The 249277-nt window shown below is 45.7% G+C and overlaps 1 protein-coding gene across 1 annotated transcript; it reads right to left on the bottom strand.

The window, feature by feature from the left end:
• Positions 1-24816: 24816 nt before the first annotated feature.
• Positions 24817-237232, bottom strand: LOC138452723 (vomeronasal type-2 receptor 26-like). Its single transcript, XM_069605070.1, has 9 exons — positions 236316-237232; positions 222901-222967; positions 222805-222818; positions 185741-186032; positions 95664-96441; positions 45806-45828; positions 44508-44735; positions 43358-43481; positions 24817-25718 (listed from the first exon to the last, which is right to left on the bottom strand). Exons 1-9 carry the CDS (start codon positions 237230-237232, stop codon positions 24817-24819), a joined length of 3345 nt encoding a protein of 1114 aa, XP_069461171.1.
• Positions 237233-249277: the final 12045 nt, after the last annotated feature.

Genomic DNA, 249277 nt, shown 5'->3' with positions numbered 1-249277 from the left:
CTTCAGGGTATATTTGCAACAAAGCCACATATATGCAATAAACAAATCAAATATACCATTATGGTATTATATACATACCAATATCAGCCATGTTGATTCATAATACCAAAAGAAAAAGAAATACCACAGTGGGTTCCATTAGTCTCTCATCAATGTCTCTATGTTAAAACAATACATTTAATGATACCAGTGTGTAAATCCAGATAATCATACCTTATGAGAGCCTTCACGCTGTAAGTCAAAAACAAACACACATGGAGTTTCAGTTAATATCTATCCCATCTGTACTAGCATTAACTCCCCCCTTCTTAGTGTGTTACCTTAGATGACCTGCTCAATCTCATCGGAATCGCTCCGTGGGCTGTAGGGTTAAATTAATGAGATTATCTACGTTCGACATCTCATCGCCTGTTTGCGGATAAATCATTATGCACAATTGCGTAACACTTACCAGATACGGCTTGAACTTTCTCACTGCCGCCTTTGCTACCTGCATGGGCGCTCATTGCAGCAGAATGTTTATAACGTTACTGTGGAGACCAGGCATCGCGTCACATCAGCAGGCATGCTATCGCAAGTACGCCTCGCGTCCCACCCTCCCATGGCAATGGGAGCGCGGGAGCTGGTCTCGTTATAGTGTTGCTACGTGTCCATGGTGACCATCAGGCTATGTGGGCCTAATGCATAAAGTAACGGTAACAAGTTAATTCCTTCCTAAGGATCAGCCTCTCGACAGCATGTGGTTGTATTCGCACTGGTTGAGCTAACAGAAATGATCTGTTTATTTACTGTGAAGACACCCACTTGGCAACCATTAAGGTGATGTTTGTTTGTGACTGCAAAGAGCTGTAAATATTGTTTATATACACCAGGTTGTGACATGTATATGTAATATATTGTGATTGTAACCCTCTTGGTGGCTCCGGATTAAAGTATGTCAAATTACATGCCTAATGGCGTTCAGTCTTGTGATCACAAATTACATATATCAATTTACCTTCTATAGGAACAAAGGCAGTGCATACCATAGAGGAAAAGTACAAAAATCACATAAACAAAACATGACGCGCTGTGCATCTGCTGCACAGTCACTGCTCTCAGTCCCATCTGTTCATAAGCATCAAATACAATCTACAAAAAGTATACAAAATTCAACCCCTTGGGTATCAATGTTCCAATCCATCTATCCAAAAGGAGTCTCTTCTGTATGTTGTCATGTTGATCGATTCTGGAGCCTACCTCCAGTATTTGGAACTGTATCTGCGCCAGGTTGTGTTGTTTCTCCTGCCAATGCCTGGCCACTGCTGAATTCACATTCTTTTTCCTTATACAAGACCTATGTTCATTCCATTTGAGCTTTGACATCCTTTTTGATTGGCCAATACTATACAATACAAACCACATGTGCACTTGATTGAGTATATTATACTTTGTGTATCACATGTTGCATAGTCTCTCAATTGAATTTTTTCTCCAGTATGCGGGTGGTTGATGGTTTCTCCTTTCTGCACATACCCGCAGTTACTGCAATGTAAGCACAAGAACGTTCCTTTACGTGATGTTCCTGCCCCATTTAGTGGACCTCGTTTTTACCAATCTGTCTCTAAAATTCTTGCTCTTTTTGATATGTAAATATGGGGAGTTCTTTAAGCAGATGTTCTACTCTTTGATCACATGCCACTGCCCTCCAATTCTTTTTGAGTATATTTTTGATCCTACTACTTTGAGTAGAGTACTTGAAAACATACACTAATGGTGGCTCAGATTTTTCTTTTTCTTTGATTATTAACAAATCCTCCCTTCTTTTACTTTCTATTCCGGTTGCAGCCATCTTGACCTCCTCTGTCTAGTGTCCCCGGCTGATGAATTTATTCCCCATCTCCGACAGGGTCACTGACAATGTGTTTAACCCATAACATCTGGCTGTACGGTAAATTTTTGATCAGGCTTGGCTGATGAAAACTGAGCCTCTGTAGGAGATTATTCCTATCAGTCTCCTTGCGGTAGATATTAGTTTTGTATCCATTCTCTGTTGATTCAATGTTAACATCCAAGAAATGGATTGTCTTCTTGGAATATTCATGGGTAAATTGAATTCGCTGATCCACTGTATTCAGATACACAAAAATCTTTTATTCCTTGTCTGTACCGGTCAGACCAGCAGATAACTAACTTCTTCCAACACACACCCATCTGTAGCAGTGTATTATCCTCCTGCACCAGGACACTATGAATTAGGCAATCTGCATCTGTTACCACCAAACCAGCAGATAACTAACTTTTTCCAAGACAGTTTGGCAAGATGTATCAGCTACTCCCTGAGGGGCATTAGTCACTCCTTTACCTGCAGATTCAAGCCATTGACAGAACTCTTAGGGTATCACACTGATAAAGATTAGCTTTAATGCACTCCCTGGCTGGTTGCCAATATGCGGGGCTGGTCAGTTCACAGTCCATCTTAGCCTATTCTAACATAACACTATGTGGGATGGACTTTGAAGGAGCTCTTCCCGCCTCTTTCATTAAAGGAGGAGGTGGGAGTGAAGGAGTGGTGGGAGGCTCATAATCGGGTTCCTCCTGATAGAACCCCCACAGGCAGATTTAAACCCCCATGCCTAACAGCTGCCCTGTAACTTGTGGAGTCTATCTCTTCAGCAACCTCCCTGTCTACCCTTCTCAATTCCCTCAGTGACTACCTTCTCCTTATGCTCCACTGGCACTGGGGGAGCAGGCAGTGCAACAGGCCTTAATGGAGCCTATTTAAGTTCCCCAGAATTTTGAACTTCTTGAATGGCCTCCCTCACCCCCATGTCATGTGTCTTGGGCTTGGAGGTTAGGTCAGCTTCTGTCTCTCTCATATTAGCAACTGCACGCACAGGTGTCATGTTTATGTTGTGCGATCTAGTAATGGGCATCCTATTAATAATTTAGGGGCTCAAGGCACACTTGCATCGACTCACTACCTAAAGGTTTGCAACAACAGCAGCAGCATGCCAGCACACCATCTACCCCATGTCACTTGCCTGGAAGTCTGGGTCCCTCCAAACCGGCTCTCTAAATGCTCAACACATTTGGATGTTACCTAAATGCACCACCATGACTAATGTTGTTAATTAGGTGCTTCAAAGCTGCTGAGGCATTGCAAAAGCAAAGGTGTTTATCAAAATGACCATATTGACTATTAAATGTGGTCTTCCACCATTACCCCAGCAAACTTCTTACTAGATTGTATGTCCAGAATCTTTGCAAATACAGGGTCATGGCGAAGCTGATCAATGAGATCACCTCTGCTGTCACCCAGCTCCACTGGCTCCCCGTAACCCAGCGAATTGCCTTCAAAGGACTCTGCATTGTATTCAAAGCCATCCACCTCAAAACTCCATCTTACCTTCATGAAAAACTCAAACCCATCACCCACACAAGCACCAGACAAGCCAGCCAACACATTCCACTCTGCAAAGTCACAGGCACACAAAAACAAGCATTTACCTGGGTGCCAGGGCATGCAACATCCTACCTCTCCAAATATGGACTGCCTCCTCCATCACCACTTTCAGAATAAGCCTCAAAACAGCCATAACCCTGCCCTCCTCTACTGCTATCACTTGTCAGTTTCAATATTATTTTACAGGATACTGTACAGTGAGCCTGATAACCCTGAGCCAGGAGCCTACTTGAAGCTTGTGTTGCCCCTGAGCAGTCTGTATAAAATCCTGGAGCAGACTGTAACTACTAAGTCTCCCAACCTGGACCGATGACTAAAAGTTCATATTTACCATATCAACCTCCTTGCAATCCAGGAGTGGGGCACCAGCATCTTTGCCTGAATGCCAGTGAGACAGAGATCCTCTTCATCGGCACACCTGCACCCCTTTTCCCCCTCCACTCTCTGGCTGGCCTCCCTTGGCCCTCTTCCCACTCCCACCTGTGAGACTAAGAACCTCAGAGTTATCTATGATAATGAAGGCTGGCACCTTAGCATGCACATGTTCAATAAACAGAATAAGACGCACACCCTGCTAGGGAATGAGACAAGGAGAGTAATTGCAATGGAACCAAAATGAATATAAGTAAAATAAATGGAAGCAAATAACTCTGCTGTCCGAGAGCGCTCTGCCAAAAAGTACACAGGAAGCACAAAAGAGGGTCGTTCTGAAAGAATTGGCAAAACATATATATATATTTTTTTTATTTGATTTGGCTGAAAAATTCAACCTTTCAATACAAAATACATTTACTTCATGAATATTCCCCGTTGTCAGGGATATCCTTGGTATAGAAAAAAATCAGTATCAGTTTCGTTTCTGATCTGTCTTTCTTAGTAGTAACCAATCATTGGTCTCTGGCTCCTCCACGTACCCAGCTAATGACTGCCCTCTCCCTAAGCCCCGCCCCCGGCAGCCATCCTCAGATTTTTACCGCACGTTCAAGTGTTGGGAGTCCTCGTGCTGTAGCTCTCGAGCTTTTGCTGCATTTTCGCGCTTTTTCAGGAGATTTCTTCTCATTTTTCGGTTAAATAGAGCCTCAAGCTCCACTGTTTCTACATCCGATCAACGGGGATCCGTTTCGGACTTTTCTACGCCCCTCAAGGGTGAAGATTTCATCGAGTTACGCTTTTGGAGGATTCCAGAAGTTCCGAGGCCTACCCCGGACATGGCCCAGGAGAAAGGAAGCTCGACGCCCACGAAGCTGTTCAGGACCTGCCCTGGATGCCAGCTTCAGAATGTTTTTAAGGAGGACGAGCATTCGTTATGCCTCTACTGTCTCCATGAGGACGAGACGCACACAGAGAAGGACTGCGCGTTTTGTGGGAACATGTCGGAGCGGACCATGAAGGATCGCCACCTCCGTCTCACCAACTGGCTGGATGGGAAGAGCCCGTCAGACGAGAAGAAGAAAAAGAAGTCCGAGTGGTCTTCTAAGACCTGTGAGGGTGCCCCGGCGAAGGGGGCCCAACAAAGGCTAAGCACTGCGAGTCCGCGGGCACCGGGAGCGCCGAACGGTCGGGCTCCTTGGCTGCCAGGCAGGGCGCATCCTCCCCGGCGCCATCAACCATGAGCCAACGCTCTGGCTCGGGTAAGAGGAAGTCCGAGAACCCGGCGAAGCTTCTGGAGAGGCCCCAGTCGATCTCGAAGATTCCGGCAGAGGGGGAGCGAGACTCGGACCCTCCCCCCAAGGTGAAGGCCACAGGCGTCCAGAAGGTGATGATGGCCTTAATTCACCCTGCTAAGACCTCGATTGAGGATGTCGCCGCGGCCCTTGCACAGCCTGTGTAGGCTACACCAGTGGAGGCACCCTCAGGACCCAGAGTCTCCCTGCCACCGCGGAGGGAGTTCTCTTTCAGGGCCATTGAGAAGACCCCCACAAAGTCCTTGTTGGAAAAGGTGGGGGAGGGGCTGGTGGCCATCGTGGATACGGACACGACCTCTGAAGAAGAGCTCATCGAAGTCGTGGAAGAGGCCCAGCCCATCGGGAGGGATCCCGACGAGGGCGACGACGAGAGCGTTGGGGTCGCTGACAAGGCTCCTCAAGAGCCCTCGCGTCCATCGTTTCCGGTGCCGCAGGACACTTCGGTGGCCATTTTGTCACCGATTCAGTCCTTATGTTCAGAGATAAGGACAAGGTTGCCCCTCCCCCCGACGGAGGTACCTGAGCCAGACCCGACGGGGGAACCGGAGCGAGGACCTTCGGAAAGTCCACGGCATAAGAGGAGGAGGACGCATCCTACGCCACCTCTCCCACCTCTGCGGCCTGCTCTGCCTTCCCCCCGGTCTACTACCTACAGGGATGATACAGGCACGGGCACGGGCACGGACACGGCTACGACAGGTACAGATGATGATGGAGGCGACGACGGGGTGTGTCCCCCGTCGCCCCCTGCTCGGGCGTCCCCACCCAATGAGATTGGATCCTTTCATGCCATGATTTCCAGGGCATCCGAGCTCTTCCAGCTCTGCCCAGAAGAGAAGAAGGAAGGGTTCCTTTACCAACGGCGGAAGGCTAAAGGGAAGACGGTCCTCGCCGTACCGCTTCTCGATGACATCTGAGATGAGTAGCTCGCCCTCCTCAAGAACCCTGCCACGGTGCCGGCAAAGAGGGACCGGTACGAGAAGAAGTACCGGGTCCCCAACACTGCCCCCTTGTGCCTTCGGGCGCAACCTACCCCAGATTCGGTCGTCTCGGCGGCGGCAAAGAAGAAAGCTGGGGGGGCATCGGCCTCGACATCAACTTCCCCGCCGGACGGCGAGGGCAGGAAGTTGGACACGATGGGACGGCGGATCATCTCATACCCAGCAACGACTATGAAGGCAGCCAACACCCTGGCTATCGTAGCCCGCTACGACAGGGAGTTGTGGTTCAAAATCGCCCCTCTGTTGGACTTCCTTCCGGATGCCAAAAAAGGGCTGAGGCCCTTGAAATCCTACAGGAGGGTGAGATTGCTTTGGACCACGCCATCACCGCTGACACCGGTTTCCGTCAGTTGGGAAACAGCGTTTGCTTGAGACGACGAGGATGGCTCAAGGCCACGGATTTCCGCCAGGACGTACAAACCAAGGTTTTGGACATGCCCTTCGACGGGAACAACCGGTTTGGGAAGGCGGTTGATGAGTCCCTTCAGGCCATCAAGACAGACACAGAGACTGCCCGGGCACTGGGAGTGCTCCAACAACAACGGCCGTCCTTTTGGAGCTCCGGAGGCAGACAAGGTGCCTCCAAGGGATCCGGCAGTGGCTCCTCCACGTACCGCCAAGCGGCAAGATCTTCGTCCCAGGAAGCCTACAGGGGACGCGGCAAGTCAGGTGGTCCCCGTCGTCGTCGGCAGGGAGGTCAAGGAGGCAAGGCGGCCTCCAAACAAGATTGAACCGACCGTGGGGTCGGGCCTCCGCCGAAGCACCCCGGTGGGAGGCCACCTGGCGAGGTTTGTCAGCGTGTGGGAGTCCATCTCCACCGACCGTTGGGTGCTGGACGACCCTGGCCGAAGGGCACACCCTCCAGTTTCAGAAGAAGTGCCCTCGCGTTCCACCTGTGGCCAGGAAGGAAAATCACGTCCCTCAACTACTGTTGGAAGTAAGGGCGATGCTCAAGAAGGGTGCCATCAAGCTCGTCCCAAAGAGGCTTCGGGCTCCGGAGTTTACTCAAGGTACTTCCTCGTAAAAAAGAAGACAGGAGGATGGCGCCCCATCCTGGACCTACGACGACTGAACAAGTACATCAAGGCACAGAAGTTCCGTATGGTCATCCTCCAGCACGTGCTGGGACAGCTGGAGGAGGGCGACTTCCTGTCATCGTTGGACTTGAAGGATGCATACTTCCACATCCCCATTCTAAAAAGACACCGAAAGTTCCTCAGGTTCGTGGTCCAAGGGCGGCACTACCAGTTCAAGGCCCTCCCGTTCGGATTGAAGTCGGCACCCAGGGTGTTCACCAAGTGCCTCGCACCGGTGGCGGCGTAGGTGCGCCTACAGGAGATCCACGTCTACCCCTACTTGGATGACTGACTCATCCGGGCAAGGACAAGGGAGCTCGCCGTGGAGCACACTGCAAAGACCGTCCCGCTGCTCACGGACCTGGGATTCTCCATCAACTTTCCAAAATCCCACCTGGTCCATCGCAAGTCGCCCTGTTTCTGGGAGCCAAGCTCGACACAGTGGCGCGGCTGACCTCGCTGTCGGAGGAAAGGACCAGGACCATTCTGGGCAAGGTGCAGCGTCTGCTGGCCGCGGACATGGCCAGGATAAGATCTATCAAATCCCTCCTCGGGATGATGTCCTCCTGCATTTATCTGGTGCGCCTTTGCAGGCTTTGGATGCGCCCCTTACAAGAGTTCCTCGACGCCCGCTGGGTCCAGTCAACGGGCAGCTTCGAGGACAGGATCCCTCTCAATGAGACGTTCCGTCAGGCGATCCGTTGGTGGGGTACCTGCTCTCATTTGTTGGCGGGCACAGACTTTCAGACCCCAGCTCACCAGGTGACGGTGACGACGGACGCCTCCCTGGAAGGTTGGGGAGCGCACTCCGGAGATCTTCACGCGAGAGGCCTTTGGCTCCCGGAGGAGAAGTCTCTCCACATCAACATCTTGGAGCTCCGCGCAGTGTTCTGGGCCCTCGGGTCCTTTCTTCCGTCCCTCAAGGGCAAGGTGGTGAGGATCTTCACCGACAACACCACCACGATGTTCTACATCCGGAAGCAGGGTGGAACCAGCCCAGGATCTGTGGCATTGGGCCGTCGCCCAAGGGATGTTTCTGGTGCCTCTTCATCTGGCAGGAATAAAAAACACGATCGCTGACTCACTCAGCAGGGAGCTGCGCTCGTGCCACGAGTGGGAACTACGTCAAGATCAAGTGGATCGACTCTTCCAATGATGGGGCGAACCCCAAATCGATCTCTTCGAGACGGCGCCGAATTCCAAGTGCCAGAGGTTCACCAGCAGGTTCCCCCAGCCGAGGAGCATGGGCGATGCTTTCTCGTTCTATTTCTTTATGCGTTCCCTCCGCTGCCGTTGCTGCTCCGGCTCATCAACCAGCTCAAGAGGTCCCGGTGCAGGATGATCCTCGTCGCACTGGCGTGGCCGAGACAGATCTGGTTCCCGGACCGTCTGGACTTGTCAACGTCCCCACCAGTCAAGCTGCCGACAGACGCAGACCTTCTCTCCAGAGGAGGCACCATTCTTCCCCACAACCCGGAGTCGCTGAACCTGTAGGCCTGGCTCCTACAGCACTAGAGTTTGGAGGGTACGACATCCTGGCCGACTGCAGAGAGGTTCTTCCAAAGGCCAGGGCGTCCTCAACTCTCAAGTGCTACAGACATAAATGGAAGATGTTCTCTGTCTGGTGCCGTGCACAGAAGATTAACCCTCGGCGGATTACGGCCCCTCAAGTACTGCCGTATCTACTGTCGCTGGCCAAAGCTGGACTGGCTCACGCCTCCATCAAAATACATCTGGCTGCAATATCCTGATATACCAGGACTACGGGACGGGCGTCCTTGTGGTCTCATCGCCTGGTGAAAGAATTCATGAAGGGACTATTCTGATCATTTACGCCGGTGAAGGCTCCTGCCCCGGCGTGGGAGCTTAATGTGGTGCTGACCAGGCTCATGGTGGCCCCATTCGAACCTATGCATTCGGCGCCTTTGAAGTTCCTGTCATGGAAGACAGCTTTCCTCGTGGCCATCACCTCTGCACAACGAGTGGGAGAGATCCAGGCCCTATCTTGCAAGCCTCCATACTTCATGACACGAGGGTGGTGCTGAGGACACACCCCTCCTTTATGCCCAACGTGCCGTCGGACTTCCACCTCAACGAGCCCTTGGTGTTGCCAGTTTTCTTCCCGTCGCCTTCGTTGCCGGCCGAGAGGACTTTGCACTCGCTGGATGTAGCTAGAGCGCTGAAGTTCTACGTGGACTGCACGAAGAGTTTTCGGAAGACGTCAGCTGTTTGTGAATTTTGGGACTGTGAATCAAGGGAAGGCTCTCTTGAAGACTTCCATTTCCAGATGGCTCTCCGGCTGCATCATGCACTGTCACCAGTTGGCAAACCGACCGCTGCCCGGCCGTCCGAGAGCCCATTCGACCAGAGCAATCGCTGCTACCACGGCGTTCCTGTCTGGTGTGCCCCTGCTGGACATCTGCAGGGCTCCGACGTGGAGGTCGACGCACACCTTCACAAGATTCTACTGCGTCGATCGGGACTCCAGGGAGGAGTCCAGGGTCGGCCAAGCAGTGCTGCGCAACCTGTTCGCCTAAGGTGAGCCTGGTGAGGAGATAAGAGTTGCTTAATGTTGAGTTGTTGTATTGCTTAAGGTTGAGCCTGTTGCCACCTCCCGTGGTTGTGCATGTGTGTACTGCTATGTATTCTCATATTCATGAGCATGTGAATCCATGCCTGACCCCATGCTGGAGAAGGAACAAGTTACTTACCTGTAACTGTTGTTCTCCAGCATGGGTCTGGCATGGATTCACATGCGAACCCTCCCGCCTACCCCTCTGCGGCTCTTCACTTGGTCATACTGCCACTTAACGTGCTACCAAATCTGAGGATGGCTGCAGGGGGCGGGGCTTAGGGAGAGGGCAGTCATTGGCTGGAAGCAGTATGACCCAGAGACCAGTGATTGGTTACTACTAAGAAAGACAGATCAGAAACGAAACTGATACTGATTTTTTTCTATACCGAGGATTCCCGGCCTGACGACGGGGAATATTCATGAGCTTGTGAATCCATGCCAGACCCATGCTGGAGAACAACAGTTACAGGAAAGTAACTTGTTCCGTATAAACAATTTACAATTATCTAACAAAATGATCAAAATACTTTTTAGATGGGTTTCAACTTGGCATATCAAACAGTTTACCACACGTTTGGCCAATTTGTTTTTAGCTTTTATCTTTTTGCTCATCATCGGCTTCAAGTTTCAATTCATTTAGAAAATGTATAGTTGCATAGCCTATTGTTCTTGAATACACATGGAATATATACTTCCACAGATCTTTTGGTTCCATGTTTAATCAGTGTTTAAAGAGATTTGTAAAGTATTTAATTCTTAAACATGCCAATTCTAGACAGCCAGTGGTCAAATGCTCCTAAGATTCCTCATACATATTACAAAATAGACATAAGCTACTTCCTTCAACAGCAACAATCCATTTAGATGTAACCTCTTTAGTTTTCCATTGATTCAGCCTCAAGCGCAGGAGTCCTGCTCGATGCGTGACACTTGGTGACTTTAAAAGATACTCTTCAGGAGAGCCAAAGGATTTCAAGGCAAATGGATTCTGCCTGAAGCATTTATATGCTTGGCATTGCTCCCAGGTCCTAATCCAATCCATTTCCCAAATTGTTTGCTTTGCTTTGTCAGGATTTTGCAACAGAAGCTCGTCCCCTATGTCTGCCTCTCGCATGAATCTCTGCGCTTGTGCCATCCATTGCTTAGCGAAACTGTCCTCCGACTCCTTCACATAATTCGCTAACTGCTTTACCAGCCCATTGTTATGATTTTCCAGAGCACATTTCTTATACAACATGCATGTTTTCCATTTATGGGTGGCTTGTATTGATATAAACCCTAATTTGTGCCTTATGAGGGCTACGGCCGTGGATCTAGGGAGCTTTAAAAGACTTCTCCAGTAAACCCCCTCTTTCTTATCCCAATAGTTGCTTGGTTTACATGCTCTTGTTTCTGCCCCGTATAACAATATTGGAAGGGTCTTTTGCTTATAATATGTCAGCAAAGGAGCAATGGTAAATTTGCAATACTTGCCACTGATGATTCTGGATTGTGAAATTAGACTATTCCATTTCAACATTACGGTGGTTGCGTATGGTATGTCCTTTGGGTTGTTATTAATATTCACTCCCAAATAAGTGTATTCGCACACTGAATCAAGCTGTTGATTATCTAATGTCCACCTGTGTTTTTTGTTTCTTTGTTGAGAATTTCCAAACTGAATCACCTTTGTTTTTTTGATGTTTATGATCATTCCATTAGATTTGGCATATTTCTCCAATACTTGGAGCATATTACATAACCCCATCGGTGTCTTAGATAGTAAAAGGAGGTCGTCAGCATATAGGAGCCATTTGATCTCACGTTGTCCTAATTTCGGGGAGTCAGTTATGATATTAAGAAATTCTTTACCCATGTCAAAGATGAAAAAGTTAAAGATTGCTTCAGCAAGTATACATCCTTGCTTGAGACCTTTCGATGTATCAATGGGGTCTGTCAGCAAACCATTGCTATTTAGTCTTATCTGTAGTGAGGTATCTTGATGAAGCTCAATGATCCACTTTAAGATGTTCCAGGGGCAATTGTTTCTCATTAGCTTCATAAAGAGTAGCTCTCTCAGGATGGAGTCAAACGCAGTTTTAAAATCGATGAATGCAACATACAATGGTAAATTCTTGCTTGATTGTTTTGCAATGATAGCATTTGTCGTCAATAGATTGATACCTGTTCCCAGGCCCTTGAGGAAACCTGTCTGCCATGGATCCCTCAAGTTCTCTCTGTTTAACCAGATGTTAAATTCACGCAGCAGGAAACGGGCAAATATTTTCCCTGGGCAGTCTAGGAGGGCTATTGGCCTATAGGACCCAGGATCAAGTCTGTCCCCTTTTTTAAACGGCGGGATCAATATGGATCGCAGCAGGGTATAATATGCTGCAGCAGGACAGACTAGAAGGGAGAGGAGGTGGGATCGCCCTGATTTTCAAATCGAGTTGGAAAGTTGGGAGGTAGATATTCAAATCATCGCTGGCACCAAATCAAAGCATATCAAGATAGGTATTAAAGCGGAAACCACCACTAATATGCTACTGATATACGGACCACCGTCTCCAGGGGTAGATTTACCCACACATTTATGTCATCTTTTACTACCCATCCTTAAACCAACCACCAAATTTGTAGTCCTGGGCGACATTAACTACTGGTTGTGTTTCATTACTGAGATCTCAGCCACTATGTTGGAAGACTCACTGAGTAACGTAGGGTTCCAGCAACTCGTTAGAATCCCGACTCAGTGCAAGGGGCACACATTAGATTATTCTGGCATCTGCTCTTTCCATTGAAATCACTTTCATCACATACATTTCCATAGAATTATATCCAACAAAAAGTATTTCCATTGAAACTTCTGTATTGAACTTGATGATTAACAGTGGTCGGTTGTTCAGTCAATAACAAAATTATACACAGGTAGGTTTTCCTTTATATTTATCTTTTAACACGATCTTACTTTTAATATTTCAACCTTTCTTTAAAATGTTAAATATTTAATAAATGCATATGATGTAAAAGTAAACTTCAAATATATAATACATTTGTTTGTAAATCAATTATTATTTCTGTACTTCACTTGGCTGCTAGATAGTGCTGTTATACCATTTATTGAACTGTATTTAACGTTTTTAGATAACTTGTTGTGATACGTCATACTCATCACGTATGCATCAATCATTTACATTGTCTTTGTTTTTTTCACTGGATGCATCGTATTTTTCATTTTGGACATGGGTTTTTTGCTTGTTTCCATTGTTTTTCATATGTGTTTCTATTCCATGGTTTGCACAAAATTTTTTGTGGGGCTTTTTCTTTGGATCACATGGGGCCCTGTTTCAAGGATTTTCGTATGCCACAGGAAACTGGTGAGTACATTTCCATTTCCTTAACACTTCAAGTTGTAAGCCACACTGTTTCCATATGCTCGAAATTGCTCACACATGCCTTTAATCTCTCCTTGTACTCTCTATATTTTTTCTTTAGCTGGTGCGATTGTTCTCTTGAAATGGTTTGTGCTATTTTTACCTCCTGCCTCTATTGTTCAATTTTTAGATGTTTTAAAAATGTCCCCAGATTTGTCGTTTTGAAGCATGTGTTTAGTTCATCGTGCCAGCCTTCCATGCGGTTGTTTGTTCTTGCATGATTGTTCATTACTGCACTGTAACAGTTCCATATCGTTTTTATTAAATCTTGGTCTTCTCCTTATGCAGCTACGTGTTAGTTGCCCAATCCATGTGCTCTCCATGTAGTCCAATAATGGTTCAAAATAGTTGTTTTTGTAGTAATCACTTCCAATTAAATGTTCATAATACTTTTCTACATGGGCTATTTTAACAAATCCCAGGGCGAGCGAGAGTTTTACGTTGTGTTGGCACTCCGTGTCACTGATGTACTTGTCTTGCAACCCTAGTTTTTGTATTTTATGCCACACCGCTTGACAAAAATGGAAAAAACAGCCTTGGATTTTGCATGTTGGGACTGTGTCTGTTATGGCCTTTATTTGTGCAATCTCGAAATCCATGATCGTGATTTTTGGACATTCTGGGATTATTATATCTTTAATGAATCTAAACATTGATTTGTAATGTTCCTCTGTTTCCCCCGGCATTATTACGTAGACCAATGGCAGCAATGTTTCTTTGACCATGCCGTGTATGCTGTAAAATTGAGTAAAGGGTTTTGGGCAAACCTTAAATGTAGAGTCTCCATGCCATAAATTCGGATTATTTTAGGTACATTGATTCTTAAAATATTCTATGCATTTCCAATACAACTTTCCATTACTCTCTCTTTCTCTGTTGTATGTTTACCCCATGTACACTAGTTGTCTTATTCCCATTTTAGATTGTATATACTCCACTGTGTCTGTCGTTATGCCTGTAATGTAAAATAAATCTTTTTTCAACTGTCAATCTTTTCATTTCGTAATACATTTTGCTATATTCAGGTCTTTTTATGATTAATTATGCTTACCGATATGTAGTAGTAACTTTATTTTTTTCCTTGCATTGCCCTTCGTCAACCTTTCTGTGACTATTTACTCTTCTCACAGTTCACAGAATGACGTTTCCTTCAACTGTCATCTGTTCTCACATCATACAATGCGGGTGCTTTTGTTGTTTCTACACATGGAACTGTTTGTAGTGGGGTTTCCATGTCGCATTGTTGTTTTCCAATCGGGCGGTGAGCGAGGGGTATGGGGGTAAGGTGGGGGGTTGGAGGGACCCATAATATGTGTGAAGTTTATATTTAATCAGGCATTTTTCTTCACTAATTGTGTTTCAATTTTCGATGGATCGGTTTTGATGGAGTGGCATTTTATAGGGTAGCAAGTGGATTTCAATGAAGTGGTTTTCAATGCTTTTTTTTAGATGGATTTGCATTTCGATGGTACATTTTCAATATAAAGACCATATTACCCAGAACATCAAAACAACAGACCTCAAAGTGCTACCCTGCCCATGCTCACTCATGTGTTCATTTTACAATAGTTGGTCATATACCTTTAAGGACCAGAGGTAAAGAGAAAAATAATGTCCTATTAAGGAACTCAAAGAATCTAACCCCAGAGGCCTGGAAATCATGGCTATCTACTTTGGTTCCTGAGATTGCCACAAATCTCTACTTACAATCTCTACAGGAGATTACTGGGAGGATAGCTCGGGGGCAATGTGCTCACTTTGGAAGCAAGACAACGTGGAACAACACAGGTTTGATCCCCGGGTCCCCGCTTAGAAACCTCTGGATATTAAGCACATTATAAATAACCAATTATAATTATAATACCCTGGCACCTCTCAAAACCAAACATATAGATGGAGAAAAAAAGGTAACTGGTGGTTTAGCCCTGAACCTCAAAAAATTGAAAGCTGTTAAAACTACATATTTGTATGCCTGGAGATTATCTCAGGATACTCCAAGCATGGGGGCATATAAAACAGCTGTGAAGGATTATAAAATAGCAGTCTTAGCTGCTAAGAAAGACATGCTCAATAATAGGAAAACCCATTCTCAATTAGAAGCCAAGAAACTCTTAAAATGTTGAGAGAACTAGAAACTCCTCACCAATTATTAAGAAAGACATTGAAGACAAAAAGATAAATGTTAACATGGTAACTAACGCAGGTGATCTGGAGACACCTGTAAAACAAACATCATATTGTTAATTCAGCTTCACCCATTTCTGAAGTCGTACTAGCAAATATTATTGACCACCTCGAACCTGCCAGCTTAAGGGTGATCCTTGCTCGGCAATGATCACAAAGTCCTGCTCCCCTATTTTAATCAGTGCCCTGTGTAAATGTGTCAATGCATCCTTTGCCGAGAACCATGTGCCGATGGGGCTTTTCGAATGCATGGATTACCCCTTTACTAAAGAAACCTGGACTGTGTCTGAATAGAGCAGCCAACTACCAGCCAACTACCAGCCGATTACCAACAAACCGTTTCTTTTAAAAATGTTCTCAGTAGCGATTCGGAAGCTATGCCAATTATGGTGTACCCCAGGGAGCTTGCATGTCACCATCCCTGTAAAATGTTTTTACAGTACCTTTTTTGTTATCTTCACGAGAAAAATGGCGTGGCTTTTACAAACTACGCGGATGACACTCAATGTGTCATCCCGCTTAGAGGCTCACATTTTGTATTGTATCATATTTTATTTATATAGCGCACCTAGCCCTGAGGCATCTGATCACATTTCTTATAGTTACACGTTACAAGTTCACACAGATAATATTTGTACATAGATTGACATTTACATAGTAGTAATTACTGTTACATCAGTATAGATTTACAGGATAACAGCAATTGCATCGGTATGACATTCCGGGCTAAAAACATGATAAGAGTACATATCCTGCAAGGGAGAGTGAGGGAGGTAGGGGAGTTAATCTTCATTAGAGCAGAGCCAGGATTTGACGGATTTTCGGAATTTGTGGTAAGAAGGTTGTAGTATGATGCTAGGGGTAAGGCATTCCAAATTTTGGCTGCTAGTACAGGGAAGCTCCTGCCACCTGCCTTTTGGAGCTTGAACCTAGGTATGGTGAGGCAATTGGATTGCGATGATCTGGTCAGTCGGTCCGTGATGTCGTGTTTGAATTTGTCGCATAGGTACCTAGGTGCTTGATTATGTAAGCATTTGTAGGTGAGTGAGAGGGTCTTGAATTTGATTCTTTGGTTAATTGGGAGCTATCGAATACTGTCTCAGCTCTGAGATGTGGAGTTTTCTTGGGAAGTTGGTTGCAGCTCTGAGCGCATTATTGTGATACATTTTTAGTTTTTGAAAATTATGTTTGTTGGTACCTAAAAATAGGGCATTACAGTAGTCAAGTTTGGTTAGTACAAGGGCCCTTGCTAGGGTAATGCAGTTGTCAGGAGTCAAAGTTCTGCAGGCATTAATGAGCTTGCAGGTGTAAACCATGGTAGATGCAGTGGCGTTGGTTTCTCTTTCATGGGAGAGGGTCGAGTCAATGTACATGCCTAAGATTTTGACATCCTTCGAGACCTTGATGCTGTTGCCATCAATAGTGAAGGTGTTAGCTGGCTCGCAAGTCTGTTTAGACTGACTGGAGTACCAGGCATAGGATGTGTTGTGCCATCCATGCTTGCATGATAACGTAAATGTTGTTAAGTCGTTTGGAGTCTGTTGCTTGATTACCTGAGATAGGGATAAGAATTGGGGTGTCGTCGGCGTAGTTCGTATAAACGATACCCATATGGTCTAACTTGTCAAATAGAGGCTTTGTAAATACATCATAAAGCGTAGGCGAGATTTATGAGCCTTGTGAGACCCCGCAGGTGACAGCAGCAGGAGCAGCCTATGCTGTTGGGGCAAATACTCTAGTATTTCTATTGTTGAGGAAGGACTGGGTCCAGGTGGTGGCATCATTGGAGAAGTGGACGGCTGACGAGAGATGGTTATAGATGATTTGGTGGTCTACGAGTTCAAAGGCAACTTTACCCAGATGTGTTTGGACTACCATTCCCATGATCTCCTGACATTGACTATGCTGTACAGGCCGGATGGGAATGGTAGTCCAAACACATCTGGGAGCCAAAGGTTGCAGACCCCTGAGAGGAGTGCAAGGTTGCCTTCATCTTTTATGAATTCTATTTGGGTTACTAGATCTATCAGAGCTGCTTCAGTGCCATGCCTGGGACGGAAGCCTGATTGGCGAACCCCAGTAGATTTTTGTGCTCTCAAGGTCGTGCTGAATCTGCAGGTAGGCTGCTCTGTCGATAATGAGAGGTAAGGGCACTGTAATGATTGGTCTGTAGTTGGTCAGGGTATTTGGGTCAAGGGATGTTTTCTTAAGTAGCGGCATGCCCAGGCGTCTTTAAGGTTTGTTGGTACTGTATTCGACGTGAATGAGGCATTTATTAATGAAGTAATGAAAGGTGCAAGCTCCTTGGCTGTTTTTTTTATGATTGAAGCTGGGCAGACATTGCCCATGCATCCAGAAGGGTTTAGGCTTACGATGATCTACTCGACTTCCCTGATGCTGAGTGCAGAGAATTTGAACAAGTTGGTTTGGTCTGGTAGAGGAAGTTGGGTTGATAGTTGTGGGGGATTGGAGGGTAGGCTCATTTTTTTTTTTTTAGTCTCAATTTTCTTTTGCAAGAGCTCAATCTTATCCGAAAGTGCTTTTTGGATGTTGAGACACCAGGTGTTGTCTTTCGAGCAGGAGGTGGGTGGAGCTGTGGGTGTTTCAAACTCTCTAAGAATATTGAATAATTCTTTGGTATTAGATTTGGCTTTTTGGATTCAGTCATTATACGAGTCACATTTTGCTTTAAAGATCGCAGATTTGTAAGTGGCAGAGGCTGTTGAGAAATTTTCTTTGTTGGCAGTTGAGGGGCACTTTTTCCATGTGGTTTTGGCGATACTTTTGGTTTTTCGCAAGGTTTTTAGGAGAGGGGTGACCCATGTGTTCATGTGGGCGCGCGGTTTGGCTTTACGCATTTTTTGTGGAGCGATTATGTTGATGGCTTCCAGTATGGTTGCGTGATAGAGGTGAACAAGGTGGGTGCGGTTGTTTTTGCTCTCATTGGTGAAAGCGGAGTTCGTGAGGGGTTGAAGAAGAGGGCATAACTTGTGAGCTGTTATGTTCCTCATGTTTCTAGCTAGTCTAGGGGGGGGCAATGATTTGGCAAGGTTAGGGTTGGTGCTTTTTTGAATGGAGAAGAGGATAGCATGATGATCTGTCCAGGGACAGGGCTGGTTAGATAGGATGTTAATATCGCAGTTAGAATCTGCAATCCATTCTAACTGTCTGCCTTTATTGTGGGTAGATTGAGAGACTCGTTGGGTGAAGCCAAGGTCATGGGATGAATGCATTTAGAGGATGAACGCACTATCAACAAGGTGTCCAACCTTATACAGACTTGGATGCTACAGAATGGGCTAGCATTGAACAAAGAAAAAACTGAGCTCTTGGTAGTAGGGACTCAGAACAAAATAAAGAGATTAGGACCAGACTACAAAGGTTTTTCCATCGCAGGGTGCAATATTGTGACTAAAAAGAAAGTGAGAACACTAGGTATCGTACTTGACCAGAGCCTGAATATGAATGCTCAGGTGAGCAGCCTGGTCTCCTCCTCAGCCTACTATATAAAGCTGCTAGCTCACCTCCGACCATTCATTTCTCAGAAGAATTCTGAAATAATTGTAAGGGCCATTGTGGGATGTAAGATAGACTACTGGAGCAGTCTCCTAGTTGGCATTCCTAAATCGGAATGTAACCTGAATCTTCAAGTTATTCAGAATGGCGCAGTGAGAGTTGTTACCAGCCTCAAGTGGAGAGACCACGTCTCTGATGCAAGACTGGGTCTACACTGGCTCCCAGTTGAGGCAGGGATTCAGTACCGTTTGTCGTGCTGGACCCATGCCGATTTACTTGAGTGAGGTGCTGTCCGAGAAACCCAATTTAAGGTCTCTCGGGTCTAACAACACCCATCAACTGAAGATGCCGGTCTGCAAATCTAGCAAGGCCGTGAATTGTGTGTTTGTCAACGCTGCACCTAGGGCATGGAATGCCCTTTCACTCGTCGTTAGAGAAATGCCTTCTACAGCAGCTTTCAGAAAAAAGCTGAAAACTTTGTTATTCTTCCGAGGACAAATATGAATTGTTGATCCCAGTTTAGTGTAGCTGACTGCGTACCTCTTCTTCCCCTGGACATGAGACATTTATGTATCTGTGTTTCTTGTATGTTTCTTCTATGTGCGCCCGTAAACCTTAGGGTCCTTGCTGCATGTTACAAATTGAATAAAGTAAAAAGTAAAGGCGTCATAGACAAATTGGCTGATCGGATTCCAATTCTTCCTGGCCACAGGACAATTATTGGACACCCGAAGGTGGGGTGTAGTAAAGGGTTGGGTTCTGAGATTTTCCAGGCCCAAGATGGGGCAGGTATTGTCAAGGGAAGGCTGTTTGAAACTCAAAGTCTGGCCCTGTAGCTGGCTGGGACTTGGTTGGTCTATACCATTGGAAAAACCCTGATTAATAAAGGCATGGTCATGTAGCAACAACTGGTTAGTCCAATGTTGCAGCTAGTGACCGGCCGAGTAGGGAGTTTGAGACCTATGAGTAAAGAAGCAGTTCCAGCCGAGGGTCTGACTTTACCAAGCGGTGTCCCTCCAACCCAAGCGGTCCTTAGAGCTGACCCTATGAGTTCACAACCAACTCCTTTGGGTCAACCAGCCTTGTGTCTGAAGCCTACTACGGACCCTTCTGTCCATCCCTCAAACCTAAATGATGAACATGTACGGCCTGATCCCCTGGAGGACTGGAGGCAGTTGAATTTAATTTGTACTTTCAGAGGGAAGACCCATGGTAATAAAAACTCATACAAGAGACTATTTGTCGGAGCCCTAGGGACTGTCTTGAGTGTGGAAGGTTTTTCCTTTGAAAAAATGTCTCGTGTCCGTATTTTGTCAGACTGTATGTTCTGTGGTAGATGTAATTTGCACATAGGATTTAATAATCCATATATTAGAGCTTGCATGATCCAGTGCAGAGAGCTGCTGGCTAACATGGGGATTGAGATTTGTCTGGACTCCGCGGCTAAAATATGCTACCGACACGACACTTGGTACGAGGCTATTGTTCCAAGGGTGGACTGGAGTGGAGACGGCGAGGACATGGAAACTGGGGGGGGAGGGGCATCGAGCCAAATTTGTTAGCAGCACAAGCCCTCCGAGCCCTTCAAGTTGATTGTGGGCTCCCAGTTAACGTAAGACCTGTTATGACGATTTCTAAGAAAGCTAAGGACAGTTGTATGGCTGTTCTCTGGCAAATTCCCACCATATAGGGGGTAGACAGAATTGCCTCTGAAACTGGATTCTTGGAACATTGCTGGGTTAAATGGCAAAATCATCTATGAGGAATGAGTCACTTTTATCACTGGTTACAATATCATTTGCCTACAAGAAACATGGGTTAAGGCTGCTCCGACACTCGGAAACTATGTTAGTTTCTCAACTGGAGGCAAAAGGTGTAGGCAGGATAGCTCAAGGTCAACGCACTTGCCTTGAAACCAAGACGACGTGGAGCAACACAGGTTCGATCCCCGGGTCGCACCTAGAAACCTCTGGGTATTAAGTGCATTATAAATAACCACTTACAAAGGGAAGAGGAGTGGGAGCGGGGGTGTGCTTACTTATATTAGGATATCTCCACTATGGTCAGCTAAAAGGGTGGCAATGGGATTTGCGGTGCTAAACCAGGGCAGGTATAATGTGTACTTACTACAAAAAAACAGTCAATTGGGGCATATGTTTGTTGGAGGACGGTAGTGGGAAACTTGCGTGAAATCCAATGTTCAATGTTCAATGTTCTTATTGTGGGGATTTTCACCAGCTAGGGACAGGTTGACTATTGTCAACTGGAGATAGAGCAAGGGGATTCCAGCTAGATGTCCACTGAACCTCCACTGAATGCAAGAGAAGACAGCCGGGTAGAGTTGAGTGCTTTTATGTAGGAACACCACTTTGTTGAGTTAAATGGGAGATGCAATGAAGACTGCCCCCCCAAAGCATACCTGTAGACTCGGTAAACATGGGTCTATTACAGACTATGGTTTGGGTAATGGCTACTCCTTTGCTAGTATTATTGGATTTGAGGTGGTAGTTCATTTGGACATTTCCCACTGGTTGTGGCTATGGAGTTCTCTGGACAGACGCCCGCTCTGGTGGAGAAAAATGGTAAGAGGGTAAGCCAGTGCCTACCGTATATGAGGCAGGGCCATTGGGAAATGATCCTGAAGTTACCTAGGGTTGTTGATAAGTTGTTATAGTTCCATGACACCCAATTGGATGGTGTATTAATTACTATGAAGAACTATTAGTGATTAATTGGTGAATGTAGGAAATCAGCCTGAAAGGTCAGAACATGGGGTGCGGTTTGGTCGAGAATGTAGGTACCTGAAATGGAAGATTAATGTGGCAGTGAAACGTGGAGATATGAACTCCGGCCAATTACATGCTCTCAAATCCTGATTACAGAAAGCTGTTTAAAGCTAAAAGGAGAGAATACACAGTGAAACAGTGGTAAAATTTAGAGCATGCGGTGTAAAAAAAATAATTATAAGCTCTTTTGGAGCTTAGTTAGTAGACGGTTTGACTCTTCCAGCAAGGCTGACCCTTGTTGTATCTCAGGTGATAAGTGGGTGATCCCCTCCCACTTCACTAACATCTTATGTGAAGTGGGAGGGGATGGTGTTTCTCCACAGTGTGACCCGGGTCAAGGGGTGGAGCTGGGCGGCAGTGTGTGTAGTATCCCCTCACCTAACTGTAGGTGCTCTGTTTTACTAGTTCATTTAAACATGTTACCACTAAGAGCCCGCACCAATGATCGAAGAAAGTTTTAGCTTGAAATTGTAGTGGGGTGAATTTTTTAACATTGTATTTTTAATATATTTCAATGGATAAATCTGATCAATACAAATGTATTCATTCACTCATTCATTCATTCATATTCCTTCTGGAAGAAGAAAGCAGGAATGTAAAATCTTGATAGCTACTAGTGAGGAAGAACATTCTGCAGGTGGCCTGATATTTGTGTACATAAACAGCTCAGCAGATGCCTTAGTCTTGGGCACTATTCTGCCATGGAGGGAGGATGCTGCAGAAAGCACAGTGCCCAAGCCCAATTAGTCACAGGTGAGGTGCCATACAGGCTCCAGGACTCTGCATTGAAGAAGGAGAGAATCGGGCTGTGAAATCTGAAATGTGTGGCACCCTACAGGATCCTGGGGCACCACAAGAACCAGGAAGCAGGACCAACCAGTGCTGTGAAATGTGTGGCACCCCACATGGTCATTGGGCGCCACAAGAACCAGGAAGCAGGACCAACCAGGGCGGTGAGATGTGTAGCACTCTACAGGATCCTGGGGTGCACAAGAACCAGGAAGATAGGATCAACCATGGCTGTGAAATGTGTAGCACCCCACAGTATCCTGGGGCACCACAAGAACCAGGAAGCAGGACCAACCAGGGCTGTGAAATGTGGGAATGTGTAGCACCACACAGGATCCTGGGGCTCCACAAGAACCAGGAAGGTAGGATGGACTAGGGCTGTGAAATGTGAAGCTCCCCACAGGATCATAAGGCACCAGAGGAACCAGGAAGCAGGATCAACCAGGGCTGTGAAATGTGTAGCAACCCCTACGATCATGGAGCTCCACAAGAACCAGGAAGGCAGGATCAACCAGGGCTGTAAAATGTGTAGCACCCCACAGGATCATGAGACACCACAAGAACCAGGAAGCAGGATCAACCAGGGCTGTAAAATATGTAGTACCCCCACAGGATCATGAGGCACCACAAGAACTAGGAAGCAGGATCAACCAGGGCTGTGAAATCTTAAGCTCCCCACAGGATCATGAGGCGCTACAAGAACTAGGAAGCAGGATCAACCAGGGCTGTAAAATGTGTAGCAACCCACTGGATCATGAGGCAACACAAGAACCAGGAAGCAGGATCAACTAGGGCTGTGAAATGTGTAGCACCCCACAAGATCATGAGGCACCACAAGAACCAGGAAGCAGGATCAACTAGGGCTGTGAAATGTGTAGCACCCCACAGGATCATGAGGCACCACAAGAACCAGGAAGCAGGATCAACCAGGGCTGTAAAATGTGTAGCAACCCACAGAATCATGAGGCACCACAAGAACCAGGAAGCAGGATCAACCAGGGCTGTGAAATGTGTAGCACCCCACAGGATCATGAGGCACCACAAGAACCAGGAAGCAGGATCAACTAGGGCTGTAAAATGTGTAGCAACCCACAGGATCATGAGGCACCACAAGAACCAGGAAGCAGGATCAACCAGGGCTGTGAAATGTGTTGCACCCCACAGGATCAAGAGGTGCCACAAGAACCGGGAAGCAGGATCAACCAGGGCTGTGAAATGTGTAGCACCCCACAGGATCATGAGGCACCACAAGAACCAGGAAGCAGGATCAACCAGGGCTGTAAAATGTGTAGCAACCCACAGGATCACGAGGCACCACAAGAACCAGGAAGCAGGATCAACCAGGGCTGTGAAATGTGTCGCACCCCACAGGATCACGAGGCACCACAAGAACCAGGAAGCAGGATCAACCAGGGCTGTGAAATGTGTAACACCCCATAGGATCATGGAGCTCCACAAGAAGCAGAAAGCAGGATCAACCAGGGCTGTGAAATGTGTGGCACCCTACAGGATCATGAGGCACCAGAGGAACCAGGAAGGCAGGATCAACCAGGTATTATTTATTTGACTGTGTGGAGCACTGGGCAGGAGGGTCAACAGTACCTGCTACAAAGGTGCTGGTTTCCAGGGCTTAAATTTAACATCAATATTTATATTGCCAATTGATATTAGCATCATTCATGTGCGGGGCAGCTCATATGGGTGCAGCTCAGGGGAATCTAAGCTGCCCGGTCTTAGCAGATAGAAACATACACACATGCTTAACTTACTTTGGTCACATTACCATAACCATCCACTGCAGGGAACTGTATTCTCCAAGAAACCAACTCCCAACTGCGGAACCTGTGAAAATTCCTCTCCTTCACTCCTTAAAATGTCTTTACTCCCAGAAATCAAAACACTAATGCAGGTTACCCCTCAATTTGCCAACTTCAGAAGGAGAAACCTGATCCAGCACCCTATGGATAGAAATGGATTTGGCTGACTCAAAGTGGCCATTATTATAAACCTCAAATATTCCTCCAAAATACGGGGTGCCTTGAAGTCAGAGATGGGACAAAGACGAAGCGCTCTAGAGGATTATTGAGTGTTTAATGAAGGAAGTCATGGGAGCTTGGATTGCAGAAAATTGGCTTTTTATTTATAGTCAAATGTACTCCCTTGCTAAATATGTGCCCAGAAATGTACAGTGAAATGGATGACACTTTCACTCAAAAGAAATGCAGTACTTTTTTGTTCAGAGAATGTTAAAAATCTTACAATTCTATTTCAGTTTAACTTCCTTTTCTTTTCAGTATACAAATTCATTTTAAAACATGTGTCACCAATGTAGTGAGCAGCCTACTTTTATCTTCCAACACTCAAAGCTCGTCGTGACACCTGCTCCCTGGTGTTCATGTCGGGTCTTAGAAGAATCACGTAGCACTTGGGTACGAATATACAGCCCAGGAGTCCGGCACTGGAAGCCAGGATGGCAAAGATCTCCACAGCCACCATGTACTTGCCCTTTGTACTCAGGTAGGTGGGGATAAAGGAGATCCAGACGCTGCAGAACACTAGCATGCTGAACGTGATGTACTTGGCCTCATTGAAAGTGTCTGGTAAGGTCCTAGCTAGGAAGGCAATTACAAAGCATAAGGAGGCCAGGAATCCCAGGTACCCCAAAACACAATAGAATGCAATTAGGGACCCCTCGTTACACTCCAGAATCATCTGACTAATCACAGACTGTGTGTTATACGAGACAAACGGGGGTGCTATAGCCAGCCAGATTACGCAGATAAGAACCTGGATAACAGAGCAGAAAGCAACAAGATAGCTTGAAACCCAGAATCCCATCCACCTTCCTGGTTTTGTGGCTTGGAACGCCATAACCACGGTGAGAGTTTTCCCCAGTATGGAAGACACCGAAAGCGTGAAAGTGATGCCAAACACAGCCTGTCGAAGTATGCAGGTCACCCTCTGGGGCCGGCCAATGAATATCAAGGAACATAGGAAGCAGAGCAGGAGGGAGACCAGGAGAACATAACTGAGGCCCCGGTTGTTGGCCTTCACTATTGGAGTCTCTCTAAATTTTATAAAGATCCCCAGGACCAGAGCAGTGAACGTGGAAGAGGCGAGAGCCACACACACCAATGCTGCTCCCAACGGCTCCACATAGGAGAGAAATACAACTTCCCTCGGGATACAGCCATCTCTTCTCGCATTTGGCCACTCGTGTTCAGGGCACATTTGACAATGGTCAGCATCTAAATGAGAGAAAAGAATAGCATTACGTTCAGGTAGTGACTGTATACAGTGTGGGGAAAGGTTTGGAACTGAACATTGTATGTACTCCGCTAGCATACTGCTACATAATAATATTGAGTAGGTACTGAAAACTGCCATGTGTAAACAGTTTCTTTTCCGTGTGAGGTTTGGGTTTAGGCTTTACTACGCATTACTTTGCGATGAAGGCTCTTCGCTTAGAGTGTAGCTATGCTCACCTTCACATCTCTCGCTTCTGACGTGATTCCCTTTTGACCTATGTATGTGTGTTTTAGGCTCCTGCTTTCTTGGGAAAACCAGTGTTAGCAGACAGAAGATATCATACTGTAAGCGTTTTTGCCTGCCTCAGTGTATGTGCGAATCTTTGAGGAGTATATTCAACTTCATTAAATGTATCACATTATACTGTCCTCTCTGATAACACTGCTGTACATGTAAGAACATAGCTAGCATCAAAGACTTGCATAGTGGGGCTTTGTTCCCTGCTTGCAATATTGTTTCAGTAGAATTCCTTGCCCCGCGTCTGTACCACCCTGTTAGGCAGAATCCTGTGCAGTGCCCTTAGGGACCACTACACACAATTAAGACCACAGGTGGCAATACAAGTTTTACCTTTGGTACACACCTGTACTACTATGTTAGAGTGGTAGCAGTAGCGGAGCAGCCAGGCTTATCTCAAGAGTATATGAGCAGTAGCAGAGATTACACAAAGGGACCACAATTACTGTGACTCAAGCAAACACTGACTCAAGGTTTCAGGTAAAAAATATAAGTACATTTATTTTCAAACCATCAGTTACAAACACAACACTTATATTAAACTTTAAACAAAACCACACGTTAAATATACTACAACTAACAAATTCACTTTGTACAGTATGTCTCAAGGTAAGTACCCTGTGTTTGAATGAACCGGTGTTATGATTAAAACACGATACCGCGGATACGTTTGTGATCACTTTTTGACAGTTCGGTCTACTAAATAAAAGCGTATCCGTGACATGAAATGCTACCGGGGCAAAAACACACTTAGCACCTGAGATACCCAGAGGGAGTTGGGGGCAAAAATCACAGGCAATATTTTGGTTAGGCCGACAGAATCGAGAAACACTCAGAAACAGGAGTTCAAAAGTCAAAGGGCCGGAGCCAGGTTCAAGTGACCCCAGAGGCCTGTTGCCGAAGATCGCACAGTCAGACAGTTCACGATTCTACGTAGCCAAAAGTACTTCGATATTGTCAATGTATGGAAGCAAAAGTTATAAGAAGGAGGGAAGACAAGGGCAAGCCTTGAAGATGAAGAAAAGGGGTTCACCCAGTTTCTTCGAGTAGAGCACAGTACCTTATTTCCACGATGCAGCTGGTGCCCTTGCAGTTGTTCCTGTTGGTTTCCCGCAGACCCACGATTCCTGGAGCTTCGTTGTGAAGGAGGACGTCTGAAGGGGGTCTGCACCACACAGGGATGAAGCCGGCAGCAGCGACAACGAATTAAAGGTGCGCTCCTTAAAACAGGAGAGGCTCGGCAGGTGGCTATCCGGACCACTACAGCAGTGTGCAGCGATTTCGACCACGACGGAGACCTATGTCTGAAGAAGATGAGCTGATTATCCCCACCAGGCTCAAGGGAAGAAGACTCCGGACTGGATCTTCTCTTGGTCGTCGAAGGGTAGATAGCTCAGGACTGCAGCAGGGCTTCACCGGGATGGGGTAGTTGCAGCAGCCGTCGTTCTCTCTGCTTCTCTTCGGTTCCTTGTAGTTCCAGAGGCGACTCTGACTTCTAGCCCAAGAGACCTGCCTTTTATGTGCAAAACCCCCATTCACACAGCCTGGCTGTCAATCACACAGCAGGGGGGTTGTCCAGCCGGGACAACCACCTCAGCCAATCATGGCAAAGTGTGACTTGTGTTTCCTTGGATACCCTGTGCAGGGGGTGACTACACCCCTTCCCCACATTCAGTCTACTAGACACCCAGGTGCCAAGAGAAGGGCTTCTCTGCAGAAGCCCGCCAAAAGACGGTGAACAAAGAAGGCGAACCTAGTTTGCCGCGCAAAGTAAAACACAAGAAGGTCTTTAACAAAAAGAAATGGCAAATAAAACCAACCGGAGCCAAAAGAAAGACGATTTGGCCAAGCAGGTTTATGCTGAAGGCTGTAAAAATAGCCAAAATTATTACCACGTTTATCTAATATAATCGCGGTATAAAAGTTAGAGTAGATACCACTGCCACCAGCCAAATCTAAATGTTAAAAGAGCGAAACAATGCTCGGGGAGGTACAGACAGAAAAGGGGTACAGATTAGCTCTTTCCAGTACTCCATGCAAGATCGGGTGTACTGGGTCTGTGGTAAAAAGTGACTATGTAAAGTAAATGGCAACTTTACCTTTCTCTGGGGGACAGTAGTCCGCCCCAGCGATATGGAGTCAGAGGGAAGTCTTAAAGACAACCCTGGGTTACTACACTAAAGGTGCTGTGTAACCCATACAAGAACAGGGGCACCTGGAGTGGTGTGCTCCAGTGGCCAAGATCACACAATGAGTAAGAACACATAGGCCAAAACACATGTAAGAGTGGAAAAAGGATGTACACTCTTCCCAGGTAGAACAAATAAACTCCAGAAATCCAGCAAAGCTGCTGGGGGACTCACTAGGTGAGGGAAATTAGCCCTAGAAGGAGAATGCTCCCTAACTCACCCCTTCCATTGAAATGCATGTACCTTTGGGTATAAGAGAGCAGTGGATGCAGGGAAGGGGTTATGCATTGCGCCAAAGTCTTGCACTGGCTTTATTTTGTGTTGTCCTGTTGTTCGCTTACTGCTAATACATTGTTCACCAATCCACTGGAATAGTCAGCGGTCATTTTTCTGCAGTTTTGCGACTTTGATGTTGAATTTCCGCTTTGTTGTTATGTCTTGGAAAGTATTGTTTGAAACAAGTTGTGGTAAATGTTTGTCTCTGGAGTCTGAAATCTGTTGTGAGTATCCAAGGATACAGGAGGGGAAGTATCTTGCTTTTAGAAGAGTTTATCTGAAAAAGGAAAAGTAAAAGTGGTTGGACAGATTAGAATAAAGAATATACAAGCAGAGCATGAAGAGCGTTAAGGAGGCTTCTCCATTCTGCTGGTGCAAGCCCTAGGTTTCGGGATGTGTGGATGCAGACCCTCTAGTTATGCAGGGATCTTTGGGGGAGTAGCCACTTCACTTTTAGTCATAGGGTACCATCCATTCCATCTTTTGTCAGCCATCCTGTCAGTGTGTGCTGCCACATTCAATCTTTTCCAGGCATCTTCCCTGTCTTTCACGCCATGTGGATTTATTAAATCTAGACGCCATCTCTGGTTCCTGTGTCTCTGAGGCAGGCAGAAGAAATAACCATCTAAGACAACATCTGCATGCCACTCACACGATACATTGTTAGGCTAAATAAGGGCGGGATTTACACACGGGTTCTCTGAGCTCATGCCTTCTGGAAAAGGACGTACAAACCTTGCTTTTTTATGTGTATTAATCAAATGATGTGGCTAATGCCATCTCAGAATAAAATAAATAAAAATAGAAAGGGTGGTCTGCTAATCAGACCCCATGTGGTTATGCTGGATGCCAAAAACACACTAACGCGTGTGCCCTGCTGATCTTCAGCCCCTGCTGTCCAGTGACACAGACCAGGTTCAGAGGTCACAGGTGTCCGGTTTGACAGCTGCTGTCACAACCAAGTCACTGCAGTGCAGCAGCTGCATTTAAATCTGCACCTGTGGGGGTTGCTTCACTTTCTATCTGTTGTGAGGTCAGGTAACTCCCTGTCCAGCAGGACAACCCCTCAACAGAAGCTGTCCTGGGAAACAGGAAAAAAAGGGGACACCCTAAACAAAAAGAACAGCCTCGAGCCAGGGTGCTAAATACAAAAGGGCATTTGATGCTATGGGTCTGAGAAGTGAGCAGGGTTTGCATAGTCAGAGGGAGATTAGCACAGTTGAGTGATGATTCTATCTTGTTTATTCAGATACCACTCCTACACTTCCTTTAGCACAAAACATGTTCGGTATGATGCAACCAGGCAAAGACCACGTGCCACAAGGAAAGGGATTGGACCCTTCATCCAATCCTGTAGGCGTCTTGCCTCTAAAACGGGGTTCTCCCAACCCTTATTTGATTCACTTTTGTACCATCCAGGACCTAAGAAATAATTAATGTTGACTCCTTATGAGAGTTTGATGTTTTCAAAGCTCGCAGGCATCGAGGTGAGTCAGAGGCAAGCACTTCTCCCTACCCCTTCCGAGGCCACATTGGTGGTGACCCTTGCCACTCTGCATCAAAACTTCTGAGGCTGGGTGAGCAGACCCCGAAAGGACTCACCATGTCCTAGAGCCCCTTCAGTGGATTTCAAACCATTTGAACCATGTTCACCGTACTGGAAATATAGTGATCCGCTATGCTGCTTTTGGCATTCCATAGAACTTTGAACCACAGCTGTTTTGCATTTGTTGAACCGAATCACACCACAGCAGAACCCGTCACCTGTTCGTCTTGAACAACCAGCTTGCCAATGCAGACAAACTGAAACTGCTACGTCTTAACAATCCTACGTTTAATCATGGAGGTCTCCGTTTCAAGCCGCCAGGCCTCGTCTCTAACCGCTGGAGCATCACATGCCGAGCTGAACCAGCATTTGCCAATGTCACAAACAGATTCGACACACTCACCGACCCGGGTGGCCCATCAAAATTGCTTGACCCCTACTCTGCCCTTGAGTGGCACATAGCTCCTGCTTCAAACCAATTAGATGCTAGCTCGACGCTTCGACCTTTAAAACTCACCACACAAGAATCTGGTTCGACCAGCACCAGAGTACAGCTTGAAGCCAGGTTTAACCCATCACAGCACTAAGGAACAAAATAAGGAACTTCTAGGATGCCCTGTCGCCTTAATCCACTTTTGGTACCATAAAGACTAGTAAAACACCACCTGTGTTGTGCCTTTTTTCAATGATATATTATGTTGCAATGTTTGCCTTCTCTAGCCTAAACAAAGTATAGAGAGTGCATCTACAGTCTTGTTCAGTATTTCTAGTTCTTCATTTGCAGGGGTGGGCGTATTATAGTGTTTAACAGATATTTATGTAAGTCATTTGTTTAGTAAAGTATTAATAATTGTATAGAACATTGCTTGTACATGCCTTCATTATGGACGGTTAGACGTCACCGTTTGGATTGCTACTGGATCTCCTTGACACCCCTCTTGAGAAAATAGCCTCCCCTCTGCCCTTGTTACCACAAAAGGAGACAGTGGTTTATCTCGCACCTGTGCCTGTTTTACCTTTATAATTGCCATCGTTGTTGGTTTGTAGGGGGGCTGAGTAGGCAGTTTAGCCACTACTCACCCCTGTAATCCTGCAGAGCAAAAGTGATTTTGTCACAGGTATAACAGCAGACTATACCTATTCTGATTCTGATACTCGCCATCCTGTCGGAAACAGGAAATTGTGCTATAGAAACTGCAAAGTGGATAAAATCCTTTCTGTCCGGTAGGCAATCCTCAGAGTCTTGGGAAAGTGCCTCCTCAAAGCCGCCCCCCATCTTCTACGGGGTCCCACAGGGAACTTGTACTTCACCTACACTCTTTAACCTGTATTTAAGATCTCTCTGTCATCTGTTGGAGACCCATGCGGTCACATTTACAAATTACGCAGATAACAACCATCTCATCTTGGAAATTTGCAAAGTCAATGAAACTGACACCAAGACCTAAGTTAGGAAAGAATACGATAACTTTAGCATTAAGATCTGTCCAATTTCTGTAGGACAGAACATGCCTTCTTGGGAACCGAGACACAGACTAGCTACCTAGATACGAATTGTGATTATTGTCTGAGGGTCTTGAAGACCACCAAACTATCTCAGTGACAAGTTGTGCTGCAATAGGTCAAGCTATTATTCTCTCTTTGATTATAGGGGCCACAAAAAAATGCTTACACTGATTGCAAACGCTCCAAAATGATGCAGTTCGTATTAATAAGTGCATTTCAAGAAGAGATCATATTTCATCAGGGAGGACCTCATTACATTGGCTTCCAATAGAGGCTCAAATCCACTTTAAAAACGGCCACAATAATCCATAAATGCCGCTATGGAAAGGCCCCAGAATACCTGAAGGCTTGCATTTTTCTCTACACACTTATTCATGCCCTCCGATATGCTGATCAAGATTTAGAAGCGCTAGCGGCCTTGGGAGGGCATTCCACATGAGAGCTGTTCGAGTGTGGAACTCTCTTCCTAGTTCCCTCCGGCTGGACAAAAATGTGTCCTCCTTCTGTACGTCACTAAAACCTTTGCTTTTCAAGTGAATATGCAAATCCTGAAGGAAGTTAGATTACTCCGAATATCACTGTCTATATGTGATATGTGTGTCCCGTGTTCTTCTTTGTTGTCCCTTCATGTTTTTGTTGGTGCCCAGATGCCTGCGGGTTCCCAGCATGGTATAAGCAAATCATTAAAATACATTTGCCTCCATGATGTTTGATCCACAGAGAAAGTCAAAATTGGTTATTTTGTCTGTATTCAAGAGTAATCTTCCAAAAAAACACAGGAACGTCAATTGAGGGCCTGTTGATTGGTGCATTGAATATATTATCTATCAGAAAGCTACTGCTAAAAGTGTCTAACAAACATACGCTAGGAAAGGAGGAATATATATATATATATATATATATATATATATATATATATATATATATATATATATATTATTATGAGTATATAATTTACCTGGGACCTTTGAACATCTAGGACCCTCCATGTCTAAAATATACAGCAACACTAATGGATATTATAAATGGTATAACCACTGATTGGCCTTTGCCACATGGCAATGATCAGATCATAATCCTGTTTGCCGAATTTTGAATGGGAAGATGTCACACCCCCCCCCCTCCCACAATCCCCTTACAATACCAGAAAAGACCTCTTGGTTGTAAAACATCTACTTGCTAACCATAGCGGCAAAGGTGTGCAGCAATAGGTTGATATGGAAAGGTAATCTCATCTGCAAGGCTAACAATTTAATTGATGCATCTAAAGAGAATAAGTAGAGTATTGAATGGGGACATAGTTACTCCTACGGAGATGATAACTACATATGTCAGCCTACAAAGGTCTTAGAACAAAGTTGGCAGCATATTTATGAATGGGACACGCATTCTGATTGGCTCTCGCCGGGTCCTTACCCGGCCGAGAATCCTTCGATTCTTGGCCAGGACTCCAGCTGCCTTGTCCTCGGCGGGGGAGGGCGCAGCAGCCCCTCAGCCAATGAAGAGGCTCGAAGCGGGGCCATCCCCGCTCCGAGCCTCCCCACGGCTGAGAGGCTGCCTCCGCCCCCTGCTGGGGACTCGGGTAGGGTTTTTTTTTTCTTCCCTTCCCTCCCTCCTCCCTACCCCACCCCACTTACCTTCTTGCTCCTGCGTTCCTGGTGGGGGACAATGGCAGCCTCCAGCATTGTGGAGACTCTGCGCCTCCACACAGCTGGAGGCTTCCATTGTCCCCTGGCAGGGATGAAGGTACTTTTTTTTTTTTTGTTTTTTTTTCTTTTTTTTTTCCTTCCCCTCTCTCCCGACCTCCCAACCCCACTTACCTTCTCCTTTTTTTTTCGGGAGCAGACGCGCTGGGAACACTTGCGTTCCCAGCGTGTCCACTCCCGAAGGTCGCCATGGAAAGAGAAAACGGACTCCAGTTGTCCCTTTCCCGGCGGCCATTTTCTTGGTCGTTTTTTTTTTCTGTCCCGAAACGCTGCAGCGTTTCGGGACAGAAAAAATGCTTTTAGTGCCCCGGGCACACATATAATGCGGGCCGGGGTACTAATAGCATATGACCCTCACGGCGGGGGCATTACCGACTCAGGTAATAACTATGGGCCCCGGGGCATTACCTGAGTCGTAATGCCCCCGCCACTCGGGTCATATTGCTTAATTATTAGGTACAGGGTTACTTTGAACATACAAAAATCAATTCAATGTAAATATCTCATATTAAAAACACATTTTTAAGATATACATTGATGATGTAATAAAGGCCTGGCATGCAGAATTAACAAGATATATTGTAATGCATAAATGAAACATTTATGCAATATTTTCAAAATAAACTAGTAGGTATATATTATATATATTATTGAAAGTTAAAAACTTGAAGAACAAAACGGGACGGACAGAAACGAGGGGGGAAGGGATGGGACATAATCGACTTGCTATTACAGTTTAAGGGCTAGGTATTGTATGTTGTAAATATTCTGTGAGCGACTTCCATTCCAATTTGTGTTTGCTTAATAGAAGTGGGGATGCGGCATTGCATTCCACCATATTTTACAGTGCAGTTGTTTAAGGTCTTTCCAATTCGAGTAATAGTGTGAATAGCTATTTCAATAAAAAGATAAAACAAGAGCCCCTTGTTTTTACAAATATCTGGCCTAATGGCTGTGCTTCCTAGGTATAGCCATGAAATGCAAAATTCTTGTTGCAAGTGAAACATTGATTTTAACACATTCCATACAGCTTTCCAAAATGTTTTTACATGAATACAGTTGTATTTTAGATGTTTAAAAGCTCCTATCGTAGATGGGCAGCTCCAGCAATTGTCATATTGTGAGAAACCACCTTTGAATAGAATAGAGGGAGTTTTGAAGGCCCTGTGGTGAAAGAAATATCGAGTTTGGCGCAAACTTGCTGATACAATAACTTTAGAAATGTCTTTCCAGATCAGAGGCCATTTCAGTTGAGTCCACCAAAGGGCGATCTAATTTCCAATCCAATTGGCTTTTCCATGGAGCTGTATTCTCTGACACAGATATAAGTATTTTGTAAAATATTGAGTCATTAAAATTTGATTGAGCAAATTTTGCATTTTGTTAACTTGATACATATCATGACAATGAATTAGCACATCTTAATAACCTATAATCGCATCAACCACATTTTAGTATTGGTGCATGAAAGTCTTGGGAATATGATATTTGATTACCATTTAATTAAAAGTAAGAGGTATTCCATTCATAAAAAGTTGTCCCACAAATCTAATGCCATGAGAGCGCCATTGTATCCAGCATATAGTTTTTTATTGATCTAATATTCACGGAAGATAATCGTCCCTTAACATATGCTACCTGGTCATTTTTTATTAAGTTTGGGAGAAAGGGATTTAATCAAGTAGCTAGGATTTGTACTAGAATTTTGCAATCAGTATTGATCAGGGTAATAGGTCTATATTTTGAACTGATTCAGGGTCTTTTATGGTTTGGGAAAGACGATTAACATTGCTTCAGAAAAAGAGCCCATAGCTTTTCATTAGAGATGAAGGAGGAGTAGAGTTCATGGAGTTTTGGAGTCAGGAGACCTTTGAAGTGAGCAAAAACATCTATCGGGAATCCATTTGGTCCTGGGGATTTTCCATTTTTAAGATCTATTATAGCTTGATTAATTTCATTAAATTGTATCGGTTCATTTAAGGTTTGGAAATGAATGGTGCTGTATGAATCATGATGTATATTTCTGAATAATAGTCCCAATTGTTAATGATGGAGGTATCTTCAATTGGATTTCCTGTAAAAAAAAGTTGTTGTGTTGTTGTTGGATGAATTCAGTGAATAAACTATCTTTTAAAAGGGTTGAATTAAATCTCCACCTGTTTTTTTGTTGCATGTAATGTGAATTAGATAATTGAACAAGGGCATGGTCAGACAGAATTAGAGGTTCTATTGTAGCATCTAACAGTCGATTGATCATTGATTTGGAGAGAAAAACATAGTCAATTCATGAAAAAGAGTTGTGTGGTGGAGATTAGAAAGTATATTCTAGGTTTGTAGGATGAACTAAATGCCAAGTATCAATAAGCCCTCGTTCAGATACTAAATTGATAAATTGTACATGGAATTTGTGTTTTTAAAACGTACATTATGATTATTTTTCAAGAAGAGGGTCTACAATTTCATTACAATCTCCATATACTATAGATCAGTTAGGCTAGATTTAAATATATGGTTTCTTATTTGAGTCCAAAAAGTGTGGTCAGCATTAGTAGGACCATAAACATTTTGAATGGAATATTCAACAGATTGAATGAGAATCTTGTTCAAAACCCATCTGCCTACGTCATCAGACGTAACTTTGCATTGAAGATGTTTACTGATAAGGGTGATTATTTGTTTTTTCTTTCCACAAGCTGCACTAGCAAAAACTTTCCCTACCCATAAATGTTTTATTGTGGCAGCTTCCAATTGAGAGAGATGTTATTCTTATATGCACGCAATGGCTAGTTTAGCCCTATTAAGATGGGAAAGAATCTCTTGCTGCTTAACCAGATTGTGAAGGGCTTTGACAGTCCATGAAGTTATATTAAGTGACCTGGAGGACATTCAGAAGAATATAAGTACTAATAAGGTATACATTGATATAGTAATGTACACATAAGGTAGGGAGACAATGGGGGGTGAGAGGACAAACAAAAAGAACATGGAATGTTGCAGTTTATGTAACACTGGACTTGTATGTAAAGGAGTAGTGGCTAACTGGATACAGCCCCTCCAAACCATGTTCTTATACAGTCAATAATAAGTAGGGGGTGTAGAGGCAGATGCAGATGGGCTATTCCGTACTCCAAACCGGCCACACTATCCTAATAAAATGCCAACATTCCGTGTATAATTTTGAATTCATATGTCCAGTTTGGATGTGTCCATTTCTTCTCTTCTGTGACCTTCAATAAAGCTGTGCAGATCTTTTGGATCTTGAAAAGTATACATATGAGCATGCATTAAGAGTGACTTTTAGGGAAGCCGGATGTATGGTCCCATATCTAGCATTAAGCCGTCTCAGTGCAGGTCTAAATGGCACTAGTTCTTTCCTTCTTGCAGCTGTGATGTTGGCGACGTACTGAGTTATGAAGATTCTGGAGCCTTCCCATACAAGAGTTTTCTTCTGTCTTGCTTTATCCAAAATGAGCAGAAAACATGAATATAATCCAGTAGAGTGAAGATCATAATTCGTGGAGCATTATGGGAGGGATTTCTAGGCCCTATCCGTGGGCTCTTTGAATATTGAACAGTGGAGGTGTGGTAAGATCCAACAGTGTGGTGAGCAAGTGAAAAAGGAATTGAGTAGGGTTGTCATTTTCAATGTTCTCAGGAAGACCAACAACACGTTTATTGTTTCTTCTGTTCCTGTTTTCTAAGTTTTCTGTCTGTTTCTGTAGAGATATGACTGTATTTTCCAATGATTGTCCTCTACCCAGAACATCCTCCGCATCACTCACCCTTCTTTCCACTTCCGTTATCCTAGTATCAACGGTGGACCACTTATCATCGAGCGTCTGTAATTTGGCCATTGTGGCTTCCATGAATGGATTAAGAGACTCCATTCCCATTAGGATAGCATGCATGACTGGATCTTGCGGATCTTCCTTAGGTGTAGGAGAGTCACTTTTCTGTCTCTTGAGGGTGTTACTGATGGGTGTAGCTGATATTTCTTTGAGTTGTCCCTTTTTTGAAGACATGTTAAAACAGGTTAAGTATCACTGAGTGGGAAAGTACTTCACAATAGATATTATAGCCAGAAGCCTAGTCGTACACACTTATTTTCCAAAATGCTGAGTTGTGCACACTTATTGTCCAATGTGTTTTGCTGCACAAACCTATTTTCCAATACATCTTGTTGTGTGCACTTACTTTTCAATGTGCCCAGTCATGCACATTTATTTTCCAATGTGCTCATTTGTGCGCACTTATTTTCAATGTGTCGCTCCTCTCTATAAAGTTTTAATATGATGTACACGAAATAAGGTTATTTTAGATGTTCGTGTTAGTAGTAGAGGGTGTCTCTTAATCTTTAGCAGCTGCTTTAATTTCTCACAAATTTGGCAAAGGCTAGGCAGAATGGGGCATTATATTATATGCACCAATATTGATAAACCCGAGACTCTCGGGGGTTTGTAATCTCATTTCAAATAAAATGCATTCTAGGACTTGATTATTTGCAGAGCTATCAAGTAAAGGGATTACCAGTTTTCTTTTTAGGATATATTTCCTATGTGCCAAAATCCCTCAGCATTAAATATTCTTTAACATTTTCTGGGTATGCTTTTACTCAAAGAGTTCATTATAATCCTAACGGTCTTGTTAAGGATACGCTGATGAAAATATCATTTAAAGGATTACATTTCTTCTTTTTCTCTTTCTGAGCCTTAAAAAATATGGATATTCATTTGTCAAGTCATTGGCTGCAAAATACGCTAAGCCTATGTATTAAAACGTGTGTTATTGCTTGGATTTTACTTGCGTGAGGAAACTGAGCCGTCGTCGTGAAGCAAATGTGCTTCCCATGGACACCAGAGTCTTTCTGTTGCACTGGCCGAACAGCTGGCAGGACTTGCCAGCTTCTTATTAATCAGCGCAACCTCCGCTGATTGCTGGGCCAGGCCTCCTCACCCACGTAGCTGCTTCATGAACTTCTCAAAGAGTGTTCACTGACAAACACCGATCCTCACAAACCTTCGGCTGTGACATGCAATCTCATCTGAGAGTTATTTTACAAATAAATCCTCAGGTTGCCACACAGGAAAGATGTGGTATTTGTGCCGGCCCGGGAGCTAAGGAATTAGGCGGCCACGCCCCCATCATCTCTTTTATTGTCGAAATTATGATATCAGGCCTTTTGATGTGTTTTCACAGTATTTATACAAACACCCATCCTGAGTTTTTGGAGCTACGCTTTTAAAGTTCAGGTTAAATTTGCTTTTAACAAATGAAGTCTCGGGTGCTCGTGCAGGAATTGCTAGAAATGAGAGATGATGTAGATTTCTCATTTGGATGTTGATACTCTAAAACATCTGGTAGTAGTAGGTTTAGTTTAGTTTTTAACATGATGTACTGTTATCTTAAGAGCATGTGTGGAATCGAATGATGAATTCAAATGAAATATCCCCATGTAGAAGCTAAGCCCCATTGGGCTATAGAAATGCAAGACCATTGTGCCCTGCATTCATGCAACCTCTCCACTGGGTCTCAACCCCTTCATCATCCCGCCTTTGCCCGCTTCCCATTGGCTGGGCTTGCCCTTTGTCTCCTCCTCCTGCTGCTGCCTGGGCTCACTTCCCTGACTGGCCCTGATGATGATGATGGCTGTTGTATGCCGGTCTGCTAATACCTCAGACGTCGCTCTTTTATCTAGACTTTTGATTCCTTCAATTCCTCCCCGTCAAACCTCTGATCTGAAGCGCCCCTCTATGCACCTTGCCTCCTGCCTGGAACGTATGTGGTATGTGCGTTAATAACGCTCACGCACTGGTTTATCTTCTCGTGGCCGTCCGCCGTCCTTTATCCCCACCTGCAAATGCTTTGGTCTCCAGGTATGCTAGCATATCTGCCCGCTACATTTCCCACACACCCGTTGTGCCAGTGACCATGTGCGGCTTCACTCATACAAACACCTGAGTCCCGCCTTAACTCTATGACTCTGCCTTCTCTTCATTGCTATTGCCTCACCGTTGCCTGCACACTTGATCTCGCACGACAAGTGGATGTTTAGCATTGACTGTCAACGTAGATTTCTGTTTGTTTATTATTTATATTGCGCTCCAGGTACCCGCAGGCTTAAGGGCGCCTACAGAACAAACAACATAGTTACAAACAGGAAAACTAAATACAAAAATTGTACATTTAAAAAAGAAATTCAGCATTAAATCAGGAAATTACAACAGACTCAGAGAGCGTAAGGTCTGTAGATTTGGGGTGGATTAAGAGACCAGAAAGGTATACCCTAAATGGTCATCAAAGAATCAAATTACAGCTCGAAGGCCCTCTAGGTAAATATTTACAGCAGCTGAGAAACGCAGGTAGGGTACTGTCCCCACAACCCACTAAGACACAATCGCTATTAGGTTGGGAGCACCAGTCACTCTAGTCCTTTCTGCGAATGATTTTTAAATCGGAAAGTCTAACCACACCAGGTCCAGTTCTCTGACGCAGCCAGGCAAGAACCTTATTGCGCAAACCTTCTCTAGTCTCTTTTCCTTCTATTTTGTGAATGTTAGTTATGTCAAAATTTCTTTGGTCCATGATGAAATCATGCAAATTCGTGTCCTTTATTGTTGGCATTTGTGACTTTTTTAAGCGAATGTTCCATGTGGGTAAAGTCTCACATTTAACTTTCATCGTTATAGGCAGATTGGCCGTTTCTTGGTCGAATTTCTGATTAGAAGGCAGTGAGGGGAGTAATAAATCCTGTAATAGGCTCTTGGGGTACACATTGGGAGTTATTTCCTTCCTGCTGACTAGTATAGGCAGGGTGGCGTTAGGTGGCCTCTCACTACAAACATCAGTTTGTATGGCTTGATCTCTTATCTCCTTTAAAATACGAACTTGACAGGCATTATTGACCTCTGATGTGGGACTGGAAGACTGAGCATCTCGACTGTTTATGACGCAGTATTCACTTTAGGCGGCCGCATGTCCGTTACCCAATCATTAAGGGCGTCAGCCAGAAGACCTAGGTCAAAAGGATCCTTACATAGAAGAAGCTCATTGCTATACTGGCCTTAAGAGCAGACCATTGAGAAGGGTCGATGTGCGCAAATTGAGCTAAGATAGGCCTGGCCCGGTCTTGGGGAGCAAAGCCTTGATTATTACCCATGTAATTCAGGAGTTTTCCTAGGCATGGAGATTTGACTGGGGTTAAAACTTGCACCGTGGTCTCAACAGTGCTAGATTTGTTTATGCACTCTGGTGACACAGGTTCTGGGGGGCCGATTTTAAAAGGGGAACTACATGGTTCCTGACTGAAAGTTTTTTTTGAGTAGGCAAGAATTTTATTATGTGGCTTTGTAGTGGCAGGAGGTCTATCCCGCAATCTCGCTCTCCTACGAGTACTGAGTGCCAAGACCTCCAAGACACGGTCTCTGTTAGTCGGATACATTTGGCTGTATACTTTGAGCACCTGCACATGCATACCAGATGTAGCGCCTTGTTTATTGAGGCATGGCTTTTCCTGCTTGTACATGTACAGTTGCGCTGTATGCTCCTCAAAGCGCTTTACATTTTGCCTATCTGTACTGCAGTAGTTACTTTTGTTTTTAACAACTATGCATCTGGAGAAAACTATTCGTTGGACAATCTATGGACCTATTCAACTACCGTCCTTGACCTGGCAGCCTGTGCGCTCTAGTTGAACCCTGTCTTGTTTCTGCTTATACGTGACTGCATGCCTGATGCAGCCCCGCATCACGAGGCGAGGCTTTGCCAGTCTGCATTCACACGCCAACTCTTGCTTGCAAACCATGCACTTTCTGTAACTAGCGCCTTGATGCCAAAAATAAATAAATACAAATAAATCAAATACATGTTTTAAATGTCTTTGATTTCATTTTAGAGATTGATTAAATGTATAGCATAATTTGTCTATGTTGCATTTTATGTAGTATGATTTTTTTCTAAAGGTTGATTTAGCAACCATATGGGAAATAAATCAATAAATAAAATAATTATCTGTATGGAGCTCTCAACACAGCCAACATCATCACCTGTGCTGAGCTCTGAACACAGCAGCCGTCATTGTCTGTGTGGATCCCTCAACACAGCAAACATCATCACCTGTGCCGAGCTCTGAACACAGCAAACATCATCACCTGTCCACATCATCACCTGTGCTGAGCTCTGGACACAGCAGCCTTCATTATCTGTATGGAGCCCTCAACACAGCCAACATCATCACCTGTACTAAGTTCTGAACACAGCAGACTTCATTATCTGTATGGAGCTCTCAACACAGCAAACATCATCACCTGTGCTGAGCTCTGAACACAGCAGACTTCATTATCTGTATGGAGCTCTCAACACAGCAAACATCATCACCTGTGCTGAGCTCTGAACACAGCAGACTTCATTATCTTAATGGAGCTCTCAACACAGCAAACATCATCACCTGTGCTGAGCTCTGAACACAGCAGCCTTCATTATCTGTCTGGAGCTCTCAGCACAGCAAACATCATCACCTGTGCCGAGCTCTGAACGCAGCAGCCTTCATTATCTGTATGGAGCTCTGAACACAGCAAACATCATCACCTGTGCCGAGCTCTGAACACAGCAAACATCATCACCTGTACACATCATCACCTGTGCTGAGCTCTGGACACAGCAGCCTTCATTATCTGTATGGAGCCCTCAACACAGCCAACATCATCACCTGTACTAAGTTCTGAACACAGCAGACTTCATTATCTGTATGGAGCTCTCAACACAGCAAACATCATCACCTGTGATGAGCTCTGAACACAGCAGACTTCATTATCTGTATGGAGCTCTCAACACAGCAAACATCATCACCTGTGCTGAGCTCTGAACACAGCAGACTTCATTATCTGTATGGAGCTCTCAACACAGCAAACATCATCACCTGTGCTGAGCTCTGAACACAGCAGCCTTCATTATCTGTCTGGAGCTCTCAGCACAGCAAACATCATCACCTGTGCCGAGCTCTGAACGCAGCAGCCTTCATTATCTGTATGGAGCTCTCAACACAGCAAACATCATCACCTGTGCCGAGCTCTGAACACAGCAAACATCATCACCTGTACACATCATCACCTGTGCTGAGCTCTGGACGCAGCAGCCTTCATTATCTGTATGGAGCCCTCAACACAGCCAACATCATCACCTGTACTAAGTTCTGAACACAGCAGACTTCATTATCTGTATGGAGCTCTCAACACAGCAAACATCATCACCTGTGCTGAGCTCTGAACACAGCAGACTTCATTATCTGTATGGAGCTCTCAACACAGCAAACATCATCACCTGTGCTGAGCTCTGAACACAGCAGACTTCATTATCTGTATGGAGCTCTCAACACAGCAAACATCATCACCTGTGCTGAGCTCTGAACACAGCAGCCTTCATTATCTGTCTGGAGCTCTCAGCACAGCAAACATCATCACCTGTGCCGAGCTCTGAACGCAGCAGCCTTCATTATCTGTATGGAGCTCTCAACACAGCAAACATCATCACCTGTGCCGAGCTCTGAACACAGCAGCCTTCATTATCTGTGTGGAGCGCTGAACACAGCCGACATCATCACCTGTGCTGAGCTCTGGGCACAGCAGCCTTCATTATCTGTATGGAGCTCTGAACACAGCAGCCTTCATTATCTGTCTGGAGCTCTCAGCACAGCAAACATCATCACCTGTGCCGAGGTCTGAACACAGCAGCCTTCATTATCTGTGTGGAGCTCTCAACACAGCAAACAGTATAGCGTCTTTTTACCGACACATGTTTTTCCGACAGGTGTTTTGCCGCAGGAGTTTTTCCCAAAAACTGAATTTACATTTTTTGTGGGGGGTGGGAAAGGGCAAATAAAGGGTTGGGGGGGGAAATACAAATCATAGTTAAATGAATGGGAGCTTGGAGGGGAAAAACCCACAAAAATAAATGTAAAACAATTTGATGAAGTTTTTCGGAAAAACACCCGCGGCACAACACTTGTCGTAAAAATAGGTGTCGGTAAAAGGACATGGAACCCAGCAAACATCTACTGTACCGAGCTCTGAACACAGCAGACTTCATAATCTTGGCCAAGGTCTGAACACAGCCCCGCTCATCACCTGCGTGATAGGACACCTCTACTTCTGGACACGGGGTGCAGCGGTAGCAGCAACTCGCTTTTCCTTCCAACATTAGTTTTCGATATCCAGGCAGACACGGCTCACTGCACCGAGACTGAGGGGTCTAGCAGGAAGGAAGGGACACAGGTACAGGAATTTATTTCAAGTTTCTATTTTGCATAAATTGTTCTTTTCTTATCTTATATTTTACACATTCTAGACTCCAAATCCCTACAACATTGAACATAATATCCCATTTCCTACGCAAGCCATTGGTGACCTCCCTGTTGACCGCATTTCAACTTTTTACATCAGAAGTCCACGTTTTACTCAAACACTTCGCCTTGAAGACGCACCCCCTGCAAGATTTTCCAAAGCAAGTGGAAGTAATAGGAGTCCAGACACACCAGAGCATGGACCATAGCAAAGGTCGACATGCCGGCCTTTAAATCCCTGAAATAGTTAAAAGCCACCCGGGATCGGGCGGTTCACATGGTCACCGGTCTGAAGAACGGTGGTCATGTGACTTCACCTCTTAAGTCCCTCGAAACATTTCCCACCAGGCAGAGGCTGGACTACAAGAGTCTCTACACTATGCATTGGGATCTCTGGGGAAGAGGCCCCAAACATCTGTCAAATCTTGCCCAACTCTACTGCCCTAATGGAATCTTGCGTTAGCAACATCTGGGCTTCTGCTGGATTTTAATCCTAGAGAAAGAGAGATGACAGAAGGATCTCCCTTCTAGGTCCTGCCAAAGCTGTAAACAGATGAATGGGCTACTGATCTACCTGGAGGGGTTGCCAAGGTGGCTGGCCATGTGACTGCACAGAGTCGGTCTGTCTGTGACCACCAACCTGAAGGCTACCGTCCTGCACCTGAAAATGCTCCATGTAATGCCACGTTGGGGGCCAGAGCACCATCGTTCTTAGGGTTTCCCAACTGAAATGTGGCTTCTGTTTTTCTGCTAAATAATCTTATCCCCCCCTTCCTTCCTCTGTTCTTTTTCCTCCTGATCATAGTCTCTACCCACCTTTTCATAGTGCCCAGAAGCCACCTGCCCTACATCCTCAGGGCCTAAAAAAAACATCAATACATGAATAGGCTCATCACATTTGTTTTTCAAATGAATAAACATCTCCTCGGACTGACCCCATTAAACAGGCTGTTCCACGTAATGAGGCTCTCGTTGATGGTCAGTTCCTCCCCTGCGGGTGACAAAGGGTTAAAGCGTCCGACCGTGACCGCTCGCTTTATCCTGCCTCCATGGAATTGCCAGTTCAGAAGATCAAATCCCAGCATGGAGTCATGGTTCTCTCCAAAGAAGACCTCTTCCCCGGCGGTGTTGGTGAAATGCACTCTCCTCAGATGCGGAAGAAGCTGTCGGAGCAAAGGTGACAGTCTCAACAGGATGTCACTCACAAAAGGGACATATGCAGGAGGCATTAGTAGCAACATTAACTCAAATTAAGTACACAACGGGGGTCATTCCGGGTTTGGAGCTAACCATGGAGTAATTAGCTCCATGGTTGCCTCCGAAACCGTCCCAAATCCGGCATGGTGAATGGAGTAATTACCGGTCCATTCCAAGGTTGGAGGGACCGGTAATTCCCCATTCACCTTTTGCCCTTCCCCATTCCCATCTCTGCCCCTTAGGGCTCAATGGGAATGGGGAAGGATGTAATTACGGCACCGTAAATTACGGTACCGTAATTACCTCCGAAGTACCTTTGCGGGTCCCGTACTTAAATCCTGCTAAAAGCAGGAGGTAAGGAAGGACCCGCAAAGGGAACTCGGAATTGGGCGGTAAGGGTTTTACGGCACCGGTCTCGTTACCGGTGCCCGTTAACCTTTACCTCCCAACCCTGAATGAGGCCCAATGATATGATGACGTCAGCTAGTCACTGCCTCCCTCACATGAAGAGTTTTTAGGTTTTCGTATGTTGTAGCATTAGCGTATGACATTATCCTCAGGTCTTGTGCCATAAATAAGGCCGTCTATTTCCTGAACATTTTCAGTGTACCTCCACTTTTTCAAAGAGAAATGTCCATGAGACCTAACTAGCAGCAAACTAAAGGGCCGGCCAGTCTGCACTGCCAGCTGTGGTGGTGCAGGGTGGGGCCAGTCTGCACTGTCAGCTGTGGTGGAGCAGGGTGTGTGGTGTGAAGTCTGCACTGCAGCTGACCTGGAGCAGCGTGTGTGGTGTGGAGTATGCACTGCCAGCTGTGGTGGTGCTGGGTGGGGCCAGTCTGCCCTGCCAGCTGTGGTGGAGCAGGGTGTGTGGTGTGGTGTCTGCACTGCCAGCTGTGGTGGAGTAGGGTGGGGCCAGTCTGCACTGCCAGCTGTCGTGGAGCAGGGTGTGTGGTGTGGAGTCTGCACTGCCAGCTGTGGTGGAGTAGGGTGGGGCCAGTCTGCACTGCCAGCTGTCGTGGAGCAGGGTGTGTGGAACTTGGATAGGGAGGGACAAGCCTGCTCCTCAGATTTGAGGCTACTTAAACAATGGGCACATCTCAGTTTGAGTATCTGATGTCTTGACTCAGCTTAAATGATACTCAAAGGTAATACTGAATTCTGGGATATTGGCCAGGGACGGCATTCACCAAAATGCTAGAGGTAGCAGAACTGACATCACATGATCTTTGACCTCTGGTGACCCACCCCGAAGTGACATCATGGGAAGCGATGGAGCACAACCTTTTACCCCTTGACAAAACACGAAGTGGCATCACATAGCATTGTTCGTAAGTACACTATGATAAATATAGTTACAATATCACTGTAACGTGTTAAACGTTTGATACAAGAATGGATCACCAAATGCATCGGCAGAAAAAAACATGCTAGGACTGCAACTTGCGAAAAGCAAAATCCATAGGCCGAAATGGATGCTTATTCTACTCTAAATGCTTTTTGGAGGATTTTGTCTGTATTGTGAATTTGAGGTGTTTAAGAACAGACTAAATCAGTGACTCACCCCTTGAAGTGTGCCTGAAATAAACCGTTAATGAGTCTTGCAATTGTATGGAATTCCAGAAAAAACGAATGTGTTATTCCTATTATTTCTTATTTAGGGTCACTGCTCAAAGTGTTACACTTGTGGCACCCCCTGTTTCTTAAGAAGCCTGAAAAAGAAAGCCAGACACTCTAGAAACAAAGAGCTACATAGCACTGGACACAGCGCAGAAGCTTCAATGTGTGTAAAAAAAAAGTTTAAAAAAAAATATTTATGGGTAGCAAGGGAGACCTCTGAGATCCCTAACTAAGGTCCCCGATATTGGTATCTTAGGAAATTGTTGGGGAGATGTATGATGTTCATGCTTCATCCCCTCTCCTAGTGAGACCCCCAGCACCTTTTGCTGGACTTCTGGCCCTTTTTCTTTAATTCCTGAATGAGTGCATCCTTTTCCCACTCATTCGTTCTTGTGGGCTCTGTCTTTTGGAACTCTATTCTTTGTATACTACCTGTACTATGTAGTCTGTCTGCTCATACCTCTTAAAGGCATCTTTATGGGCAGTGTTGCTGGGGACTCTTTAGGGTCTTCCTTTAAGATTATTTTTCTATATCCTCAAGTTACTACCGTTCTTAAGGATAGAGAGATAATTACTATCTCTCCCAAAACTCTATAGTGTGAGACATTGGCACACACCACCTATACTGGAGTGCCAAAGGGATACCTAGTATCCCCCTTCTCTCTGCTCCTGTGACATTTTAGTCGCATAGACAATCGCCTAGTATTGGCTGGTGGCAGCGGACGTGTTCTACTAACTATTGCGTATTTCTTATAGCGCAGGCTATGTCCATAGCCACGGCAGTGCACAATAGGTGCACCCAAGTGCCAACTTGGGGTCTCCCTTCTATTTTTACCATTACTAGCGTGGTTATTCTTTGTTAGCCTTCTACCATTCTGGGAGGGGGGGGGGGGGCTCTGTGTCTGTTTTGCCTTTGACGGGAACCAATAGGGTTCCAAGCCTGGCCTCAAGAGTGTCTGCGCAGGCAGGAAGTGGGAGAGGAGTCTTCCACCCCCCTGTCCGTTGTCTGCCAGAGTGACTGAATGGGTCCAGCTCCCACAGGAGGTCAGGCTGTCCTGATTATACAGGCAAACGCTGCTTTCTGTACAATGCTGAGAGAGATTGTAGAGGAGTGTGTGCTGGAACTCTATAAAAGGTGAGGCTTCTGGAGTGAAAGGCAAGTCGACCATAGGAAACGGAAGTAACCGAAGAAGACTACCAGAGTTGCCTGCCGACCCTTTGCAAGACTGCAAAGCAACCATTGCTGTCCTAACCCGGGTTTCTATGTAAAAGAGGAGCTCCAAAGAGGATGACGCCATCCCTTTGGCTTGGGGGAACAACCAGCCCCAAGAAGAATTTTGAAACAAGCCACATCCCGAGTTCCTAGGAGCTTCCAGAGCTGCGAAACCCCAATACCAGGAGACCTTCTGCACATTTCGACAGCACCATTGTGGAAAAGCCAAATCCGTCCAAATCTTTGCTGAACCCGTATAGACACTCCAGAGATCCGATCCAACTCACCCAGACCCCCTCATCAGAGTGCGGGACTGCAGGAAGCGAAGAAGACTGACCGGGTGATCCGTGTCCTTTGTTGGTGCTGCAGAAAAGGTGCTAAAACCAGAGAGTGAACCAAGAAGTTGCTGAAAGTCGTGCTACAGGTCCTCCCTTGAGACTGCTGCTGAAAGATCCCGTCCATTGTCCTGCCTTTCATCACCAGACCAAGGAATCCGGAGGTCAGGTCCAGAGCCGTCACATCACCGAGAAGCAAACACAAACACTTTCTTCAAACCAAAGGTACTGTGGGCAAAAAGGTATTGCTTTCCTGTTTCCAAGAATTTGCTTTAGAGCATTGGAATGAACGTCGAGGTGTCCAGGGAAACCGACTCTGACCCAAGCAGCTGCTTGTGTCCTCTTCTCAAGTCGGTTTTTAGGTCTAACTTGCTGCTTCAATAACGTTAGACACTGGAGGAAAGCCACTGGTACTCTTCGTAATTCAGTGTTTGTCAAGACTCCAAGCCCCCTCGGAACTGCCTCTATCTAGGGTTGTGTTTTTGGACTTAAAAGACTTGCCAGGTGAAGAAACCATCTTAGAAGAACTAAGCTCATGTTGCACTAACCACTTATTTTCCTCCCTTGAAGTGACTTTTCTATATGTGTTTGCAGAGTAAATGCATTACTGTATGACCTGTTGAAAACCGTATGAGCACACATTAACCGATAATACTATAACCTTCTCTTGTCCCTTTCTAACGTTGCTACAAATGTAACCGTGAACAAACATAAAAGTGAAAATGCCCTTTGAAGTGTATTATCTAGTATTCCTATGCTCTATCATAAACGGCTATAGTATTCAAAGTGATTCTGGTGTAAATACATTAAATAGACTTATATTTATATAAAAGAAATATGTGCTTCTGTGTTGTGCCTGTCTAGCTAATATTCAGTGTACTTACCTACAGCTCACATCTTCCTCTTATAATCCTGACTGCTCTGCATTACTACCAAGGTCCTGAGCTAGTACAGACTGATACTAAGATTTGGGGGATAGCTTACTAATGTCTTACTGCCAGTAGGACTTTTTATGAAAACCCCCCCTAACAGAAATGATGAAATATGGACATCATTACCACCCTCAAACATTCAAAGGCATGGAGAGCAGAGAGAGGCAGGCCGCTGGAGCTGGTGTCATGGAGAGCAGAGAGAGGCAGGCCGCTGGAGCTGGTGTCATGGAGAGCAGAGAGAGGCAGGCCGCTGGAGCTGGTGTCATGGAGAGCAGAGAGGCAGGCCACTGGAGCTGGTGTCATGGAGAGCAGAGAGAGGCAGGCCGCTGGAGCTGGTGTCATGGAGTGCAGAGCGAGGCAGGCAGCTAGATCTGGTGTCATGGAGAGCAGAGAGAGGCAGGCTGCTGGACCTGGTATCATGGAGAGCAGAGAGAGGCAGGCCGCTAGATGCGGTGTCATGGAGAGCAGAGAGAGGCAGGCCACTAGACCTAGTGTCATGGAGAGCAGAGAGAGGCAGGCCGCTAAACCTAGTGTCATGGAGAGCAGAGAGAGGCAGGCCGCTGGACCTGGTGTCATGGTGAGCAGAGAGTGGCAGGCCACTGCACCTGGTGTCATGGAGAGCAGAGAGTGGCAGGCCACTGCACCTGGTCTCATGGGGAGCAGAGAGAGGCAGGCTGGTGTCATGGAGAGCAAAGAGAGGCAGGCCGCTGCACCTGGTGTCATGGAGAGCAGAGAGAGGCAGGCCGCTAGACCTGGTGTCATGGAGCTGGTGTCATTGAGAGCAGAGAGAGGCAGGCCGCTAGACCTGGTGTCATGGAGCTGGTGTCATGGAGAGCAGAGAGAGGCAGGCCGCTAGACCTGGTGTCATGGAGAGCAGAGAGGCAGGCCGCTAGTCCTGTTGTCATGGAGAGCAGAGAGGCAGGCCGCTAGACCTGGTGTAATGGAGAGCAGAGAGAGGCAGGCCACTAGACCTGGTGCAATGGAGAGCAGAGAGGGGCAGGCCGCTGGTCCTGGTGTCATAGAGAGCAGAGAGAGGCAGGCCTCTAGACCTGGTGTCATGGAGAACAGAGAGAGGCAGGCCACTAGACCTGGTGTCATGGAGCTGGTGTCATGGAGAGCAGAGAGAGGCGGGCCGCTAGACCTGGTGTCATGGAGAGCAGAGAGAGGCAAGTCGCTAGACCTGGTGTCATGGAGATCAGAGAGAGGCAGGCCGCAGCACCTGGTGTCATGGAGAGCAGAGAGAGGCAGGACACCGCACCTGGTCTCGTGGAGAGCAGAGAGAGGCAGGCTGGTGTCATGGAGAGCAGAGAGAGGCAGGCCGCTAGACCTGGTGTCATGGAGAGCAGAGAGGCAGGCCGCTAGACCTGGTGTCATGGAGAGCAGCGAGAGGCAGGCCGTTGGGTCTGGTGTCATGGAGAGCAGAGAGAGGCAGACCGCTGGACCTGGTGTCATGGAGAGCAGAGAGATGCAGGCCGCTGCACCTGGTGTCATGGAGAGCAGAGAGAGGCAGGCCGCTAGACCTGGTGTCATGGAGCTGGTGTCATGGAGAGCAGAGAGAGGCAGGCCGCTAGACCTGGTGTCATGGAGCTGGTGTCATTGAGAGCAGAGAGGCAGGCCGCTAGACCTGGTGTCATGGACCTGGTGTCATGGAGAGCAGAGAGGCAGGCCGCTAGACCTGGTGTCATGGAGAGCAGAGAGAGGCAGGCCGCTAGACCTGGTGCAATGGAGAGCAGAGAGGGGCAGGCCGCTAGACCTGGTGTCATGGAGAGCAGAGAGAGGCAGGCCGCTAGACCTGGTGTCATGGAGAGCAGAGAGAGGCAGGCCGCTAGACCTGGTGTCATGGAGAGCAGAGAGAGGCAGGCCGCTGGACCTGGTGTCATGGAGAGCAGAGAGGCAAGCCGCTGGACCTGGTGTCATGGAGAGCAGAGAGAGAGGCAGGCCACTAGACCTGGTGTCATGGAGAGCAGAGAGAGGCAGGCCACTAGACCTGGTGCAATGGAGAGCAGAGAGGGGCAGGCCGCTAGACCTGGTGTCATGGAGAGCAGAGAGAGGCAGGCCGCTAGACCTGGTGTAATGTAGAGCAGAGAGAGGCAGGCCGCTGGACCTGGTGTCATGGAGAGCAGAGAGGCAAGCCGCTGGACCTGTTGTCATGGAGAGCAGAGCGAGGCAGGCCGCTGGGACTGGTATCATGGAGAGCAGAGAGAAGCAGGCAGGCCACTAGATCTGGTGTCATGGAGAGTAGAGACAGGCAGGCCGCTAGACCTGGTGTCATGGAGAGCAGAGAGGCAGGCCACTAGACCTGGTGTCATGGAGAGCAGAGAGGCAGGCCGCTAGACCTGGTGTCATGGAGAGCAGAGAGAGGCAGGCCGCTAGACCTGGTGTAATGTAGAGCAGAGAGAGGCAGGCCGCTGGACCTGGTGTCATGGAGAGCAGAGAGGCAAGCCGCTGGACCTGTTGTCATGGAGAGCAGAGCGAGGCAGGCCGCTGGGACTGGTATCATGGAGAGCAGAGGGAAGCAGGCAGGCCACTAGATCTGGTGTCATGGAGAGTAGAGACAGGCAGGCCGCTAGACCTGGTGTCATGGAGAGCAGAGAGGCAGGCCACTAGACCTGGTGTCATGGAGAGCAGAGAGGCAGGCCGCTAGACCTGGTGTCATGGAGAGCAGAGAGAGGCAGGCCGCTGGACCTGGTGTCATGGAGAGCAGAGAGAGGCAGGCCACTAGACCTGGTGTCATGGAGAGCAGAGAGAGGCAGGCCACTAGACCTGGTGTCATGGAGAGCAGAGAGGCAGGCCACTAGACCTGGTGTCATGGAGAGCAGAGAGAGACAGGCCGCTAGACCTGGTATCATGGAGAGCAGAGAGAGGCAGTCCGCTAGACCTGGTGCATTGGAGAGCAGAGAGAGGCAGGCCGCTAGACCTGGTGTCATGGAGAGCAGAGAGAGGCAGACAGCTAGACCTGGTGTCATGGAGAGCAGAGAGAGGCAGGCCGCTAGACCTGGTGTCATGGAGAGCAGAGAGAGGCAGATCACTAGATCTGGTGTCATGGAGAGCAGAGAGAGAGGCAGGCCACTAGACCTGGTGTCATGGAGAGCAGAGAGAGGCAGGCCGCTAGACCTGGTGTCATGGAGAGCAGAGAGAGGCTGGCCGCTAGACCTGGTTTCATGGAGAGCAGCGAGAGGCAGGCCGCTAGACCTGGTGTCATGGAGAGCAGAGAGGGGCAGGCCGCTAGACCTGGTGTCATGGAGAGCAGAGAGAGGCAGGCCGCTAGACCTGGTGTCATGGAGAGCAGAGAGAGGCAGGCCACTAGACCTGGTGTCATGGAGAGCAGAGAGAGGCAGGCCGCTGGACCTGGTGTCATGGAGAGCAGAGAGAGGCAGGCCGCTAGACCTGGTGTCATGGAGAGCAGAGAGAGGCAGGCCGCTAGACCTGGTGTCATGGAGAGCAGAGAGAGGCAGGCCGCTGGACCTGGTGTCATGGAGAGCAGAGAGAGGCAGGCAGCTAGACCTGGTGTCATGGAGAGCAGAGGGAGGCAGGCCGCTAGACCTGGTGTCATGGAGAGCAGAGAGAGGCAGGCCTCTAGACCTGGTTTCATGAAGTCAAGAGAGAGGCAGGCCGCTAGACCTGGTGTCATGGAGAGCAGAGAGAGGCAGGCCGCTAGACCTGGTGTCATGGAGAGCAGAGAGAGGCTGGCCGCTAGACCTGGTTTCATGGAGAGCAGCGAGAGGCAGGCCGCTAGACCTGGTGTCATGGAGAGCAGAGAGAGGCAGGCCGCTAGACCTGGTGTCATGGAGAGCAGAGAGAGGCAGGCCGCTAGACCTGGTGTCATGGAGAGCAGAGAGAGGCAGGCCGCTGGACCTGGTGTCATGGAGAGCAGAGAGTGGCAGGCCGCTGGACCTGGTGTCATGGAGAGCAGAGAGAGGCAGGCCGCTAGACCTGGTGTCATGGAGAGCAGAGAGAGGCAGGCCGCTAGACCTGGTGTCATGGAGAGCAGAGAGAGGCAGGCCGCTGGACCTGGTGTCATGGAGAGCAGAGAGAGGCAGGCCGCTAGACCTGGTGTGCTTCATCTAAAGCCATCCTTACTGCGAAACCTCATTGAATTGAAAAATGTAACTTAATGTCATTTTTAATTTAAAGAAAAATTGATTATTTTGATTTACTTTTGTTTTTTTATTACTATATTACAATTACTATAAATATTTTTAAAAAGAAATCGGGTACCGGCTCATTGAGCAAGAGCACAGTCAGCAGGCTGCTGACTATATCACTGTCTCTTTGCTGACATAGGGCCCAATGCCCTTTAATCTTTTGGATTATTTTAAATTTTATTATGATATAGCTGAAACAAGTCCACTTTTCATAACAAAAAGTACATCAATGTAAACTTTAAAGGTACAGAATTCAGTGTCAAAGCAGAACAATGAAAGAAAGAAAATCTGAAAATAAGAGATTAAAGGAAAATAGGTGACAATTCATCTGCACACTGGATTATTAAAAAGTCAAAATAGCAGTAAATGGAATGTTTGCAGCACTTTTAACACTTCATCAGTTAGAGAGATTTTGTGCCCTGCAATAAATCTTTCCCAAAAATCGTAAAAATGTACAGTCCTCCCTCTTGCTGAACACAACGTTTTAAGGGTCTGATTTTTGTTTATTTGGTACCAACACATTCCATCATGATGCTTTTCAGAGGCTGTGTGATGTCTAATTTGCAGAATGTTCATGTTGTATTTTGTGAGGATACCAACTTTCGGATCATCCTTATTTCTCCAGTGGGTAGTAGATTTAGGCGAAATCTTAAGTTGAGTCTGCCTCTGGAATTTGGAAACTTAAGATATTTAGCAAAAAGACCCCTGGGTTTGTCAAGATCAGACAAAAGTTTCGAAACCCTGGAATTACGAGCTTGTGATATGGTGTTGATCCAATAATTTCTGAGCATGATTGTTTTTAAATTTTGGGGAGTGTTTATGAGCGTGTCCTTTGTGCAATCATTGCGTCTCAACATTTTGCAAGCTTCGGAGGCAAGATTATTTATGATACTGACGGGCTGTATTTATATTTTCAAGGAGGGAACCCGGACGGGAGAGCCGAATAGATCTAAACAAGGAGAGAACCTTTCAGTCATCTTTGAATTGCATGGAGGGGAGACCCAACTCGTATCTTAGGCTGGAGACTTGAAGGCTCATGGGTAAGCAGTCGGTTTCTTCCACATTCTCCCTTCTAGCCGGACCCAATCCATGTGTTTAGTCAAGTAGTTGACTTCAACACCATATAGTAAAGATGGAGTTACCTTTGACTTGTAAAACCTGACCAGGGGAAGAAGAGAAAAACTACAGCAGGAGAAGAGCAATTTTTTCATCTGGCATATTAACTGATCTGTCTAGTGTCTAGAGTGAGGTCGAATGCAGCCACTGTGGGATGAGCCATCAATTTGAAGCCCACATAGGCAATTTCTTTGACAATTGGAATGATTTGATTATTTCCAAGTACATTTCGGAGATTATCTATGTGACCTTTTGAATTTGACTATGTTAGATTTTGCGGAATTGATGGATATATCGTTAATGTTTGCATAGTTCGCCAGGGCATTTAACATTTTTTGAAGTCCAATTGATGTGTAATCTAGGAGGACCTGGTCATCTGTGTATGTGATCCAATTTAGGGCTCCCACCCCCAATTCTAGGGCTACTTAAGGCAGCAGGACCCAAAGCCTCTCCCAGATCTGTTAAATAAAGATTGAATAAAAGGGAGGATTTGATGCAGCCTTGCCGGACTCCCCTTTCGGTGATAATGTCCTGGGTTAAGTGCCCTTCCAATTTCAATCTAACTTGGAGTTTTGATAAATTATGAAGCGAGATTATGGTTGCAAGGAGGGACATGGGTATTCCCCAGGCTTTGTGTTTGTTTCACAGGCGTTATCTGTTAATGGCATTGAACGCCTGTGATAAGTCAACCCAGGCTCCATACAAGATAGGTCCCCCTATGGTCCATAGGCTCAGGATGAGGCCGTTGGTTGTGGTACCCAGGCCTTTGCAGAATCCTAATTGAGGTTTAGATAGGATTCCATTTGGTTTCTACCCAGGTTTCAAGGTTCCTCAGTATGAGCCCTGCAAACATCTTGCTGTCAGCATCCAGGAGAACAATCAGGCGATAGTTCTTAGGATCTTCTTATATATGGGAATGACGACTGCTCGATTCCATGATTCGGGGAGTCTTTTCTGTCTTGTTATTTCATTGAACAATCTTTCTAGGATTGAGGCCCACAAGTCTTTATCGGATTTCAAAATCTAGTTGGAAAGTCCATTAGGCCCAGCTGCTTGAGAGGACGATCTCCTAATCAGCTCTATTATTCTGTGTTTTGTTATGTTGACTTGCCAGGGGACACTTTCATCAATTCCGAATGCATCAACTGAGGGCTTCTTATATACGTTGCCAAAGAAATCACAACATGTTAGTTTGGGGATGACGTTGCCCTGGACAAGCCCTTGTGGGGCATATAGATTATGGTCCAGAAGTTTCTTGCGTCGCTTTATTGCAGGGATTTGAGCATTCATTTTCCATAATTCTGCAGGCAGAGAGCTGTCTTTGGCTCCTTGACCAGTTTCGATAATTATTGTTTAGTGACTTTATCTTGGCTGTTTATGATGTGTGACGCTATTCATTTCTGAGCTCAGAGAGCGAATAGATTTTCTTAGAGCCCTTTTTTCTGCGGTCTTGCTTTCATATACGTGATTAATTTTGAGATGTTTCTTTATTTTCCCTGATCATGGCGGGTGTAGTTCACAAAGAAAATCTGAAAAGCAATTGGTGAGTGCAGCCTGCCTATTTCAGTTGCAGTTCCCCAATGAAGTTTGAACTTTTGGGTAAGGACAAGTCCGTCTCTTTTGAACTTTCTAATCCAGTTTTTGCTGTCATTGACAGCTATTTCTTCTGTGTATTTGTTTATTTTTGCATTGTTGCAAACATGTCACGATCACTTGCTACTTGCTGCAAAATTTGAAAGCTTGTACATTTTGGGAACAGCTCATCAGCTAAAAATATGTAATCGATAATGGAGCCTTGTGTTCCTTGCTTCCATGTGAATCTCGTGGGGATGTCGCCCTCAATATTTCGGTTTGCCATATTCAGTGCCCAATCGTCCATAAATGTCGACCATTGTTCACCTTTCCTGGTTGTTTGGCCTGTTTTTGAGTTCAAACTCTTTGTTTGACTAAAGAGGCATTGTGAGTTCAAATCACCAGCAAATAGTAGTGTGAAATCATTGTGGTTATTTTCAATAGTTAGGAGTACTGACTTCAGAGATTGTAGAAACATTGTCTGATCTGGTGTTGGAGGTTTCTAATATAGGCACATGACGAATATCTTGACTGGAGATATCTTTGGTCATTATGCCAATAGCCAGAATTCCTGGAAACGGGTTTCTCATGAGAAAGGATTTTGGTGTGTTTGAGTTGAATGCCAGCAGAAGGGCAACCATCCTTCTCATTTAGTGCCAGTTGATTGAAGGTTTTGTAGTTGTCCACACCCACAGGTTTCATCAGTCATGTCTCCTGAAATAGGACCAGGTCAAATTTGCCAAACACTAATTTCCAAACATTTGAGTCTTTGAATGAGTTAGAACCACGTGTGTTCCAACATAACACAGGCATGTCCTCTCTAGCTAGAGAGATTCGCAAGGCCCAGCCTCACAAAGACCAGAGTGAGTATTTCCGCTAATAGAGGGCAGATTTTAGTTTTAATGCAAAATGTCCCTTTTCTTTTGCATCCCTTTCTCTTTGGCCATTATTGTTGCTCTTGATATGATATGATATGATATGATATGAAAGCGCCTATACACAATGTTTCAAATCGCTTCAAGGCAAAAGAGGGAACAAGGGAAAATACAATGACATTCTTGCAGGCCATGAACAGTAAGGATGTGAAATTAATTAGCGTACTCGGCCTGACGACATTTCAGTGCAAGAGCGAAGACATATATAAGGAGGTGAGGGGGAGTGTAGGAACAAAATGGAAACAAATGGGCGACTACCGTACTAGGCCTGACAACATTTCTGGTAGAGCGGAGAAAACAAACCGTGAGTGACAGGAGTGCAGAAAGGAAGGGAAGGAACAAAACAAGCGTCTATCGTACTAGCCCTGATGCCATTTCTGGTAGAGCCGGAGAAAACAAAAGGTGAGGGAGAGGGGTGCAGAAAGAGAGGGAACAAACACAACAAGCGACTATCGTACTAGGCCTGATGACATTTTAGATAGTGCTGGGGTAGGGGGCACAAGTAAGTTGAGGGGGGTCGACATACAAGGTTGCTATCATACTAGGTCCCGGGACAATTCTGATAGAAGAAAGTAAGGGGAGGAGGGGAGGAGATGGGAAAAGGGAGAAAGGGAGAGGAGGAGAGAACAGAGTAATCGGTCAAAGAGTGGAGAAGGATGAGGGGAGAGCAAATACAATTGCAGAAGTCAGTAGTAACATATAATGTTGCAAGCCAGGATACAAGATGAAGTTGGGAACAGCATGATTCAGGGCCACCATGGGTACAAGATGGAAAGGAAGTCCAGCATGAGAGTTCAGAAACAGTGACTCACTGTGAATCAATGACGTCCATAAAAGTCAAAACCAGCATTGGCCACAAGACGGTGATGTTGAAACCAGAACAATGTTCTTGTTGTATCCCCACCTTGATTCTGTTGACTCTTCAGAATCTATTTCTCGTATGTCTTTGTCATTCAATTCAGGAAGAGATTCTGACACCATGATTTTAATTTTACTCATGTCTGGGCTGGCATCCAATAGTGCTCTCACACCTACCCATGATTTCAAACCTAGTTCATCAATGTGTGCATGTTTTATATAGGGAAAGCGGACAAATTCTAAATCTTGTGATGAGAAAAAGTACAGTGCCGGTATTTTCTTGAAGATGGGATATGAGAGCGCTTCTTTTGAGGGCCTTCTGAGCCCTTCCAGATGTTGAGCATTTCATCCATAATCTAGGGATCGTGAAATGGTTATCTCTTCTTGAGTTGATTGAAAATCAAAACTGTAAAGGCAAACATACAGGCTGAGGTTCTTCTTGATCCAAGGAACTGATTTCTTTATCCTTGTTGTTAGACCGTTCTTTGTCCATCCTTTGTCCATTTATTTGATTTTCCTTTCCTTTTCCTGCATCTGGTGTGTGTGCCGATGATGTTCAGATGTCAATGTCCCTGTGATTGACCTCATGCTGTGGTACATTATTTTTTTAGGAAAATAGGAGTCAATTTCAATGATGGAAGTTCTCCCACTTTACTATTTGTGCCTGTGGGAGCGTTTTGTTGCTTTGTCTTACTGCTTGTTTGGTTTCCAATTTCAGACCGAGTTTGGTGACATTCTGTTTGGACTGCTTGGTGGAAGCACTTTGCATGGATATTGGCCTATTGTGTCTCTTGCCCTCTGGACTTTTTTGCGTCGGATTTTTGTCAGGCAATGTCTGACTCTTATTTTGCAGGAAGCAAGATTCTTCTAAAAAAAGCTACCGTTTTTTGCTCTTGTGTTTTTCTTTTTCTTATGCTGTTTTACATAGTCTGACTTTGCCATGGCAGGTGTTGAGGGTGTCGTTGTCAATCCTGAGGGCGCACAATGCTGTCTGTTGCTCTTTTTCTTCTTTTTTTGGGGGCGGGGGGATCGTACTTGGTCTTGTTTAGAAGTATCTGGTGTTTTTGAGGGAAGTACTTCTTCCTCAGTGTTAGGTGAAGTGAACATTTAAATGGGCTGGTTCCCTGTCAACACCTGGATCATCTCCCGTTTGGGTGAGCCTCATAAACTCGTCAAGTACAGATTCCGACAACGGTGTATCATCTAGGTCACAATATATGAAGGCTTCTGTAGGAAGTTCGATATTGGCTCCTTTTGATGAGAAAGCAATGAATTTTTCTTCCAGGGAGTTAGGTTTCCCTTCTAGGGATTCCATATGCTGGTCCATTGTTTTGAAGGGTTCCTGCATTTCTCCAAAGCTCGCGGTTTCCTTGATTGCTTCTATTTGGAGTTCTCCTAGAGCGTCTGCTATTTTTGCACTTAGGACTGTCTGGATGTCAACCATGGCCATATTTCATTTTTCTATTTATATCATCACTTCATCTTTCACCAATTCAAACATATAAACGAGTGGATTTAGAACGAAGCTCAGGGCAGATAATGTGATACTGTTGACTGTGTGCTTTTCGATCTTCCATGTCTTCAATCTTTAGTTGATTGAGGCGTTTTGTTTTTTCTGGGGTCTGTCTTTCATCCAAGACTACGGTCTTGTGCATCAGCTCTGTGGTTGCTCGGTCAGTTTGGTTGTTCACATGCTCGGATGTAGTGGGGGAAGAGGATGAGCCAGAGAAGGCTTCACTGTCCACCATCCTCTCCTGTTACGCTCACCTGATATCCCGGGGGGCGTCTGGAAGGCTCTGAGATCTGGACCCCTGGATGCGTAGTTGCCAGTGCTGAATAATGAATCTGCAATTACAGAAGGGAGGATTTGTGATAACTGTCTCTAATGGGTGAATCTCCCACCTCCCTCTGACCGATTCCCTTCCCACTGGGTTCTTTCCTCACCTTAGTTATTTGTAGGGTGAGCTATCCGTCCTGTGTTTCTTGTGCAGGGGCGCTTGACGTTTGTTGGCGAGCTGCCCAAGCTGCTTCACTGGTGCAGTATGCCTTCCTTGGGCCCAGGCCTGCTGTGACCCTGAATCTGCTGGTAGGCAGGTAAGTTTGTAAATTGGAAGTCTTTATTCTGTTTATGGTGGGAATTCGATAATGTCTTTATCTCGTTCTTTTCAGGTGCGAACGTCTTGATGCTGGCGTGCCGGATGGAGAGGCACGTTTTCTAGGTAAGAGAAAGCGCGAAGCGCAGTGCCTTTATTGTCTTTTAAAGCTAATCTGTGTATTCTACTTCTTTTCCTCACAGGCCGCTGTGGTGCTGTGAGTGGATGAAAACGCGATGAAAAACAGCCCCACGGAATCCGTTAAGGCAAGTACAGCGCTGTGCGGTTGATTAATATTGAAAGCGAACCTGAATATGTCTCTTTTCCTTTGCAGATGTTGCTGTGGTGCTCCGGATGGAAGCGTGGCTTAGCGCAATGGACTTCAGGTAAAACTGATGGAATTCAATGTTTTGGAAGCGCGCACGTTCTAATATTGTTTTTCCCTTTCTCATTAGAGCAGGGCATGATGTTCCAACAGCAGCTGTGGTAGCGGTTCGCCGGAAGTCCTTAAGCTAGTACTCACAGGTGAGTGATGTTTCTTCTTCTCTCGGTTACCACAGATTGCAGCCCAGTTGCTATGCTGAGTGCTGGATAGTGTTTTCTCAGGTAAGACAGAATAATCTTGTTCTTGTTCTTGTAGGATTACAGGAAGATGCTGAAGACCTGGAGCTGGACACAGTGAGCGTCACGCTGCTGGTTGCACAATAACACGAAGCGTGTTCTGCAGTCAGGGTGTGGTTTATATAGCCCAGGTAAAGTAGTACCAGGGAAAGTAGGGCCAGGCCTGCCACACCCAAAACACTAGACCTCATGGCTTGGTTCTTAGAACTAGACTGTGTGGGTGCTTCCATGTTGGATTTAAAGGCCCATGTACATAAATGGGACTTAGTTTGAACAGCCCTTCCTTCCTACATATGAGCCTGGTGCCAAAGGCGCCAGGACTGGCTCTAGGAGCCCTTTTGCAGTGTTTTAAGGTCCTCAGGGTTCTGGTGGGAGCCTGCTTGTGGCACAACTTGTTCCACCTCGCAGTGGTCATGACATTTCGCTCCTACTGCCCTCCAGAGTTTCGAGGCTTTTTTTGTCGGTCCCATAATGTAGCATTGAGTCTTTCTGAGGATATGTTTGACTTGGGTGTCCTCGGAAGAGACTTTTCAGTATTGGGAAATAGTCTTTGATTTTGGCTTTCAACATTGCTGCTGTGCAGGTGGATTCTAAATTATGGACAGGCGGAGATTCCCCATCCAATCTAGCATTGATTACTTGTGCGGAACCTTCCCACATATTGTGGCTGTTTTCGTTTGCTGTGTTAGTTCCCCAAAATTTGAGTCCAGCCCTAAGAAGAGGGCAGCCTTGTACTCAACAGTACAGTTGTGCGTAAACATGCACGATCGCGCAAGCAGCACAATAAGCAGGTCTTCTTAGGAGGGCTGTAGCAAGTCAGGAAGGGGCTTGAGGGGATGAAGAATTGGTTCCCAATATTCAAGTAGGGACTGCCCTTGGCGACAGAAGAGTTTTCAAAACGTGAGAACAGCTATGGAGCGCAGACTAACCCAGCCAAAATCCAATACCTTTAAGGGATACTCGTGCGTAAAAGTGATCAGTTGTGCCAGGCGACTACCGGTAAGTGATGCAAGTACTCACCGACCCTCGGCACAGTCTGGACCAAACTTTGACAGTTTAGTCGAGTTTGCTAGTAGGTTCGAGTCCTGCAGTTTCACAGCACTCTGGCTCTCAGTGGCTGCAGGGGAGAACAATAGTCCTAGGTAGGACAGTTGCATTTTCTCAGCTTCAGAGGGAGGTATAAAGACATTCCCACTGCAGCAGGCCTCAGGGCACCGGAGAGCGGAAAAGCAAGGCACCTATAGCGACCGTCACCAATAGGTGATGCGGGAATCACAGATGCTGGCAGCGTTACACACTCTTAATTCGGGACCCAGAGGGGCTAGGCCTGCAAAATCTGGTGGGAGAATGCACAGGACCCAAGTCCTGGATTTGCAAGTGAAGGCCCAAGTCTCGGATTTGCACTTGAGGCGGCAGCGGTTCTGAACGATTCCCTGAGGTAGAGCTGGACAGTTCACTGGATGGCCCGGAAACACTCCCAAAGGGCCTCATTCGATGGGTAAGCGGGGACACCGGGAATAGTTGTTACCACTACTCCAAAGGGGTGAGGTGCCTCGGCTGGCCTTCTTGATCACAGAAGAAAGCAGGGGTCCGATGGGACAGCAAATGGTGAAGGGTGCCAAAACTTTCCAAAGTGTCTTGGGCGGTTTCACAAGTCTGTTTCTTTGTGCAGGAAGTTTGGCTCCTTCTGTAGTTTGGTGAGAACTCAGGTGATAGACCTGGAATGGATGTAGAGCCCCTTCTCTTATCCAAGATTAGCTTTGTGCCAAAAATGAGGACTGACTTCCAATCGAAGATCTGCTCTCATGCAGGCATCCCAGTCATGGTCCAATCACAGAGAGCTTAAGAAAAGTGTGAGAGAACCAGAGGTTGTGGAGAGACCTAACAGAAGGCTAAGAGAACTAAAGATCCCAGAGAGCTTAAGAAAAATGTGTGTGAACCAGAGGCCATGGAGAATCCTATGAAATCCGAGCCAACCGTAGGTGTTGGGAAGACCTAAGGGATATCTCAGAGAACCAGAAGTCATTGAAAGATTTCAGAGAGGTACTTCGAGAACCAGAGCTCATGAACAGATCTTTGTGTATTCTGAGAGAATCAGAGGTCATGAAGAGACCTAAGATTGATGTGCTATGGAAACAATGTGCCATGGCAAGGCCTAAAGAATCTGTGTTGACCAGAGACCGGGCAGAACTGCGAGTATCCCCCGGAGGAGACTGCACAGGAAAGCATCTGGTGCTTGCTTGGTTTCCAGAATAGGGATGGACTTTATAAAGGATAAACACTTTTCTTTGTACATTTGGAGAGCTCTGGTGTTGTAGTGTAGGGTTAGACTAGAAGCTAATGGCCTCATAAAAAATAGGGTTTGAACTTTACGATGGCCATCACTGTGACTTTCCTTGTTAGAATAGGGTGTCACTGGGGTGGGGGGGGCACTTTAGGCCTTTGTATAGGTCTTAGACACGCATTTCCCTGGCTCCGGTATCACATGCCCAGATGCCCGCACTATTTACCAGCTATTGCTAATTAATGACCAGGAAACTTGTTGAGGGAACTGAGGTCAAGAAACCTCATGTGCTGCACGTCAATTAAATACTGTATGTTTGTAGTAATAGATGCAGTAGGAATAGGATAGGCCCCAGTGAATTAACAGAAATGAGGGGCCTATAAACAACCTCTCAACATTTGTCACTCACACACTCAGCATTCCGTACCTAGTACATCCACTTCATCATACATCCAGGCAAACACTCGGTACAGCCACCAAGGAAACCGTGGATAGTTGCCAAATTCCTACTTAGTAATATTAGGGCAGCACCTATAATGAAGCCAAAGCTGTTGGCATTTCAAATGCTTATTAATATTATTATGGACTACTTTATTTGTTCTAAAATAACAATCTTTATGCACATTTGTGATGTTGATTATTGAAGTCATATTTGTGCATTACATAACCCAAAGGTCATGAACCAATATTTACAGTACCCCAAAGGTGTCCAAAATGTCCACTTGTCGCCACCTAGTATAGGCAAAAATTGACACTCTCAGGAAATCGCAGTTTCTAGCTGAAGAAGAGTAGTGGAGAGTGTCAAGTGGGAACTGGATAGACAAAGGAAGTGACGAGAGAGATTTTTTGGCAGGAAAGAAGACCACCTCTATTTTGGTAGAGTTTAACATCAGAGTGTAAAGCCATCCAATATTTAATGGCAGATGGACAGTTTGAAATTTTGATAGAGAGATCAGAGGAGAGTTTAGGAACAGAGAAGACCTTGGTGTCATCCAAGAAAAGTTGGTACGAGAACCAAAAGGAAGAGAATGGTGCCCCACGACAAGAGGTGTAGAGTGTAAAGAGGAGCAGACCCAAGAAAGAACCTTGAGGAACACCAACAGTTAGAGGAGTGATTTGAGAGGTGTTATTCTAGGAGACAGAAAATTGGTGTGGTAAAAGGTAGGGTTCAATCCAGGTAAGGTCTCAATCGCAAATCCCAAGAAGAAAGAGTATTAAGGAGATCAGAGTGATCAACAGGCAGCAGACAGGTCAAGGAGAAGAAGGGTAGGGGATAGGTTGGAGTGCTTAGCAGAGGAGTTAAGTTGGACACATTCATGAGAGCGGTTTCCGTGGAGTAACAGAAGTGGCAGGAGTGGTAGGAGCGGAAACCTGCTTGTAGGGGGTCTCGAAGGTTGTGGATGTCTTAAATTGGTAAGGCGGTTGAACACAACCCTTTTGAGCATGTTAGAGTAGTGTGGAAGAGGAGACACAGGGTGAAAGTTAGTCGGTAGCTTTGGGGCAACCCCTTGCTTTTTTTGGGAGAGGGATGACCGGGGCTGTTTTGATGTGAGAGTCAATGAGAGTAATGATATGATATGGCATTTATAATGTGCCTATGCACAAGTGTTTCAAGGCACGAGTAAGGTAAGGTAAGGGTAAGGTGGTGTCGGGGGGAAATTCTGCCGGGGTCGGCTGGGCCGTCCGCAGACCTCCGGGCAGGGACGCCCCAACTCCTCCCGTATATCCCAAAAGAGATAGAGTATGAGACACACGCAAGAAGCAAGGTGACTCTGCTGTTTATTAGACAAAACGGCAGGGATGGGTCAAGGAGCGTACGCGTCCGTCCTGACACACACACAATCGTGGGGCTCGCAGGCCCTTTTTACCTTAGTATGACGCGCTACTTGCGTCACTTGGAAAGTTTAGCAAAAAACCTATCTCCACTCTGGATTGGTTACTCGAGTGTTAGGGTTAGTATAGCATGCATATAGAGAACGGTATTAGTGGTTGAGGGTTAGTCAGGTGGTATACCTGGGCTGTCCCTTCAATTTGATACATGAAAATTGTTACATGAAGACCTCTGAGGATTGGTCAATGTTAATGGCGTCAGTGATAGGAGCCTCATGTTCTGATTGGTCCGCTCGCGAGCCTCCCAGTCTGGGACTATCGCTGTTCCCAGCTCACGGTGCACCTGTAATTTGCAACAATGTTTTAATATGGGTAGGTGTAAACAATGTGAGGATTTATTCATATGTTGGGAGGTCGACTACTCCCACTGCTGCAGATGTCCAATGAGTCTTTTAATTGTATCTGCCTGTGTCTTGAAACGTGGGATTCACGCGTCTCCTTCCTCCTGGGCTTGGCATCTTGTCAGGTTTGGCTTTGTCACGTGAGGTGGGACCGTGTTTGAGGCAAAATTCAACACAATTAATATTGTTTTTCCTACTGTGTGCCTGGTTTATCTTGCAGGTGCGACCTTGGCGTTGGCTTGCAGCGTGCGAGATTGCAACATTGTGCCCTTGGCGGTGTGCTTTCGCCGGGCTCATTCTGCAGGGTCAGCAACCGAGCTCTTGCTCATTCAATGTTCATGGAAGCTTTTGCTTGCGGCCTACTTGGGCCTGGTGCATAGGTGGAACCGCTTGATGCAGAGCGCTTTAGGTTACGGTATCATATTGCTCTATCCTCAGTATCGTGCCTCTGTTATATTCTTCATTATGGTACATGGTTCTTAGAAGAAGCGTGAGCAAGCTTTTTTAGATAAGTTCATGATGCGTCTTGCGTTTCTGCATTTTGAGAGCCTATGTGGAAAATAATAAAGATGCACGTCCGTGAGTATGTCTGTCGCCTACGTCATAGCACTGAATATATTCTTCGTGTGGATTGGTGTGGGAGTGTCTGGTGTGCATGTTTGCACAGGTGTGCTGACCGCTGGCTAGGTCGTCATGGCATCTCTAACGACGTGTAGGTTTAGTCGAGTTGATCCGTGCCGCAGGTGTCGGCATGGACAGGGCGGGCTGCTGGGCAGGTAGATGGGCACATCCGTATGTTCCTGTACCAGGGTATTTGGTCGTCTGGTAGATAGGCAAACTCCTCTCGTGGCGGGTGTCTAGGCCGTGATCCTCTAGGCCAGGCACGAGAGGGGAAGGGCGGGAGCCTGTTCTTCCATTCTCCCACTTCAGTCCCCCCTCTGGTCGACTTGTCGACCATAAACATATCCTTTTCTTTATCTCCTCTTACTCTCCATATTTTAGTTATTCCTCCCAAATGTCCATAGTGGTTAACATGGTCTTCAAATGACCAATACATATATTCACAGGTTCCTCCAGGAGTGCAGTATACCCATTTCCCTATGTAGCTCCTTGGGTTTCTTGGGTTTTCGAGCTTCACAGATGGTGGGTCCAGGTGGTTGGTGATGATCTGGTTGCGCAACTTCTCTCTCTCTTTTATGATTGTGCCTGTGTGTTGGCCGTCATCTGTTGGCATCAAGAGGTGTATACCAACCATTTTGATCATCTCGTCTGTGGTGCGTGCCTTCCGGGCCTTCCAAAATCTTATTATGATCAGTGCAGCTCCAGCCAAAATAGTACATCCAACTATAATCTTCAGTCCATCTGACAGCCAAGATGGCATCTATGACCATAATATTGAAAACCAGCTCTCATCCTTTTTCACACCTTTACTTTCATCCATCATTTTTGAGTGCATCTGGGCCAATTGTGATACAGCTTCCGTGAGTGTACCATTGTCAGCATCGTTAGCAGGAATGAATGTGCAGCATGATTGTCCTATCTTTGCGCAAACTCCTCCTTCCATTGCTGTGAGGAGGTCCAGTACATATCTGTTCTGTAGTGCAACCATTCTTACTGCTCGCAATTTCTCTTTTATTGCGTTGAATCCATTTACTGTAGAGTTAATTGTCATCATTAGTTCCCACCTAGTTATCTGGAGCCATTTCGCGTTTGCGTAGGCCTGCAGTCCAGGATGTATTATTGAGGAGAAGAACATAGCTGCTCTGCTGAATAGTCTGTGTTCCGGCGGAATTGAGGTGAGTGCTGTTTCCGACCTTCCCCACAGGTAATTTCCTGTCAGAGGTTCTCCTTGTCTTTTCCTTCTGTTGAGGACAGTGTTGTTGCCGTTGCGTCGGTTCTCTGGCCCTTTCTGAGGCTGTGCAGATCTCCTCTTCCTTTTGTTCCCTTCATCCATCTTGGGGAAATTCGCCATATTCACATGCTTCTGGGGTACTACTAGTGATGGTACATTAACGTGTACTATAGTGCATACACCATTCCACAAAGGGGGCAGTGTGTGGTACGCCTTGTCTCCACAGGCCCAGTAATGGTCCATTACTACTGCTGTTCCTGCTCCCCCCTCAGGTAACTCCATCACGCTTTCACAGTTGGTGTTGTATCCTACATCCACCTCTCCTTTATGTTGGTAGCATACCTTAGGCGCAGTTAGCGGCAGTATTGTTATTGGGTCTTCATCCTTCTCCATCCACGTGAGCATGGGTACGTACTTGATCCAAGTCATCCAACATCTATGGTTATGTCCATCAATAGTTGAAATATTTTCTCTTGTTATCATGTTGCTTCCAACCACTCCTATGTCCCATTTGTTGTCCATGTACACCTTCCCTGTTATTATCATCAGTGGTCTTTCCCAACATCCGTTTTTACCAGGGACTTCAGTAGTGTACCAATCACATGGTAGGTATTGCAGTGTTACTTTCTTTGTTTCTCCTTTTTCAGGACCACTTGTTATGTATTTGAATCCTTCAGCATGTAAGCTGCTCTTGTGGTAACTCAAATGAGTCTTGAAGTTGTTTTCATATGGATATGTATCTCGTGTTTTCCACACCAGATGCACCACTGTCCCTTGAAATCTTCCTTTCGTCTGGAACAGTGCCAGGTATATTATACATCGTGCTATTTTTCCATCTATCTCCGTGGCAACAAATGTTCGAGAAGCGCTCATGGCGTATGGGATCAATGAGCAAACGTAGCAGCTGTCTTATGTTGTCTGCTTACCTATGTGGGTCATGTGTTGATACCATATGTTGTTTGAGATGTGTGCTGAATCTTGTACATAGTTGTCAATGCCTTTATTATCTGAGTATGTGCTGCGTTTAACTCTATTTTCCTTGTGTGGGATTTTACTAGTACCACCTGACGTAACACCTGTTGCAGCTGGGGGTGGGGGTGTATTAGGTTTGGGTACAGCAATAATATTGATAGCATAGCTGTACTGCCATACAGAGGCAGCCAAGAACCCAGTGATCATTAAAATCCCTATCAATTTTATTACAAATGCTAATTTCACTGGCATTTTGCTCTTACCTTGCTGCAGTCCGGCAGCTTATTCTTGCGACGTTACAGTTGCCCGTTCTTAATATGCTTGTTATTGATGTTAGTTGTCGTTTTTTTTTAAGCTCTCCCTATCAAGTAGTCATTCAGTGCCCAGGCGAAGAGCTGTTCCCACGCCAATCTAAGCGATCTATCTCTTAGGGCAGGCAAGTATGGATGGAGGTGGGGCATTGAGTGTTCTATGGCTAAGAGGAATGCTGTGTAGTAGACACGTACCCTCCTTCTTTTCAGGTACGTTGGCCTTTTTATTTCATATACAAATTGGTGTGACAATTATTCTAGGTAATTATCGTCTGAGGGTACCATCTACTCCTGGGCAGTGAATTGGTTAGTTATCTACTTTCTTAACAGTACAATAATACGCTTCACCTGCATGTGCGAGAGAAAAGAAAGAGAACATTCAGGTGTTTACATGTGTATATGTGCAAAACAATGTCCTTCAGTTCCGTTATTACTACAGTGGGTATGGGGTCAATGGGTAGAGGGTTTGGGGCTCAACTGGCGGAAGTCTCTTTACCCTTTGATCGTGTAACCATGGGGTGGGCGGTATGGGGATCACCCCTTTCTTTTCTAATAGTTGTCTCTGGGGAATCTGGGGGGTGGCAGGGTATGGGGACACTTAGGCCGTTAGTTGCGGTAGAAGTCTCTTCCTCCGTTGGTGACGCTGCTGTTGTTCTTTCAGTGGCCCTGTCGGTGGCGCTGGGGCGGGTCTGGAGTTTGTAGATCTTTACGTCATGTAGGTGGTTCCAGGCACCTTTGTCCTGTAGCTTTACTGCTCTCGTTGATACCTCCTCTACCAGATGGGGGCCAGTGAAGCGTGGACTGTTCCACTTCCTGTTGAAATTGCGAAGTAGTACGTGGTCACCTTTAGCAACCTTGCACAGTCTTTCCTTTTCCAATTCTTTATCCGCGCCTTCTTGTTGATCGCTGTTAGACCCGCCCCGCGTGCGCTCGAGCTGTTGAGACACAAACGCTACACTAGTAATCAAAGAAGACACATATTGGTACATTTCATCACCAAGGACACTTGCAGTACTCTCGTGGTCGGTAAATGCTCTTGATGTTGGCGTTAGGGGAAGGCGCATTTGACGTCCGGTAACCACCTCGTGAGGGGTGAGGTGGTGGTCGGAACCTGGTCTATTCCTTAGCTCAAATAGGGCTAGTGGAAGGCAATACAACCAACTCTTCTTTGTTGTTTGCTGTATTTTTGCAATTGCCTCCTTTAATAGGCCATTCAGGCGTTCACATACACGGTTGGCCTGTGGGTGGTATGCACATGCAAATTTATGCTTGATGTTCAGCAAGGATGTGATGTGCTGGAACATTTCGTTTGCGAAATGTGGGCCATTGTCTGACCTCAGTACCTCGCACACTCCCCACCTGGGGAAGACCTCCCTCACTAGGAATTTAGCTGCTCTAAATGCATCTGGGTGTGAACAGGGCCCTGCTTCAATCCACCTCGAGAATGGGCATACTACTACAATCATATACCTATTTCCTTGACATACGTTGATCATATCAACATAGTCAATATGGAGATGTCGGAAGGGTCCCTCTGGCCGGGGTATAGTACCTCTTATCACCTTCAGAGTGAGACCGGCCGTAAACTGTTGACATGTGAGACAATTGCTGATAAAATTTGACACATGAGAATTTAACTCGGGGCAGAACCAGTCTTCCCTAATTCGTGCTGCAATTACTTCCTTGCCTGTGTGGGCTGGGTGATGTAGTTGGCTCAGGGCGGTGTTCAATAGTGCCAGTGGTATTACAATCTTTCCAGTGTCACCCTGGCGCCATAGTGCGTCGGTTGGTGACATTGTGCATCCTCTTTTTACCCATATTTCTTTTTCGGCCATTGGTGCAGCCGCTTGTAGCTCCATAATCTGTGTGGCTGGGAGATGGGTGTACCCTTCTCTTATCAACATCTCCTTAGCCATTCCCCTCCCTCTCCCTCTCTGTGACTCTCTGGGGGGTTCCATATCTCACCAAAATATGCAGCATACTTCGCATGTGCGTCTGCTGCTGCATTCCCTTTTGAGATGTGGTCTTCACCATTGGTGTGTGCGGTGCATTTGACCAAAGCTAATTCTTGGGGGTCATTTATTGCTTCAATTAGTTCAGCCAATAGGAGGGCGTGTTGCACTGTTGTGCCATCAGCTCTCCTAAACCATCTTCTTCTCCATTTCGACAGCCCTGAGTGGACAGTGGACGTAACATATGCGCTGTCGGAATATATGGTCACTCGTTTGTCAAAGCTTTCCCTCAACGCCAAAATCAGTGCAATTAATTCTGCTGCTTGAGCGGAGTAATGCTGTGGTAATTGTACACATTTCATTGCCACACACACCGGTACCTCCATCATTTTTACCACTGCTGCCCCAGTCCTCCTTATACCATCCCTTTGGTCAATAGTTGATGACCCATCAATGAACAGGAGCTCACCTCCCTCTAGTGCGTTTTATTCAACCTTTCTAGTACATGAGTACATTTCAGTTATTTGCGTACAATCGTGGGCATAATCTCCTTCCTCAAGTACTTCTGCTAGGAACCTTGCAGGGTTGACAGTGCTACATCTAACAATTGATAGTTCAGCTCTGGATAAGATGATCTCATAACCTGATGCCCTTTGCGTGGTTAGGGTGGACTTAGGTTTATTCAATATCGCAAATAATGCATGTTCCACAAACAGTGTAGTTGGGCACCCCATGGTTATTGCTGATGCTTTTTCTACCGCAAAAGCAGCTGCGGCGAGACCTAGTTCGCAAGGGAAATGACCTAACATCACAGGATCTAAGTGGCCATTGTAAAATGCTACTGGTTTGTAGCCCATGCTTGTTTTTTGAGCCAACACTGCTTACATTACTGCTGAGTCGCAATGTGAAAATATAAAGAATTGTCGCTCATAGTCTGGGGTTGCCAGTACCGGAGCAGTTGATTTCGCCTCTTTCAGTTCATCAAAAGCCTCTTTCATTTCCATTGTCCACCCCAACTTTTTCTCCCCTTTATTAGCTTCCTTTAACGCCTCAAGCAGGGGTCCTATGTATGAGCTGTAATCAAATACCCATGCTCTACAGTAGTTGCACAGACCCAGGAACTGCTGCAGTTCCCTCACTGTTTGTGGGATTGGCGTTTTTGAAATGGCCTGTGCCCTTTGTGGTGCAATCTTTCTTCCATGTTGGGATATGAGCTGACCAATGTAAAGTACCTGTTCTTGACAGTACTGTAACTTTTCCATATCTACCTTGTAACCTTTTTCAGCCAATATTGTCAACATCTTTAATGAGTCCTCTCTGCATGTCCTTTCGTTTGTACTGCAAATTATTATGTCGTCGACATACTGCAACACTGTGCTTTCCACTTCAATGTTACCCAAATCCATCTGTATTACTCTGTTGAATATTGAGGGTGATTCGCAGTACCCTTGTGGTAATCTGGTGTGTTTCCACTTTGTGTTTCTGTAAGTGAAGCTTGTCAGATCTTGTGAGTCTGGGTGCAATGGTATTGAGAAAAAAGCATTTTTAAGGTCGATCACCGTAAATCGTGATGCTTCCGCTGGAATGCCACACAATACTGTGGCCGGGTTTGCGGCTATGGGGTATTCTGCTTCTACTATGTTGTGCAAGGGCCTGAGATCCTGTATGAAGCGCCAAGACCCCCCTTTAGCCTTGCGCACTGGGTATACAGCCGTGTTACATGGTGATTCTGAGGGGACCAATATGCCATTATCTATAAGGGCCGTTATGGTTTCATATATGCCCACATCTGCCTCTTTTGATAGTGGGTATTGTTTCACTCTGGGGAGTATTGCACCTTTTTTCAATTTTATCCTTACTCCCCCTATACTTTTTATGCACCCCACGTCATAGGGGCTAGTAGTCCACAATGATGTGGGTACCTTTGTCATATCCTCCTTAAAGAAGGGAACTGGGGTGGATGCGGGTGCCTCAAGTGCCATTGCAATTTTCTGTGCTACTTGTTTGTACGCCACTCTTAGCCATATTTCCACACTCATCATAAACACCATTTCACCTTCCTCCTTTTCTTCTGAGAACAGCTCCTCATCCGACACCTGGGTGAGCCTACATCCTTCTGCTAGTGCTACCACTGCCCTCCATGCTCTTCCTTCTCTGTCTTGGGCATGTACAGCAATGTAATCAGCTTTTGCTATAATGCTCTCAATGTCCACTGGAACCACCTTTCCTTCTGGTTCATTGACTGGTGTTTCTGGTCTGAATAAATAGGCTGCTGGCCTCCTCCAGATCTTTCCCTCTATCCCTGGCATCCATGCAAATGCCATGTCTGTCCCATACTGGAAGAGTTCGCCATCTACTGGCTCCGCCCTAATCGCTGTCTGTCCGCAGTATGCTTGCATAATCTGTCGTGCTGTGAGCATGTTAATCCCTGGAGTAGAGCAAATTATGCCGTCCTCAGTAAAGGAGATCGTCATATTCAACCTGTTCATTATGTCTCTCCCCAGTATATTTACTGGTGAGGCACTATAATATAAAAGTGGAACTGACATGTCATAATCTCCTATAGATAAGGGAATGTTATCAGTAAAAGGAACCAACCCTCTAGCCCCAGAGAATCCTTGGGTGTTCATGGCTTCGCCTGACATCTTAAATTTACCTTCCCTTATGCAAGACCGGGTCGCCCCGGTGTCAACAAGGAATGATAATTTTTTGTCACCTATCGTTACCTCTATGCGTGGTTCCTCCGCACTATTAGGTGTTACTGACAGGATGGGACACACCAAGGCCGTCTGTGGGCTGTCCTATTGAGGGTACAACGATTGACCATTTCCTGTGTAAGGGTTGTGTCCCAGGACCGTCACCCTACCCAGTTGTGTTTGTTGTGCTTGGGTTGTTGTGTTATCGCTACCTGTTGTTGTGGCAGTGAATATGTCTGTGGCTGTTGTTGTGTTATTAGTTGTTGCTGTTCATTTCCCTGTTGCAACGTCTGCTGTTGCTGTATGCCCTGCTGTTCCTGTGTGGGCCTTGGTTGTCCCTGTTCACTCCATGATGGTGTTCCTGGTCTTACTCTACATGTGCGTGACATGTGCCCTAATAATCCACAACTCCAACACACCGGTGGTTCCCTACTCTGCCATGGAAAGCTCCCTGTGTTGTCCTGGTATACTGGTTGCCCTGTGGGGTAGGAATTTCTAAGTCCTCCCACCTGCTGTTGTGTGTTATATCCGTATCCTCTCCCTCTCATAATTCCTCCTCTTCCCCTGTTGTAATTATAATACCCAGCTCCTGGCATTGAGTATCCTCCTCCCATGTTGGTCGTGTATGGTTGGAGTGGCGGCACCTGTTGTGTTATAGTCTGTGAGGGTGGTATTTGGGAGGGATCTTGTGCGGCCACTACTTGTGTGGGGCTTTGGGTCATTGTTGTAGGCGAAGTTATTAGTGCCCCTTCCATTGTGTATTTAGTACGTTTTTTCTGTACTAATTTAGCCTCTTCCGTTTTCCTGTCCTCTTCCTTTTGTTTCATTTTTCCTTGCCATGTCCTGCAATGGTGCACTATTGTCAGTTGTATTTCTGGCCATGCTTTTGCTTCCATTCCCACTACTTTCTTCAGTTGTTTCTGAACTCCTTCTGGGAGCCCTTGTACTAGTATATGATAAAATATTGCTGGTGTTTTGTCCCATTGTTCTCTAGTTTCCATGCGCCACTTCTCTTGGATTTCCTGGATATAATCAACAGGATCTTCGTTCTCACGCATCTTGCGTGAGGTAATTGCTCCTATGTCTGATGTGTCTGGGTACTGTACCCTCAATGCCTGCCACAGTGCATGTCTGCAGTTTGCGAATGGTGCCCCATCATGCGATGTGTTTGCTATTGTTACCCCAGAGAATCCCGCTCTCTTCCAAATGTCATCCGCTGCATCCCCTAATATCGATATTAGAAGGCCCTTTACATCTCCCACTGCCAGTTTCTGCCCTGCGGTGTGTTTTTCCATTTCATATATCCATTTACCCGCACCTCCACTTAGTGATGGGAGCCTGCACTTTATATTCTCTTTGTCTGTATGCTTCCAAGGGACGTACTGTGGTCTAACTCCTCCCCTCTCCAGAAGTGGCATTAAGTTATGTCTCGTTTTACCCTTTGTGTTCCATAAAATCGAGTCCTCACACCCTTCCTCTTCTTCCCTCTCTTCTACATCGTCAATTTCGTCCGTATTTCCCCTGCTCGTAACTCTTTCTTCTCCATCCTGTCCCCTTCTTCCATCATTTCCTGTATTTAATGTGGGCGTGTGTATTCGTCCTTCCTACCTGCGTCTAGGGAGGTCTCTAAGCCGATATGCATAGGGTGTCAGTTCGTCTGTGAAGGGTGCAAGTTTTATTGTACGTAATGAGCGTGAGGTTGTTGAGCATGTAGGGTGGGGTGGGAGAGGGCGTGATGTGGGCGGTGCGGCCTCATGTGTCTGTCTTTCCGCTATTCCTTGCTCTTCCTCCTCACTTCTCTCCAGTTCATCCTTTCTCCTACGGATCCATGGTGAGTCTGTGTTGGTCCGGGTGATGTATAGCTTATCTAGGCTTTCCCTTTCACTGTTTCTTCCTTCCTTCTCCACTCCTTCTTCTTCCTCACTACAAAAGTCATTCATAAATGGCAGCCCCCACTCTGTCTTTTTTCCCTTGATTGTTACTGTTTTTAAGTCTATCAGGTCCGGTTCTCCCTTTCCTCCTTTACCAACCGCTCCCCTTTGCGCTGATGTTGTTGCTACTTCTGTGTCTCTATATACATCCCCCCTTACTTCACTCTCCCTTCTCCTATCTTCTCTTTCTCCTTCATTTCTCTCCTCCATCTCCCTACCATTTTCCTCCCTTTTCCTTTTTAATTCCTCCATTACTTCACTACTCACCTTTTCCAATATCCTTTCATCCTCTTTCTTCCTTTCCCATCTCACCCTCTCCCTTTCTAATATACTCTCTATCACCCTCCCTTCTTCGTATTTCTTAGTCGTTTCTGATAGTAATCTCCTCTTCCACATTGCCATTTCTTTCTTTCTCTTCTTCTTCCCTTTTCCTCTCTCGCAGCACTGCTCTTGATACCCTTTCTGCTGCTGCTTTTACCCTTTCAGCTTCTCTCCTTTGCTCCTCAGTTCGTTCCCTTATTTTTTCCAATTCGTTCTTACCTTCTTTCCTTTCCCTCGCTCTCTCTTTCCTCCCTCTCGAGCTGTTTGATCAGTTCATTCTGCTCATCCCTTAACTCTGCTAGTCGTTCCTCCAAAATCTCTTCCTTTTGTCGTAACAGCTCTTCCCCTCTCATTCCACTCTCCCTGGTATTATCCTCGTCTGTTTTCCTTACTACCTCCTTCTCTTCTCCAGTTAATGAACCTCGTAATTTTAATAATATCTGCGCAGCTACCCACTCATCATGTCCTATTTCCACAGTTTGTTCTTCTCCAGTCCTCCCCTCCCCTGCTCGCATCTTCCTATGAGCCACATATGGTGGAGGGCTGTATGCCGGGTTCGAGTACCCCTCAGCCGCCCTTAACTGTCCTCTTCCTATTTCTCCTAATTCTCTTAAAGGGTACAACCCCTCTCCCTCTGTTTTCACTACCTTTACGAGGGGTATATCGTTGCTCGGTTCCTTTTTTATTTCATTTGATTTATTATTCTTTTCTCCTCCCTCTTGTCCGTTCCCCGTGTTCTTTGGGTCTTCCCTCCCCGTTTTCCCATCCTCTCCTTCCTCCTTAATCTCTTTTTCTTCCGGTATTTCCCCCACAGTGAACATTCCATTTGGTCCTGGTCGGGACCCCTGGAACATCCTCCATAAGTTAAACACCTCCACGTGGTTTGTCAACTTCTTCCCTTTGTATGTATTATGCAAATGGTTTAATAGTGAATGTTTGGTATATGGATCGAAGCTACCATTAGGCGGCCATGGTGTTATCATTTTGTTGTCCGTCCCCTGTGTCCATTCTATGCTATACTTGATCAGTTTCTCCCTATGGGGTGATAGTGTGGTACATATGTGTTGTAGTGGGGTAGTGAGGGTGTTCCCCCTCCCGATCCTGTCCCGTGTGACATAGTAGCGCTCCACTTGTTACCCTTCCCCTATTTGGTAGCGGTTATCTCACTAGCAGTTTACAATATACAGCCTTATATCGTTACCTGGCCCCGTAAGTTTGGGGACTTGCGATAGTCCGCTAAGGAAAATTATAAAAATATAGTATTTACATTTGTATATTTTCTTCTGTCTTTCTTCCTTTACACGACACCCTTACTGCCCCCTGCGGCCGAGGCGCACGTAGCCCCCTGCGGCTGCGTACCCCTTATGACGTTCTTATACAGTCGTCCTATTTTCACTTGCTCCTCCTCCTTCTTCTACACTTGCCGTGGCCGGCGTTCTCCGTGCGCAGCCACGTCCCCCGTTTCGCCTTTCCCCGATCAACTCATTACCGTTTATCTCCGTTTCCACTCCCTTACCACAGTTCTCTTCCCCACCACTCTCACAAACAAAGATTCCTTGTGCTCGGGATATCCTATGAAAACCCTACTGGTGACGTCACCGATCTCTTCGAGCTACTGATAAGTTCTTCATATATTCTTTAAGTTCAAAATACACTTGCAATCTACCCCCGTTAACCTCACAGCTGTCTTCCTGTCACTCCTGGAACAAGGTAATCAATAATATAATCGGACTGCGCACGCTGTGTCGCCTTGTGTGTGATACGCCCCTCGACAGGAGGGCTTAACCAGCCAATTATCTTCCATATTGGGCAACTAACTAGCTACCGCCTACAGGGAAACGTCATCTACCTATCGATTTTCTTGCTCGAACAATAGGGATCCTCATCTACTCATTGATCAATAAATGCCAAATCATAGGAAACCACACACACACACACCCTTACACATAGTCGCGACCTAGGCCAATCAGTGTCTACGAGCGGCCGCACGTGATGTTTTCGTGCTCCACCCCCCTCTCTCGCGCAACGTAGCCGACTGCTCTCGCACTCGTTCGGCTACCATTCATTTCATTGCCAACACTAAATTGTCAAACCTTCGCCGCGCACCTGTGCAACACCTCCCACCTCCCGTATTTGATTCCTCCCCCCTCCCTCACAATTTCACATTGCTTGTTGTGCGTGGCATGCTCACCAAGTTCTCTTGATGCGGGGCCGCTCGACTGCGTGCACCCCTCCAAGCGGCTCGCCACCTCCCCTCGTCTGGACCACGTCTGGACACTCGCCAACCGCGGGCGGGATACTTCTCAACCGGCTCCCGAATGCCAATATCCGGATTGCGCTGTCCGGTCTTCTCGCAGTTCCGCGATGGTCCTGTAGTCCTCAGAAGGGGGCAACGGCAGAGGGGGCCGCGCCGCCGGGCCTCCTCGCAACGGGATTACCTGGAAAAAAGTAAGAATAAAAAAGCAGATCTTAAACAGATCTCAGCAGTGCCTCTAACTTGTCGGGGGGAAATTCTGCCGAGGTCGGCCGGGCCGTCCGCAGACCTCCGGGCAGGGAGGCCCCAACTCCTCCCGTATATCCCAAAAGAGATAGAGTATGAGACACACGCAAGAAGCAAGGTGACTCTGCTGTTTATTAGACAAAACGGCAGGGATGGGTCAAGGAGCGTACGCGTCCGTCCTGACACACACACAATCGTGGGGCTCGCAGGCCCTTTTTACCTTAGTATGACGCGCTACTTGCGTCACTTGGAAAGTTTAGCAAAAAACCTATCTCCACTCTGGATTGGTTACTCGAGTGGTAGGGTTAGTATAAGATGCATATAGAGAACAGTATTAGTGGTTGAGGGTTAGTCAGGTGGTATACCTGGGCTGTCCCTTCAATTTGATACATGAAAATTGTTACATGAAGACCTCTGAGGATTGGTCAATGTTAATGGCGTCAGTGATAGGAGCCCCATGTTCTGATTGGTCCGCTCGCGAGCCTCCCAGTCTGGGACTATCGCTGTTCCCAGCTCGGGGTGCACCTGTAATTTGCAACAATGTTTTAATATGGGTAGGTGTAAACAATGTGAGGATTTATTCATATGTTGGGAGGTCGACTACTCCCACTGCTGCAGATGTCCAATGAGTCTTTTAATTGTATCTGCCTGTGTCTTGAAACGTGGGATTCAGGCGTCTCCTTCCTCCTGGGCTTGGCATCCTGTCAGGTTTGGCTTTGTCACGTGAGGTGGGACCGTGTTTGAGGCCGAATTCAGCACAATTAATATTGTTTTTCCCACTGTGTGCCTGGTTTATCTTGCAGGTGCGACCTTGGCGTCGGCTTGCGGCGTGCGAGATTGCAACATCGTGCCCTTGGCGGTGTGCTTTCGCCGGGCTCATTCTGCAGGGTCAGCAACCCAGTTCTTGCTCATTCAATGTTCATGGAAGCTTTTGCTTGCGGCCTACTTGGGCCTGGTGCATAGGTGGAACCGTTTGATGCAGAGCGCTTTAGGTTACGGTATCATATTGCTCTATCCTCAGTATTGTGTCTCCGTTATATTCTTCATTATGGTACATGGTTCTTAGAAGAAGCGTGAGCAAGCTATTTTAGATAAGTTCATGATGCGTCTTGCGTTTCTGCATTTTGAGAGCCTATGTGGAAAATAATAAAGATGCACGTCCGTGAGTATGTCTGTCGCCTACGTCATAGCACTGAATATATTCTTCGTGTGGATTGGTGTGGGAGTGTCTGGTGTGCATGTTTGCACAGGTGTGCTGACCGCTGGCTAGTTCGTCATGGCATCTCTAACGACGTGTAGGTTTAGTCGAGTTGATCCGTGCCGCAGGTGTCGGCATGGACAGGGTGGGCTGCTGGGCAGGTAGATGGGCACATCCGTATGTTCCTGTACCAGGGTATTTGGTCGTCTGGTAGATAGGCAAACTCCTCTCGTGGCGGGTGTCGAGGCCGTGATCCTCTAGGCCAGGCGCGAGAGGGGAAGGGCGGGAGCCTGTTCTTCCATTCTCCCACTTCAGTGGAATTCCCTTTTTGCTCCATGAAGACCGGACTTGAGAGAGTTCAGGGCAGAGAGGTAAAGTTGCAGGTCCTCTTGCGAGTGGGTATGCCTCCATTTGCGCAGCTGCCGATGCATGCGTGGGCAGAGGGAGTATATGAATGGGGTGACCCATGGATGAGACTTAATGGTGAATGTAAGCAGTGGGAAGTGAGAGAATAAGTCGCACAGTAGGGATTGGAAGCTGGAGAAGGCAGTGTTGGTGGAAGCGGCATCGGGTGTAAAGGGGGAGAGTGAGAACTGTAGGTCAGAAAGAAAAGAAGAAGATTTTAAATTTCCTTTTAGGAATAGGCGAAGCAAGTGGTGTGGAAAGGTCGGAGGGTGGAAAGGAGATGGTGGTGGAAACAATTGAGTGATCAGATGTGGATGGTGGGACAGTAGTGGCTGAGAGAGAGGTGTAGATGAATAAAAGATCCAAATAATTACCCAGTGTGTCAGTAGGTAGGTTATGGATCGAGTGGAGAGTGTGGTCACTAAGACGATGTCTGAAGTTAAGCTTTCCGAGAAGTGCTTGTAGAGGGAAGGTTAGTCACCAAAGAGAAAGAGGGGATGTTTAGTAGAAAGAGTATCAAGGAGTTGCCCAAGATCATCAAAGAATGGTCCAGTGGGACCAGAAAGGTGATAGATGCAGAAGATGGGAACCGAGTGAGGCAGAGCAACAGTAGAGATGGTGAATTCAAAAGAGGTAGGAGAGGATGTGGCATTGGAGATTTGTGAGGCATTGAGGTAGGAAGAGAGTAGGTGCCCTTCAACTCCACCTCCTCCAGTCAGTCAAGGAGAGTGAATGAAGGATAGGTTGGAGTTGAGTAGGGCTGCCAAAGCGTCAGTGGCAGATGGAGAAATCCAGGTTCCAGTGATAGCAAGAAGATATCGGGAAGGAGAGCTGGAATCAAAGTAGTCAGTGATAAAGGAAGCTTTCATTCTTTTTCTAGCATTCCAGAGTGCAATGTTCAGTTGAGGAAGTAAGGAAGAGTTTAAAGTTGAGTTTCAGAGGAGGCGAGGTGCATAGGTGTTAGAGGAGGTATGGTTTGCACTTTGGAGTTGTTTGCTAGAAGGAGATGGAAGAGAGAAGAGAGATGGAGTAGTGGCAGTTTGAGTTGAACATTTTATAATAGGGATAGGAAAGGAGGAAGTTTTAGTGTGATTGGAGGAAGCGTAGGAGGAGGTGAGTAGGAGGAGCAGCAGGAGGAGCAGGAGAGAATGCTTTATAGGCGAGTAGCATAGTTTGGAGAGGCAGTACATTAATTGGGAAGCTAGTGGGTACTCACAGGCACAGGTGTATGCAAATAGTTGGGTGGAGTGCTGCAGGAGTGTTTTGGTGTAATTACTGACCATGGATCTTGGATTCTTGAGCTGTTGCATTTCCAGTCTTTCTACAGTGTTTATTGCTTGGGGAGGAGACATTATAAAACACCCCTCACTTTGCGGAGCAAAGCGGAGTACTGCAGGGGTGTTTTGGTGTTTGGGTTGAGACCTCCATCTGTGTCACCCCCCTCCCTGTCTTCTTCGAGCCTTCAGACTAACTTTAATTGTGACCTCTAGCAGATGGCTGGCAGCTGGTGGAGCGTGGTAAGCATTTGCTTAACAACTTTAGAGTTACGATCAAGTACGTCTCCCGCAACTGTTTTTCCACAGTAATCAGTAGCTGGTGTGTCACTCAAGACCACTGGGCTTCGTTTCTCTTCTAAACTGAAGAGCAGAAGTTTCCTTGTACTGCGGGAGTGTGGTACCGCTCTTTCAGCCCTTTGCGGTATCATAGTCTGCAGTGTGGGGCTTGAACGGTGGGGTCGCTTCTGTCGAGGACGATTTGGCTTGCTCCGAGCATATAATTAACATGGGAGTGTGGTGCTACAGATGATCTGGATTTCAGCGTCATAGCCTGCGTTGCAACCATTTGGGATCAGTCCCTTTGCTAATTGGGACTAGAGACTTTGGTGATTTGACTTGTAACATAACCTGGAAACTTAACCTGGAATTTTAAATCACACAGAATCTCTGGATCCCTTACATAGTTTGATCAGGTTTGAACCCATTTTAATTTAAATTAAAAAAGAAAATGTTTTACTTTGTATTTTTGTGCATTGAACAATTTTTGGATAATTTCCTTTTTTACCTCTTTGCCTCTTTTGAACGTCAATAGCATCAATGCCTCTGATTGTGGGCCTCTATTTATGATTATTTATGACACTATGTCGGGTTAACTTGTGCTTTAATTTTGTGTTGGGGTATCAAATAACAAAGTCAGTACGTTTTAAGCCGTCTACCCTTCTCTACTCTTTTCCCTGCACTTCTGGCACTTTTTGCACGCTTTGCACATTTGCATATTTGCACTTCTGCATATTGCACATTTAGGGTTCTCCCAAATTGAATTTTTTGTGGGAACTTGCATGGGAACTCCTTGGTGCGGACCTTTGTTCTTATGTGGGGGGGGGACCACTTGCTGCCCTTCAAGTGATATTAGTGGTACCATTTTTATTATCATCTGTGTGACCACTTTGGTAGGGAATTAATTGGGATTGTCTAAGGAGATTTAGCAATGATTTTCTTAATATAATGCACAACAGTTTGAGGAGCCAACTGTTGGCCCCTATTCTGCTAACTCTTGAGAGTTTACAGGTATGCCTGGGCAGGTATCAGAAGGCAGTAGAGGTAGTAAAGCAAAAGTGACCTTGGGGGTTGCTGATCTCAAAGGTTGACTTGGTTATGATGGGTCTCCTTCTGGACCTCCCCAGGTAACCGGTAATGATTGTTCTAATCAGGAATTAATAGTTCAGTACAGTGGGAATTTGGCTGAGAATCAATCTTGTATTAAGCCTCGTGGGGATCCAATAGGTCTGAAAACCGCTAATCGCTCTTGTAGTCGTAAGGGAACCCTGGAAAAACAAACTTTCACGCAGTGCCCAATTGCGTGACAACGCATTTTTAAAGCTATGGCATTTATTGACCACTCATTAATGACTACTGTAAACAGCAAGCGTGATTTTAGAGAAATTCACAACCTAAATATTATTGAGTTTGCAGAATTGGAGATGGAGGGAACGATGGGTGGTGGGTCTGTAGGCATCCCCATGAGTGTGATCCAGCAGACTTGTGATGCAGCTATGCCAACCCCCCCTCCCCCCATATATTCATTGGGAGGAAACATTGCTTCCACCAAAGAGTTTGGTTAATTTGGAGCTAATTATTATCAGTGATGACTCCATTAACTTAATTACTCCTGATGGCGCGGGTAAAAGCTTACCCAAGAATAAATTAATAGAGGGCACCGTAAAACCAAGGGCTCAGGAATTTGAGCCGGTCGTCCCTCTATTTGGCAAACCCTTAGAGGTGGGATCATTTGTGTAAACTTTGAGGGGGCAGCGGAATGCGGGAATAGTAACAGATCCATGTAAAAAAAGTCAACAGAGATCTTCAACCTACTCAACGACAACGGAATTGACATCCTGTTCATCACAGAAACATGGCTGGACGACAACTACAAAATGACACTCCAAAGCTGCCTTCCGGCCAACTTCAAATGCCTACAAATAAACAGAAAAAACAGGTGGAGGCATCACTATAGCATTCAAAGAACACCTGAAAATAAAACCCGACACACCACTCAACATTCTCAACTGCGAAACCATGGTAATACACCTAACAGCGAGCCCAAAAACCAACATCACATTCATCCTGGTATACAGACCGCCGACATATGATGCAACATTCGTCGATAACTTCATAGAAGCCATCACCAACTTAGCCATCAACCACAAACACCTTATCATCCTGAGGGACTTTAACATCTGGTTTGAAGACAGCCACGCCAACTCCCAAAACTCACTATTTGAACAACTCAACACCATGAAACTACGACAACTAGTCAAAGGAGCAACGCACTCGGCAGGACACACCCTAGACGCAATTTTCGCCAAAGAAAAACTCATCACACGGCACCTCCGATACAAATACTGTGGAGCGACCATCTGATCAACCTATTCGTGATCACTCTGCCTACCCAAACCTACATCCAACATCCGAAACTCACAACCACCACCAAAAGAAACTGGAAACACTTCAAAGAAAGCAACCTATTCGAACAACTGGAATTAATGAAAGCGCTCAATTACAGAACTGGAGCTAGCTCACCTAGATGCGAAAGCAGAGATACTTCACAAATGGATCACAGATACAATAGGCAAGATCGCCCCAGAAAAAAACATTCACCCCATAAAAAAAAGAGCAATGGCAAAATGGCTCACCCCACTACTAAACGACATGAAAAAGGCAAACAAAAAAATGGAATTGGAATGGAGGAGAGAATACAACCCAGGGAAAAAATTGTACTAGAAACAAATCTGCGCATACAAGAAAGAAATTCAAAAGGCAAAGAGAAGACATTAAGATGACAGAATCAACAATGCCATGAGAACACAAAAAGAAATGTTCAGCATAATTGAAGAAATGAGAAACCCACCAGGCTGCGAAAACAACCCCAACCCCTCAGAAAAACTATGCAACGACCTGGCAGACCACTTCAAAAAAAGAAATCAATGACATCCGACAAACCATACGAAAGGGACCAACCAACCACCGACATACAACCCAACAAACCTAACACGGAAGCACAGCACAAACTCCAAAGCTTTCCTGAAATATCAGCAGAGGCATTCGCAATGCTGGTAAAATGAAGCAAGAAAGCAGGATCACCCATGGACCCCTGTCCCCTAGACATCTACAAATCAATCCTCGCACAAGGATCGCCAGCAGAACACTACAGAAACCTTCTAAATCTATCACTATCAACAGGGACTGTACCGAAGATCTTCAAATCAGCATACATCAAGCCCCTCTTGAAAAACACAAGTGGTGATGTAGATGACCTTTCCAACTACAAGCCGATCTCTAACATCCCCTACCCAGCAAAACTTCTAGAAACATACATATATAAACTAAGCCAAGAACACGTAGAAAAACATCATCTGCTGGACCAAGCTCAAATCGGTTTCAGACCTGCGAGAGGAACGGAAACAGTACTACTATCCATCTGGGACAACCTCAAAACTAACGCAAACTCAAACACTACCTCAGCCCTTATTCTGCTCGACCTCTCCTCAGCCTTTGACAAATTTAGCCACAACACCCTGACCAAAAGACTAGAAGACATAGGCATAACAGACACAGCACTACGCTGGACCAAATCATTCCTAGTAGACGGAACAGAAACCGTATGGATAAAACCTTTCAAAACCACTCCACGAGTTAACGACTGTGGAGTGCCACAAGGATCTTCACGATCTCCACTATATTTCAACATCTATCAGACTCCGGTCATCAGAATCTTAAAAAAATACAACATTACATGTTACAACTACGCAGATGACACTCAGATAATCTACAAAATCAAAGACACTGATGCCGACCATTCCACCCTAACCGACTGTCTAAAAGAAGTCTTCAACTGGATGGATGCCAACAACCTGAAAATCAACACAGGAAAGACAGAAATCATGATCGTATCCAAAGACCAAGAGAAGGAAACCATCATCCCATGGCCTACGGAAATGGGAAATGCACCAACATCATTGAAGGTAGTAAAAAATCTGGGAGTCTTAATGGACAACACCCTAACCCTGGAACCACAAATAAATGCAACAGTAAAGAAATGTGTTTTCCTCCTCCACACAGCAAGAAGAATCCTACCTTTCATCTCCTTCACGCACAAAACACTCACTATTGTCACCCTAACCATGTCAAAAATCGACTATGGTAAACAGCCTCTACCTCAGAATACCTCCTGAAGAAACTGCAAAGGATCTAAAATGCAGCAGCAAGACTACTCCTCAAACAACCCAGAAGAGACCATATCACTCCAGCCCTAAAAACACTACACTGGCTCCCAGTAAAACATTGCATCACCTTCAAAACAATGTGCATAACGCACAGGGCAATCAGCGGAGAAGGAGCAGAATTCCTAAAAAAGAAAATAACAGTCTACAAACCAACGATACTCCTCCGATCAAGCAACGAAAACCGCCTAGAACTCAAACCATACCTTAAGAAAAAACGTGGGGGCACCTCCTTCTACCACTTAGCCACAAAAACCTGGAACAACATCCCAAAAGAAATAAGAAACATTGAAGATCACCTAAAATTCAGGAAATCACTAAAAACCTGGCTCTTTGACACCACAGACTAAATCTGGAAACCAAAACCGGAAAAAGGTTGACTAAACCGGAAGGGACACGGACCTCCCCGACCCGAGAGGGTAACTCCCACGGCACCTGGACGAGTGACGCCGGATATACTGGAACACAGGCGACACGCACAGAGACTGAGTCAACTACCCCAGACAATCCCACCAACACTTTCACCCGCCCCTTAGTTACCGCCAGGTACCACAGTGGTGTGGAATTGTCGAGATATTGGCAATCAGCACACTACCTGAGAGGTTGACATTGGCAGGTGCACTGGCCACAGGAGTACGAAGGGAGGATAAGGGGAACTATGCTATGAGAGAGCTTGTTAGAGGTGGGGGCCAGAAGAGTAAGGAACCTTGTATGCTAGCCGCACCCAGATCAGGACAGAACTGCATCAGGGGAGACTACGAAAGCCGAGCGCCTCAATTCAGGATAGAGATGCAAACTAACCAACCCTACTAACAATTTCCCTTTCTGCATATACCTCTCAAACTCCAAACTAAACACAACCAAAACCTACAGCACAACAGACCGCACAAACTTCACTACATTGCAACAACAAAACAAAAACACACATAGTCTTGCACAACAGTACACAACGACTACCGGCCGCAAACACCCCAGGACCAGCCAACAGACCCACCGGGCTGAGGCCGCCAACAGCACATCACTGCTCTCTTGCACTTTTCCTGCTTCCTTCCACTAACTCAACCGCCCCTCCTCTTTCAGAGCCGCCATAGCGCCAGGGGATCACTCCGGTGGTGATAGTGTGCGGTACAAATGTCCTTTAACATTAACAGCTAAAAAAACGCACAAAATGAAGGAACCAAAGAAAAATAATATAGGGTCAATTGGCAGGTCTGGCCAAGCCAGCTTTATGCCAGCCATGGCTAGGCCAAGTCAGTTTGGTAAAAGAAAATTAAGCTCTATTCAAACACCATAAGCGGTAAATGAATGGGTGTACAATGGGTCGGTGAAGTTTAAATGCGTACCCTATCTTCCCCCTAAGTTTTCATTACAGGTGGATGGCTGTTCACAATCCTTCACAATCCTAAAAATGTACCAAACTAACCGACTAAATTAAATGTCTTATTCATCAGATGATCAAAGGCTCCACAGCCTATGGAGGTTCCCTTCAATGAGATCCCCATTACGACAAAAGCACCTTACCTTCTCTGGTGAGATCGACGACATTGCCTAAAGGAACGCCTCTGACTCTCCTGGAGCACCTGTCAGCCAATAAATCTGATGCCAGATGGCAATAAATTGGCATGGACAATAATTGTAAGACTCAATATAATGAGAAGTTAGTTTTTCAAATCTTTAATAGCAGCATTGCAGATTAACACATACAACAAGGCACGCAGAGATATACAGGTCCCTGTAGAATCCCAGACGTTGGGTCCGTGCCTCCCAAAACAAGATCTCTTCATGCCTTTTTCAGTCCATTAATTTCATTGCAGCATATGGAATATTACCGTGAACTCATCAAGGAGGTTTAAGTCTTATTCAACTAGCACTAAGGTAGATCCTGCTGTGCCAAACCTGTTCAGTTCCTGGATGTCAGTATCGTGTCCATATGAGAATTTCACAGCTGCAAATAACTAATACAATTAAGTTTCAAAGAACCTTGAGTCCTCCTATCATTTAAAGACACCTCCATTGACCCCTCAGAACCTAACAATTACTGCCCGATTACCACAGTTCTGTTCCTACTAAAGATCCCGGAGAGGGCCGCATACAGCCAAATTCAGCCCCTTCCTGGAATCCAACCACATCCTAGGAAAGTGCCAATCTAGCTTACATCCAGGACATAGTACAGAATCGGCATTGCTAGATATAAAAAAACAAATGGACAATTTTAGGGATGAAGGAAAGACAGACCTTCTCCTACTCCTGGACCTATCGGCCACCTTTGACCTGGTGGATCATAACATTCTGTGCCACCACCTCACAGCCGCCGCTAACTTCTCCCAAGAAGCAATGACCTGGGTTGCCTGATTCCTCCATGAGTCTTCTTGGGATCAACCAGCCCCGCCCCGCTCTCATTCCCCTGCAAGGATCCTGTGTCTCCCCCACCCTTTATAATATATTCACCAAACCCTTCTTTGATCTCTTGGACGCTATCGGCATTGCTTACACCAACTGAGGAAACCCACATTTTCCTCCCCCATCTGGGACTTATGAAGAGGACACACGCACTATCAACAAAATGTACTTGACAATCCAGGCTTGGATGGCTAGGAACCATCTTTGTCTGAAAGACAATAAAACGAAGATACTGTTAGTGGGGTCACCAGCAATTCTAAAGAGGCTTAGTCTCCAATACTCATCCTTCCTGATTGATGGCATTCAGATCCCAGGCTCCGCTTCTGTGAATACTCTTGGAGTCAATGCGATCACCTCGTCAGCAGCCTTCACCTCTAAACTCCTTAATGCTGCCAGACAAGTTCTTACGCCTACAAGAAGCCTCACCATCGCCCGAGCTGCTATTGGAGCAAGAGTTGATTGCTGCAACACCCTTTTTGCAGTCACATCTAAGCAGAACATCAACAAAATACAGGTACTGCAAACAAACCAATGCCCTACGTTCTGCACTCAATATGTCGAGAAGAGATCCCATCTCAGCAGCATGATAGGGGTAACCCATCCAGGAAAGGGCTATCATCAAAATCCTCACGATTACTCGTAAATGCCTCTCAAATACAGTGCCCGAGTACCTCATGCAGATAATGGTAAGGGCCTCCACTTTCAGACCAGTAAGGCCAGTTCGCGCGCACTGCATCACACCACCGAAATTCAAAAGTGCCAGAGGAAGGGCAGCCAGCTTCTCTACAGTAGCTGTGAAACAGTGGAACCAACTTCCTCCCTCGCTAAGAGCAGAGGAATCCCACCAGGCATTTAGAAATGCCCTAGAAACTTGGCTCTTTGCCTAAAATGCTGACCCCTCTGATGAAGCAAATCATGAACTATGGGTATGTGACTAATTATGCTACACTTATCTTGCTCGGAATTTCTTTTTTCTTCAAGTCTTTGCACTGTGTAACTGGTTACAGCGCCTTGATGCCCCTGGGTTTAGGCGCTTTAAAAATTCAAAATAGAAATAAAATAAACAAATAAACATTTAAACATATTTAAGTGGTGGGCTAAAACAACTCCTCATACTTTATTATACATGTATACTTGTATGTTAGTATCATTTTAGCAGCAATTTCATTAAGTCTAAATACAATTCTGTTTCTCATCAACATTCTTAATGCATGCATTTGTATTTTTTCCTGACAGTAGTAACATTGTGGCATATCTTACCATAGCAATGCATAGCTCTCAGGGGCATCAGGAATATAATGACAGTGTGGTGTTTTGGATGGCATTTATAGCCTCATGTGGCTCAGCTGCCTGCTGGGCTGCACCTGCATGGGTTTGGTCATTTATACTCTTACCATAGTCAGCATTGTTTCGGCACTTTCCTGCCTAACCTGTAGACTTTGTGTCTGTTAGATTGTGCCCTGTGACGCTGTACCCTTTTTTGTATGGTAGGTGGGTGATTTATTAAAACCAACAAAACAGCACCAGCACCTTGTGCATGCGTTCTGCAATAGCTGTTGTTGTGTAAATGCTGGGTACAACCCTTTTCATCATGGCCAGGAAGTTCCACATGCACACTTCTTGTAGCATGGCCAGGGTGCAGTACATTAATGTTAGCAGCCGGTTGTAGGATGCGGCAGGCTTACATCTCTTGCTGGTTGTTGCAGGGTCGTCCGTTGCATTTGCAATCATCTCCCCAATGTAACACTTGTCCTACACAGCCCTGGGATGTTTTCTGATCACTCTCACTGGCATCATCTCCCCTCTGTGTTGTAGTTCTAGTCATCAGGATAGGTAGGGGTAAGTTACGTCATTTTCTTTGGACCAACATGTAAAGGAGGAAGCTGCCTGGTCCTGATTCTGGCATAAACAGTGAAAGTAGAGTCAGAACACTACAAGTCCCAATGAAAATCAACTCTGTTTGCAAGGGATATCTACTTTAAAACATACCAAAACTGATCTCAGTAAGAGAATTCCGAGTCAAAGAAATGGACAAGCAGATATTTGAGAAAAGCATTCTAAAGAGGGTCAGCCTGTGTGCATCTTGCTAACCCAATCTCGACACAGCGATAAGAGACGGACATGAGATCTCAGAAGCTGTGAGGAGTCAGGAAAGAAAGTCGGAGCACATTTGCCATGTTTGTGGTTAAAAACTTTTATTGAAAACAAAAGGAGATGGGGGGGGGGGGATGCCTCTCTGACCTTGCTCTAAGAGGAACCTCCCTACCGCAACCCACAACTAAGGATCTGTCGGTGTCATAATGTCCAAAATGAAAACTGCAAAACAAAAGTGGTGATGGCTTGACGGTTTAGAGTAAATCCTAACCTCTGGCATTGCCCTGGGCAACCCTCCAGACCATCGTTCTTCGCGAAGCCATTACAAAAGAGAAAAGACCATATGCAAATCATGCTTGTTCCCACCTCCAAAGGGGTCGTCCAGCCCGAACTGCTAGTTCACATCCCTTCTGCACGAGACCACAAGCATCCCCTGACATGTTTCAACCTTGTTGGGCATCATCAGTGAGGAGTAGCTTGGGTCTCTAGGCCCAGCAGGTACGGACAGTTGGGGTGCAATGATTCTCCCTTCCTTCTTCTGGCACAGTAGTCCAGGGCCCTTCTCTTTGCAACACAGGAGTCCTGCAGGGAAGGCCTCTCTCACACTTCCAGAGTCTTTCCTTTCTTTTATACTGGCTTTAGCCAATAAGATTTGGGGAAGGACTAGACTGCTGACAGCGGTTCTCATGGGGAGTGATCATCCTTGCTCCTCGCCTCTTCCTTGTCTGTAACGCTTACCTTGTACCTTGCAGGTGCGTTGGAAACTTCCAGTGTTTCAGGTCTCGCTCTGCTGGACAGCCCCCACCCTGCGTGCTGGAGTATGAATTTGCCAGACCTGGCCCAAGACAAGGGCAGCATATTAGAAATGTATGCGACCAGTGGGAACCCACCCCCCCCCTTGCCCCTGACTCCCTTTTTCCCCTAGGGGGGCTGATCACCTTTTGTTTAAAAATAAGGAGCTCTCCATCCGGCTCTTCGTTGCAGGGCTCTTGTATAGTGTCGTGTGCCTCTCTTCCAGTTGCTTCACTGTGGCTTGTGTATATGGATTCAGTATTCCCTGAGATTCAATGTTCCTTTCAACATTTTCTTTTAAAACGTGAATGCTGTTGAATTCAGTCGCTAACCCATTTCTTTTTCTATGCATGTGCTGCTGCCCGGTGCTGTCAATGTTATTATCCTGCTGCTCTATGCACATGCTGCCTGTGCTTGAAGTGTCCTTTTGATTCGCGTGTTGCCTGAAGCTTTCCACGGTGCTCTGCGTGCGTTAATGGTCTTTTGTTTTGCCTTTCCTGCAGGAGCTGAGCCGGACCAGGGAGGAAGCTGCAGAGCTGGTGGTTGAGGAGAATTCTGCAGCGCTGGCAGATGGTGAAGAAGCTGTGAAGCCGACAGGTAACGGCAGAGCACCGGAGCTTAGGACTCCACTGAAGGCTGAGGCCCCATGCAAGAAGGAGCAGAACTGTTGGTAAGTGATTCAGGGCTTTTGGGGGGTGGTGGGGTTCTGAAGGATCCTTTCACTAACCTTGTCTCTTTTCTACTTCTGGTGCAGGCACGGGCCGGAGGAATGCGGTAAGCGTTATGCTGCTGAAAGCAGGATTAGCGCGAAGCACAGGATCGCATGTGGGTGTGGCTTATATAGGAGCCCACCCACGCGTACTAGAGTACATCAATCAGAACGTGCTGGCCAGGCTGCCAGCCATGTTGGGGGAACTAAATGCTAACTGGATGGCATGATGAATGCCAGGCGTGCCATAGGGCAGTCCAGCCATTCTTTTCCCACACCCAATAGGTCCTCAGTGTGTGAAAAGTGTGTGGTGAGACCAGGTCCCAGTGGTCATAACATCGTCTCAGTTGTTGGCGGAAAGACTAGACCACTGACAGTGGGTTGAGCGCTCGCTGCTGTGATCTGAGTGTGATCCGCAGGTCGCAGGTTCGAATCCCGGCAAGGCCAACTCAGCCTTTCATCCTTCCGAGCTCGATAAATGAGTACCAATTTCGGTTGGGTGATATTGTATGTAAATATGTGCTCTGTAAAGCGCTTTGGATTAAGGCGCTATATAAATAATACATCATTATCATTCTAATGTGGAGTGATTATCATTGCTCCTTCACTCCTCGCCCTCGTCACAGTACTGGGAAAGTGATCTTCATTGAGGCGGCTCTTATTCTTCCTCGGTCAAGTCCTTTTTAGGTGATTCTTAACAAGAGTAGAACTTATGAGAGTATTAGGGAAGGGGTTGTTCTTAGGGTCATAAGAAGGTGGTTTTGAATCCCTTGGTTGGTGAGAGTACTGCTTTCCATCAGGCGAGTGCACTCTACTCTCAGTAGGATTCTCTTCCTCCACATGGTCCTCCCAGAGTCGGGATCAGGGAGCAGCTGCCCTTCAATGGCCATATGCGGAGAGACCCTCCCAGGCTCTCCCAAGGGAGATAGTGGTGACATTGCCAGATTCATCACAAAGCACACATTTAATCACAACGGCCGAGACATCAGTCACCCTCGTAAAGATGACAACCGAGCTCAAAACTCCAGTATTTAAAGTATTTTCCAGACATGGTTTGTGCCACAAAATCTCTCCTACCTATGCAGATCTAATAACACATAAGTTGGCCTACCCTGATTAGGTTTGCACAAGTAAAGAACATTGCATGAATGAAATACAGGTATATCTATGTCCCCATGCATGTGCATATGAATGAACATTTAATCATATGTCATCTGAATGTTTGAACAAAGTATTACTTCCCCGCTCCCTCCGCAGCCCACAATCTAAACGTTAACCACGTTACAGCATCTCGCTCTATGCTCAGCTGACTGCAGCGTGTTACCTTGTTAAGCAAATGGAACTCTTCTTCACTCGGCCCTAGAGTCCTTGCTTGTGTTTAGACAAGCCATTGCAAAGAGCACGTACATCTGCAGAAATGTTTTGTTTACCTTTGTCTGTTCCCAAAACAGCTTGTGATTTCCTTGTGACTCACCAGGCAAGACTTCTAAATATGTACCAGCTCTAACCTGAACTATAACCTTTGCAGCACAGGATGTACGTGTGATTCTGTTAGGTTTGGTTTGTAACTGTTTTCCTGTGTATGTCTGAAACACTGTTCTTAGGGATTTGATTGTCCTTAACAGTCACAATGCAGAATTTGGCAGGTGTTGCTGCTAAGGAATAAAGGCACTATACTGGAACTTCCTGCTACCAATACACATTTGAAGACGTAAACAATTTGAAAACGCTCTGTCGGTCCAAATGAAAATGGCAGCTACATAATATGGACATTCTAAAGAACTTGCCAAGTGTCACACATTTCAGTCACCAAGATCCTTTCTAAAAGTCAGGGTATGTTGGAAGCAGAGAAATGTGCAGTCTCGGGAGGATAGCTCAGGGACAACGTGCTCTCCTTGGAAGCAAGACGACACGGAGCAACACAAGTTCGGACCCCGGGTCCACACTTTCAAACCCCTGGGTTTTAAGCACGTTATAAATAACCTATCCTAGCATATCAGTGTCTGCCGCTCTACAAATAGCTATTCAAGAATACAAGTACCCTAGCCGGAGACTGCTAATGTTGTCCTTGATATGTGACGATCATTCTGGTCTCTGCCGGAATGAAGAGGGTAAATGTCCCTAGGCTTGTGGTGGATAGCCCCCACTAAGCCCCGTCCTATAATTGGGCTGGAGCCACAAGGTTCAAGGGAGAAGGGTTTTAGAAATGATGCCACTGCACCTGCCTTCATTGCAAACTCTCTAAATGTCTGGAATCGGTCCGGGATCAACAGGAGTCGAATTAAGCCGGCTCCCTCCCATCGTCTCAGACACAACAGGAACACTCTACATGATGTCAGCGCTCACGATCCCTTCGGATTCCTCGTAAAAGAGGGTTACTTCAAGGCCACAAGAGGTTGGTAAAACCTCGTCCCTCCATGTTGTTGCGTTGGCGGTTGCCATGGAGATTAGGGCAGGCACGTCGACCCGCACCACGTCAGCCGCACCTTTAGGTCATGTGACCGCATCTAGATAAACTCTAGCTGGCAGCAAACTTGTTGCTTCTGATTTTGAATTTGGAGTCTGCTACGTATCCTGAGATATTCCTTGTTTTGCCTGCTATTTTGGATTCTTGCCTTCCTGTCTCTGCCTCGCTACTTTTGCCCTTGCTTCAACCTCGCACTCGTAGGTTCTTCGAAGTTACGGCCTCCGTGATTGGAATCTTCATTGTTCTCCCTCCTCCTATCTATGCTATTCCCCTTACCTGTTGTCTTCCTGCTCCTTCCATCCTTCCAGCCTACACCCGGAACTATTCCCGTTCCGCCCTGCTGCTTCTTGTTGGCAAACCGGACCGCACCCAGGAACTGCCATTTGCCTCATGCTTTTGATCATCAATACCTCCCGTTGCCGAATCGGAATTCCTCTTGGATTGCTTTGCCTCATGTTTTGTCCTGTGAAATTCCTTCAATTATCGACCCGGACTGCCTTATGGATTGCTATTACTCATCATCGTGGACTGCATAGGATTGCCTCCTGTTTCTTGGGATCCACGTGACTATTGCTCCTCAACCAGACTGCTAGTACACCACTCCTCTCCTCTTCCCCGGTACGGACTAGAGACTGCCGTGGTACCTTCAGGGGCTGAGGTCGGAGCGTCCTCGTCTCATCGGGTATTGTATTTCCTACCCTTAGGCATACGCGCGCCGGCGGGAATAGCCCTACCCCCCTGTACCTGGCGGTCTTACTGGAGCATTGGTTGTTTCTGGAATACTTGCTGTCAATCCCATGGTAAGAGTGTCTGTCCTTCTTGTTGTTTCTGCTTTTCGTTTCACGTTGTGAGTATTAAGGATTCTTGTTTCTTATGTATTGTAACAGCTGTTTTCTGGTCCTTGTGAAGTCGGCATAAAAAGCATTAATTGTGTCAACTGGCATTCTGTCGCACCCGACAGGGTGCGACACTACTGCCACGTGTTTTTTGGGTCCATTCTTCCAAACAATTAATCCCTGGTGCTGGTTTACTTGTATCCAGACACAGGGTTACATTGTAGGGTAGAATTCTTCGTCTACACTACGGGGGCAAATTAAGAAGGCAATCTCAACACTAAACAGCATGTATAGCAGTGCAGGGCACATGTGTTGCCAAAGGTCACAGGGCATTTAGTCCATGAGCAGGTGGCATTAACATTCAGGCCCACTTCATTCATTAAGACACCAGAAGAGCCATTTCCAAAGAGTGGGATTTCATCATAAAATCCTGGCAAAGCATTTATCAAAATAAGGATTTCGTTCTGCGAACAAGTCACTGTGTGCCTTGAGGCCTTTGGGCGATTAGGTGCATTTTACAAGAATTCAAATAAATAAATAAATAAATAAATAAACAAGAAAGATTTTAAAAATAATGCAGACCAGATCATGAACCATTGTTGCTAAACAACTAAAACCTGGACTGTTTCTTTCTACAGGAGTTGACTAATTGAGCTAACTTGTGTTATTGGCCTGGCCTTCCCAAACATGCTACTCCGGGTCCTGTACAGTGTATTTTACCTGGAGCTTACTGGCCTGGCCTTCCCCACCACGCTACTCGGGGTCCTGTACAGTGTACGTTACTGGGAGCTTACTGGCCTGGCCTTCCCAACCATGCTACTCAGGCTCCTGTACAGTGTTTCTTACCTGGAGCTTAATGGCCTGGCCTTCCCAACCATTCTACTCGGGGTCCCAACCATGCTACTCAGGGTCCTGTACAGTGTATCCTACCTGGATCTTACTGACCTGGCCTTCCCAACCATGCTACTCGGGGTCCTGTACAGTGTACCTTACCTGGAGCTTACTGGCCTGGCCTTCCCAACCATGCTACTCAGGGTCCTGAACAGTGTATCTTACTTCCCAACCATCCTACTCAGGGTCCCAACCATGCTACTCAGGGTCCTGTACAGTGTATCTTACTCGGAGCTTACTGGCCTGGCCTTCCCAACCATGCTACTCAGGGTCCTGTACAGTGTACCTTACCTGGAGCCTACTGGCCTGGCCTTCCCAGCCATGCTACTCAGGGTCCCAACCATGCTACTCAGGGTCCTGTAGAGTGTATCTTACTTGGAGCTTACTGGCCTGGCCTTCCCAACCATGCTACTCGGGGTCCTGTACAGTGTACCTGACCTGGCGCTTACTGACCTGGCCTTCCCAACCATGCTACTCCGGGTCCCAACCATGCTACTCAGGGTCCTGTACAGTGTATCTTACCTGGAGCTTACTGGCCTGGCCTTCCTAACCATGCTACACAGGGTCCTATACAGTGTATCCTACCTGGAGTTTACTGGCCTGGCCTTCCCAACCATGCTAATCAGGGTCCCAACCATGCTACTCAGGGTCCTGTACAGTGTATCTTACCTGGAGCTTACTGGCCTGGCCTTCCCAACCATGCTACTCCGGGTCCCAACCATGCTACTCAGGGTCCTGTACAGTGTATCTTACCTGGAGCTTACTGGCCTGGCCTTTCCAACCATGCTACTCGGGGTCCTGTACAGTGTGTCTTACCTGGAGCTTTTGAACATCTGGACACTGGAATTGTCTGGCTAGAGCTTTGCTTCTGCAAGTGAAGGAAATGGCTCCATGCAAGGCGTGCGCCAGGGCGTAGACTGCGTTGTATATAGGATAACATTGCGATGCTACTCTGAGACTAAAGCGATCTTCATGGCTAGCCAGAGAGATGTTCTTCCTGCAGGCGGCCCACCAGAGCGCTATTTTCCAATCGCAGTGGAATGTTAAAAACCAGATGTCTCGAAGGAACTCATCGTTTGGATACTTTGAAGGATGCAGCTCTGAGAAGAAGTCTTTGAGGCCTGGAATCTCCATTTTGTGGTTTACAATCGACAAACTGCCATTGAGAGGTAGTGCGCTGAGTCCAGTCATTAAGTCCAACTCCAGCTCTTCTGTGAGTATCCAAACCTTGCCTCGTACTGAGTTCTGTACCGCCGGCAAAATCCTCTGAAGGACAGCATGATCCTGCTGGCTTCCATAAAACACGATCACATTTGCCGTGCTCCGCCTTATGACCCCCAGGACTTCAAACGTGCTTTGCCAGAGGTCATAGTGTGAGGGCAGCGAGAAGAGGAACTCGACACATCCTCTGTGTCGCTCAATCGCTTCTTTAAGGTTCTTCATGATTTTCACGCTGTTTTCTGTCTCAAAGGCCATGATCCCCACCCAGGTCCATCCAAAGTGTTTCAGGAGCCTGCCGATGGCAAGTTGGAGGGAGGCTTCACTCGTCACAGTGCGGTAGGAAGCGGGAAACTGGACTGTATCCCCCAGGAGGTCGTCCTGTGACGCGGCACTGATCTGTGGGTAGGCAAAGATGGCTATCATTAGTGTGCAAGGCCGTGATTGATTCCCCTTTAATCTGCACACAGAGCAATATTCCTGTCCACATGTGGTCATCACTGTGCACTGCTGTCTTGGGGGTTAAACTATAATAATACACTTCTTGTGCAACCAGCGATTTGTGAAATGTGTCTGATTTAATTTCAGCAACTGCTCAACAACCTACATGAACATTTCCAAAGGATTTTATAATCTCCAGAAAAGTACAAGCTTGCCAGTGGGGCACCCGACTTATCTCTAGCTCAGAGCAGGCGGTAATGCAGGCACCTTGCCAGCAGCGGTATTACCTGTACTGCTAATACATACAGATCCCCACCCCCCATGAAGGCCTAGGGGACTCCATGGAACGGGATTAACATCATTTACCAGCACTCGCAATCCGGCGGTAATTACACCAGGCTCAATGCCGATTACACATACACGTTCTGGACCTCAAAATCCAAATAGCCAATGGTTCTTTGAAATGCAACCTGTTTCGCAAACCAAGCGACAGGAACACACTTTTGCACTTCAAAAGTGATCACCCTAAACATATCAGCGAAAATTTGCCCTTCGGAAAAAACCTCAGAATTAGAAGAAATTGCACTGAGCTAAAGGATTTCTATGAACATGCCAATGACGGTTTATAGTCATAATGTCGAAAAAAAAATGTCGACAAACAATGTCGAAAAAAATGTAGAAAACAATAATGTCGACATCCTGTACATATAATGTAAAGTCATTTTTTAGACAAAAAAATGTCAATTAGAACTATCAACACCTCACCCAACACCCCCCTGCCACCCCCCCACCACCCTCTCACCCCTCATACTCAACACATTCTAATTATATATTTATTTATTTATTTTTTCAATAAATAAATAAACAAAAAGAGTATCATTTACTATGGAGGGGGTCCCCCCCAACCCCCCTCACCCAACACCCCCTGCCACCCCCCACAACCCCCCACCACCCTCTCACCCCTCATACTCAACACATTTTAGTTATATATATATTTATTTATTTATACAATAAATAGAAAATTTCAAAAAAAATTGAAAAAATGCCGACATTATTGTTTGTCGACATTATTTTTTTCGACATTTATTTTTCGAAATTTTGACTGTCGACATTTTTACTGTCGAAATTATGACTGACCACCGTTGTCCTCTCCATCTAGGAAGCCATACTCCTACTTGCCAATTGTCAAGGGGTTCCTTTATTCTTCCTTTGCTGTGACAGCCTTCCTAGGTTCCCGTTTGATGGGCAGCATGCAAGGTCGTGCCTGGAATTGAGGGTGGAGTTTCTTTACCTCATGAGTATTGTCAATAAGTTACCTTACACAATACCAGCAAAGGGGTGTGATGGTGCAGATAAGACCAGTGATGCGCAAAGCCACGCCCACTTTTCCCAAGCGACAGCGGACAAACAGAATAAGAAAACTAGAACAAGGTGCTATTTTGTGTATGCCGTCGTTGTGTAGAATGGAACACATGTAGTATTAGAGTTGGTATTGCAGGCTGCTAGTTTGCTACGTTATAGGGAGGGTTAGGTTACTAAATGATAAGTCATTTATAATGCGCCTGTGCACAAATGTTTCTAGGGGCGACAGAGAGGGAATGTATATATGCACATTTATGTAGGGCACATATGACCCAACATGATAAATGACGAGAAGTACCATTTAGAAAGAACCCTTTAAAAAAGAAAAGAACAATAAAATGAAACCTCCGGCACATAATTTGGCGCAATAAAATCATCAATTCAAGCATTTAAAACATTGTCATTATATCAAGTTTAAAACTTCTTTTAAAAAATGTATTGCAGCCACCAACCAGTGGTTTCGACCATAAGACATCATAACAAGTTGCCATACTCCTTCAGTAGATATGTAATCATAGTGTGTCAACAAGAGACTAAAGCAGTGGAGACGCCTAGCCTTCAAGAACTGGCAGTGTAACAAAATGTTGCGCAGAGTTTCCACTTGGCCCAGCTCAGAGCAGGGCCTACATATCCTTTGTTCCCTGGGTATCAAAATTCTGGCTCCCATTATTTCATTGGTGGGTAGTAGGTTTAACCTCATCCTCATTACCTGGGCATGGAAAGAAGTACTCAGCGGCTTGCTGAAGTATGCAGGGTGCACACCCACTGGCCTTACGTCAATTAACATATCTACGTATAGCCTATACGTTCTCAACTTGTCAATTGTGTGCACCGAGTCAATTTCCTTCAATTTTCTTTTAGCTTTAGCAGGGTAACTCAGAATCAGTTCTCTGGAGATCCAAGAATCCTCAAGAATGATATTGTATTCCTCGCTTTTATTCTGGAGCTCAAATACTGATTTTCAGGTACACAAAATTAGGGCCTCTCTGTAGGGATTTCCCGTTCAGACCGCAGCAAAAATTTGTATATTTTTGCTGTTGGCCTGGCCACAAAAGAAGAATCTTACATTTAATCGTGTTAATCGCCCATTTGTTTGCTTTCGTATATGCGTCCAACGCATCCAGTTGGCGCTGGAGCCCAATTGCAGTATAATCAAATAGGGTTAGATTGTCTGCAAACAACAGATCATCGAAAGAGGAATTTGCAAAATGCAGTGAAAAGCTGTAGATCCCCCCCCCAAAATGTTGCTGATGTCTGAAATAAACAGCCTAAAATATCAAATGGGTCAAGACGCAGCCTTGCTTTAGGCCGTGGGTTGTCTCGATTACCCTAGACAGCGTACCGTGGCCATTGAACCAAACCCAAATCGATGTATTGGAGTGGAGAGCCACTATCATCCCCAACTGATTTTCCAGAAGGCCCAACCGCGACAGCTTGCTCGATACATTGGGCCTCATTATGAGTTTGGAGGTAGCCATGGCTGCCTCCAAACTCGGGTCCGGGTCTGTGGTCCCTGAGTGGGGAATTACCGGGCCATTCCGACTTTGGAGGGCCTGGTATTTCCCCATTCAGGGAACCCGAATCCGGACGCTCCCCATAGGGCTCAATGGGAATGGGGAGCATGCTAACAATGGGCCCGTTAATGACGGGCCCGTTGTTAGCAAGTAGTTCCTTCGCGGGACCTGCAAAGGATGTCTGGTCTGACCAGACGTCCCGAGCGGGTCCCGCAAGGGAACCTCGTAATAGGGTGGAATGGGTTTAACGGCGGGGTTAAACCCATTCCGCCAGGGTCGTAATGAGGCCCATTGTGTCTATCCACATTGTCAAATGCAATGGAGAAGTCAATGAAATCCGAATACACTGGTCTTGACCTCCCCATGGCCTCCTTTTTTAATAATCCCACAAGGAAGGCATTAGCATTAGTTCTTAACCCCCTTCGAAAAACCCATCCTAAGTAGGTCTAGCCTACCCACACTTGATGCCCAATTAGTTAGGTCTCTCAGCACCAAGGAAGCAAAGATCTTAGCAGCAATATCAAGAAGGGCAATCAGTCTATGGTTATTTGGGTGAACCTTGGGCCCTTCTTGCGAAAAGGGACCACAATAGACTCTGTTTTTGGCATAAGATCAGATGAAGTAATTCCCCTAAAAATGATTCCCAGAGTCCAAGCCCATAGCGTTGGATCCAGTTTCAAAACCGTATTAGACAGGCCATCCGGCCCTGGAGCTCGAGGGTTCTTACTACGGATAATTTTTAGAACAGTGTCTTCCTCAGTAAAGGCTAAGTGCCAGGGTTCTGTTGACAGTTTTAAATGCGGGTTGCCAACACACAAGACTTCTTTACCAACCTCTGTGAAATGGTTGATCTAGCCTTGTTCTCCAAGGGGATTAATTAGGACATGGGGAGGAGGACTTATGGTAGTGTTTATTACCCGTCAAAAGGAACTCTATCCCTAGATTCAAGTAGGCTTAGGATCTTTGTGCCATCTTTCACTAACATCATGTACCTATGCACCTTTAACCAGTGCCAATATTTAAGCTTCAAAGATTTGCGCTCTTGCTCAGTCAGGCTCTTGTTACTTCCTAGTACACCCCTGAGTTCCCTCTTTTTATGCTGCACCTCTGGGTCATAGGTATGTTTCCTGATCAACTTGGTTCTATGCTGGGGCAGGGCATAGATGCATACACTTGATTCAGAGTGTCCTGATAAGGAACCACTAGGAGAGTAGACGCGAGTTCATCTAAATCAAAAAAGCCATTTAAAATGAAGTGCAATTTCTGCATGTTAACATCATTCCAAGAAACCCTATTTTTCCCAATACTAGAGGATAGGGCAGGCACAAGCTTCCCAATTTCTCTGCGTTCCAGCATAGCAGGAGAGGATTATGGTCACTAAGGTTTGTGTTAGTGACTGTCAAGAAGGACACGTTCTGGAAAATGTCGACCGAGACAAAAAAGTAGATTGAAGATTTTCCGCCTTTTGGCAACTATTGGCGAGTTCCCTTGTTATTCAATCAAAGTATTGGTCGTTGCTATGCTGCACTATTGTAGTGCTTGTTGACATTGGGGCTGCTTGATGTATGATCATAAATAACAAGTACCCTGTAGTGGTGCGCTTCAAACTTGTTTTATTTTAGATTTCTGTAGTACTTATGCTGCGGTTTTCATGGACCTGTTTTTTTCAATGATTCTTTTGCAATTCCTTTCACCAATTCTTGCTCATTTTCAATATTACCACCAGTACTTTCACTTTGATATTGTGACAGAATAATTTCACATTTGCGGTTAGTTTCACAATCTATTCATCCTTTGATATATCAATCCCTCTTCCCTGTTGGAGTCACAGGCTTGTCACACATTCCTGTTAATATTCACAGACTTGTCACAATTTGTTTTTATCTAACTATCCCTCTACACGTGTTTCCCTATTTTGTGTAATGGTTCCTCAGGAGCGATTATTGGATACTTATGTTTGCATTGCCTATAATCAAAGAAATAGGGAACATGAATGTAGGAAGTCTCAATTAATCGATTGTAATGGACCTTCTTTGTGTGGAAAACATATTGTCAATATATCAGGAAAATTAAAAAAAACACTTACCTTTTGTTTTCTGTATTTTAAATCAATCCTTATGTTTTTATCTTTGGTGTTGCTGTCTGTTCTAACAATTCTTTTTATCTCGCCTTTGTTATTGGCATCTCGTTTGTCTATATAGATAAAAATTGTATATCAAAGTTTTATTTGCTCACAAAATTCATTCGTTCTTGATACTTCTAATTACTTATGATAGTTCTTACCTCTATTTGTTAAATTTGTCTCCCGTGTTGATTTGCGTGTGTCAAATGGACATAATCCATTGACTGGCTCAAAGATGGCGGCTATTATCTAATGTGTAGACACTTACGCTACTTTACATGCCTAATGACCTCATCACATGTTTTTCCGCCATCTTGTATTGGGACGCTATTGGGCCTGGGCACAGTTTTAATATACTGGTATTCAAATGCTCGAACATGTAACATTGGCCAATTATTGGAATGATTATGATTTTTATGTTGAATTCCACTTTATTTATCTTTGTGCTTTTAAATTGCAAATCAAAAATGTTACTTTTTTCTTTAGCGTGCCTACCGTTTTCTCTGAATTTTTCACCATTATTGTTTAATGCTAAATGTGTGTATTCTCCTGATATTATTTGCCCTTAAGATTTTTGTAGCCCATATTATGACAAAAACCATGTGTTATTTGTGGTGTTCTTACAATTGCACTAAATAAAAAGATATCCCCTTCAAGTGCATTTTTGTGTCATGCATTTCATAAAATTATTTATAGAAAATTATCCATTTCTGAACCAAAATTCAGACCAGTAATACAACAATCCACCTAGCATCACATTGTTTTAATCGTTTTTCTCTACTGCTACCTCTGGCTGGCATTTTCGCAATTTCTAGTCCAATGAATTTGATTCCTTCAACTTTCTCTTGTGGATGTACAGATGCAAAGTGTTGCCCCAAAGGGTATTTTAGATCCAAGTTTTTATTGTTCTGAGATGGTCTCAAATCCTCATTTTTAAGGGGCGTATTGTACTTCCTATATACAATTTTGCACATAGATATCTGATTGCGTAAACAACAAACTTAGTATTGCAATTTCTGAAGTCTTGAATTCGATGTTTCAGTCCATTGGGTAGCCTGATTTCTGTTATTCCGTTATCTGAATACGTGCAGAGTGAACATTTGCCACATTTGTAATTCCCTGTAAGATTTGTTATCTGCCATAGCCTTCTGTTGCCTTTCTTTTGCTTATTTTCAATGAAGTGTGAAGGACACAGTATTTGTTTCAAATTTTTGGCTCTGCGGAATGTTATGCAGGGGTTGCCTTCCAGATGTATTGCTACATCTCAATCCAAAAGTAACAAGGACCAGTGTTTTTTTTGTAATTTTCTAAGATTTGTATTTTCTGAACTGTAGGTTGTAATGAATCTTAGTTTCCGGTTTGATGTGTTGGTTTGTGTTGTCAATTTATTCTGCAGTAGTTCTGTCCTTGTTCGGTTCTTTGTTTTATTTAAAGCAAGGAGTAATTGTTTGTTTTCATATCCTCTTGTTTTGAATTTTTCTGTAGCTGGGTTTATGTGTTGTTAATTTCATTTTATTGGGTGCAATTTCATTTTATTCTAAGAAATTCACCATAGGGTATGTTTCTGGTAATATGTTGAGGATGATTGCTCTTGGCATGCAGGATGCTGTTTCCAGTTGATGGTTTTATATAGAGAGTTGACTGAATCTGATTATTTGCAATGTTTAGTTCCAAGTCCTAAAAATGTATTTTCTCTTGGCTCTATTCCATGGTTAATTTTAAATTGTATTCATTGTTATTGAGATAGATGTGATATTCCTCTAATGATTCTTTGTTTCCTTTCAAGATGACAAGTATGTCATCCATAAATATTCCCCATTAAAAAAGTAATCAAGTACGCTTATTGACTATCCTCTACGCCAAGTGTATTTTGATGGAACATTGCCCAAAACATTACCGTTCAGTACATTCATTCCCCAAGCGTCCATAAGTCCAATCCATGCTTTACCCCTTATATACGAGGCTAAGTTGTACTTGCTCGTTACCAATGGGCACATTGGTTTATGCAATGATAGAGTTACAGTTCCTCGTGGCTTGCCCGTCTTAAATTGTCTCTTCAATTGAGTAAAAGAATGCATTTCGCTCGATTTCTCCTGGGTTCCAGTAAAGATTTAAAATCGGGGTGAAGCTCATTTCTGGGTACAGAGTTCAGTCCCATATCCGCTCCACCGCCTGCACAAATTTCTCAATGCAAAAATTGCCGCCGAAACATTGATGTTGTTACAGATCACAGAGAGCCAACCAGATGCTTGTCTCCCTCAGTCCCCTTTATATGCTGGGTTAAGTAGACATTCATACCCATCCACGCTTGGAACATTCCTCAACCAAGACTCCTGGATACAGAACATATCTGCCCCAAAGATAACTAAACCAGGGGCTGACAAAAGATGGGCAAATCCCGTGGAGTTCCAAGAGATACAGGCAATGTGACTGGATTCTGCATCGAAAGTGGCAGGCCAGCTGGTAGCTAGTTTTTACGAGCATTGAAGCAAGCCGCCTCCCAACTCCAGTCTGAACCATTTTTAGACACTACGTTATCACTTGGATGGTTAACAGTTTGTCTACCTCCATAACCATCCATTAGACACTTTACTGTTAGGATTGGATGATAACAAATCAAGTTATCAACAGGCTGTGGATGGAACTGATGGCACTTCCAATTAAATTTGGGCAGACAGTTGATAAATAACAGAAAAACCCCACGCTTTCAATTGTGCCGAAACCAGTAAGACCTGATCCAAAACAAGTCGAGAGTTAAAGTGCAAGACAACCTTATCCAGTCTAATGTTGTTCCAAAACTCTACCTTGTTTATGTCTGCAGAGGTCAGATGTGACAATGTGACTTTCATCAATAGTTTCAAAACACAAGCTTGTTCAAGATAAGGGGAACACAGTCCTCCAATGCCCTTTCCAAAACATAAGACAATTCTAGGGACGTGACCATCAGTCAGGTTTAGCCTCAACCGGACCCTTTAGTTTCAGTTGCGTCCTTCTTTCTTCCATGATATGATATGAGATGGCATTTGTAACACGCCTATACACAGGTGTTTCCAGGCACGACAAGGCAAGGAAGGGGGAAACAGAGGAAGGACAGAGACCATGATCTTACTAGGCCAAGTGAAATTGACATCACGCAAGTGCATGGTAGTGAGGAGGGGAAAGGGGATGGGGCAGTGCTGTACATAGGATCAAATCAATAACAAGAAGTGTGGCCAGCAGGTGGCAGGTCCAATGGTAAGTGCAGACAACAGGTGTCCAAAAGTGCAGGTAGGGGGACTGTAAGGTTGCAGATACAGGGTTACAGATATAGACCCAAGTGCAGGGTTGCCGGGAGGCAGTGCTGGTGTGTAACTGGGTGGGTAAGGACCTGGGCCTGAAATCAGAGGGTCGCCAGGTGACCAGTGCAGTATCAGACAGGAAATCAGCAGGAGAGAGGAAGAGAGAAGGCAGAAGCAAAAGGGAAGGCCTTGAGGTGTTTCTGGAACTGGAGATGGTTCTCCACATGTTTCAGAGAGGCAGGGAGGCTGTTCCAGAGGGAGGCCCCAGCCGAAGAAAGAGCTCTACCACCAATTTGTTGCTTGGAAAAGTGACTGACCATGAGGGGTTTGAAGTTCTGAGGTGGAGGAGCGAAGAGCTGGAGTAGGAAGGTATTTATGAAGAGAGAGTTGGAGGTATTAAGGACCCAAGGCCCCAGAAGGCCTTGTGGACAATGCAGAGGGTCTTGAATGTAATCCTTGCAGCCACTGGGAGCCAATGCAGAGATTTCAGTGCTGGGGAGATGTGATCCCTGGGCTTGAGGCCAAGGACAAGTCTTGCAGTCCTGTTCTGTATGAGTTGTAGAGGGCGGAGAGTAGAAGCAGGCCGATTTAGAAAGAGGCTGTTGCAGTAGTCCAGTAGTCCTTCCATGGTCAAAAACCTGGAGATCCCCTATCCCCCGTACTTAAACTGATCACGGCTGGCCCAGCTGAGTGCTGAACCTCGCTTGCTCGCGCCTGGATAAAACTTTGGGGCATGCTTGAACGGGTTGAATCCACTGTAAACTCCATAGATATAGCAGCTGGACCTTGCCTCACAACCATTTATAATGCCAAACTATTATTGGCAGTACCACCCAGACCCAGGTTGGGTGGGGCACCATTGCCACCCCCAACTTCAGAGGCAACCATAGGAATAGGACCCCCACACAGGTTGTCCAGCACACATCGGACCAGTGTGATCTTCTGACTCGAGCCTTCCAGGGCCGATGGTGTATCAATGATGCACCCACGCTTGCTGCGCCAGTTATCTTGTAAACATGTTTTATTATTCACTGGTTTATTGGAGATTAGTACCCGGCGAGAGCCAAGGAGAATGCAACACGCATTCTGATTGGCTCTCGCCACGTCGTTACCCGGCCAGGAATCCCTCAGCCCGGATTCCACGGCCATTGTTCCCGGCGGGGGCGTGGCAGCCCCTCAGCCAATGAGGAGGCTTGAAGCGGGGCCATCCCCGCTCCGAGCCTCCCCGCGACTGAGAGGCTGCCTTCGCCCCCTGTCGGGGACTCGGGTAAGTCTTTTTTTTTTAATTCCCTTCCTTTCCACCCCCCCAACTTACCTTCTTGTTCCTGCATCCCCAGCAGGGGGACGAGGGAAGCCTCCAGCCGTGTAAAGACTCGGAGCGGGGCCACCCCCGCTCTGCGCCTCCACACGGCTGGAGGCTTCCCTCGCCGGGGATGTAGGTACGTTTTTTTTTTTTTTTTCTCCCCACCCCACCTACCTTCTTTTTGATCCTTTTTCGGGAGCGGACGTGCTGGGAACACTTGTGTTCCCAGCGCATCCGCTCCCGATGGCCGCCATGGAAAAGGAAAATTGGCTCAGTTTTCCCTTTCCATGATGGCGGACATTTTTTTTATTGTTTCTCCCGAAATGCCGTTTTGGGTAAAAAAAAAGCTTTTAGTGCCCCGGTCACGTAATTTTTGCGGGCCGGGGTAACGGGGTACTAATAGCAATATAACCCTCGCGTCGGGGGCCCCCGACGCTCGGGTTATATTGCTTAAATAGTTATGCAGTGTGTCCAGATTGCTGACACGTGTTTCAGTGGATGGCCTTTTTCAAAGCTGGACAAACAATGAACTTTCAAAAATCTTCTTATGTGTAGGTCAAATTACCATGAAATGAGTGGACCCATATCAACACATGAAATAATGTATACACTGTTGTGAATTAGGCATTGAGACAGAGATTGAGGGGGTTGGGTCAGGGTTGGATGGGTTAGAACGTAGTGGGACAACTCTCTTGCGCACACGCGATGTGACAAACTAAACCAATCAGATATCACAATCTCCACCATCCATCCATCCAGACAGTGTCGCACTAAGATCCTCTTTCCGTATCCCACAACACATTTGTCTTCCTGGGCCGATGGTACCGGGCCTAAGGGACAAGCACCTCACTTTGTTTCGATTGATTTTGTTTTGGGACAAACCAGTATTATGGGGTGAAATAACAATTGTGAAATTGATAAACGTTTGCAATAACTTTTTTGAGCCCCAATCCAAATTCAGCTGTAAACTGATATGTTTATCCGACTCCTCCTCTCCATAGCTCACACCAGCAGAACACAGCACAATGTTCCCCAAATAACTGCAGCTTGACTCTGCAGCTGACTCCGCCATTTTTTCATTTGAAGGCCACGCACAGCACATGGTTAAAAAGCACGGCATTGCTTTTTAAATAGCTTAATTTGGATTTTTGTTGGTTCAGGGTGATTTCCAGACAACTGAAAGTGCCTAGGCTGAGACAAAAGGGAGGATAGGTCTTTCCCATGCTTGCAGCTGAGATAACCAATAATTGAGTTGGTTTTGTTGCTAGGAGGTAGAAATATATAAGTTTCCATCACCAGGTGCACACAGTAACATTGTCAATAACACAGTAGCAAGATACATCCACAGCGCCTGTAATGGTGAAAGCAGTTCAAAGCAAGCACGAAAAACACATTAAAAGGTTGAATTCATTGACAGCAAAAGATCACATACTAAAATGAATAAGCTATGTACGTCATGACCCAATTAGATCAAACAAATGCAAGCAGCATTACGTGCCCAAGGGAGTACAGGACGAGCTGTCCAAGGTTCATCAGACTATCTGGAATATTGTGGCCCCGCATGAAATGATGCGATGGGAGTAGGTTTGATTGTTTTTTGGCCTACGCGACGGGTCTATCTGCTGTGGATTAAGTGTAACACCAAAGGCCACATCAGTAACGGGCACGAGTATTTTAACAATGTCAGCATGGTGTGGTACCAGCCAATTAGGACACAGTGTGATGATGTTCAGGACATGACATCTCGCATGGTAGGATGGACCGAGTGGGCTCAAAGATAATGACTGTCCAATTGAAAGAAGAAATGTATGTAACAATGTGTGTGACCTTATTTTAACAACCAATGGTGCTTTTAAATATTGCTTTTAATGAATGCAATGATGTAATGTGTTTAGTTTATTGCCCCTGAGCTATCAGGAAGTAAGAGAGAGCCATCTACCAGCCGAATGTATCAATAAAGCTGGTTTCTTCGTGCCCCGTGGTTTCCCTCCTTATTTTGGCTGGTGTGGATTATTGGGAGCAAGTTCACAGTTGTCAGCCCACATATCCTGTCATTGCTTGTTCTGTATGTGGGCATAGCACTGATGTTACTTAGCAGTGATTGTTCATGAAGCCCTTGCTGACTTGACCTTAACTATGAGAATATTCTATGTACTTACCCAACATCAATGTTGATATTTTTTGTATAAACATCTCCTTGCAACGCCTGGGAGTCAGCGTGCATCTTTTTAGATATGTCGTTTCTCTATCCAATATCCTCTGCCGTGTGTCTCTTCACGACAATCTGTGTGTGAGTGCGTGTATTTACTTTGACTCTCCTTGTTGTATTTGTGCCTGTCGGATTCTTGGTTCTTGCCAGGATTGGTATGTGCTTGTTTATTGCTCTCTGGGAGGTAAGGCTGAGCAATGGCAAATGCGATGCTCTAGGAGTGTGAGTACTGAGGAAGAAATGTAGAATCATACTGTTTCTACCCACCTTCCGGTGCCACCAGGCTCCAGTCACCAACACACACACAAACCTGACAAATGTCTTGCCAAGCTCCACTGTCACACATCCCTAGCTGGCCACTCAGGGAAACACCCCCCTCTGTTTCATGGTGCCACTATTCATCCAGGACGATACATTCACTGTCTGCTCTACAGCATAATTCCACATGAGGAATAAACACACAGGATCTACTGGACCCATATTGGAATACTGCACTAGATTCATGAACAGACTTACCAGAGGCCTCCATTGGACGGTTCTGGTTCTGGTTCTGTTCAGAGGAGTATAGGATATGCTGTAAGTTAAAGTGGTTTACTGAACTCATCTCTCTTACTATCCTGTACATTGCATTCCTTTCCCTACCCAAGACAGCCGCCTCATGTTGTGAGTATGATTCCAGCAGGAATACATCTAGATCTTCAGAGAGACTCAATGCGATTCTTGCCCGACAGCAGTGCCATTTCACCGCAGAGACAAGCAATCATTTTATTAGGATACAAGACATCTCTGTGCCCAATATTTGAATTCTGGAAAGCCTAAAATGGTGGACACTGATACCAGCCCTGAATAGAACACTAAAGGCCTTGCTCTCCCATCACTGTACTAATGGAAAAAATAAAGATTATAGGTTTAAGTCCTTTTCTGGCTCCAGTCTTTAGAAGTCTGAAAAGTGATTCACAAATATTGCTCCAAGTTGGAGTTCTGCAATCTAGCCCTCTGCCCGCCCCTACCAAGCTCATGTTGTGACTTAGTTTCTCTAAATGTTCACGTTTATCCCGATGAGCTTTGGACAGGCTGGAGTTACACCAGATTTGAGTGAACAAAGATTCAAGCATAGACTAGGCACACTTAGAGACCCTAGCACCCTGGGGCGCAGGATCCCCTGCTGAGACTCTACAATCTATCTGACTAAGATAGCACAAAGCAGCACTATCTAAGGACTCTTTCCTAATTCAATACTTAGTTATTTTTAGCTGAGCTTCATGTGCTCCCCCTCAGGTGAGAACTTGTCATGCATAGGTTGGATAATTAGGTTGACTATCAGTTTGCAACCTGTAGGTTTGCTATATCAGCTTGCACCCTGTGGGTTTACTATATCAGCTTGCAACCTGTAGGTTTGCTATGTCAGCTTGCAACCTCTAGGGAACTGGTATTCTGCACAAGAAACAGTCTTGTTTCCGGACCTATCACAGCACTGACGGTGCACTGCTCGAATTACAGACTCATATGCTCTCCAAGTTGGAATATAGCAAGTCAGGGTGGCTGATGTTGTTGGATCTTTCAGCAGCCTTTGACTTGCTGGACCACAGAATCCTCCTGGATCGGATGGCCACTGTAGGGGGTCTGCCCATGGAAGCAATTAGTTGGCTTAGGTCATTTCTTGAGGGCCGACACTCACGAGTCCATTGGAGCGATAGTGTGTCTGAAGTGGAAATCATCACTTGTAGCATGCCACAGGAGGCTTGTCTTTCCCCCCTGCTATTTAAAGGAATGGTTCAGTCAAAAATTTGTATTGCCCCTACGAGTCGGCCTTGTGTTTTTAAGCCTAAATCGATCGATTTTAGAAACATTTCCTATGGACCTTGCTCGAGTTTTCGTCCACTAAACGCACGCGAAATCAGGCACCAGGGAGCTGCAATTTTGTGATAATCCTATCATTTCCCCCATCGCCCTGGCTGACCTGCTTTTGCGGCACTAAATCATATCCCCCGCCCCTGAGCCTGTCATCAGCAGACGCGTACTGCCCATTTCACAACGCCAAAGCACGTCTCGTGTCAACATTCACTGCGCTTCAGCTAATGATGTGTCGCCATGGAAATGGCAGGACACCTCTTTCCTCAATAAGTATAAACAGACCGTTTCACAACACACAGCAGCAGATTTCCAATTCCATTCCTCTCTCTGTGTTACATTGAGTATTCTGTGACTCGTTACTGTGCTCTGGTCAGCTACCTTCGTTGCTTGTAGCCCGTGTGAACAGATACCAGTACCACCGCTATAAATTATTTTAGTTTGTGCAACACACAATGGATACAATAATGCCCTACATGTACGAGCCAGAGTATACAGAGGAGGAACTACTGGAATGGGAAACACGTGAAAACGATGGGTCTTCGGACGGCAGTTGGGAGGACGATTCAACAGCTGAAGAGCTTGGACCTAGTCGCATGGACGGTGTTTCCACCTGGTGCACATGCAATCGGTGCAAGCTAATGCCGACCGAGGAGGAGAACTGCTGCTGCTGTGAAAACCCGGGATGCGTGGCCTACATTTCGGAAGGCGAGCCATGACCGCAATGCATCACCGAGCTGCCAGACTGCAGGGCAGCCTGCCTCACACGGGCCGTGTTGAGAATAATAATGGTGCGTATGCACGAACTTCGAGCAACTGTTCGTCCTCGTAATCCGAGTAACGAGTAAGTATACTCTGCTTGTCATGCCACTCCCATTTCATGGTCTTCTACTATATCCAAAATTACATATACATATCATTGTAACGCACAAAAGTCTTTCAATAGTGTGCAGTGTCTAGATAGCATTTGTCTGAGCAGAATGCCATTAGTTACAAGAATTGTCATTGACAACAAACGTTTATTAAACTTATCTTGGTCATTTAAAAACAGTTTGTTTCATTCCTTTTCACAGGTGGTACAGGCTGGTGGCCTATCGTTCCTTTACATGGTGGCTTCACGGTAGGCTTGGACACCGCGTTCGAAGAGTGATACCCGCCTGGGCCGTTCGTGCCATAAGAGAAACCTTCCCGAGTGACAGCGGTCAGTACAGGGGATTTTCTCTCGCTGTGCTGCAACCTGAACTGTACAATGTTTAAAGTCTTGTATTTTTGTGTCATCAAAATAAGATACAAAATAAAACACCACATATATTTTAACAACGGTTGTTTCGATTTTTTAAATGAATCAAGTGTGTCTCCATTCAAGGATGGAGGTCAGACACCTGTGCTCGGAATGGGTGAAGTTCAGGTCGCTGTGAAGCGGGGTGGTCACTATCTAAGCTGACATAATATATTCTCAATAATGCATGCACTAAATAACACTTGTTCAAAGTCTTTTAGTCGGTTATGTCTCTATAAAAGTCACACATATATCTATACTATCAATTAACATTGGATTATACAGGCCTTAGGTTGAGGGTCTTGACCACTATAATACACTGTTTGAAGTGTGGGTCTGTGCTCACAAGAATCTCCGGTATGTGGCATGTGTTATTGATAGGCAGCGATATACTGCAGTAGGGGTCTAATGTTAGTTGGAGATCTGCTAGGTGGGCATCATGGCGTGGTCAGTGGTCTGGCACATGAAGAGAATACCTTGCAGGGACACAGGGTCAGAATGGCAGTAACTTTCCACTGGCGAGGGTGCGTGGGCAAGGACACATTTGTGGAGATGAACAAACCATGTGCTTAGTTCAGGCCGGTTCACATGCAGGACCGTGATCTCAGAGAGTGATGTGTTACATTTGTTAGCTGTTGCAAATACCTCTGGAGTTTTCCAGTCAGAGTGGGAACGAGGCTGTGGGCCATGTGCTCTGCGCGCTGTACTATCGCAGTGAGGCCTGGTCACCAAAATGGAGTGGAAAGGGGGCACAAAAATGGATGCCCCGTGTCCTGCTCAGTGTTCCCATCTACGTGAATGTCATGCAAAGTTAACATCACATAAGGGCAAGGGACGGGCGCAAACGCCCAAGGTGCCAAACGGCAGGTACACGTCAAAAGTTATCCCACGCCCAGGGGCCATCGGTCACATGGCCTCCTCAGACCCCCTGTCTCCAGGCAGGCCTCCCCTGAGGCAGGCCGCCCTCCTGCAATCCACATATGTGTGTCTCCATTCAGCCGTCTTCCTGTGCCTTATCTGCACGCCCCAGGCCCATCTATCCCACCCCCTCTATCAAAGGCGGTTCGCACCCGGGGATGAGCGCTGGCATGGGGGGCTGTGACGGGCGCAAACGGCCAAGGTGCCAAACAGCATGTACACTTCAAAAGGGATCCCACGCCCAGGGGCCATCGCTCACATGGCCTCCTCAGACCCTGTGTCTCCAGGCAGGCCTCTCCTGAGGCAGGCCGCCCCCTGCAATAAACATAATACCACGACATACACACGTCATTCATTCACAAACACACCCCTGTTTCTAATACTTTATAAAACACTTGATATGTCTCATGAGAACATCTTTGTGCTTTGCAAGTCAACTCCTGAACCTTCTACCTGAGAAGCACTGAGATCTATGCTAATCTGCTCGTCGTCGTGCTATCTGTGACCGCTTCGAGCAAACTCGTCAGTGTGCTACCTGTGGCCATCTACCTGTTCTCCTGCAACATACCGCTCGGCCTGCTGAATCCAACTGTTTGTTGGTCAAGGTAAGGCCATGTATCCTAGTCATATTTGGTCATTTTTACATTTCAATCTATTTGCTATTACACTACCCAATAGAGCTGTCATTGGTCTCATTGCTATTGACTTTTGTTTCAATTGTTATGCTATCAATGGATCTATTTATTTTCATCTGTGTCAATTGTCATCGAATTGCATCCTTCGGGGGTCCAGTCTATAATGTAAGCATGGTTCCTTTTCGTTCAAGACAGAACATCCAAGGGACGAGTCACATGTTCAGAATTTAGTCACATAATTTAAAAAATGTCTGTAACGTATGGAAATACTAAGCCACACATGATGAACTGGTATAGTTCCGGCGACCAAAACAAACCTTGCATTGAGCATGATATGGTTCATTTACTTTATGACATTTTTATTCATCAAGGTTTTATAATAATCTTGATATTTACTTTTCAGAATTTTCAACAATGCCTGCCTGTTCGATTAGCGCTTGCCCTTCGAAGACCCATGCTAAATCTGAAGGCACTACAATGCATGTATTCCCGAAAACTGTTGATCGAATAAGAGAATGGGTCAGACATTGCGGATATTCACTGGATGAGCTGGAAAGTAGAGTCCAACAAGTCTTTGAGGACAAGAGGGGTGATCTATACCGCATCCGCAGCTGGCACTTTCCCTCGAACATGTACACCACATCTTGGATAACAAAGAAGAATAAATGGCGATCGACACGAAAATTGCTCGCAAACGCTATTCCCACTCTATTCGTCCACAATCCGCCACTGGTGAGTCAAGTGTCCGTTTTTAGCTTTAGGCCTTGCGGTGGTGTGTAGGTAGCCGAATGGATTCATTGATATTTTAGGTGTTGTTTCCAATTTGTAATACTTTCGACATTGATATGAGTGTGTAGCTTTTTGAATAATGACATTTATCAATATATTATTTTTAGATTTCATAACCCACAAACGAAATCTATATATGGGCACATGGAACCGTGCTATATTGCGCATTACTCAAGTATTCTGTCTCCTTACATGGCAATTTTAAGTATTGGCATTTCATTATCAAACAATAATTTACCTTTACAACTTCTTGACTATCCCTTGAATCTGAAGCAAGAACATTCTACTTCCGTGACGTGGTCGCAGTTATCAACCACTTCTAGCGCGTATCAGGTAATCTTACTAGGCTATTCCGCTACAGACTTATTTTATGCATGTCAAGTAATAGTTTGTATGTATCGTGTGATTATTTTACCAATTGTTTGGTTAGTGCTTTCCAATTGATATGCACCTTAGTTGTTGTCCCCTGGTGTTTGTTTTCAGTTATAATTAGTGTTATCCATACTAATGCAAGTACTGTCTTTCAGGGAGATGCTGAAGCGTCCACCACATTGACAACAGCCCTAGATGTTCTTCAGCAGCACGAGGTATGGATACTGACAGCCCCATCGAGCATGATCATATAACGTGATTCCATTTGCTATACTTTCTTCCCTATTAACGCAAGTACTGTCTTTCAGGGAGATGATGGAGCTTCCACTACAATCACAAGATCCCATTTAGATGATGCAGATGTAAAGAAATCGGAGAAATAAGTCGATTAAATCTGATCATTTTTAATTATTCCTTGATTCTTTTAGACAATGCAACATTTGTGGTTATCTCTTTATATGTACCTGTGCCGTCGACCCCAAGTGTGTTATGTTTACGATATTTTTTTTTTTTTTTTTTTTTTATTGAACTTTACACAGTTAAAACTGAGTTTTGTCAACGAAAACAGTAGCAGATCCGACCAGGGCGAAACTCTTCAGGGATCAGCAGAAGGAGAGAAGAGAGAAGAAAAGGTAAGAGAGACGACTTCCTTTTTGTCATTCCGCCATTGTTGAGGCCAATGAGGAGGTGGTTTCCACGAACTCATTGGCATTAGTCTGCATGATTTTTGTAAAGACTAAATCGATCAGTTTAGACAGTGCCTGAGACCATTTGGTACTCTCCCCGGAAATTAGTCTATTCCATATGTCGTTTTTCTGCAAAAACCATAGTCTCTCAGACAAAGGGAGTAGATAGACATTTCTTATGTCATTAATGGTGATGCAATCCATTATCAGATGTTTTAGTGTTTCAGTTGTATTTGGGTTTTTAAAGAGACGACAGAGTGTTACAGAACCCTGATTTCTGAGCGCCAATATCTCTCTGGTTGGTAGTAGGTTAAAGCGGGCTCTCATAATCACGTTTCTCAGTTTTTTTTCCGGAAATTTTGCACAGTAATTTAGGGGTTTTTTCAGCTTGTTAAAAGAGGGTGGTAGATGACTCAATAGTTTGTTGTTAGTTGCCTGCTCTATTGTGGTGATCCAGTCCATGTCTTCCATTTTAGTTTTGATACGATCTGGGTTTTCCTTTAGCTCCGTCGGGGAACATTTGATCATTTCAAGATCTTCTAGTCTCCTGTTAACCCAATTTTTTAGTGCGAAACAGTTGCCGGTGGAAGTTTCTGCGTGAATGATGGTCAAAATCGGTAGAGTGTCCGCAGAGATGATTTTTCTATATAAGCGCATCGCACTTTGGTTTACCAAGGATGTTAAAGAAACCAGTCCTAGCTCCCTTCTGATGGCAGCTATTGCAGTAGACTTGGGGAGGCCCAGCAACGTTTTCCACACATATCCTTCCAATTTGGTCCAGATTTGCGGAGGAAGATATAACGAAGCTTCTGCTCCATACGTCAGGGATGGAACTACTTTCGTTTTATAGAACAGGATGGCTGGTAGCAAGGAGAACTTTCCGAGCTTACGGTCGATCGCCCTTATTTCAGCCGTTAGGCATTTTACTTTTGCCCACAGTTGAGTTTGAAGACTAAGGTCTGTTTTAGAAGTGTCCAGTTGTGTCCCCAAGTATTTAAAGTTGGTGACCACTTCGATATGTTCATTGTCCAGATAAATATTGGGCTTAGAAGTTCCCTTTGCCTTCAGTTTCTCCAATACCAAGATTTTTGTTTTGGATTTGTTTATTTCTAACAAGTTGTCCTCCATGTAGTTTTGTAGGTTAGATAGTTTGCGTTGGAGACCCACTTTGGTTTGATCGATGATAGTAATATCGTCCGCGTACAGTAGACGAGGGATCTTGACTTTCCCAATTTTTGGAGGGAACGCTCGGATCTTTGTTTCAGAGTGCTGATAGTCGCCTAAAAAGGCGATAAAAAGCGCTGGCGCGAACGGGCAGCCCTGCTTCACTCCTCTTTTCACAGGTATTTCTTCTGACAGATCACCCTGTTGATTGAGTCTCACTCTCATCTTTATATCCGATATTTACGATATTGAAAACCATACTAACTCAAGTACTGTGTTTCAGGGAGTTGCTGATGCCTCCTCTTCAATACAATCATTCGTGGCAGTCCATGTAGAGCCAGAGGTATGGATACTGACAGCTCCATCGAACTAGGTCATCGGAGCTCGAATACTTATCGTTTGATTGTTCCACACAATGTTTAAATCGTGTTTGGCGATTGAGATGTACATGTGTGTTCGTCCTCACGTGCGTTTTATGCTAACAATATTTTGATACACAGTAATGAAAATACTATGTTTCAGGGAGTCGATGGAGCCTCATTCCGTGCTGTCTATGCGGATACAGAAAATATAGTCGTTGCAGCGCAAGAGGAAGGGGAGACATGCAGATACGTATCGGAGGAACAGCGTGCAGATGTTGAAGGTCGAGTCAAAAAAGTTGCAAAGAAAAGAAACAAAAATAAGGTTAGTTACAAACAGTTCATAACTTTAGAATATATTTTGTGCTGGGGACTATTTTTTTTTTTTTTTTTACAGTCAATTGTACTATACTTTATCTTGTGTTTAAACTGAACATCCCTTTTCCAATCTGTCCTCTAGTTACCCGTGGGTCTACGAACTATACATACATACAGACAGTGAAGCGAATGAGAGATGTTGCTTGCCAGACCATTTACACTATGGAGGAACTATTAATTCAGACTGAGGATGCTCATGTCCAATGGCCAGAACATGAAATGACTGTGTCCGGAGAATCCAGCAAAGTTGTATTGGACCATTGCTACAGTACGACCGCACCGCCGCAACAACATGATACTGGATGTATTGAAGATAGCTCTGAAGTAGTCGCAGATCAATTCACACAATCTACACCCGCCAAAAAATTGCCACCTAAAAAGCTGTCGACATTGTTGTGTTCCCCCATCAATGTTGAGGTAGCAGATGTTGAAATGACAGAGAATGAACCAGCAGCAGCATTCACTGACGCATCAGAACTTGATAGCAGTGATATTTGTTTCAAATGTGGTGATATGTCCTCAACGTCACAGGCCGAAACAACTTTGACGCAGGATGACAGTCTAATGAAAGAGGGCAAATACATAGTATTCGACAGTTGTTTGATGGATATTATAAGTATGCTGAAATGTGGGCATTCCGTCAGAGGGAAAGTATGTCGGAAGCCATTGATTCATGTGACTCGTCAAAAACAAGGCAGTAACGTCACAATACATGCCGCCTGTACATTACATCATACGTTCTCATGGTCTGCACAACCGATGCTGGGGAAACTGCCAGCAGGCAATCTACTGTGTGCAGCTGCATCACTTTTTAGTGGCTCCAGTTTTAGAAAGTTAGAGTCTTTCTTTCAGTTTGTGGGACTTCATTTCTAAAACACAGTACTACAAATACCAACATGATTATCTGTTTCCGGCCATTAGTGATGCTTGGAAAATTGAACAATTGTCTCTAGCAAGTACATTCGAAGGCAAATGATTCAGGCTAGCCGGCGATGGACAGTGCGACAGCCCTGGATTTTCTGCCAAGTACTGCACCTACCACTTTCAGGACATGGATAGTAAGAAAATTGTGAGTTCAGTGGTTGTGCAGGTAACACAATGTACATCCTCAGTGGCCATGGAGAAACTAGGATTTATAAAATCAGTGGAATGCACATCGACCTCATAGCCACGGACAGACACGTTTCAATTGCCAAGACAATGAGAGAGCAGTTCCCACATATTAAACATCAATTTGACGTATGGCATCTTGCTAAATCAATCAATAAGAAAATCTCGGCTGCAGGGGAAAAAAAAGGTTTGGAAAGTATTTGAGTGGTCCCAGTCTATCAGCAACTATCTTTGGTGGAGCTCCAAAACTTGTGAAGGGTCAGTGGAAATAATACTTGAAAAATGGCGGTCACTGATGCACCACTGTACCAACATGCACCTCTGGTCAGAAAACCTACATTTCCACCACTGTGAACATGGCCCTTTATCCCCAGTGGAAGCACCGAAGAAGAAGTGGTTGAATCCATCTTCACCGACACACAAAGCCATTGAGAAGATTGTTTTCGATAAAACTCTATCAAGAGATTTGAGAGGACTAACAGAATTCTGTCACACAGAAGGTTTGGAGGTGTTCCACAATATGTGCCTAAAGTACAGGCCAAAGCGCTTGCATTTCAGCATACAGGGCATGAGACATAGGACTCTACTTGCCGTCTTGGCCCACAATGAGAATCTCGGCTTTGAACAATCTAGGACTAAGGGTAAAGTAAGGATGCCTCGCTACACTAAGGCCTTTTCAAAACGAAGTAAGCAATGGGTGATCAAACCAGTCTATGAGGAAATAGAGTTCGACTTTGTCAAAAGCCTTATTGTTGCTGTATTAGAGAAGCACAGATATGGAATTTTGAACGTTTCTGTGCAGAGCACTGATCCATTGCCACCCAACATTGCCACTGTGCCATGTCCACCCAAAGGAGAGCTGGTTGTGAAGTACAAATCCTGGTTTAAATAATTGTAATACGATTGTCTTTTTGTAAATGAATTTCATTGAACAGTGTGCATACAAAGTACGCTAACGCTAACCCCTACCTTCACCTTCCTGGGTGCCGAACAACCTGGGTGTCATCTTTGAATTCTCTCTCTATTCACCTCATATTGCTGACCTTGTCTATATGTGTATGTATATATTTTTGTTGATGTAACTAATTTTCGCAATCTCTTATAAATGCTGGGCACTGTTAACCGAGGGGAGGCTTGCGTATTGCAAATAATAAAACCAACAATAAATCTCACTTTCAACTCAACTCCTCGGGTACTTTATACTTTCCCAGACCTTCCCCAAGTCTCAATAGTTATGGTTCTTTGGGGCTGCAAAGCTCGCAGACAACGAGGACAAAATTGGGGCCTTAGAAAGCGCCAAGCGAGCCGTTGCAGATGGAAGAGAAGCCAGTTTGCATTTGCACATTGAGGCGCACTACATAGATGGATTTGAAACTTCAAGTTCTCACAGATGGCTTTACTATGGGATGTTGCAAAGAAAGAATGTATGCTCATTTCTAGTGAAGGTCAGCGGCTTTGATTTTCAGCTCGCGCCCTGAAGAGGCCCACAACTCGCACTGGCAGTATAAGGTTCTATTTTTTTTTTTACCTTGAGAGACAGGGACCATGCAGAAAGAACTTCATTTGAAGGGGAGGTTGGGGGGTGCAATAACGTAAGAGACGATAAGGCAGAAAATTCTTAAACTAGATCGAGTTTCATGTTAGTTTAGTATACGAAAAATCGTTGTCAAGAGCACGGTGGGATTTACGGACTGCATGGAAATCGCAAATATAATATAAGGAACTCTTTAGATGCTTTTATACCGGAATGAAGAATTAATGAATGGATGCATGAATAAATGAATGAATGAAGAGCTTGGAAAAGGTTTGTGGGATCGTCCTTGTAGCGGGCACATGGGCCATCATGTCCACATTCCACACGCATGTAGACAAAAAGTCATTTCTCATTTTGTACTAACCTCGATTTATTTCGTTAGTTTTCGCATTGATTTTAGAGCCAAACATACTCCATTGCACTATAATTGAAAGCAAATAGTTTCAGCTTGGCCGTAATAAATAAAATGAATAATATTAATAAAGATCGGCTGGCGAGACTAATTATAAATTTCATGTTTTTAAAACCGGTATATCCTTCCCTTTTGCCACTGCCACCAGTTTCAGACACTGGCAGACGGTTTCTTCAGCCGCCAGCTGCAGCTTAATGTAAACAACTGCACCATTCTGATGACCTTATGGGACGATCGCCAAGGGCCCATATGCCCTTACGCGGTAATAGCGGCTAGAAGCAACATATCAACCTTTACGCTGGCCTAGTGCCTACTTGATGGAACAGCCTTGCAGTTCAACGTGCGACAAAATTGCTTCTTTGAACGAAAACCAACACCCTGTGTACCATAAAGGAACAGCGTGTGACTCACAATAAAATTTTACGGATTTGCGGATAGAGATAAAAGAAGATAAATGACTTTCGGAGTTCATATGGCAATTGCTGAATATTCTATAAACATTTGATGTCAAATAAATGTACTTTACCAAATTTACCGTGTTGCTGTTTGATTTTAAAGTAGACTTTCATATTCAGAATTGTGCCGTGCTGTGTTGTGAGCTGATCTGTGTTGGTTTCCGGGTTCTGTGTGAAGTCGCGTAGAAGACGACTGGGCGCGTTTGCCTACGCAGCACAGTAACGTCACGGAGAGAGGCGGGAATATGAATGTTTTGATAATGTCAGGCTCAAGTGCGGGGGATATGATTTAGTGCCGCAAAAGCAGGTCAGCCAGGGCGATGGGGGAAATGATAGGATTATCACAAAATGGCAGCTCCCTGGTGCCTGTTTTCGCATGCGTTTAATGGACGAAAACTCGGGTAAGGTCCATAGGAAATTTTTCTAAAATCGATCGATTTAGGCTTAAAAACACATGGCCGACTCGTAGGGGCAATAACAAATTTTGACTGAACCATTCCTTTTAATATTTACATCCTTCTACTGTCTAAACATCTGGAGTCGCTACATCTATTCTTTTGTAACTACGCTGAGGATTTCCAACTCATCTTAGAGATTAGTGGGGACTACGAGAAGGACCAAGCAATGCTGGACTCAGTGTACCAGACCATCAAGTGTTGGGTGCCAAGGAATTGGCTTTGCCTGAACGCGACCAAGACCAAACTCATGTTATTCAGTCCATGGCAAGCCAGAGATAGCCTGGGTCATGTGTATTCCAGTTTTGAAATTGATGGCTTCAAATCATGGTAAGACCCTGGGCACTTACTTGGTAGAAGGTCTGGACAGCGATGCCCACATTGCAGCCATCACTAAAAGTACCAACTACCATCTCAAGGTACTACGGCAAGTGGCCCCCTTGGTCTCCATAGAGAATCATACCAAACTCATTAGAGCAGTAATCCTCCCTCGTGTGTACTACTGCAAAGCTGTATTGGGTGGTGCAAATAGGACAGACATTCAAGGATTACAAAAGATCTAGAATGCCGCCGTTTGCATTATATTTCAGATGAAGCACTCTGAACCAACGTCAGCCACACAAACGACACTGCACTGGTTACCGGTTACAGCGTAGATTCAGTTTAAACTACTGTCCATTTGCCACAAGTGTGTTTTCAGAAACGCTCCAGCCTATCTGAAAGATAGGGTGAGCGTTTACCAACCTGCTTGAAATTTGCGCTCATCCGATGATTGCCTATTGGAAGTACATTGCGTTAAGCAAGCCCGTGGTTACGCCCGTGCCTTTCATGTACAGGGAGCACAGGCTTGGAATGCACTACCTGCACAGCTGCGTAAAACGGAGAACTACTTGGCGTTTAGAAAACAATTGAAAACCGCCCTTTCTGCACAAAGAATAATTTTACAATGGTCACCACCAGTCCTCCACTTCCTGTCTTTCTGGCGCCTGGATGCCTCCGGACTTTGGCACGGTATAAATGCAATAACATAACATAACAGGGTTGCTATATCAGCATTCAACCTGTAGTTTTTATATATCAGCTTGCAACCTGTAAGTTTGCTACATGGCCCTTTGCTGTATTTCAGATGGTTATAACCCTCCCCTCACCCCCTTAATGTCTATAACTGTCTCTACCCCTATCTTGAGTATGCACAGATGCGGACAATATGTGCTTCCTCCATGCCAAACCTTCTAAATACACTGATATATTGGTCCAAAGTCGTCCTCAATAGAGCACTGTGGTGAATGTACGTGTCGTGAGAGAGCTTGCCATTCACCTAGGTGTAAGTTAGAGCTGTGCAATCCATTCTGCTTGTCAACTCACCATTAATACTGCCGTGAGATAGACCTGTGCATTCTATGCTGCTTTCCCACTCGCCATTATAGACCTGTGCAATCTATGCTGCTTTCTCACTCGCCAGATTGCTGCTTTCTCACTCGCCATTCTCACTGCCGTGAGATAGACCTGTGCAATCTATGCTGCTTTCCCACTCGCCATTCTCACTGCCGTGAGATAGACCTGTGCAATCTATGCTGCTTTCCCACTCGCCATTATAGACCTGTGCAATCTATGCTGCTTTCTTACTCGCCAGATTGCTGCTTTCTCACTCCCCATTCTCACTGCCGTGAGATAGACCTGTGCAATCTATGCTGCTTTCCCACTCGCCATTCTCACTGCCGTGAGATAGACCTGTGCAATCTATGCTGCTTTCCCACTCGCCATTCTCACTGCCGTGAGATAGACCTGTGCAATCTATGCTGCTTTCCCTCTCGCCATTCTCACTGCCGTGAGATAGACCTGTGCAATCTATGCTGCTTTCCCACTCGCCATTCTCACTGCCGTGAGATAGACCTGTGCAATCTATGCTGCTTTCCCACTCCCCATTCTCACTGCCGTGAGATAGACCTGTGCAATCTATGCTGCTTTCCCACTCGCCATTCTCACTGCCGTGAGATAGACCTGTGCAATCTATGCTGCTTTCCCACTCCCCATTCTCACTGCCGTGAGATAGACCTGTGCAATCTATGCTGCTTTCCCACTCGCCATTCTCACTGCCGTGAGATAGACCTGTGCAATCTATGCTGCTTTCCCTCTCGCCATTCTCACTGCCGTGAGATAGACCTGTGCAATCTATGCTGCTTTCCCACTCGCCATTATAGACCTGTGCAATCTATGCTGCTTTCTCACTCGCCAGATTGCTGCTTTCCCACTCGCCATTCTCACTGCCGTGAGATAGACCTGTGCAATCTATGCTGCTTTCCCACTCGCCATTCTCACTGCCGTGAGATAGACCTGTGCAATCTATGCTGCTTTCCCACTCCCCATTCTCACTGCCGTGAGATAGACCTGTGCAATCTATGCTGCTTTCCCACTCGCCATTCTCACTGCCGTGAGATAGACCTGTGCAATCTATGCTGCTTTCCCTCTCGCCATTCTCACTGCCGTGAGAAAGACCTGTGCAATCTATGCTGCTTTCCCTCTCGCCATTCTCACTGCCGTGAGAAAGACCTGTGCAATCTATGCTGCTTTCCCACTCGCCATTATAGACCTGTGCAATCTATGCTGCTTTCTCACTCGCCAGATTGCTGCTTTCTCACTCCCCATTCTCACTGCCGTGAGATAGACCTGTGCAATCTATGCTGCTTTCCCACTCGCCATTCTTACTGCCGTGAGATAGACCTGTGCAAGCTATGCTGCTTTCCCACTCGCCATTATAGACCTGTGCAATCTATGCTGCTTTCTCACTCGCCAGATTGCTGCTTTCCCACTCGCCATTCTCACTGCCGTGAGATAGACCTGTGCAATCTATGTTGCTTTCCCACTCGCCATTCTCACTGCCGTGAGATAGACCTGTGCAATCTATGCTGCTTTCCCACTCCCCATTCTCACTGCCGTGAGATAGACCTGTGCAATCTATGCTGCTTTCCCACTCCCCATTCTCACTGCCGTGAGATAGACCTGTGCAATCTATGCTGCTTTCCCACTCGCCATTCTCACTGCCGTGAGATAGACCTGTGCAATCTATGCTGCTTTCCCACTCCCCATTCTCACTGCCGTGAGATAGACCTGTGCAATCTATGCTGCTTTCCCACTCGCCATTCTCACTGCCGTGAGATAGACCTGTGCAATCTATGCTGCTTTCCCTCTCGCCATTCTCACTGCCGTGAGAAAGACCTGTGCAATCTATGCTGCTTTCCCTCTCGCCATTCTCACTGCCGTGAGAAAGACCTGTGCAATCTATGCTGCTTTCCCTCTCGCCATTCTCACTGCCGTGAGATAGACCTGTGTAATCTATGCTGACCTGTGCAAGCTATGCTGCTTTCCCACTCGCCATTCTCACTGCCGTGAGATAGACCTGTGCAATCTATGCTGCTTTCCCTCTCGCCATTCTCACTGCCGTGAGAAAGACCTGTGCAATCTATGCTGCTTTCCCACTCGCCATTCTCACTGCCGTGAGATAGACCTGTGTAATCTATGCTGACCTGTGCAAGCTATGCTGCTTTCCCACTCGCCATTCTCACTGCCGTGAGATAGACATGTGTAATCTATGCTGCTTTCCCACTCGCCATCTATGCTGCATAAGTGTGAATCGCATCATCAATGAATCCCCTAGTCGGAAGGCCTAGCACTTTAATTTCTCTGTATTATAGTTGTACCCTTAAATCCCCAAATGCCAGATTGCCATAGGACGTAGGATGAGTTTTACAGGTTGTGCATTATAATATGTGTCAAACTTGAAAACACTGCCAGTTGCCTGTTCCCTTCTCATTGCTTGACTCGATGCAGGCATATGTGGTGATAGCATCGATTGAAACTGCATACTCAAGTAGTCCCGCTGATCTACCCCTGTGGACACAGTTATTATAAAACTGAGGGCTCAATCTTAACCTTTGTTGGGAAGGGGACATCCCTGTCCCACCCCCCAGGTGCTTTAAAGTGAGCCGAAATGCATTTGATGCACTATCATGGGCCAGGTGGTAAGGGGGTAGTGCGAGGGATGCCTACCTGGTTAACAGGAGCTTATTTTAATATAACCAAATATAGTCTAATTATATAATATAGCACAAAGCTCAAGAACCATTAATTTTTTTGCGTAGATATTAGTAATCATAGGGAGAAGGGAAGTTCTGCGCAGTAAATGCGGCAGTGCATGCACTAGGCCCAGATTTGCCAGACTCCAGAAATCCCCAGCCATGCTTGAGCTGCCATGAGCACAGCGCACAGCCCCAACCGCCACAATACCTATTTTAATTGTTGTGACAGTGTTGCAAAGGTGTGTTTTCACCCAAGAGGAATGTGCCCTACAAGACCGCAATCGGGGTCTGGCGCCTGGCTTCCATGTTATCTAGCATTGGCCAAAGCATGACCCAGCCCATTCCCGGGTGACCACGACTTATAGACCATATAACTGACTAAGCCCTAAGATCCCGAATTCCATGGCACCAGGTGCCCTTTGACCACCAACCCCAAGTAACAAGTCCTGAAATGTTTAAAGAGGACGGACAGGGCATATTGTTGAAGCAACAATCGCATAATTTGTATTGCAAGGTGCAGGGAGGGATAAAATATAGTTCAAAACGATGGTGGAGGCCTTGGAGCCGGAAGGGGCAGAGGGGGGGGGTGAGTGAAATGTGTGTGTGAAGGTTAGAGTGCAGCAGAACCTCCTGTGTGTCCGTCTTGAGGTCTGCCATGTGCACAGTATGAGTGATAAAACAAGCTGTATAATAGGAGTATAATTAATTTGTTTCCTGACCTTTGACGTGAGAATATGAGCCCTGCAGCGCCCACGTGATGGAAGACCGACGGACTGGGCTGTGTCCAATAGAACAGCACCCCCTATGGGTAGAGGTGAAACATGTATAGGGTCCATCCAATCAGACACACAGGTTTTTATTGTATGTTGTTGCATCATTATGACGCTGCATATCTTTAATGTTTCTGCTTGTACCTCTCTTTGGCAGAACGGTCTTGGCCGCATATATCTTTGCTGTTGCTCTCATGTGCGTGTGAGATTAAAACTTGTTATCCCTACACGACTGACTCGGGCCATTCTTCCTTAGAGGGTTGTATTCTCTCTGGTGTGAGCGTTCAGGGACTTGCCTTCACCTTTTCAGAGAGCACACCATGATTGCGGGCCCATCTACGACAAACCTTGCGAAACTCTAATGCATTCAAAATATTGCACTCTGTGCCGCAATCAGCATTACCATAAGGGACCACATCTCAGCTGCCAGGAAAAGGGCCCATTGTCTACCCATTAAAGAACAAGTCCTATTCAAAACTCTGACCTTAAGCCATAAATGTATCAATCTCACAGCCCCTCAATATCCAACACAAAGAAAAATCAGATTCTCATCCTCCAGACCAACCAGAACACCCTATGCTAACCTACTTATAGTGCCCAATGTAAAACGAGCCTTGGCTGGGGGCACTAGCTTCCCATTCATTGGCTCCACACAATGGAACACCCTCCCACCCCACCTCAGAGGGGAAACATCCCGCTCTCTGTTCCACAAACCTATAAAAACCCTGCTATTTGCCTAACCGGCCAGTTTTAGCTGTTGCACATAATATGCCTTGTAAGAGCCAGTTGTTACTGCCCTACTGTTTATAATGTTGTACATGTAACCTTTATGCTTTTGTCTTGTAACTACGTCACCTTCTTGTAACAGCGCCTCAATGGGCTATTTGTGCACTTTATAAATTTTAAAAATAAAATAAATAAATTGTAGATTTAGCAAATTTGATTTCGAGAGACCTCAGAAACCTTTTTGGAAGACGTTCAATTCTGTGGGATCCTGGCAAGTGAGAGACTATCATAAGCGCAAGCCAAGAGTGGGAAACGTGGGTGTGCCGTTGCGAGGGCACCTCATATATGAATGAGTAAGGGGTGGCGCATAGCGAGCTCCCACAGTGACATAGGATGGCATGGGTCACTGAAGTTATGTCCCAGCATATAGATTATTGATACAAACCCTGTCAGGAAATGTATCTGTCTTACTGTTGATGTCATGTCTTCCTTACACCCCCGTCTACTGACCATAAAGTAATACACTGTACAGATCTGAGAGCATGGTAAACCTTTATAATCGCATGGTTTGTAGTGCGAGGTACTGGGAGGAATACATTACAGGCAAAGCGAGGGTGGAAGTCTTGGAGCCGATGACGCGAGCGGGAATGAATGAAGGACATGTAGGGCAGCATAACCTCAAGACTCCGCCCCCCCCGTGCCAGTCCCCGAGCCAGCAGGTTCACTGTACAATGATAGAGTAGCAGTGTTAGTAAATGTAGCTAATTGTGTTTTCGACCTCGGTTCCCTGGAGATGATGAGCCCAGCAGCACCCACATGATAGAAGATGGACAGACCGGGCTGGGACCAATGGTGTCGCATCTCCTATGGAACAGGCAGGCCATGTATAGGGTCGCACCAACCAGCCACGCTGGTTTTCACCTTCGATGCTGATGTCACTATGACACTGTCTCTCCTTTTAAGCTTCTGCTTGTACCTTTTTTGGATGAAAGCTCCGTAGCGGCAGAGTCCTTTGCTGGTGCACCTGTTTTTGTGAAATACGTTCTTGTTATCCTTACAAGAGTGACTTGGGCATTGTTTCCCTAGTGGGCTGTATTTTTTGTGATGTGAGCGCTCAGGGGCGTGCCTTCATTTGGTGAACCCTGTGACATGATTCCAGCGCCCGCTGTGCCCGCAATTCTCCAGGCTGCTTCTCCGAAGGGGTCACGCCCCTCTACAGCGAGCAGATCCCAAAACGCATATTATCGAGTGGTCTAAAGGAGCAGTCTTAGCAGAATTCCTGTCTGCTGTTTGGAGTGTGGTGCTGCTCCGAGGAGAGTGTGGGACGGTATTTTTGGGACCCTATGATAGAGGAGCTTGGGTGAGCAAGCACATGTGAGTTTACCCTTGCAAGTGATAACAAGTAGTGGACGGGTACATGAGAAGGTGTGAGCGGTGTGAGCAGTGAGCTTGTTGGTTTAGTATGGGTATGGTGTGTTTTTTTATTATTATGATTATTAATATTTTAAGGAGAAGATTAAGGAAAGGAAAATGGAAAAATAGGGACCCTTCCTGAGTGAGGGGGGGAAGGTGGTACCACAGACATTGTGTAACGGAGGACAAAGGAAACCAGTACGATTCCCGCATAATTAGTGGACTCGCGAACAATACTGGTTGCTATTTTAGCTTGTTGTTTTAGTGTTTGATTATTGTGTAGGGAGGAGGCCCGAGGAGGGATGTTGCTGAGGCATTGGTTTATTTGGTGTGAGGATAAGTGTGTGCATGAGAGAAAGGGGAAGGAAAGTAGTGTTTGTGTTTTTGATGGAGGCGGGTGTAATTATTATAATTAGTCATTTATAATTTTTGTATTATTAGAGCTTATCTAGTGCTTTTATCCAAAGCGCTGTACAGAGTATTAAAAGAACAGTACAAAAAGTATAAAAAGATGAGTTAGGTTCAAATATCTATTCTGAGAGCGAACAGTCAGGGACAGCAGAGAAGATGATTTTTTAAAGGGAACTTAAAAATTGAAAAGACAGTAATAGATCGAAGAGAGAGAGGAAGAGTATTCCAGTGGAGAGGAGCGAGAAGCTGGAAAGAGCGTAAGCGAGACTGAGCACAGGGTGGACGAGGGACAGACAACTGAAATAGACACAAAGAACGAAGAGAACGAGAAAGGGTGTAAAAGGACAGGAGAGCACCAAGATAATCAGGGGCTAACCCATAGAGGGATTTAAAGACAAGACAAAGAAAATGAAATTTAAGTTGAGAGTGAAATGGTAGCCAACCAAGAGCAGTAAGCGATGCTGAAATAGAGTCCCGAAAAGAGGGAAGACAGAGTAAGGGGACAGAAGAATGATAAATGGATTTCAAAGGAGCCAGACGAGATGAAGGGAGGCCAAAGAGTTTGGCAGAACAATAGAAAAAAATAAGTAAGGAAATAAGCAGTTTGGTTGCGTGAAAAGTGAGAAAGGAGCGAACTTTACGGATCTTATACAAATGAAAATGGCAAGACCGGGATGTAAAGGAGATATTATGGATAAAAGAAAGATTAGAGTCAAGATAGAGACCAAGATTTCACGCAGTCGGGGAAATGGAAAGGGTAGAGGCTGGAAAAGAAATAGATGGAGGCGGTGAAAAGGAATTGGCAGGGAAAAATAGAACCTCACTTTTACCAGCATTCTGGGTAAGAAAGTGCAGTGACATCCAAGATTTAATAGCGGAGAGACAGGAAGAAAGAGTGTGGTGAATGTCAGGTGTAAAGGAAGAGAAAGATAGGAAAAGTTGAGTGTCATCAGCATAAAAGTGATGAGAAATTCCAAAGGAAGACATCACAGGAGCAAGTAATGAAGTGTAAAGTGGAAAAAGGAATGGACTCAAGACAGATCATTGGGGAACACCGTGTTCGAGGGGAAGAGGTGACAAGGTTTTCCTGTCCCATGAAACTGAAAAACTTCTGTTAGAGAGGTAAGATGAGAACCAGGAAAGAACAGAGCCCTTAAAACCAAAAGAGGAAAGAGCATCAAGAAGTAAAGAGTGATCTACAGTGTCAAAAGCAACTGATAAATCAAGAAGAATGAGGCAAGAGGCATGTTTAGAGTGACAAGCAGAAAGAAGAGAGTTAAGAACATACATTAGCGCAGTCTCGGTCGAGTGACAGGGACGAAAACCAGACTGAAAATGAGAAAGAAGAGATAATTCATTAACAAAAGAAGGCATCTGGGAATAGATAAGACGCTCGAGAAGCTTAAATATGCAGGGAAGAAAAGAAATGGGGCAAATATTAGAGACAACAAGAGGGTTAGCAGAGGTGTTTTTAGAATAGGGATAATAATAGCAGCTTGAACGCAGTAGGACAGGTGGCTGTGGAGAGACAAGTGTTAAAGAATGAGACAAGAAAAGGTTTGAAAGAAGGATAGATTAAAGGAATAAGAGCAGATGGGATGGGGTCCAAAGGGGCCGCTGTTGGGTGGACTTTGACCAACAGGAGAGTAACATCAGAATTGCATACAAGAGCAAAGTCCAACAGGAAGGTTAAAAGTTTAGGTGGAGGAGAAAAAGCAAAAGAGGGGGAAGGTGAATTCAGAATGTCCTGATGAAGAGAGTAAACCTTTGAAGAAAAGAAGGAAGCAAAGTCAGAAGCAGAGAGAGTGGAGTTAATAGAAGGATCAGGAGAAGGAGGAGAGAGAAAATGGGATAAGGTTTGGAACAAACGCCACGGGTGATCAGATTGAGAGTGAAGAAGATCATAGAAATACACACGTTTAGCAGATTTTAAGCAGTTGTCGTGAAGAGCGTGATAAGAGAAATAAGCAGAGTGGTTCAAGGGAGAACGGGACTTAGGCCAACATCTTTCCAGACGACGTAAGAGTCGCCGCATAGAGCAAAGGTGGGAAGAAAGCAAAGGTTGGGCAGGTTTGGGGGTAGGTTGAAAGTCAGAAAGTGGATATAATTGATCAAGACCTGACAGAAAAGTGGATTAAAGAGTAGAAGAAGCCTCATTAGCAGAGAGTGAGCCAAACTGATGAAGCGAAGCAAGACTATTAATGCAAGTGTCGCGAAAAAGTGATGAATTGAAATTGCTCAGGTCACGGCGATAGAATGTATTAGGCAAGAGAGGAGTAGGAGAAATATGAGAAATGGGAGGAAGTAGTGATACAGAGAGAATAGAGTGCTCAGATAAGTACACAGGTAGGGTTGATACAGAAGAGGCAGTAAAAGATGAGAGAAAGATTAGATCCAGTGACGAACCAGGGTCATGAGACGAGGGAGTAGAAAGTGGGACAAGTAAATGAGAATCAAGAATAGAGAGAAAGGGAGAGGAAGAGTGAGTTGAAGAAAGATGAAGATTGAAATCACCTAATAAAACAAGCGGGGTTGGGCTAGGGAGAATGTGACATAGACGGTGGTCAACGTCAGCTCAGAAAATGCCGAGAGGGCCAGGAGGGTGATAGATGAGGAGAAAGGAAGCAGCATGAGGAGCAGAAAAAATGTGTCAATAAATTCGAAGGAAGCAAATGAGGGTGTATCAACAGGGGAGGGAACAGAGATATACCATGGGTCGAAGAGAATGCCAACGCTGCCTCCACGGCCAGGAGAGTGAGGAACATGTGAAAAAGAAGACAAGGAAGTAGTGAGAGAAGCGGCAACAGTGGAATTATGAGGAAGAATCCAGGTTTGGGAAATACAGAGAAAATGAAAATGTAATCTTAAGAAAATGTCCAGAACTGCAGACGACTTATTGCAGAAGGACCTTGCATTCCAAAAGCCCAGATCAATGGCAGCAGAAGTGTCAGTGAGTGGAGGGTAGATTAGATTAGGATTCACACATGCGTTACTGAACTTGTTGCCCGACTGTGGGCTGTCAGAAGATAAATGATTGCATATTGCAATAATGCGCTTAATACCCAGAGGTTTCTAAGCGCGGAACCAGGGACTGAACCTGTGTTGCACCGCATCGTCTTGCTTCCAAGGCGAGTGTGCTGCCCCTGAGTTAACCTCCTGAGCCAGAAAGACTAACCTTTTTGGCAATCTGCAGCAGCGTGCGTGGTGCACTAGCAAAGATGTAAGGGTTTTATTCTCACCTGGTATCCACGGGGACGCCACCCAGCCCTGGTTGGATGATTTGCACTCTCAAACCCTCTCCCTATCCCTTGGTAAGGCATCTGGTTAAAGATGGGTCTGTGATATAGGAGAGCTGGATTCAATACCAGATTGTCTTTATGTTTTCCCACCTCCCTTGGCCTCAACTCCTTCCTCCCCTTTGGGCCCTCTCCTCACCTTAATATTGTAAAAGGTGGATTCTCCGTCCTGCTCCGCATGGCAGGTGCGCGTAGATGTGGGGGCCGAGCAGCGACCAAGTTACTTCACTCGTGCAAGCCCCTCTGTGGCAATCCAGGCATGCTGCAACTCCATAGGTTTGCTGCTTTGCAGTCTTTATATGCAGTTCTTATGTTCCTCTTAGTTCGAATAATAATATCTTTCTTCTTTCCTTTTAGGTGTGGAAAGGTATTTTGGTGTTGTCATGCAGTTTGAAGATGATCATGGGCGGGTAGGCGAAAGCACGGTTTGCGCGATGCTGTCCAGTGAGTAATGCACGATGCGCGGCACCTTTTTTATTGCTAACCTGTGTCTTTTCGCTCCTTGCAGGTTGCAATGTTCCTCGCCGAGCACAGTAATGTTCCAGCGATGATAATGACTAGCGGATGACTACCCAGGTAAAAATTGTGTGGCTTTCTTCATTCGGGAGGAAACGTGAGTAAACGCTTACTAATGCTGTCTTTCTTTCTTCTCTTTCCAGGTTATGGTATTCCGGGATGCATGCAGTGCCGGATGATGGAGTTCGTACTTTCAGGTGAGTGGATCTGAAGTCGGTGATAGATTGAAGACAGGATACTGTTCCAGGTAACTTTTGTAGTGTTCTTTCTCTCTCTGCCGGTCCTTGGTTTCAGGTAAGCTGGCATCAAAGTACTGGACACGGTGAGCGTTACGCCGCCCACAGCAGATTAACGCAAAACATGTTCTGCTGTTTGGGTGCGGTTTAAATAGTCTCAGGTAAAGTAGTCCCAGGCCTGCCACTCCCAAAAGACTAGACCGCATAGCTCAGTTCCTTGTAACTGAGCTATGTGTGTGCCTCCATGTTGGCTGAACTCCCCCCAAGTTAAATTATCCCAAGTAAATAGTCCCATTCTAATGTTGGTCTTCATGATGGTTATGAGCCTGGCGCCAAAGGCACCAGGACTGATTCCAAGAGAGTCTTGGATGAGGTTTTAAGGCCTTTGACCTGGCCCTAACTGGAAGGCTAAATTGCCAGTGAGGGCAAGGGGCAAGGGTCATGACAAAGGGCAGCAATGCGCAAGACGATTATCATAGAAGGAGAAACACTCAGAGTATATGTGTAAGGCTCTGCCAGTATACCGTGACAGGATTGAGAAGTATCATAAGCAATGGGTGGCGGAGACAAGCAGTGGTGGATGCCCCACTCCTAGCCAGAGCAAGGCTCCCATAATAAGGATATTCTAGTGTCAGGTTCGAGTTTATTCTTCTCTACAGGAGCTGCTGATCCCACAGACCCCCTCCGGATGTCTCCTACCCAACCTTCTTGAATATAGTTGAGTCGGAAACCCCTGGAAGGGGAAAGGGGTGGTGGATATAATTATAAAAGACAGAAGTGTCACCAACAGCCAACTCTGCTCCGGTTCCCACGTTCTTCAGCGGACAACAAAGTATTTTGTCACTTATATTTTCAGTGTCAATCGATTCCTTTATACTATAACATGTAATCTTACTCTTACCTGTCACGTCTCTTCCAATGCCTGGAGGTGAGGTTGCCTTGTGATCATTCTTTCTCTTTTTATCTTTTTCTTCTACTGAGAAAATCTGAAGAATTGCTCGCTGAGTCTTAGTTTTCTCCTTGTAACCTTAACTAAGTATGGAATCTAATTGCCTAAACTATACATCTATTTCTATATTGACATTTGCTGCATTGACATAAACTTCTAAACCGTAATCTTTGAGAGCGAAAGTAATTCCTCCTATTTTATGTTGAATTCCTGCAACTGCAGTTCATTAACGTTGTTTAACCTTCTGAAGTTAAAATTTAAACCTTGGTTCCTTTAACTGTGTTTATGAGTTTCAACTAGCAGTCCTGCTGGCTTAAAATGTGTCGCCTGGTTTCAGTTCAAATTGGAGTGTATATCACTTTAAATGGACTCTAGCCTGATGCTTGCAACTACTTGTGATCCGTAGGAAGCGTTCCCTTCTCGGCGTATTCCTCTTGCCTTTTCCTTTCCTCGTGCATGCGCGCAATGAGAGGTCTTTGTTGCCGTCCCGAAAACCGTCGGGAAAAAAATAACAATTTGCTCTGTGCACTGGGGCCCGTGTTCGGAAGCGGCCGCCTGGGAAGCCTTCTTAGTCATAGTTTCATAAAAGGCAATACTCAGATTCACATAGGCGCACTGTGCAACCTGGCATCCATTGCACACACGCAACAGCTTCTTCAGGTAAGCTGTCCGCTATTCAATTTCACGCTCTGCTGCCTCACGCCGGAAAAAAAACATACACGCATAGAAATCGTTTCAGTTTAACATGAAACTAACAAGTCTATACATTATTAGATAAAGGCTCTGCTGCCACGCATCGGAGAAAACGCACCGCACTGAGAACTTTTCAGTTTACACGAAATTGGATGCTGACAGGTCTAGAAATGATCAGATGATCATCTCGTAAACGCTAGCGCACTACGCGGTCTACAGTCTGTAAGAGATCTGCTTTAATAATTCAGTTGCAAAAACAACATTTACTTGGACTATTCAAAATAACTCGTTTACACAGTGGCTGCAGATCTTGATGTCTTCTTAACTCTTCCTGGAATTAGTTCCTCCAGGCTTCTTATGTTACTCCTGACTTGAATTTATATACTATAGGCCTACCTTAGAGATATACCATAAACACAACTTGACTCTTCAATAATCTTGATTAAACACAGTTAGAAGCTCTACTGCGCATTCCAAGTAATTGTTCCTTGAAGCTCCAGCCAATCAGCTCCTCATTAATTGTTCCACCATTTTAGATTGGGAGACCTGCACAAAAGGTTAAGTAAGATAGAGCACAAACACCCTGCCAATTATCCCTTAACATCTTCTTCTAACAAACCATCTTCCCACCCTGTGCACCACCACTGGCCCCCATTTACCCCTGCGCTTAGACCTTCTGTTGCCAACCCTGACATCTAGAACACACGTCCACATTTTTGACAGCCAAATATAAGGGGAAACTGTTACAAAGAGGGAAAGAAATATCAGACCTCTGGAAAATGTTCAAAGACACAGAAGATCCTGGGGAAGGAGGGTGCAAAGGGATAGTAACAGTGGCTATCCAGGAAAGGAGGGCAGGGCACCAGCAGAATGTGTGAGAATATATCCATGGATATCTCACCCCGCAGTAGGCTATACAAACCAGACTTATGTGCCCACCGCTGCCATTACAACGACGGCCCGCCACCCGATATGTATTCCCTCCTGAGGTCCCAGCGCAAGCGGATGTCAAGAAAAGAGACTGATAGCATTATCATCAGCACAAACAGAACTGACACGATTGAGGGCAGCACAGAGCAAGCTGAAGAGCAACAAGGAGGCACAGCTGGGATTAGACGAGTGGAAAGCAGGAGACTTACTGTTGAGAATAGACAGCACAGCAATAAGTAACATACATGTAGAGAAGGAAAGAGGGGGTATGAGCAGGCAGACAGCCTGGGATATGACACTGTAGGATCACGTAGGGGGGAGAAGAACTGGTGTGGAGCACAACTGATGATTTTGAAGACGGTGAGGAAGAGGAGGCATAGCAATGGCCTGAACGCACTCCCTAAGTAGAGAGCATGTCGGATGGCAGGATAAGGAATAGACTTGGCCGGATGGCACTAGTGAAGAAAAAAGGAAGTGGAAGGAGGTAGACAGATATGGGTAGGCCAAACATGCAAATGCCCCTTATACACAAGGGGCCTGGCAGACCGCAGTATATCCCTTGGGCACAGGTGGATAAAAACAACTTCGGAGTCGGCGCTGAGTCTTGGGAGTGACCGGAGTGATTCCCTGTTCGCTCTGTTTTTTTGCAGTGTGTCCTTACTGCTGCCTGTTTCCAGACTCGGCTGTGGGCGTGTCGAGAGCGCAGAAAGACCCGAGCCTTCCACGGAGCGGACGCGGAGTCGGCGCTGAGTCTTGGGAGTGACCGGAGTGATTCCCTGTTCGCTCTGTTTTTTTGCAGTGTGTCCTTACTGCTGCCTGTTTCCAGACTCGGCTGTGGGCGTGTCGAGAGCGCAGAAAGACCCGAGCCTTCCGCGGAGCGGACGCGGAGTCGGCGCTGAGTCTTGGGAGTGACCGGAGTGATTCCCTGTTCGCTCTGTTTTTTTGCAGTGTGTCCTTACTGCTGCCTGTTTCCAGACTCGGCTGTGGGCGTGTCGAGAGCGCAGAAAGACCCGAGCCTTCCGCGGAGCGGACGCGGAGTCGGCGCTGAGTCTTGGGAGTGACCGGAGTGATTCCCTGTTCGCTCTGTTTTTTTGCAGTGTGTCCTTACTGCTGCCTGTTTCCAGACTCGGCTGTGGGCGTGTCGAGAGCGCAGAAAGACCCGAGCCTTCCGCGGAGCGGACGCGGAGTCGGCGCTGAGTCTTGGGAGTGACCGGAGTGATTCCCTGTTCGCTCTGTTTTTTTGCAGTGTGTCCTTACTGCTGCCTGTTTCCAGACTCGGCTGTGGGCGTGTCGAGAGCGCAGAAAGACCCGAGCCTTCCGCGGAGCGGACGCGGAGTCGGCGCTGAGTCTTGGGAGTCTTAGGAGGTTGAGGAGTGCGAGGCCTCGTGCACTCCCTCGAAAAGATGACGAAGGTGGTCCTTTCGCCCAAAACTCGGGCGCAGCGGAGGTTCGAAGCAGCCACAATGGAAATACGAGGCAAGGCTAATATGGCTGCCTGGGCTGAAACTGTAAGCCATGTACTAGAAGACCCAGCTGAACTGTCTTCTAACACATCCAACACAACTCATGTTTCCACGGAAAAGTCCTCTGCCACTTTTCAACAAGTAAGTGCTAACACGCACGCCTGTGTTCAATTTATCACCCCTGAACCCGCACTTGTAGCTAAAGTGGTGCATCCTACACAGCAGACGTTGTTAAGCCCTTTGTTAAGCCCGATGCCCGATCTGTCTCCCAAGTCCTGTAGAGTATTGTCGGATGTGAGCGACACGCCTACAACGCGTGCTGCTGAACAGGTGGCTGGAGCAAAGTTGGCAAAGCTGGCCTGTGTGCTGGACGGTTCAGATACGTGTGATGCAAATCCGAAAAACTTCAATGGCAAGAAGTTTGTCACTGGTCATTTGCCCACATCGGTGATTGAACATTCCGGTTCCTCTAACCCCTTAAGTATTGACTCTCAAGAGTTGGGCATCCCTTATATTATAGCAGAATCGGTTGGTTCGGTGCCATGTGAGTTTCGCCGACGGTTGCTGAATGCTGACTCCCTGAACTGTATTACTGAGGGAGTTTCTTGCGAAACAGAGACTACCAAAAAGTCGTTTCAGTGTTGTGATTCGGAGACTCTAGAAATTGCACGATCCTTCACTGGGCCCGTAGATGACGCTCCACAACTGTCTATAGGCTGTGATGATGTTGTGTTTAGTGGACCTTTAGAAAGTTCTGGAGTTCTTCATCAACATAGAGATATAGCGCATATTCACTCCACCACTGATACTGATATAGTTCATGGTAGAGAACGAAGAAACTCGCTAGAAGTGGTAAACAAATTGCTGGCTGATCTCACTCGCATAAATCAACAAAGAACATCTAAGGTCAAAACTGGCAAAAACAACGTTGGTGTCAAAAAGGCTGACTTAGAAAGCGAGTGTTGTCAAACTGCCAGTGGGGCTCATTCTCTACTTGAGAAACAAAAGAAGAATGGAGTTGGTTACCTGATGAAACGCACGAGACGTCAGGAAAGCCTCTCACCCAGTTTAAGATGCTCTCAAAATAAGAAAGCTAAAAGGCTCGTGTACAGCATTTCACCTTACTGCACCCTGCCCTTGGAATCTGAGCACAACTCTCGTAACTCGGATGCAGCATTTAGAGACATCTTCGCTGGACATGAGTCTTCAGATTCCTCGCTGATGGAGCGGCCCTACCCTAAAATTAGACGGCCTGTTTATAAAAAGAAAGGCGTGCCTATGAAAAGCAACCATGCCTGAACTTGCAAGGAACTTACCGTCAATGCAAGATTTACAGGCCCTGATAATGTCCTCACTAAACTTATCGATTGCTCCTTTTCTCAAACTATATGAAAGTCTAAATGACACGATCAAAGACTTGTCTGCAGGGGTCTGTAGATTGTCCAATAACTCTGTAAACTTTGGAAAAGAAATGTCTGAAACCAGGAACATGGTGGAAGAGATGATTAGGAAGACTAACATAACAGAGGCCGCACTCTTAAATCAAGTCACAAATGCTAACATTGATAAAAAATTACTGGCAGAGGTTGCTAAAGAGGCCTTGAAAATATTTCACAAAAAAAAAGAATGCGAAGAGCAATTAAAGTATCCTTATTGCCATAAGTGTCAAACGCAAAAAACTGTAAGTGATGTACAGATGTCAACAGTAGATACCTCTGACCAACAGACGCATGTTAAGTCGATTGTGCTCGAGGACCATTCTATTGCCTGCTTGGATGGATATAATGACTGTTGTGCGGCCGCTACAAAAACTCATACTTCAATTAATAGTGAAGTAACGAGTCTGAAGTCTGGTTTTGCTAAAGCAATTCTAGAGGCACATGACGTGTCTAACTTAGCCCTACAAGATCCACAAAGACCATCTACATCGAAGGAAGTCATCGCTCAAAAGCAGCAATTCTTCGCCCCATCTCAGGCTACGAAGAACAGCGAGGCTGAACCCACTGGGATATTTGCTATTTTTAAACCCGCTGGTGACTTACAAAAGACGAGCAAAGCCAACAGCTCTGCAAATGAGACCCTTGGAATGAAGACTAAAAATCAACCAAAAAAGAAAGCTAAGAGACGTAACATTAACTCGCTTAAGTTTCTGAGAAACCTTAAAAGTTTGGACATAAGGGTGAACGGTGTGTCCACAAACGTAGTTCCAACAGCTTGCAATCAAACTGAAAAAAGCAGTTTAAATACAGCCAAGGCCTTAAATGTCTCTTATACCCGTACTAGTGACATATCTGACACTCTGATAAATGTCTCAACCTATGAGGCCGAAGATTCGTGCAACAACGCAATGATAAATGATCACGAACGGTCATTGGCTGTGCTCCAAGTATCAACAGCAGAAGAGATTTTACCACCATTGGCCACTCATGCGGGCCACTCAGTTGTATTGGTACAATCACAGAACAACCTACAGTCGATGGCCGATCAGGCCATAGGCGATTGTAAGCGGTCCCCCATGATGTCTTCTAACGTACACAATAATGAAACGATACTTCCTGACGATACGCGGATGTCATCTAGAACATGCCAAGTGATCTCTTTAACATCTAATTTACCACCTGGAAAGGAAGTGGTAAATTTGGAACCTATAACGCTTGAGGACAAAAGAAAGCTACTCGAAGCAAGGATGAAAGCATCTATGGCCTTACCGACTAGCAAAGATGCTAGCAGAGACTGGAACGAGCAGGTGAAGTTGCTGACGACTAGTGAGACGGTGTTCCCTGACTTTGCTGGAGTTTCTCGTGACCCTGGAAGGATTCCCAGAGGACCGGTCCTTAGCCCTTGGGCTGGGCCTCAACAAGTGACACACAAACTGCCGAAGAAGAAGTCAAACGTTGATAATGGAAGAGAACTTTATTCAGCGAATCAAGAGTCTCATACTCTGCAACGTTTGTTACTCGAGCGTATCGAATCTTCGGACGACCTAATCCTAAATCGGCACAATGTTCTCTGGCTGTGTCACTTGATTCCTAGCCTAAGAGCAATTGAATCTGACAATCTCAGAATTGTTGAATTTTATGACGAGAACAAAAACGACGCTGTCATCTTACATCTTCAATCAAAACTGATTGCTGAAGCCATGCTAGAGGCTGGGCCTGTTCTAATGTCCTTGGGGTTTGATATATCAAGAGTTGATGGCTGCCTGCAATTACCAATACACAAAAGAGATCCTGGTGTCACTGTAGACGGGAAGAGTCGAAACCACTCTCAGCAGCTCGAATCACGACCATCCGCTGCACTGATTCGAAGCCTAGTACCGAAGTCTACCTCTGTGGCTAAACCATCTAAACTTATGCAAACAGGAGAGTGCATACGAATCACCGTGAACGGACCCTTACGCAGTCATAAGACCCTTGCGGAAAGTGCAAGTGATCCTTCTTTAATTCCAGCAGATTCTGATTGGTCTTGGCTTGCAGGTTTGTTAAACAAGAGCGATAACAAATAACGCCAGAAGTCTGAGACGCAAAATGTCTGTCGACTGGCCTCTTGGAACACTAGAGGTTTTAGCCATTTGTTAAAAAACACCATGGGCAACCAACTTGGACCTGTTGTGCCTTCAAGAAACTTGGCTATCCTCCAGCCCTCTCTTAGAAGGATTTGAAATTGCTTGTAACCCGGCTATTCGCCAAGCCAAAGGAAGACCTATGTCGGGCTTACTGACAGCAGTGAGAAAGGCGGCGGGTTTTAGGATTGTATACTCTCAGAACCTGTCTCCATTTATTCAACTGTCAACTATTGCCTTACTCCAACCTAATGGAAAGAACGTTGATCGCCTACATATTCTTAATGTCTATTGGAACCATCGAAAATAAATTTGCAACAACTTTTCTAGACACTGTGACTACTGTGATAGACGACCTCCTTGGGAAAGAAGCTTCGCTGAACTTGATTGTTTGTGGTGATCTGAACTTGGACTGTGTGAAAGAGAAATCCCAACTTGAGCCTAAAGCAGTGCAATGGTGCGATGAAATGGACCTTCGTGCTTTACACATGCTAAACGGTAACACCACAGGCGATATTCCGGCACAGCCTACGTGGAGAAGAGACGCATCAACATCAGTACTTGATTACATGTATGTAACTGAAAATCTTCACAAGAGAGTTCTGCATTTTAATGTCCAAAAAATGGTCCATAGTGATCATGAAATGGTACAACTAACCCTCCAGAAAAAAATGCGCCTGTCCGCAGCAAGTATGGTCGCACACGGTAAAAACAGGCTCAGGTAGGATTCGACTCCATTTATCAGAACCAGAAGTAGAGGCAATAACAACAAAATTTATAGAAAATACTGAGGGTCTCGAATACGAACACTTATTAGTTCAATTTGAAGAAAGAAGATCCAAACTGAGCCATGTTCAACTACATCGAAAACACAAATTTGACCTTTGTGTGCTACAGCAGAAACGTCTGATGAGACAGGAATTAAGGAAAACCAAAACCATCCTCAATATAAATGTGAAACAAATCTGTAGAGCGATCAAACAGAAATATAAACATTGGCTTAAGTCTCATGAGGCCATCAGATTACAAAATGATTCTGAGATGGGAAAAATGGAAGGGCGTAACTCAGCAGAATTCTGGAGCATAATAAACAACAGTGCATACTCACAATATGCCTTACAGGCTAACGCTGTTAGTGAACAAGCCTGGGTTGCATTCTACTCTACTTTATTCACCAAAGACGATCTAGTAAGAGCTAATATATTCCTGCCCGAATCTAAATGGGATTTGCAATTTGAAAGAGATGAAATTCTCTTAATTATTAAGGGATTGAGTGAATCCAGAGCGCCAGGTCCAGATGGACTAACTAATTACACGATCAAACGCAATCCAAAACTATGGGCAGATTTCTGTGCCACTCTGTTCAACCGCGTTGCAAAAAATGGATCTACTCCCAATTCATGGAAAAGTGCTATCGTGGTTCCCATCTTTAAAAAAGGAGATCGAACCAACCCTAAAAACTATCGTCCGATAGCATTACTTGATGTTGTAGGGAAGATCTATGCAACTTTGCTTCAACGCAAATTGGTGAAGTGGGCAGAAGAATCTAAGCACATTGATCCGAGACAAGCGGGCTTTGTAAGAGGAGTAGGTTGTGGCCTCAATCTATTACTATTAAACCTCCTAAAGATGGAAGCTCTCAGAACCAAAACAAAAATCTATTTGGCTCTGATCGACCTCTCGCAGGCATTTGATAGTATCAATAGAGAGAGGATGTGGGATAAACTGAGCAAATGGGGCTGCCCACCTAGCTTACTGAGTGCAATTCAGGAATTACACTCCGAGACGTCTATCAGAGTTCGGTTGGACCTGAAAGGCACCTTGTCTGCAAAAATTAAAACATGTAGGGGAGTGAAGCAGGGCTGCCCCTTGGCAGCAACAATATTCAATTTGTTTATATCAGATATGACTGAGATTTTTTGTGGCAACAACATGTTCCCCCCAAAAATTCAGGGAGTACCTATCAACTACCTGTTATACGCTGACGACCTGGTCCTAATAGATCAGACGCCTATAGGTCTTCAGCGAAAAATGAACCTGATAAATACCTATATAACATCAAACGGCTTGCAAATTAATAGACTAAAAACCGAAAATTTGATATTGGGAAACCTGCAAGGAACCCTTGGCAAGGGGTTGAAAGAGCATTGGTACATTGCCGACGAACGTATCAAAATTGTAAAATCCGTGAAATATCTGGGGATGACTATCAGTGCGAGCAGAAATGACGCTCGTTGGACGGAAGTGGCAAAAAGCAAATGTCGGCAATTAGCAAATCAAGCATGCTTAATTAACAACAAATACGGCAAATTTTCATTGAAGCCGACTATCCTATTTTTTCAACAGAAAGTGGTCCCGAGCCTGATCTACGGAGGAGAAAACGCCTTCGGTTGCTCTAATGATTTATGGAACTCTTTAGAAAACATCTTCTGGTCTCGTGTACTACACCTACCGAGGGGAATAGCAACTGTTTGTATACGGTATGAGCTTGGCTTAATTTCAATACATGCCAGAGTAATGTGGAATCTGCTAAGCCTATACCGTAAAACGATGCTAAAGACTCCGACACCCCAATTCCAAATCATGCATAGACCAGACAGTGCGAAAGAGTATACAATACTCGCAAAGTGGAATCAGCTTTGTCAAGACCTGCTAGGCGAGTACGATATTACCTCTGCTTTGCTAGTGGAAAACCCAGATGCAGCAAAGATGAAGATTTGGCGGTTAGATTGGATCAAGACCTGTGAGCAAAGAACAAAATGTAAGCTAATGCAGGAAGTCCCAGGTGAAGCGAAAGCCTTCAATCAACGCCACTCTTATCTAACCCATCTGCCAAATCAGCATGCCAGAGCCTTGTACATGAGATTCAGATTAAACGCTCTAAATACAAAAGAGCGATTAGGCTCCTGGCCTAAGTATGCAAATATTGATCGAAGGTGTCGTTTCTGTAATTTTGATATGGAATCTCTAAAGCACTTGATCATGTCATGCCCGAGCCTTGGGAAAGAACGAGGACGGCTTTTTTCACCGATTATTCATAATATTAGTTCAAGGAGTCTGGAAAACTGGTGGGAAATGTTCTTTGAAGCCTCCAACCGAACTGTACTGTTCAATTTGATAACCTTCCTCCAGGTCATAAAAACAAGATTGGATTTGAAGGAACCAATTGAAGTGCCTGGAGTCGAATGAGCCCTTGTAGTCAAAACGTCAAGACTCAGGCCACTTGTTTTACTGTGTACAGAACGGTGGTGAGAGAAATGGATTTTAAAAGGATATGTGGTTGATTGGACGTGATTTGTCTGTCAAAATTTTTTTTAAAGGTTGAATAAACCGTATAAAAAAAAAAAAAAAAACAACTTGATAAAGACACTCCCGCCCCTCACTGCGGGTACAGGCAAGTGGATTTATGCCTTTGAAAAGCAGACAGCAGGGGTGCCCTTAGCAGTAGGAGACATGAAAAGCCTATTCCTCCTCACATCTCTGACGTCTCTAACAAGTCAAACTACCAACTGCACCTCGTCAGAGGTATTCTTCATGTCCTCTCCTTCCCCCAGATGCTCACTGTCTCTAGAGCTCTGGTTCTCTCTAGGCTGGACTACTACAACAGCCTCTTTCTAAATCTGCCTGCTTCTACCCTCTGCCCTCTGGAACTCAGACTGCAAGACTTGTCCTTGGCCTCAAGCCCAGGGATCGTATCTCTCTAGCACTGAAATCTCTGCATTGGCTCCCAGTGGCTGCAAGGATTAAGTTCAAGACACTCTGCATTGTCCACAAGGCCTTCTGGGGCCTGGGTTCTCAATACCTCCAACTCTATCTTTGTAAATATCTTCCTACTCGAGCTCTTCGCTCCTCCACCCCCAGGTTCAGTCACTTATCCAAGAAACAAGTTGGTGGTAGATCTCTTTCTCCATACCTCTCTGAAACTTGAGGAGAACCATCTCTGGTTCCGGAAGCACCTCAAGACCTTCCTTTTTGCTTCTGACTTCTCTCTTCCTCTCCTCTGTTGATTTCCTGTCTGATACTGCACTGGTCACCTGGCTACTCTCTGATTTCGGGCCCTAGTCCCTGTACGCCCAGTTGCACACCCGCACTGCCTCATAGCAACCTTTACACTTGGGTCTGTATCTGTAATCCCAAAAGTCCCCCCTACCTGCACTTTTGGACACCTGCTGTCTGCACTTACCCTTACAATTACCACCTGCAGGCCACACTTGTTGTTATTGTTTTGATCCCATGTACAGCACTGCCCACTCCCCTTTCTCCTGGCCCTTTTCCCCTCCCTCTCCCCTGCACTTGCGCTATCTCAATGTCACTTGGCCTATTACGATCATTGTCTCTGTCCTCCCTCTGTTCCCCCTTCCTTGCCTCGTCACGCTTTGCAACACTTGTGTATAGGTGCGTTACAAATGCCATATCATATCATATATTGTTGCTGACCATTGTATATCAGACTGGGGATGTGTGGGTGACAGCAGGATTCCTCGGAGTAAATCTAGGGAACAAACCAAATGATGGAGCATCATTTAACAGGAGTCAGGCACAAATATGGGACGCGCTCCGGAAAATTTACCCTGACACACCCGACCTACAATTGATAATGCGATGTGCAATGGGCAAAGATGAAGATCCCACCCAATTTATTTTTAAGTTCAGGAAATGTGGAGGGAAGAACCGGGTAGCTGTGGGACCATTCCATACCCTTTTTCTATTTTATTGTTAAAAAGGGCTTGCCAAATGAAGTGCAGAAGGTGTTAGACAAAATTGTGGGCATAGAGGTGAAGGGGGTTGGGCTGAAATACAGAGCATAATAGTTCACCCTTGAAATCAAATTAAAGAGCATGACAAGGAAACCGAGGAAGCTAAAATGGTACAAATAAAGTTAGGTAAAAGTGTTGTGGAAGCGTCAGAATCCATGCCAGCATAGACAGAAGCAGCATGGAACGCGTGAGGTTTGCAAACACCATAATAGCTGTGGTGTTGTCAGAAGGAGAGCAAGGACAGTGGGACCGGGTCCACAGTACCCCAGGCCACAGTGGTAGCAAGGAGGACAGCAGCAACGGAGAGGTGGGTTTTGAGGAGGATGGGGGGGTTTTGGAGGAATGGGGCAGAGAGGATGAGGGATGGGGCATTCACAACGACGGGTCATCAGAATGTTGGAACTTTGGGAAATGGGGATATTTTTAAAGGTAATGCTGTAGCAGACAGGGGATGGGGTATAGTTATGGCCCCCCACCTCAGGGAACCCCACAAGGGCGGTGCCCAGAATGAAGTTGCTACCATACAACATACACCAGGCTGGCACTCAGTTACCCCCGTGGATACCTGGCCCACCATCGCAGCAGCACCAGACAGCGCAGCATTACACACCCCAGCAACATCAAGCAAGCAACACCTAGCGTGCCGCAGTGATTGGGGGAAACCCCTTTTAGATTCCCGGCACAAACACACATTCTGATTAGGACAGCTCACTCGTGTATGTCCGATCCTGTCAATGACCATCAGCACTGAAGAGAAACCCTTGGTGAGGGCAGAGATAGGAAACAAGCAATTCATTTTTCTGGTCGATCCGGGTGCAACAATTTCATGGCTCAATGAGGGGAATTTCCCACTATCGGGCAAAACGCTCAACACGCAGGGATTCTCTGGCACTCTTTCAATGATTCCATATACTGACGAACTAGATATAAAGGTGGGAGGGAAGGTGGTGCGCACTACCCTTCTGTATTCTGAAAGTTCCCTGTCAACTTGTTGGGCAGGAACCTGCTCAGCAAGTTGAACTTGACGATCTCCTTCACAGACCATGGCCTTGTTTGCGCCACACCAGGGATGTGTGCAATAAGAGGCTGTTGGTAATACACGCAATGGGAGAAGAAGTAGTGGTTCACAGGATCCCACTAGACCCTGACATGTTCATATATGGCATAACAGTGCTTTTGTAGGCAGTGCCTCAGATTGGTAAACAGTGTTGGCGAGTACCCCTAGACTTTATTTTTCGTCCAGTTGTGTCCCTGGAATTGGTGGGGGCACAATATTGTCTCTAGACTTGCAAGGATTGTTGGTGTCAGCAGAGAGAGTGGTCATCCTTGGGACAGGTGCGAGTGGCGTACAGTGCTTTGCATTGACCCCACCGTACTTCTGAAGAAAGTAACAGATGCAGAATTGTTTGAAAATAATGACAGCGATGGAAAAATAGTACTAGACATTTGCATCCCTTCTGAAATCATGGTGCAGTATCGAAGAGTGCAATGCCCCATAATGGCCGTTGGGACCCTTTCTCCCTTCATTGAAACAGATATAGCATATGTACCTGAGCAGTTGTTGGCCACCAATCCACACGATGCTAGGCTCCTAAAGGAAGTGACTCCAGTACACAACACTGAAGCTAGGAGCAGTGTTACCGCAAGTGTAACAGTATCCACTATCAAGAGAGGCAGAGGAGCGAATTAGAGGAATGATACAGGCCCTTCTCCATCAAGGTATAATTGTGCCATCCACGTCCCCGTGTAACACAGTGATCTATCCTGTGGAAAAAGCAACAGGGGCAATTGGAGAATGATTCAGGATTTACGCCCCCTAAATGACATAGTACAGAAGGAGTTCCCTGTAGTTCCGAACCCTACCACCATTTTGTGCAGAATTCCCAAGGAGGCAACTCACTTCACATTGGTGGATCATCTCAATACCCTTGCACCCTGACTCATAGTAGCTTACAGCGTTTATCCATGGGGGAAAAGATTTGAACATACTTGTTTGCCCTGCGAGAGCCCAAGCATCTTTAACAGATTTGCTTGTATGTAATGACAGTGAGCAGCACTGCCGGAGGGACTCCATCACACTCCTGCAACTAATGGCCCACAAGGGATACAAGGTTAACAAGGCAAAATTAAAGTTCTGCCAACAGGAAGTGCTGCAGGGCAATTAATGTCAGCAAACGGCAAGAGAATCATACTGTACAGAGCGGCATCGGTATGTGCCACTCCCTGACCCACCACAGTTAATGACCAGCAAAATAAATTGGGACTATGTAACTACTGCAGATCATGGATTTTAGATTATGCAGGCCCTCAAGGAAGCACAGAAAAACAATGACAAATTGCAGTGGACAGAAGACATGATGAAAAGCTTTAATGACTTGAAACAAGAGATATCCACAGCACCAGTTCTCGCCACCCCGGATTACACTCAAGAATTCTACATATTCTCCAATTCCAATGGCACACTTATGACTACGCTACTGACACAGAAGAGTATGGTGGGCCACAAGCCATTGGCCTATTATAGTGGCACACTTGACGCTGTGATGCAATGGCAGTTCGCTTGTGAACAAGCACTTGCTTCAGCCGCATTGGTGATCGAAAAAAGTTCAACCTTTGTAATAGAGTGCTCCATCACTACGTACATAGAGCGCGCAGTATTCGCCATTCTAGAAAGGTCCACCCTGATCACACAGAGTGCATCAGCATATAAAATTATTTTCTCAAGTCCAAACATCCATATTGCTTGATGCAAAACAGTGAACTCTGCCACCTTTTTGACTGAATGTGCACTGAGGAAGACTTAGCAAACTCTGGGCCTCATTACGAGTTGGCCACAAAGGGATACCGGGCACTAGTAAGGGCACTGGTGCCAGTAATCCCTTTGCGCCCTATTCCGAGTTCCCTCAGCGGGTCCCTTCCTTAATGCCTGGTTTTTCCAGGCGTTATGGACGGGACCCATTAAGGGACTTTAGAGCTAATAACGGTACCACAATTTGCGGTACCGTTATTAGCGCCTTCCCCCTTCCCATTGAGACCTATGGGGGCTCAAATGGGAATGGGGAATGGCTTTTTCAATGGGGACTTGCCGGTCCCGCAAAGGTCGGAATAGACCGGTAAGTTCCCATTGAACCAGGGCGAACTCGGTACCGGTATTGGAGGTAGTCATAGCGCAAATAGCGCCATGATTACCTCCATACTTGGAATGAGGGCCTCTGACTTTGTTACATTTAAGGGGGAAGTGGATGACAACCCAGAGACAAAAGACAGCCCAGGGAGGAGGGGGAGGTTATTTTCATTGACGGATCAGCAACAATTGATCGGGAAATGCGTGTCGCTAGGATTCCTCGTCACCATCTATTCTGATTCGGCATACGTCAATTCAACAGTGCATGCTGAACTATCGCAGTGGAAAAGGAGGGTCTTTTGGAGGGCGGATGGCTCCTCAGTACAACATGCCACATTACGTGATAAATTGATTTCAGCACTATCCAAACCCTCTGTAGTGGTGGTGGTGAAGTGTGCTGCCGACACCAATAACACAGATTAAATTGCAGTGATGCCTCTTGAAATGTTAACAATAGCCTTCAGCCAACTCCACCGACCTTCCCACAGTTCAAAGCAGCACATTGCTGCTGACATACAGGAGGACTGGTTTGTGTCCAACGTCCAGGAGCACCTCACTAACATGGTCATAAAGTGCACCATGTGGCAACGTTTTAGCACAGGAATGACACTAAGAACATTATGTGGCACCTTGCCCCACCGTACTGGGCCGTTCTGTGAACTACACATAGATTACGTGGACTGAGCGATAGGTGCAATGGGTCCCAGTATTTATTAGTTGTGGTTTGTCCCTTTTCATGTTTGGGTCGAGGCTGGTCCTTGTACACATCTGGATGCCAAATGTGCAGCTAAATTTCTCATCCTTGAGGTCTTTCCTCGGTGGGTTGTGTGCTATGTGTTAAGGTCCAATAATGGCACACATTCTTTCAATTAGCTCTTTAAGGAATTCATAGCACTCCTTGGCATTAAACACCAGATGTGTTCAATGTATCACCCCCATGCCAACATCATTGTGGAGAGGACCAATGGGTTCTAAAGAGAAAATTGTCTTTTTGCACCACATTGAATAAGAACTGCATGCACTGCTTAACTTTGGCCCTCTTAAGTTTATGCACACAACCCAGCAAGGACCAGCAGAGTCAGCTGCAGTTACTGGGAGACGGTGTGGAGATGGTGCGCCAGTCTGCTTTCTGTGTTTTTGCTGGAGGAGGATGAGTTAATCTACAAATACTGATATCCGGCACGGAGCGCCACGGAGTCATCTGCAGAGTGACCTGTAATTACTGGCAGTTTGTGGCAGGTGTGGATGGCATTGCCGTGACCAGTGAAACTTCCTACAAGTCGCTGTGAGTGCACTTGTACGGTGAGTGATACTTCTGGTGAGCACCGCTGTAAGCTGCTGGACTTGTACCTTTCCCTTTCCAGCGCTTGTAAGTCATGTCCAAAATACATCTTATGGTCCTGGATTTGGTGAGAGTTTGTCCTCTCTTAGTCCAGTTGTGCAGGGGGGTTGGCTCCAACAGCCTGGTCTGGATCACTGCCTGGCCTGGGAAGCTACATGTAAGCTTCAGTTTAGCCTGTAGTGGGAGTGTGCTCATATGGTATGATATATTTTATTTATAGCATGCCTAAACAAAATTGTTTCAAGGTGTGACAAGGCAAGGGAGGACAAGACAAGTGACACTGAGATTGTGCAAGGGAGAGGGATGGGAAAAAAGTGCCAGGGGAAGGGGAGGAGGAGAAGTTCCAGACATAGGAGAAGACAAAAAAGAAGTGCACCAAAAAGTGGCAGTGCAAGGGGGTTAAGTGCAGGTAGCAAGGGTTAGCTAAGGAAGAGTAGAGGGACTATAGGGTTGCAGATACTTCCTCATTGGAGGGGTGCTGGACGCACGGCAGGTGTGCAATTGGGATGGCCATGACCTGGGCCCATGATTCAGAGGGTAGCCATGTAGACAGGTGCAGTATCAGACAGGAGATCAGCAGGGAAGTGGAATATGGAAGGCAGAAGCAAAGAGGAACGACTTGAGCTTCTTCCGGAACTGTAGATGGTTTTTCTCAAGTTGCAGGGAGGCTGTTCCAGAGAGAGGCGCTGGCAGAAGAGTGAGATCTGCCACAGCTCGCTGCTTAGAAAAGCGCCTGACTCTCAAAGAGTTAGAGGTGGAGGAGCGAAGAGCTCAAAAAGGAAGATACTTTTGAAGAGAAAGCTGGAGATATAATGGTCCCAGGACCTAGAAGGCCTTGTGGACAATGCAAAGGGTTTTGAATTTGATCCTTGCAGCCAATGGGAGCCAATGGAGAGATTTCAGTGCTGGAGAGATATGATCCCTGGGTTTAAGGCCATGGACAAGTCTTGCTGTCCTGTTCTGGATGAGTTACAAAGGACGAAGAGTAGAGGTGTGTAGATTTTAAAATAGGCTGTTACAATAGTCAAGCCTAGAGAGAACCAGAGCTCTGGAGACTTTGAGCTTCTGGGGGAAGGAGAGGAAAGGAAGAATACTTCTGAGGAGGTGCAGTTGGTAATTTGACTTCTTAGAGACGTAGGAAATGTGAGGTGCCTGGCATAGCTTGCCATAGCCCTCCTGTAAATGCTCTCTGCAGGTCATTTCCCCCTTTGACTATCAGCATTGCCTTCCTCCTGCACACAGTGCCTGTGGGGTTCACCTTTTGAGCTGTGCGTGTTCAGGTTTGCAGCAGTTGGGAGCGACCACCGCTAAGTGTGGAATAGTTACGCTGCAATCAGATGGCAGGTGTTTATTTAATCATTATTAAACTATGGTGGCAACTCTGAGAAGCACATGAGTGGTGGATATTTGGTAAATCTGCACATAACTCTAATCCCCCAGGCCCCCAGTGAATTAGGGGTCTTCGACTTCTAAGGGTTTGCCTTTGGTAACGGCTAAAGTAGTGAAACCCGGCCCAGCAGCTCTGCCTGCAAGCTCAATACAAATGCATAGTCCAGAGGCTGATCTACCATCAATCCCTGTCGTGGCCCCTGAGGATGGGAAGTCCCCATCTGGGGGACCAGGGTTGGAGATTAAACTAAAGGAGTGTGTGTTCCCCAACCCTCCCTCCGACGATACTTTGGAGCTCTGGGAGATGCCTGGCCATACAACAAAGTTTTACTAGCAAGCTTGATCAATTACTGACTAGACTGGAGGAGAACAATCAGGACATGGTGTCGGGAGACATGTGTGCTGCATAGGACTTGGTGTCAGATGTTTCCATTTTGCCCCAGTTCTATCTCATGAACTGGGTAAGCGACTTAGACTCTCACTGGACTTTAAATCTAATCAATGGAAAATTCCAGAATCCCCAGTGGACTCTCATGTCTTTACAAAAATGTTGTCACATCAGCCAGATGCCCAATGTACTGGGTTTGCAGAGGTGGCCTGTACTCAAATGTTAGAATTAGCCAGTTGTGGTAGGCTTTGGGGGACTAGCTGTTTCATCGCCTGAAGAGGCTTGTTCTGCACAGGCAGTGTAGGAAGTGGCAGATGGTGGCCCTGGGGTGCCTATAGGAATGACATTGGGGGAGTGGTCCCTTTGAACCGGGTCAGATGCCACAGTAATAAATGAATTATCGTTCCCGGTGCTGGCCCGGTTATTGGACTCCATGGATAGTTGCTATGAGTCCTTATATTTTGAACTGTGTGAGGCAAGATAGGTGCTGAAAGATCTTGCAGGGAAAGTTAATTTCCTTGAGGGATTTATAATCGCATCCTCAAGGCCCCAGTCCCAACACATATGCTACAGGAAAGATAAGTCGGATACTCTTCCTGGTAGCTCAGGTGATCCTTCTCCGTATGCTGGAGAGGAATTGGCTACTCTGGTTAAATTGCAAGTAGAGTGCCCTAATGCGGAGTGCCTCCCTTCAGTTTCCTCTCCTGGGTGATGGAGGTGTAATGGCCCAGGACATTCTCAGTATTAGCCACATGGAGGCTCAGTCCCTTAACCCAGGGCAAATCCTTCCCCATGCAAGAGTAAGGTCAAGGGTAAGGCAGTAAAGAAATCAAAGAACTGCAGGATGCCTAGTAAGCAAAACAACAGGGGGTCTCGTAAATTTATATATCGCCTGAATCCTCAGTCCACTCACGCAGCTCATGTGGAGTCTGAGGAAAAAGGGCAGATAAGCAGGAGGAAAAGCGCTAAAAGGTCCCAGGGTTCTGGAACTCCTACTGTAAGTGTACCATCAACGGGGGGTGGTGGGAGTTTATCCCGAGAGATCTCTGTGGGCCTAGAATCACTGCTGATGAGGTGTCACTGGACCTTAGTAACATCTCTGTCTATCCATGTGATGACAGCATCGACGTAAATACGGGTGGGGGCCCTTGCATGTCAGCTAAATCAGTCACTGAGCCTCGAAACAGTGGCGGGGAGCAGTAAATACTGCATTTTAAGGGACCTAAATGTTGTAAGAGTGAAGGGGAGCAAGCTGCACTCCATTCCATCTTTAATTTTGAGTAAGTAAGCAGGGCGAGTGCCCCAAAATAACCAGACTCTCTACCCAATATACAAAGTTCAGGGCACTAGAAACCCTACTAATATTTCCGACTTGCCACCGGTAAGTTAAAGAAGGCTTTTCCCTTGATCTGCACCATTGACGAAAATAGTTGCGGACCAAGGAAAAGCACGTCACTCCCAGACACATCGGCTGTAAAAAGGCCATTTAAAGGGAGGGAACAAAAGTTGTTCCAAGGCGGACAATCAAAAGTGGCAGGTACGATAGAGTTGACAACAGGTAAACTATTAAATGACGCAAATTGTGTGCTCCTGAGTTGATTGTTTGAAAGTTCCAATAGGCTCTCTTTAAATAGGCAAACATTATTTTTATGCTACTTGGAATCCCAAGACTCGGTTTGGTTACCTCAGAGGACATTATAATCCAGGAATTTTTGTATCGTAGTTGCTTTGATATTGTGTGGAGGGTGGGTTTTTCTCAATAGGATTTGAAGTGGCCGATTGGGGGCACTTGGTTACATCAAATTTACCATTGCAGAGGGAAGGTCGTGTGCAAAAGGGGGAGGGCTTAAATGACACCTTGGTGACTCTTGGCTTTATACGCATGATAAGGGTGGGCCGAGACACCATCTACTGGGGGTTTGGTATTGAAGTCAAACCATGACTGTCCTACCCCCCAGGACAGAGAAAGATATGACTGGGATGAGTGATGAATGGTGGGAAAGATCCTATCTTGGAATTCCGGAGGGTTTTCTAACATTGTGGGGATCCAGGCTAAGCTTTTTGACATTGTTTGCTTACAGGAATCTCTGTTGATGGACACCTCTCTTATGGGGGGGTTTGATTTGAGGTTTGTTAGGGCCCAGCGAGGCTCGATGGGTCAGCCGCGTGGGGGTCTCTTGATAGCGGTTAAGCGTAATCTATCCCTGAAAATGCGCCAAATAGATCGAAATAGAAATGGCATGCTTGCAGTCCTCCTGGAGCGGCCTGCCTATGACATTAAGGTGCTAAAACGTTTCTCTTGGCAAATGTTTATTTAAACCCAGAGCATGAGCGGACGGAGGAGGCGCTCTCTGCACTCTCATTCTTGCTGATGGGTGAAATTCCAGAGGAAGGAGCCTCGTTAATGGTGCTGGGTGATTTTAATTCTGGGTGCCTACAAAATCACTGGTACCAGACCCCAAATAGGATGGAAACATCCACTTTAGATCAAGAAAGGGGGGTTCTGGTAATGCAGGAATTGGAGGCTTGGGACCTTGCACTATTAAATAGCAATTGTGCAGGCAAGGTGCCCCCACACTTTGCTTGGTATAACTCTGCTTGGCGTTGTACCCTGGACAACTTTTCTGTCGCCACTGACCTTGTTGAGGCTGGTGAAAGGCTGAAGGTAACTCAGACAGAATTAAGTGACCATTGCACTATTATTTGCGAAATACCTATGGTTCGCATTGGTGGTACAAGGCCTCCTGGGATCGTCCTGAAGATAAATCACCATAATTGTGAAGTAAAATGGTCACATTGGATCTCGCAGGATTTCAATGACCGTATTTCCAATGTATGGGCGTCTAATGGCGGGAGCTTATCACCATGTACACTGGGTGCCCTGGTTACGGCCAAGCAACTGGCACAAAGATCTAGACAATGGGTTATACTCATGCCTTTTATGCCAAAGTGCAGGTCTGCAAAACACAGATGCGTTTCTCGATTAAAATCATTAGGGGCAGATCTGTGAATAGGGATGTCGCTTCTGTGAAAAAAATCTTTACGAACTGGCTGAGAGGTCATACATTTTTAATGGCCACTAATGACATAGAGAGAATGCTGAGCTGTATAACGGGAACCAAAACAAATCAGTTTTAGCATCTTATTCAGCCCAAGGGGATAAACCAGTATTTAAAGCTTCATGGTATCATGGAAGAGGCATGGATAAAGCACTTAAGGAGCTGTATGTGAAAGATGGTCTTTCTCTGCACCCCCTTTGCCGATATGTGAGATTGGAGGGGCCTCTCTCCTGGGATATAGATGATATTACCCTCTTGATCAAATCAAGCAAAAAATCTAATGCCCCTGGCCTGGACCGTCTGCAGAACTGAAGTGGGAGAATGGAAGACCAGGCTCCCGCCCTTCCCCTCTCGCGCTTGGTCTAGAGGATCACGGCCTAGACACCCGCCACGAGAGGAGTTTGCCTATCTACCAGACGACCAAATACCCTGGTACAGGAACATACGGATGTGCCCATCTACCTGCCCAGCAGCCCGCTCTATCCATGCCGACACCTGTGGCACGGACCAACTCGACTAAACCTACACGTCGTTAGAGATGCCATGACGACCTAGCCAACGGTCAGCACACCTGTGCAAATATACACACCGGACACTCCCGCACCAATCTACACAAAGAATATACTCAGTGCTATGACGTAGGCGACAGACATACTCACGGACGTGCATCTTTATTATTTTCCACATAGACTCTCAAAATGCAGAAACGCAAGACGCATAATGAACTTATCTAAAAAGGCTTGCTCACGCTTCTTCTAAGAGCCATGTACCATAATGAAGAATATAACAGAGACACGATACTGGGGATAGAGCAATATGATACCGTAACCTAAAGCGCTCTGCATCAAACGGTTCCACCTATGCACCAGGCCCAAGTAGGCCGCAGGCAAAAGCTTCCATGAACATTGAATGAGCAAGAGCTCGGTTGCTGACCCTGCAAAATGAGCCCGGCGAAAGCACACCGCCAAGGGCACGATGTTGCAATCTCGCACGCTGCAAGCCAACGCCAAGGTCGCACCTGCAAGATAAACCAGGCACACAGTAGGAAAAACAATATTAATTGTGCTGAATTTTGCCTCAAACACGGTCCCACCTCACGTGACAAAGCCAAACCTGACAAGATGCCAAGCCCAGAAGGAAGGAGACGCCTGAATCCCACGTTTCAAGACACAGGCAGATACAATTAAAAGACTCATTGGGCATCTGCAGCAGTGGGAGTAGTCGACCTCCCAACATATGAATAAATCCTCACATTGTTTACACCTACCCATATTAAAACATTGTTGCAAATGACAGGTGCACCGCGAGCTGGGAACAGCGATAGTCCCAGACTGGGAGGCTCGCGAGCGGACCAATTAGAACATGGGGTTCTTATCACTGACGCCATTCACATTGACCAATCCTCAGAGGTCTTCATGTAACAATTTTCATGTATCAAATTGAAGGGACAGCCCAGGTATACCACCTGACTAACCCTCAGCCACTAACACCGTTCTCTATATGTGCGCTATACTAACCCTACCACTCGAGTAACCAATCCAGAGTGGAGATAGGTTTTTTGCTAAACTTTCCAAGTGACGCAAGTAGCGCGTCATACTAAGGTAAAAAGGGCCTGCGAGCCCCACGATTGTGTGTGTGTCAGGACGGACGCGTACGCTCTTTGACCCATCCCTGCCGTTTTGTCTAATAAACAGCAGAGTCACCTTGCTTCTTGCGTGTGTCTCATACTCTATCTCTTTTGGGATATACGGGAGGAGTTGGGGCCTCCCTGCCTGGAGGTCTGCGGACGGTCCGGCCGACCCCGGCAGAATTTCCCCCCGACAAGTTGGAGGCACTGCTGAGATCTGTTTAAGATCCGCTTTTATTTTTACTTTTTCCAGTTACTACTGTTGCGAGGAGACCCGGCGGCGCGGCCCCCTCTGCCGTTGCCCCCTTCTGAGGACTACAGGACCATCACGGAACTGCGAGAAGACCGGACAGCGCAATCCGGATATTGGCCTTCGGGAGCCGGTTGAGAAGTATCCCGCCCGCGGTTGGCGAGTGTCCAGACGTGGTCCAGACGAGGGGAGGTGGCGAGCCGCTTGGAGGGGTGCACGCAGTCGAGCGGCCCCGCATCAAGAGAACTTGGTGAGCATGCCACGCACAACAAGAAATGTGAAATTGTGAGGGAGGGGGGAGGAATTAAATACGGGAGGTGGGAGGTGTTGCACAAGTGCGCGGCGAAGGTTTTGACAATTTAGTGTTGGCAATGAAATGAATGGTAGCCGAACGAGTGCGAGAGCAGTCGGCTACGTTATGCGAGAGAGGGGGGCGGAGCACGAAAACATCACGTGCGGCCGCTCGTAGACACTGATTGGCCTAGGTCGCGACTACGTGTAAGGGTGTGTGTGTGTATGGTTTCCTACGATTTGGCATTTATTGATCAATGAGTAGATGAGGATCCCTATTGTTCGAGCAAGAAACTCGATAGGTAGATGACGTTTCCCTGTAGGCGGTAGCTAGTTAGTTGCCCAATACGGAAGATAATTGGCTGGTTAAGCCCTCCTGTCGAGGGGCGTATCACACGCGAGGCGACGCAGCATGCGCAGTCCGATTATATTATTGATTACCTTGTTCCAGGAGTGACAGGAAGACAGCTGTGAGGTTAACGGGGGTAGATTGCAAGTGTATTTTGAACTTAAAGAATATATGAAGAACTTACCAGTAGCTCGAAGAGATCGGTGACGTCATCAATAGGGCTTTCATAGGATATCCCGAGCACAAGGCATCCTTGCTTCTGAGGGTGGTGGGGAAGAGAACTGTGGTAAGGGAGTGGAAACGGAAATAAACGGTAATGAATTGACCAAGGAAAGGCGAAAAGGGGGACGTGTCGGCGTGCGGAGAACGCTGGCCACGGCAAGTGTAGAAGAGGGAGGAGGAGCAAGTGAAAGTAGGACGGCTGTATAAGAACGTCACAAGGGGCACGCAGCCGCAGGGCGCTACGTGCGCCTCGACCGCAGGGGGCCGTATGGGTGTCGTGTAAAGGAAGAAAGAAGAAAATAAAATATACAAATGTAAATACTATATTTTTAATAATTTTCCTTAGCGGACTATCGCAAGTCCCCAAACGTACGGGGCCAGGTAACGATATAAGGCTGTATATTGTAAGCTGCTAGTGAGATAACCGCTACCAAATAGGGGAAGGGTAACAAGTGGAGCGCTACTATGTCATACGGGACAGGATCGGGAGGGTGGGGGAACACCCTCACTACCCCACTACAACACATATGTACCACACTGTCACCCCATAGGGAGAAACTGATCAAGTATAGCATAGAATGGATCCAGGGGACGGACAACAAAATGAAAACACCGTGGCCGCCTAATGGTAGCTTCGATCCATATGCCCAACATTCACTATTAAACCATCTGCATAATACATACAAAGGGAAGAAGTTGGCAAACCACGTGGAGGTGTTTAACTTATGGAGGATGTTCCAAGGGTCCCGACCAGGACCAAATGGAATGTTCACTGTGGGGGAAATACCGGAAGAAAAAGAGATTAAGGAGAAAGGAGAGGATGGGAAAAAGGGGAGTGAAGACCCAAAGAACACGGGGAACGGACAAGAGGGAGGAGAAAAGAATAATACATCAAATGAAATAAAAAAGGAACCGAGCAACTATATACCCCTAGCAAAGGGAGTGAAAACAGAGGGAGGGGAGTTGTACCCTTTAAGGGAGTTAGGAGAAATAGGAAGAGGTCAGTTAAGGGCGGCTGAGGGGTACTCAAACCCGGCATACAGCCCTCCACCATATGTGGCTCATAGGAAGATGCCAGCAGGGGAGGGGAGGACTGGAGAAGAACAAACTGTGGAAATAGGAAATGATGAGTGGGTAGCTGCACAGATACTATTACAATTACGAGGTTCACTAACAGGAGAAGAGAAGGAGGTAGTAAGGAAAACAGACGAGGATAATACCAGGGAGAGTGAAATGAGGGGGGAAGAGCTGTTACGACAAAAGGAAGAGATTTTGGAGGAACGACTAGCAGAGTTAAGGGATGAGCAGAATGAACTGATTAAACAGCTCGAGAGGGAGGAAAGAGAGAGAGCGAGGAAAAAGAAAGAAGGTAAGAACGAATTGGAAAAAATAAGGGAACGAACTGAGGAGCAAAGGAGAGAAGCTGAAAGGGTAAAAGCAGCAGCAGAAAGGGTATCAAGAGCAGTGCTGCGAGAAAAGAAAAGGGAAGAAGAAGAAGAGAAAGAAAGAGAAATGGCAATGTGGAAGAGGAGATTACTATCAGAAACGACTAAGAAATACAAAGAAGGGAGGGTAATAGAGAGTATATTAGAAAGGGAAAGGGTGAAATGGGAAAGGAAGAAAGAGGATGAAAGAATACTGGAACAGATGAGTAGTGAAGTAATGGAGGAATTAAAAAGGAAAAGGGAGGAAAATGGTAGGGAGATGGAGGAGAGAAATGAAGGAGAAAGAGAAGATAGGAGAAGGGAGAGTGAAGTATGGGGGGACGTATATAGAGACACAGAAGTAGCAACAACATCAGCGCACAGGGGAGCGGTTGATTAAGGAGAAAAAGGAGAACTGGACCTAATAGACTTAAAAACAGTAACAATCAAGGGGAAAAAGACCGAGTGGGGGGTGCCGTTTATGACTGACTTTTGTAGTGAGGAAGAAGAAGGAGTGGAGAAGGAAGGAAGAAACAGTGAAAGGGAAAGCCTAGATAAACTATACATCACCCGGACCAACACAGACTCACCCTGGATCCGTAGGAGAAAGGATGAACTGGAGAGAAGTGAGGAGGGAGAGCAAGGAATAGCGGAAAGACAGACACATGAGGCCGCACCGTCCCCATCACGCCCTCTCCCATCCCACCCTACATGCTCAACCACCTCACGCTCGTTACGCAAAATAAAACTTGCGCCCTTCACAGACGAACTGACACCCTATGCATGTCGGCTTAGGGACCTCCCTAGACGCAAGCAGGAAGGACGAATACACATGCCCACATTAAATACAGGAAATGATGGAAGAAGGGGAAAAGATGGAGTAGAAAGAGTTACGAGCAGGGGAAATACGGATGAAATTGACGACGTAGAAGAAAGGGAAGAAGAGGAAGTGTGTGAGGACTCGATTTTATGGAACACAAAGGGTAAAACGAGACATAACTTAATGCCACTTCTGGAGAGGGGAGGGGTTAGACCACAGTATGTCCCTTGGAAGCATACAGACAAAGAAAATATAAAATGCAGGATCCCATCATTAAGTGGAGGTGCGGGTAAGTGGATATATGAAATGGAAAAACACACCGCAGGACCGAAACTGGCAGTAGGAGATGTAAAGGGCCTTCTAATATCGATATTAGGGGATGCAGCGGATGACATTTTGAAGAGAGCGGGATTCCCTGGGGTAACAATAACAAACACATCGCATGATGGGGCACCATTCGCAAACTGCAGACATGCACTATGGCAGGCACTGAGGGTACAGTACCCAGACACATCAGACATAAGAGCAATTACCTCACGCAAGATGCGTGAGAACGAAGATCCTGTTGATTATATCCAGGAAATCCAAGAGAAGTGGCGCATGGAAACTAGAGAACAATGGGACAAAACACCAGCAATATTTTATCATATACTAGTACAGGGCTCCCAGAAGGAGTTCAGAAACAACTAAAGAAAGTAGTGGGAATGGAAGCAAAAGCATGGCCAGAAATACAACTGACGATAGTGCATCATTGCAGGACATGGCAAGGAAAAATGAAACAGAAAGAAGAGGACAGGAAAACGGAAGAGGCTAAACTAGTACAGAAAAAGCTTACTAAATACACAATGGAAGGGGCACTAATAACTACGCCTACAACAATGACCCAAAGCCCCACACAAGTAGTGGCTGCACAAGATTCCTCCCAAACACCACCTTCACAGGCTATAACACAACAGGTGCCGCCACTCCAACCATACACGACCAACATGGGAGGAGGATACCCAATGCCAGGAGCTGGGTATTATAATTATAACAGGGGGAGAGGAGGAATTATGAGAGGGAGAGGATACGGATATAACACCCAACAGCAGGTGGGAGGACTTAGAAATTCCTACCCCACAGGGCAACCAGTATACCAGGACAACACAGGGAGCTTTCCATGGCAGAGTAGGGAACCACCGGTGTGTTGGAGTTGTGGATTATTAGGGCACATGTCACGCACGTGTAGAGTTAGACCAGGAACACCATCATGGAGTGAACAGGGACAACCAAGGCCCACACAGGAACAGCAGGGCATACAGCAACAGCAGACGTTGCAACAGGGAAATGAACAGCAACAACTAATAACACAACAACAGTCACAGACACATTCACTGCCACAACAACAGGTAGCGATAACACAACAACCCCAAGTACAACAAACAAAACTGGGTAGGGTGACGGTCCTAGGACACAACCCTTACACAGGAAATGGCCAATCGTTGTACCCTCAATAGGACAGCCCACAGACGGCCTTGGTGTGTCCCATCCTGTCAGTAACACCTAATAGTGCGGAGGAACCATGCATAGAGGTAACGATAGGTCACAAAAAGTTCTCATTCCTTGTTGACACCGGGCCGACCCGGTCTTGCATAAGGGAAGGTAAATTTAAGATGTCAGGCGAAGCCATGAACACCCAAGGATTCTCTGGGGCTAGAGGGTTGGTTCCTTTTACTGATAACATTCCCTTATCTATAGGAAATTATGACCTGTCAGTTCCACTTCTATATTATAGTGCCTCACCAGTAAATATACTGGGAGAGACATAATGAACAGGTTGAATATGACGATCTCCTTTACTGAGGACGGCATCATTTGCTCTACTCCAGGGATTAACATGCTCACAGCACGACAGATTATGCAAGCATACTGCGGACAGACAGCGATTAGGGCGGAGCCAGTAGATGGCGAACTCTTCCAGTACGGGACAGACATGGCATTTGCATGGATGCCTGGGATAGAGGGAAAAATCTGGAGGAGGCCAGCAGCCTATCTGTTTAGACCAGAAACACCAGTCAATGAACCAGAAGGAAAGGTGGTTCCAGTGGACATTGAGAGCATTATAGCAACAGCTGATTACATTGCTGTACATGCCCAAGACAGAGAAGGAAGAGCATGGAGGGCAGTGATAGCACTAGCAGAAGGATGTAGACTCACCCAGGTGTCAGATGAGGAGCTGTTCTCAGAAGAAAAGGAGGAAGGTGAAATGGTGTTTATGATGAGTGTGGAAATATGGCTAAGAGTGGCGTACAAACAAGTAGCACAGAAAATTGCAATGGCACTTGAGGCACCCGCATGCACCCCAGTCCCCTTCTTTAAGGAGGATATGACCAAGGTACCCACATCATTGTGGACTACTAGCCCCTATGACGTGGGGTGCATAAAAAGTATAGGGGGAGTAAGGATAAAATTGAAAAAAGGTGCAATACTCCCCAGAGTGAAACAGTACCCACTATCAAAAGAGGCAGATGAGGGCATATATGAAACCATAACGGCCCTTATAAATAATGGCATATTGGTCCCCTCAGAATCACCATGTAACACGGCTGTATATCCAGTGCGCAAGGCTAAAGGGGGTTCTTGGCGCTTCATACAGGATCTCAGGCCCTTGAACAACATAGTAGAAGCAAAGTACCCCATAGCAGCAAACCCGGCCACAATATTGTGTGGCATTCCAGCAGAAGCATCACGATTTACAGTGATCAACCTTAAAAATGCATTCTTCTCAATACCATTGCACCCAGACTCACAAGATCTGACAAGCTTCACTTACAGAAACACAAAGTGGAAACACACCAGATTGCCACAAGGGTATTGCGAATCACCCTCAATTTTCAACAGAGTAATACAGATGGATTTGGGTAACATTGAAGTGGAAAGCACAGTGTTGCAGTATGTGGATGACATAATAATTTGCAGTACAAACGAAAGAACATGCAGAGAGGACTCATTAAAGATGTTGACAATATTGGCTGAGAAAGGTTACAAGGTAGACATGGAAAAGCTACAGTACTGTCAAGAACAGGTACTTTACATTGGTCAGCTCATATCCCAACATGGAAGAAAGATTGCACCACAAAGAGCACAGGCCATTTCAAACACACCAGTGCCACAAACAGTGAGGGAACTGCAGCAGTTCCTGGGGCTGTGCAACTACTGTAGAGCATGGGTATTTGATTACAGTTCATACATAGGACCCCTGCTTGAGGCGTTAAAGGAAGCTAATAAAGGGGAGAAAAAGCTGGGGTGGACAATGGAAATGAAAGAGGCTTTTGATGAATGTAAAGATGCGATATCAACTGCTCCGGTACTGGCATCCCCAGACTATGAGCGACAATTTTTTATATTTTCACATTGCGACTCAGCAGTAATGAAAGCAGTGTTGGCCCAAAAAACAAGCATGGGCTACAAACCAGTAGCATTTTACAGCGGCCACTTAGATCCTGTGATGCTAGGTCATTTCCCTGGCGAACAAGGTCTTGCCGCAGCTGCTTTTGCGGTAGAGAAAGCATCAGCAATCACCATGGGGTGCCCAACTACACTGTTTGTGGAACATGCACTATTTGCCATATTGAATAAACCTAAGTCCACCCTAACCACGCAAAGGGCATCAGGTTATGAGATCATCTTATCCAGAGCTGAACTATCAATTGTTAGATGTAGCACGGTCAACCCTGCAAGGTTCCTAGCAGAAGTAATTGAGGAGGGAGATTATGCCCACGACTGTACGCAAATAACTGACATGTACTCATGTACTAGAAAGGTTGAAGAAAACGCACTAGAGGGAGGTGATCTCTTGTTCATTGATGGGTCATCAACTATCGACCAAAGGGATGGTGTAAGGAGGACTGGGGCAGCAGTGGTAAAAATTATGGAGGTACCGGTGTGTGTGGCAATGAAATGTGTACAATTACCACAGCATTACTCCGCTCAAGCAGCGGAATTAGTTGCACTGATCTTGGCGTTGAAGGAAAGCTTTGACAAACGAGTGACCATATATTCCGACAGCGCATATGTTACATCCACTGTCCACTCAGGGCTGTCGAAATGGAGAAGAAGAGGGTTTAGGAGAGCTGATGGCACTCCAGTGCAACATGCCCTCCTATTGGCTGAACTAATTGAAGCAATAAATGACCCCCAAGAATTAGCTTTGGTCAAATGCACCACACACACCAATGGTGAAGACCACATCTCAAAAGGGAATGCAGCAGCAGACGCACATGCGAAGTATGCTGCATACTTTGGTGAGATATGGAACCCCCCAGAGTCACAGAGAGGGAGAGGGAGGGGAATGGCTAAGGAGATGTTGATAAGAGAAGGGTACACCCATCTCCCAGCCACACAGATTATGGAGCTACAAGCGGCTGCACCAATGCCCGAAAAAGAAATATGGTTAAAAAGAGGATGCGCAATGTCACCAACCGACGCACTATGGCGCTAGGGTGACACTGGAAAGATTGTAATACCACTGGCACTATTGAACACCGCCTTGAGCCAACTACACTACCCAGCCCACACAGGCAAGGAAGTAATTGCAGCACAAATTAGGGAAGACTGGTTCTGCCCCGAGTTAAATTCTCAAGTGTCAAATTTTATCAGCAATTGTCTCACATGTCAACAGTTTACGGCCGGTCATACTCTGAAGGTGATAAGAGGTACTATACCCCGGCCAGAGGGACCTTTCCGGCATCTCCATATTGACTATGTTGATATGATCAACGTATGTCAAGGAAATAGGTATATGATTGTAGTAGTATGGCCATTCTCGAGGTGGATTGAAGCAGGGCCCTGTTCACACCCAGATGCATTTAGAGCAGCTAAATTCCTAGTGAGGGAGGTCTTCCCCAGGTGGGGAGTGTGCGAGGTACTGAGGTCAGACAATGGCCCACATTTCGCAAACGAAATGTTCCAGCACATCACATCCTTCCTGAACATCAAGCATAAATTTGCATGTGCATACCACCCACAGGCCAACCGTGTATGTGAACGCCTGAATGGCCTATTAAAGGAGGCAATTGCAAAGATACAGCAAACAACAAAGAAGAGTTGGTTATATTGCCTTCCATTAGCCCTATTTGAGCTAAGGAATAGACCAGGGTCCGACCACCACCTCACCCCTCACGAGGTGGTTACCGGACGTCAAATGCGCCTTCCCCTAACGCCAACATCCAGAGCATTTACCGACCACGAGAGTACTGCGAGTGTTCTTGGTGATGAAATGTACCAATATGTGTCTTCTTTGATTACTAGTGTAGTGTTTGTGTCTCAACAACTCGAGCGCACGCGGGGCGGGTCCAACAGCGATCAGCAAGAAGACGTGGATAAAGAATTAGAAAAGGAAAGTCTGTGCAAAGTTGCTAAAGGTGACCACGTACTACTTCGCAATTTCAACAGAAAGTGGAACAGTCCACGATTCACTGGCCCCCAACTGGTAGAGGAGGTATCAACGAGAGCAGTAAAGTTACAGGACAAACGTGCTTGGAACCACCTACACGACGTAAAGATCTAGAAACTCCAGACCCGCCCCAGCGCCACCGACAGGGCCACTGGAAGAACAACAACAGCGTCACCAACGGACAAAGAGACTTCTACCACAACTAACAGCCTAACTGTCCCCATACCCTGCCACCCCCCAGATTCCCCAGAGACAACTATTAGAAAAGAAAGGGGTGATCCCCATACCGCCCACCCCATGGTTACACGATCAAAGGGTAAAGAGACTTCCGCCAGTTGAGCCCAAACCCTCTGCCCATTGACCCCCTGCCCACTGTAGTAACAATTGAACTGAAGGGCATTGTTTTGCACATATACACATGTAAACACCTGAATGTTCTCTTTCTTTTCTCTCGCACATGCAGGTACAGCGTATTATTGTACTGTTAAGAAAGTAGATAACTAACCAATTCACTGCCCAGGAGTAGATGGTACCCTCAGACGATAATTACCTGGAAGAATTGTCACACCAATTTGTATATGAAGTAAAAAAGGCCAACGTACCTGAAAAGAAGGAGGGTACGTGTCTACTACACAGCATTCCTCTTGGCCATAGAACATTCAATGCCTCACCTCCAACCATACTTGCCCGCCCTGAGAGATAGATCGCTTAGATTGGCGTGGGAACAGCTCTTCGCCTGGGCACTGAATGACTACTTGATAGGCAGAGCTTAATAACAATAACTAACCTTAATAACAAGCATATTAAGAATTTTCAGGCGGGCAACTGTAACGTCGCAAGAATAAGCTGCCGGACTGCAGCAAGGTAAGAGCAAAATGCCGGTGAAATTAGCATTTGTAATAAAATTGATAGGGATTTTATTGATCACCGGGTTCTTGGCTGCCTCTGTATGGCAGTACAGCTATGCTATCAATATTACTGCTATACCCAAACCTAATACACCCCCACCCCCAGCTGCAACAGGTGTTATGTCAGGTGGTACTAGTAAAATCCCACACAAGGAAAATAGAGTTAAACGCAGCACATACTCAGATAATAAAGGCATTGACAACTACGTACAAGATTCAGCACACATCTCAAACAACATATGGTATCAACACATGACCCACATAGGTAAGCAGACAACGGAAGACAGTGCTACGTTTGCTCATTGATCCCATACGCTATGAGCGCTTCTCGAACATTCGTTGCCACGGAGATAGAAGGGAAAATAGCACGATGTATAATATACCTGGCACTGTTCCAGACGAAAGGAAGATTTCAAGGGACAGTGGTGCACCTGGTGTGGAAAACACGAGATACATATCCATATGAAAACAACTTCCTCAAGACTTATTTGAGTTACCACAAGAGCAGTTTACATGCTGAAGGATTCAAATACATAACAAGTGGTCCTGAAAAAGGAGAAACAAAGAAGGTAACACTGCAGTACCTACCATGTGATTGGTACGCCACTGAAGTCCCTGGTAAAAACGGATGTTGGGAAAGACCACTGATGATAATAACAGTGAAGGTGTACATGGACAACAAATGGGATATAGGAGTGGTTGGCAGCAACATGGTAACAAGAGAAAATATTTCAACTATTGATGGACATAACCATAGATGTTGGATGACTTGGATCAAGTACGTACCCATGCTCACGTGGATGGAGAAGGATGAAGACCCAATAACAATACTGCCGCTAACTGCGCCTAAGGTATGCTACCAACATAAAGGAGAGGTGGATGTAGGATACAATACCAACTGTGAAAGCGTGATGGAGTTACCTGAGGGGGGAGCAGGAACAGCAGTAGTAATGGACCATTACTGGGCCTGTGGAGACAAGGCGTATCACACACTGCCCCCTTTGTGGAATGGTGTATGCACTATAGTACACGTTAATGTACCATCACTATTGGTACCCCAGAAACATGTGAATATGGCGAATTTCCCCAAGATGGATGAAGGAAACAAAAGGAAGAAGAGATCTGCACAGCCTCGGAAAGGGCCAGAGAACAGACGCAACGGCAACAACACTGTCCTCAACAGAAGGAAAAGACAAGGAGAACCTCTGACAGGAAATTACCTGTGGGGAAGGTCGGAAACAGCACTGACCTCAATCCCGCCGGAACACAGACTATTCAGCAGAGCAGCTATGTTCTTCTCCTCAATAATACATCCTGGACTGCAGGCTTACGCAAACGCAAAATGGCTCCAGATAACTAGGTGGGAACTAATGATGACAATTAACTCTACAGTAAATGGATTCAACGCAATAAAAGAGGAATTGCGAGCAGTAAGAATGGTTGCACTACAGAACAGATATGTACTGGACCTCCTCACCGCAATGGAGGGAGGAGTTTGCGCAAAGATAGGACAATCATGCTGCACATTCATTCCTGCTAACGATGCTGACAATGGTACACTCACGGAAGCTGTATCACAATTGGCCCAGATGCACTCAAAAATGATGGATGAAAGTAAAGGTGTGAAAAAGGATGAGAGTTGGTTTTCAATATTATGGTCATGGATGCCATCTTGGCTGTCAGATGGACTGAAGATTATAGTTGGATGTACTATTCTGGCTGGAGCTACACTGATCATAATAAGATTTTGGAAAGCCCGGAAGGCACGCACCACAGACGAGATGATCGAAATGGTTGGTATACACCTCTTGATGCCAACAGATGACGGCCAACAAACAGGCACAATCATAAAAGAGAGAGAGAAGTTGCGCAACCAGATCATCACCAACCACCTGGACCCACCATCTGTGAAGCTCGAAAACCCAAGAAACCCAAGGAGCTACATAGGGAAATGGGTATACTGCACCCCTGGAGGAACCTGTGAATATATGTATTGGTCATTTGAAGACCATGTTAACCACTATGGACATTTGGGAGGAATAACTAAAATATGGAGTGTGAGAGGAGATAAAGAAAAGGATATGTTTGTGGTCGACAAGTCGACCAGAGGGGGGGCTGAAGTGGGAGAATGGAAGACCAGGCTCCCGCCCTTCCCCTCTCGCACTTGGCCTAGAGGATCACGGCCTAGACACCCGCCACGAAAGGAGTTTGCCTATCTACCAGACGACCAAATACCCTGGTACAGGAACATACGGATGTGCCCATCTATCTGCCCAGCAGCCCGCTCTGTCCATGCCGACACCTGTGGCACGGACCAACTTGACTAAACCTACACGTCGTTAGAGATGCCATGATGACCTAGCCAACGGTCAGCACACCTGTGCAAATATACACACCGGACACTCTGGGGATAGAGCAATATGATACCGTAACCTAAAGCGCCCTGCATCAAACGGTTCCACCTATGCACCAGGCCCAAGTAGGCCGCAAGCAAAAGCTTCCATGAACATTGAATGAGCAAGAGCTCGGTTGCTGAACCTGCAGAATGAGCCCAGCGAAAGCACACCGCCAAGGGCACGATGTTGCAATCTCGCACGCTGCAAGCCAACGCCAAGGTCGCACCTGCAAGATAAACCAGGCACACAGTAGGAAAAACAATATTAATTGTGCTGAATTTTGCCTCAAACACGGTCCCACCTCACGTGACAAAGCCAAACCTGACAAGATGCCAAGCCCAGAAGGAAGGAGACGCCTGAATCCCACGTTTCAAGACACAGGCAGATACAATTAAAAGACTCATTGGACATCTGCAGCAGTGGGAGTAGTCGACCTCCCAACATATGAATAAATCCTCACATTGTTTACACCTACCCATATTAAAACATTGTTGCAAATGACAGGTGCACCGCAAGCTGGGAACAGCGATATTCCCAGACTGGGAGGCTCGCGAGCGGACCAATTAGAACATGGGGTTCTTATCACTGACGCCATTTACATTGACCAATCCTCAGAGGTCTTCATGTAACAATTTTCATGTATCAAATTGAAGGGACAGCCCAGGTATACCACCTGACTAACCCTCAGCCACTAACACCGTTCTCTATATGTGCGCTATACTAACCCTACCACTCCAGTAACCAATCAGAGTGTTTTTTGCTAAACTTTCCAAGTGACGCAAGTAGCGCGTCATACTAAGGTAAAAAGGGCCTGCGGCCCCACGATTGTGTGTGTGTCAGGACGGACGCGTACGCTCCTTGACCCATCCCTGCCGTTTTGTCTAATAAACAGCAGAGTCACCTTGCTTCTTGTGTGTGTCTCATACTCTATCTCTTTTGGGATATACGGGAGGAGTTGGGGCCTCCCTGCCCGGAGGTCTGCGGACGGTCCGGCCGACCCCGGCAGAATTTCCCCCTGACAGAACCTAACTCCTAAATCTAACATGAGGTTGTGGACTGGTGTACTGTCACGACTGTTCGGAAATATGCTGGTCCAGCGGGAAGTAGCTAGTTTATGGGCTCAAGCATTGATAGTGCTCATTTTCAAGGGGGGAGGTTGCCTCTACAGTACCGCCCAATATCCTTGCCGGACTCTATGAACCACATATTTGTCAGGGTGCTACTGAAATAACTGCATGTCTGGGTTGCTTGGTCGAACAACTTGGATGTATGTCAGTCGGGCTTTAAGAAGGCGGTGAGGACATCACTAAATAACCTTGCTCTGTCCCTCCTAGTCCAGGTAAAGGATCGAAGAGGGCCAGCGTTTCTGGCTTTCCTGGACACGAGCAAAGCCCTGGACCAGGTCAACAGGGAAGTTCTCTGGAGAAAGCAAAATGCAAAACGTTGTCCACGTCCCCTGATTAGTATTCTAGAACCCCTCCATATGGGATGAAAATAAGAATTAGATTAGATGCTTATGGGTCCTCCTCGTTTTGAATTCAAAGCAACCCGAGAGTTACGACAAGGGTGCATCATTGCGCCTTTCCTCTTTATTTATTATATTAAGGATATTGCAACCTGTTGGGAAACAGCAAAGGACTAATCCCCCGCCCACCGTTGCTGGGAGCAATATCTAAATTATGCAGATTATATAGTTATTTGTGACATGACCCCAATTGACCTGCAACAGGCCTTGCATAGCATTGCTGTTTTCCTGGGGAATTCGGACCTCACAGTTCATGCTGTTAAATAAAAAGTTAATGTTCTGAATCTTGGCTACTCTAAGTGGAAAAAATTCAAATGGTTCTTGAATGGGCAGAATATGGAAACAGTCAACCCCTTTAAATACACAGGTTCTGTAATTTACACTAAAGGAGGGAAAACGGGCATAGTGACAGATCCTCAAACTAAAGTCCTAGCAGCGGCTTCTCAATTGACGCAATTTGATTATACATTTGGGAGATAATCGGCACTTCCACTAATTAAATTATATAGGCAGAACATAGTCTTGGCCCCCCTATCTTTCCTCCCTTCTTACTCTCTACTCCCCTTCTCGCTCTGCTGATCTTTTCCTACTCTCTCCTCCTCTGCCTCCCTGTGCCCCCTCTCGCTTCCGCTCTTTCCAACTCCTTGCTCCATTCCACTGGAACCGCCTCCCCCTACCCATCCGCTCTTCTCCCTCCTACCCTTCCTTTTGCTCTTCTCTAAAATCGTATCTTTTCCATTCCCCCAACACCTCTCACTTCCTCTCCTTCTCCCGCCGCCCATGCCTAATCTCCTACTCCCCTACCTCTATACCCTCTCCTTCCTCTCTACTCAATTTTATCCTACCTCCTGCTCTTATCTAGTCTTATTCTTCCCTCTCTTCTTCCTCACACCCTCTCGTCTCCCTTCGTACTTCTGCTAACACCTCGACTCATCCCTACGAATTCCCTCTATATCCTCTGTCCCTCTCCACTCCCTCGTCACCTCATCAATAATGTAAATTGTTCCTTATACTGTTTTCGAGTTGTGATTCAATTACCATCTTGTGCTTGTTGTATTTCTTCTTGTTCTCATGTAAAGCACTTTGGATTAAAGGGCTGTATAAATTCAATAAAATAAAAATACAAATTCTCCCAGGGTTACTTTTTGGTGCCCAAACCTATGATAGGAGTATCCCCTGGGATAAGTTGGAACCATTAATGTGGAAGAAGGTCTTGCATCTCCCACTAGTGGTTGCCCTGGCGGCTATCCTCCATGAACTGGGCCAACTCCCAGTGCAGACTTACATTCAGTGGAGACTGCTACAAATAGTTTCTAGCATACTGTTCCCCCCCTGCCAGCATCCTTTGTTGTCTTCCTTAACTCTATGCTGGGTAAAGAGACTTGCAGAGCATTGGTCCAATGGGGTCAAATCTGTAGAGAGCTGCTTTTAAAAATTAAGTCATCAACTGAGGAGCTGGCTGGAAACCCTAACAATACTAAGGTAACGCTCTATAGGTACGGTAGGATTGAGTGAAGGGCAGAGTTGTTGGCTTATCTGTGCTTTAATGATCACCTTAGATGGTCTTTTAAAACCTTTAATGTAGTCTCTTCATACATGAGGAAACATCCATCCAGGGACTTCTGCTTTAAAATATTAAGATTCAAAGCAATACCACAATTAAATGCAATTTGTACCAGTGACATTAAAGTAGTGATCTTTGAAGATGCCTTCCAACTGGACAAAATCTGCCTTGAGCTCCGAGATGAGAAGGCCCTGGAACTCATTCTATCAATGGAAAAAGTAATGGCTAAACTTGGATTCAAATGTTTGCGCGATAAGGAGAATTCCACCAGCTCGATACAAAATCGCCAAGCGTATGAGCGGGACGGAACACACAACAAATCCCCCTGGTAAATAGCAGATATGGAGCATTGTCTGCAAACCACCAAACTATCTCTGCTAGTCCACAAAGATTATCTTGTAGCAAGACCTACGATCAAAATGCTGAATCTACAGACAAACCTGGCTGATTAGAAGAGATTACAATGGATGTTCTTCGGAGATGACAAGCTCTTCTATCACCAATTCATAATTATCAACCGAAACAGACGACACCTGGTCGTTATGCTCTTGGAATACAATAGGAAATTCCCATTTGTTAAATCCTTCACCGGATCTCGAATCCCACCATATCATTTGGTTGCAGGAAACTTGGCTCACTTCAACACCTTGCTGTGATGGATTCCTCACATTCTTAAACCCAGCAATAGAACAAACGCAGGGAAGACCCTCCTCTGTCCTCCTCACTTTGATAAAAATCAACTCTGAATGGACCATAATAAACTCCAAATCACAACTGTAAGAATTCAACCAACTTCTGTAACTCCACATGTAGCGCTCTCATCCCCACCTAAAAGAACAATTGCAGTCATGAATCTCTATTGGAATCCAGCTGCTATAAACAATGAAGCATTTATTGGTGGAGTTTTTTTTATTGATTGATAACCTAATTAGCACACACCACGCAATCGAATTAATAATCTGTGGATATTTAAACATTCATCTACACACCTCTGATGGGCAATATATCGATCAAAAAAAACTTTCTATAGGTGCTCCGGAATCTCATCTTAACTGACCATGCTACTGATGAAGCCCAAAAAACCCTCACGACTTGGTCGCCAGGAAATACATGTGCTATAATCGACTTTATTTTTTTATCTCCAGACCTTCATGCATTCATATCAAATATACAGTCTCTGCTATCGACAAAAAGTGATCATAACCAATTGGTCATACAAGGGCGCGGTCTGAGCTGACATACCCAGAAACATGCTCAAATCCCTCTAGAACTGACTAGTCCAACCTCCAGATTGCGTATACCTCAACAAGCGATGTCTACCTTCCCGAATGGCTTTTAACACTCAAATCTGAAGGATGCGGATAAACTAAATTACCAATTCTGATCCCCTTCTATAACGAGAATTGCCTGATTGCCCCGAAACAACATTTACACACATACAACGAAGACCTAGCAATAAAAAAAGGCCTTACGAAAATCACTTCCACTACTAAGAAAGGTGAAGAATCCAGAGAGTATCACAAAAGCAAGAAAAATCAAGCAAACTTACTCGAATTGGAGAAAATCTCAGCGAATGATTATGCAGCAACTTGACGCAGAAAACATCATGAGATCATACAAATCCCACAATATGAGAGATCTATGGAACTTATTGAACAACTCACAGATCCAACACAAATTCACGGCTAATGTTACTTAGGAAAGATGGACACATCACTTTGCTAACATATACAAAGCCCGCCCTTCAGACCTACTAGTTGCAGAGACTATTCATTCAACAAAGTAGCAAGTAATCACAGATGATGCAGAGGTTCTTGAGATGATCAAAAAATTAAACACTTCCCGAGCCCCTGAACCTGACGGAACTTCTAATGATACCATCAAACAAGACCCTTCCGCATGGGCGGCTATCATGGGCAACCTTATTCAGCTTATTAACCCTCTAAACTCGATCCCGGCGTCTTGGCAGACTTCCACCATAGTCCCCATACACAAACAAGGCCCTCGTGATGATCCAACCAGTTTTCGCCCTATTGCCCTTATCGATCCTTTGGGCAAACTATTCGCTTCAATTCTCATGAAAAAACGAACTAAATGGTCGACGGATACAAACCGATTGTCTGCTAGGCAAACAGGCTTTACAGCAAATGTCAGAACAAACATCAATCTCCTTTTAATTAAGCTAATCAAACATGAAGCCATAACAATGTACCACCATATATGCTGCATTTATTGACTTATATATGACGTTTGATGCCATCTTGAGGAAAAAACGATGGGCAAACCTGGAGGCATGGAATTGCCCGACTGACATCATAGCAAAGAAACAATTAAACTTCTCTACTACAAAACATTGATTACAGTCAGATTATCGAAAGAAGGTATAACGACGCCAGCCATCCAAACATCAAATGGCCTCAAACAGGGTTGCCCACTCGCTGCAACATTATATAATCTATTCACTGTAGATACGGAAGACCATCTATAAACTAACTCACGGAATCCACCCAAGATCAACTCAACACCGGTTCCATTAATGATGCATGCAGACGATATAATTCTCCTCGATAAAACAGCAGTAGGTCTTAACCTGCTAAGTGAGTACATGAAACTGAATGAGCTTTCCATCAACATCAAAAAAACAAAGGTTATGCAACTAGCAAAGCTGGCATTTAAAAAAGAAAAACAACTCATTGTTGCACTGGATGGGAAACCTCTAGAAGCTGTAACCACCTTTAAATATCTCAGAATAACGATTAATCAATCTAAGGCAGAAAAACAATGGCTAGCTAAAACCGAGGAGAAATCTCACTCCCTAGCAAGACAAGGCTGTGTCCTGCATCGCAAATATGGAAAATTCTCCTTTAAACCCATAATTTCATGTTACAGGCAAATGTTTGTCCCCACTGTCACCTATGGCGCGGAAGCAATGATAAATGCAAGAAACCTCAATTGGGCAAAATATGAGGCAATCTTCTGGAGAAAGATCTTGCACCTACCACCAACTTACCCCATGACGAGAATAAGACATGAGATGGCAACCCAATCATTGGACTCTATCGTACTCTGGAAGCAACTCGACATATTTCGCAAAATATTATCCGATCATAAGACCCCAGCCATACACATTTTGAGACTCCAGCCGAATACCTTTAACAACTCTGTGCTACAAAGGTGGAAAAATAATCTTCTACAAGAACTTTCGAATGAAGATATTTCACGCGAACTTACCCTTCGTCCTCAACATGCAAAAACCAAACTTATGAGAAATTAGTGGATCAAGACTATCAAACTCAAAGAAAACTATAAACAAAACCTGCATTGCCACACTGATATTCGAGTCATACACAAATTACCTAAATATCTGATACTCTTTCCAGACAATAAGATCAGAACAACGTATATGGACATTCGACTGATGTCAAGGGTTTTGACCCATGTTGAATCAATAGACTGGGTAGATGTGGGGATGAGCTGTCGCCGCCCATTATTCTATCCCAGAACAACTAAATCAATAGACTGGGTGGATGTGGGGATGAGCTATCACCGCCCACATTCACGCCAGAATCCAGGAGAACTGCGCAGTTGGCACAAGACCACTCTAAAGATTCAACCTTCTTGTGGGGGTGTTTCACATAACCACTCTAATGTCAGGATGCCTATCAGGCAGGACAATAGCAAAAATCTCCTGTCAAATTCAAGACAACTCAAAAATGGATGCAGTACCGACAAATTCCCCAAGGCGGCGCTAGCGGTCTAAACTCTGACAGGAGAACTGGCTGACAAAGTGACCTGAGTCAACCGGGACTTCAAATCATGTTGGTTAATTGAAAATCTTAGCCACCTGCTGTTCCCAGAGGCCAAGAGGCTGGGAAACCTTAACACCTCAGAGATTCCCACACCAGGAGGCAGGATATCACATGACCCTGTTGATTGATTGAGGAGAGACTTCCAGGCAGCCTGCTGGAACCCACACAAAAGGCTCTTTCAGTTGAATGGGGTATGCTAATTTTGAGTGTTTCCTGTCAACAGCCCTCTGCCAGCAAGGAGAGACATGTGATCACTGACCCACCCAGACTTCTGGAGGCGGACCCAAACACTTTGGGGAGTTGAATTGCAACAAATATATATTTTATAGAAACAGGGATAACTTATTGTAACCAAATGACAGGAATGTACAACTTTGAGAGTCTCAGTATGGAAAATGCCCTCACGATTTGAGTCCAAACTCCGATTTGTACCATGTTCTGGGGCAAAACCCCCTAATTATGATTATTGTAGACACTGTATTTAGGCTAGAGACATGGAAAGTTACTGGGATATATGTGGAAGGGAAATGTACCTTTGTATAATTTTTGATGAAAAACCAATGTTGCAAAACCCACTAAAATCGAAAATAAGTTGCCATTTTTGAATGCAAGCTCCTAGAAAGGCCAGAGTCGGGACAGGAACTATCTTTAGTAATATATGATGTGTGTATGTGATGTCAAACAACTGTGTACCTGGGAAATATGTATTTGGATCAGGAATAGATTTGTGTGCACATTGACCAGGGGAGTGTCATTTCTGCAGGTCATAAAAATGACATCACTCTGACACACCATCCCTTCCCAAATCAGGGACCAAAGAATCTATTGACCTATCAAATCAAGAGAGGGGCAGGCTTAATGATGCTAGCCTCTCCACCCACTTTTTAAAACACATAAAAAGAGACTGCTAGGACAGGTAGAGAGATTCAATTCCATTTTCTGCGGGACGCTCTGCCGGGAGACTCCAGACTTCACATCCATCAATCTTCAGAGACCAGAAATTTACTTCAGAACTTAAAGCAAGGGCCTAAACCCACAAACTGAGAACTCTTCTCAGTAGGCCTCAGCATCCTTAAAATCATCTGCAAACTATTCCACAGCTGGGCGAGCTGTCTGAATTCTTTGCCAAGAACCTTTGCCAGTACCCAGAAAGTAGTGTTACATCCAGAATCCACTTGATCCGGACCGGAAAGCAGAGCTGTATCCAGAAACAGAGGCCGCTGTATCCAGAGAGGCTAGACCAGCAGAGCAGAGCTGAACCAGACCGCTATGAGCAGAACCAGAGATCCGTATCGCTGTGAGCAGAACCGGTGCCTGATTGACCCGCCGACCAGACAGAACCGCCGCCGGACATGTTGACCAGATCCGTGACGAGGCCTATTTCAAATTTATATTGTGAGTACCTAGCAGAACTGTGCAGAACCAATCTCTTAGTTAAAATAATCTAATTCAAGCTATTTTAACCTAAGTAGAACTGCCTCCTAGAAATCGTGTCATCTGTCATTTTAAAGCTGCACAACTGTCACCTGTCAATTCTGCAGCTGCAAGCTGTCACCTGTCATTTTGAGTTTTACTTTAAATCCGAAAATCTACCTTTATTAAATCGTCCGTATCTCTGGAACCGTTTGGGCTAGGAACGAAATTTAACTTTTAAAGCTGTGATTCTAGGCTTTCCAACGAACCTAGAACCGACTTCCTACTACCTATACTCTTTCCGCAATCGCGATTTACGCACTCGCGAAATTTACCGCGATTTGCGATTTTGGCTCAATTTCTCCACTTGTCAAAATAGCTGCTCCATTCTTTCCTTTGTTAAAAATCCGTTTGCAACCTTGTAATAACTCATATAGCATTGCTAAAGTGAGCCTGAACTAATACCAACACGCATCTCTCACTCACCCTGAATCTCTAGAGGGAATTAAAATCAGTTAGCACATTTTCCCATCCATTGCCATCACATTTAAAAGCATTTTGGGCCTGTGTTTCAAACGTCTGCCTGTTTCCTCTAAGCTTGCTGGGGGGGGGGACTGCATTTCGTATTGCATTTTGTTGGGATTCTTGAAGACTGTGTGCTCTCCTTCCATTTCCTACACTGCATAGGGGGGGGAATTGTCAAGGAAAAGTGATTACATTGTCTTTTGTTGAAGCCATATCAAGTTATTTTCTGTACTGCATTTCATTCATCATTGCGTTTCCTTGAACCATATAAAGCATTCTTTCCCACCTTATTCTTCTGTTCCTATTCATAAGTTACCTCTTGCTGATTACTGCTCATATTCACAAGTGTAATATCCATTATCAATTTATTTATAGAAGTGTGATATATATATATATATATATTGTTTAAATTTTCAGATAAACCTTTTAATTTGCAAAACAAACCTACTTCTTGGCTCAGTGGGGTCAGGGGGTTCTAAGTGTGGGGGGGGGGTTATACAAGGGTTGTCATCCAGAGTACTGAACTGGACATAAAAATACATCAATAAGGGTTTTCCTCAGCATCCCAGACTAGGCATTGACTTAGCTGTAGTGTTGATTGAATATCGCTTACACTGAACACAATACCGACAAAAGAAAATCTAGGCATTGCAGGTTGATGCCTCTCACAGAGCAGTACTGCCGTTTTTGCAGAGATCACGAAATACCTGAAACAATCTACCATCTTGTAATGGAATGCACGCAGCTCAGCTAAAAAAACAGAGCGCTTTGGCTCCCTCTTCAAGATTGCACCCCAATAAATGGTGCCCGAAGAAAAATGGACATCATTACTGAACGGACAAAACAATGAGCTCATTTTCACCATCACCCAGTTTCTCAAACATTCTTGAACTCGGAAAGAACAAGGACCAAGAAATGTACCCATAACTTAGCACAGGCTAACACATCATCCGGCAACACAGGGGGCAACACAGTTGCAAAACATGAGACCGACCCAGTCTTCTTAAATGCTTATAAGATAAATGAAAGTTTATAACTAAACTGTACCATTTCGAATAAAAACATTTTTTTTAAAAATATTAAGATTAAAACTAAACCTATTCCCGACAATGGAGGTTTTGGCAATCAGGGGAAATGTCCAAAGGGGCTTGTGTTTGTGTCGATTCTGCAAGAGCGAGGACAGCTATGCATAAACTGGCCAGTATTGTGTACTCTTAGAAATGAACATAAATTGCCCTATTTGCATCTGGGGCAGCAGGACCTCTGGATTAGGATTTTAAATACAAATGAAATTACGATTTTAATAAGAGTTTAGACTTTTTGGAAACTGTTTACTGTGTTAATAATTTTTATTGGTGAATTCATAATTCCTGCTCTTATCCAGTGTACTAATGAAACATTTTTTTGTATCTTAAACTGTGTGAAAAGTCCAAATGTATGAACTGTAACACAATAAATGAATAAAATAAAAAACAAAATGCATCACTCTTTGAGGTGGTCACTGGTCGGCGCATGCACACACCCATATAACCTGTCAGGAGGGCATCAAATGCCCATAAAACGGCAGCAGTTCTAGGAGAGGAATTTAAGGAATACTTGACAATCCTAACACGGGTCATTAAATGTGTCTCCCGACAGATTGCACCGCCCCGATCAGAGGACACACTGGACACTGCAGACACGACAGCGACAGGCTCCCCGGCCGACCAACTGCTGCTGATAAGAGTACTTGTCTATATCAGGAGCTTCGTTCGAAAGTGGAACAATCCAAGGTTTCATGGCCCTTACGAAGTAATATTCTCCACTCCCCTCGCTGTAAAAGTTAAGGGGCTTCGTTATTGGATCCATTTTGCACCAGCACTTTATTAAAACTGGTAGTGTCTATCTGCCTTAACTCCCAATCTGCTACCAACGCTGCTAGTGTGCAGTCGCACCGTCCCAAACGTGCGCAAGCACAGCTGCTCATTAACAGAAATGTTGTGTGCATATATTTTTCACTTTCGGATTGTCATTGATAATGGAACCAGCACATCCAAACGACTCCATTTATGTTAAAAAGCAGTATACATATGGTAGTGTTGTGTGTAGATTCGCCTATTCTTACATGTGTGCAATGTATTATATAGCAGCAGTTATTGAAATATATATATATATATGGCAGGGTTAGGAATATATTTTGGAACACTGTTTATATTGAACGGCAGTGTAAAAGGGGGGGCGAATGCATTGTAATGGTATGATAAATACAGTGTTGAACTTGTCCCTACCCCACCCCACAGACCTGCAGTATCCCCATGATGAGAACAAACATGCATCTGTGCCAGAAGCCAAACCCACGCATCGCGCGGTCAACAACACAGTGAATGATATACACCAACTCCCCCAACCAAGCATTTTTGAATGTATTATTATGCCCCTGTCATTCCCCAAATCTATGATGTTCCCTACAGAGCAGAATTCTTCATATGACAACAGCATCCGTAGTATTAGTAGCAACATTCGCAGGATAGTAACGGCTATCCATGTGTTCCCACACGAGCAAAGCGACAAGTTTGAAAACAGAAGTACAACGCGTACCATGGGCTTGGTCTTGATGCAATAGAAGATGTGTGCTACAGCTGTCCAATAGATGGTTTAATGATATGAGTTTGGTGGTTTGAACAGAGTGAATGGAAGCTGTTATGTACTGTAAGGAAGGCATGGTATCAAACAGTCAGACAGACAAAAGTGACCACAGTTCAGGGGTGTTTATTGAACTTCAACAATGGTGTGATAAATGCCTAATCTAATCCTAAATCTAAAGATGGGAGCATGTTACGACCATCAAATAATTATAAGGCAGTCCTAGTAGTGTCTTGTAAAAATAAAAGGGCCTATATTTAAACCTATTGCCAAGCTTTACCTCAAAATACAAATAAGTGTGGAAACAGTGTTATGCAAATGAACAGTGCTCAAGAAATGGTATGCCAGGATATCTGAGCCGTTAACTCCCCTTCCCACATTTTCAGAATGTGACAAGGCAGTACACTAGAGCTAAGCACAGTCTATGGCTTCTTGGCCCCAAGGTAAAAGTTAAAAACTTCAACATCAGGGCCATTTGTGCGAATGTCTCTTTGCCATTCAAAGTCTCTTATTTCAGAGGGCCTGATGCAACATGATAAACATCAAAGTTATTTTCTTCATAGAATTTCACACGGGTGATTTTCTGTTCAGACCCATTTTATCACAAAATCTTCAATTGATCTCCCTCTGCCGGGCTTGCATCAAATTCAAGTACTTTTCCAAACTTTCTCTATTTCACCAAAATTCAAGACTGAATTGCAGGATTTTGCTTGACATGTCGCAGGTCCACTTCGATTCACATTTATTCGTTCTCTGTCAATTGGCCTCCCTCTGCCGGGCTTGGACCAAGTTTATCTACTGTTATTACTTTTCAGCTGGATGCCTTACAGAGACCTTCGATTGAGCACCCATGCGTTGCCAGACCACTCCGTCAAAGGTAACAAAGTTTACTATAAAGTTCAATCACTCATCAGCAGCTTTAACTTTACTTGTGTCTATTATCACAGGCATTTTGACAATGTTCATTTCACCACTCACCACACATGGTTGCTGCTTGCAATCTTGGCTTCAACACAGACCGGTTTGGTATTGTTCTCCCCAACTCACCAGCTGCGTTGACTTCACTGCTGCTGCTTTGTTTTTGGAGGCAAGGACAGTACCACAGCGGCTTCTCCCCACCTGATGTGGGAGGGCCCCGGGTATCTCTCACACACAATGCAGGATTCTTCAGCCTGGTATCCCAGTCTTACACTTTCTATTCTCGAGGTCTCTGGAAAGTTAAGGATCCTTGTCGAAAAGGTCAAGGGAATTTCCCTCCTTGTGAAGCCCTTTGGTTTTGATGTCCTTTCCCTCCTGCTCAGCTGCCATCTCGAAACTGCTGTTTCCTCATGTGCTTTGCCTTGCCCAGAGTGTGCTCTAGTGCTCTGCCTTTTATCCGTGTGTGCGAGTGTAATGGAAGTCAGGTATGAGTGATTGTCAATAATTGCCTGGCCTTGCCTGACCATAGTATTGGGACATGTCAGGTACACAGCTTGGGTGTTAGTCTGCTATCCCTTATAGCAGGCTGTTTTTGATAAAGTGTTTGTGTTGTAAGAGGGGGGGCAAGTTCCTAAATACCCTACGAGGTAGGATGGTGTAAAGGTGTTACAGGAAAGGGGATACTGCGTTCACCTCACCATCCAGTGTCCCTCTCCCACTCTCCAAAGACTCCTCAGCCAGGTTATCCTCCCACACTGGTCCACCCCCAGGAACTGGATCCAAAAGCGATGGCTGTGTCCTGGCCACCTGGATGACAGATCCCAGGGGACTAGTGGGTGAGACACCTTCTGGTTTCTCATACTCTGCTCACTGATACTACATGTGTTGGGGGCTCCTAAGTTCCTAGTGCCACAAGAATTTCTGATTCTAGAGGCTCAATGCCTAGTACATCTTGTGCTATGTAGGTTAAGAGGCACATTCCAGGCACACAACCTGAGATTAGAATCTGTCGGTCCAGATCCATTGCAATGTGATGACAAACCAAGAAACAAACCATGCACGAGGAGACCCTTCCAGAAGTATATAAACAATAGATGGCAAAAAACTGTAGTGAGCTGCATGACAGAAGGGCTCACAGGGTACGAAGAAGGGCTGCTGGCCCGAGTTGAAGCAGCATGTGCACAATTCTAAACTGAACACATAACCAAGTTAACATGGATCAATGTCGTGGAAAGACCTGTGAAGGTGCACCGAGAAGAAAAGTACAAACTTTGTTTTTACAGTGCTGGAAGAACATTCTTTGGGTTCAACGAACATTGCAACAAGACTCTGCTTGTTCCAGATCTGAAGAAGGGCACAGCGGCAGTGATGGATTATTAGTGGGTGGGTGGCCAACAAGTGTCATGACCCTTAACCCTGGCCCTCGGGTTACAACACCACCAAAACCAGTATTAGTTGACGAAGAACCAGAGTTTGAAGTAAAGGATATTCTAGACTCAAAATACACCAGATCCAAACTATACTACTTAGTTGATTGGAAGGGATACGGCCCTCAAGACAGATCATGGGAACCTAGTGAATACATCCATGCACCTCACTTAATTAAAAGATTCCATCAGAATTACCCAGCCAAACCAGGACCAGGCAGAAGTGCCACCGTGAGAGGGGCCTTGGTGGGGAGTGCTGTCATGACCCTTAACCCCGGCCCTCACTGGCAAGTCAGCCTTCCAGTTAGGGCCAGGTCAAAGGCCTTAAAACCTTATCCAAGATTCTCTTGGACCCAAGGCGCCAGGCTCATAACCATCATGAAGACCAAGAGTAGAATGGGTCTATTTATTTGGGACTATTTAACTTGGGGGGTTCAGCCAACATGGAGGCACACACATAGCTCAGTTACAATGAACTGCGGTCTAGTCTTTTGGGTGTGGCAGGCCTGGGACTACTTTCCCTGGACTACTTTGAGTGTGGCAGGCCTGGGACTATTTTACCTGGACTACTTTACCTGAGACTATTTAAACCACACCCAAACAGCAGAACACGCTTCGTGTTATACTGCTGTGGGCAGCGTAACGCTCACCGTGTCCAGTTCTTAATGCCAGCTTACCTGAAACCAAGGACCTGCAGAGAGAGAAAGAACACCACGAAACTTACCTGGAATAGTATCCTGTCTTCAATCCATCACCGACTTCACTTCCACTCACCTGAAGGTACGAACTCCATCATCCGGCACTGCATGCATCCTGGAATACCATAACCTGGAAAGAGGAGAAAGAAAGACAGCATTAGTAAGCGTTTACTCACGTTTCCTCCCGAATGAAGAAAGCCACACAATTCTTACCTGGGTAGTCATCTCCTGGTCAGTATCATTGCTGGAACATTACGGCGCTCGGTGAGGAACATCGCAACCTGGAAGGAGAGAAAAGACACAGGTTAGCAATATAAAAGGCAAAACAGTGCCACGCATCGCGCATTACTCACCGGACAGCATCGCACACACACCGCGATTTCGCCTACCGCCCCATGCTCATCTTCAAACTGCAAGACAACACTAAAATACCTTTCCATACCTAAAGGGAAAGAAGCAAGACATGATTATTCGAACTAAGAGGAACATAAGAACTGCATATAAAGACTGTAAAGTAGCAAACCTACGGAGTCGCAGCAGGCCTGGATTCCCACAGGGCGCTTGCACCAGTGAAGTAACTTGGTCGCTGCTCGTCCCCCCACATCTACGGGCCCCTGCCACGAGGAGCAGGATGGAGAATCCACTTTTTACAATATTACGGTGAGGAGAAGGCCCAAGGGGGAGGAAGGAGTTGAGGCCGAGGGAGGTGGGAAAACATAAAGACAATCTGGTATTTAATCCAGCTCTTCTATATTGCAGACCCATCTTTAACCAGAGGCCTTACCAAGGGACCGGGAGAGGGTTCGAGAGTGCAAATCATCCAACCAGGGCTGGGTGGCGTCCCTGTGGATACCAGGTGAGCGTACCAACAAGCTTACTTGCACCTCCCTCCTTCATGGAGGGCCTGGGAGGTGCTACTGTTCCCTGTCCACACTACACTTAGCGTTGCTCATAATCCCAGAAGAACACCTGCAAGGGAGGCCAACAGACACTGACACCCTTACCCCCACTGCTTTCCCAACACCTGAAGCAGAAGGAAGAAATCCCTTGCCGGCACCAGAGTTCCACATCCTTACACGAAAGGAAAAGGAGGCGCCCTGTGAGGATAGAAGATGGCAAACTTTTTATAAAAGGATTCCTCAGCACTGCTCGCCAAGATACTGTTCAGAGGGCAGGCTACTAGTACCTGGTGTGCAGGCTGCAGCCAATGCCAAATGGCCGTGAATAGTATGCTGGGAACTGATACAGCTGGTGAACTACACTGAGCAAGGGTTCACCATCATTAAAGTGGAACTCCGTGCCCTGAGATTGATGACGATGCAGAATCGATATGTCCTGGATATGCTCACTGCAATGGATGGAGGCATCTGCACAAAATCAGGGATTCCTGCTGCACATTTGTGAACCCCCGAAGTGACTTCAAATGGTTCCCTGTCTCACATGATCGAAGCAGTACATAACTTAGATCCCACATGAAGAAGGAAGCAGGAATACAGAAGGAGGACTGGTCTAGTTTAGCATTCGACTGGGCCCCGTCCTGGTTCGGCGCCATTGTAAAAATGCTGGTGTCCATTACAGTGTTCATCTTGGTCGGCTTCTGCACTTGTCAAATAGGCCTCTGATGTTGTGCCAAATCAGTGCCTAGTAGCGCAAAGATGATGGTATCAATTGGCGTTTCAAAGGTGGCTTGCAATACAAAAGATAGTGAAGTACAGACTGACAACCCCATTCCACACATGGTCCCCAACCCCTATGGATACAAAGTGGACAGGTTGTATCACACCATCATTGTCCCACCTCCTGACCCCGGAAACAATGAATTGTGAGTGGATCTAGCAGGTGATGGGGATGTATTTATATGACATGCACGCCGGGGGAGTAAGCAAAGGCACAGGAAAGCTTACGGTCAGTGTGTAGGGCCTGGATGTCCATTAAGGGAACCCCATCATATGATGAGGTGGTGAGAAGAGAGAATGAGCGCAGGTGTGGGGAGTTTGTTACTGTAGAAGTAACAAAAGGGGGGATTATTGGGAAGGGAGTAAGCCCACCCCACCCCCTTAGATGCTATAAGGTGAGGCGAGCCCAACGAAGAGCACTGTATTAGACCAGGGGGAGAGAGGTGTCCCAAATGTCCTCACATGATCATATTATTGCATGTGATTCTCAACATGTAGACAATAGTGTGCATATGCAAGTAAACACCATTTTCTAGATATTAGGAGCAATAGCTACAGCACAGGGCCTGCACAGCCATGCAAACCCAAAGGGGAAATCTGTACAGGCCCAAGGATTGATGAGAAAAGCCTACGCTGCCAGCTTCCACAGAGGCCCCTCTATGTTTTACGGTTGTTACAAATATATCTCTTCCGAAAAGAAAACCATGTGCCCTTCAAGGTCATGAGACAGGACTGAGCGCCTCAGTGAACGTGTTACCCCAAACAGGCTCAAGCAGGCTGCTGACCCCCACCCAGCTAACAATGAGTTGTAGCCCCTACAACTGCCCTGGTCCCAAGCCCTCTGAATTACAAGACATGAGTGTACCCAGACCACCGACCATAAACCAATAAAGCATAAAGCTCTGAGAGCATGGCTAAACGTTTATAATCACATGGTGTGTAATGCAAGGTGCTGGGAGGAATACATTACAGGCAAAGCGAGGGTGGAAGTCTTGGAGCCGATGACGCGAGCGGGAATGAATGAAGGATGTGTGGGGCAGCATAACCTCAAGACTGCCCCCCTGTGCCAGTCCCCGAGCCCGCCAGGTTCACTGTACAATGATAGAGTAGCAGTGTTAACAAATGTAGCTAATTGTGTTTTCGACCTCGGCTCCCTGGAGATTGAGCCCAGCAGCACCCACATGATGGAAGATGGACGGACCGGGCTGGGCCCAATGGCCCTGCATCCCCTATGGAGCAGGCCGACCATGTATAGGGTCACACCAACCAGCCATGCTGGTTTTCACTGTATATACCAACATCACTATGATACTGTCCCTCCTTTTAAGATTCAGCTTGTACCTTTTTTGGCAGAAAGCTCCGTAGCAGCAGAGTCCTTTGCTGGTGCACCTGTTTTTGGGGAATACATTCTTTCTACCCTTGCAAGAGTGACTTGGGCCTTTTTTCCATAGTGGGTTGTATTTTTTCTGTTGTGAGAGCTCAGGGACGTACATTCAGAGTGATCTACCATGTTACTCCCTGGAGTGATCTCCATGTTCCTCCCTAGAGTGATCTACCATGTTATTCTCAGGAGTGATATACCATGTTACTCCATGGAGTATTCTCCATGTTCCTCTGTAGAGTGATCTACCATGTTATTCTCAGGAGTGATATACCATGTTACTCCCTGGAGTATTCTCCATGTTCTTCCCTAGAGTGATCTACCATGTTATTCTCAGGAGTGATATACCATGTTACTCCCTGGAGTATTCTCCATGTTCCTCCCTAGAGTGATCTACCATGTTACTCTCTGGAGTGATCTTCATGTTCCACCCTAGAATGATCCACCATGTTACTCTCTGGAGTGATATACAATGTTACTCCTTGGGGTTACTGTGGGAAATTCTGTTCTGAGGGTGAAAATACAGCCTTACGTGGAGCTTGCCTCCACAGTCATCAACGCATCCTTGATCGCAGGCTGATATTGAGTGTCCCCTCTCCAGGCAAACTCGCCCTCATGGCGGCCATGATTAAGGACACCAGCGTTCATGATGCATCATTGCCTAGTTAAGCAGGATCACCAGATTGTGCTCACCTTTGGGACTGAGTACACCCTGAGCATACGGGCCATCTCCGCTGACAGTCCAGGTGAAAGATCGTCTATGATGGCAATCACTTTTTTCCACTGGTCACAGTTGAAATTCACGGCGGATCCAGCTCCCCCAGCAAGCAGCCCGAACACTCCTTGCGTTGTCTGAAATCCTGCATGGCAGGAGTCGTACACATGGAATCCCAGGGACACATTGGGCAGCAGGGTTGTGTCCTTGTTTATCTCATCCACAGCATAGACAAGGGTCATAAGGTTCAGATACGTTTGAAAGCGAGGCCTGCAAAGATAATACATGTGTTAGAAGCAGCGCTACAGTGTGAGGAAGTCACAATTATAAGCCTAACACTGTGACAGTAGAACAAAGGAGGGGCTATGACACAGGTGCCCAGCCCCCAAGGACATCACATACAAAATGGCCTTCCGGTATTTGACCAGGCCGGGGGTACCCCATTCCATTAACCAGTAATATATTGGCTTAATTTCTGCCTCTTCGCGAATAAAACCCTTCTCACACTCCATTTGTGTGGCTGAACCTGGGGTGGGTGCTTTTTGGCAGCAGAAAGGCGCTCTTGAGAAACGTACTTTCAGTTCCTGAAAGGGATGTAGTGTTAGTATAACCCCAGACTTCTGGCCCAAACCTTGCTGATACCTTGGCCTGTGCCTGGTAGACTACCAAGGATGGTTTAATTGCTCCCGTTGTGCTTAAAATAGAACCTTTTCAGGACCTCGCTAGTTTTCCCCAGGGTTGCCTTAGCCTTTAGGAGCTGAGCAGCCCAGCTTACACTACTTGAGAATCGTACACCCAAGTAGTTATACCAGAGTACTTGCTCTAGGATAATAACGCCTCCTGTAGTGATGTTCAAGGGTCTGCATTTTGACTTCCTTAGGCTGAAGGTCATTGACTTGGTCTTGCTAGCATTAATCTCCAGTCCAAGCTCGTCACAATTATTTGCAAAAGAAGATAGGGTCAGACGCAGCCCACTAGGGGTTGCTGACAGCAGCAACGAGTTGTCCACAAAGAAAAGGCCGGGGACTCTATCGTTCCCCCAATTTAGGGGTCAGACTTGATGGTAAGGATTTCATCAATGATCAAATCTATGTAAATGCAGAATCGCAGGAGGACCAAAATGTATCCTTGACAAACTCCCCTTGCCACTTCCAAAGGTTTAGTGATGTCTTCCGCCAAGCTCCAGCAGACCACTGCAGTGTTGTTGTCAGCGTTCCGACCCATCTGTGTCCTGAGCACTTCATCCACCTCCTTCAAGGTGAATAGTAAATGTGTGTTCCCCCAGGTTTTCATTGGTGAGGTAGATGTCGGACTCCCCAAACCTATTACTACATGGGGACTGGTCTCAAAGGATGCCACATGTCAGGCGTAAAACATGCCTGTAGGGATACTGAAATGATGGACACCTCGTTGAGGAGTCATGGAAAGAAAAGCATTTATTCAAGGTAGGTGGTGTCTCATTTGGCTGCTGCCATCACATCAAGCCATCTCTTCTGTCAACCTGTACATTCTACCACTCAGAACTAATACATATCAAATCTAGAACATTGTCAGGTTCTAAACTCCCGACAGCATAAAGGGATGAGGCAGGGGAAAGAAACAAGCAGAAAGGAGTTGTAGGAACACAGCAAAAGAAGTTCAGGAAGTACATCATAACACACCTCCTTCTCTCACAGGAATGTCAACAAGAACAGGAACTAGACACTAAACATAACATTTTACATCTGATCACTTAAGCAAAGCTAATCCCTGGTTATGCCAAATCTCCCCTCCAGACACTTCGACAGAGGTTCCATAATCTTTCTCGACCACTCCATATAATAAAACCTCAAGGCACACTTCCTTCCTTTCCTAGGGAGCAGAATATTTACCCTTGGACAACTCCCCTGGTTTGGCAATGCATTCTTCGATCTTCTCAGAGTCTAACTGAACCAGACTTCACCTTTTCAGCCAACCAGGAGTTAGTAAAGTGTTGGGTTTGTGTCCCCTGAACAGGTCAAATGGGGGAAACCCCAGTCGTGGGATTTGATGTAATCCAATATTGGAAAACTCTCTGTAGTAAAACATCTCTCCAATTTTCATTGTTAGTGAAAGTGAGTGTCCCCCAACAAAGCATTTAAAACGCCCCAGTGAGAGCCAATAATGGACACTCCCCAGATGGGAATGTGGCCAAGACCAAGTGCGGGTGACGTTAAAAGGTAAACATTTATCCAACCAATATAGGGCAAGCAGAGAACTCTGCAAACTCTGAGAGCGCTCTGCCAAACATCAGCAAAAATTCACTACTACGTCACCTATGACGTAGGAGCTAAGGGATACATGAATTGATGAGATTGGGCAATCGGGTTGGGGCGCATATACATCCATAGGGGTGAAGCTCTGTGATTGGCGAGGCTCCTTGAGGTGTCATGGTGATGCTTGCAGGTCAGCTGAACTCATCTGGGTGGAGCTCTGGTCAGATGATGGTTGATTGATGCATCTTGGACGATGCTAACACTTGCCCTTGTGGCCTCACATACTTATTCAGCAGTCATTAGAACTCATGATGCCCTGTAAATCCGAAGAAGTTGCTAAATTAACATCACAAGAGAAATGGCACATAACTCCGGGTGCTCGTATCTCATCATCATAAAAGCACTATACAATAAAGGGGCTGCTTCAGGAGTTCAGGTGCTCTATCAGGGGGCACATGTCTGGGATACCTCCATCATTCTGCTTTGTTAGATCTAAGGGGGGCATATTTATAATATGTTAGTCGCCTGCTCTCCATGCTAGATAGCACAGGGAAGATGTTTGCTTTTCTTTTATTGAAAGCTTTGCAAGCATGGGTGGAGAAGGTGGGATCTTAGACTGTTTTCAGAGTGGCTTTAGGGCTGGGTACTCTACAGCACATAATCTCTTTATTATGGACCTATTAAGGAGCAAAGTGTTACAACCTAATAACCCCCCTCTCTATGCCCTGTATATTGATTTTAGGGCAGCCTTTGTCAATAGAAGCCTCTTATGGCGTAAACTCAAAAAGTGGTCTTGCCCTCCGGCTCTCATTTACTTCCTAAAACTTCTTCACACTTAACACTACAGTCCAGTTTAGACTGGACAATGGAGGTAATATGACTCAGTATTCGGAAGGGTACCTGGTTACTGCCTTGCTCTGCCCAGGTCGGTACAATAATATTAACCCTTTTGTGCAGAAGAACAGGTTCATGAGAAGTCTGTGACCACCCACACAAGGGGCTACCCACTCAGGATGTAGCAGTGGTTACTCTACAGCAGAGATCGACCTGACCTTGCTCATTCGTTTGGTAATATGACTCAGGCTATCCTACAGCAGAGAGGTGTAAAGCAGGGGTGTGTTACAGCCCTGCTGATTTATAACTTATTTGTCTCAGATATTCCGGAATATCTCTGGAGAACTTTGAACTGTCCCCCGAAGATAGGCAGGACTCACTGTGTGCTATTGGCTTATGCTGACGACATTGTGGTCCTTGACCATACCTTTAGTGGGCTTCACAGATCGGCAGAAAAGCTATGGCAATATGCAGAGGCAAATGAATTAGTTATTAATCACAGTAAAACTGAAGTACTTCTGTTCACTTCTGGCAAGGTAGCTCGCCCCTGTATGCAATTAAGTCTCCATGAAATCAGGTATACTCACTCATATAAATATCTTGGAGTGGAATATGACGGCAGGGGGAATTACCTGTCTTGCATCCAGGCCCGTAAAGTAAAAGCTGTCCAGTTAACGGCTTTGATACATAAATTCACATATGATAAGAGCGGCTACTCCATATGGGGTGCGCGGCAACTGTATCTACAATGTTTTGTGCCAATGGTTGCTTATGGTTTAGAATCCCTGATTAATATGAACTTAGAATGGTTACAGATCCTTGAGGGGAAGTTCTGGAGGCAAATTTTAGAACTCCCTCAATGTATCCCCATGGCAATCCTAAAATTGAAGCTAGGGATTATGTCGCTCAAGTCTATTGTTCGGCATAAAAGAGCAGAGTTCTATATTAAGATCCAGAATAATCCCTCAAACCCGCTGCTGAAATGTGTAAAAGAGGGTATGGGAGCAATTAAGACATCTGAAACTGAAATGGATATGATTGCATTGAGTGAAGCAAGTGGATGGACCCCGGTGTGGGGAAAAGATAATGAAAGCCTGTTTTACCAACTTCGGAGGAGTATCTCGCTGTGGGATTGGCAGAATAATTACGTACACTTGGCGAAAGAATTATACGTTTGTGACCTTTTGTCCTATATACTTTCAAAAGGAGCCAACTGTACCTTAACCTATGTCCATCAGCAGCATTGAGATGTTTTATTAATATGCATAAACCATCTTCCTACGCTTGTCACCCAACTACGGGGTCCGTACTTTCGGGATCTGCAAGGTATTGCAGAATATGTGGAGCTCCCTCTAATCCTGAAACAGCAATACATGTATTAACTTCATGCATGCAGTTTACTGGCTGCTACAATAACCATCTTGGGAAATTTTTGCATAACCCAGAGTTCATGAGAACTGATGAATTCTGGCATTATTGCATCAATACACTTAACCCAAAATTGCACATAGCACTTTTTAGAATCTGGTCCATAGCACAAAAAAGAATGGGGGACCAGTAGTAAGGGGAGCTGCTCAGTAACATAGAGGAAAAGGAATGATATTGGATTCATTTCTAACTAAGGTAACAGAACATAAACAATACTCTGGAAGAGAATATTCCTTAGCAAATGTAGAGACTGATTAAGATTAAGAGCCTGGCCTGCTGTGAGTCATGTTGGGGCTATTTGAATTTGAATTTAAATGTTCTTAGGGTGCTATATATTGAGAATTTGTAAAAAGGTTTTAGAAGGTTATGTGTGATTTGGTTTTTGATACATGTCATGTTCTTATATCTATTTTAATAAGTATGAATCGATTTTAAGATACTGCATTGCTGTTGAATAGACAATTGATGGACTGATTGAAATAATGGTTATTAATTGTGATGTAAGGAATGATCTACTTTTATAGGAAGTTTTATGTTTGATTGAATGTGTTAAGTTTTATTTATATAAAACTATATCACATTAAATAAAATTAAAATAAAATAATATGTTAGTACAAGAGTAGATATACTTGCACCATGGTCAGTCGGGCTTGGGGTGAGCTTGGAGACTATCTGGTCAGAGGGCACATAGCTGGTATATCAAAAAGGCAGCAGGATGAGAGGCTTGTTACCTATAGTTCTTTTAACCAAGGCCTTGAGGTGTGAAACATGTTTTATGGTTTTATTGTGGGTCTGGGAGCTTAGGGGAGGTCGGATACTGAGTGCAGGCTTAGTGGAGGGGGGAGAGGTTACAGTTACAGCATCACATTATCAACGAAATAAGGGCCTTTAGTGGCTAGCCCGACCTGAGGCGGGGAGGAAAGTGGGGGCTGAACGTGTGGTGCTGCAGGAGAAGGGAGAGAGAGAGCCCAGTTGCTTCTAGCTCTTCTACGTTATAGGGTTACATGCACATCATTTAAAATGGGAGGTAGGATTAAGCCAGTGTAGTTACACGTACATCGAGCATTATGCGAGCTTATGAACATTGTATATATTACACATTTACACTTATCATGAGTACTATGTTACAAAATAACTTCTATCAACAACAGTCTTGTTAGCATCACATCATTCACAGGGCTACGGTTTCACATCCGGGCCCAGCCAGAGGGGGAAGATAAGTGGGGGCTGCTGTGTGCGTGGTGGTAAATGAGAGGGGTGAGAGGAGGAACGGCCCCGTAGCATGTTGTGCCGTTTATTCTCTACGTTGTGAGGGACACGCACAAAAAGCTTGCATTCATAAATGAATTAGAAACCAGTTAGTGTGTGCATTGGTACAGGGAAGAGTTTGCAATGTTCTACTTATAATATGGCTTGCGTAACTCAATGCTCAGAGGGTAAACCAATGCTTCAAAGGACAGTCTATTATACAGTCAACACTCATTACATTAAAAACCATACATATTGCAACACTTTGTTGTCTATTTGTAAACTTGTAAATTTTTAGGAAATCGAGTATATATGGATATCTTATATTGCTTCATGTATTGCGCAGCAACAGGAATCCTGGATTAATAATGAAAGGCTCAAACATACATTTTATAAATTTGTGTGTGATCTGGGATGGGTGAGGGCCATCTTATTTTAATATGTACAATCAATCTCATGGGCCTGAAGCAAATGTATCGACCTTTCAGATGGCTTAGCTGTATGGGGGAAACAGGGTGGCACACAGGCTTAGCATACGTATCTGGCACTTCAAACGGGGAACAGGGTTGGGGGTTATCCACAGCCTATATCATAAATGTGGGGGTCTGCAAGAGGACACGACAAGTGTTATGGAAGCAGCTTGTTTTTCTCAGAGCCCAGCTTCAGCCTGGTTATCTGCAGGTCAATGATGGACTGCAGAAAGTGAAAGATACAGTGCTTGTAATGTAACTTTTTCGTGCCTAGTCTCCCATGAGAACAGGCCTGCAGCAGAGCTGCCAAGGGGCAGAGGTGGAGGGAAGCACTGGGCTCACTGTGCGCAGTCAGGAGAGGAGCGCTACAGCCCTGCGGACTGCTTGTGCCTGTGAGGCCTAAGTCTGTTATTTTCAAAATGGAGTCTACGTGTGTCACAAAATGGAGTCTGTATCATACTACAGGATGAGCCGTGCAGCCCCATATGTCGACCCACAGCCATCTCACATCCCGGGCCCAGTTGCATAGGTGGCTGCCGGGTGAGTCATAGGCTGCAAGTTGGTGAGGAATGGAGGGGAGGGGGGCCTAAAGCATACATTAGCAACAGCCATTCTAACCCCATCATGATAGGTCTGTTGAAACGCTCAACGCAACCATTGCTCAACCATTGTTGATACAATGCTGTCTTTTTATGTCTAATCGCTAATGACTTTAACCATTCCCCAAACTCCCTTGATGTGAATTGGGGTTCATTGTCACTAATAAGTGAAGAAGGAAAACCTTCCCTGAAAAAACCCTTTCCAAAAACTTCACTATACTGGCGGTGGTGACATCACATAACACCCTGACCTCCGTCCCCTTGGAAAACATGTCATCCACCACAACAGCAGAACTGTCTCTTGCCCCTGTTAAATTGAGCGGCCCCAGTAAATCAATTGCTATCGAATCCTGAGACACCCTTGGCACCACCATCGGTGGAACATGAGTCTTCAAAACCTTTCCACTACCGCTGTAATTCAAACATTCTTCAATCTTACGCTCAATTTCTACATCCATCAGAGGCCATCAGAAATCTGTCCTTATGACAGATTTTGTCCTAGAAACTCCCATATGGCCTTTGTGCCCTAATTCAATTACACACAACATCATGCCTTCCGGGACCTAAAGGATATACAGCTCATCTTTGATGCGTTTGAATCTTCTCAAAACTGAGGGATCACAAATTAGCAAACCATCTCCACCTGCCCAACGTTCCACAACATTGTGTTTTACAGCTTGATACACATCATCATCCTCACAAAAGTCCTTCTCTAGTAGCGCATCCACAGTGAAAATATCTTTCACCTCCTCATCCAGTTCATCCTGCATCATTCTACCATCTCTCCTGACATGATTGCGTGACAACGCAGCTGCAAAAGTATTATTCCTTCCTTTGTGAGGGTTTGAGCTCACCTGTGGTTTTTGAGATGGATTCCCAGATGAACTCTGTCGAGATTTTTGCCGAAGACGGGAGTCCTGCAGAAAGGGTCGAACCTCTCGGGACGCCACACTGTCCGGCGAGGTGCAACAGAGAGGTGGGACCCAGCGTGAACCTCCAGAAAAGAGGCAAAACCCCCTTATAGGGTTAATAATCCTCAGCAGATGAAGGAGTTGTGTGGACAAGCAGCCTGGAAGCAGCCGAGTAGTAACTGCCAGATATAACAGTCGTGAAGCAAATCCTCGAGTGCAGCAAGCTGACAGGGAGTCGGAGAGAATAGAGGGAGCCTGCTGCGGGATGGTGAAGTGAACGGGAGAGCTGAATGAATGAGAAGAACCAGACAGTAGGGCGAGCAAAACAGGTAAGTAAGGCAAAGCAAGGGTGGACAGAGAAAGGGAGAGGAAGCGCTGAACTGATGGGTTACCGTAGTGTTGAGATGCAAAGGTTCCCATCAGCATGTTCTTTTTCAAGAAGCCAGGTGGAACCGTGAACAGCCGCAGATCGATGACACGGTGGTCTGAGATGCATCAACATAAACAAGGGACTTCTTCATATGAAAAAGGTGGTGGCCATGTTAGAAGTCCGTGTAAGCGCGTTAGTAGCACTGCAAGCCAAAGCAGGGCGACGGCACCATCTCCCCCACGAGGCAGCGCATCATGACAGCTTTCCACATGATCAACAACAAAATTGAGACCCTGAACTCTTGTCACCATATTAAAGGATGCACAGAGATACACCATCAAGCCTGCCTTTGTTAAAGATATTAACCAACGCTTGTGATCCATCTTCACCGCAAAACTGTTACCATACAAAAATCACAGCCAATGCTTCCTACTCAATCACCAAATACCTTTTTTCTACATCCTTCAAGGCTCTTGAAGCAAAAACTGCTGTGGCCTCTTTACCATAACAATCCTCTTGTAACAACAAATCCACCTAAACCAAGGTCAGAGGCATCAGTGTGTACTATGGTTTTGAGCCCTTCTCTGAACCTCTTCAGTACAGGTGCATGTAATATACTCTCCTTAATATCCTGAAACTCCTTGTCACACTCACTAGACCACAAAAGCATTGTCCCCTTCCCTGTGAGCTCCCTCAATTAACTGGTTCTACTCGCCAGTCCTTTGATAAATTTGGCACACTACTCAACAAGCCCCAAGAAAGAAGAAACTTCCATCTTGGACTTGGGAGCTGGCATCTCCGAAATCCCTTGCACTGCACTGACTTTGGGCATCAACCCCTATCCTGTCAGCTTGTAATCGAGATATTCCACCTCCTTTTTTCTGACACAACACTTCTCCAAAGTCAAAGTGAGTCCAGCTTCACACAACTTCTCCAAAACCTTGCGTAATCATACATCATGAGTACCAACATCCTGACCCCATATCAAAATGTTGTCCAGGTGGAATTTCACTCCTGCCAAACCACCAACTAAGGTCTGCATGACCCTCTCAAACACGCTCGCAGCTGAAACCAATCCAAATGGAATGCGCACACATCTGAACATCCCAACATGGGTAATGAAAGTCGTTAGATCACGTGAATCAGGGTGTATCAGTATTTGATGTTAGGCTGACTTTAATTCTAAAAACAAAAATACCTTGGCTCCTGAAAACTCCGAAATTAGTGAATCGATTTTGAATAAAGGGAAATTCTCAGCAATTACAAATCTATTGAGCCTCCAAAGATCTATACATAATTTAACAGCCCTGTTGCTTTTGCATGCTACTACAATGGGGCTCACCCACTCAGTTCACTTTACACCTCCTTCATGAAAGCCAAGGGAACTGATCTGACTTTAGCTGCCACGGGAACAGACCCTGGCTTGAGCTTTATCGTGTGCGTGAATTTAGAAAAACAGCCCACACTTATCTTGAAAAAGCGTGAGGCCCCCAAGTGTAAATATCTTCACAAGACATACCAGACACACTTGCAGGGGGACATTTATCGTTCATATCCTCACCACTGATCACTCCTGTATATACAGGTTGCCTGGCATTGGGGTCAAGTTTAATCCCTAAGGCAGCTTGACTGCCCCATCAGAGTATGTCCCCAACCACATCGGTTACATACACTTTTCCAGTGGCCGTTTTCCCTGTAATTCGAGTTCTACTGGCATCCGCCCAATGATATGAATGGGACTCTGCCCATACGCATTGGCTTTGACAGAGGCCTCCTTGCATACGCGCTTCTGGAAGACCTTCTCTTATGCTTTCGTGCCTATGAGGTTGTAGTCCCCACCACTGTCTACTAACAATAGGACTTCTCGGCCATGAACTCTGATCAAAGACCTGGGTTTCTCCAATCTCACTCCAGTGACAGCATTTATGACTTGAATCACTCCTAATCCACCCACAAACTCGCAATCTGGATTGTCATCATCACCATCGTTCTCATGTACACTCCCTCCAGTGGGTGCCATTCTGCAGCATTTTGCCAGGTGACCCCTTACTCCACACACGCAACACTGAACATACACAGCAGTGCATTCTGAAGAGTTTGCAAGGTGCTGTAACTCCCACATCGGAAACATCTTTTTTGATGAGTCACAAATCTCCTGTACTCTTCTTCCTCCTATATTCTTGGGTTTGGTAAAGTCTGTTCCATTAAACTCACTGAATCTCTTGTTCCTCTGTTTGTTGCTCCTCCCTGTGGAGACTGTACTGACTGCTGCTTGACTTTTTTCAATGCTGATCTTCTCAGTTTCTGCACTGAGTTGTATGTTCCACCTGGTTAGCAATTGTCCAAATTTGGATCAAGTTCCTTCCATAGTTCCTCCCTGATTCTGTGACCAGTGCATTTGATCATTAATTGATCCTGAATGTGCTCGTCATGACAGTGTCTGAAATGGCATTTTATTGCAAGACCACGTAAAGCTGTAGCAAAGTCCTCAATTGTCTCTCTATTCTTTTGTTCTCTGGTGCTGAAATGGTACCTGGCCAAGATCTTGTTTTCTTTGTCCTCGTAGAGCATGTCCAGTTTAGCTATGCTTATGTCAAAGCTATTCCAGGAGTTGCCATCACTTGGTTGCACGGGTTTTAGTAAGCATTTTAAATACACCCTGCCCTGCACTCCCTAGACAATGGTACAAAAGTGCATCTTTTCCCTCTCAATAGAATAATTTGGCCCATAAACTGCCAACATGAACTTCAAAAAGTCCTTCTTCCACTCTTTCCACTTGGTGAGTGGTTCTCCAGGGAGCATAAGGAAGAAGACTGGTGCTGGTATGCTGGCCATGATGAATCCTTTATATAGATTCTATTCCAGCGCAATCAGAGAAAAGGGGAAGAAAAGAAAAATAAATCTGTACTCCCCCCCCCACCCTTTTTTTTATGAATAAATGAGCCTTCAATCAATAGTCCTCACAGGATACACTCATCAGATGCCGTTCAGGGCTTCCACTCACCTGAAATGCGCTATCTGCAATCAAGTGTTGGATTCTGGGCACTCCAGGGTTGCTATGGTCACCAAGATGCCGAGAGCAACATCAACAGAGCTTTCCCTGTTACGTGTTGCTGAGGTGCCTTCATCTAATGGGCCTTCTTCCTCCCTCTCTCCAATGCTTGTAGCGTAGGAGGTACCTCACAGTGTGGATCTCCTATCATACAGAGGCATCCCTCTCCCTCTTCCCAGCACTGCCAGCATAACAGCAACACCGCTCACAGGGAGTCATGCAGGGAAGCTAGGTGCAGTATAACGGCCGATCTCCCACCAGCTAACCTGCGCGTGTCTCCCCTTATGGCCTGCACCCTCTTCCTGAAGGACTGTCAAACAAGTGAAAATGATCTCTTCCCTTCCACCTTGTGGTCCATTCTTAGTGATCTCCTGGGATCTCCTGGGGGCGCTCTCATGCATCCATCTGCAGGATATAAGGCCTCAGAGGTCTGTTAGGGGGATCATGAGTGGGCCCAGCTGTCCTCTGTACTCCGCTATAGCCAGAGAGGGCAGTCCTCATGGCCAGTGAAATGATGGACACCTTGTTGAGGAGTCATGGAAAGAACAAGCATTTATTCAAGGTAGGTGGTGTCTCATTTGGCTGCTGCCATCACATCAAGCCATCTCTTCTGTCAACCTGTACATTCTACCACTCAGAACTGATGCCTATCAAATCTAAAACATTGTCCGGTTCTAAACTCCCAACAGCATAAAGGAATGAGGCAGGGGAAAGAAACAAGGAGAAAGGAGTTGTAGGAACACAGCAAAGGAAGTGAAGGAAGTACATCATAACAGAGAGAAAAAAGTTTGTTTGTGCCTACACCTCTTTGCGCCAATTTCCTTATGTGGTGAAATAAACTCACAGAGCCAAATTTCTTCATAAGAATTTTTCTTAGTTTATTCAGTGTATGTTCCCCCCTTAATGGATGACACGTGTTTCGTCGTGTAACTGGCGCCTTTTTCAAATCCGGGCTGTTTATATGCATAGAAAAATAAAACAAAACAAAATACCATTTTGAGTAAATTTCTTACATAACTTCTTGTTTGATTACATATTGTACAGTTAAGGTAGTGACTCTGGTTGGTGTTGTAAACCTTATGCATCCCTAAATATGATGAACACCTGAAGTGACACACACGTCTAGCACCTCGTGCAGTTATGTGTAGGTCCATTATAATACAAAAGGAGAAAAAGAAAAGTCAAATAAATTGTGTGCGTTGCAGAGAGAGGGGAGGGTAGGTGGGACTTGTATTTCATTAGTTGTCCAAAATAAATTGAGATTCATCTCTTACCCTTGCTTATTAAAGTTGAAGTCCCCCTTCCGGGAAATATTTTTTAGTCGAATTAAGTAACTGTGGTCCTAGGGTTCAATCCCTCCTAGAAACAGATCAAATGGTCCATTATACTGAGAACAGCCATTCAGAAAAATCCCTTTGTTTCATTACTCTTTCATTTAAGTTACGCACATATTTTGCCCATCTGTATTTTGACATTAATAAAGTGTTCTTTCTTTATAGAAATAAGTTTTTCTGACCATTGTATGTCAGTAGTGTTATCACAAACACATGATTTGAGTCACAAAACAATTGCCTATGCAAGTAAGGCATTTTCCCAAGTTGAAATGAAATTTAATGAATGTGAAAAGGCCCTATTAACCACTGTGTGGGCGCTACAACATTTCCGCCCCATTGTTCAGGGAGAAAAGGTGATTATTGAAACAAATCATCAACCTTTGCAGTTTTTAGAGAGTAAAAGAATTAGGTCAGGTAATCTAGCGCAGTCCAGAATCACTTCATGGACGCTGGCATTACAAGGTTTTCCTGTAGAAGTGAGATATGGACAAAATAAAAAGAGCTCAATTGCTCAAGGGTTAGCTGACTTAAATGACTGCGCAGCTGAACAAATATCAAATGAAATGGAAGTGGAACCTAATTGGCAGGAATTTGAACGATCACCACACAAAGCTTTTAATGAAAAAACATGCAAGGATTTGCCAACTGTATATGTGGATGGTTGTGCTTTTCACATTGAAAATGACAGTAATAAACAATTAGTGTCAGGAATAGGAAATGTCTGGTTGAAATGTGAAGGAGACCCCAGTATAGGGATGAGGATTGGAGCTAGGAGCAGTCAAGTGGCGGAATTGGCAGCCATTTATAAAGCAATTACTACTGCAGTTGATAGAAAGTTCAGTGAAATTGTCCTGGTGACTGATTCTGACTATGCACGGAATAGTTTTGTGGAATATTTACCTGGCTGGAAAGCAAGAGGAATGATTACATACAACAAAAAGCCACTTAAACATGGAAAAATGATACAAGCCATAGACAAATTGGTGTCAGAAAATGATCTAACAATATACTGGAGAAAAATGTGTGGGTATTTAAAAACACCAGGAGAGGATAAGGAGGGAAATGATAAGGCAGACCACCTGGCTAAGATTGGGGCTGTGATGGGGGAATTGCTACCTATTGATGATTTACTGGGTGAAATACAGATTGATGCAGTAACACGTTCTAAAGCACCAAAGGAGGTAGATCAACCAGTGGTGCAATGGGGCCATGACACGCCAGACCAAGATTTGATTGAGGCACAAAAGAATGATCAAATTTTGGGAATCTATTATAATCATTTGATAGATCCTGAACAAAACCCTTTAACAGAAAATTATTGTATGGGAAAAGAAGAGTTGAGGGTGCTATTAAAGAATAAAAAACGAATTAGATTACAAGATGGACTCATGATTAGAGAGTCCATAACAGGACAGATACAGTGGGTGGTACCCCTTTCATTCAGAGGGCTAATGCTACAACATGCACATGATGCAATAACTGCAGGCCATAGAGGTTCACAAAAAACATTAGAAATACTAAAAGATTATGCTTACTGCCCACATATGTCCCAAGACGTGGAATTATATACTAGAGGGTGTCTAGTATGTGCCCAATTTAAACCTGCTTCACCAATGCATAGAGCACCATTGATGAAAAGAGGCCTAACTCTCCCATGGTCAGATTTGCAAATAGACTATGTAGGTCCTTTAAAAAGGTCGAGCAGAGGGCACCGTTACATTTTAAGTATGATATGTTTGATGTCGAAGTGGATTGAATGTATTCCTGCACCAGATTGTAGTGCGCAAACAGCAGCCACATTGCTGGTGAACCATGTGTTCTCAAGGTTTGGGTTGCCACAAAGAATTGAGTCAGACAGAGGAAGTCATTTCACAAGTACCCTAATGAGTAAGGTATGGCAAATACTGGGTGTGAAAAGGAAACTACATATCGCATATCGGGCAGCCTCTGCAGGTGGAGTTGAACGGAGCAATAGGTCTGTTGTGGATATTTTAAAGAAATTCGTGGCAGAAGCAGGTTCCAGCTGGGATTTACGTTTACCGTTGGTTTTGATGGCAATCAGATCAACTCCTGCCAAAGCAACAGGTGTTAGCCCCCATGAGGTCTTGACGGGTAGGAAAATGGTGTTACCACAACACCTACTATACAGAACACATGAGCAGACACTTGTGAGTGCATCCACAGTTCATGAGTACATTGATGAACTGAGGAAGCATTTGCAACATGCATTTGCTTTTGTGCAGAGAAATCTGGAAAGGGCTGCTGACAGTGCTAAAACATATTATGATAAAAGAACATCAGTGAGAGAATACAGTGTTGGGGATCAGGTGTACAAGTTTCATTTTGGAAAAAGTAAACAGAAAAATTCTAAATTTCTAGCAGCCTGGCAGGGGCCATTTCGAATTATAGATAAAGTCTCTCCTGTGGTTTATAAAATTTTGAAAAATGAAGGTGAAACAGCGATAGAGCAGATTGTCCATGTAAATCAGATCAAGCCATGCCCTCCCAGACCCGAGATCAGGTGGCTTGAGCATGTAGAAACAGAAAGCCCTGGGGCTGCTGCCCACTGATACAACAGAAAGTCCCTTGAACACAAAAAGATAAGATAAATGGGTACAATCAGGAGGCAGTGACAGAGAAGTTAAAAAGTTGATTATTATGATGGCACATAAACACTGTAATATATGTAAATAAATAAATAATATAAAAAGTTTTTAAAAAATATAATGCAAGCTCATGGTCGGTGTGCAGAATGAAAATGCATTGAATTTAAAATATTGTTTCATGTATGCTTATTTTCTTTTTAACCTGTGTTTAATTTCAGAAAAAAAAGTTTTATTTTTGGCAAAAGGGTGGTTAGTATTGTGCTATATACTTAATCTGTTTCTTTTCTATTTTGGTTTTGAACATTAACTATTTATACCAGAGGTCATGGGAGACGATGCAGTCCTGGAGTCCCCTGGATGAAGACCAAAAGATGCCTGCCTCCAGGTGGAGGTGAAGACAAGATAACCAGAATGCCAAAAAAGATGACTCCTATGGATCCAAGATTGCCAAGATGAAAGAGTACTTGAATGAACCAAATGATGTGACATCGCTGGTCGAGACATATCAGAGGCAGACAGGAGTCCTGACATATGGAGTTCCACGTATTTATTATTTTAATTAATTGTTTTAATCTGTTATGTTAATTATTTGTTTTAGTTAGTTGTTTTATTTTATTATTTTCAATTGACTTCAAGTATACAATTGAAATACTGGACTGAACACTTCCATTGGGAAGGCAAATGTAGAACATTTTATAAGAATTGATAAATTCAGTTGAATTTTAATATTATATTGATTGAACAGCGACTTTCAATTTTCATCTTCACGACAAGGATGTTAATTGCATTGGTTTGTTACATTTTTGAAAGAAGGAAAGGAACAAGTTGGATTTTTTCCAATTGTGGCTCGGATTAGCCAAATTAAAAAAAAAAGGAGGGTATGTAAGGATATTTGGCATGTTACAGCACAGAGTACAGCACTACTGCACAGGATCAGTGTTTAGCATGTTTTCTTTATGCAGCGCCAATGCATGGGTGGTGCATTGCTATGATGCAGTTGTTTCAAGCTATGTGTTGCCAGTGTAACATGGACATATAGGTAAGGGCAGGTTATTCAGTCAAAAACGATTTTTACATATAAAATGCAAATACATTTTTCACAGTTAAAAGCACACATCTGTACCTTCAAAATGCACACCATTTCTCACCTGAAATGCCTATCTTGCAAGAGACACATTTGGTAATTAACAAACTAATATCACTAACAAGACTAATAATTATAACTCATTAATAAAAGAATGTGTCTTCACTGCAAAAAGAGGCAGACTATGAAAATCAGTTTTAAACACACATTCAAGTTTTTTTTTTCTTTGCCTTCCTGTGCTCTGTCCACAGTAACTGCAGGAAGCAAAGACTTGGAATAAGCAGGAAATCAGCTTGTTACAGTTGCAACTGTGCAAGAAGAACCATTGTTAAAAGTAGGAGGATAGAACATGATTGATTCTGATTGGAGCACGTCACGTCAAGCATCATATTGGAGGCTGTGACTAGTGCTTTGCTGCAGAATCTGGGGGAAGACAGAGAGATATCCTGACACAGCTCGAAGAAGGACGGGGTTGACCGCTGGGGAGACCTGATTCAACTCGGTTGCAGAGGCTGGCTTTTCCAGTCAACAAGTCCCAGTTCGAGTGACGGCAGATGCTTGTCCTTGCTGGGTGAACCCCTCCAGAAGGCGACCAGCCAAAGAAGTTACATGCTGAATAAGCCTGGTAATTATCTCGCTGAGGTGTGGGGGCTGAGTGTGTACGAGAATATTCAGTCAGTGTAGGAAAGGAGATTCCTGTGCTTTACTCACGTGTTTAATGTTGCAAATTGAGTTCTTGTCTCCGCCACTCCCTTTTCAGTGTATCACAGATAATGCTGTTACTGTGCTATTTCATTTATTTCTGTAAAGAGTGAGATTGTGTTTAAATGCAACTTTTATAATACACAAAAATATCTGAAAGCAGACAGGTGGTGTGTTTTATATTTACCAATACAGTGCTGATGATGTGGGGAGATGTGGGGAGATGTTTAGACAGTGCAATTTTCACTTTCAAGGTAGCTAAACATTGGCTGCAGCTGTGTGTACAATGTAATTCAGTATGAGCAATTATAACTAACTGTGTGTGTTGTAGTCTGCCGGAGGTCTATGAGTCGGCAAAAAGGGAGGCCCGGGACATAGTTCACTACCGTATATAAGATAGTGAAAATACCACATGATAGCTCGCTGCCGTAGATAAGACAGAGAGAAATTGCCATGGTGGCACACTAAAAATGAAAATGTGGTGTTCCTGAAATGCAAGCCTGAGGTCTCTCTAGTGAGTACACGAAAAATCTAAACAAAAATAAGGGGTTCTGGATATTGGGGCCACAAATAAAACAAGGGAATTATGCTCACCAAAATACCACCAATCACGCATACTAATCACGCATGTCTGTGTGCTGAAATAATGCATGTCCACTGTATTATTGTTGTACATGGCCCAATCTGAATACAAGGAGTGATTGTTGCTAAATTATTTTTCGGCGGTAAGAAAATACCGTCAGGCCCCAAATCTCCACAAAAATACCCAACAGTGCCCAGGCTGTGTCCACTGTGGTCTGAGTAGGCTGTATGCCTATTTTGGATATACAGGCTCTGCTTGTTTCACATGTCACAAAACCCTCGTCTGCTCCGTCTCTCTTTCGTAAGCGCAGTGGGCTTCACATGTGCAAGGAGGGTATACTGCCCTAAATCAAAACTGTCTGCGAGTGCCGCCCTTACCGGGTCTCGAGGAAATCTTTGGGGACTTCCGTGTCAGCCCCACATCTTTCACAGCATGCCAAAATACCAAGTATGACTGGGTTCCAGTTTCCCACAATCTAGGTGTCCTCAGAGTGATTCCAGGAGTGCAGCTTATTTCAGTACATGCCTCTGCACCAGATTCCCTTCACTCGGGTCGACTTCTTTCTAGTTCCCCTTTGCACCCAGTTTCTATCACCGGTACAGGCAAAATCCTCTTTTCGCCCAATGCACTTCGACTAAACACAGCACGCTATGAGGAACGGTATGTAGGCCGTGTCCTTGAGGAGGGGGGTGTTCACCTCTCAAGACTTCCCCGGGCGATCCGGTCTTGCGCAGTTAGTACGGAGCGACCAGAGTATAATCTTTATAATAGGCATTCTAAGGCCATCATATACCAGAATGTAGCAGATACTCACTGGGTTCCGTGACACCAAGGAGCTGGTGACCGCGGTATACTTCTCTGCAAGGGACATTCTGCTCTTCGTTACTCCTTGGAGGAACCCTCCTCTGTTAGTCCAGTTCCTGTTTCAGTAGGAGTTTTCACTTGAGTTTCTCGCCTACAGGTCAGGGGCACCCAGAGGCATGCTTGGCACAAAGTAAGTGGGGGCTGCTTCTTAACAAGAGTGCATCTCCCCATCTGCTGCAGTCCCCCCCCCTCTCAGGCGAGTGTCTCGTATGTGTCCATATTTCTCAAGCCCTTGAGCCGAGTGGGACAATGCGCTGTTCTTCGCGCCCAAGCCCGCGGACGTACGGCGAGAGAACATGTCTCTGTGTTCTACGTCCCCGGCCCGCCTGCGTAGGATGTGCCCATTAGGTCGGGGGAGAGAGGGCCATGCCGGGGTACAGGGGCGGAGGGGAGCGCAGTGCTGGGCGGCTCACCATCCCTTTTCGTAAGGGGCGCTGCTCCTCATTCGGGTATGTTACTGCGTCTCCTCCCCACATGCAGCACGCGATGAAGGGTCATTGCAGGTCAAGCATCCGCCGGGGGACGGTAGGTCCTCCACTTGTTCTCCGTTGACATCGGGTCGCTGGGTCCACCAGAGGACTTGAAGTACATAGCTACGGTAGCGTTGCTTTCGTTTTTCACTCACACAGGCCACAACGGGCCAAGAGCTCACCATGCGCCAAGAGAACAGGTGATTTCTCTGTGAATTCTGCAGTGATTTTCTTCAAAATTTCAATCAGCTTCTGGAGGGCATATTCATCTCAAAGATTAAATAAAAGTTAGTGGGGGGGGCAATATAGTGGGGGCTGAGACCACTATTTGGACCAAGTGATTCGAAGCTCACACGGAGGTTCGAGAATCGACATGAATGGCAAAGAAAGTGTAATTACTTCAAAACTACTACATATTAAGATGTGGCAATCACTGTGATTGATAGTTAGGGTAAGAGGATTACGATTTGGGCCTGCGGTGTCGCAGCCACCAAGGAAAACAGGGAACCCCATGCGTTTCTGAAAAGAAGACACGTGTGGGAATCCACAGAGGTCTGACTGCGCGAATTGCCCTAGAATGTATTACCCACAAGGCCAGACAAAGCTTAAAATGCTGGGAAAAAAACATTTTCAGACATTTTCCTAAAGGAAACCATGGACATACGCTGGCAACAACACACGTCTTACCTTCCCACATTCCCACAGGTGTCTCATACCTGTGCACAAAGGGAAAAGGCTAAACTCAATAACCAAAGGGCCTGGGAAGACGACCTTTTTATAGTATTTGGTTTTGAGGGCAACCCACAGATTTTGTCCCCAGGGTGTCACAGCACTAAGGAAAACATGGAGCCCCATGGATTTCTAATAAGAAGACACATGGAGGCAGGTGGGAATACAAAGAGGTCTGACTTTCACGAATTGGCCTAGAATTTATAACCACAAAACCTGACAAAGTCCAAAATGTAGGGGGGGAAAAACACTTTTCAGACATTTGCCACCAGGAAACCAAAAAAACACACTGGCAACAACACATGTCTTACCTTTGCACGTTCCTACAAGTGTCTTGATGGAAACTGTTCCTCACATGTGTGGGTGCGCTGACTTGGGCACAAATGGAAAGGGCTAAACCACCGGTACACCAAGGCCCTGGGGAATACTGGATTTGTCCGTCTTGACAACCTACACAGATTTGGGCCTGGGGTGTCGCAGCCACCAAGGAAAACAGGGAACTGCATGCATTTCTGAAAAGAGGACACCCCTGGTAATCCACTGGGGTCTGACTTTTGCAAATCGCCCTAGAATGTATTAGCCAGTAGGCCCGGAGTACAAAATGTAGGAAAACAAACTCCATTTTCACACATTTGTCACCGGGACACCAGACAAAGAAGCCAGCAACAACACATGTCCTACCTTTCCACATTCCCACAGGTGTCCCGACAGAAAAGGTACCTCACATGTGTGCACTTACCTGGGGAAAAGCCTAAACCACTGATATTCCAAAGGGCCAGAGAATTTCTTTACGTTATTTGGTTTTGTTGAGAACCCACAGATTTCGCCCTTGGTGTCGCAGCTGCTAAGGAAAAGAGGGAACCTCATGCATTCTGAAAAGAAGACACCCGTTGGAATCGAAAGAAGTTTGAATTTCGTGAATCGCCCCAGAAAAATTAGCAACCAGGCCTGGCAAAATGCAAAATGTAGGGAAAAAACTATTTTCAGACATTTGCTGCCAGGAAACTACAAAAACGCGCCTGAAACAACACATTCCCATGGTTCCACAGGTGTCCCAAAGAAAGCAGTACCTCACATGTGTGGGTGCACTGACCTGGGCGCAAAGGGAAAAGGCTAAACCACTGGTACATGAAACGCCCTCAGGAATACTGGATTTGGCCGTCTGCATAACCCACAGATGTGGACCAGGGGTGTCGCAGCCACCAAGTAAAACAGGGAACCCCATGCATTTCTGGAAAGAAGACAACTGTGGAAATCGAAAAAGAGGTCTTACTTTCGCAAATCGCCCTAGAATGTATTACCCACAAGGCTATTTTACCTTGTTTTATTAGATTCTATAATTGGTTTTACTTGTTTTAGCTTTTATGTTTTTACTAGCTCCAAATTGTGTCAACCTCCTCAGTAACATTGGAAACGCTTCTTCGTTCACTGTCCTATCGTAGCTCTGTGCGGTTTAAAACAGAATGTTTAGACTTTGCACGCACGCAGCTTCTGGGACTACAAATCCCATATTCTTGTTTGCAGCCCAAGCATGAACGCGCCGGCGCGAACAAGCAAGCTGGTTTGTGCCGGGTCGTGTACGGAGAGGGCCTCTGATTCTACATCTCTGCTCTTTTGGGCCTGAATCACTGCAAGTATTTAGCCTGATATACATTTGTTTAAATGTCGCGCAACGATCTAATCAGGCGGATTCATCTATACCGCCAAAAGAGGCTTTAGATCACTCTTCTCCAATGTTAGGTAGGTCTCACAGCAGTACACATGCAGCTGAGCTGGCTGAACCCGTCTCAGGTATGTCTTCTGCTGCAATAGAGACTGAGGGGGTTGTTACTGACTACCAGAAAACTCCTGAGTTGGTCAGTTTCTACCCCAGCATAAACAGGCCTCTCAAAACGGCCTTATTAAATACCTGTTTGTTGCTGGTCATCCGACACAGGTAGCAACTATAACCTTTCTGCTAATCTGGACATTATGTTCCTGACACAAACGTGGCTCTGTGAGGCTAACCTACACTCATCTGAACTGGCCACACTTGATGGTTATAACATTTTGCATACTGACCGGTCAGGGCAGATGGGAGGGGGAGTAGTAATAATCTTTGGGGGAAATCTTAACTTATTTGTATCTAGCATTTGGGCACTTGACGCCTGTGAGGGTATGCTGGTCAAACTTACTTTCTACTGCTACCCTTACTATCCTTATTCTTTATCGTCCCCGTGCCACCTTGCCAAATTTCAGGAACAGCTTCTGGCTTTCCTGGGCTCTTAGACAAAGTTGGAAACCCCATTATTAGTGGTTGGTGATTTTACTTTGTGTGCCAATGATCCATTGGACTCGGAGCCTGGCACCTTACTGAACCTCCTGGCGAGTATAGAGCTAAAACAACATGCTACTGTCCGAGACTCACCAAGGAAGACACACATTGGACTGGATTTTATACAGAAATCACCTTACTACACCAATAAAGGTAAAAACCTGCTGTTGGTCAGACCATCGTTTTATTCTTTTTTCAATCTGGTTATGCTGCAGATAATGTATGTATTTGCCCTAAATCCACTCTGCGCAGAAGTACTCGCAACGCCTCACAGGAGGCCTTCAAGTCCATTGTTTCTCCCCAACTGTTGGCTATTGAGGGCAAGGGTTTACTCGAATCATCTATGGCTCAGCTGCAAGATATTTTAAATGTTGCATTTGACAAATGAGCGCCTCTGAAACCCTCACTTATAAGGAAAGAAGTGCCAGCTAGTGGTTCTCCCCTGATATTTTGGCAGCCAGACAGCTGACACGGGCTGCAGAAAAAATCCAATAAAAGAAACTATCCTGACAGCAGAAAAAACCAAGTTGGAAGAGCGCATCCTTGGAGCAAAATCCAGCACTAGACAGCTGTTCAAAATTAGGAACGAGCTAAACGGAAAAACACAAGAGCCACAGTTAGACGTGGACGGTGCATGGTGCCAAAAGATCATTGACAACTTTGTACAAAAGGTTAGACGGCACCAAGGGATTATGCAACTGATCCTCACACTCCTCACGCGGCAGGTATGGCCAGCAGGACCTTTGATCTGGAAAAGGATAAAGATGCTGGCGCCTTCTCGTTTAAGCAGGTCTCAGTTCTTGAGCTATCAACAGTGGTCGCCAACAGGAAACCCATCCAATGAGAAGGGGATATTTTCCCTGCAACACTGTTTAAAGAATACTTCCCCAGTATTGCCATACCAGTAACGTCCTTGATAAATCGTTCTTTCCAGGAGGGGAAAGTAAAAGATTGTATTAAGGAATCGTGGATTACCCCTCTCCACCTTTGGCTATCTCACATCCTGACACAGCCCTGTCTCTGCTCTACTCTTCAATTTCTGATACGCTTGATGCTCTTGCCCCTGTCATGAGGATCCGTTTGAAGTCCAAAGCCAAGTACAATTCCTGGTATGACTCTGACCTAGCTACACTTAAACGTAAGTGTAGGGGCGGCTGAGATGAAATGGAGGACTTCCTGTTCATCCTCTGACAAGCTGGCCTGTCGAAGGCAATACTGACTCTCTGTCCTCACCAAAAAGAGAGTCCACATTCAATCTTGTGTCTCTGTGGCATCTAACAACTCAGCCGAACTCTTTAAAATCTGCAAGGAGCTGTCCAACCCTGCTGCAGTCTCTACCCCTCCTGTTGCCTCCCAGGCTCTTTGCAATGCCCTTGCCTCTCACTTAATTAAAAAAACCCAGGACATCCTGTCCGCCCTCTCCACGCACACCCCTTCTCTCCCCTCTCCATCTGTGCTTGCTGACCCTCCTTTAGCCACCCCCCCCCACCATCCTTCTCGTCCTTTCCTCTTTTCTCCCCTAACAAGGTCGCTAGACGAGTCTGATCTATGAAAGCCTCGTGAAAACAGGTTCATCCCTGTTCCTCTAAAACCATCAAGGACCACATTGACATCCTCGCTTCGGCCCTTGCTTATTTTTGCAACCATTCCTTTGCATTGGGATCCTTCCCCTCCACTCTGAAGCACTCCTTTGTGCATCCTCTTCTCAAGAAACCCACAACTGATCCTTCTTGTTCAGCTAACTATCGCCCAATTTCCATTACTCCTTTTCTAGGCAAACTCCTGGAAAAGTTGGCCATCTCTCAGCTTAACCTTCATTCCAATTCTGTTGGCTGTCTCCATGACCACCAGTCTGGCTTCAGAGCTGCCAGAAGCACGGAAACTGCTCTCCTGAACATCCGTGAAGATCTGCTCTCCAACCTTGACTCTAACATTCCCTCTGTCCTCATCCTCCTTGATCTCTCTTCTGCCTTTGAAACAGTCAACCATACCACCCTGCTCAACCGTCTCCGTGAAAACCTGGGTATCACTGTTCAGGCTCTGGCTTGGCTGACCTCTTTCCTCTCAGATCGACCCTCCCAGGTCCAACTTGGGTCCTTCCTTTCATCTATCTTCCTCTCTACCTGTGGTGTTCCCCAGGGGTCTAACCTCTCGCCCTGGCTTTTCAACCAATACCTGGTAACTCTCGCCCACTGTATTGCCACTTTCTGCTCAAATGTCCAGTGCTACGCTGACGACACTCAACTCATTTTCAGGCTGTGCTCTGCCACCTCCTCTCCTTCTCTCATCTCTGATTGCCTACCTGCCATTCAAGATTGGTGTGTCGCCAATGATCTTTGTCTGAATGCCAACAAGACGGAGATCCTCCTCATCGGCACACCTTCACCATCCTTTCCCCTCACTCTCTGGCTGGCCTCCCTTGGCCCTCCTTCTACCCCAACCTGCGAGGCTAAGAACCTCGGGGTCATCTTTGATTCCACCCTTTCCTTCTTTACCCACATCTCTGAGGTCTCTAAAAAGTCAAGTTTCCTACTGCACCTCCTCAGAGGTACTCGGCCTTTCCTCTCCTTCCCCCAGAAGCTCATGGTACCCCCAGCTCTGGTTCTGTCTAGATTGGACTATTGTAACAGCCTCTTTCTAAATCTATCTGCCTCTACTCTCCGCCATCTGCAACTAATCCAGAACAGGACTGCGAGACTTGTCTTTAGCCTCAAGCCCTCGGATCGTATCTCTCCAGCTCTGAAATGTCTCCATTGGCTCCCAGTGGATGCAAGGATTAAATTCAAAACCCTCTGCATTGTCCACAAGGCTTTCTGGGGTCTGGGTCCAAAATACCTTCAGCTATCCCTCTGCAAATACCTACCCTCTCGAGCTCTTTGCTCTTCTACCTCCAACTCCCTCAGGGTCAGTTGTTTTTCAAAGAAAAGAGCTGGGGGTAGATCTCTGTCTTCGGCTGGGGCCTCCCGCTGGAACAGCCTCCCTGCCACTCTAAAACTTAAGGAGAACCATCTCCGGTTCCGGAAGCACCTCAAGACCTTCCTCTTTTCTTCTGCCTTCACTCCCCTCTCCCCTGCTGATGTTTTCTCTCTTGGCACTGTGCACCTGGCCACCCTCTGTCTTCCGGGCCCAGGTACCTGCTCATCCTGCCACCCTCCCGCACTGCCTCCTGGTCACCCCTTGCACTGGGGTCTGTATCTGTACCCATACAGCCCCCCCTTTTTCTTCCTGCACTTATCAGACCTACCCTGTCTGCTGCCTTAAGCCTAGCACTTGCAAATTGCTGGCTGCAATACCACTGTTTGTTGCCTTTATTATTTATTTATTGTTATTTATCTGTTTCTCCTCTGCTTCGCACTTTACACTTCTCCCCCCTTCCATGCACTTTTCCCCTCCCCCTCTCCCATGCACTTGCAAATTCTCAATGTCACTGGGCCTAGTAAGATCGCTGTTTTGTTCTCCCCTGTTCCCCTCCCTTGCCTTGTCGCGCTCTGAAACACTTGTGTACAAGCGCGATAAAAATATCATATCAATATCAATACTAATACCGATAACAAATGTCCCTTTCTTGATGAAAATCATCGACAAAGTTGCCTGCATGCAGTACAACGCTTTTGTTGAAGAGGGGGACTTTTTGTCTAATGGTCAGTCTGGCTTTAGGAACAACCACGGAACAGAAACGGCTCTGATGGAAGTCAAGTCTGTTGCTTGATGTTAGGCAGAATCATATGCAGTGCCCTTAGTGACCACTGCACACAATTAAGACTACAAGTGGTAATACAATTTCACCTTTGGTACAAGCCTGTACTACACAGAAAGAGAGGTAGCAATGGCTGAGCAGCCAGGCTTATCTCAAGAGAAAATGAGCAGTAGTAGAGATTACACAAAGGACTACAATTACTGTGACTCAAGCAAACACTGACTCAAGGTTTCTGGTTAAAAAATATAAGTACATTTATTTTTAAGCCATCTGTTCACTAAACACTTCACTTCTATTAAAATAAAACCACACTTCAAATATACTACACACAACCAATTCTCCTTGCGCAGAACAATTCAAGGTAAGTACAGTGGGATTTGACAGACCAGTGTTGTGAAACAAAGACGTTACCGGGAGTACATACACAATCACCTTTTGACAGAATTGAGGGTTCGGTCTTACTAAAGATAAGCATACCCGCGGAAAGAAATGTAACCGTAGTCAAACACACTTAGCACATGAATTAACAAAAGAGAATTGGGGATAAAAATCATAGGCAATACTTTTGTCAAGGCAGATAAAATCAGAGGGCACCTTCTAACCAGTAGATAAAAGTCAATAGGCCTGCGCCATTGTCAAATGTAACAGGGGTCCTGTTGCCAAGGATCACACGGTTAGAACAGTTCACGATTCGAAATTGCCAGGAGTACTTAGATATTGTCACAAAGGGTAGCAAAAGTTATAAGAAGGAATGAAGAAAAGGACAAGCCTTTGGTGAGGAAGAAGGGTTCACCCCAATTCCTTGAAGTCGGACACAGTACCTTATTCGATTGAAGTAAGCTGGTGCCACGGCAGTTGTTCCTGGTAGTTCCTGCAGACTCATGGTTCCTGGAGCTTGAGTTGTGGGGAGAAGGAGGACGTCTGGCACGATCTGCACTACCCAGGGATGAGGCCAGAAGCAACTGTGAATAAAAGGTGTGCTCCTTAAAAACAGGAGAGGCTCTTCAGATGGTTATCCGGACCACTACAGCTGTGTGCAGCAATTTCGACCAAGAGGAGGATCCTCTGGCTGTGGAAGATGAGCTGGTTGATCCCACCAGGCTCAAGGGAAGACGACTCTGGACTGGATCTTCTCTGTCGTTGAAGGGTAGATAGCTCAGGACTGTAGCAGGGCTTCACCGGGACTCGGGAGTTGCAGCAGCCGTCTTCTTCTCCGCTTCTCTTCGGTTCTTGCAGTTCCAGTGGCGACTCTGACTTCCAGCCCAAGAGTCCTGCCTTTTATGTCAAAATCCCCCATTCACACAGCCTGGCTGTCAATCACACAGCAGGGGGGTTGTCCAACCCGGAGAACCACCTTAGCCAATCGACACAAAGTGCAACTTGGGTCTCCAAGGACACCCTGTGCAGAGGGTGACTACACCCCTCCCTCACATTCAGGCCACCTAGACACCCAGATGCCAAAGGAGGGCTTCTGGACAGAAGCCCGCCAAAGGTCGGCGAACAAAGAAGGCAAACCTGGTTTGGCGCGAAAAGTAAAATACAAGAAGGACTTTAACAAAAAGAAATGGTGACTAAACCCGATCAGAGCCAAAATAAAAAGTATTTGGTCAAGCGGTTTATGTTTGAGGCTAATATAATAACCAAAAACAGTACCACGTTTATATAGTATAATCGCGGTAGAAATGTTAGGGTAGATACCACTGCCACCAGCCAAGTCTTAATGTTAAGAGAGCGAAACAAAGCTCCAAGAGGCGCAGAGAAAAAAGGGGTAGGAATTTACCCTTTCCAATACTCCATGTAAGATGCGGTGTACTGGGTCTGTAGTTTTAAAGATAATAGAAAAAGTTAATGGCAACTTTACAGGTTTCTGGGGGACAGTGGTCAGCCCCAGAAAATGGAGTCAGTGGGAAGTCTTAAAAGACAACCCGGTGTCACTGCACTGAAGGTGCTGTGTAACACACAAAAAAGTGGGGCTCATGGAGTGGTGTGGCTCCAGCGCCCAAGATCACACAAAAAGTAGAAATAAACCTGGCAAAACACAGGTAAGAGTGGGAAAAAGGCTCATACTCTTACCAGGTGGAAAAAATAAACACTAGAAATCCAGCAAAGCTGCTGAGGGACTCACTAGGTGAGGGAAATTAGCCATAAATGAGAATTCTCCCTAACACTTGACCTGTCTGCCGTCTTTGATCTGGTTGATCATGATAGGCTGGTGGTCAGGTTAATTGAGATTGGCAAATGCTCCAAGTTAGCAGCTAACTGGTTCAGTCTCTAGAGGTCCTCCTTTGTTGTGGTGTTCCACAAGGATCCAGTGTGTCCCCACTGCTGTACAACATCTATCCCAAGCCTCTTTTCGATCTTTTGGATAGCATGGTGTCAAATATGCAAATTATGCTGACGATGCCCGGAGCATCCTGGAACTGTTGGGTTCCTATGAGGCAGACTCACAGTTGGTCGGTGGGGTCTTCGATGCCATTAAAGCCTGAATGGGAAACAACTCCATAGCATTAAATGACAAGAAACCTGAGATTTGAATCCTCAGCAGCGCAGCTAAGCTTAAGACACTGGGCCCTCAGTATGAGGCTTACTTGATGGGTGGGGTTAGTTTTCAGGTTTCTAGCTTGGCTGTGGTCTTTGACCGCAATCTTCACTTCAAGAAACATGTTTCCTACTTTACCTCCATTTGTCCTTATATGACTCGACTGCTGTGGCAGATTCAGCCATATTTGTTAGAAGGAAATAGGGCTTTGATAGACGCTGCGACTATTAATTCCAGGCTCGACTACTGCAATGGGCTCCTGGTAGGCACTAAGCAAACGAACGTATAGAAAATGCAAATGAACCAGAACAGGGCTGTCAGAGCTGTCTGTGGCAGACGTAGAGACCATGTCTCTGATGCCGGAGGAAGCTACACTGTTTGCCGGTCCAGCAAAGGATTCACTTTAAAGCATCCTATCCTGCTTGGTGTACAAATGACTTACAGATGTCGCTCCTATTTATCTTCAATCACGAATCAGAAGATTGCCGTATAGGCGAAATTTGCGGTCGAAGAACAAGAATCTACTCCTGCAACCACGCTTTAAACTAAAGAGGTTTGGATACCTGAGCTTCAATGACTGTGGCCCACAGGTCTGGCACGATCCACCCCTCTCCATCAGGCAGCTTCCCTCACTTGTGCTGTTTAGATAATCACTATACAATGGTGGAGCAATGTAGCCTCTTGCTCTTCTTATCTTTCCTCTTGATCCGTGACTGTTATTCAATGGCCATCCATTGCTCCTTCCATGGTTCTTGTTTGTACTGCCTGTGAGCGCCCTGAGGCCTAAAGGTGAGTTGGCGCTTACAAAACTTCTTTAGAATAGAATAGAATAGAACATGTCCTACCTGCCCACGTTCCCACAGGTGTGTCAACAGAAACGTTACCTAACATGTGTGGGTGCACTGACCTGGGTGCAAAGAGAAAAGGCTAAAGCACAGGTATACCAAAGGACCTCCTGGGAAGATGATATTCGTACATTATTTGGTTTTGAGGACAACCCACAGACTTTGTCCCCGGGGTGTCACGGCCACCAAGGAAAACAGGGAACCCAATGCATTTGTGAAAAAGGGACATCCGTAGCAATCCAAAGAGGTCTGACTTTCACAAATCACCCTAGAATATATTACCCACAAGGCCCGGCAAATTCCAAATGTAGGGAAAATAACACAATTTTCATACATTTCCCACCAGGAAACTACCGAAACAAGCCAGCAAAACGCATGCCTTACTTTCCCACGTTCCCACAGGAGTCCCAACAAAAACAGTACCTCACATGTGTGGGTGCACTTACGTAGGCGCAAACGGAAAAGGCTAAACCTCTCGTATACCAAAGGGCCTGGGAAGACAACATTTTTACGGTATTTGGTTTTGTGAATAACCCACAGATTTGGCCCGGGTTTCACACCCACTAAGGAAAATGGGGAACCTCATGCATTCTGAAAAGAAGACACGCATGAGATATGATATTTTATTTATCTCTGGCCCATACACAAGTGTTTCACACAAGGGAATACAAGGAGGTCTGTCTTTCGCAAATCTCCCTAGAATGTATTCGTCCAAAATGTAGGGAAAAAAGACAATGTTCAGATTTTTGCCACCAGGAAACACGCCGGAAACCATACATGTCATACCTTCCCACATTCCCACAGTGTCCCAACAAAAGCGGTTCCTCACATATGTGGGTGCGCTGACCTGGCCGCAAAGCGAAAAGGCTAAACCACTCGTACATGAAACGCCTAGAATGTATTCATCCAAAATGTAGGCAAAAAACAGAATTTTCAGACATTTGCCACCAGGAAAACACGGAAACATGGTGGAACAACGCATGTCCTGCCCTCCCATGTTCCGACAGGTGTCCCAACAAAAGCGGTACCTCACATGTGTGGGTGCACTGACCTCGGCCAAAGCGAAAAGGCTAAACCACTGGTACATTAAACGCCCTTGGGAATACTGGATTTGGAGGTCTGGAAACCCACAGATTTGGGCCTGCGGTGTTGCAGCCATTAAGGAAAACAGGGAACCCCATACATTTCTGAAAATAAGACAACCGTGAGAATTCAAAGAGGTCTGACATTCGCAAAACATCCTAGAATGTACATAGCAACAAAAAGTCACTCCTCAGAAATGTGCCGCCAGGAAACCACAGAAACATGCTGGCATCAACACCTGTCCTACATTCCCATGTTCCCACAGGTGTCCCAACAAAAATGTTACCTCACATTTGTGGGTGTACTTACCTTGGCTCAAAGGGAAAAGGCTAAACAGTCTTTATATAAATAAGGTTCATGTTATATACACAATCACAATAACACACTTTGTGCTCCGACAATTCTAAAATGGTAACTATATACAGTTCTAGGTGGTACCACTATTAACATGCATCAACTGTACACAGTTCAAATAGCATATCAATCAACAGAGCAAAACAATATGAACCATAGATTTAGGAGGAAAACAAGTTGGTTAAACAATTGGTAGAATATTGGGCCCCTACCGTTAGGCACAGTTCTATATGAGGATCCCCATAACTGGGCAACCTGTAAATGAAGATGCACTACAAGCCCAGTCCAGATATTGTCTATTAGAGTCTTATCACCTTCTATAAAAGTTCCACTGCCCCAAAGTACCTGGTTTCGTAGAGTTCTTCGGTGAGTCGTCGACAGGCCCTTCTTAAGCGCAGTCCCTTTAAGGCAGTAGCCGCTGGTTGTCGAGATTCAGTGAAGAAAGAGGTGAACATTGTCGTGGAGGGAGCAGTTTCGATATTTGCGGTGCTCGTTGACGAAAGTTCATGAACGTCCTGTAAGGAAGAGGTGTGCGGTGCACCTTGACAACGAGTGTTGGTTGCCGCAGAGAGTCAGTGAAGATCTTTGGACCAGCAAGGGGGTCAGGTCGTTGGCGTCTGGGCTCGGCGAACAGGACGTGACCACGGTTGGCTTTAGTAGCTTCGTCAGCGTCTCTGAGGTCTTCGGGTGGCGGGAAACCCACCGGCCGATTCTCCTTGGTCGCCGGCGGCCTTGACCTTCTCCAGCAAGGCGAAAGCGGTCAACAGTGATGAGCAAGGGAGTCTTTGGATCAAAATGTTCTTAGGCAAAAGGACGCACTGTGGCTCCAGTTGGCAACGGCTTCGGTGACGGTGGATGGCTTTCCGGTGCTTCTCTTCGTTCTCCTCAGCGGACCCCTTCTCCGGTCGGCAGCCTTTCGTAGGTCTGTCTACCAGGGAGCTTTGCCAAAGATCAGCTGGTGCACGATGGTCCCTCGTAGCTCGGGAAGAGGTCTCCTAGCCAGCTCCTCCCTTGGATCAGTTCCCGAAGGCACAGCTGCGTTCAGATTGCAATGAAGGGAACAGCGGTTCACCTTCTTCTTCTGGCTCGGCTTCGCAAGTAAACATCAAGTATCAACTTCAGCTTCTGAATGATTTCCATCAGTGAGTGGCCCCCAGATATACTGTTGATCTCCCATTCACTCTGCTGGGTCACACTCAGGCAACCAATCATCCAAAAGGGCATTCAGGCAGTCATGCAGCCAATCGGATCATAGTGCATTCAGGCCATTCTTCTCCAGCCAGACACTCACAACACAGAATGTGTGTTCGGACAAGCACTCTGCCATTCATCACTGCATTCACATCAGTTTCGGGCAGGGCTGTTTCAGTCATTGGGCCTCATTACGAGCATGGCGGTAGCCGTGCCTGTATGGCAGGCACGGCTACTGCCATGCTCGCTACCAGCCCCGTCACCCACGATTGGGCAATAACCGGCCCATTACGAGTTGAATGGGCCAGTAATTGCCCATTCATGGGTGGCAGTAATGCCGGGCTCCCGATCCCCATTCTGCCCTATAGGGCAGAATGGGGGTGGGGAGCATGGTTGCACCAGCACCGTTTATAATGGTGCCAGTGCAATCACGAGTTCTGCTCGCGTGTGCCGCACAGCCCACCAGGTAAGACCTGGCGGCTGTCAGGAAACCGCGAGCAGAACTCGTAATGCAGCGGGACGGTATGAATGGTGCCGGTGCCTTACCGGCACTGTTCATACCGCCACCGCCAGGGTCCTAATGAGATCCATTGTGTCAAACACCAGATACTAGACACCCATAACATGAAATGCGTATTCACCACCCACTCCATTCACCCAGGTCCCACCCCACGGGTGTACCCACAACATACAGTCATTTGGAAGGCTCCAGCCAGTCTGGCCTGAACGGTATACCGTCATTTAATCGGCGGGCTTTTCATCGTGCATTTTTTTGCCGCGATTTTTTTTCGAAAAAAATCTACATTTTTATTTATTTTTATTTTTTTTGGGTTAAAAATTCAATAAATTTGGTGTGTGTCTAGGGGAATATTAACATAATTAAATGGATGGGTGGTTTGGGGGGTAAACCCCCCCAAAAAAATCATTTCTTTCCCCAAACAAATCTGCGGCAAAAAACCCTGCGATGAAAAGTCTGTCGATGAAATCACATAGAACCGCCTGGACTTCCCCACAACACCATATATGGAACTTGCACCCAACAGCCAGTCAGGGGGAAGGGACAGAGTGAGGGCTTCCCAGGACTTCAGGAAAAGTAAGGTAACAGGCGATATAAATCAAGAGGCCACAGGGTCCATCATGTTTCCTATCATGAATCCACCGATTCCAATGACAGGGCCTGAGCATCCCAAAATGGAGGATGCACAGGGCACCTGTCAATTCAGCACAGAGCTTCCACCAGCCCATACCCTGCTTTGTGGGCCACAAACAGGTGCCCAAAACATACACTAGGAGTACAGGGTCATACTCCCACTCATGGGTGCCATAAGGGTATCCCAAGGGTCTGTTCACCAAACCATAAGGAGGACGAGCCGCACCGCCAGGGGTCCCGCATGAACTCCTGCACGGAAAACAAGACAAAACAAGCATGATAAAGCAATACAGGACAAGGATATGGAGGCCCTGTCCCTCAGATGCATTCCCAGCATCACATGTACTTACCTTGGTTCAAATGGCAAAGGCTAAACCACTGGTATACCAAAAGGCCTGAGAAGACAACATTTTTATGGCATTTGGTTTTGTGTACAACCCAGAGATTAGGGCCCGGGGTGTCGCAGCCACTCAGGAAAACAGGGAACCTCATGCATTCTGAAAACAAGACACCTGTGGGAATCCAAAGAGATCTGACTTTTGCGAATCGCCCTAGACTTTATTACCCACAAGGCCCGGCAAAGTCCAAAATGTATGAAATAAACACAATTTTCAGACATTTGCCACCAGGAAACCACCAAAACATGCTGGCAACAACAAATGTCCTACCTTCCCACGTTACCACAGGTGTCACGACAAAAACGGTACCTCACATATCTGGGTGCACTTTCCTGGGCGCAAAGGAAAAAGGCTAAACCACTGGTACATCAAAGGACCTGGGAAGACGACATTTTGACGGTATTTTGTTTTGTGGACAACCCACAGATTTGGCCCTGGGGTGTTGCAGCCACTAAGGAAAACAGGGAACCCCATGGATTTCTGAAAAGTAGACACCCGTGGGTATCCACAGAGGTCTGACCTTCGTGAATCGCCTGTTAGGCAGAATCCTGGCCCGTGCCCTTAGGGACCACTACACAAGATTAAGACTACAAGTGGCAATACAAGTTCACCTTTGGTACAAGCCTATACTACACTGTTAAAGTGGTAGCAGTAGCGGAGCAGCCAGACTTATCTCAAGAGCAAATGAGCAGTAGTAGAGATTACACAAAGGACTACAATTACTGTGACTCAAGCAAACACTGACTCAAGATTTTTGGGTAAAAAGTAAAAGTACATTTATTTTTTGACCATCTGTTTACAAAACACTTCACTTCTATTAAATTAAAACCACACGTAAAATACACTACACACAACAAATTATCTTGGTGTAGAACAACTCACGGTAAGTACCTTAGGATTTGACAGACTGGTGTTATGAAACAAAAGACATTACCGGGAATACATATGCTGTCACTTTTTGACAGTTCGGTCTTACCAAAGATACGCGTATCCGCGGCTAGAAATTTTACCGGGGTAAAACCACACTTAGCACCTGAGTTACCACAAGGGAGTTGGGGGCAAAAATCATAGGCAATTCATTTGTCAAGGCAGACAGAATCAGAGAACACTTTCTAACCCAAAGATAAAAGTCAATAGGCCTGCGCCAGTGTTAGTTGGAACAGGGTTCCTGTTGTTGAGGATCACACAGTCAGATAGTTCACGATTCAAAGTTGCTAGGAGTACTTGGATATTGTCAAAAGAGGAAGCAAATGTTATAAGAGTGAAGGAAGCTAAGGACAAGCCTTGGATCAGGAGAAAAGGGTGTTCACCCTAGTTCCTCGAAGTCAGACACAGTACCTTATTCTTTGAAGAAGCTGGTGCTACGACAGTTGTTCCTGGTAGTTTCCTGCAGACTCACGGTTCCTGGTGCTTCAGTCGTGGTGACAAGAAGGAGGACGTCTGGAGGGATCTGCACTACCCACGGATGAGGCCAGCAGCAGCAACGGTAAATGAAAGGTGCGCTTCATTTAAAACAGGAGAGGCTCTTCAGATGGCTATCCGGACCACTACAGCAGCGTGGAGCGATTTCGACCATGAAGGGGATCATCAGGCTGTGGAAGATAGGCTAGTTACCCCACCAGGCTCAAGGGAAGAAGACTCTGGACTGGATCTTCTCTGGTCGTTGAAGGGTAGATAGCTCAGGACTGCAGCAGGGCTTCACTGGGACTCGGGGTTGCAGTAGCAGTCTTCTTCTCCGCTTCTCTTCGGTTCCTTGTAATTCCAGTGGCGACTCTGACTTCCAGCCCAAGAGTCCTGCCTTTTATGCAAAAATCCCCCATTCACACAGCCTGACTGTCAATCATGCAGCAGGGGGGTTGTCCGGCCCAGACAACGCCTCAGCCAATCATGGCAAAGTGTGACTTGGGTTTCCTAGGATACCCTGTGCAGGGGGTGACTACACACCTCCCTCACATTCAGCTCACCTAAAGACCCAGGCGCCAAGAGGAGGGCTTCTTTACAGAAGCCCGCCAAAAGAAGGTGAACAAAGAAGGAAAACCTGGTTTGCCATGCAAAATAAAACACAAGAAGGACTTTAACAAAAAGAAATGGCGACTAAACCCAACCGGAGCCGAAATAAAAAGTATTTGGGCAAGCAGGTTTAAGTTCGAGGCTACCACAATAGCCTGGAACAATACCACGTTTATATAGTATAATCGCGGTAGAAAGGCTAGGGTAGATACCACTGCTACCAGCCAAGTCTAAATGTTAAAAGAGCAAACCAAAGCTCAGAGAGGCACAGACAAAAAGGGGTAGGAGTTAACCCTTTCCAATACTCCATGTAAGATGGGGTGTCCTGGGTCTGTAGTTTTAAAGTGACTACATAAAGTTAATGGCAACTTTACATGTTTCTGGGCGACAGTAGTCAGCCCCAGAAAAATAGAGTCAGAGCGAAGTCTCAAAGACAACCCTGTGTCACTGCACTGAAGGTGCTGTGTAACACACATAAAAAGTGAGGCTCATGGAGTGGTGTGCTCCAGACCCCAAGACCACACAAACAGTAAAAATACACATGGCAAAACACATGTAAGCGTGGGAAAAAGGCTCACACTCTTACCAAGTGCCAAAATAACCTCCAGAAATCCAGCAAAGCTCCTGGGGGACACACTGGGTGTGGGAAATTAGCCATAGAATGAGAATTCTCCCTAACATCATCCTAGAAGGTATTACCCATAAGGCCCGGCAAATTCCAAAATGTAGGAGGAAAATAAAATGTCCAGACATTTGGCACCAGGAAACCACAGAAACAAGCCAGCAACAACACATGTCCTACCTTCCCACATTCCCACAGGTCTCCTGACGTAAACGGTACCTCACATGTGTGGGTGCATTGACCTGGGCACAAAGGGAAAAGGCTAAACCACTGGTACATCAAACAGTCATTCTGTCTTACAGTATCTGATAGACTTTATAGAAGGGATCCCTTCTATCTATCTCATACACTTTATAGAAGGGATCCATTCTATCTATCTCATTAACGTTATAGAAGGGATCCATTTTATCTTACCGTTTCTCATACACTATATAGAAGGAAACCATTCCATCTTACAGTATCTCATACACTTTATAGAAGGGATCTGTTCCATTTTACAGTATCTCATACACTTCACAGAAGGGATCCGTTCCATCTTACAGTATCTCCTACACTTTATAAAAGGGATTTGTTCCATCTTGTAGTATCTCATACTCTTTATAGAAGGGATCCATTCCATTTTACAGTATCTCACACACTTTACAGAAGGGATCCGTTCCATCATGTAGTATGTAATACATTTTATAGAAGGGATCCGTTCCATCTTACAGTATCTCGTACACTTTATAGAAGTGATCCATTCCATCATACAGTCTGTTCCATCTTACAGTATCTCATACACTTTCTAGAAGGGATCCGCTATCACGACCCTTATCCCAGACCCCACTGGCAAGTCCACTTGCTAAGTAAGGTCAGGGTTTGGGGCTCCATTTTAGGCCTTGGAGGCCTTGCATCCACTCACAAGACTCTCTTGGAGTCAGTCCTGGCGCCTCTGACACCAGTCTCATATTCATTGTGGAGAACATGTTTGAAGGGGACTACTTTTCATTGGGATTGCAGTTAACATGGAGGCATTCACATAGCTTGGTCCCTAAGAACTAAGCTATGCGGTGTAGTGTTTTGGGTGTGGTGGCCTGGGACTACTTTACCTGGACTACTTTGCTGGGAGGCTATTTAAACCACACCCAAGCAACAGAGCACGCTTCGTGTTACTTTGCAGACTGCAACGTGACACTCACCGTGTCCTGTGATACCCGCGAGCCTCAGAGCAACGAGCCTGCAGAGGAGACAAGAGGAACATCTTTAATAGAATCTTACCTGCAATCTCCATCCTGTCATCCGCTCTCCAGTGAACAGCTTCTTCTGGGCACCGCATACCTACCGGAACGAAGCGACCTGAAAAGGAAAAGGAGAAAGACAACATTAGAACAGGCATACTCCGGCATTGCTTAAGCCACGAACATCAGAAGAAGCTTACCTGTCTTGTCACCTCCCGGCCGGCATCGTTCCGGAGTTCCACACCTGCTGGAGAAGGACAGCGCGACCTGTAAGGAAGAGAGGATCAAAGGTTAACAAAGGCAAGACAAAGCGGCGCAGCGCATAGCGTATTACTTACCGCATTGCAGCGCACATCTCTCGCCATCATTTGCCGGTAGTGCTCAAACAAACCAGCACGCCAGGCCGAATCTCCCGCATGCCTAGGGAGAAAGAAAGGACACAAAAGAAAGGGGGGCAATAACAAACAGCGCTATACAAAAATTGCTGCAATAACACCTACCTTAAAGACACTTGAACGGGCACATTCCATCTTACAGTATTTCAAACACTGTATAGAAGGGATCTGTTCCATCTTATATTAATTATCTCATACTCTTTTTTAGAAGAGATCTGTTCCATCTTACAGCATCTCATACACTTTATAGAAGAGATCCGTTCCATCGTGTAGTATGTCATACACTTTATAGAAGGGATCCGTTCATCTTACAGTATCTCATACACTTTATAGAAGGGACTAGTTCCATTTTACAGTATCTCATACACTTTATATAAGTGATCAGTTCCATCCTGCAGTCTGTTTCATCTTACAGTATCTCATACACTTTCTAGAAGGGATCCATTCCATCTTAAAGTGTCTCATACACTTCATATGAGGGATCCATTCCATCCTACAGTATCTCATACACTTTATAAGAGGGATCTGTTCCATTTTACAGAAGGGATCCATTCCATCTTCCAGTATTTCAAACACTTTATAGAAGGGATCCGTTCCATCTTACAGTATCTCAAACACTGTATAGAAGGGATCCCTTCTATCTATCTCATACACTTTATAGAAGGGATCCATTCCATCTTACAGTATCTCATACACTTTATGGAAGGGATCCATTCCATCTTGCAGTATCTCAAACACTGTATAGAAGGGATCCCTTCTATCTATCTCATACACTTTATAGAAGGGATCCATTCCATCTTACAGTATCTCATACACTTTATAGAAGGGATCCATTCCATCTTACAGTATCTCATACACTTTATAGGAGGGATCTGTTCCATTTTACAGAAGGGATCCATTCCATCTTCCAGTATTTCAAACACTTTATAGAAGGGATCCCTTCTATCTATCTCATACACTTTATAGAAGGGATCCATTCCATCTTACAGTATTTCAAACACTTTATAGAAGGGATCCGTTCCATCTTACAGTATGTCATACACTTTATAAAAGGGACTAGTTGCATCTTACAGTATCTCAAACACTGTATAGAAGGGATCCCTTCTATCTATCTCATACACTTTATAGAAGGGATCCATTCCATCTTACAGTATCTCATACACTTTATAGAAGGGATCCATTCCATCTTACAGTATCTCATACACTTTATAGAAGGGATCCATTCCATCTTGCAGTATCTCAAACACTGTATAGAAGGGATCCCTTCTATCTATCTCATACACTTTATAGAAGGGATCCATTCCATCTTACAGTATCTCATACACTTTATAGGAGGGATCTGTTCCATTTTACAGAAGGGATCCATTCCATCTTCCAGTATTTCAAACACTTTATAGAAGGGATCCGTTCCATCTTACAGTATGTCATACACTTTATAAAAGGGACTAGTTGCATCTTACAGTATCTCGTACACTTTATAGAAGGGATCCGTTCCATCTTACAGTATGTCATACACTTTATAAAAGGGACTAGTTGCATCTTACAGTATCTCATACACTTTACAGAAGGGATCCGTTCCATCGTGTAGTATGTCATACACTTTATAGAAGGGATCCGTTCATCTTACAGTATCTCATACACTTTATAGAAGGGACTAGTTCCATCTTACAGTATCTCATACACTTTATAGAAGGGATCCATTCCATCTTACAGTATCTCATACACTTTATAGAAGGGATCCATTCCATCTTACAGTATCTCAAACACTGTATAGAAGGGATCCGTTCCATCTTACAGTATCTCATACACTTTATAGAAGGGATCCATTCCATCTTACTGTCATGATCTCTGCTTCCAAAAGGTCAGGGTTTTCCCAACTCCCTTGGAAGCAGATCCATAACCCAGGTTCCGAGTGCCAACCAGTCCCAATTGGGACCTTTTGGACCCAGTCCTGGCGCCAGTGGCACCAGGCTCATAAATATGCCCAGTCCCAGAGCTGGAAGCGCCTGGCTCATAATGCTTGGGTGGACCTACCTGCAGCAGACCATGCTGCTTACTTGCCTGCCAGTTGAGCCTCTGATCCTCTTCTGTTTGGAACTACTTTTCCTGTTGGGTGGGGCAGGAGCCACTCCCTAGATTCAGAACACTGGAACTCTTCTGGAAAGCAGGAACTCTTTTCTTACCTAGGCGTGGCTGTGGAAGGAGACACCTAAGCACTACAGGAGGCTATTTAAACCACACCCGATGGATGAATCTTGCTTTGCATTATTCTGCATCCTCTGCAGCAGAACGCTCATCGTGTCTTCTGCATCTGATCCTGGGCCTAAGGAAAAAGGCTTACCATCCTGAATCCAGTCTCCAGCAACACCTATAAAGACAAGAAAGAACAGGTTAGCATTACGGTCTTCAGTGACAGCTCTTCACTTACCTGGTCCATCGGCTGTCACCAACGCCTCGCGCTGCATTCCGGCATCTGAAAGACAAAGGCTTACCTACTCTTCGTGCGCTCCGGAGGTCTTCACACTGCATTCCGGCATCTGAAAGACAAAAGCTTACCAACTCTTCGCACGCTCCGGAGGCCTTCGGCGCTGCATCCCGCATCTGAAAGACAAAACAAGGTGCGTTTAAAGACATTGGGGCACTTTAATACTCACGTGCCATTACTCCTTTCCACATCTAACCCAGTGGGTATTCCGGCACCCTGCAGCCGCTCCGAACTTGTACCTGCAAAATAAAAAGACAGTTAGAGCGCATCGTGAAGCAGGCAACAAGCGCTTACTTACGTGCTTCCAGGCGCTTCTATTCATCACACGGGTTCCATCTTCAACTCACTTCAGCCCGTCATCCGCCATCGCCGGAACCCTGCAAAACAAGAAACATCATTACTAAAGACTTTAAAGACATTAGAATTACTCGAAACTTACCGTTCGTGCAGTAAACGATGGACAGCAGTCCTCTGAAGTCAAGAGGCCTGCTCCCCTTATCCAGTGAAGAAACTGGTTACAGCACCCTGCCCCGAGGCAGATGGAGAGCACGGCGTTCACTTACCTAAGGTGAGAGCGTTAACCTTTGGGGTTCTACAGGAGAAGAGAAAGGGAAGAAGAGAGAGACATTCAATAACCCAGTTCCTTAATCCCATATTTTCTATTTGCAGACATCTTACCCTTCGAGTCAGTCATACAGTGCCCAGAGGTCCAGCCCAAAGAGCCAGCCGTGTGTTACACATCACCTTTGAAGATACGGTATACGCCCAGTCAAGACCGGCGCCTCTACGGGAATCAGGTGAGTGTTACACTTACAGTATCTCATACACTTTATAGAAGGGATCCATTCCATCTTACAGTATCTCATACACTTTATAGGAGGGATCTGTTCCATTTTACAGAAGGGATCCATTCCATCTTCCAGTATTTCAAACACTTTATAGAAGGGATCCCTTCTATCTATCTCATACACTTTATAGAAGGGATCCATTCCATCTTACAGTATTTCAAACACTTTATAGAAGGGATCCGTTCCATCTTACAGTATGTCATACACTTTATAAAAGGGACTATTTGCATCTTACAGTATCTCAAACACTGTATAGAAGGGATCCCTTCTATCTGTCTCATACACTTTATTGAAGGGATCCATTCCATCTTACAGTATCTCATACACCTTATAGAAGGGATCCATTCCATCTTACAGTATATCATACACTTTATAGAAGGGATCCATTCCATCTTACAGTATCTCAAACACTGTATAGAAGGGATCCCTTCTATCTATCTCTTACACTTTATAGAAGGGATCCATTCCATCTTACAGTATCTCAAACACTGTATAGAAGGGATCCCTTCTATCTATCTCATACACTTTATAGAAGGGATCCATTCCATCTTACAGTATCTCAAACACTGTATAGAAGGGATCCCTTCTATCTATCTCATACACTTTATAGAAGGGATCCATTCCATCATACAGTATCTCATACACTTTATAGGAGGGATCTGTTCCATTTTACAGAAGGGATCCATTCCATCTTCCAGTATTTCAAACACTTTATAGAAGGGATCTGTTCCATTTTACAGTATATCATACACTTTATAGAAGGGGTCCATTCCATCTTACAGTATCTCAAACACTGTATAGAAGGGATCCCTTCTATCTATCTCATACACTTTATAGAAGGGATCCATTCCATTTTACAGTATATCATACACTTTATAGAAGGGATCCATTCCATCTTACAGTATCTCAAACACTGTATAGAAGGGATCCCTTCTATCTATCTCATACACTTTATAGAAGGGATCCATTCCATCTTACAGTATCTCATACACTTTATAGGAGGGATCTGTTCCATTTTACAGAAGGGATCCATTCCATCTTCCAGTATTTCAAACACTTTATAGAAGGGATCCGTTCCATCTTACAGTATGTCATACACTTTATAAAAGGGACTAGTTGCATCTTACAGTATCTCATACACTTTATAGAAGGGATCTATTCCATCTTACAGTATCTCAAATACTGTATAGAAGGGATCCCTTCTATCTATCTCATACACTTTATAGAAGGGATCCATTCCATTTTACAGTATCTCAAACACTGTATAGAAGGGATCCCTTCTATCTATCTCATACACTTTATAGAAGGGATCCATTCCATCTTACAGTATCTCAAACACTGTATAGAAGGGATCCCTTCTATCTATCTCATACACTTTATAGAAGGGATCCATTCCATCTTACAGTATCTCATACACTTTATAGGAGGGATCTGTTCCATTTTACAGAAGGGATCCATTCCATCTTACAGTATCTCAAACACTGTATAGAAGGGATCCCTTCTATCTATCTCATACACTTTATAGAAGGGATCCATTCCATCTTACAGTATCTCATACACTTTATAGAAGGGATCTGTTCCATTTTACAGTATATCATACACTTTATAGAAGGGATCCATTCCATATTACAGTATCTCAAACACTGTATAGAAGGGATCCCTTCTATCTATCTCATACACTTTATAGAAGGGATCCATTCCATCTTACAGTATCTCAAACACTGTATAGAAGGGATCCCTTCTATCTATCTCATACACTTTATAGAAGGGATCCATTCCATCTTACAGTATCTCATACACTTTATAGAAGGGATCCATTCCATCTTACAGTATCTCATACACTTTATAGAAGGGATCCATTCCATCTTACAGTATCTCAAACACTGTATAGAAGGGATCCCTTCTATCTATCTCATACACTTTATAGAAGGGATCCATTCCATCTTACAGTATCTCATACACTTTATAGAAGGGATCCATTCCATTTTACAGTATCTCATACACTTTATAGAAGGGATCCATTCCATCTTACAGTATCTCAAACATTGTATAGAAGGGATCCCTTCTATCTATCTCATACACTTTATAGAAGGGATCTGTTCCATCTTACAGTATTTCATACAGTTTATAGAAGGGATCCATTCCACCTTACAGTATCTCATACTCTTTATGGAAGGGATCTGTTCCATTTTACAGTATCTCATACACTTCATAGAAGTGATCTGTTCCAGTTTACAGTATGTCATACACTTTATAGAAGGGACTAGTTGCATCTTACAGTATCTCGTACACTTTATAGAAGGGATCCATTCCATCTTACAGGCAGATGGGGAGCAGGTGCAAGTGGATCTAGGTCACCTGGCTTAAGCCCCACCCACCTGGTGCCTTCCTGCCTGCTGCTCTTTTTCATCACTTAGCAAGGGCCCAACTGGTGCCTTCTGCTTGCCGCTCTTTTTCACCACTTAGCAAGCCCCGCCCACCTGGTGCCTTCCTGCTTCCTGCTCTTTTTCACCACTTAGCAAGCCACACCCACCTGGTGCCTTCCTGCTTGCCGCTCTGTTTCCCTACTTAAGGAGCCCTCCAGCTTCTTTTCCTTTGCAGATGGGAAGCAGGTGCAAGTGGATCGAGGTCACCTGGCCTAAGCCCCGCCCACCTGGTGCCTTCCTTCCTTCCTTCCTGCATGCTGCTCTTTTTCACTACTTAGCAAGCCTTCCCACCTGGTGCCTTCCTGCTTCCCACTCTTTTTCACCACTTAGCAAGCCACGCCCACCTGGTGCCTTCCTGCTCGCCACTCTGTTTCCCTACTTAAGGAGCCCTCCAGCTTCTTTCCTTTGCAGATGGGGAGCAGGTGCAAGTGGATCTAGGTCACCTGGCCTAAGCCCCGCCCACCTGGTGCCTTCCTTCCTTCCTTCCTGATTCCTGCTCTTTTTCACCACTTAGCAAGCCCAGCCCAACTGGTGCCTTCCTGCTTGCCGCTCTTTTTCACCACTTAGCAAGCCCCACCCACCTGGTGCCTTCCTTCACCATCACCGTCTGGTGGCCAATGCTGGATTTTACTTTTATGGACTTCATTCATTCACGGTGCGTCACTCTTTCTCAACTCTCATGCTGGACTTCCTTTGCATCTTGTACTCACGGTGGCCCTGAATCATGCTGTTCCCATCTTCATCTTGTATCCTGGCTTGCAACATTATGTGTTACTACTGACTTCTGCAATTGTATACGCTCTACACTCTTGCTTCTCCACTCTTTTTGACTGCTTACTCGCCTTTCTCTCCTTCTCTCCCTTCTCCCTTTTCCTATCTCCCCTTACTTTCTTCTATGCACTTACTCTATCAGAATTGTCCCTGGACCTAATATGATAGCAACCTTGTCTGTTTCCTCAACCCCCCATTACTGTTTTTATCCTCCCCACCACCCCTCCAGCACTATCTGAAATGTCGTCAGGCCTAGTATGATAGTCGCTTGTTTTGTTCCTCCCCTCCCTTTCTGCACCCCTCTCCCTCACCTTTTGTTTTTCTCCGGCTCTACCAGAAATGTTGTCAGGCCTAGTACGGTAGTCGCCTGTCTGTTTCCATTTCCTTCCCACTCTCCCCCTCCCTTCCTTATCTATGTCTTAGCTCTTGCACTGAAATGTCGTCAGGCCGAGTACGATAGTTAATTTTACATCCTTACTGTTGATGGCCTGTAAGAATGTGGTTGTTTTTTCCCTTGTTCCTTCCCTTGCCCTGAAGCGCTTTGAAACACATTGTGTATAGGCGCTATATAAATAAACTATCATATCATATCATACAGTATCTCAAACACTGTATAGAAGGGATCCATTCTATCTATCTCATACACTTTATAGAAGTGATCCATTCCATTTTACAGTATCTCATACACTTTATAGAAGGGATCTGTTCCATCGTGTAGTATGTCATACACTTTATAGAAGGGACTGGTTGCATTTTACAGTATCTCATACACTTTATAGAAGGGATCTGTTCCATCTTACAGTATCTCATACACTTTATAGAAGGGATCCCTTCTATCTATCTCATGCACTTTATAGAAGGGATCCGTTCCATCTTACAGTATCTCATACACTTTATAGAAGGGATCCCTTCTATCTATCTCATGCACTTTATAGAAGGGATCCGTTCCATCTTACAGTATCCCATACACTTTATAGAAGGGATCCCTTCCATCGTGTAGTATGTCATACACTTTATAGAAGGGACTAGTTGCATTTTACAGTATCTCATACACTTTATAGAAGGGATCTGTTCCATCTTACAGTATCTCATACACTTTATAGAAGGGATCCATTCCATCGTACAGTATCGCATACACTTTATAGAAGGGATCCATTCCATCTTACAGTATCTCATACACTTTATAGAAGGGATCCATTCCATCTTACAGTATCTCATACACTTTATAGAAGGGATCCCTTCTATCTATCTCATGCACTTTATAGAAGGGATCCGTTCCATCTTACAGTATCTCATACACTTTATAGAAGGGATCTGTTCCATCTTACAGTATCTCATACACTTTATAGAAGGGATCCCTTCTATCTATCTCATGCACTTTATAGAAGGGATCCGTTCCATCTTACAGTATACCATACATAACATCCACCTTGCTCTGGTATAAAATCTCGGTTAATGTATAAAGACAAATGATGATTTAGTCACCCTAATTTATACCGGTGAGAGGTAGATTTGGGCAAATCAATTTGCCCACTATAAAATGAGTATTTCGGCATTCTCATTTGTGTTCTTACAGTAACCAACATGTAGGAGACACGTCTATTCGGCAGATGAATCCCAATTTGTTGTATTTTCTGTTTATTCATGAACTCATGCTTCTGTGAATGAGTCCTCATTGCTGTGTGTGCATTTAGGGACATGTTGTTGCATTTTCTATGTGAGTATATGCAATCCCTTTTAAAGGTGTGTCTTGTATTTATCCATGTTATGTAAAGAGATTTTAAAGCGCTTTGCACTTTATGCATTGGACCTTTTTTATACTTGGGCTTGTGAGTGACACGCGTGTCTGTTCTGCGATGGAGGAATATTATTCTCTGATGGAATATGGATTCCTTGGTTACATGTGAAACACACACAGTGTCTCATTCACATCATATCAGGGATCCACTCTATGGAAGACCTCCATTCCTTCCCGAAACACACACAGTGTCTCATTCCCATCATATCAGGGATCCACTCCATGGGAGACCTCCATTCCTTCCCGAAACACACACAGTGTCTCATTCACAACATATCAGGGATCCACTCTATGGAAGACCTCCATTCCTTCCCAAAACAAACACACTGTCTCATTCACATCATATAAGGGATCCGCTCCATGGAAGACCTCCATTCCTTCCCGAAACACACACAGTGTCTCATTCACATCATATCAGGGATCCACTCCATGGAAGACCTCCATTCCTTCCCGAAACACACACAGTGTCTCATTCACATCATATCAGGGATCCACTCCATGGAAGATCTCCATTCCTTCCCGAAACACACACAGTGTCTCATTCACATCATATCACGGATCCACTCCATGGAAGACCGCCATTCCTTCCCGAAACACACACAGTGTCTCATTCCCATCATATCAGGGATCCACTCCATGGAAGACCTCCATTCCTTCCCGAAACACACACAGTGTCTCATTCCCATCATATAAGGGATCCACTCCATGGAAGACCTCCATTCCTTCCCGAAACACACACAGTGTCTCATTCACAACATATCAGGGATCCACTCTATGGAAGACCTCCATTCCTTCCCGAAACACACACACAGTCTCATTCACATCATATAAGGGATCCACTCCATGGAAGACCTCCATTCCTTCCCGAAACACACACAGTGTCTCATTCCCATCATATCAGGGATCCACTCCATGGAAGACCTCCATTCCTTCCCGAAACACACACAGTGTCTCATTCCCATCATATCAGGGATCCACTCCATGGAAGACCTCCATTCCTTCCCGAAACACACACAGTGTCTCATTCCCATCATATCAGGGATCCACTCCATGGAAGACCTCCATTCCTTCCCGAAACACACACAGTGTCTCATTCACATCATATCAGGGATCCACTCCATGGAAGACCTCGATTCCTTCCCGAAACACACACAGTGTCTCATTCACATCATATAAGGGATCCACTCCATGGGAGACCTCCATTCCTTCCCGAAACACACAGAGTGTCTCATTCACATCATATCAGGGATCCACTCTATGGAAGACCTCCATTCCTTCCCGAAACACACACAGTGTCTCATTCACATCATATCAAGGATCCACTCTATGGAAGACCTCCACTCCTTCCCGAAACACACACAGTGTCTCATTCACATCATATCAGGGATCCACTCCATGGAAGACCTCCACTCCTTCCCGAAACACACACAGTGTCTCATTCACATCATATCAGGGATCCACTCCATGGAAGACCTCCATTCCTTCCCGAAACACACACAGTGCCTCATTCCCATCATATCAAGGATCCACTCTATGGAAGACCAACATTCCTTCCCGAAACACACACAGTGTCTCATTCCCATCATATAAGGGATCTACTCCATGGGAAGGATCCATTCCATCTTGCAAAATACACACTATTTCAGACACCACATATAAGAGATACACGCCACACAAGAAACTCATTCCATCATACAACATGCTCAGGATCTCAGGCACTTCAAATAAGAGATCCATAAGGGATCCATTCAGTCGTACAACATCCACACTCGATCATACACTACATATAAGGGATCCACCCCAAGCAGGAAATCCATGCCATCAGGCAACATGCTGGGGATCTCAGGCAAGTAATCTATAAGGGATCCATTATGTCATGCTACACACAGACAATCGCATACACTTCATATAAGGGATCCATTCCAATTTCAACGTACACACTCTCTCAGGCAGTACATATCAGGGATTCACTGAAAGCAAGACATCCATGCCATCATGCAACATGCTCAGGATCTCAGACATTTACAAGGGATCCATCACACCATGCTACACACAGAGGATCTCATACACCTCATGTAAGGGATCCATGCCATAGAATGGATCCATTGAAGTTAACATCATGCTGATTATTTTAGACACTCAGAGCAAGCTTGATCCCTTTTGCACTGACATAAATAGAAACATCTGAGATTTGCGTCCATTCTGGTATCAATGGCACCTCAACACCAAACATGCTTTGCTCTGAATTGGGGCACTCATGCCATGGGCACTCATGTTATGGGCAACCATGATATGTGCACCCATGCTATGGGCGCTCATGTTATTGGCACCCATAATATGGAAACCCATGCTATGGGCACCCATGCTATGAGCACTCATGTTATGGCCACTCATGCTATGGGAACCCATACTGTAGGCACTCATGTTATGGGCACTCATGTTATGGGCACTCATGTTATGGGCGCTCATGGTATTGGCACTCATGGTATTGGCACCCGTGCTATCGGCAACCGAGCTATGGACACCCTTGCTAAGGGCAGTCATGGTATGGGCACCCATGCTATAGGCACTCATGGTATTGGCACCCATGATATAGGGACTCATGGTATTGGCACCCAACCATGGACACCTGTGCTACGGGCAGTCATGGTCTGGTCACCCATGCTATGGGCACCCATACTATGAGCACTCATTTATGGGCACTCATGCTGTGGGCACTCATGCTATGGGCACTCATGCTATGGGAACCCATACTATAGGCACTCATGCTATGAGCATTCATGCTATGGGCACTCATGGTATGAACACTGATATTATGGGCACTCATGCTATAGGCATCTATGCTATGGGCATCTATGCTATGGGCACCCGTGCAATGGGCACCTGAGCTATGGACACCCATGCTTTGGGCACACGTGCTATGGGCAGTCATGGTATGGGCACCCATGCTATGGGCATCTATGCTATGGGCACCCATGCTATGAGCACCCGTGCTATGAGCAGTCATGGTATGAGCACTCATGTTATGGGCTCCCGTGCTATGAGCACTCATGTTATCGGCACTCATGCTATGGGCAGTCATGTTATGGACACCCCTGCTATGAGCACTCATTTTATGGCCACTCATGCTATGGGAACCCATACTGTAGGCACTCATGTTATGGGCACTCATGTTATGGGCACTCATGGTATTGGCACTCATGGTATTGGCACCCGTGCTATCAGCAACCGAGCTATGGACACCCTTGCTAAGGGCAGTCATGGTATGGGCACCCATGCTATAGGCACTCATGGTATTGGCACCCATGATATAGGGACTCATGGTATTGGCACCCAACCATGGACACCTGTGCTACGGGCAGTCATGGTCTGGTCACCCATGCTATGGGCACCCATACTATGAGCACTCATGTTATGGGCACTCATGCTGTGGGCACTCATGCTATGGGCACTCATGCTATGGGAACCCATACTATAGGCACTCATGCTATGAGCATTCATGCTATGGGCACTCATGGTATGAACACCGATATTATGGGCACTCATGCTATAGGCATCTATGCTATGGGCATCTATGCTATGGGCACCCGTGCAATGGGCACCTGAGCTATGGACACCCATGCTATGGGCACACGTGCTATGGGCAGTCATGGTATGGGCACCCGTGCTATGGGCATCTATGCTATGGGCACCCATGCTATGTGCACCCGTGCTACGGGCAGTCATGATATGGGCACCCATGCTATGAGCACCCGTGCTATGAGCAGTCATGGTATGAGCACTCATGTTATGGGCTCCCGTGCTATGAGCACTCATGTTATCGGCACTCATGCTATGGGCAGTCATGTTATGGACACCCCTGCTATGAGCACTCATGTTATGGCCACTCATGCTATGGGAACCCATACTGTAGGCACTCATGTTATGGGCACTCATGTTATGGGCACTCATGGTATTGGCACTCATGGTATTGGCACCCGTGCTATCAGCAACCGAGCTATGGACACCCTTGCTAAGGGCAGTCATGGTATGGGCACCCATGCTATAGGCACTCATGGTATTGGCACCCATGATATAGGGACTCATGGTATTGGCACCCAACCATGGACACCTGTGCTACGGGCAGTTATGGTCTGGTCACCCATGCTATGGGCACCCATACTATGAGCACTCATGTTATGGGCACTCATGCTGTGGGCACTCATGCTATGGGCACTCATGCTATGGGAACCCATACTACAGGCACTCATGCTATGAGCATTCATGCTATGGGCACTCATGCTATGGGCACTCATGGTATGAACACCGATATTATGGGCACTCATGCTATAGGCATCTATGCTATGGGCACCCGTGCAATGGGCACCTGAGCTATGGACACCCATGCTATGGGCACACGTGCTATGGGCAGTCATGGTATGGGCACCCGTGCTATGGGCATCTATGCTATGGGCACCCATGCTATGTGCACCCGTGCTACGGGCAGTCATGGTATGGGCACCCATGCTATGAGCACCCGTGCTATGAGCAGTCATGGTATGAGCACTCATGTTATGGGCTCCCGTGCTATGAGCACTCATGTTATCGGCACTCATGCTATGGGCAGTCATGTTATGGACACCCATGCTATGGGCAGTCTTGTTATTGGCACTCATGCTATGGTCACTCATGATATGAACACCCATGTTATTGGCACTCATGCTATGGACACCCATACTATGGGCATTGATGTTATGGGACTCATGGTATGGGCATCCGTGCTATGGGCACCCATGCTATGAGCACTCATGCTATTGGCAGTCATGGTATGGGCACCCATCCTACGGGCAGTCATGGTATGGGCACCTGTACTAAGGGCACTCATGCTATGGGTACCCAAGCTATGGGCACACATGCTATAGGTACTCATGATAGGGGCACCCATGCTATGGGCATCAATTCTTTGGGCAGTCATGGTATGGGCACCCATGCTTTGGGCATCAATGCTTTGGGCATTCATGCTATGGGCACCCATGCTTTGGGCAGTCATGATATGGGCAGCCATGCAATGGGCATCAATGCTTTGGGCAGTCATGGTATGGGCATCAATGCTTTGGGCACCCATGCTATGGGCATCAATGCTTTGGGCAGTCATGGTATGGGCACCCATGCTATGGGCATCAATGCTTTGGGCACCCATGCTATGGGCATCAATGCTTTGGGCAGTCATGGTATGGGCATCAATGCTTTGGGCACCCATGCTATGGGCATCAATTCTTTGGGCAGTCATGGTATGGGCACCCATGCTTTGGGCATCAATGCTTTGGGCATTCATGCTATGGGCATCAATGCTTTGGGCAGTCATGGTATGGGCATCAATGCGTTGGGCACCCATGCTATGGGCATCAATGCTTTGGGCAGTCATGGTATGGGCATCGATGCTTTGGGCAGTCATGCTATGGGCATCAATGCTTTGGGCACCCATGCTATGGGCATCAATGCTTTGGGCACCCATGCTCTGGGCATCAATGCTTTGGGCACCCATGCTATGGGCATCAATGCTTTGGGCAGTCATGGTATGGGCATCAATGCTTTGGGCACCCATGCTATGGGCATCAATGCGTTGGGCACCCATGCTATGGGCATCAATGATTTGGGCAGTCATTGTATGGGCATCAATGCTTTGGGCAGTCATGCTATGGGCATCAATGCTTTGGGCACCCATGCTCTGGGCATCAATGCTTTGGGCAGTCATGGTATGGGCACCCATGCTTTGGGCATCAATGCTTTGGGCATTCATGCTATGGGCATCAATGCTTTGGGCAGTCATGGTATGGGCATCAATGCGTTGGGCACCCATGCTATGGGCATCAATGCTTTCGGCAGTCATGGATGGGCATCAATGCTTTGGGCAGTCATGGTATGGGCATCAATGCGTTGGGCACCCATGCTATGGGCATCAATGCTTTGGGCAGTCATGGTATGGGCATCAATGCGTTGGGCACCCATGCTCTGGGCATCAATGCTTTGGGCAGTCATGGTATGGGCACCCATGCTTTGGGCATCAATGCGTTGGTCACCCATGCTATGGGCATCAATGCTTTGGGCAGTCATGGTATGGGCATCAATGCTTTGGGCACCCATGCTATGGGCATCAATGCTTTGGGCAGTCATGGTATGGGCACCCATGCTTTGGGCATCAATGCTTTGGGCAGTCATGGTATGGGCATCAATGCTTTGGGCACCCATGCTATGGGCATCAATGCGTTGGGCACCCATGCTATGGGCATCAATGATTTGGGCAGTCATGGTATGGGCATCAATGCTTTGGGCAGTCATGCTATGGGCATCAATGCTTTGGGCACCCATGCTCTGGGCATCAATGCTTTGGGCAGTCATGGTATGGGCACCCATGCTTTGGGCATCAATGCTTTGGGCATTCATGCTATGGGCATCAATGCTTTGGGCAGTCATGGTATGGGCATCAATGCATTGGGCACCCATGCTATGGGCATCAGTGCTTTGGGCAGTCATGGTATGGGCATCAATGCTTTGGGCAGTTATGGTATGGGCATCAATGCGTTGGGCACCCATGCTATGGGCATCAATGCTTTGGGCAGTCATGGTATGGGCATCAATGCGTTGGGCACCCATGCTCTGGGCATCAATGCTTTAGGCAGTCATGGTATGGGCACCCATGCTTTGGGCATCAATGCGTTGGGCACCCATGCTATGGGCATCAATGCTTTGGGCAGTCATGGCATGGGCATCAATGCGTTGGGCACCCATGCTATGGGCATCAATGCTTTGGGCAGTCATGCTATGGGCATCAATGCTTTGGGCACCCATGCTCTGGGCATCAATGCTTTGGGCAGTCATGGTATGGGCATCAATGCTTTGGGCAGTCATGCTATGGGCATCAATGCTTTGGGCACCCATTCTATGGGCACCCATGCTATGGGCATCAATGCTTTGGGCAGTCATGGTATGGGCATCAATGCTTTGGGCATCAATGCTTTGGACACCCAACTATGGACACCCGTGTGTTAGGCAGAATTATATGCAGTACCCTTTGGGAACACCAAACACAATTAAGACTACAAGTGACAGTACAGATTCACCTTTGGTACAAGCCCGTACTACACAGTAAAGTGGTAGTGATGGCTGAGCAGCCAGACTTATCTCAAGAGTAAAGTGAGCAGTTTCAGAAGTTACACAAAGGACAGCAATTACTAGGGTTCAAACAAACACTGACTCAAGGTTTCTGAGTAAAAGAATATACATGTGTTTACACCATCAGTTATAAAACAGTTCACTATTATCAAGCAGGTGAAAAATCACAATCTTAATACACTACACCACACCCAATAGATTCTGGACAAGTTAAGCTCAAAATGAAGTGTGAGCAAAATGGCACTCCAGTAAATTAAAAGGGAGGGAAAGACAAAGTTAGACAAAAGTTGAGCAGCACCAACAAGTAAGTAAGCAGGGAAATCTAGAAAAAGTAACTACACTAAGGAAATCAAATCAAGAGGCCTGAGCCAAAGTCAATGGACCAAAGTCTTTGCAGAAGATCACACAGTTCAGAGTAGTTTGTGGTTAAATCTTTGCCAAGCGTTCAGAACGAAGTTGGTCATAGGAAAAGTTACTTTAAAGAATATAGAAGGAAAAGCCCTCGGATTGGCAAAAGATTTCAAGCACTTTTACTATGGTCGGATGGAACAAACGAACGAATTTGAACAGTACCTTAAAAGGAGAAGAAGACTGTAGCCGAGGGGGATGTTCCTGGCAGGTCCTGCAGGCTCAGGGTTCCTGAAGCGACTGTCAGACTGACACGAAGTAGGAAGACTGGAGGGTCCTGCACTGTTCAGGGAAGAAACCAGCAGCAGAGCAAAGCAACAAATAAAAGGTGTGCTCCTTAAAACCCAAGCAGGGTCCGGTCCTCCTGGCTATCCAGTTCACTGTAGCTGTGCACAGCAAATTCGACCAGAGGAGGGAGGCCTGGCTTGCAGTTTGGTGAACTGATTGATCACACCAGCTCAAGGGGAGAAGATTCCTTGCACATCTTCCCTGTCGTTGAAGTTTGGAGATTCGGACCCGCAGCAGGGCTTCACCGGAAGGTTCACTCGTGGTAGAGGTCCTCTTCTGTCAGTTTCTCTTCGGTTCTCGATCCAGTGGTGACTCTGCCTTTTCAGTCCGAAAGACCTGCTTTTTATGCAGTTTTCCCCCATTCACAGAGCCTGGCTTTCAATCACACAGCAGGGTGGCTGTCCCGGCGGGACAGTCACCACAGCCAATCACACAGAGTGCGACATGGGTCTCCAAGGAGACCCTGTGCAGGGAGTCTCAAAGCCCTCCCTCACATCCTGTCCCCCTCAGACATTCAGGCGCCTAAGGAGGGCTTCTGTGCAGAACAAAGGAACCAAACCTGGTTTGGCGCACAGAGTAAAACACGAGAAAGACTTTTACAAAAAGAAATGGCGAATAAACCCAACTGGAACCAAATAAAAGTAAAAGGGGTCCTGCGGGTTTAAGTTTGAGGCTACTAACTTAGCCTAAAACAGTACCAAGGCTATTTAAATAGACCGCGGTAGGAAAAATAGGGTAGATACCACTGTCACCAGCTTAATGAAAAGGAAACAAAATAATATTCCACGAGAAACAGACAAAAAGGGATAACTATTAACCCTTTCTAGTACTCTATGGAAGATAGTTTGTACTGGGTCTGTGAATTTAAAAAGACTAATAAAGTCAATGGCAACTTTACATGTTCTGGGAGACAGTAGTCAGTCCCAGAAAATGGAGTTTAAAGTGTGAAGTCTGAAAAAGACAACCCTGTGTTACTGCACTAAAGGTGCTGTGTAACACGCATTAAAAAGATGATGCGTATGGAATAGGTGAGGCTCCACAGCCTATGAACACAAACATGTTAAACACACACAGCAAAACACATGTAAGAGTGGGGAAAAAGGCTCACACTCTTACCAGGTGAAAACATAATTCCTAGAAATCCAGCAAAGCTGCTGAGGGACTCAGTAGGTAAGGGAAATTAGCCATTCTGGAGAATTCTCCCTAACACTTACCCCCCCCCAGACTAAGGGACAGGAGGATTTAATCCACTACTGGATGAGTCTCTTACCTCTAGTTGGTTATAAACATCCTACAGAGACCATTAGCATTTTGGTGGTGACATCCTGACCTGTGCCCAATGGTGAAATCAAACCCTTGCAAGCAGATTGACCATCTTAGAAGTTTTGGGTTCTCCACTTTCATTTGCATTAACCATCTGAAGGGCTGGTGGTCTTTTTTGTAATCACAAAAGTAGATCCATACAAGTATGATCTAAACTTCTTCAAAGACCACACAATGGAAAAACATTCACGCTCTATGGTTGCCCACCTTGTTTCTGGTTCCTTCAGTTTCCTACTGATGAAGCAAATGGGGTGCTCCCTACCTTTCTCATCCAGTTGACTAAGGACTGCACCTATACCTGTATTGGATGCATCTGTCTGCACAATGAAGGGTTGTTGATAATCAGGAGCCCTTGGGACTGGAGCTTGACAAAGGGATCTCTTCAGGTTTTCAAAGGCTTGAGTGCACGCCTCATTCCATCTAACCTTTTTAGGGAATTTTGGAGAGGAGATCACATTGAAGGGAGAAGCTATGGACCCATAGTTCTCTATGAAATTCCTGTAGTACCCAGTGAGGCCTAGGAAGGCTCTCACTTAGGTTTGACTAGTAGGGGTGGCTGAGTTTTGTACAGCTTGTACTTTGCTAGGCAATGGCCTTATTTCACCTCCTCCTACCTCATGACTAAGGTAGACCACTTTGCTCTGACCAATTTGACATTTGCTTGCCTTCATGGTCAGATGGGCCTGCTCATGAGCCTGCAAAACGTATCCTAAGTGATCAATATGTTCTTTCCAAGTATGCCATGCAGAAGTCCTCCATCCCATTCAGAACTTGATTGACAATCCTTTGGAATGTAGCAGGTGCATTCTTTAATCCAAAAGGCATAACCTTAAACAGGTGGAGGCCTGCTGGGGTTGAGAATGCAGTTTTCTCCTTGGCATGGTCTGTCAGGGCTATTTGCATCAGTCTTGGTGACTGCATTTAGAGCTCTACACTCCACACAGAATCTAAACTCCTTGGATCCTGCATTTGGTACTACAACAACTGGACTAGACTATGGACTGGTAGAGGGCTCTATAATCCCGAGTTCAAGCATCTTGTTGACCTCTCCTTTGATGTGTGATCTCACATGTTCTGACATTCTGTAACCTCTGCTTTTCACAGGTAAACAGTCACCAGTGAGAATATCATACTGGCCCCAAGGGGTCAAGCCTCGTGAAAGTGAAAACAGGGAGGCAAACTGATTTAACAGAATTTTGCACCCCTCCTGTTGTTCAGATGTCAGTTGAGAAGAAAGATTGACTCCTTTTATGTTCTCATCTAAACGTTGGCCTCTGAGGAGGTCAGGTAGAGGTTCACTCTCCTCTTCCTCTTGAGCTGAAGCTAGAAGCAAAGCTCCCACTTCTGGTCTCGAGACATATGCCTTCAAACTGTTGGTGTAAAAGATTCTGGGAGCCTCCTTAGGTCTGCCTAAGTCCACCAAATAGTTCACCTTTCCAAGTTTGCCTTGAAGGGTCCTATCCATTTGTCCTGCAAGGCCCTCTGCCTTGCTGGCACCGTAACTAGGGCAAGCTGGTCTTGAGTAAACTCAACCAGGCTGGCCTTCTGGTCATGCCTATGCTTGACCAGAGCCTGACCTGCTTTTAAGTTATCACTAGCTTCTGCCATCATGTGTGACATTCTCCTCCGGAGACCTATCACATAGTCGGTCCCTCTGCCTGGCTTGGGGGAAGGAGCACTCTCCAACCCTTCCTTAATCAGGGCCAAGGGGCCTCTGACTGGATGGACATAGAGAAGTTAAAAGGGACTGTAACCAACTCCCTCCTGAGGGACTTCTCTATAAGCAAAGAGAAGGCATGGCAGTAGAAGGTCCCACTTTCTTTTAAGGGGTTCCTCTAATGCACCTATCACGCTCTTCATACTATGATTAAACCTCTCTACCAGTTCATTTGGCTGTGGATGGTAGGCTGTAGAGAACTTGTAAGTGACACCACAGTTTTTCCACATGGCTTGCATGTAGTGGGACATAAAATTGGATCCCCTGTTGGTTATTACTTCCTTAGGAAACCGTACGCTGGTAAAAATACCAAGTAGAGCCTTAGCCACAGCCTGAGCCGTAACAGTCCTCATAGGTATGGCTTCAGGGTATCTAGTAGCATGGTCTACTATGACCGGGATAAACCTGTTCTCTGAAGATGTGGGAGGGTCAAGGGGACCAACAATGTCGATGCCTACCCTCTCAAAAAGGAACTCCCACCACTAGGAGTGGCACCAGAGATACCACATTGTTTGCTTCACTCTTGCCAGAGGTTTGGCAAGTGTGACAGCTCCTACAAAATTTGTCAACTTCTGAACCCATTTTAGGCCAGTAGAAGTATAAGGAGAGCCTTTCCTTGGTCTTTTTGAAACTCAAATGACCAGCCAAAGGTATCTCATGGACCAACTGTATGAACTGGAGTCTGTTTGCCAGGGGCACTACAAGTTTCTTGCGGTCCCCAGGGATAGACTCAGTCGGTTCACTGTAGAAGAGGCCATCTTCCTAGTGCAACCTATGCTTCCCAGGCTCTTGACCATCGTGCTGAGAAGCTGCCTGTAGGCGAAGACCTTCAACAGTAGGAAACTCTCTTTGTCCTCTGCTGAAGTTTGCCCTGTTGGGTCCACCTTCTGCCAGTATAGACTGCAGCTCAGGATGGTCAACAGGGTCGAGATCTTCAACTAAAACAATGTCTTCCTCCGGATCTGACTCTTCAGAAACTGGATCAAACACACAGAGTTGTACCTCACACTCTGCCTCAGGAGGTGGAGGTGTCACAGGTGTGATTTTGGGCAATCTTGGGGATGTCCTTGTTGGTAGCACAGGGAAGCTATCTGTCTTTTTCTTGGAGGCCTTGGGTTTCCCCTTTGCCTCTTTCTTTCTAGAAATATCAGTGAGCAACTCCTGTGGAGTGGGGGTGATAGCTTCCTCTATCTCGTCCCCTGGAGAGCCTCTCAAGGTACTCTCCCTTTTAGGCTTAGTGAGCTCCTGTTTCCTTTTACTGGGAGGCCTGGGGGTACTAGTAACAACTCCAAGAGTTTTCATGTCATTACCCAACAGGACTCTCCCAGGCACTTCACTCTGCACACTAACAGGTATCTTGACAGTCATATCATTACACGGGATGAGAGCTGGTAACTGGGGAAGCATTTGCACAGGGCCTCCAGCTAACTTGGTGAGGCGTTTGGGTGCCTTAGGAACAGCCTCCACCTCGAAAAATGATTCATCAACTAAAGTTATGCTGGCTCCAGTGTCTCTGATGGCAGGATTCTCCTGGCCATTCACAAGAACACTATCTTTATAATACTCTTTAGTATTATCTGGGATGGAATTATAGACATCTAAATTCTGTTGTTGCCACAAGCCCAGGGACACTAAAGAAACACTGGCTGAGACTCTCATGGGTTCATCAGCCAGTAGGTGAAAGTTTCCACTGGCCATAGGTACTTCTTCCTCTGGGGAGAAGGCTAAGGAGACAGTGTGGACCCCTGAAGGTTTACCCTTACATCTGGGATCCCCTTTCACATGGTCAGTTGATCCACAAAAATAACATTTCCCAAATATTTTGATGAATGCTGGGTTTGTTCTGACCTCCATCTGGTTTGGGTCCAGATGGTAGACTAGCCTGATTCGGTTTCCCTTGTGGTTTACCCTTATGTTTCTGTTTGGGGCCCTCTTTTGGATTGGAGGTATTTGAATTCCCCTTGTTATCTTTCTTTGGCTGCTTTCCCTCATCCTTCTTCTGAGTTGCCCCAGAATCCTTGTGAGCAGCCCTGTTGGCAACCCACAAGTCAGCAGCCTTAGCTAACTTCTTTGGATCTATCTCCTTAGAATCAGCCAAGTGCTGTCTGAGCTCAGGAGAGCAGACATCAAAAATAGACTCCAACATAACAAGATTTCTCATTCCTTCATAAGTGTTTACTCTGTAACCCTTAACCCAACCATCTAAGTTTTTCAAACATTCATGTACCCAGGTAGCCCAAGGGGTACCATCATGCTTGCTGAGGGTCCTAAATCACTAAATGTACTGGGAAGGGATCTTCCAAAATCTAGCAATTAAAGCTAGCTTCAAACACTCATAATCCATCCTATCCACCTCCCCCAACTCCATCACAACATCAGATGCAACAGTGGGTAGCCTAGAGAAGAGCCAGGGATGCAACTGATTCCCTCTAATGTCTTGAATCCCATGGTTATAGTCAAACATTGCCAACCAATCCAGAATACCAAGCTTAGCCTCATACATACCCACAATTTATTTAGGCATACAGGGTCTCTTAGGACTGGAAGACCTATAAGACTCTGGCAGAGAAGCATTTTCAATAGACAACTTTTTTCATTTCTAAGGCATGGTTCATCGTCATTTCTCTGAGCTTAAGTTCTTGATGCTTTTGTTCAGTTTGAACATTTAAACATTTAAATTCCAATTGAAGCCTCATCTTTTGTAGAGCAATTAATTCAGGACCGAGTGTAGTACCTGCAGGGGTCCCAGTGGACAAAGGTTGAGGTTGCTGAGCAGGCAGAGGAGCAGTGAGGCCTACATTGCGGGACACACCTGCCTCATCTAACTCATCAATAATAGACACATTACAATCCTCATAATTTTCCACATTTGCTGAGGGGTTAGGTATTTCAGACCCACCCTCCAGACTTTGTTTCTCCAACAACCCTTCAATTAATTCAGACGTTTTCCCTTTAACAGAGAGATTTCTTTCTGTACACAGATTTTTCAGATAATCCACAGTGTAACTAAGGAGGGTCTCCTGACTGTAGCTCTCCATATCAGACATAATTAATATTGCTTTTTAGTTGGGCATGGCCAGCGATCACAGCATGTAGACGTGATCTCTCTGTGCTCCCGGGGCTGCCAGCCGTATCCTACGAAAATCCTGACCAAATAGGTGCCCAAACTTATGAAAACGATACCTATCAGTAGCGGAAACCTGCCTCAATGGGTCGCTGAAGTTAGGAAGTAAATCGGTGTGTACATCCAGAGAAACCCGCCACGGAAAGAAAGGGTGACCGGCATCACGCACGACATAAGGTGTCCGCTGAGCGCGAAAGAAGAAACGCACCGTACGCTAACATCCACTGAAGCTGTGCCATAAAAGAGACAAACGCGCAGTCTCCAAGGGTGATCATAAGAGGCACCTCCCAGCCCCTTCACTGCCATTTACAGACCGTGAAGAAAGAAGGAAACAAAAGGAGAGACCCGCCCCTGGCAGTGGCTCGCGCTGTGCCCCATCGAACTCCGCCCCTTGGTGTAGGACACACATGACGATCGCGGGCACTCCGTACAACGTGGAGCGCCCAGCTGAATCGCCTGACGGGCCGGCGTGGGAACTGCGGCTCCCCTGACATCTCAGAGATCCATCACAGCGGTAAGGAGGGAGGGAGGCGGGAGACAGACGACTCGCCCCACACCGGGTGATGCCGCTGGGAGGAGGGGACCCCTGTCTGCCTGACCGGGCTCCACTGGCCCCACAGGCCCCGAACAACACAGCCAGCAAACAACCCAAATCTGCAAGATTGGACACTGCAACAAGCAGCTGTGGACAGAAAGTAACCCATCCGGGGGACATGAATGAGGGGCACATACAGACGCAAACAGAACATCAAAGCTACCAGCTGAAACACAGCCTCTAAGACTAGGATCGCATGTAAACTGCAAATTGAACAAACAGCGCGCAAATCATACGCCAATTGGAAATAACAAAGAAGGCGCCTTTGCACTCAGAGCCGTGCCCGTGTTGTCCGCCAGTGGGCATAGTCAGGCCCCGAGCGGAACAGCCTTCAACTGTAGCACAGTGATATTACGTAGAACTCCCAGATTGTAGACATGCAGGAGAAGATCTGAAATAACGCCACAGGCACCCTACCGCACCCTAGGGAAACGAAAGACGTGGAGCACTGGCTGGAGGCAGCGGGAGTGGTTGGGTCAAGGACAGACGATGAGCGCCTGATATGGGCCGAAACATTCACGCGGGACGACTCACTCCATCACCGGAAATTAGAGGCATCATTAGTGGGATAGAGGTGATAGCACCAGGCCTGTGAAGCAGGTGGTGGCCCTCCCACCTAAGTCATAGCATAACCGCATAACTGCGCACAACAACGTCTCACACTACTCCCAAACCAGGGCATCTAACTCATCTGATCCCACAAGGACCCGAGAGCAGCAGCGGCAAACGGATGACACCTCGCCAGACAAGTGCATCTAGACGACACATCCCACCATTACAAACTATACTACAAACATCAATTGCGCAAGAGTATTATCCTACAAACCGCCACCCGCTAACCCACCATGGGGAAAGATGGGACATAACCTGGATCAACGCAGAGCAAAATGGAACAGTATACAACCCCTTCCAAAACCTCCCCACAGGAACAAGCCAAATCCGGCGATACTCTGGAAACGGAGGGGGATATATCGCTCAAAGATATCATGAACGCTATCGCCAACTCGAGAACCTCCATGGAAAAAAAGATGGATGGCATCAGCTCAAAAGTATCGATGCTACGCCATGACCTGCAAAAACTAACGGCTCGCACAGGGGAAGCCGAGGGTCGCATATCGGGCGCAGAGGACGGATTGAGGATAGTAAACCAACAGATGACAGGAGCGTTGGCTCATCTCAAAGCACTGGAAGAACGCGTGGAGGAGGGAGAAGGCAGGGCAAGACGGAACAATATCCGAATCATAGGGCTACCAGAGAAATCGGAAGGAACAAATATGGAAGCGTTCCTCGAACAATGGCTCGCGGATCTCTTTGCACCCAAGACACTATCGAATTTCTTCTCAATCGAAAGAGCTCACCGGATACCGTCTGGTAGGCAGATCCCTGGGGCCCCCCTCGTACAGTGATCGCAAGACTCCTGAATTATAGGATCGAGACCCAATACTCCAAATGGCCAGAACCAAGGGCTCCATAACATTCAATGGCTCCAAAATTGCCTTCTTTCCTGACTTCACCAGAGAAGTACAGAAAGCAAGACAGTCCTTCAACCCGCTTAAAAAACGTCTACAGACCCTAAACATAAAATACGGACTCCTATTCCCTGCACAACTGAAAATATACTTCAATGGAATGATTTTAGGGAGAATTCTCCCTCTAGGGCTAATTTCCCTCACCTAGTGAGTCCCTCAGCAGCTTTGCTGGATTTCTGGAGTTTATTTTTCCACCTGGTAAGAGTGTACATCCTTTTTCCACTCTTACATGTGTTTTGGCCTATGTGTTTTTACTCATTGTGTGATCTTGGGCACTGGAGCACACCACTCTAGGTTCCCCTGTTCTTGTATGGGTTACACAACACCTTCAGTGCAGTAACCCAGGGTTGTCTTTAAGACTTCCCTCTGACTCCATTTCGCTGGGGCTGACTACTGTCCCCCAGAGAAAGGTAAAGTTGCCATTTACTTTACATAGTCATTTTTACCACAGACCCAGTACACCCCATCTTACATGGAGTACTGGAAAGGGCTAAACTGTACCCCTTTTCTGTGTGTACCTCCCTGAGCATTGTTTCGCTCTTTTAACATTTAGACTTGGCTGGTGGCAGTGGTATGTACCCTAACTTTTCTACCGCGGATATACTAGATAAACGTGGTAATACTTTTGGCTATTTTTGTAGCCTTAAGCATAAACCCGCTTGACAAAATCGTCTTTCTTTTGGTTCCGGTTGGGTTTATTCGCCATTTCTTTTTGTTAAAGTCCTTCTTGTGTTTTACTTTGCGCAGCAAACTAGGTTCGCCTTCTTTGTTCACCATCTTTTGGCGGGCTTCTGCAGAGAAGCCCTCCTCTTGGTGCCTGGGTGTCTAGGTAGACTGAATGTGGGGAAGGGGTGTAGTCACCCCCTGCACAGGGTATCCTAGGAAACCCAAGTCGCACTTTGCCATGATTGGCTCAGGTGGTTGTCCCGGCTGAACAACCCCCTGCTGCGTGATTGACAGCCAGTCTGTGTGAGTGGGGGTTTTGCGCATAAAAGGCAGGTCTCTTGGGCTAGAAGTCAGAGTCGCCTCTGGAACTACAAGGAACCGAAGAGAAGCGGAGAGAATGACGGCTGCTGCAACTACCCCATCCCGGTGAAGCCCTGCTGCAGTCCTGAGCTTTCTACCCTTCAACTACTAAGAGGAGATCCAGTCCGGAGTCGTCTTCCCTTGAGCCTGGTGGGGATAACCAGCTCATTTTCTTCAGCCAGAGATCTCCGCCGTGGTCGAAATCGCTGCACACTGCTGTAGTGGTTCGAATAGCCACCTGCCGAGCCTCTCCTGGTTTTTAAGGAGCGCACCTTTTTATTTGTTGTCGCTGCTGCCGGCTTCATCCCTGTGTGGTGCAGAACCCCTTCAGACGTCCTCCTTCACAACGAAGCTCCAGGAATCGTGGGTCTGCGGGAAACCAACAGGAACAACTGCCAGGGCACCAGCTGCATCGTGGAAATAAGGTACTGTGTCCTACTTGAGGAAACCGGGTGAATCCCTTTTCTTCATCCTCAAGACTCACCCTTGTCTTCCCTCCTTCTTATAACTTTTGCTTCCGAACATTGACAATATCAAAGTACTTTTAAGCTACGCTGAATCATGAACTGTCTAACGGTGTGATCTTCGGCAACAGGTCTCCGGTGTCACTTAACCCTGGCTCCGACCCTTTGACTTTTGAACTCCTGTTTCTGAGTGTTTCTCTATGCTGTCTGCCTAACCTAAATATTGCC

This window comes from Ambystoma mexicanum, chromosome 4p (assembly GCF_040938575.1).
Source record: "Ambystoma mexicanum isolate Mex_15411 chromosome 4p, UKY_AmexF1_1, whole genome shotgun sequence".
In the NCBI taxonomy this organism is placed as follows: domain Eukaryota; kingdom Metazoa; phylum Chordata; class Amphibia; order Caudata; family Ambystomatidae; genus Ambystoma; species Ambystoma mexicanum.
The sequence above is the reverse complement of the archived record's forward strand: the minus strand, read 5'-3'. Positions and strand labels throughout refer to the sequence as shown.

What these genes read in the sequence shown, in the direction of transcription:
- LOC138452723 (XM_069605070.1), bottom strand. Translation starts at nt 237,232, where the DNA reads ATGACTGCCCAAAGCATTGATGCCCATAGCATGAATGCCCAAAGCATT. An exon ending in GCTTGTCCCTCCCTATCCAA is followed by an intron (nt 44,736 to 45,805) that starts GTTCCACACACC and finishes TTGCTCCGACAG; the next exon opens with CTTCTTCCGCATCTGAGGAG. An exon ending in AGAGGTGTCCTATCACGCAG is followed by an intron (nt 25,719 to 43,357) that starts GTGATGAGCGGG and finishes TCTCTCATTTAG; the next exon opens with ATGCTGACCATTGTCAAATG.